Source organism: Leptidea sinapis, chromosome 7 (assembly GCF_905404315.1).
Source record: "Leptidea sinapis chromosome 7, ilLepSina1.1, whole genome shotgun sequence".
Lineage (NCBI taxonomy): Eukaryota > Metazoa > Arthropoda > Insecta > Lepidoptera > Pieridae > Leptidea > Leptidea sinapis.
This window is the reverse complement of record NC_066271.1, coordinates 3,303,396-3,591,753: the sequence shown is the minus strand read 5'-3', so window position 1 is coordinate 3,591,753 and position 288,358 is coordinate 3,303,396. Positions and strand designations below refer to the sequence as shown.

At 35.1% G+C, this 288,358-nt stretch overlaps 5 protein-coding genes across 6 annotated transcripts; 2 read left to right on the top strand and 3 right to left on the bottom strand.

The window, feature by feature from the left end:
- Positions 1 to 4,825: 4,825 nt before the first annotated feature.
- Positions 4,826 to 17,930, bottom strand: LOC126965417 (inactive peptidyl-prolyl cis-trans isomerase shutdown-like). The gene is made up of 6 exons (XM_050809021.1): positions 17,761 to 17,930; positions 14,848 to 14,949; positions 13,975 to 14,123; positions 8,419 to 8,534; positions 6,537 to 6,739; positions 4,826 to 5,770 (listed from the first exon to the last, which is right to left on the bottom strand). The coding sequence occupies exons 1-6, from the start codon at positions 17,811 to 17,813 to the stop codon at positions 5,017 to 5,019; spliced, it is 1,377 nt and encodes a 458-aa protein (XP_050664978.1). The 5' UTR covers positions 17,814 to 17,930; the 3' UTR covers positions 4,826 to 5,016.
- Positions 17,931 to 68,830: 50,900 nt separating this feature from the next.
- Positions 68,831 to 70,964, top strand: LOC126965426 (uncharacterized). Its single transcript, XM_050809035.1, has 2 exons — positions 68,831 to 69,157; positions 70,238 to 70,964. The coding sequence occupies exons 1-2, from the start codon at positions 68,831 to 68,833 to the stop codon at positions 70,844 to 70,846; spliced, it is 936 nt and encodes a 311-aa protein (XP_050664992.1). The 3' UTR covers positions 70,847 to 70,964.
- LOC126965420 (putative nuclease HARBI1) lies at positions 68,950 to 71,604 on the bottom strand. Its single transcript, XM_050809027.1, has 2 exons — positions 70,980 to 71,604; positions 68,950 to 69,989 (listed from the first exon to the last, which is right to left on the bottom strand). Exons 1-2 carry the CDS (start codon positions 71,385 to 71,387, stop codon positions 69,180 to 69,182), a joined length of 1,218 nt encoding a protein of 405 aa, XP_050664984.1. The 5' UTR covers positions 71,388 to 71,604; the 3' UTR covers positions 68,950 to 69,179.
- Positions 71,605 to 72,454: 850 nt separating this feature from the next.
- On the top strand, positions 72,455 to 95,451 carry LOC126965414 (neural cell adhesion molecule 1-like). The gene is made up of 10 exons (XM_050809017.1): positions 72,455 to 72,615; positions 77,059 to 77,195; positions 77,932 to 78,133; positions 82,455 to 82,586; positions 85,103 to 85,291; positions 88,353 to 88,413; positions 90,006 to 90,261; positions 91,377 to 91,455; positions 93,517 to 93,654; positions 95,149 to 95,451. Exons 1-10 carry the CDS (start codon positions 72,564 to 72,566, stop codon positions 95,412 to 95,414), a joined length of 1,512 nt encoding a protein of 503 aa, XP_050664974.1. The 5' UTR covers positions 72,455 to 72,563; the 3' UTR covers positions 95,415 to 95,451.
- A 3,323-nt stretch (positions 95,452 to 98,774) lies between these two features.
- LOC126965416 (neural cell adhesion molecule 2-like) lies at positions 98,775 to 282,128 on the bottom strand. Of its 2 annotated transcripts, XM_050809019.1 has the most exons (11): positions 281,946 to 282,128; positions 121,519 to 121,631; positions 120,654 to 120,858; positions 117,064 to 117,195; positions 116,282 to 116,437; positions 113,561 to 113,645; positions 108,697 to 108,799; positions 106,476 to 106,634; positions 104,323 to 104,440; positions 103,011 to 103,103; positions 98,775 to 102,593 (listed from the first exon to the last, which is right to left on the bottom strand). In XM_050809019.1, exons 1-11 carry the CDS (start codon positions 281,989 to 281,991, stop codon positions 102,400 to 102,402), a joined length of 1,404 nt encoding a protein of 467 aa, XP_050664976.1. In that variant the 5' UTR covers positions 281,992 to 282,128; the 3' UTR covers positions 98,775 to 102,399. The 2 variants fall into 2 exon arrangements, with proteins under 2 accessions (XP_050664976.1, XP_050664977.1); XM_050809020.1 differs by lacking the exons at positions 98,775 to 102,593; positions 103,011 to 103,103; positions 104,323 to 104,440 and adding an exon at positions 105,438 to 105,512 and having other exon boundaries at positions 281,946 to 282,127.
- Between the last annotated feature and the right edge of the window lie 6,230 nt (positions 282,129 to 288,358).

Genomic DNA, 288,358 nt, shown 5'->3' with positions numbered 1-288,358 from the left:
TATTATGTAATACAGAATGTAATCGTTTAGTTTGACCAGGCGAGTATAACTATTACAGATATCAAAAACTGTTAAACTGATATCGAAAGTATCAAAAACCTTTCTACTAATCTCGTACTAGATATATGAGAGTAAAACTAATTTTTGGATACTTCTCGTTTGATTTTTTAAAAGTTATTGATGTCATGTTACTGATTAGGTACCGTATATATCTCATGGGGGTACAACAAGGGTTTTTTCTTGGACCCTTCTTCTTCCTTATCTATATAAATGATCTTCCCAATCTCATAGAGAAAAACCATAAGGTAGTATTGTTTGCGGACGACACTTACTGATTTTCAAAGTGAAAAGAAATCAAGCTATGTATGACGAAGTGAATGATATTCTATCTGACATCGTGTACTGATTTAGCGCTAATAACTCTATTGTTAATTAGCAAGAAAACTAAATATATAAAATTTACCGTACTTAATGTCAAAAATGTAGATGTAAGTGTTTTCTTAAACGGAGAGGTGATAAAACCGGTGGAATCTGCTATATTTCTTGGCATTACTCTGGATTCCAAATTACAATGGGGCCCTCATATTGAAGGATTGGTTAACAGACTTGGTTCTGCAGCATACGCGGTTAAAAAGATTAGACAATTAAGTGACATAGATACGCCGCATTCTATAGTATTATGTCCTATGGTATATTGCTATGGGGCAACATTTCCGATATTAATACAATATTTGTGCTGCAGAAGAGGACTATTCGCGCTATTTATAACATAGGTCCTAAAGAATCATAGAGAGCAAAATTCAAAGAAATTAACATCCTGACTATTGCGTGACAATACATTATTTATAATATTGTAATGTATGTTATGTACCTCTATCGCATTGCAAATTCTGTAATGATAGTGTGTATTTTGATAAAATAAATAAAATGTTCATAGGCACATAAGTGAATTTGCTAGAAACTGATGATTATGAATCATAATGTTAACACCAGGAACAGACATAAAATTATAATGCCTCCTACTCGGCTAAGTCGAGTAAGTAAGTCTTTTGTAGGGCGATGTATAATATGCTTTTACAACAAGATCTCAGAAAATTTTCAAAACAAAAGTATTACGTTATTCAATACAATTGTTAAAAAAACGTTTGTGTTATTGAGTACGGTAGATACATCAATCCACCCATACTGTAAATAAATAAAGGCATTATGCGAGCCCTTTCTTAAATAAAATATGTAATAACTTTAACTTTAATAAATTTAACATAATTAGTTAATAAATTAAATAAAAGAAACAAAAAACATGACGCAGACCTCCCGGTTGACAGGACACCACAAGCCACACCTCCCTCAACCATATTTAAGAGAAGGGAACAACCCGTCCCACGACGCCGTCACAAGCAGTGACGCGTGCTTTATAACCTTATATAACCAAAAAAATTTAAGTTAAAATAAATGGACCATACGTCGTAAAGTTATGGTTCATTTTTTATTGTATATTTTGCACAACACATAAAAAATATTAATTGTATTTAAATCGGAAAATTATGATTACCGATGGTAAAAAATCACTTCGTTGGACATATTTATATTGCGGCTATGATTTCTACAGTCCAAAATGGCACAATAAGGAATATTTGTATAATTTCAAAGATAATTATGCTTCACTTGACATGGAATGACTGGACTCATTTGAGCCTCTAGTTGTACACAATAGTAGCGACAGGGTAACGCCAACATGCCACTTCCACTAGTTTTTTTTTATTCCGTGCAAGAGATGATGATGACGTACGATGAACGTAGAATTTAAATTCTCTTTGGGATGACTGAAAACCATTTTCCCGATAAGTATCAAGCCAACCTGTGAATGAGTATAGGTGTTGTATTTTAAGTGCATGTTTTTGCTTCGCCACATTTTACGTAATTTATTAATTATATCCTTTTCTATAGAATCGTATTCTCTGACCTACTGGAAATCTGTTGTATTTTCTGCTAAATCCTTTAAAGCATAACATATATAGCTTATTTGGTATTTAACGGTCTTCACCGATGCCCTTGACTCCCATCTAGTTTCAGAAAGTGGTTTTAGCGATAACGATTTAAAGTGATATTTTACATAAGCATTTAAAATAGCTCTCCTGTGACTTAAGCCGGCTATCAAAGTGTACAACCTTTGTAGTATACTCGCACAAGGTAAAAAAAGCAAGTGGATTTCTTTCAAGAATACGTTTTTGGACACCACATTTTTCACCACGCATATCGGCACCATTATATAAGGATATGCCTTTATTTTAATTCACCGTTATGTTATAACCTTAATAAGGTATTAAGAATCAAAGTAAAAATCTAAATATTTTAAACTATGCTATATTTATGCTATAAGTCTATGTGCGAGGCCTCCTGTTCGCCACCCCCAAAAGCCGCCACTGGTTCTGCATATAAAATACAGTTATGGAATGATTGATATGTACAAAACAGAAATAGCCTATACTATGGGTGCAAGACATCGATATACTTAATTGTAAAGTAGTCAGGGAGATTAAAAATAGTATTCTATCACAACCCACTATATTACATATTTTACAATAATTACACTACTAATCATTTTTAACCTCTAAGTATATAGGTACTCTCGTTATTATTTAAAAACATTTTCAGGGATTTTAGTGTAAAAGCATATATATCCCACCCATACCCACAAAAGACTAACTCGACTTAGCCGAGTAGTAGGCATTATAAGTTTATGTCTGTTCCTGGTGTTAAAGCAAATTCACTTATATGCATATGAACATACATTACATTATCAAGAATATATTGAGAAGCAACAGTCAAGATGTTAATTTCTTTGAATTTTGCTCTCAACGATTCTTTAGAACCTAGGTTATAAATAGCGCGAAAAAGCCCTCTTCTGCAGCACAAATATTGTATTAATATCGGCAGCGTTGCCCCATAGAAATATACCATAGGACATAATACTATGGAAATAACTAAAGTATACTAGTCGCGCCGTATCTATGTCAGTTAATTGTCTAATCCTTTTAACCGCGTATGCTGCAGAACTAAGTCTGTTCGCTAATCCTTCAATATGGGGGCCCCATTGTAATTTGGAATCCAGCGTAATGCCAAGAAATATAGCAAATTCCAACGGTTTTATCACCACTTCGTTTAACAAGACATTTGCATCTACATTTTTGACATTTGGTACGGTATATTAATATATTTCGTTTTCTTGCTATTAAACAATAGGTTATTAGAGCTAAGCCATTACACGATATCTGATAGAATATCGTTTACTTCGTCTTACATTGCTTGGTTTCTTTTCACTTTGAAAATCAGTGGTGTCGTCCGAAAACAATACTACATTATGTTTTTTCTCTATAAGATTAGGAAGATCGTTTATATAGATAAGGAAGAGGAACGGTCCAAGAATAAACCCTTGTTGTACCCCCATACTGAGAGGAGTCCCAGGAGATCTCCTGCCATTCATGTAGACCTTCTGAATTATATTGTTTAGATATGAAGCCAGAAGATCGAGCGCAGTTCCTTTATGCCATAGTGACATAGCTTCCTGACCAGCGTTGAATGTTGAATTGTGTTCAACACAATCAAAAGCCGTACATAAATCACAGAACATGCCAAATGCATTTTGCGATTCCTCCCAGGCATCAAAAATATTCTTGATAAGCTCAACACCTGCATCCGTTGTTGAACTTCCCCTAGTAAAGCCAAATTATTTAAAATAAAGTAACTTATGAAAGTTAAAGTAAGTAAGCATTTGGCTTAAAATTATTTTTTCAAAAATTTTACTAAGGGTCGGCAAAACTGACACAGGGCGATAGTTATTCAGGTCAGAAGACCATAATTAATAAGAAGAGCGTAATTTTACTATGTTTCAAAAGGACAGGAAACACGCCACGCTTAATACAATTATTAAAGACTAATGCAAGATATGGTGCTATGACATGAATTATTGAACTTATTTGTTTTAACAGAAATGCCCCAGCAGTTTTTTTCATGTTTAGAGAATTAAAAGATTTAATTATTTCTCCAGGGCTAACATAACTAAAATTGAAAATATGTTGACATTCTCTAACATTTTCCAGAAGAAGTGAATCAGCAACACTGGTGGAGGAGACAAGAGTGCTTGTGATAGAAGCTGGAATGCCAGAAAAAAAATCTGAAAAGCAGAAGCAACTTCCTGCTGAGATAGAATTATAGTATTGTTAATTCATAGATTGTATTCAACGTTGCGATCTTTCACTCTTCCAGATTCCCAGTTAATTAAACATATAAATTCCAAGTCATCTTAATTTTATTCGGTGCATTTTTGTCTGATATGCATAGACTTTGCAATAGAACAAACACTTAAATAATTTAGAGTATTTTATAACATACTTGAGAAAAGATACATCAGGATTATATTATAATGATCTCTCACTATTTAGCTCATACTTATAGCCTTTGTCTTCTCCTATGAATGCCAGCTGTTGCCCAATCATTAAATAACAAGAGACCACCTGATTTGAATGTCTTAGAAGTAAATATAGAAGGAAACTCTGTTTTAATTATTTTAAATAACATATACATTTCATTGGGATAAATATTATATTTGAATAAATCCAAATTTGAGAGTTTAACTGACACATTACCTCTATATTTCTCCGTTCGCCTATTATTCACAGGAGCACACGTAACTTTTTAATTTTAGTACATTTATTGATCTCAATATTAAAAAAGGTCCCAAAGACCAAAGTAATCTGAACTCAGTTTGTTTATTATTATTATCATCCCTCGCTCGTCTCTTGATAACTGATATAAAATAAAACAATTTCAACAAAGTATGCTTTATTACATACAAAGTTAAAACTTACAAAAAAAAAGCATGGTTTTCTTACCTAGTTATGTTAATAAAAATGCTTAACTTTGCCCAGGGTTTTCCCTGACATATTTTTATCAAAAACGATTTGAAATTTTAAATAAATACATTCAAATCAGCCTTGGTTAATACTAAACTAAAAACTAGCCAATAACAAGCCCCTGTTTTATAATCGAAAACGTTTTCTTCTTACCTACATTATTCTCCTGGAGTACCAAACCTTCGAATTCATCGCACAAATCCCGAATAAAGCCAATCTCATTAGGCGTAAAGCTCTCTGGCAAATTAAACTTCATATACTCTTCGCTGTCCGCAACATTTTGACACATGTCACGAACTGTCGCCTGAAAGTCAGCGTCGACGTCATAGTTTTTTTTTTTCGTCTGCGGCTCCAACTTGAAGGCTTTCTGCCACAAGTCTTTCTCGGTTGCCGCGGATTTTTTGTTATAACGATCTAAATCGGCGAGCGCCTTGCCAATCTCGTGATTTTTCGGCTCGAGACGTTTCGCCATTTTGTAATATTTAATTGCGTCCTCGGTTTTACCTAACATTTCGTACGCGCGGCCATAATAGAACAACGCCTTGCAGTGTTTATTTATATCCGTTACATAGTCCAGATTCTGACACATGTTAATAACATGCTTTGGTTTATTTATTTTATAATAACACACAGCTAGGTTGACATATGTGTTGATGCGTAACCTTTTAATTTCGTTCTCTTCGTTCTTGTCTTTTGGCAGTGACATATTAAGCACTGTCATAGATTGCTGATAGTTTTTTATACATTTGTTGAATTTCTGTTTGGCGAAATAGTCTTTGGCTTGCGTGTGGAGAGAGTTGACCGTGCGAGTGGTGTTTTCGAATTTACTTTGCTCTGCCACCGGTAGGTCGTTGAACCTGGTAAATAAAAATAATGTATTTTGAGCTATCTTATATATAAAATTATGGTGTCCCGGTGTACCTAGGCTTTACGTGAAACCCACATAACCAACGCAGACTTAGGAAGCGTTGATACCAACGCATACGCATGAGCATTCACCACCCGTCGTTATCCCGGAGGGTAGCCCTTTCCCTTTGATTGGGCGCAAAAAAAAGGATCCCGATATAGAAAGACCTTCACCTAGCTGGTGACTGGATGAGACATATTTTTTACTAGCTGACCCGGCAAACGTTATTTCGCCAAATAAATTATTATTAGAGTTTCTTGGACATTGCAACATTACTTTATATTTCTAAAATAAAAGATAAAATAAGCGCAGCTTAAGTTACTCCTTATTACATCAGCTACCTGCCAATATAATTTCCATCAAAATCAGTCCATCCATTTCAGAAATTAGCCCGAACAAACAGACAGACAAACAAAAATAGTAAAAAATTTTATTTTGGTTAAGTACCGTATATATATTCATACACATGTAGTAAAAAACGGTTATTTCAATATTACAAACAGACACTCCAATTTTATTTAATATGTCAATAAATATATTGCATGGGTTGCCTAGCATATTTCAGTCCAGGATACGACTATTTTTTTTTTAATATTTCACCGGTTTGTTAATTGGAAAATTGTAAGAAATGTTATTCTGGTGTATGTACCATTACAAACAGACACTCCTATTTTATTTATATGCACAGATATAAAAAATATTGGATCACATATTACCTCACTGCGGCCTGGGTATCGTTCACAGAGTACAAAGCAATTACGAACAGGGCCGGCTCGGGTTTGATCCTTGGCAGGACCCCGTACGGGCCCCACGCTAGTGCTGGCTGCACCAACAGTAGGAACCGGGATTTGGGGCCCCGGATAGATGTTAGGCCAATTTCCAGTCCGGGCAGTATTTTTCCTTGGCCGAGTTTTATTTTCTGAAAAAGGAATTGATTAGTTGTGAACACAAGGATAGATCTATCTAACCTTAATCTAAAATTTAAAGTAAATAAATGAAATTTTCAAACAAACAAATTATATATTTAGGCATAGTTACTTGTTCAACAAGTGAGCAAAGTTATTTTTTGCTACGAGTGCTAGTCTAGAATTGAATCACGAGCGTAGCGAGTGATTCTAATATAGACCACTGAGGTAGTGAGTGATGTAAAGGCACGAGCCAAAAAAATTTTCTCTCGTGTGAAACATACAACTTTTCACCTCGACTAGTGAGAAAAGTGTTATAGGTTATACTAAGAGAAACAATTAAGATAATATTAAGTAATTACCGGATATGGTCACGTGGGGTTCGAAGTTTAAATCACTTTGCCTCAAGCTCGCAGCAAAAAGCATAGTTTTCACGTAGCAATATCGCCCTTTTCGTGCTAGAGAGGTGAAAACAACATTTTTATCACCTTACGTGGTACCATACGACGGCACGAAGTAGATGTCAGTACGCTAGCACGCGGCTACTAGATTTCTTACAGGTTGCTCCGAAATGATATTATAGAAAAATCATTTATTTAGGTGAATTATGTATTTCATTTTTGTTTTTTTTTTGTGGTTATGGTTATGTATTTCTACCCGTGTATTTATTTATTGCCGCAATTGTCTCCGCGGGTATATACAGGTGTACCGTAATCGAAACGTTGATTATTTTGTAACTACTACAGAAATCAAAAAACTTTAATAAAATCACACATTGATAAAAACACAAATATTCTAAGTATTGTTCATAATAAACTTAAGATACGAAAATAAAATTGAGAACGATAATGTTCAAATATATTCGAAATATTCGAATATATTTGAATATTATCTGGAATCTCGTTATAGAACAATGTACAACGCCATACAAAAGACTTACAAACTCGCCTTAGCCGAGTAGTAGGCATTATAAGTTTATGTCTGCTCCTGGCGTTAACATTATGGTTATGACAGTTTCTAGCAAATTCACTTATGGGCCTAGGAACAAACATAACATTATTAAAAATATATTGAGAGGCAAGATGGTAATTTCTTTAAATTTTTCTCTCAATAATTATTTAGAACTTAGGGTATAAATAGCGCGAATAGCCCTCTTCTGCAGCACAAAGATGGTATTGATATCGGCTGCCTTGCCCCATAGCAATATACTATATATTACAACAATTAGGTACAAAGCGGTTGCCCTCCCATAAGAAATTAAAACTTCAAAAATGTTTACGGAACCCTCAGTAGGCGAGTTCGACTCGGACTTGGCCGTCTTTTTGTTTCTTTTATTAAAACAACTGACTATACTAGCAGGACGTTCAGCTGATGGTAATTGATACGCCCTGCTCGCACAATGCAGTGCCACTCAAGATTATTGAAAACCCCAAAAATTCTGAGCGGCACTACAACTGCGCTCGTCACCTTGAGATATAAGATGTTAAGTCTCATTTGCCCAGTAATTTTACCAGCTACGGCGCCCTTCAGACCGAAACACAGTAATGCTTACACATTACTACTTCACGACAGAAATAGGCGCCGTTGTGGTACCTATAATCTAGCCGGCATCCGCTGCAAAGGTCACCCACTGGTCACTCATAAAAGTAAAGAAAAGACTTGGCCGTGTTTTTTTTTAACAATTTTAACTTACCATAGGTTGCCCGTTATTCCGCGTGAGAGTAGAATCGAAGGGTATTGTCGCTTGCTCCCAATAAGCTGCATAGTGTATCAATACTTCAGCATCCACTGGAACCAGTGGTCCATCACCTGTCATGGGAATGAAGACTGTATTATAGTTAGAATAAAAAGCCAGTCCTAGTAAACATTACATCATCCAAACGAGTGTTGTAATGTTGTTCTGAATTTCATTACAACACTCGTTTGGATGATGTAATGGTTATTAGAACATTGGGTGTTTTAATGTTGGCAATAAGCTAACTGTTTTACGGCCGTTCCCAATACACTATCTACAGATAGAGATAAATTACTACCTTCTACTGTCAGTAATTAGCTGTCAATAATCTGGAGCTGTCCCAATAAACCCGATAAGGCATTCTTATCGTCTTATATTGGGACGCATGAATTGCAATTTCCATACAAACTTCTATCGCTGGTAAGCTATACGTCGTCCCATTGACAGATAGCGTGTACGGATAAGGTGAGTTACTGATGATAAGTTTATTGGGACAGAAAAGTCAACGATAGCTACGATTTTTATTTGAAGTAAGAGATAGACTGAATATTGGGAACGGCCTTTAGAATATTTAACAGAGGATTTAAGGCTTTCTTGTATTGATAAGATTGTAGAAAAATGTATTAGTGACCAAATACATAGTTTCTATAGAAAACAGAACGTGATTTACCCAAATCAGTTTGGATTTCAGGCTGGTAAAGGCGCATCTGATCTTCTGTCAAAATTTACAAATGAAGTCAACGATCATCTGAATAAGAAAGAACAGGTGCTGGCTTTATTTATTGACTTTTCGCGTGCTTTTGAGATTTTGAAGCATAAACACTTGGTAGAGAAGCTTGCTAGTTGTGGTGTTCGTGGACCTTTATTAAAATGGTGCGAAAATTACCTCCATAATAGAACTGTTACAGTTAAGATCGATACTGCATATATTAGGCATGTATCATCTACAGAAGGTACAGCGCAGGGCTCAGTGTTGGGCCCTCTTCAATTTCTCTCATATGTAAATGATATGCATAAATGCATAAATTACTGCATGTGTTATCAATTTGCAGATGATACATGCCTTCTGATCCCTGATAAAGATCTTAAAAATGCTCGCGACCACCTGCAGGCTGATTTTAATTCATTGAATAAGTGGTGTCACGATGCTGATTTGGTAATTAACCCAGGTAAAACTAAGCTAATGATTATTAGCTTAGTTTTACCTTATGATTATAAGATCACCAAACCTCGCAAAACGTCCAATGGATGACATTCTTGCCCACGACCTACTACGTTGTTTGCACTCAAATAACAGCATTTGTAAATGCCCTGCTATCGAAGTAGTCGACTCTGTTACATATTTAGGCCTACATATAGATAGTAAATTTAATTGGAATAACCACATTGAATACATCTGCAATAACTTAGGCAATTTTTAGCTAATATGACGATTTTAAGAAATCGTATTCCCTTTAATGTAAAATTAATGTTATATAATTCTCTAGCTCAATCTTATATACAATATGGTTTTTAGTAGTTACGAACGTACATATAACTCCTATTTGAATGAAATATTTAAGCTTCAAAAAAGAATATTGAAACTTTTGCCTAACAAAAATTATAGTGACTATTCCGAAACTGAACTTTTTAAACATTGCAAACATTTTACCGGTGCAGGTACTGATGAAATATTTAATGTTAAAAGAAAACTTTTTCAATACTAAATACTGGGATAAAGTACAACATCCTGTATGCACGCGGGGCTGTTTATGCGCTCCGAGCGCGCTCAATAGATATGGCGAACGAACAAAACCTAGTTCCTCGCCTAATTAATGAATTACCCACTGATGTACGGAACTGTATAAATCCTTGTAATATTAAGAAAAAACTGAAGTCGTACTTTTTAAGTCACTTAAAATAAATATATTTACTTACACAATTTATCTAACTGGAACTAATGTTCTGTAGTTAATGTACCTAGATTTAACTCTTTGTTAGCATATATTACAAACCCGTGTGGTTTTCTGGAGCTGGCTTTAAGTATTTTCTTTTGTAAACTTTAATGTAAATAAATAAAAAAAAAAGCTTGGGTGTAGATAAACAAATCAAAAACATGTGCAATTCACACGTGATAGAAGTGAAACCTTCAAGATAATGAGACTAATGTAAAATTCCGGAAAGAGGATAATTGTAGGTATTAGTAATGAACATAGTTATACAACGTTTGATAATTATTTTACATCTTATTCGTACATATTAGATAGATTTAATCAGACTCATATACAAGAGGTTTATGGTAACTAAAGTATGAAATAAATATTTTGGTCTTAATATGGTCCATATATCTTTGGAACTCTGCGTCAATTACTGTTGAGTTTTTGGACGTCAAATTAAATTTGGCGTCTGAAAACACACTCAACGGAATCGCTGTATCCGATGCAAAATTTACATTAAACCTCTAAACTGCATATGAAGTCCTGGTACATGTTGCTAGGATGACACATGATTTCAACCGCTATTAAAGACATTACTATCACCGCTACCATATTTATGTTCTCCTGGTGTCTATGTAGTAATATCGTGCGAATGACGTCAGAATATACTAAGGTATATTCGCGTCATACAGAAGACAATCTCTTCTTCAACTATGATCGCCTGGTACCAAAACACTTAAAAATATCTAATTTTCGATCAGGACACGTGTCCTGACTCGAGATTAACATTTTATACCCATCCCAAGAAAAGTACTCAACACTGTTAAAGAAGTTTTCACTTCAATAAATGGTAATTTTAATAGGTAATGGTAATTTTAAATGAAACGAAGATAAAAGTGTGTGTGTCAGCTCCGACGCACGACCTGAGTTTACTCCTCAAGAACAATTGTCTTTGAACAGGTACTAAACAAAATCAAGTCCAATGGAGTCGGTTACAAACAGACATACAGCAGAAGCTAATAAAAGCGTATTAATTAAAAAAGATCGACATCATATGTAAGGGTAAGTAAACGCATTACTGAAAATTCTTAAAGAATATACAGGTTGTCCCAAAACTCAACGATAACCTGGTACCGGGCGAGAGGCCAAGGTATACCAGTTATGAAAAAAATAAGAAAAAAAATCTATGTCAGTAAGTCAAGCGATGACAGACATTTTTCGAAAATGTTAAAAATTTTACACCCTTTGTCGCATTTTTAGGTACTGTGATCGCAATTTTCACAATTTTACAGTGATTTTTTTAATAATGTTATCTCAAGTAACAGTCCTATTAATGGTAACCACAAATGAAAGTAATAATCATTGTTAACTAAGTAAAATAAATTAAATTTTGACGAGTTATGGTTTATAAAATTTATGTAAGTCAACTTTGACACTCTACGTTGGAAAAAAAATGTACTACACTACCTATGGCAAGTTTTTTTAAAAGATGGCCCATTTAGTCTAGATTTCAAAATAGTACAACACTTGCCACTTTTCTTGCCAATAAAACTGCTATTTCGTATTTTTTGCGAAAGGAACTCACGGAAAATTTAATCAAAATAAAACGGTAAATTATCGTAACACTTTATTATCCTAAAATTAAAGCAGATGCTCAAATTGTTTCTCTGCATCGCCTCAGAAATGACCTGTTCACCAGTCTTGCAAATCTCCTCGCATTGACTGATGCTGCATCAATTTTTGGCGCAATTCTGTTACATTTTGAATTGGTTTTGAGTAGACCTTTTCTTTTATGCATCCCCAACAACCATCCAGCAACCAACAAGCAACCATCTTGTTGATACCACATTTCTCTGTAGATGTTGAGTGGTACATCTTCTAGCAATGTCGGCAAATCATTTTGAAGAAAATGCAAGTAGGTGGCGCCATCTAAATTTTCAGTGAATTCAAATGGTCCAAGTATTTGACCATTTAATATTCCTGTCCACATGTTGACTTTAAATTGGTATTGGGATCGATCCTCACGCATCAAATGCGGGGTTTCCGTATGCCAACTATGAAGGTTATGTAAGTTTAAATAACTATCTCTTTTAAATGTCGATTCGTCAGTCCACAAAACTTTATTTAGAAAATCCGGATCTTCACGAATTTTCGCTAACATGGTTCTGCAGAAATCAACTCTGGGTGCGTGATCACGTGGTAACAAGCTCTGCACACGTTGTACATGGTAAGGATGAAAATCGTATCGTTTTAAAATTCGATGTGCGGTACTCTTCGCCACACCCGTTGCAATTTCAATCGCACGTACTGAGGTACTGGGGTCATTTTCAACTTCAGCGTCGTAGTTTCCTTGAGGTCTCCCACCAGATGTACGAGCAGTGGGTAATCGTCCTTCCGAGTATGATGCGTGCACATTTTGGAAGACACGATAATCTGGGTGCCGCTCCACATTCGGGTACCTCTCCCGATACAGTCGAGCTGCCGCAGAGGCATTACAATGGCACTCACCGTAGATAAGATGCATATTTGCATACTCTTGCGGTGTGTACAAATGCGGCATGTTGTTCACACACAGTTTGCACAGCACAAAGTCCAAAAACAAAGCCAGAGTCGTCAAGTACGGATAGAGTATCAAGTCCAGGGTAACACAAGCCAAAGTCGATAGTACGAAAGTAACACGATTACGAGAGAAGCGCAGTAAACGAAGAAACGATGCGTACTAAATGTTATTGTTTAAATTTTATTATGAACGACTGATGAGTCGTTGTGAGTGAGACGGATAGTGACGTCTCGTTTTGACAAATACCATAACTACTATCCATTTCTTTTTATCATTTTTGTTCATTACAAACAATGGAGACTTCGTACTTTTCAAACAAAAGAATATCAGTTTTTTTTTTTACTGAGGGATCCCTACACATAGCATACAAAATAGCAGCTTTATTGGCAAGAAAAGTGGCAAGTGTTGTACTATTTTGAAATTTAGACTAAATGGGCCATCTTTTAAAAAATCTTGCCATAGGTAGTGTAGTACATTTTTTTGCCAACGTAGAGTGTCAAAGTTGACTGACATAAATTTTATAAACCATAACTCGTCAAAATTTAATTTATTTTACTTAGTTAACAATGATTATTACTTTCATTTGTGGTTACCATTAATAGGACTGTTATTTGAGATAACATTATTAAAAAAATCACTGTAAAATTGTGAAAATTGCGATCACAGTACCTAAAAATGCGACAAAGGGTGTCAAATTTTTAACATTTTCGAAAAATGTCTATCATCGCTTGACTAAGTGACATAGATTTTTTTTCTTATTTTTTTCATAACTGGTATACCTTGGCCTCTCGCCCGGTACCAGGTTATCGTTGAGTTTTGGGACACCCTGTATATATTTTTAATTTATCTACATTTTTTACGACTATTCGGCGAAATATTATATATCAAATATTTTACATTTAAGTAGATGTTACATGATTACATCATTATAACAAATGAATAACTTTAAAAAAATTATAGATATTAAATTGGCCACGAATCGTTCATAAATCTTGGTATGTCTTGCTCAACTCTTAGGTTGTGGCGCCATCTACAAACCTTCTTCGAGTATTAACATTTTGACATCTCCGGAGGACACGCAGTCAATCATTTTGGACTCCAGGCTCCGAAACGTGTGGTATTCGGGACACGACAGCATCATCTTCGACGTTTCCTCCTCGATGTTCTTGAACACATCATCGGAATCACTGTAACATTTATCATAGGTTACTTATGGCCGTTCCCAATATTCAGTCTATCTCCGGTTGTGGCCTACTTGAGATAAAAATCGTTACTATCATTGACTTTTCTGTCCCAATAAACTTATAAACGGTAACTCACCTTATCCGTACACGCTGTCTGTCAATGGGATGATGTATAGCTTACCAGCGATAGAAGTTTTTATGGAATTTTTATGGAAGTTTTCAATTCAGGCGTCCCAATATAAGGCGATAAGAATGACTTATCGGGTATATTGGGACAGCCTCAGATTATTTACAGCTAATTACTGACAGTAGAAGGTAGTAATTTATCTCTATCTGTAGATAGTATATTGGGAACGACTTATGTCTCAAGGTGACGAGTAATTGTAATGCCGCTCCGAATTTTTGGGGTTTTTCAAAAATCCTGAGCGTCATTGCATTTTAATGGGCAGGACGTATCAATTACTATCATCTGAAAGTTCTGCTTGACTCATCCCTTATTTTAATAAAAAAAAAACTTACTACAAAGCTGTGGAATGAGCTTCCTTGCACAGTGTTTCCGCGACTATACGACATGGGTACCTTAAAAAAAAGCGCATACACCTTCCTTAAAGGCCGGCAACGCTCCTGTGATTCTTCTGGTGTTGCAAGAGAATGTGGGCGGCGGTGATCACTTAAGAACAGGTGACCCGTACGCTCATTTGTCCTATTCCATATAAAAATGTTATACCTGTCATCATCATCAATAATGCCATCATCTTCCAAGTCATCACACTGTTGCTTCTTGAAATCCAAATCAATCTGAAATTCGCTGTCGCCTGATAGCAAATCCCTGAAAGCATTAATAGTATTAGTTTACCTAGTTTTAAAGCTAAATTAAAGAAATTTATTTTTGAGCACCAAAAAAAAGAGGAAATGTTAAAGATAGATTACCAGTGCAATCTAGTTTGCTTGTGGAAATTTTTGTATCCTACTAATATTATAAATGTGAAAGTTTGTATGTCTGGATGTATGTTTGAACTTCTTTAACGCAAAATCTACTGAATAGATTTTGATGAAACTTTACAATAATGTAGCTTACACACCAAAATAACAAATAGGCTATAATTTATAAAACTATAGTGTGAATTATACAAAATATAAAAAAAAAACAACCGACTTCAAAAACACTATTCCAAAATATGGTTTATATTTTATACGTATGTATAGCTAATTTTAGACTATGGTTTTCTAATGGATGCCATTGTCAATTCTGGACCAAATTACAATGGGACCACACGGGATGCAACAACTTTCAAATAAAAAAAAGAATTATCAAAATCGGTTAACCCAGTCGAAAGTTTTAAGGTTACAAACATAAAAAAAACATATTGACGAATTGAGAACCTCCTCCTTTTAACTGTAAAATTAGTTTTCTTTGGAAAACTAACATTAAAATCTTGTTTATATTAATTATCCTAATCTGTTCTCTAAAACAAATTTTTTTTTTTCAATATTAGAAATTATTAGATGTTCTACTTACTCGCGGCCACGCGCTAAACCTGCACGATACAACGCTAGTAGGGAAGATGTTCTACTTTATCGCGGCCGCGCGCTAAACCTGCAAGACACAAGGCTAGGAGGGAAGCCCTAGAATAAGAAATACTCTTCATCAATCACTCTCTCCCTTGAATAAAAACCTCCTCCTATCCTTGAACAAAAACGTCCCACATTTTAGTGACACTCTATTGAGTTTCATTCTTAAAAATTTTACCCTCCTGCACCTAAAGAAGTTTTCCTTCAAAAAAAATTACTACACAATAAATACAAGAAACTGACCAATCGGAGACAGGCTCATAAAGTAACGGCCAGTGAAATTGCCAAAATATCATTGGCTTACAATATCACTATAGTGTAGGAATGTTTGCCGATGCTTGTGTTGACTGTTTGTTTCTAGTGTTCATTTGTTTATGGGACCTACTAGCCTATTCTGGTGTACCTCAAGGGTATCATCTAGGGCCTTTGTTGTTTAACATATTCATTAACGACATCAGTAATTGCTACAAATTAGATCGTCATCTAAAGATCTTTAGACTGTCTCTTCAAATTCAGATGCAGACTTTTTACAGGAAGACTTAAACAATATGTTATTGTGGTGTCGTAACAATGGCATGATGTTAAACGCTAACAAGTGTCATGTTATGAAATTTTTTAGAATGAAAACATCTCTTGCAACAACAATATCACATTGATGGTAGTATTTTGTCTGAAGTTCCTCATATACGCGATTCAGGAGTTACGATAGACAAGAAGCTCCTTTATAATATCTACATAGATAATATTGTTTAAGAGTAATTGGGCCGATTCGGTTCTGGCGTTGTGATTAATCAGTGTTAATTTTTATTGGGACCTACTGTGAACAAGGGCAGAATCGTTTCAATATCAATAAGTTGATTACACAAATGCATAACTCGTAAGCTCGTGTTGACTTTTTCTATGCAAAAATGTGAAAGAGAGGTGCGCTGAGACCCAGGGAGCAACAACAGCATACTGGCTGAACTGACGGATTGGCTCGACTGTGTATAAACACAGCTGTTATGAACTGCATGTTGCACACGGGTACTGAGGAATATGGGGCTCTTTTGAAGATAATTTATAAATATCCAGACAACTGAGCTTTTCTCGGATTTTTAGACTTGAACAAAAAAAAACCAAGTTCCATAGTATTTTCATACAATGATTTTTACTCAAATTCAATTGCTATAAGACAATCATAATCTAGTCCGAGGCTGTCCATTCGCTAAGATATTAACTGTCAACCTAAAATCTTGTCACCGTTTTAATGGCTGACACAGTCTATCTAGACATATAAATGATCTAACTGACTGACAACCTGTATAACCAAGTGGTTAGTGATCCTATGTACAAAGCTAGAGGTCCCGGGTTCGAATCCCCGTAAGTACAAGCACTTATATGATGAATATGGAAGTTTGTTTCCTAGTAATTGATGTTTATATGTATGTTTAAGTATTGTATTAAATATATTATTGTCTCCCAACCCATAACACAGGTTATATGCCTAATTTGGGGCAAGATAATTTATGTAAAAAAGTGTGTCAATATTATTATTTTTTTTATTATCTAAGGCATATAACTACAAGATTTTTTTATGTTGTATGATATTGTGGATTTAAATTATTTTCAATGTTGTCTGCTCTGTGTAGTGTGTCATAATAGATTACAATCTATTAAGTGTTAAATACCTTTGATAATTACATTCAAATATAACACAAAAATTACATGAAAAATTTAATGAAAGTTAAAAAGGTTTAGATTGTAATTTGAAATGAAATAATTCTAATAGGTATGTACCTACTAGAAATATTGTTTGGAATACAAAATAATATTATGAAATCCAATACATTGAGTTTAGAGGACGAATAATGTGATATGTATTAATAATTATTTTAAAATATCTAAAGGAAACTTTAAAGATAGCTAGAGTTGCGGTTAAATGGCCAAAAGTAATTGTTTGCGATGTTGTTGATGTAAAAGATATTTTATGGAGAATATCTCCTTCTAAGAGCTATATACCAACCTACAGTTATTTAACCACTACGGATTTCAGATCAATGTGATGCTTAAAACACAATTTAATACTCACTTTAAATTAATTCCTTTTGACAACTGCACCGGTTCATCAAAAGCATCTCCCATTTTTCGATTTTAACTAAGTACTGTGTTGATTATCAGAAATATAATATTATGTACGAACGTTCCAAACGACAAACAACAATTTTGAAATTTGAAAACTATCGATCTGCTTTTTATTTTATTTTTTTGGATTTTATGGCCTGGTAACGAGACCTTTAAGCCTGTCTTTTTTCGGTTATCGATCTGCGATTTGTTAAAAGCACAGTTAAAAGTTTACAACTTTTTTTTATTAGGATTTGGCAACTAAACCACAGTAGACATATTATGTACCTACCTACCAGTATGGAAACTAAGCCTTGTTGACAAAATACTTACCTACACGTGCGAACACTCCATTGAAGCTTTAGAGACTGAGCGTTTGGCGATTAAATAAAACAACTGCTTGACTGTGAGGAATATGTGGAAGATATATGGAAGATAAAGATTTGAGAATAATATTATGTGTTCTATCACGCTCTAAAACTAATGCTATCGCAGTTTGTGTAAACTCGCGTCGAACCTCGATCATACGATGTCAATGAGCATTCCGCACCTACGGCTGTTGCTCATTGATTAAAATTGCATGAATAGCGATCGACCCCCGAGTCCCGACGCTCCATTCGAGGACGCTCGGCTTTGTTGTGCGGTTGTGTAACGCGGAGCATATGACTGATCACGTGAGTATATCTGCGATCGTCGAGAGAAAGTACGATGCTTGAAACTTCACTGAGATGACTAAACTGGTGATCTGTATGATTCTATGAGTTGATGTACAGCATTATGAAATGGTTCTTATCAGAGCTAATATTACGTTATACAAAATAAAATGTTCTTATCAGAGCTAATACTACGTTATATAAAATAAAATGTTCTTGTCAGAACGAATCTTTCGGCATACGCTTATTACAGTTATTATGCACGATTACTATTTCTACGGTCTATAATGCTACGTTACAAGTTAGGTATTAGACATTTGTATTAATTGATATTATTGGTTGTAGGTACAGCTACAGGAAGTCCCCTTCAAGTGAAACGCACCGGCAACTTGGTGAGTCGGCCTGTCCTTGACATTTTGATAGGCTGGGACGTCAAGTTGTTCGTAGGGTCCGTTAACGTGGTATTTTGGGTATTGGTGGTATGTTTGTTAGGTATGGTATCGGTAAGGTTTTGGGTAACTTGTACAGGTAAAGGTAATGAATATAATGTATTGTTTTCTTCAGTTTAATTTAATTAATATGCAGGTTTTAAATGGTCGATCGATATGTTTGTTTGTCGACCTGGTAACTGAATGGTACAAACTTTACCACATAACACGGTACGGTCCTTCATATGGTGTTTGTAATGGTGGTTTTACTGAATCTATTCTAATAAACACATGACTGGATGTATGTAAGTCTTGATGAACAAATATGTGTTTTTTTATTACGATGTGAAGTAGGTGAGTGTGGTTTGTTAGCTGCGATATGGGTACGTAATTTATCAACGTAGGTATGATCCAATGAGGTAGATGATGTATGTGTGTTTATGCCGAAGAAATCACTTGGTAGATGAAGGTTATAGCCGTATGTTAGTTCGGCGGCGCTAACGCCTGTGTCCGATCGTAGAACTGCGCGCAGGCCTAATAATACGGTTGGTAGTTCATTGACCCATGCACAGGTGTTCGTTAACCTTGAACGAAGGGCTGTCTTTAAGCAACGATGAAAGCGTTCTACCTTTCCGTTACTCTTTGGGTTATAGCTAGTACTTCGTATCCGTTTAACTCCCATAGTTTTCATAAGGTTGGTAAACAGAGAGCTTTCGAATTATCGACCTTGATCGCTTAAGCAGTGTCGCTGGGCATCCAAATCTTGAGATCCAGTGATTGTATATGATATCTGCAATTGTCTCGGCTGTAATATTGTCGCAACCAGTATGTCTGTCGATCATTGTTATCAGATAACGATGTCCTTGAGCAGAGGTAGGTAGAGGTCCAACAATATCTATGTGTATATGCTGAAAACGATCGCTTGCGTCAAAACATTGAATTTTGCTGACTGTGTGGCGTTGTATTTTACTTTTCTGACAATTTATACAAGTTTTACTCCACTTCCCGATGTCGATATTCATTGATGGCCAAAATAATTTTTGAGATATTAATTTACGTGATGTTCGTATTCCTGGGTGAGTAATATTATGTACAACTATTAAAAATTTGTTTGCGGAATTCTGTAGGTATGTAAGGACGTATATGACTTGACGTTTCGCAATATAATTCTAGGTTCGTGTTAGGTACATTTATTTTCTTGAAGGTTAAGTTTGGTTGTTGAATGAGTTGTGTTATGCTGCTGTCTCTCTCTTGTGCGATTGATAATTCGCTGTAGTCGATCGTAGGTGACACTGTTATTGTTTCTATTCGACTTAATGCGTCGGCAATAATATTGTTTTTTCCACTGATGTATCGAATATCGGTTGTGAATTCACTGATGAATAATAATTGGCGCGTTCGACGTGGCGTTTCGTTTGCAGTATGTGTTTTATTCATAGCGAATGTGAGGGGTTTGTGGTCTGTGAATATAATTAATTCACGTCCTTCAAACATCTTACGGAAATGTTTCACTGACTTATAGACGGCTGAGAGTTTTCTGTCATACGCTGAGTATTTCTTCTCCGCCTCTAAGAATTTCTTTGAGAAGTAACCGAGTGGTTGCTAATTATTTTCGATGTGTTGTTGTAGGACTGCACCTACTGCATTGTCAGACGCATCGCAGAATATTGCGATAGGGGCATCATGTGATGGGTGAGCGAGTAAGGTAGCTTTGGATATACTATTCTTGCACTCTTCGAATGATTGTGATGCTTCGTCGGTCCATTCAATTATTGTTTTACCACGTTTCTTGACATGGTGTAGGTAAGCGTTTAGCGGAGCTTGTATTGATGCAGCATTCGGTATGTGGTCACGATAGAAATTTAACCTGCCTAGAAATCGTCTTAAACCTTCTATAGTTTTCGGTTTTGAATATTCGGTAATGGCTTTAATCTTCTCTTCTGGTGGCTGTATACCGTTTTTTGATACGATGTATCCAAGAAATTTGACTTCCGTTTTGTCTAAGTTACACTTCGCGGGATTGATAGTAATACCGTTTTCTTCCAATCTTCTAAGAACTGTTCTTAGGTGATCGCGATGCTCAGTCTCGTTTGCTGAGGCTATGAGCAAATCGTCGATAAATGGGAAAACGTAGTCTTATCCACGGAGCACTTCGTGAATTAATCGCTGAAATGTTTGTCCCGCATTCTTCAGACCAGGACACATGCGAGGAAATTCGAATAAACCCATTGGTGTGATGATAGCTGTTTTCTCTATGTCCTGTTCCCTGGTCTTCAATTGTTGGTAAGCGCGGTTGAGGTCGATTGTGGAAAATATTGTTTTTCCAGACAGATGATGGGTGAAGTCCTTGACTCTCGGCACTGGATAACGATCGGATTTGGTTATGCTGTTCAATCGTCTATAATCACCGCATACCCGTATATCGCCATTCTTCTTAGGTACTATATGGAGTGGTGAAGACCATGGACTATTACTCGGTCTGCAGAGTCCTTGTTGCATCATGTTTTCGAATTCTTTCTTCACTATTTCATAGCGATGAGGTGGAATGGGACGAGCACGGCAATGTAATGGAGGTCCTTGTGTTTCAATATAATGTTCCACGTTAATTTTTGGCGATAATTGCATCGATGGTAATCTCGTGGTACCGGGGAATTCGGCGAGTATCGCGTGGTACGGGGCCTGTATATCGATACTTCGTATTGTGGGTGAGGTCGATAACATTATTGGCGCGTTGATTTTTAAATTTGTGACGGCATCAATTAATCTTCGATTTTTTAAGTCTACGATAAGTTGATGGTGGTTGAGAAAATCGGCACCTAATATTGGTTTCGTGACGTCAGCTACAATAAACTTCCACTTGTATGGTCGACGGAGGTTCAGATCGAGTTCTAATGTTTTCTCACCATAAGTTGAAATTGTTGTGTTGTTTGCAGCGTACAATTTAAATGGTAGAGGCGTTGCTTTCAGGCCTTGTTTTCTTGGTAGGACGGATATATTAACACCGGTATCTACTAAGAATGACATCTTTGTTTTCTTGTCTGTGACAAAAAGGCGGTATGAAGTGTGAAGGACGCCGGGTTCCGCCGCAGCTAACGTCCGTTCTTGTTTCCCGATGGCTCTTTCTTGAAGCTGCAGGGCGTAGTACAACGTCGTGCTTCACTACCAAATCGGCGATGGTAATAGCAGTAAAGTGTTGGTGAGCTATTGAGTGTGCGGGAACGGTGTTGTGACGAACTTTTATTGCGAGATGACGAGCGAAATCGGTGGCGATGATAGTGTTGAGATGGACTTGACTTGAGTTGGGCGACTTCTAGTGATAGTTTTCGTATCTCGTTAATAAGGAATTGTGTGTGATCTACCTGATTTGACGTCGATTATTCTGGACCTGATGCTGATGGCTGGCTGGAGACGGCTGGTGGCTGGCTGGAGACGGCTGCTACCTCCTGGATTTGCTCCATCATCGTGTCAGCAAGCAACGCTAGTTCCTCCAGCGTGGACTTCGCGCTGAATGACTCGCTGACGGCGAGCACGGAGCGGACGTGGGCTGGCAGCAGCTTACTCCACATCATGCGGAGGGTGGAGTCGGTAACCTTGTCCCTTGCAAGGTTACGCATGCGTCGCAGTAGCTGTGAAGGCTTCTGGTCTCCAAGCTCCATCTCGGCGAGTAGCTTCTGGAACTTGCGGCTGTCGGATTCTTCATACACCGATATGAGACGTTCCTTGATAGATGAATATTGTTTGTCTCTCGGTATGATAAATAGGATGTCGGAGATTTGTTCGATGTCAGCCTTTTCTAATTTGACGAGCACCATCTGTGTCAGCTGGGCTTGACTCCTCTTGAGATCATCGGTGGCGGCTTCAAAGCTGTGATACCACAATCGCGGATTTTCCCGCCAAAATGGTGGTATGCGCATCGACAGTGAAATGGTGGAGATTTCTGTCGCGGTAGGCGCTGGGAGTGGCTGAGCCTGGTTTGTGTCTTCCATTTCTTCGTCGGGTTGATATTCCTCGAGCAGAGATTCGTCGAACAGGAATTCGTCGTTTCGGCGAGCTGGTGAAGCTGTTCTTCAATGTGTAGCCGGGCAGAGGTTCGGTGTTCTTCTGTTCTGGCTTCCTTCCGTCGGTGTTCTTGTTCGGGTTTCTGGCTCCCTTCCGTCGGCGTTCTTGTTTGGGTTCCTGGCTTCCTTCCGTCGGCGTTCTTGTTCGGGTTCCTTCCGTCGGTGTTCATGTTCGGGGTCACCACTTTAGAGACTGAGCGTTTGGCGATTAAATAAAACAACTGCTTGACTTTGAGGAATATGTGGAAGATATGATTTATTAAAAAAAAAAAAATTAAAATTTCTATACTTGGTATTAAAATATATATACAAAATTACTTAAATCTACTTATTAAAGCAATTTACAATTAAGCCTTATATATGTAGGTATCAGAAAACTTATTTCTACAACCCTATCTACGTATTAAGGGATAAAACTTTATTATGCTTAAAAACTAATACATGAGGTTTGTGGGGGGGAAATCCAGGAAACTGGGAAAACCTGGCTATTTGCTATTGATATAACGTAATATCAATCGTAACCTATCACTTAACCTAACTTAAGACTAATGACTAGAACTTAAAACTAACTTAAAAACTAAGGTAAATAAATACATAGATATGTATACATACATATATAATATATTGTTGCGTAGCAACCCTTCGAAGTATATGACGAGAGTTGTCAAACTTCAAGACATTGTTAATTTCAACAGCTCCGTCAGCAATACTCGTAGCTCAGCGGAAAAGTGTTTACTTTAGACGCTGTAGACCCGTGTTCGATACACCTACCAGTGTATGGATTTTTTTGGGTTTTGTAAAGTTAAAGGAAATTTCTAGTAAGTTCAGGATCAAATCGAACATATGTAATGGAGGGATGGAAAATGTGTAAGCAGGATAAAAATAGTTAAAAGAATTTTCTAGTACAATTTAAATTTAAAAATGGAATGGGAGAATCATTTTGAAAATAGAACGGATCCGGGGGTTATAAGCCGTACTAAGCGTAGCCTACGGCAGTTCTAGTTCTGACTCGAAAGAGTAAAGAAGAAGAAGAAGAAGAAAAGAAGAAGTAGTGAAAAGTGGAAGTGTTCCAAGAAGAAGAAGATAGAAGAGACTTAGACCTTAGTGTTCGGTGCGTTGTGTAGGTAGTGTGTGACGCGTTGAAGGTACCGCCGCCCACAAGAGGAACAGCGTCAGACCGGCGAAGTGCAAGTTCAGAAAAAGTGAACGCAAATAAAGACTCGTTACTATAAGCGGAGTATTATTTCCAATCCCTGACCCACTCCCGTGTCAATATAAATATAAGAAGCTTGTGGGGAGGGGGGGGGGGAATCTTGGGAAAGGGAAGGAGGTAGAGGGAATAGGAGGCCAGTTTTCGCCGTTATTTAATTCTTATAACTAAACCAATTTACAATATATTGGTTTTACATTTATTCAGACCTAGCTAGAACTCTGTGTGCGTTAGTGTGTGTGTGTGTATACGCTAGTGTTCTGTGAGCTCTAACCAGTTGTGATGTGGTAATGCATGTTTATAACGTTTTATGCTGAGGCAGTACTCTGTGAGTGACTTACGACTACAAGTCGACCGGAGGGCGGGGTTTATTCCGTCCTTCAGTCGGCGTAGCCCTCTGTAGAAGCTATGAGATATCTCTTGTATGTGTTGTTCTAGTGTTGGGATGTTTTTCTTTATATGAAGTCGTTTAAGATTTGTACGCGGGTGGGTCCGGTAGATGGTTTTAAGGGATCTATTTTGCACAGTTTGTAGTTTACGATAATTGTTTTGATTTGTGTTAATCCATACCGTATGTCATGACCGGGCGTATGTAGGACTGGTATAGTAGACGCTTGTTACTAGTTGAGAGAGTGGAATTCCTATAGAAAATGGGTCTCAACAGGCTCAAGGCAGTAAGTGCCTTAGAGCGGGCGTAATGAATATGAGGCGTGAAGGAAAGTTTCCGGTCGAGGATAAGTCCTAGGTATTTAGCCTGTGACTGCCATTCGACCGGGTGGTTATTAATATGTGGCTTTAAAGAGATATTGAGTTTACGGGAAGTTTTGTATGAGAAAAGAACCGCCTCGGTCTTTGTGTCATTGATTTTAAGCTTCCACTTAGAGAAGTAGTTGCCCACACAATGTAGGGCTGTATTAAGGTGGGAGACTATAGATTTGATGTTCTTACTGCTGCACAGATAAGCTGTGTCATCAGCGTACAGGGCGAGGACCGTGTTCGGAGGTTTTGGGATGTCTCTCATATGGAGTAAAAATGCCCTCGGTGAGATGATGGAGCCCTGTGGAACACCTGCTACTACTGGATGTGGGGGGGATAAACTATTTTTGACTCTAACTCTAAGAAATCTATTCGTAAGGAATGATTTTATTATTCTACAATATTCAAAGGGGACTTGTGCTTCGAATAATTTGTGAACTAAGGCATCATGCCAGACGGTATCGAAGGCTTTCTCAAGGTCGAGTAGAACCATACCAGTCTGATGTCTCAAGTTAAATTGGTGTGTTATATGTTCGACGCGCGCCAGTTGGTGAGTAGTCGCGTGTGACCTTCGGAAACCGAATTGTTCCTCAGGTAGGTTTGATTCTATAAGTGAATTTATTCTATTATTATTTAAAATTTCTAATATTTTACTTTGTGTGCAAAGTAAACTAATTGGTCTGTAGTTCGCGGGGGAGGTGGGGTCTTTTCCCGGTTTGTGTATCGCGGTGATTACTGCTATTTTCCAGAACGAGGGAAAATAGGTAAGACGGAGGCATGCATTAAATATATTAACTAAGGTGTCTATTGCTTTTTAAGGGAGGTGTTTTAGAAGTATGTTCTGTATGTCGTCGTGCCCGGGGGCTTTTCGCGGTTTACAGGTTTTTAAAATTTATTTGACTTAGCGAGGTACAACTGGCGTAGGTGCGGTCGGTCCGTTTATTTTGTAAAGGTGGTCTAGAGACCGCGACACCTCGCGTTCGGTGTCGGGGTCGCTCAGATCCACGGTGAGTCGTCTGTCGCTCAAAGTGTGTACCTAGGGCCTCAGCCTTTTCAGCGTCCTACCGGGTGGGGCCCGAGGGGGTGCTGAAGCAGGGTAGAGGGGTGTGTACGTTTTTAAGGCGTCTCGCGAACTGCCAGAGGGAATTGTCGCGGGTGTCAAACGATTCGAGCTTTTTGTTCCGTTCGTTGGAAGTGAGAGATTTTATTTTAAAAGATATTTGGTTTTGAAGTGAATTAATAATCGTATTAAACCGACGTGTATGAAGTCTCTGTGCGTGATGTGGGTATTGGTTTTTTAGTTTGATAAGTCTTGTTATGTCGTGTGGAAGTTTGTTTGTTTGTTTCGGTGTGAACGTCGGGATGTTCGCGTTACGGGCTTTGATTATAGCGTCAGTCAGTGTTTGTATGGCGTTGTCCACTAATTCGGGTCGGTGTACTTTTAAGGAGCCGGGGGAGGGGAGGGCTTCGTTAATATGTTTTTTATAAGTGTCCCATTTAGCATTACCGTATTTAAAGATAGGTCGCGAGATGCGCGGGATGAGGCTATTAATTTCGAAAATAATGGGACAATGGTCCGAGATAACGTCATAAGTCAGTGGGTCTGTAACGTTTGTGATATTTTTAGCAAGGGTGAGTTGTAATTTAGCGGCAGGGCAGGGTGCCTAGGGTTGGAGGGGAGGTGGGTCGCTTTGTCCGGAATTAAAATATTATATTCGTGACCTGCAAAGTGATTAAAAAGACGCGATCCATTGGAATTGGCTCGATTGCAATCCCAGTGTCTATGGCGGGCGTTAAAATCTCCGGAACAGATGACGGTGTTGCCGAGAGAGAGAGCTTTTGCGGTGGCTGTCGTGATTCTACTGTCTTGCTTAGGGCAATTAAAGTTAACTATTGTGATGGGTGTCTGTCCGCGGTGAGACTCTAATCTAATTGCAATTATATCGCATATATCATGCTCCACTGGTGGAAGTGAATGATGCGATATATTTGACTTGACAAAAATTGCGACGCCACCTAGGGCGCGGTTGTCTGTCTGTCCGTCACGTCTATAACAGGTGTAACCGGGAATTGAAAAACGTCGTGTGGGAACGAGGTGTGTTTCTTGTATGAGTGTAATGTCGATGTTGTGTGTACCTAGGAAATGTATGAGTTCTCTTTTCCTACTCACAATACCGTTTATGTTAAGCGACGCTACTCGTAGAGGACGAGCAGTGCCAGTCGGGGGAGGGGTCGCCGTCTCTTCATCCATGGATGCTCAGGAACTCAAACACTGTGATGATTTGCTCCTCGTAGCTCATGCTGCGGCGGAGCAGAGGCTTCAGCTGACCTGCGATTTTAATTAGTTTTATAATTTCGTGGGTTGACATTTCCTCAGAGTCTGGCTATTCGGTTGTTTTAAAGGGGGCTGAGTCTGTCTCGACTCTTTTAAAGCCACCTGGCATAGGGCCAGTGGGCCTAAGGCCTGGGAAGATTTGTCTTCCGGACTGGGTGTCCGTGAGGGGCGGCGGTCCGGCAGTGGACCGCGTTGTGGGTGGCTGAAGGCCCTGTGGCTGAAGGATTGACGGTGACGGTCGTTACTGAGTTCCACCCGCGGCCGTTCGCCATGTTCGATTTGAACAGGCGGGGCTGGGGTGGTGCGCTTTGGCGGGTCTGGAAGCGCTCCTGGCGCTCCTTGACGGCCGCAATGTAGATGCGGCGTTGGGGGCACTGGCGATACGAGGCCGCGTGCTCTCCGCCGCAGTTGCAGCACCGGACTGGAGCCTCCTCCTTCCGGTCGCACTCCGCTGTGAGGTGGGCTCCCGTGCACTTGACGCAGCGGGCGGCCCGGTTGCAGTTCCGTTCTGCATGTCCGAAAGTCTGGCACCTGGAACACATGGTGCCGTATTTATTGTTTGCTTTATATTTATAAATTCGCACCGATTGGTGACAGATATATTTGATTTTCCTGAAGGCACCGATATCAGTGCTCTTCGGGAGCGTCACTTCGCGGTACCTTGGTACCAGTGCGTCGCCCTTGAAGGCGACAACTTTGGTGGGTTTGAACCCCACTTCCAGAAGTGCACTACTATTAAAAAAAAAGTGTGTCAATATCAATATTAAAAACTGCAAACGTTCAACACCTTTAAGCGCTGCAAGGGCCGATACTTTATCGGCCTTAGTCTTGCAGGACAGCTGTGCCATATGAGGCTAAATATTAAAATTAAAATTTTTAATGCCTGCGGCGAGAAGCGCCGCTCGGCATCTTTCAAAATCAAAATTCTCCTTGGAGATAATAATTGGAGTCGGCCTCGCCTGTGAGGGCTTGGCCGTTACCTTGGCTCCCGGTGTCTCCTGTACCGGGAGCGGCTTAAACACGTTGGACGTCGCCAACGGCTTGGGGCATCCGTTGTCCGGGCGCCGCTTGGCCGCACGCCGCCGCGTCACGGTGATCCAGTCCGGCAGGCCGCCGTGCAGCCGCTGGCCGGACTCCTCCTCCGGCGGCGAGGCCGGGCTGTTCACATCCATCTCGGCGAGCACCTTCGCCGAGGGTTGCTCAGGGCTAGGGCAGCCCCTCTTCATGTCCTGCGACACAGAAGTACAACACTAATTAACTTTCAACTGCTTCGAGCCGTTAAAAAGCGCGCCAAAGGGGCGCGTGTAATTAATAATACAAGGAATTGCGATAATAAGTTCCACGAAAACCAGCGCGCAAACACGTCTCGTCCGTTCAAGCGCAGGTAGCGGAGTCCCAATATGATTTTTTTTTTTTTTTTGCGCCCAAGCAAGGGAATGGGCTACCCTCCGGGATAACGACGGGAGGGAGGTGGTGAATGCTCATGCATACCAACGCAGCCTAAGTCTGCGTTGGTTATGTGGGACTCACGTGAAACCTAGGTGCCTACCCACTAAACACCACCTGCAGTTGGCTTTGGGCAGGTGCCCTCTAAGCCTTCATCGAAGGCGACCTTCTCATGGGGAGAGAGAGGCGCAAGCGGCACTCCCTATGGAGTTTCCGCTGGGATATTGCACAGAGGGTGCTATCTAATTGGGACTAGTCACATCAGAAGGATGATCACAAAATAGAGGTGAGTGCGTCTGATTGTCCCCGGATGCCAAGAGGCGTTCCAGGTCAGACGATAGTTTGTTAGGGGGATCGGAGAGGGCGTGTCTGGGCCTCCTGACTTGATGACGTGAAGGAGGGGAGGCGGTATAATCCGCTGCCTCCTTAATCAAGGGATTTGGGTGATTGTCTGAGGACTTAAAGAAAGTTTCAGACAAGCACTTAAGGTGTTGTTGGATGGTGGGGAGCTCTAAGTCCCGGTGAAGGTCTGCGTTTCTAACACACCAGTGGGCATTGACAGCCTTACGGCAGAAAATGGATTGAACTGTTTGTAATTTGTCTATAATATTGGGTTTCGCATGAGCGAAAACTGGAGCGGCGTAAGTCAAAACCGGTCGAATGCAAACCTTGAAGAGTGTTCGCTTGTTCCTAAAAGACATTTTACTGTGCCTACCTAACATACTGTTTAGGCGGTACAGATAGAAGCGGGCGGTTCCGGTCACCTTCTTGACGTGAGGCCTGAAGGTGAGTTGGGAGTCGAGGGTCACACCCAAGTACTTGGTTGTGGACCTGAAGGGGATAGGGGAGCCTAATAGATGAATGGGTCGATCCCGGCAGAAGCGTCTGCGCTTAAAATCAAAACGGACTGCGGAGCTTTTATCCGGGTTGACCTCAATACGCCATTTCCTAAACCAGTCACCTAGCTCATTAACTGAGCGTTGGAGCCTGGAGAGGACTGAAGAAATCTGTTGGGACTAAACGTAGAGAGCGGTATCGTCTGCGAAAAGAGAGAGTTGGACTCCATTTCTAGGGATGGGAATATCGTTGGTATACGATATGTATAGAAGTGGTGAGAGCACTGAGCCCTGTGGTACCCCAGCCGTGAGCAGGCGAGGGGAGGAGAGGACACCTTCGTGTCTGAAACGAAAGGTACGTTTGTGAAGATAAGAAGCTACTATGCGGACTAATCGGGATGGGAGGCCTAGAGCGTGGAGTTTATATATTAGGCCTTCGTGCCAGACTTTGTCAAAAGCCTTGGCGACGTCGAAGAAGACAGCGATTGTCTTCTTACGTTTGGGATAGAACCCGCTGTAGATGTACTCTACAATGCGGTGGACTTGCTGAGGACAAGAGTGTTTAGCACGAAAGCCGAATTGTTGGTTTATTATTAAGGGAGGGCCGTCCGTTGGAAAGAGATGCTTTCTCATACGGAACAGAATAACCCGTTCAAAGACTTTCCCCATAGCCTTGAGGAGGCTGATGGGGCGATGGTTGGAGGGGATATTGAGGGGTTTTCCTGGTTTAGGGATCCCTATAACTATGGCCTCTTTCCAAGCGGTTGGAAAGAAGCAGTGGTCGAGGCAGGCGTTGAAGAGAAGGACAAGAAAGAAGATCACCTGGTCGGGGAAGTGTTTGAGCGCCAGGTTGGAAATACCGTCGGCTCCTGGAGCTTTGCGAGGTTTTAATCCACGGATGATGGATTTAACCTCCTCTACAGAAGTTGGAATGGGATCGTCGGTGAGAGGCATTGAGTTCAGACGGCTGACCTCATTCTCCACCGACGCTACGTGGAGGGGTTCGAAAGAAGAAGTGCTGGGTGAGCATTGTGAAGCAATGCTTTCAGCAAAACACTCCGCTTTATCCCTGTCCTCGAAAGCTGTACTGCCGTCGGGGCGTATCAAAGGCGGAGTGTGGAGTATTGCGTCAGTACGAAGGGCTTTCGCCACTTTGTAATACGCCTGGTGTGAAGGGGATATGTTCTCCATGAGTGAATCCCAATTGGAATTCCTCAATTCGGAGAGACGTAACCTAACTTGGCTTTGGAGGAAGTTAGCGCGTGACCTATAGTTGGGCGTTGGGTACTTGGCGGCTCTTCTGAGAGCTGCATTCTTGGCTCTAATGAGGTTCATGACATCAAGCGGGAGCTTATGGCTGTTAACCTTAACCACCCGCTCGTTGTCATGGAGAGCGGACTGCACTGTTTGAGTAAGTGCTTTTACCGTGATGTCAATCTTATCCGTACTATCGAAATAGTTGGACGAGATTGCATACGGTGAATTGTGGGCATCAAAAGTTGATGCAAGAGACTCCCTATAACCCTCCCAGTTGGTGAGGGTTTTAGGGTGTATGGTGGTAGGAGTGGGGGCATGGGGCCCGAGCTTGAGGGAGACTGGACGATGGTCGGAGCCCAGGTCATCGAGTGGTTCAATCGCCCTTAAATTAAGAGCGACACCCTTGACCAAGGCGATGTCTAGAATATCGGGAGAGTGTGCTACGTTATCCGGGTAGTGTGTTGGAGAGATGGGACTTAGGACGTCTAAGTCCATAGACCTAACTAGACGGCGGAGCTTGATGCCATTCCCGTTTGTGGATAGGCACTTCCAGTCAGTGTGTTTGGAGTTGAAGTCCCCAAACAAGATGACTGAGTCACCTAGAGAGAGGAGAGTCTCAAGGTCGCTCTGGAGAGGGATCTTGAGAGTAGGGAGGTAGATTGAGGCTATGATCAGAGACGGATGACCTGACATGCCCAACTGACAGACGGTTGCTTCCATGTTGGTAAGCACTGGAGTAGCGATTTGCGAGCAATGAAGGGATCTCTTATAGTAAATGGCTGTGCCTCCGCCACGACGGTCGTCGGCTCTGCCATTGTGTATAAGAGAATAGGAAGGGATCGATAATCCCTTTGAAGCGTCGGGTTTAAGGAATGTTTCTTGGATAAGCAATAGGTCGATGTCCTTATTGCGAACAAATTCCTTAATCTCTGGGAGGTTGGTGCGCAGGCCGCGCGTATTGAATGAGACAAGTGTTAAGCCCTGAGGCTTCACTCGCCCCATGTTCGGTGTTGAAGCGTTACGCGATTGGGACATTAATACATAGAGTTCACCAGGTCTTGGTGCTCTATCATTGCAATAAGGCGCTCATGTGGAGACCTAGCTGTTTTAAATTTATTGGCGAGAATGTTGAATTCTTTAATATCGAATTCTCCATTCTTCAAGAAACTCAGGGGGTTTTGCACTCCTGAGTCTGGTTGCGTAGGTGTTGCCCATCTGCGGCCACTCGGGGTGACTTGCACAGGGCGGGAATTGACATTTGATGTCTGGGAGACCGGGGCTGCTTGTCTCCAAGAAGTGGAGAGTAAAGGCCCGGTTGTCCTCTTCCTCAGTTGAGGGAAGTTCGTGCCAGTGGCCGGAGGTGGCCCTGGTTTTGAAGGCTGCTTCTTAGCAGGCTTCGATGTTGAGGGACGAGGGGCGCGGGGACATCCGCGGTAGTTCGCGGGATGTCCTTCCTGCCCACAAAGGACGCAAGCTGGAGGAGTCTCCGCATCGCGGGTGCGTTTGCACTCCTTGGTTGTATGATATGATTTATTAAAAAATTACACGATATATATACAAAATCCTTAAAACTAGTTACCCAATTACAATCCTTACTTAAAAAATATTTACAAGTTCAGAAAATACACACCAATACTAGAGCTTACATTTTAACCAATAGTAAAACGTTTCATTCAATAAGATTTGAGAATAATATTATGTGTTCTATCACGCTCTAAAACTAATGCTATCGCAGTTTGTGTAAACTCGCGTCGAACCTCGATCATACGATGTCAATGAGCATTCCGCACCTACGGCTGTTGCTCATTGATTAAAATTGCATGAATAGCGATCGACCCCCGAGTCCCGGGATCGCCTGCAAGCACAAGAAAACCTCGCGTTGCGTGCCATAGTGGGGGCACCGCGGTACGTACGAAACGCAACAATATCCAAAGACCTGAAAGTTGAAAATTTAGACGCCTTCGTAAGAAGAATAACAACAGACATGTTCCGGCGAACAGACGCCTCGTCACACACCCTCATCTGGTGGGAATTGCCCCGCTACATGCAAGACTCCCAGACGAGGAGGGTAGACGAAAAATGAATGCGTATTCAAGGGACTGCGTGAATGAAGAGGAGGATGAAAGCTCCACAAGACCCCGGAAAAGGCGAAAACTGACAGACTGACCGACTAAGCTACGAGCTAAGGCACAACAAAAAAAAAAAAAAAAAAAACAAAAAAAAAAAAAATCGTTGTGCCCCAAGCAAGTAGCGACGACTCCAACTGTAACCAACTGACTCTCTCAACGTCTTGGGAGAAGAAGTGCCAGGGTATAGGGCCCCGCCCTGACACCCTCCTTCCGCCCTCACACAGGGGGTGAGAAGAAAACTCGACGACGGCCCGAGTCCCGACGCTTCATTCGAGGACGCTCGGCTTTGCTGTGCGGTTGTGTAACGCGGAGCATATGACTGATCACGTGAGTATATCTGCTATCGTCGAGAGAAAGTACGATGCTTGAAACTTCACTGAGATGACTAAACTGGTGATCTGTATGATTCTATGAGTTGATGTACAGCATTATGAAATGGTTCTTATCAGAGCTAATATTATGTTATACAAAATAAAATGTTCTTATCAGAGCTAATACTACGTTATATAAAATAAAATGTTCTTGTCAGAACGAATCTTTCGGCATACGCTTATTACAGTTATTATGCACGATTACTATTTCTACGATCTATAATGCTACGTTACAAGTTAGGTATTAGACATTTGTATTAATTGATATTATTGGTTGTAGGTACAGCTACAGGAAGTCCCCTTCAAGTGAAACGCACCGGCAACTTGATGAGTCGGCCTGTCCTTGACATTTTGATAGGCTGGGACGTCAAGTTGTTCGTAGGGTCCGTTAACGTGGTATTTTGGGTATTGGTGGTATGTTTGTTAGGTATGGTATCGGTTAGGTTTTGGGTAACTTGTACAGGTAAAGGTAATGAATATAATGTATTGTTTTCTTCAGTTTCATTTAATAAATATGCAGGTTTTAAACGGTCGACCGATGTGTTTGTTTGTCGACCTGGTAACTGAATGGTATAAACTTTACCACATAACACGGTACGGTCCTTCATATGGTGTTTGTAATGGTGGTTTTACTGAATCTATTCTAATAAACACATGACTGCATGTATGTAAGTCTTGATGAACAAATATGTGTTTGTTATTACGATGTGAAGTAGGTGAGTGTGGTTTGTTAGCTGCGATATGGGTACGTAATTTATCAACGTAGGTATGATCCAATGAGGTAGATGATGTATGTGTGTTTATGTCGAAGAAATCACTTGGTAGACGAAGGTTATAGCCGTATGTTAGTTCGGCGGCGCTAACGCCTGTGTCCGATCGTAGAACTGCGCGTAGGCCTAATAATACGGTTGGTAGTTCATTGACCCATGCACAGGTGTTCGTTAACCTTGAACGAAGGGCTGTCTTTAAGCAACGATGAAAGCGTTCTACCTTTCCGTTACTCTTTGGGTTATAGCTAGTACTTCGTATCCGTTTAACTCCCATAGTTTTCATAAGGTTGGTAAACAGAGAGCTTTCGAATTGTCGACCTTGATCGCTTGTTTGTGTCGCTGGGCATCCAAATCTTGAGATACAGTGATTGTATATGATTTCTGCAATTGTCTCGGCTGTAATATTGTCGCTAGGGATTGCCTCAGGCCAACCAGTATGTCTGTCGATCATTGTTATCAGATAACGATGTCCTTGAGCAGAGGTAGGTAGAGGTCCAACAATATCTATGTGTATATGCTGAAAACGATCGCTTGCGTCAAAACATTGAATTTTGCTGACTGTGTGGCGTTGTATTTTACTTTTCTGACAATTTATACAAGTTTTACTCCACTTCCCGATGTCGATATTCATTAATGGCCAAAAGAATTTTTGAGATATTAATTTACGTGATGTTCGTATTCCTGGGTGAGTAATATTATGTACACTATTAAAAATTTGTTTGCGGAATTCTGTAGGTATGTAAGGACGTATATGACTTGACGTTTCGCAATATAATTCTAGGTTCGTGTTAGGTACATTTATTTTCTTGAAGGTTAGGTTTGGTTGTTGAATGAGTTGTGTTATGCTGCTGTCTCTCTCTTGTGCGATTGATAATTCGCTGTAGTCGATCGTAGGTGACACTGTTATTGTTTCTATTCGACTTAATGCGTCGGCAATAATATCGTTTTTTCCACTGATGTGTCGAATATCGGTTGTGAATTCACTGATGAATAATAATTAGCGCGTTCGGCGTGGCGTTTCGTTTGCAGTATGTGTTTTATTCATAGCGAATGTGAGGGGTTTGTGGTCTGTGAATATAATTAATTCACGTCCTTCAAACATCTTACGGAAATGTTTCACTGACTTATAGACGGCTGAGAGTTTTCTGTCATACGCTGAGTATTTCTTCTCCGCCTCTAAGAATTTCTTTGAGAAGTAACCGAGTGGTTGCCAATTATTTTCGATGTATTGTTGTAGGACTGCACCTACTGCATTTTCAGACGCATCGCAGAATATTGCGATAGGGGCATCATGTGATGGGTGAGCGAGTAAGGTAGCTTTGGATATACTATTCTTGCACTCTTCGAATGATTGTGATGCTTCGTCGGTCCATTCAATTATTGTTTTATCACGTTTCTTGACATGGTGTAGGTAAGCGTTTAGCGGAACTTGTATTGATGCAGCATTCGGTATGTGGTCACGATAGAAATTTAACATGCCTAGAAATCGTCTTAAACCTTCTATAGTTTTCGGTTTTGAATATTCGGTAATGGCTTTAATCTTCTCTTCTGGTGGCTGTATACCGTTTTTTGATACGATGTATCCAAGAAATTTGACTTCCGTTTTGCCTAAGTTACACTTCGCGGGATTGATAGTAATACCGTTTTCTTCCAATCTTCTAAGAACTGTTCTTAGGTGATCGCGATGCTCAGTCTCGTTTGCTGAGGCTATAAGCAAATCGTCGATGAATGGGAAAACGTAGTCTAATCCACGGAGCACTTCGTGAATAAATCGCTGAAATGTTTGTCCCGCTTTCTTCAGACCAGGACACATGCGAGGAAATTCGAATAAACCCATTGGTGTGATGATAGCTGTTTTCTCTATGTCCTGTTCCCTGGTCTTCAATTGTTGGTAAGCGCGGTTGAGGTCGATTGTGGAGAATATTGTTTTTCCAGACAGATGATGGGTGAAGTCCTTGACTCTCGGCACTGGATAACGATCGGGTTTGGTTATGCTGTTCAATCGTCTATAATCACCGCATACCCGTATATCGCCATTCTTCTTAGGTACTATATGGAGTGGTGAAGACCACGGACTTTTACTCGGTCTGCAGAGTCCTTGTTGCATCATGTTTTCGAATTCTTTCTTCACTATTTCATAGCGATGAGGTGGAATGGGACGAGCACGGCAATGTAATGGAGGTCCTTGTGTTTTAATATAATGTTCCACGTTAATTTTTGGCGATAATTGCATCGATGTTAATCTCGTGGTACCGGGGAATTCGGCGAGTATCGCGTGGTACGGGGCCTGTATATCGATACTTCGTATTGTGGGTGAGGTCGTTGACATTATTGGCGCGTTGATTTTTAAATTTGTGACGGCATCAATTAATCTTCGATTTTTTAAGTCTACGATAAGTTGATGGTGGTTGAGAAAATCGGCACCTAATATTGGTTTCGTGACGTCAGCTACAATAAACTTCCACTTGTATGGTCGACGGAGGTTCAGATCGAGTTCTAATGTTTTCTCACCATAAGTTGAAATTGTTGTGTTGTTTGCAGCGTACAATTTAAATGGTAGAGGCGTTGCTTTCAGGCCTTGTTTTCTTGGTAGGACGGATATATTAGCACCGGTATCTACTAAGAATGACATCTTTGTTTTCTTGTCTGTGACAAAAAGGCGGTATGAGGTGTGAAGGACGCCGGGTTCCGCCGCAGCTAACGTCCGTTCTAGTTTCCCGATGGCTCTTTCTTGAAGCTGCAGGGCGTAGTACAACGTCGTACTTCACTACCAAATCGGCGATGGTAATAGCAGTAAAGTGTTGGTGAGCTATTGAGTGTGCGGGAACGGTGTTGTGACGAAGTTCTATTGCGAGATGACGAGCGAAATCGGTGGCGATGATAGTGTTGAGATGGACTTGACTTGAGTTCGGCGACTTCTAGTGATAGTTTTCGTATCTCGTTAATAAGGAATTGTGTGTGATCTACCTGATTTGACGTCGATGATTCTGGACCTGATGCTGATGGCTGGCTGGAGACGGCTGCTACCTCCTGGATTTGCTCCATCATCGTGTCAGCAAGCAACGCTAGTTCCTCCAGCGTGGACTTCGCGCTGAATGACTCGCTGACGGCGAGCACGGAGCGGACGTGGGCTGGCAGCAGCTTACTCCACATCATGCGGAGGGTGGAGTCGGTAACCTTGTCCCTTGCAAGGTTACGCATGCGTCGCAGTAGCTGTGAAGGCTTCTGGTCTCCAAGCTCCATCTCGGCGAGTAGCTTCTGGAACTTGCGGCTGTCGGATTCTTCATACACCGATATGAGACGTTCCTTGATAGCTGAATATTGTTTGTCTCTCGGTATGATAAATAGGATGTCGGAGATTTGTTCGATGTCAGCCTTTTCTAATTTGACGAGCACCATCTGTGTCAGCTGGGCTTGACTCCTCTTGAGATCATCGGTGGCGGCTCCAAAGCTGTGATACCACAATCGCGGATTTTCCCGCCAAAATGGTGGTATGCGCATCGACAGTGAAATGGTGGAGATTTTAGTCGCGGTGGGCGCTGGGAGTGGCTGAGCCTGGTTTGTGTCTTCCATTTCTTCGTCGGGTTGATATTCCTCGAGCAGAGATTCGTCGAACAGGAATTCGTCGTTTCGGCGAGCTGGTGAAGCTGTTCTTCAATGTGTAGCCGGGCAGGGGTTCGGTGTTCTTCTGTTCTGGCTTCCTTCCGTCGGTGTTCTTGTTCGGGTTTCTGGCTTCCTTCCGTCGGCGTTCTTGTTCGGGTTCCTTCCGTCGGTGTTCTTGTTCGGGGTCACCACTTTAGAGACTGAGCTTTTGGCGATTAAATAAAATAACTGCTTGACTGTGAGGAATATGTGGAAGATATGATTTATTAAAAAAAAATCAAAATTTCTATATTTGGTATTAAAAAATATATACAAAATTACTTAAATCTACTTATTAAAGCAATTTACAATTAAGCCTTATATATGTAGGTATCAGAAAACTTATTTCTACAACCCTATCTACGTATTAAGGGATAAAACTTTATTATGCTTAAAAACTAATACATGAGGTTTGTGTGAATCCAGGAAACTGGGAAAACCTGGCTATTTGCTATTGATATAACGTAATATCAATCGTAACCTATCACTTAACCTAACTTAAGACTAATGACTAGAACTTAAAACTAACTTAAAAACTAAGGTAAATAAATACATAGATATGTATACATACATATATAATATATTGTTGCGTAGCAACCCTTCGAAGTATATGACGAGAGTTGTCAAACTTCAAGACATTGTTAATTTCAACAGCTCCGTCAGCAATACTCGTAGCTCAGCGGAAAAGTGTTTACTTTAGACGCTGTAGACCCGTGTTCGATACACCTACCAGTGTATGGATTTTTTTGGGTTTTGTAAAGTTAAAGGAAATTTCTAGTAAGTTCAGGATCAAATCGAACATATGTAATGGAGGGATGGAAAATGTGTAAGCAGGATAAAAATAGTTAAAAGAATTTTCTAGTACAATTTAAATTTAAAAATGGAATGGGAGAATCATTTTGAAAATAGAACGGATCCGGGGGTTATAAGCCGTACTAAGCGTAGCCTACGGCAGTTCTAGTTCTGACTCGAAAGAGTAAAGAAGAAGAAGAAGAAGAAAAGAAGAAGTAGTGAAAAGTGGAAGTGTTCCAAGAAGAAGAAGATAGAAGAGACTTAGACCTTAGTGTTCGGTGCGTTGTGTAGGTAGTGTGTGACGCGTTGAAGGTACCGCCGCCCACAAGAGGAACAGCGGCAGACCGGCGAAGTGCAAGTTCAGAAAAAGTGAACGCAAATAAAGACTCGTTACTATAAGCGGAGTATTATTTCCAATCCCTGACCCACTCCCGTGTCAATATAAATATAAGAAGCTTGTGGGGAGGGGGGGGGGGGGAATCTTGGGAAAGGGAAGGAGGTAGAGGGAATAGGAGGCCAGTTTTCGCCGTTATTTAATTCTTATAACTAAACCAATTTACAATATATTGGTTTTACATTTATTCAGACCTAGCTAGAACTCTGTGTGCGTGAGTGTGTGTGTGTGTATACGCTAGTGTTCTGTGAGCTCTAACCAGTTGTGATGTGGTAATGCATGTTTATAACGTTTTATGCTGAGGCAGTACTCTGTGAGTGACTTACGACTACAAGTCGACCGGAGGGCGGGGTTTATTCCGTCCTTCAGTCGGCGTAGCCCTCTGTAGAAGCTATGAGATATCTCTTGTATGTGTTGTTCTAGTGTTGGGATGTTTTTCTTTATATGAAGTCGTTTAAGATTTGTACGCGGGTGGGTCCGGTAGATGGTTTTAAGGGATCTATTTTGCACAGTTTGTAGTTTACGATAATTGTTTTGATTTGTGTTAATCCATACCGTATGTCATGACCGGGCGTATGTAGGACTGGTATAGTAGACGCTTGTTACTAGTTGAGAGAGTGGAATTCCTATAGAAAATGGGTCTCAACAGGCTCAAGGCAGTAAGTGCCTTAGAGCGGGCGTAATGAATATGAGGCGTGAAGGAAAGTTTCCGGTCGAGGATAAGTCCTAGGTATTTAGCCTGTGACTGCCATTCGACCGGGTGGTTATTAATATGTGGCTTTAAAGAGATATTGAGTTTACGGGAAGTTTTGTATGAGAAAAGAACCGCCTCGGTCTTTGTGTCATTGATTTTAAGCTTCCACTTAGAGAAGTAGTTGCCCACACAATGTAGGGCTGTATTAAGGTGGGAGACTATAGATTTGATGTTCTTACTGCTGCACAGATAAGCTGTGTCATCAGCGTACATGGCGAGGACCGTGTTCGGAGGTTTTGGGATGTCTCTCATATAGAGTAAAAATGCCCTCGGTGAGATGATGGAGCCCTGTGGAACACCTGCTACTACTGGATGTGGGGGGGATAAACTATTTTTGACTCTAACTCTAAGAAATCTATTCGTAAGGAATGATTTTATTATTCTACAATATTCAAAGGGGACTTGTGCTTCGAATAATTTGTGAACTAAGGCATCATGCCAGACGGCATCGAAGGCTTTCTCAAGGTCGAGTAGAACCATACCAGTCTGATGTCTCAAGTTAAATTGGTGTGTTATATGTTCGACGCGCGCCAGTTGGTGAGTAGTCGCGTGTGACCTTCGGAAACCGAATTGTTCCTCAGGTAGGTTTGATTCTATAAGTGAATTTATTCTATTATTATTTAAAATTTCTAATATTTTACTTTGTGTGCAAAGTAAACTAATTGGTCTGTAGTTCGCGGGGGAGGTGGGGTCTTTTCCCGGTTTGTGTATCGCGGTGATTACTGCTATTTTCCAGAACGAGGGAAAATAGGTAAGACGGAGGCATGCATTAAATATATTAACTAAGGTGTCTATTGCTTTTTAAGGGAGGTGTTTTAGAAGTATGTTCTGTATGTCGTCGTGCCCGGGGGCTTTTCGCGGTTTACAGGTTTTTAAAATTAATTTGACTTAGCGAGGTACAACTGGCGTAGGTGCGGTCGGTCCGTTTATTTTGTAAAGGTGGTCTAGAGACCGCGACACCTCGCGTTCGGTGTCGGGGTCGCTCAGATCCACGGTGAGTCGTCTGTCGCTCAAAGTGTGTACCTAGGGCCTCAGCCTTTTCAGCGTCCTACCGGGCGGGGCCCGAGGGGGTGCTGAAGCAGGGTAGAGGGGTGTGTACGTTTTTAAGGCGTCTCGCGAACTGCCAGAGGGAATTGTCGCGGGTGTCAAACGATTCGAGCTTTTTGTTCCGTTCGTTGGAAGTGAGAGATTTTATTTTAAAAGATATTTGGTTTTGAAGTGAATTAATAATCGTATTAAACCGACGTGTATGAAGTCTCTGTGCGTGATGTGGGTATTGGTTTTTTAGTTTGATAAGTCTTGTTATGTCGTGTGGAAGTTTGTTTGTTTGTTTCGGTGTGAACGTCGGGATGTTCGCGTTACGGGCTTTGATTATAGCGTCAGTCAGTGTTTGTATGGCGTTGTCCACTAATTCGGGTAAAATGATTTTTTTTTTTTTTTGCGCCAAGCAAGGGAATGGGCTACCCTCCGGGATAACGACGGGAGGGAGGTGGTGAATGCTCATGCATACCAACGCAGCCTAAGTCTGCGTTGGTTATGTGGGACTCACGTGAAACCTAGGTGCCTACCCACTAAACACCACCTGCAGTTGGCTTTGGGCAGGTGCCCTCTAAGCCTACATCGAAGGCGACCTTCTCATGGGGAGAGAGAGGCGCAAGCGGCACTCCCTATGGAGTTTCCGCTGGGATATTGCACAGAGGGTGCTATCTAATTGGGACTAGTCACATCAGAAGGATGATCACAAAATAGAGGTGAATCTAAATGCATCTGATTGCCCCGGATGCCAAGAGGCGTTCCAGGTCAAACGAGAGTTTGTTAGGGGGATCGGAGAGGGCGTGTCTGGGCCTCCTGACTTGATAACGTGAAGGAGGGGAGGCGGTATAATCCGCTGCCTCCTTAATCAGGGGATTTGGGTGATTGTCTGAGGACTTAAAGAAAGTTTCAGACAAGCACTTAAGGTGTTTTTGGATGGTGGGGAGCTCTAAGTCCCGGTGAAGGTCTGCGTTTCTAACACACCAGTGGGCATTGACAGCCTTACGGCAGAAAATGGATTGAACTGTTTGTAGTTTGTCTATAATATTGAGCTTGAGGGAGACTGGACGATGGTCGGAGCCCAGGTCAGCGAGTGGTTCAATCGCCCTTAAATTAAGAGCGACACCCTTGACCAAGGCGATGTCTAAAATATCAGGAGAGTGTGCTACGTTATCCGGGTAGTGTGTTGGAGAGGTGGGACTTAGGACGTCTAAGTCCATAGACCTAATTAGACGGCGGAGCTTGATGCCATTCCCGTTTGTGGATAGGCACTTCCAGTCAGCGTGTTTGGAGTTGAAATCTCCAAACAAGATGACCGAGTCACCTAGTGAGAGGAGAGTCTCAAGGTCGCTCTGGAGAGGGATCTTGAGAGTAGGGAGGTAGATTGAGGCTATGATCAGAGACGGATGACCTGACATGCCCAACTGACAGACGGTTGCTTCCATGTTGGTAAGCACTGGAGTAGCGATTTGCGAGCAATGAAGGGATTTCTTGTAGTAAATGGCTGTGCCTCCGCCACGACGGTCGTCGGCTCTGCCATTGTGTACAAGAGAGTAGGAAGGGATCGATAATCCCTTTGAAGCGTCGGGTTTAAGGAATGTTTCTTGGATAAGCAATAGGTCGATGTCCTTATTGCGAACAAATTCCTTAATCTCCGGGAGGTTGGTGCGCAGGCCGCGCGTATTGAATGAGACAAGTGATAAGCCCTGAGGCTTCACTCGCCCCATGTTCGGTGATGAAGCGTTACGCGATTGGGACATTAGTACAAAGAATTCACCAGGTCTTGGTGCTCTATCATTGCAATAAGGCGCTCAGCAGGAGACCTAGCTGATTTGAATTTGTTTGCGAGAATGTTGAATTCTTTAATATCGAATTCTCCATTCTTCAAGAAACTCAGGGGGTTTTGCACTCCTGAGTCTGGTTGAGTAGGTGTTGCCCATCTGCGGCCACTCGGGGTGACTTGCACAGGGCGGGAATTGACATTGGATGTCTGGGAGACCGGGGCTGCTTGTCTCCAAGAAGTGGAGAGTAAAGGCCCGGTTGTCCTCTTCCTCAGTTGAGGGAAGTTCGTGCCAGTGGCTGGAGGTGGCCCTGGTTCTGAAGACTGCTTCTTGGCAGACTTCGATGTTGAGGGACGGGGGGCGCGGGGACATCCGCGGTAGTTCGCGGGATGTCCTTCCTGCCCACAAAGGACGCAAGCGGGAGGAGTCTCCGCATCGCGGGTGCGTTTGCACTTCTTGGTTGTATGAGGCTCTAGGCACTTGACGCACCTAGGCGGGACTGAGCAGTTTGCAGCTGCGTGGCCATAAAGCTGGCAGCGATGGCACTGCCCTGGGAAGCCCCGTCTGTGTGGAGCTTCTACACGGATGTTTGAGAGCCCACATACGATGAGCTCTCTCTTGAAGATTTCCCTCGACTCGGGGACATTGGTAAGGATAACCAGAGCCAGTGGGTATTTCCTGCCGGATCGGCTGTACATTTTGTGTACAGCCTCGGCCTTGAACCCTTGCTTGGTCAGGTCCTCTAGGATGACCTCACTGGGGAGCTCATACGGGACGCCACGTAGAATGGCTTTCACTTTGCGCTCTTCCGGGAGCGCATAGGTGTGGTAAGCAACACTCTTATGAGTGAGCAGGCGAGTGAGGACTCGGAAGTCCTCCGTAGTCGGGACGACTACGCGGATGGCTTCACCCGTGTTTGTAGCTCGGGTGTATTGCACCTTTTTGTCGGCGCAGAGCTGTGCAACATAAGTCCACTTTGCCTTGTCTCGTATGAAGATAGGCGGTGGGGGCTCATTTGCAGGGAGGACAGGCGTGCAGCGCGTGGCTGGCTTCATAGATGAGGTGACAGAAACCTCGGGCAAGCTAATTTCGAGAGACATTAGAGGGACAGGGGTTGCCGCGGAGAGTACGTTATCCGACGTGGTGGCTGAGTGCTTGGACTGGCGCTTCTTTCTGGATTGAACCAGTTGGAAAGGTTCACCAGAGGGACATCGGCAGGTGTTGACAACGGAGCCTGTGACAGTTCCGTTGTCAGAGTCCTCAGAGGAGGACTGGACTGGCCGCTTTCGGCCGCAGGAGGCGGAGTCGGAGAACTCCATGTCCTCGGAAGTAGATTTGTGAGCGGAGGGCTCATCGGGGGACGCGGGGGAGTCAGCAAGGGGCTGACTTGGAGTGTTGATCACGGAGGTGACGGTATCGACTAGCGACTGGTCGAATTGGGTATTTGCGGCTTTAACCAAAGCCGCAGTCAGGACTGCGAGGGCGCTGCGATGTTTCATTCAATAAGATTTGAGAATAATATTATGTGTTCTATCACGCTCTAAAACTAATGCTATCGCAGTTTGTGTAAACTCGCGTCGAACCTCGATCATACGATGTCAATGAGCATTCCGCACCTACGGCTGTTGCTCATTGATTAAAATTGCATGAATAGCGATCGACCCCCGAGTCCCGACGCTTCATTCGAGGACGCTCGGCTTTGCTGTGCGGTTGTGTAACGCGGAGCATATGACTGATCACGTGAGTATAACTGCTATCGTCGAGAGAAAGTACGATGCTTGAAACTTCACTGAGATGACTAAACTGGTGATCTGTATGATTCTATGAGTTGATGTACAGCATTATGAAATGGTTCTTATCAGAGCTAATATTACGTTATACAAAATAAAATGTTCTTATCAGAGCTAATACTACGTTATATAAAATAAAATGTTCTTGTCAGAACGAATCTTTCGGCATACGCTTATTACAGTTATTATGCACGATTACTATTTCTACGATCTATAATGCTACGTTACAAGTTAGGTATTAGACATTTGTATTAATTGATATTATTGGTTGTAGGTACAGCTACAAAGCAATAGGGTTGTCACTTGTCAGGTTGTTTTTCTAACCGACTTTAAAAATGGAGGAGGTTCTCAATTCAACTGTATTTTGGAGAGAAGTTCCTAAAGGGTCGTTACGGAGCCTAAAAAATTAAAAAGCATAAGATTTTTTAGGTATGGTGTATGTATGATGGTTATACAGTGTCTAATGCAATATTATAAGTAACATTTTTAAATAGCATTTTATTGAATGTTTTTCTTGGAAATATTTTTTGTATTTAATTTTATTTTAACTTTCGTTGAAATATTTTATGTGATATATTGAAGGGAAACTTTGAAATATGTGTGTTAAACTTTGTCCATTGAAGTTTCACTTCTACCACAGTCTTAAGAAACTCTTCCCTGCAGTCATCCCACGAACATGTCTAGACGGGGCGATTATCGTTTTCGTGAGTGACAATTGAGAACAATTAGCAGATGCTAATAAATAGATATTTCGAGATACAAGATGGTGGATAGACTTTTTTAATAAAATCAATATAGGTATTATTTTCGAGGTTTTTGGGAGTGTCAATAACGAGTATGGCATGTATTTTGAGATCCAAGATGGCGGATGTGACCTTTACAATAATATCAAAATGGGTATCATTTTCGAGATTTTCGGGAGTGTCGGTGAACACATAATTTTATTTTAAAACATCAGCACAATCAGCTTCAACACCCTGGAGAATCATGAAAACAACACCCATGATAAAAACGTTCATAATTTCATGCAGCTCCAACTTGGATTTACATTTTGATAGCACTATCAGTTTCGACATTCTCAAACACTAGGAAAACGACACCCATGACAATAAAATTATCATTTTCTTGCAGCCGCCATTTTGGATTGACATTTTGACAACGCTAACAGTTTAAGCACCCTCAATAGCGATGAAAACGAGACCCATGATGCAAAAATTGTCAATTTCATGCGACCGCAATCTTGAATTTACATTTTGACAACACTATCTATTTCAGAACTATCAGTTTGAGCACCCTCAAAAACCATTAAAACGACATCCATGACGCAAAAATTGTTAATTTCATGCGGCCACCATCTTGGATTTACATTTGACAGCAATATGTATTTCAGTAACCTCAAAAACCATGAAAACGGCACCTGTGACGAAAAAGTTGATAATCTTTTGCAGCCGTCATCTTGAATTTTTATTTTGACAGCAGTAGCTGGTATTGGTTTCAACACCCACGAAAACCATGACAAACACATGGGTAACTATTTCTTGTCCAAAATAAATAAATATAAAAAACCTCGAAAACCAAACGATACTCATAAAAAATATATTAAATATAACAGCCGCCATCTTAGTTTAACATTGTGAAATATGTCCACGAATTTATTATAATCGATCTCGCGGACTTATAATTCCAATACCTACAAATTATAATGATAATAATATATCAATAAATAATTCTTTTATACTATACTACTTCATAGTTTATAAAATGAAAACCGGAGTTTTGATGGAGCCGAGTTCAAATAGCCGTACATGGGGCAACACTAAAAAGTTTTGCACTTCTAGCTAATCGGAACTATTTGAATTTCGAATGTTATATTTTTTGAAACATTCCAACCTTCTTAGTTATATAAAAAAAAATTGGCGGGAAATCATTTGTCAATTGTTTCAAAATGATTTTGGGAGAGAAGTACCTTGCTTGAGCACCGTGTGGTGTGCTGTATTTGACGAATTTTGTGAAGGGCGGACTTCAACTGCCGTCAACGAAAATAATGTGGCTACTGTTAAGCGGATAATTGAAGAAAACCCGCAGATTACCTATGAGACAATTCAAGGACTATTGGGGATTGGTATGAGCCAAATCCAGAAAATTTTACATGAAGAATGTGACAGTGGAGCAGAAGCGGGCTCGCGTGGAATGATGCTCACAGATGCTAATGAAGTACGACCACGGACATTCTAATGCTGCTTATGACATGGTCACAGGAGACGAAACGTGGATTCATTGTTTTGAACCCGTAAAAAAAAAGCAATCTTGTGAATGGGTGTTTTTAAATGAGAACAGGCTAACAAAAGTGGCGTAGACGAGAAACGTGGATAAAAAATGATATTTTTTTTTCCCAGCTACAGGCCCCATCTGCACAATTTCACTTGAAGAACAAAAGAGTGTTAATGCCGAGTGGTATTCTACCATTTCTACCTACCCTGGGTAACCAGGGTTAAAAAAAAATTTCGCGTTTTACGACCAAAAAGCCGCGTTCTCCTACATCATGACAACTCTTCTCACACACGGCCAACAAAACTAAGTAATTTTTAGCTTCCGAAAAAGTACAACTCGCCACTCTTCCTGCACATAGCCCCGACCTAGCACCCTGTGATTTCTGTATTTTCCCCAAAATTAAAGATTTCATGAGAGGTTTCACTTTTACCAATTCAGGAGTGGCAGTGATAGCGTTCAATCAGCAGAAAACATGCCTGCAGATCTCTGCCATCAATAGCATAAACACAGTAAGTCAGGTGTAGGCGGTTTCGAGAAAAACGCGGTTAAAGTTTGGTTGCGAAAATCATCAATAAAATTTTTATTTGTGGTCAGATCATGATGGTTGATACCTTAAATGAAAGATAATCTCAGCGCCAGCGATAATCTTTTTTGTAAATCAAATCTGCAATATATAGACGCGGAATATATAAATAATATTAGTTATGATATGTATCTGCTGTAGATCTGTGGTAGAGATCACTTAGCATAAATACAGTAAGAGTGGATTTTACTGGCTTTATGCTAAGTATCCAAATAAATTTTTAAATTTATATGGGTTATAAGTTTTATTTAATCAAGCTGTAATTGTTACAATAAAACAATAAATTATTTTAAAAATGTATGTATTTTTAAAAACTATCTTTTTTTCAAATTGCATAAATTTGAAATTAGTTATGAAAATCAACATATATTTTTGTTTTTATCACATTTGTTCTTACGATTATTAAGCAGCTCTTATGCTCATTTATCAAATGAAAAATAAAGTTTCACTTTACTTAATTAACTTAGTCTTAAGCGTTACAAATTGTCACAACCATGAATATGAATTAAGTTAACTTAATGTGTATTACTCAGTCTCCTCAATATTAATTAAGTGCTTTAAATCACAGATTTTCTTATCAGGAAAAAATGAGATACATAACGTAGATAATGACTATTATTATTGTAAACTAACTGTAAATTTTTTCTATAATCTATATCAACATTTTTATAAAATCCGCAAATAATAAAAGCTATAACCATTTAGCCTACGACATAATTTTTTTTTCTGTAACAGTGTAAAAGTTAAATAACATTTACGTTTCTACAAGATATCCGCTAATAGATATGAAAAGAAAAATTAATAACTTATATAAGTAATTATTTTGGTATAAAACATAAAACAGATAACATAACAGTAAAACATAAAACGTAAGACAGTTATTGTCTTCTTTAACAACAAATTTTAACATATTATTAATTAAGAATCAACGAAAACAAAACGATGAGAACTAATCTTCAAGTTCTTCGGAAAGGACTAAGGATGCATCGTCAACTGGCAAGTTGAACCAAAATTGCCGTCGGCTGGGTAACATCAAGGGAACGAGATCATTGACTATTTTCTCTGATCGTGAAGAGGCGATACCTTTTGGTGAACTTTTCTGTTCAGCACAAGGAAACTGTTTGCTTTTTTAAATTTTGTGTAGTAAACAGTTTAAACTTCTGAATTCCTCATCAGCGTGAGATTTTTTATTAAACAAGTTATACTCTCCGCGGATAACTTTAACAACAGTGAAATTCTTAATATAAGTACTCCCGGTCTTTCATGGCACCCATTTTTTGCTCTGAATGATAGTCACAAAATTTGTAAAATCACGGAAATCCAGTAACTTTGGTATATTAATTCCCGAGTTAGAGGATCGAACGGCTTCAACATAGTCATTAAAGTCGCAAACATTTTTCATTTTTGTAAGTGATTGCTCAACTTGGTGATGGAAGCTGTCAGCTGAATTAAAAGTATATCCTGGTTCTAGATACTTTAAAGTAATAGAACGTGCTTCAATTAAATTACTGTTGGCAACATTGACAAGAAAAGTAAATAGTGTCCAGTTCTTATTCTGTGACGAACAGTTGTCCGCCCAAATCACAAAATAAGTTTTGTTCCGATTGTGTAGAAAAAAAACTAAATGTTGAAACAATGTCATGGACATTTCGTCCTAAAATGGCTTCGTGCCACAAACAGTGAAAGGAGAATTTTGTTTTGTAAATTTACCTAAAGGAGAAAAAGTCTCATTAAATGAAATAATGCGCGGGCAGAAAATTGCTACTTTGTAACTGTCCATGCGAGGTAGCATTACCACCTTTTGGAGATCTACACATGCGTAAATTATGTCATCTTTATCTTCTTTTACGTTTTTCTTGTCTAATTTGTATGCCTTCCTGTCCTGTCCTTTCTGTATAGCGTTGGCGATGTTGGACATGATTGTTACATGTACTACAAGTTGTATTAGAAGCTTTGTTAAATTCGCAAGAATGTACGTTGTACACAGCACAAAGTTCGCACTCTTCATTGCCCAGCACGGCGAAGGACATGTTAAGGTTCTTTACGACTCTTCGGTAAACTTCGTAAGAGCAAGCAAGGTCTGGATATAATTTGTTAAAATCAGTATGCATCATTGTAATAGTTATATCACTAGGTAAATACAAACGACGTGGGGCATGTTCACGACGGTAGTGAGATATAGCAGGGTTGTACGTCATTATGTGGGAATTGTAATTAAGACGTAGCATTATATTCTCGCAGCAACTAAAATTTGTAATAAGAATGACATATCTACTGTTCTTATAATAAGATTAGAGCTTTTTATGTGTATTTTCTTCCTAAGCATAAGCATAGTATAGCTACTTTACTGCTTTTATGGTAAAGACACTGATCATTTTCGCTATTAACTGTTGTCTTAACATGAATACAGTATAGCTACATGCTTACAGTATAATAAGGAACCTAAAGGAAATGCTTATAACATCTACTAAACAAGATTACAGTATCGCCATATACTGCTTTTAAGACTAATTAATCTATTATATATATAAAATTGGAGGTGTGTGTCCCTATATTTCACCTTGCAGCCAAAACTACGCATCGCAGACCAAAAGTGTTTGTATGTGGCAATAGGTACAAGGTTCCCATTGTGCACTATGGTGGTTGCAAGTCGATAATTATAAGGGTGTAAAAGATACGGGGGTTGAAAGATGTTAACTTTGAAAATGTGACTATTATTGATCTAAAATGGTCTGGATTGTTCAGGAGAATGATCTAGAAAATTCTAGAATGATCTAGAAAATTCTAGAATGATCTAGAAAATTCCAAAATGATCTGGGAAGTTCTAAAATGATATGGGAAGTTCTAAAATCGACGTTTAGATTCTGATCGAATGAGAATGTTCTAGAAAATTCTAGAATGATCCAGAAATTTATCGAATAATCTAGAACATCCAAGAATAATTTGGATATCTTTGGAATGTATTCCAAGGCTCTGATTGATCAAATATATTTGAAATGTTCGAAAAAATTCTAGAATCACCTAGAAATTTCTAGAATGATCTAGAATATTCCAGAATGTTTTAGAAATGATTTATATGCCACGGTTTTGAACGATTAAGAATTTTCTAGATTGTATGCTAATTTTCTGATCAATATAGAATGTTCTGGAAATTCCTCCAATGATCTAGAAAGCTCCAAAATGTATCTCAACTTTTTGATAGATTAGAAATATGCTGGATCGTTCTAGAAACTTTTAAAATTTCTTGAGATACTTAAAAGTCGAAATTATTAGAACAATCCGAAAAATTTGGTCGGTAGTGGGGATAATTTTTGCGACTATATAAGCCGAAATGTCAAACCCGTGCTTCAGTCGATTTTTTATAAGAATTGTATAACGAAAAAATAAATATTAAAAATTAAATAATCATAAATAACAGCGTATAGTGTTTTTTAAAGTGAAGAATCAAAAGTTTTAACGTGCAGTGTAATACACAATATTGTTTCTTTTTTTTTTTAGTTTTTTTATTTTAGTGCAGTGTGAAAAAGGTGAAAAAAAAAATTAAAATATTACTAACGATGCCGAAACGTAAATGCGTATTCTCACGTTCTCGAATTGTATCGAAAAGGCAAAAAATGTCACGGAGAAATGAAACTACAGACGAAAGAGAACAACGTCTCACATTACTTCGAGAAAATTATCATCAAAGTCGAAATAATCAGACTGAAGAGCAGCTTAATGATTCTAAAGAAACGGACCGAATCAGAAAAAGATTGCAAAGAAAAAAATAGGGGTTTAGGCTAAAAAGGGCAAATTACTGATCTCTACTACACAGTAGACATTCATCTATATACCACTCGGCTGGACTGTTGGCTGTCAAAGTGCTTTTGTGCCTGTTTGATTGCCTGTTGGCCATGTAGCGAGACGAGAGTCTGCGGTACTAAAACTAGTGATTACAACCTCAGCAAACATCGATAAATGGTGGGTGGTACGTTACTACGTTGATTCTTGAAGTAAATTAGTATAGTAACACGGAAAATTAATGAAATTAATTCAAAATGCAAAAATACTTCAGAGTATTGTACGTCCCTTCGCAGCCATTTGTATAATACGTCAAAATTAGTTCTCTGGTCGCTTGCGAGTGGCGCTTCAAATAGGCCATATAAATTTGCTGTCAAACATATGGGACAGCCTGTCCAGTCCAGTGGTATTTATACCGGTCAGTGGGGCAAGGGCGTCGGATAAGCTGGCACCAAAGTACTTGGAGCGTGTGGGTCTGAGTAAGTAGAACATCTATATTAAATAGTAATTAGGACTAGCGTTGATTCGTGTAGGAGTGTAGATTGTAGATCTACGACCTACGTATATACGATCAAATCCTAGATCGAAGTTTTTTTTTGAAAAACATACGCGTTAAGATATAGTACAGGATATTTTTACATTCTTTATATGTGGTAAAGGTTATTATAACATCAGCATACATAAATGACTTCCTTAATGATATCACAGACTGGGAATAGAGCGACGAGCCTGAGGGCGAATATTATGTTTTATTGTTTAGAAATTTTATTAAAGAAGTAGCCCGTTGAGTTTCATGCACATGTAAGGTCTGAGACATAAAATATATTAGATAAGTTTGAATGGGCGGTAGTTTTATACTTTCATTAATATTTCAAGCCCCAGTTTTGAACAAAAATAAATATAAAAACAATTGCAAATTCGAAGGGAGTAGGTGGGCCTTCGGCGCCTAAACTATATAACTCTCATGGGGATGGGAGGGGGAAAAGAAATATGGAAGTATTACCTACCCCAGTAATCCTATGTTAAGTCAGAGTTAATAAGATTAATTTCCTTTGTTAATATATTATATAATATCCTTTCCTGAAAACTTGTTTTATTATATCTCTTTATTTATATCATTTTTTTTGTAAATAACCCAACCGTCACGCGTCGTCTACCAAAAAAAAAATCCTTTTTCAAAATCCTTCATTAATTTTGAGTGTCACTGTCATTCATTTAGCAGTTGTCAAATTATATAGAATGTAAGTAGGTAGGTACCTACTAAATACTACGTTCAACCTTCAACTTTCAATTTCAACTATCAAGAATAATATCAATTTTTGTTAACATACAACATAAAACCAGTGATCACAGAACACTTTTACTCTAATAAGCCAGTGATTTTCGAAGTCCCAAATTCTAGTCATGGCGGATCCAAGGCCTAACCAAATGATGACTTGCCCATACAATGCTGCACATCAAGTAGAACATTACAGAATGCATGTACACCTTCAGAAATGTCGGAAGCAGTATCCGAAGAACGATAAAAGTACTTGCCCGTTTGATGCTACCCATATTGTAAGCGATGTGGAGCTAGACGTAAGTATAATACTGAATTATAACAAACATTTTCAATTTATCAACTGACGCGTGGTATGACATCGTGAATTGGTCTTTTCGAGATTGGTACGGGTACCAAGGCTTAACCTGATACCGAATCTGAATTCGTAATTCTTTTAGGATCCAGCAAGTATTTGGTAGTTCTAGGCAATTGTTATGACACGAAGTAATTGCAATTAAATGGAGTATTGCTGTCATCTCTGGTCGGTTTGGCGCACCCCAGTATCAGCTTGATCCATTTGACCACATGCAACACAGGGCAGCTCGAATTGTCGGGGACCCAGTGCTCTGTGAACGACGATCACTTGGCATTGCATAGAGATGTCGCTTAATTGTCTGTCTTCGACCACATTTATCACAGGGAGTGTTCCGGAGAGCTGTTTGACCTGATTCCTGCTGCTGAATTCAACCTTCACACGACATGCAACAAGCTAGGATATCATCCCCACCATCTGGATGTGTGGCAATCCTCCACAGTGCGGAGTGAGACAGATGTGGGGTAATCGGTTTATCTCGCTACAAATCGTAAGTAGCCATGCCTACCTAGCCAACCATACATTGCTAAATATCGTTTAACAGTGACCAACACTTTTCTAAATAAGATCTATGAAATACTCGTTGCGTCATATAGGCATTTTTGGGACTGCCTACCGTACGAATGTAGTATGTATCTAGCGTAACGAAATATTGAATGAGTTGGTGTTCAATAGAAGTTTGGTTATAGAATAACGGAAGCAAATTAAAATTAATCATCTTTATTATTTAATATTTTAGTTTTATAATATATTGAGTATTTATTTATTTTATTTATTACTTTCATAACTGAGTAGGCAATGCCTAAAGGCATATATGGAATGCACACCCCTGCTTCTTGCATTATATGTGTTTGAAGGACACTGAACAATATGCTTATGTTTGTTTTTTATTTTGAAACACTTAAATATCCAAGGATATACTGTGCCCCTTACAAGTGCTCATTTAAGGATCATTTTATTCACACATGGTGGTGTTGAAATTTAGGTAATTATTTTGTGCTTAAACATTTCCTTATGCTGCTTTTACATTACACAGAGCATTGATTTTAAAACACATCCCAAAGACTATTTAACAGGTGCAGACTCCTTAGTGTGGTGTCTCCTTCAGTACTAGGATTCAAATCTAATCAAAAAGTTTATTGAACTCATAACATTGATTTACAATGGCTTAAGTTCAGTCATACACTTAATTTCATAATAATAAATAAATAATATCAAACAGATAAAATTAAAATCAAACAAATCAAATAAGTAATATAAATAACACCAAACATTTAAAATCACATAAAACAAATCACACTTAAGTAGAGCAGTTCAATTCCAGGCTGCTTTATCATTTAAATAATCTTGGATATTGTAATAGCCTTTGCTGCTTAATTTACTTTTTGTGAAGGCTTTGAATTTGTTTATAGACATATTTGCAATATGTTTGGGGAGTTTATTATAGAATTAGATAGAGTCTTGTGGCAGGCATGGCAAGTCTACACTTATTTCTAGTATTAATACTATGTAAGTCACTTAGTTTTGTGAACTTATTTTTATTCTTTTGTACAAACATCAAATTCTCGTAAATGTATTGTGAGGCCACTGTCATTCCTTCGGATGTGTTTAAGGTCTTTAGTGACCTTGAAATGGCTGTGTGTTAAGCAGAAGCTTACAATTTTTTTTCTTTCCTTTAGGGAACATAATAATATAGTTATTATAATGTTGCCTCACTTGCATTACAATACAGCCTTATAATAATGGACTAATAAGTAATTCTACTTTAACTTAAACTGCTAGATAGATTAAACTAAGAATGTGTCCATTAACACATTTCTTAATGTCTCTATTAAGGGGAAGTCACTTTGTTCATGTCTCTCACTATTTTTATATTGTATTTCACTAATTCACTAGCACTACACTAACTCAAAAGGTATTGTTCTTTTTAGTCTTCTTACTATATCAGTTTTGTCAAGGCGCTGGCTGCTTACAATGAAGAAAAACTTGTGCCCAATACCAGTTTAGCTTGCTGACTGATGGCCTGATCTCCACAACAATTGTTACTGTGCTACCCTCATCCAACCTACTCTGGTGATCTTGACCAGATCATTGTACCATCTTTTGGGAACCCCTACCAACACTGCATCTTCTGCTAAACACCATTTAAGGAATTTGCTGCTCTTACAGCCATCTGTCTCATAATCTGAGCTAATAATCTTTTTATTATAAGACATAATTACCTTATGTCTGATCTATACTAATATTATAAAGCTGCAGTGTTTGTTTGTTTGTTTGAACGCGCAAATCTCTGGTACTGCTGGTCCGATTTGAATTATTATTTCAGTGTTGGGTAGTCCATTTATCGAGGAAGGCTATAGGTTTTTTTTATATATATATGTTTTTTTTTTTTTCAAAATTAGGGAGCCGTAATAAAATTGCTATTTCGTAACACAAGGTGTAAAATCGAAAACCTATTTTTTCGTGTGCTGCAAAAACTATTGACAATAGAACAAAATGATGTACAGGCTATAATATAGGCAATATTTTATTACTTATAAAACTATCGCGTGAATTATACTTTATATGGCAAAACAACGTTTGCCGGGTCAGCTAGTAATACAATAAAGCTTTCTATTTCAATTTTTTTTTATTAAAATAAGGGACCAGACAAGCAGGACATTCAGCTGATCGTAACTAATACGCCCTACCCATTACAATGCAGTGCCGCTCAGGATTCTTGAAAAACCCAATAATTCTGAGCGGCACTACAATTGCGCTCGTCACCTTGAGACATAAGATGTTAAGTCTAATCATTTGCCCAGTAATTTCAATAGCTATGGCGCCCTTCGTTGTGGTACCCAAAATCCAGCCGGCATCCTGTGCCAAGAAGATATCCGTCGGTAAAGTTAGAGCATATAGAGATTATCAAACTTATTTCTTTTAGCGCCTCTCTTGAAAATCAATTATTTTTCAGCGCCTCCAATTTTTTATACACTAGTGCTAGTATTCCTAGTTTTATACCATCATACAAGGCAGAAATATTATAAACTAATTAGACATTATTAATAGACGTCTGTGCACTCGGACATTTTATCGTATTTTATTCGCATCCGTGATTCTTCGAAGTGGCCGTCATATAAAAACGAACATTAAATTCGTATGTTTTTCATGGATCCAATTCAAGGTAAAATCACGAATGAGTGCACAAGCACCCTTATTTAAAATTTTAAATATAAAGTATCTAACTGACATTACAAATCAACCATCGCTCCCCTAAACCACGCCAATGCCCCCCATTTTTTCTGGCCCCTTTAACGCCCCCCCTCTTGGTCTCTAAAACACACAAGGAGGCGTTATCGCCCACTTTGAGAAAGTCTGGGTTAGGCCAGAAATGGTGTTAAGTTTGGTTGGTGTAGAATGTAGATGAAAATATATAAAATGGAAAATGGAATGAGATTGGGTGGAAAAATGATGAGAGTGAAATTAAGAGATCGCATCACTGTAACACAAAAGTAACAGGTTGAAGTTGTTATTAAGTAGACCTATATATATATATATACTATAATAATATTATAAAGCTGCAGTGTTTGTTTGTTTGTTTGAACGCGTTAATCTCTGGTACTACTGGTCCGATTTGAATGATTCTTTCAGTGTTGGGTAGTCCATTTATCGAGGAAGGCTATAGGATATGTTTTTTTTTTCAAAATTAGGGATCCGTAATAAAATTGCTATTTTGTAACACAAGGTGTAAAATCGAAAACCTATTTTTGCGTGCGCTGCAAAAACTATTGACAATAGAACAAAATAATGTACAGGCTATAATATAGGCAATATTTTATTACTTATAAAACTATCGCGTGAATTATACTTTATATGGCAAAACAACGTTTGCCGGGTCAGCTAGTATATATATACTATGTCAAGGAAGTGTTTGTGTCAGAGCTGTAATAAATTGAAGTATTTTTTACATATAATTAAAAATTGATATTAATTATAATCGCTAACAACAAAATTCTCGCATACTACCGTTATTATTAACAGTGCGTGTTATTATTAACAGTGCGCGTATTAATGCGTCTACTGTACTCAATAATTCTTGTTATTTAGTAATTGTTTCGGTTTAAAGTGCGCTGTTGTTAGTGAAATTTCTGTACTGATGAGGCATAATATCTTTTATTTCAAAGTGACCTGCGCAATCATTGTGATGCAACTCAGAAATTAGGGTGCTACAAGAATCCTAAGTGATTTAACATTTAAATTGTGTTTTCGATGTTATACTTCTTTAGGCGCGTTATGAAAAAATGATGAGAGTGAAATTTTAAGATGCGCGCGCATCACTGTAAAACAAAAGTAACAGGGTGAAGTTGGTTCCTAAAATTTTCTGACGTTTGCGTCATTCGTTTTTTTTCTTTTGGTTTCTTCGTCCATTATTAGGATAGGCAAAGGGTTCAATCCCGTACAGCCGTATTCGTTGTTTAATAATTAATTGTCAAAGCCATCATTGCAAGATTTTTACAAAATTGTTCTTTCTAAAAACGTAGAATAGCACGAGGAATAAATCATTTTATTGATTTTTGCTTCGTCAGGCCAAAGAAGTATATCTTCTTGCGTGGATACGTACACACACACACACTTTTTTTTGTTTGTTCCAGTACCATGTGTCAGTGTGTCCAAAACGCAGCATGCTGGATAACCAGATTTATGTGATGGACGACGAATTCAGACCGACTGTAGATATCCAGGGCACGGCCGATTGTGTGCCTTGCGAGGAGAACTGGGAGGATGTGAGTTTTAACCGATCAGAATATTTTTTTTTTATGAAAATAAGGGAAGAGGCGAGCAGGATGATACGCCTTCCCCATTACAATGCAGTGCCGATCAGGATTCTTGAAAACCCAAAAATTCTTATCGGAACTACAACTGCGCTCGTCACCTTGAGACATAAGATGTTAAGCCTCATTTGTCCAGTAATTTCACTAGCTACGGCGCCCTTCAGACCAGAATACAGTAATGCTTACACATAACTGCTTCACGGCATAAATAGGCGCCGTTGTGGTACCCATAGCCTCGGCGCATCCTGTGCGAAGGAGCCTCCCACTGGTGAGTGATAATACTTGTACCATACGATGCAGTGTTTCGCAGAAGGTTTAAGTCTTAGATTAAGGATTGGTCTCCGCTGCGCTCCAACTACATATCGCAAATCGCGTCAACTAATACAACGCCCAAGTGGGCATACTCGAGCCAGTCTCGAACAATGTGTGACGGTGACTATTAATACTTTGCTAATAATTGAAACTAAAATGCCGGGCCGCGTATTAAAACTTTGTAAAAGTACAACTACAATAAATAAAAAAGACACTGGGATCACATATCATCAGTAAGTATTTTGTATTTTATTAATTTCAATGTAAAATAACACGAAGCGTATGTTACATAATTTGAAAGATGCCATCGAGTGTCAAGATGCAATGCACACAAGCATCTAATAGTTGCCGTAATAAAAAAGCCATTGTTCTTAGGTAGTGCGCTATCTAGTTGGAGCGCAGCGGAGACCAATCCTTAATCTATGGTAATGTCCTATATGTTCGCAATACAAATAATTCAGTCAATGACATTTCATCACATATGACAGTTCATATAATACAAGTCTAAGGGGTATGTTCCGATATGCACTGAGACCACCGTACAATTTAATAATTTTTGGAGTCGGTGTCATCCGAGATAGCCTTGTAACTACATCCATAGTTGTAGGTAAGATGTGCTTGAGTCTTGAGGAGGTGAGAGGCGAGAGCGGGTCGCGGCGGAAGGACACCGATTCCAAAAATTACAATAATCGTAACTAGAATTATACCGTATAAAAATACGCAATTATTTTTATACTTTTTAGTGCATATTATATCTATTGTTTTGGAAAAGTGTTCTTGAAGTCGGTTCTTCTTTTGTTAAAAATTTTATTAAAAAGAGCGCAAAAAAAAAGAATGCTGCTTACGCCGCTTCTTCTCTCTCGGTGCGCCATTTGTTTCCGAAGCGGTAGTAGTATCTAGTATATTAGAAATGACATCAAAAAGAATTCTAAAGGAATCAATTTTGAGAAAATAAATGCTTATTATGCCTTTTTTTTACCATAGGTGACTTGTAGCACAGATATTCGTTACCTATTTCAAGCACCGGTCTCTCACAAGTAAAACAATGTTTAAATATAGATTTTAATTTACTAGTATGTGATTGTGAGAGATAATAAATGTATTTAGAATTGAATTTGAATTGAGTATTAAAAAGTCGTCAAAAATGTCCGAGTGGCGTTGTATATTATATGTACTAGCTTTTAACATTTAAACATTCATTCAAATTAACACCTTTTTTTCGTGGCAGTAATGTTCAAAGTCTATTGAATACGCTCATTAGAAGCTCTTGTAGTAATTACTTTGAAAATTATTAAAAAACTTCAAGTTAGTTAAACAATTTTCTTAATTTAAAGGGGAACTTACCTGAAATACGACACTCTAACCTTTTTTAGTTTGGATATGCTGTTATTTGGACAGTTTTTCACTGAACACTTTTGTCATTGCGCGGCGTTGTATTCAAAGCGCGGTCGAAACACACGTAGGCAGAGTTTAGCTTCACACAAATTTTTAGCGTGATTGTGAGTCTAGTTGTTTATTGTATGTCAATGACATTTGAAATTAAAATTAATGTGTTTTTTTTTCAGAATTGTGAATCATCCTACAAACCGGATCTGAGTGTGAAAGCGCCGCATATTATCAAGAAGATCAAAGGAGCTACGCCCTCGGAGCGTCGTAAGGCTCGTATGGAAGCCATCAAAACATATAAACCACCGGGAAATTCGCAATAATAACAACCTAAGTAGACTATCACAGAGGCTTAAAAATCGAAAAAACAATCTTACTGGTTAATGTTTAAGTTCCGGAAAATTTATGATTCGATTCCTTTTAGTTCATTATTTTTTTGAGGTATAAACCGGTTGAAAACGGTTTTACATCACCAGTCTTTGTCAGTTAACTTAATAATTGACAGATAAACGTCGTAAATCAACCTCACAATGCTAACACTTCGATCAATGTATTAGAACCCGTGGTAACCGTTAAATTTAAGTCCATTATGAATTTTTGTTGAATTAACCGGTTGAGAACGGTTTTTCTTGCCCCGAACCATTTATCAGTTTACATAATATTTGTTAACGGAGTACTAAATTCCGTACGAAGTAATAGAACCGGTGATAACCGTTAAAAGTATTTTTGATTACCGATTCAATCATGAATAGATTAGATTATTACGTAAGTGCAGCGTCTTTACTCAGAATTTTTGTTTCGTTTTATCAATCTGAGGTTGTCGATTCTCGTTTTTTTCAATTACCTAAAAAAAATCTTAATTTTTATTTTGTTTTTGTAAATCTACTACAATCGTAATGAAAATTCTTCTTAAATTATTTTATTGAAACTACATTAGTATTTAATATCAACAATAATTGTACCTAGCAGATCCAATTGTAAGTCTCAAGTCAAATTAACACTCAAATTTCATCAAAACAGGCTTAGTTCTTAGGTTATTTATACGTCTAGATAGACTGTGACTATGAAAACGTTGAAAAAAACAGCGGTCAACTGTTAACCACTATTTAACGTCTGCTAAACAACACAAAGTGACATACAAAACCGCTAGTGTAAGACGTAGCTTGTTACGCACACTACAGTAATAAACCTGGCCCGTTTTCATGCGTTGCTTAAAGGCAAGAGGCTCTATCTAGTCCGCTGAACCCGTAAGGATTTTTCTCGCATTATCTCTAACAGTTCCTAATGAGCAACAACAAAATAGCTAGCTTAAATTGATGAAGGCAACATATTATGTAATTATTGTATTTACGACAATTTTTTTTGAGCAGTAATTTTCTTTTTATTTGGAAATGTGAAGCCGTTTTTTTTTTATATTAACTGGCTCCATCGACTGAATGTCGACGATTCGGCCAACGTTAGATCACAGTTTATTTGACGTAAAAGTATGACTGCAAAATGTCAATCTTACAACCTAGCTCATTAATTTTTGATTACATGACAACCAAGCACTTGGATCTAAAGCTAGCCTATAAGTACCGATATATGACGATTAGGGAGCACTGGAAATCTCAAGAACTCAATTTTAACAAAAAAGAAAATACTAATTTTGCACTTAGAATATTTATATGGAAAAACTAGTTCCAGTAGTGACCGCAAGGTGCGTTGGTGAGTTTTCATACAAATATTGTTAGAGCAAGTTGTAAACGGGGTTGTTACGTATGAAAATAATCGTAAGTGTTCAATTTTGTTTTAAGATGTTTGTTTAATAAATCTAAGAATATTAGATGGAGTTTTATTTACCGAATTATTCCTGATTTTTGAAGTGGAAAGCATTAGCATCGTTGTGATTTGAAATTCACTGAAACGAAAAAGCGAGACGGTAAAAAGAGTGTCCGTCACATAAATCCACAAGATTTTGTAGGAGAAAATGAGATAGGAAGCATTATACAGTACCAGGCTATCATAGTTAAAGAAGAGATTCTCTTATGTATGACGCGTGTATTCCTTATATTCTGACGTCATGCGCACGAGGTATTACGACATAGATACCAGGAGAGCATAAATATGGTTTTTCTAAAACACATGGGCTTATAATTGTACCGTGGAATCTATTCCGTTTTCTAAAATAAATGGTTCCTATGTTCACAGTCAATAAAAAATCTGATTGTCAATATTAGCAATAAAGATTTTTTTTTTGGTTCTGTTCGTCCATCTGGACAGGCAAAGGGGTCAAAAGCCCATACAGCCATTAGCAATAAAGACATTTAATAAAATTTATTTTTTTTAGCTATTGTAATACAATTACCCGTCAAGAGGGCAATTAAACAAATTTTGATGGAGTAAGGCGTACAGAATTAAATGGTTTATTGTTTCAAGCATGTAATATTAACCTTTCTTATTACTAGAACAAATTACAAAATGGAATATATTAACCACACGTTTTGAACAATATTTAAAATTACAATTTAGTACTCTTAAAAGCACGAATTTCAAGCAAGAGTATAAAAATTTAGATTTAAGTGGGAATTTGAATAATATTATTTAATAATATAATAATAAAAATAAATTTATTACCAGAATTAAGATACATACAAAGTAATTAAAGTTAACACAATACACTTTAACATAATTGTGAATATTTGAGTACCTTGTACGTTATATGTACTGAGAGTTGGCTCTGCACTAAGCAAGGTGCTTTTGACACAGAAGCCGGGAAACACAGTTACTAAAGAAAGTTACTTCTATTTGACTCGCGGAACATAGCAGGGAGATGGTAGAAAAATAATAGTAAATTAGTAAAATGAATGAAAATAAAAATAAAAACTTCTTAACAAACAATCAAGTGTGCGTGTGTCTGTGTGTTTTCAGGTTTAAAATACGGCAAAGTTTATTGTATATATGTGGCAGAAGAAAATACGGTAGTCTTTTGATAAAGGTGCTATTAACCTGGGGGTTAGGGATTTTATTTAACCAACTTATTCTGTTATATACCTGTACTGTCGTAAGTCGAGGCAGAAAAAGCAGGAGATCCAGTCTGGCGATCGGGGAACGTGAATGATGCAGCAGACACGGCGACGGCAGGGCATGGGACGCAGATAACTCCCGCTGGAGACACCCCATGTTGTGTCAACCGACTGCAGGACTCAAATTTCAGCGGCAGCGTGGAACACTGAAACACAAATAATAACAACATTGACAACGGGTCATATTGTACATTCAATTAGTAAATATTCAGTACCATTATAGTTTACTAGCTAGCTGACACAGCAAACGTTGTATTGCCGATATTAAAATCGCGATACAAAAGTAACTGTTGATCGTAGATGGGTGAAAATTTGAAGTTGTATGTATTTTTTAATGCTGACTCATAAATAAACAAAATTAAAAAAAAAAATTCAAAAACTAAACAAATAAATTTCGTGTTATAAGTTATAAACATAAGTTATAAATAAGTTATAAACCACCCTTAACATTTAGGGGAATGAAAAATAGATGTTGTCCGATTCTCAGACCTACCCAATATGCACTCAAAATTTCATGAGAATCGGTCAAGCCGTTTCGGAGGAGTTCAATATTTAACACCATGACACGAGAATTTTATATATATAGAAGATTAAGATCCATTATCTATATCTATACTAATAAATGGAGAACCGTTTCTTTCCTTCGGTTATACTGCGAAAAATATTGAACAGTTATAACTATATACCATAAACTGCAGAGTATTCCGGAGAAGGCTTTAGTAAATGTTAGTCAGTGATTACTTAACCTGAACAAATTTTTTGTCATAGTACCTATATATTAGTAATACAAATAATTCAGTCAGTGACATTTCACTACATATGACAATTCATACAATGAACGGGCGCTGGCAACTTAACTTATATGGCAAAACAACGTTTGCCGGGTCAGCACTTGTATCTAAATAATTGTGGCCTAGTCTCAGTTGTTCAATTATCAGACTTTTCAGTCTCGATAACAATAATCTTACTATTGATCGAAAAATTTGTTGGAATTAGAATATAAAATTAATGCAAATATTAAGGCAAAACGTATGTCTCTCTCTACGTATGGCTATGCAGATAAATTGGTAAACATTTAACAAAATTATCAACATATATAACAAGTTACAACAACAAACTTATTTTCGATTGACATTAAAATATTCTAATAAATAGACCCTCGATATAACATCAAATCCCGGTTCGTACATTATAAACACTGTTATCATCATCATTATCATCAGCCGGAAGACGACCACTGCTGGACAAAGGCCCCCCCCCTAAGATTTCCACGACGCTCGGTCCTGCGCTGCCATCATCCAACGTATTCCGGCGATCTTGACCAGGTCGTCGGTCCATCTTGTGGGGGGCCTACCAACACTAAGTCTTCCGGTACGTGGTCGCCATTCAAGGACTTTACTGCCCCAACGGCCATTTGTCCGTCGAACTATGTGCCTTTCCACTGCCACTTCAGTTTCGCAATCATTTGGACTATGTCGGTAACTTTGGTTCTCCTACGGATCTCCTAATTTTATTAATACTTAATTTAATAATATTTTTTTTAAATGTTATGTTGATTTCTATGTCACACCACCAAAATGTTTTAGTTCCCTGACCCCGTGTTGCTGGTTGTTGTCCGTGGGTTTTTCTATATTGTAGCGCGTGCTATTCCTTACTTTGATTTGCTAAATTATCCCATCTTTTCCATTCCATTTATTTACCATATACATAAATGGAATGGACTTAACTTACAGTAGCGACAGCAAAAAACACGCGGCGATCGAGATTAACATAATTCGCGATTGTGGTCCCGACGCGTCCGATGGCTCGAAGGACCAAAAATTAATACAATAGATGGCACTGTTAATAATCTACAAATACACACAGCAAAATATTAATACCAAATATTATAATCTCAATAATGATACCCAATTTGATTTTATTGTTAATCACATCCGCCATCTTGGATATCAAAATAGATGCCATATTCGTTATTTTATTAATTGTATATAATACAAACAAATTTTACAAAAAATTGGAAAAAATGGTTATAATATAATTTTACATCGGTAGGGTTGAATTCAAACTTAGTTGACTATTTATATTCACAAAATGACATACTAATGTCAGCATAATAATCGAAAGATATAAGTATTATATACATATATATTATGTACCGTGTGGTGTCGTGGGACACCGGATAGAAACGAAGTTCCTTATTATAAAATAAGCAATATCCACTGAATTCCACTGTCTAAGATAAAAAAACGTGTGTGTGCACGCAAGAAGTTATACTTCTTAGGCGTAACAAAACAAATCCTTAAATTATTTAATCGTCGTGCTATTCTACGTTTGTAGAAAGAACAATCTTGTAAAAATCGTGAAATAAATTATTGAATATTAACGAATACGGCTGTATTGGCTTGAACAATTTGCCTGTCCTAATAATAGACGTAGAAACAAAAAAAAATATTAATGTCGCAAACGTCAGAAAATTTCTGAAAACTTTTATTTTCAGATGTCGTTGTGCGCGCGCAACGTTATAGTTTATGTTCATGTATATCTTGAATAACATCAAAAAGGTACTGTATACGTCATTATATTTTGCTTTTATGTCAATGTAATTTTCAGTTATAAACCTATTTAAATATTCGTTTATTGTATTTTTGTTTGATTTGGTCTTGTTGCCAATGCTCTAAATAAATAAAATAAACAATCAATGTAATTTGTCAGAAGTGTGTCAAATGTCAATAATTGTTACTTGTCATTTAAGATATTGTCGCGTAGCAACGCTTCAACGTACATGAAGAGAGTTGTCAAACTTCATGTCTTACGTTCCGGACGTTTTTTCCCGGTTATGGTACCCCTCCGCATCTTCCCATAAGGAACTTCGTTCCAATATAATGTAAAAAAACGAACCACGCTACCTATTGGGCACCAGAGCTTAAATATCCTTTATTAAACCACTCGGCCAATCTGACTTGAAAGCAGTACTTGAAAATAATGATTCAACTCACCCCTACCAGCGCGGCGGCCAGCTGAAATGCGACATGCATTACATACATGAAAAACGAAAAAATTTGAGGCCGCGTAATAACGTAATTCCGACACGTGACGCGTCTACAAATATAATTATTTGTTTGAAAGAGTTTTTATTACAATAAGCGTCAACGTATTTGTTTGGTCGAATGTCATTATTTATTTAAAGGTAAATTCTTAGAAACCGACATGACAAATACTTCAAAAGTATACGTCATTATTTTTCTTCTATACTTATATTTATAAATAGTTTTTTGTATCCGGATTCAAGTATACAATACTTGAATCCGGATGTATCATACGAATGTGAATAATTCCTTCGTGTATTATTTTTAGTTATTACATTTATGTATATTGATATTGATAGCTAGGTTATCAAACTCTCACTTAAATATTTTGATTAAATATAGGATTACAAAATCATTTTTATACGCTTTATATTAGCTTCACCTGTATGTTTGTAACCGACTTCTTTGGGCGCGATTTTGACCCACTTTAGACGGCTAGATTTCGTTCAAACTTTATAGATTAATCGAGGATTGATGACATTACACTAATTTGATAAAATTATTCAATTAGCAAAATATGATTTTTGTTAATTTATATAATTTTCATCTATAGTCGATAAGGCAGGAATTGATGTTAAAGTACTTAATAGTTTTAAAAATACGCTTTTATAGAAAATTTAACTAAAAAATGAAAAATAAATAATAGTTAAAAAAAACTAAAAAGCACGCTTTATATAAAATTCAACTTAAAATAGAAAATAAATTTAAATTGAAAATAGTGTAAAAAAATATATATATTATTGTAAAAAAGGGTGGGTTTTAAGATATTATTAAAATAAAAATTCTTCTACACGCCACGCTTTTTTTTTACAATAAAATATATATTTTTTACAATATAGGCTACCTCTTATCTATGTTGGTAAAGAATGTCGGAAGAAGGCTCTTCTTAATTGCTTTATCTGCATGTGCTGGGGTAGTGAAAATATTGATCTGTAACGCTTTATATCTAAATAAAATTCCACGATACCATTACTTATATCATAAACAAATAAGCTACAATAGATATGTAAGGTTACGTACACACAAAGCACAAAGTAACTAGCGCCATCTAGCGTTAACCAGTAAAAGATCCACTCAAAGATCAAAGACAACATGATACCCCCTACTGAATACTAAATGGCGTTAAAGGAACTACTGTGGAACTATATATAGTATTTTACGACAAAAGTGTGTAGTACCTACTTGTGCGAAAAATGGGCTTAACTAGGAAGATTATATTTCTTATGTTTATGTTGTGATTATGTTTAAACTAATTTCAGTTCAGCTGACAATGAATAATGTCTCTTTTCCTGTTGCGTCAGCTTTGTAGAAATGTATTCTAGATTCAAATGTGAGTGATGTTCAAGAAAATTATTCAATAGAACTGTTCTCCGTGATTTAAGATTAGCTAAGTTTATCAGGGTATAACTCTACACTACCCTCTAATTTATTTAATCATAGTATTTGCCGTTGTTATTTATACATTTCTGTCATCTCAAGGGAAGGTGTTTTACCTTTGCGTTACAACTTTAAGGTTCTGGACTCAACAAACTCTGTAACGGAAATTTGTTTTGAATTTTTGAGAAAAAAGATACGGTACATACACCAAAATAATATTTTTTTTACAATTTTTGTCTCTCTGTTTGTTACGGTTAATCTCTGAAATGGCTGGACCGATTTTGACGGGACTTTTATTAGCAAGGCTACCTGCCTTATACCTGCTTATGTAATAAGGAGTAAGTTAGGGTACGTTTATTTAAGAAAAATAAAGTAATGTTGCAATGTCCAAGGAACGGTCTGACTCTAAAAATAATTTATGTGGCAAAACAACGTTTGCCGGGTCAGCTAGTAGTATATATAATTATTTGGGAATATACCAAGCGCTTACATCATCCGGGATGACCTCTTTTCTGCTGTCATATCCTGTAAATTGTTGGCACAATAATTGGTGTTAATTTATAATGTAATTTTCAGTTATAAACCTATTTAAATATTCGTTTATTGTATTTTTGTTTGATTTGGTCTTGTTGCCAATGCTCTAAATAAATAAAATAAACAATCAATGTAATTTGTCAGAAGTGTGTCAAATGTCAATAATTGTTACTTGTCATTTAAGATATTGTCGCGTAGCAACGCTTCAACGTACATGAAGAGAGTTGTCAAACTTCATGTCTTACGTTCCGGACGTTTTTTCCCGGTTATGGTACCCCTCCGCATCTTCCCATAAGGAACTTCGTTCCAATATAATGTAAAAAAACGAACCACGCTACCTATTGGGCACCAGAGCTTAAATATCCTTTATTAAACCACTCGGCCAATCTGACTTGAAAGCAGTACTTGAAAATAATGATTCAACTCACCCCTACCAGCGCGGCGGCCAGCTGAAATGCGACATGCATTACATACATGCATTACATACATACATTACATACATGAAAAACGAAAAAATTTGAGGCCGCGTAATAACGTATTTCCGACACGTGACGCGTCTACAAATATAATTATTTGTTTGAAAGAGTTTTTATTACAATAAGCGTCAAGGCATTTGTTTGGTCGAATGTCATTATTTATTTAAAGGTAAATTCTTAGAAACCGACATGACAAATACTTCAAAAGTATACGTCATTATTTTTCTTCTATACTAATATTTATAAATAGTTTTTTGTTTGTATACTTGAATCCGGATGTAACATACGAATGTGAATAATTCCTTCGTGTATTATTTTTAGTTATTACATTTATGTATATTGATATTGATAGCTAGGTTATCAAACTCTCACTTAAATATTTTGATTAAATATAGGATTACAAAATCATTTTTATACGCTTTATATTAGCTTAACCTGTATGTTTGTAACCGACTTCTTTGGGCGCGGTTTTGACCCACTTTAGACGTCTAGATTTCGTTCAAACTTTATAGATTAATCGAGGATTACACTAATTTGATAAAATTATTCAATTATTCAATTTGCAAAATATGATTTTTGTTAATTTATATAATTTTCATCTATAGTTGATAAGGCAGGAATTGATGTTAAAGTACTTAATAGTTTTAAAAATACGCTTTTATAGAAAATTTAACTAAAAAATGAAAAATAAATAATACTTAAAAAAAAACTAAAAAGCACGCTTTATATAAAATTCAACTTAAAATAGAAAATAAATTTAAATTGAAAATAGTGTAAAAAAAAATATATATTATTGTAAAAAAGCGTGGGTTTTAAGATATTATTAAAATAATAATTCTTCTACACGCCACGCTTTTTATTTACAAATATATCATAAACAAATAAGCTACAATAGATATGTAAGGTTACGTACACACAAAGCACAAAGTAACTAGCGCCATCTAGCGTTAACCAGTAAAAGATCCACTCAAAGATCAAAGACAACATGATATGGTGCTCCCACATTGCCGTTAGAAAATGTTTAATAACGTTAGTAAACATTTGTTAGCAAACATTTAATCACAAATAAATTTTCATGTTAGAAAATGTTTAGTAATGTTAGTAAAATGTGTTATCTTTTGTTTGTAAACATTTTATAAGGGTGATGGCGGGATAGGCGGTGCGGTGCGGTGGGGGTTAGAGTACGCAGGTCGCTGCGCGTGGTGTCTCGCTTGTCAGTTCCTTTGTGTCAGCGTGCATCGCTGTGCGTGTGTATTAGTGGTTGCGCGTGCGCCAAGCAATAAAATATGTCCGGTAATTGGAATAACGATGATGTTTACAAACTGATTGAAATGTTTCAAGCAAGAGAAGTACTATGGAACACGATGTCAGAGAGCTACAAAGACCGAAATAAAAAACACGATGCTTGGATGGAAATTGCCAGTGAATTTAATATGGATAAAAAAGTAATTGAAAAAAAGATTCGATCACTCGTAGGTCAATTTAACCGAGAATGTAAATCTAATAAATCTGGTGCAGGAGCTAATGAGTCAAGTAAATGGTTTGCATTTAAAAAACTCATGTTCCTTAAAGGCAAAAATATTCCAAGTTTAACTGTCGATGGAGGGTTGCAGGTGAGTTTTATTTTAACGTCTTTTAATAATATTTAGATGCCCAGTCCAAAAACCCTTCATTTGAAAAATATTCTGCGAATTCTTTTCTTATTTCTTTCCCATCATCTGTCAGGGATTCACATGCTTCAAGTGGTGTTAATTGCTGCTGTTCTAATCTCCATTGTCCATCGATACGTGTACCAGTTACTATGTCATCTCCATCATAGTATTGAGATGGAGCGTAAATCATGCTCGATTCAGTTTTTCTTATAAAATTATGCAGTAGCACGCATGTCATAATTAAAGTAGTAGTTTTTTCTGGATCTAATAATATTGTAGTTCGTAAAACTCTAAATCTGGCTGACAAAATCCCAAATGCGTTCTCTACTGTTCTCCTCGCACGACTCAGTCTATAACTGAAGATTCTTTCCTTAGAATTGCTATCCTGTGGTCCTGGAAAAGGTTTTAATAAGTGTTTTTGTAAAGGGAACGCATCATCTGTTACGAACACATAAGGAAGAGGTTTGTTTCTGCCTGGTAGTGAGCTGTCACTGGGTATTTTTAAACTATTGTCGTTAATTTTATTTCGAAATTTTGTGTTTGCGAAAACTCCGCCATCACTTATGCGTCCTTGGCAGCCAATATTCACGTACAGAAAGTTGTATTCTGCGTCCACTATCGCTAAAAGTACAACGCTGTAAAATCCTTTATAGTTGTAATATTCACTGCCGCTATCAATTGGCTTTTGTATGGCTACGTGCTTTCCATCGATACTTCCTAAGCAATTTGGGAAATTCCATTTTTCTTCAAATGAATTTGCCACGTGTAGCCACTCTTGAGGTGTTGTTGGTATCTGGAACAAAAATAGAAGATTAAGAAATAGGCGCGAAAAATAAATTTATAACTCGTTATTCTAACAAATTTTATTGGATATTTTTATTAAGTATGAAATATTAATAGAATACACTATAAAAAAATATGATTTCAGTTAAGGGTTGTTAAGTAATAGAAAAAGAAAATCGCGGTTAAAGATTTTTTTACAATTTTAGCTAATTTGACGCGCCTATAACTTGAAATTATCGTTTAGTTCTATTCTTTCAGGGTAACGAAGAAAACAGAATTGCTTCAGAAAACACTCTCAGTTTGAACGAAACAGGAAATACTGTCACTGATGAAACTACGGGCACGCCTTTCGCCACCCCAAAACCATTTCGGAAAAGAAGACGGCCTGAAGTAGAACAAGATCCAACACAACAAGAAGCTGTAAATATTTTACAAAGAATGTACGAATCTAGAAAAAGCAGGGATGAAAATGACGCATTTGGAGAGTATGTCTCGATGAAACTGAAACAAATAAAAAACAGTCATGCTAAGAATACTGCTCAACATCACATTAACAATATTTTGTACAATGCGACAATGGGACAATATGATTTTCCAACAACCTTTACAGACCCAACCGCTAGTAGTTCCTGGGGATACAACTCTGAACCAAATCTATCCACTTTTTCGGAAAATAATGCTGACTGTAGCTCGAGAGGATACTACACCGCACCGAGTCCCTCGGCTTCATTTGAAACCAGTTCTTCGGATAACTCCAGGACACATACTCGTACCAGCGCAAGAACACAGAGTCCGTCTAATTTATCGGAATCAAGCCAAGATTCGACCCAATCATTAAACGATTTGTTGGAATCAATCAAAAATTAAAAAATACATGTTTGGTTTGTTAAGTATTAAAAAAATTATTAGTAAGGTAAGATAGGTACCTACCTAAAGTATGATTAGATTAGATCATATTAAAAGTAAATAAAAAAATAATTAAAAATGTTGTTTGACTTACCTGTATGTATTCCTTTAAAACCTCATTGAGAGCCTCGCACACTTCTGGTACGATAATAGATATCACTTGGTCTGACAACTTGAACACATTTCCAAGACTTTTATAACTGCTACCAGTTGCCAAAAATCTTAACGTTACCGCAAGTCTTTCCGTCACACTTACAGATTTTCTAAATGTAGTGTCTCGTTTGCCTATTTTTGCCCCAATTAAATTTTGTAGATATTCAAATTCGGAACTGTTCATTCTTATAAAATCTTTTAAGCAACCATCAATACCTAAATCCTTGAGATAGTCTGTGGCACTATATTTTCCTCTAGCTTTTAGCGTTTGGCGCATCCAATAAGAGCGCTTTTTCTTCTTTTTTAAACAAAAAATAAAAGCTATTCCAATGAGCAAATCTTCTTCCATTTTCGTGTAGACGTCCTCAGCCCTCAGAAGGCGAAACCAAACTGCGAGCCAATACTAGATGTTATAAAATGTTTAAACATTTTCCATCAATGTAGGAGCACTTATAACATGTAACAGTTTCTAACAAAGTGCAACAATTGTTAACATTTGTTAGTAAATGTTTTGGTGTTATAAAATGTTTACAAACATTTTATAACGGCAATGTGGGAGCACCAATACCCCCTACTGAATACTAAATGGCGTTAAAGGAACTACTGTGGAACTATATATAGTATTTTACGACAAAAGTGTGTAGTACCTACTTGTGCGAAAAATGGGCTTAACTAGGAAGATTATATTTCTTATGTTTATGTTGTGATTATGTTTAAACTAATTTCAGTTCAGCTGACAATGAATAATGTCTCTTTTCCTGTTGCGTCAGCTTTTACATTTCTAGATTCAAATGTGAGTGATGTTCAAGAAAATTATTCAATAGAACTGTTCTCCGTGATTTAAGATTAGCTAAGTTTATCAGGGTATAACTCTACACTACCCTCTAATTTATTTAATCATAGTATTTGCCGTTGTTATTTATACATTTCTGTCATCTCAAGGGAAGGTGTTTTACCTTTGCGTTACAACTTTAAGGTTCTGGACTCAACAAACTCTGTAACGGAAATTTGTTTTGAATTTTTGAGAAAAAAGATACGGTACATACACCAAAATAATATTTTTTTCTTACAATTTTTGTCTCTCTGTTTGTTACGGTTAATCTCTGAAATGGCTGGACCGATTTTGACGGGACTTTTATTAGCAAGGCTACCTGCCTTATACCTGCTTATGTAATAAGGAGTAAGTTAGGGTACGTTTATTTAAGAAAAATAAAGTAATGTTGCAATGTCCAAGGAACGGTCTGACTCTAAAAATAATTTATGTGGCAAAACAACGTTTGCCGGGTCAGCTAGTAGTATATATAATTATTTGGGAATATACCAAGCGCTTACATCATCCGGGATGACCTCTTTTCTGCTGTCATATCCTGTAAATTGTTGGCACAATAATTGGTGTTAATTATTACAATTATTTCAAATTTTTAACAATTAACTGGATCTATTCTGTATAACAATCATTGTACATTTCGACTTTTTCATGAGCGGTGGTTGGTCAGTGAAAGGTGTAATATAATTTACTTTTAAAATGAAGCGTGGACAACTTTTCATCATCATATATTTCGCTTTTCACAATGAAGGTAAGTTAAAGATTATTATATTTTAGTTTTACATAAATAGGTCGTCATAGCATGGGCACTAAGGGGGTGCACTAATGGGTGCACGACATCGATATATTTAATACAATATACTTACTTAAACATACATAAATTCAAATAAACATCCATGACTCGGAAACAAACAAGATGATTGCACCTACCGGGATTCGAACCCAGGACCTGTAGCTCAATAGGCAGGGTCAGTAACTATTGGCCTATAGGGAAATTAGAATTACACTTATAAAATATTAAGGATGTAAAAAGAGAAATTAAAAATATATTACAAGGAGTCCTTATAGCTTACTATAACTAAACCATATTTAAAGCTTTTGATTGTGTATAAAATGGTCCCGGACATTTAGGTCAATAGCCAGGGTCACTAAACAGTATTGTAGTATTGTGTCTGAAAACTGAGGGCCTACCATCAACTTTTAATAAGCGATGCGAATCCGATGCAGTTCAGTTTAGGTACCCAAACTGAATCACTTAAATTCGTACCATGAAGTGCCTTTCACTGAATGGCGTTTGGATCGCTTATAAAGAATGAACGAAATAAAATTGCGTTTCGAAACCTAAAATGATACGATTTTAGCGGTTTTTTTTTTACGTAGAAAATACTAAAAATACATTTTAAAATTGCGCAATTGCGTCAAGTTATTTATAATTGGTTTACCATTAAGCCCTGTTCTATACTTATTAAATAATAGTAATATAAATAAATATAGTTCTTTGAATTACACATTAAATGTTTGCTTATGTGTTTTCGTAAAAATAACGAGTTATGAACGCACCTCCATTGATGTTTGAATTGACAAGACCACAGAGTACATTTTTTTAATTCGTTCTTGCGAACAGGCTATAGCCCGGGCCCTTACTGCCTCGTCTTTAGTATTTTCATTTTTGGTATTTATTTTCAGTATTTTGTTGTACAAAAAAGTCCAATAAAGCATTCTCATCTCATCTTTCATCAATAAAATTTTTCTTTTCTATCTTTTCACTATTTTTTAAAAGTTATTAACAACTCGATTCACTTTCCTCTAAGGAAGTAGCAACTTTTTTCGAATCGGTCACTTTGACAAATAAGCTATCCAGTTTAGGTTGAAATAACACCTCATGGTACGAATGAATGAACGAACTAAAACAGTTTGCGATTCAGTTGATATCATTTTTGACATTCAATTGACATCATTGCGATTTAATTAGTTGAATTGACGTCAACCTAAATTAGATAGCTCTAATCACGTCGTGGTACGAAATAGCATAGCAGTTCATTTTAGGTTGTCAATTGATATGGCCCGCTGTATATTTTTAAGAATTTCTTTATATAGGATAAAAACATATGTACTTCTAATTGTAAATTTTGCTTAAATTTACATTTTTATTATTATTTATTTAATTTGACGTTTTCTGACTTTCTCGTGGTCACGTTTTAAGGAGGAGAGGGAGATGAAACCTTTTGAAGGGTTCAGGGCCAAATTGAGTGCTTTTAGCACCAATTCTTACAAGTTCGTCGGCGTATTCATTGCCTTCGATCCATGTCCTGGAACCCATCGAAGTGTAACTCTGTTTATTCCTCCCAGAGTATTCAGTATAGTCCGGCAGCTGTCTACAAGCTTTGAGACTGTTCTGTTGGAGTCTACAGCGGACAGAGCCGCCTGACTATCTGTGTGGATATAAATACAGACGTAGCCTTTATTTAGGATAGTTTCCACACATTATATTATGGCGTATACCTCCGACTGGAAAACGGAGGCAAGCTTTCCCAAGTTGACAGATTTGCCAAATTTGGGACACAAGATTCCACAGCCAACGCCAGAACCCGACTTGGATCCATCGGTATACCTTTTAAGTTATTTCTCTAAGTAATTCGATTGTTTAACCAGTCCTCTCTTGTGGGGAATCCAATACTAGAGTTGCTGATTAAGTCAAATTTCGGCAGCATGGCGTCACTCACCATGGAAGGGTGTAGGAAAAGAAATTACTGTGCTGATGAGACTTAGCATCTTGTCATCATCATGTCTCAACATGACGAGTACAATTAGAATGGAGAGCTTTTATGATACATATCGTCATTGAAACACCGCAAAGGAAGCTCATTACACAGCTCGGTCGTACGTGGAAGAAAGTTCCTTGAAAACGCACTGAGGAGGAACGCCACACATTCAGATGGTTGGGATGATATTCTAATTTGTGGCGTGTCCACCTATACTGCGTTCATTGGCATCTTTCAACGAGCTCTTAAACAAGAATGCTCAATGGGATCCATTCAATGATGGGTGGACTTTACCTAGTTTCAGAAATACTAAGTAAGGTACGCGGAGAACATTGAAACTATACTAGTAAGTAGTTGTTTTTAATACGTATAAATGATGAGAGCTCATTTGCACTGTATGATTTTGAGCAAAAAATTTTGCCTTTTCCATTGAAATAATTTAATATCATTTTTCTTTTATAATATGTTACTTGCTGCTACCGAACCCTTCATAGGCAAGTCCGACTCGCACTTAGCCGCTTTTTTAATGAATACCTGATCTACACAAAAAAAAAAACAGATTTTATCTCGAACTAACTGGTAACTGGTAAATGAGTTATGTCATACCCACACTCGCAACACGTGATAAATTACATAATTAACCACCTTGTTTTCAAAAAGGCTTTTTTTTATGGAATAGGAGGACAAACGAGCGTACGGGTCACCTGGTGTTAAGTGATCACCGCTGCCCACAATCTCTTGCAACACCAGAGGAATCACAGGAGCATTGCCGGCCTTTAAGGAAGGTGTATGCGCTTTTTTTGAAGGTTCCCATGTCGTATCGTCCCGGAAACGCCGCACAAGGAAGCTCATTCCACAGCTTTGTAGTACGTGGAAGAAAGCTCATTGAAAACCGCACTGTGGAGGACCGCCACACATCCAGATGGTGGGGATGATATCCTAACTTGTGGCGTGTCGTGCGTAGGCTATTCATTATGTCCCTATTTCTCATTACACAACATGATACGGATAGGCTTGGTTGTTTCAATCGGAGAGCAATATTTGAAGTCATTATAAGAATTATCTATATTGATACTAGCTGATGTCCGCTGTGCTTCGCTACAACTAAAAATCCATAAAATATACAAAATTTCATATTCAAAATGTTCATTACTAAATTTGTGCAGGTTCAGTCATTACAATAATTATTTCGTCACATCGGAACTGTCAAACTCTGTGACAAAACTTTATCTTGTTGAATTATTTGTGCAGAAATAAAATTTAAAATTATATAATAATAAGGGTCACAAATAGAAATATAAACTTATTCTCTTAATCGGATCAAACTATAGGTGCAAAGTGTGGAAAATGTGATTAAAATCGGTTCCGTAGTTTAGGAGTTCATCGCGTACAAACAGCATGACGCGAAATTTTATATATGAAGAGGTAACTAGAGTTTGTGAGTTAGTGATCTTGTAGGGGGTAGTCTCTACAGCTACTGAATCGATTATAAAAATTCTGCTACCAATAGATAGCCACGTTATTTGAGAATTTCATAGATACATTATGTAAGTTTGTAACGCTTTCACGCCTAAACCACTGAACCGATTTTCATGAAATTTAGTATAGAGATAGAGATAGAGCTTGGAAAAGGACATAGGCTACTTTTATTGCGAAAAACAAATGGAGGGGTTGAAATAGGGGGTGGAAGTTTGTATAGAAATTCGTCACTATCGAAGACACCAAATACAAAGTTTTACCCCCTTATTCATAATGGTCCGATAACTTAAAACAGCCGCTAAGGAGTGTTTTTTCTGATTCTGACTTAGGTCAATAGAAGAAGACAGAGTGAGAATTAGCAATGCTTTAAGTGAGCAGACTATTATGAATAAGGGGGTTAGTATTTAGGCATTTGATAAGAAATAATTTATAAGTATTTGTTCGAGCATTTTTGATACTTTGACCTACATGGGGATGAAATAGTAGATTTCTACTGCGTATATCCTTACTACAGATTCTATAAGGCAGAGAAACTCCATGATAGCTCGTTGAGGGATTTCCGGCTTCTGTATTGGTATTATTTTCAACGACCCATATAGCCCAGTGGTGAGAGACTCTGCCCAATGAGCTAGAGCTCCCGGGTTTGAATCCCGGTAGCAGCAAATATTGATATGATGAATATGGACGTTTGTTTTCTCGTCATGGATATATATCTATAAGTGTTAAATATGTACATGTATATTGATTTAAATATATCGTTGTCTTGTGCCCATAGTACAGGCTATGCCTAGCATGTATGGGGCTAGAAAATTTGTGTATATCAATATTTGTATTAGGCTAATAAGATAATATAAACCTGAAAAAATCTGCCGAGGAAACGTGGTGATATTTATTTAAATATTATCCTATATTATCAAAGATTCGTGTATTATGGTTTTTTTTCTTGTTCTCAGTAAGCGGGCTAAAAGCAGCGCACAAAGAAGTACACACAATATCCGTCGAGCCCCTGGACTATGGAGCAGACAAGGGCTACTTGCCTGTCGGTACTCGCAAAACTATCAGTTGCAAAGGTGGTGATAAGAATCAAAAGGTATGAATATTTTCAACAGTTAAGTTTTTAGCAGAAGATGGGCTTCACACATTACCATGAGATAAATCATATCTATCTAAGTACTGGTGCTCTAATCAGTAAAAGTATACACCACGGGGCGTTTTCCCAAACCAATAGGACTAAGGGACCATCAAGATAGGTATACTCCCATCCCAACTTAAAGGCCGGTAACGCATAACTTGACGCCTGGTGTTACGAATGTCCATGGGCGGTTGCCTCGCCACAGCTGAATATCTAAGTGATCCGATAGCCTGGGGCTAGATTATGATTATTTTATACTAATAGCAATGACAGTACAATATTGTATATTTCATTAAAAAGAGCGCAAAAAATGAATCCTGGGAGAGCTTCATGCGCCGCTTCTCTCTCAGAGCGCCATTTGTTTCCGAAGCGGTAATAGTATCTAGCATATTAGAAATGACATCAAAAAGTATTCTAAAGGAATCAATTTAGAGAAAATGAATGTCCTTTTTGCTTTTTAAGACCTTTACAACGATATATTATGGGGTTCTGTACCTATTGTGGTTGCTATACGGTGTAACTAGCAGGGTGGATCAACCGTGTCCCAGGGATCTCGGGATGTTCACACCTCAATACCTACCAAAATAAATGCCTTTTATTCAATAAAAAATTCTTAAGTCTTAGTGCAAGAGTTAGATGGCCAAGTATTTAACCGTACATACTTACAAGACCTCAAATTGGTCTATTGTTTCAGGTAGAATGGATAGATCCCTATGGGAATGTAGTGCAGAGAGTATCAACGAATAGAGTATTTGTACAGGAGCACTTTGTACCGTCGTATAGAGCTCGTATACCAGCTGCTGTTCTTGTACTAACTCGAGCTGCCGTCGAAGACAGCGGTATATGGGAGTGCAGGGCTGGTAACAAGAAGCAAGAGATATCTATCTGCGTTCTTGGTAAATATAATTTTGATAACACTACCTACATTTTTTTTGTGACAATAAGGGACGACACGAGTCGGACCATCAGCCGATGAAAAACAATGCAGTGCCGCTCAGGAATCTTGTTAAACCCAAATCTTCTGAGCGGCACAACAATTGTGCTCGTCACCTTGAGATATAAGATGTTTTAGTCTAATTTGCCCAGAAATTTCACTAACTACAGCGCCCTTCGGACCGAAACACAAATGTTTACACATTACTGCAGAAAACTGTTCCGTTGTGGTTCTCATAATCTAGCCGGCATACTGTGCAAAGAAGCTTCCCTCTGTCCTAAGTTGCCTCTTACGACAACCTTGACCCTGGGACTTCCCTATTCTTTTTATGGTGAAGCACAATTAATCGGTTTGTCTAAACAGCCTCTGGAGTGACTCTCACTCCTCAAATAATCCATCCTCTTTTTTTTTAAAGTTACTTTACCTGACGTTAATTGATCACGCTCGACTTGCAAAATCAGACGAATTACAAGAGCCAGTTTCTTATGAAAGTGGAGAAAAGTTGGAGGTGAATTTGTATCAGTTTCTGTAAATAGCAGTCAGTATAATAAGCCATAAGATACATAATAGCTTTAAGGGTAAATGTATACACTTTTATAATAAAGTCCCAGCTACTGTTCAGGCATTATCTATAAATAAATTTAAATGTTTTATTAATAAATGGCTCTGTCGTAAATCCTTTTACTCCACAGCTGAATATCTAAGTGATTCGACGGCCTGGGATTAGATTATGATTATTTTATAGCAATAGCAATGGCAGTACAATATTGTATAAGTATACGTAAAAATATAATAATGCTGGGTTCTTCGCCGAAGAGAGAGGAAGTCTCTCTCAGAGCGCCATTTGTTTCCGAACCGGTAGTAGTATCTATATATTACAAATGACATCAAAAAGAATTCTTCCGTAATGTGTCTTAAAAGGTCATTGTCAAACTTCAAGCACCTATTCATGAACGACATTTGTATTAATCAATATTATCACAGATAACCTCAACGACAATATATTTGTTTAAAACAATTATATTAAACGAGATTATCCTTAGAGGTCACTAAGTACACTCTTGCTATTCAAATTTAAATATTTTAATTCAAAATAGGGTTTAAAATCACTTATTGAAAGTCAAGACCAGGAAGACCGGGAGCGACCAACTCAGCGAGCTTCTTTTTTTTTGCCTAAAAATATGAGTTATATAGTTCATTCGATTCGGAATGGCATCTAGACAAATGAATTTTTTATAATGAAAATAAGGGCCGAGACTTGCTCGACGTTCAGCTAATGATTATTGATACGCCCTGCCCAATGCAGTGCCGCACAGGATTCTTGAAAATCCCCAAAAATTCTGAGCGGCACTACAACTGCGCTCGTCACCTTGAGACATAAGATGCTAACTTGTTAAGTCTCATTTACCCAGTAATTTCACTAGCTACGGCGCCCTCCAGACCGAAACACTATAATGCTTACACATTACTGCTTCACGGCAGAAATAAGCGCCGTTGTGGTACCCATAACCTAGCTGGCATCCTGTGCAAAGGAGCCTGGTAAAAATGTAACGAAAGTACTCGTATGACGTATTACCACACCAATAATTGCTATTGTTATTAACAAATTAAGATGATGAGATACCATTTTTTTTCGTTAATAATTGAAAATTTCTAAAATATAAGGAATTTGGAAGAAAAAAAATTATCGTTTAATTTAAATTTAAACTTGGAACAACCTGTATAATCAATGACAATGCTAGAATTATGCGAACGGTCCGCTCAGGTCTCTGTAGATAGCTTGTGTTAATTCTAAAAGTTTAACTCACATTTATTCTGTGGATACCTCTTAACATACTACAATGTAACTTACCGGTTAAAAGGCTTTAAATTACTCACTATTACGTTTATAGCGGTGATTTAATGAAATATTTATGTATGCAGAATTTCGATATTTACATATGAGTTGCATTCTCACTGAACTTTGTATGCATAATATACTAATCTGCTATTATATATTATTACAATAATTTACATACGTGACTTAAATAGTATGTGTTTATTAAAATTATGGGTATGTCCCGATATGCACTGCGAGCACTGCACTGTGCTGTCATTGTGGAAAAATTCGTTCCGTTATGGACTGGCAGTATACTGCTGCAGTACCCTAGGGAAAGATATGACGTCATAAATTGTCACCATATTCTACTGTGAGCACTGGCATTTTCGAGGTAAAGTACTCGCAGTACTTTGATCACGTGATCAGTCAAAACCAATCGAGTGCCTAATGTTTTATAAGCAATACCTACAGTTTAATCCTAAATATTTATAATTTGACAGTACTCCAACAACAGTTATTTTTAATGAACAAGAAAACTTTAACACTTTTGACTCATTTGAATGCTGCGTCAAAAAATGTGGCTGACAGTATACGGGATTGCGTTCCGTTTTAAATAGTTACCAATATAACTGGCTATAAAGGACGAAGCTTCACAGTATACTAAATTGACGTCACACTGTACAGTGGTCGCAGTGCATATCGGAACATATTGCATTCCCAATGAACCCTATATGAACACAACAGGCTGCGAAATCTTACTTCATCCAGGTTTACCTGCGAATCTGACCCTTGAATTTCCCAAATTAAAGTAATCTAAGTTACTCCTTGGACATATCAAGCCAAAGTCTTTCCTTGTCTGCTTTCTTTATAATAATATTGTTATCAAGGTCTCATTAAATAATGTATCTATCGAATTTTATAACTTTTTCGAAACCTACAAATCTCAAGGAAATCTCGACTTTCTGTATCACACGCTAAGGTCGAGTATGACATAGCTGGCTGTTACGTAAACAACTAGTTAACTTGTTTATGCTTTCTGTTTTTCGCTATATATATACACTATTCGACATCATTTGAAAACTTTTCTTAGGGTATATATATAGATGTGCACTTGATTTTAATGAAAATTTAATGCGATACAGCTGTGAGTGCGTTGTTTTATTTTGAAATCAGCGTTTATGTTATAATTAGTATTGGTACCTAGAAAGAAGTGTCTTACTGACAACTCGAACGTGTTGGTTATAGTTATAAACCTGAGAGTTGAACAAAGCATACAAGATTATATAACGATAATTCATTCGAACGGTTATCTTAGTTGGCAGAGCACAGCAACGCCAGAGGTCGTGGCTTCGAGCCCCGCATCGTTCATAAAATTTCGTTTTCAAAATTTATTTGTGTATTAGTCCTAGCAGTGGGAATTATCACTTGAAAAACATAACAAATTGTTTAGGTTATTAATTATTTGCGGAAATATGTTCCTGTTTTGAGAACTATAGTATTTGTATAGTGGTGACACGTAACAATATGTTATATTATTTATATTAATAGCTAATGCACTATACGGCCACCTTATCTCTGGACCTCGCTGGAACGTGAAGCCCCCCCCCCCTCCCGTTCCCCTTTCACCCCCTCACGCTCGTCCTGTTGCTTGTCAGTACGGCTTGCAGTTTCATTACCGTTAGGTAAATGTCGTGATATTATGGTGCCATTCACTGCTTTGTCTTTGAAAGTTTTCATTGTTACGTTTTGTATTTTGTTGTAAGTAAATAGTTTTGTTGTTTCTGTTGTTCTGTGTCGCTATAATAGTACTGTCAGAATAATAAATACTGTTTTAACTGAACCCAAATTCTTTCATTGATCTTTCATCACTATAATAATAATAATCCACATTACAACACTGCAATCTATAATCTACGCAGGATGTTCAGCTGATCGTAATTAATACGCCCTGCTCATCACAATGCAGCACCGCTCAAAATTGTTGAAAAACCCAAAAATACTGCGCAACACTACAACTGCGCTTGTTACCTAGAGACATAAGATGTTAAGTCTCATTTGCCAATAATGCTTACACATAACTGCTTCACGGCAGAAATAGGCGCCATAATCTAGCCGGCATCCTGTGCAAAGGAGCCTCCCACTGTTGAAGGGCGGGCATGGAAATCCTATGATATATATATATAACATATTTATACATATTTTCCTACTAAACACATAAAATATGAACTCAACCTAACTAACCATTGGCTAAACGAAAAAGCAGAGATGTGAAATAATAATACGTGCAATGTAATTTCGTGTAGGAATTAATTAACTATTGTATTGAGTAAGATAAAACAATTTTATAAAATTACGATCGAAAACGCATAGACCGATTTTGTATCGGTTACTAAAGTTGACCCAAAAATCAACTAGTGAACGCTAAATGAAAGCGTCAAAAATGTAAGTAAAATTTGCTTAACAGATGCTGCAGAATTCGTGGATACTCCAACTGATGTAACCGTCGATCTTGGAAGGTCCATAACCCTAACATGCCAGTCCCGTGGGGGGCCAGAGCCTCGATTGCAGTGGAGCAGAAATGGAGAAATCATAACTGGTAAGTTACATACGGAATATGTACAATACTAAGTTTACACATGGTTGAAGGTGAAGCAAACCACGGTGAAGTGGTTTCTAATTTATACAGAAAGCCCTACGCATATATTTTTTTTATGGAATAGGAGGACAAACGAGCGTACGGGTCACCTGGTGTTAGTGATCACCGCCGCCCACATTCTCTTGCAACACCAGAGGAATCACAAGAGCGTTGCCGGCCTTTAAGGAAGGTGTACGCGCTTTTTTTGAAGGTACCCATGTCGTATCGTCCCGGAAACACCGCACAAGGAAGCTCATTCCACAGCTTTGTAGTACGTGGAAGAAAGCTCCTTGAAAACCGCACTGTGGAGGACCGCCACACATCCAGATGGTGGGGATGATATCCTAATTTGTGGCGTGTCGTGCGAAGGTGGAATAATAGAATTAAACTTGAGGATTTAAAAAATGCAGTATACAAAAAGTTTAAAAATTACTTATTCCACTTATATATTTAAGTACGAATATTTCATCCATCTTCGAAATATGATTGGACCTTACTATTTCCGCTATAAATCTCCCTATATTCAAATATTTAATATCAATTAACTTATTGAAAAAAAAAAAAAAAAATGTTTTATCTGTTTGCATAAACAAGAGCGACCGTGAATCTTTCATAATAATTTTATTTAAATGTACGTATTAAAATTTGGTCGCGTAATTCAAAGAAAAAAATATTAATAATGAGTTTGAGTACCTTCAACATTAATATAATCAGGCACGGACGAGTAAAAAAATAAGGACTCCGTGTACCTTACATAACAAGCCGGTAAACGTGTAAATACATCGCCCCACGCACACACTTACACTAGTACAAGCCGATCGGCCGCCATTTTGAGATTTGCCATCGTCTGTGAGAGATCAGTTTGCGTCTCAATAAAATATTTTAAAAATGACGTCGTGCGTTGTTTAAAAGCGTACAAACAATACTATTAAAGTATTTGTGGATATTTGATTATTTAGGGGATAAAAAATTGTGTAACTATCCCCAGTAACCGCACACACACTGGCATAACGGTGCTTAACTTGCTAATATCACGGCGCGGAGTTCTTTTTTTACTCGTCCGTGATCAGGCATAATAATTATTTCATATAAACAGACATTGCACGATTTGTTTGAAACTATTTTGAGACATTGCCAATCTTATACTGGTACATAGAAACTTATTATATTATTTTATTTATTTATTTTTATAATATTTATTTTTGTATTGGCTATTTGAAGTTATTATAATATTACAAAGGATTGCGACTACGTTATATTGATTTCTTAAGGTATCCGGCAATTTTGGTTACATTTTCGTTGGTTTCCAATTTTTTGGGTGAAAACTTAATTTATACCATAATATATATGCTTATGGAACGCCTACATTCGTTTTGTATAAGCCCTAACACTTGTAGGTACATACGTATAATAATTGTAATAGATATTTCAAATCAAATCAAAATCAATTTATTAAGGTCACCTACACAAATGTAACTTTTTAATAAAGTCAAAAGTTTTCTGTTCTATTTACATTTACCACCACTTCGGGAAAGGTTGATCTTTAATCAGAAGAAGTGGCAAGAAACTAATTGAACACTCTTAAATCAACATTTACAGCTTAATCGCTTTACAAATCATTTTAATTACAAAATATTGTGTAAAGTGACGCAACAAAACTAAAACAAACGAAAATTCCCAAATGCCTCACACGAGTGAGTCATAAAAGTAAATGTATATTAATATTCAAATTCAAATTCAAAAACACTTTATTCATGTAGGTCACGGAAATGACACTTATGAATGACACAAAAAAAAGAAAAATATTGTTTCTTATGTAATTTATCGCTGCTTCGTAAAGGGTTGAGCTAATGAGAAGAAGTAGCAAGAAACTCATTGCCACTCTTTTAAGTCAAGCTTTACATTTTAATTGTTTTACAAATCATTTCAATTATAATATATGCAATGTGACGCAACAAAAATACGCAGATGTCAAAAACTGAAAGAAAAAGAATAAAATAAAGTAAATTAATACTTATAAACACAAGAGTTATTGAGTATAGTAGGTGCATCAATCCACACATACCGTAAATAAATAGAGGCATTATGTGAGCATTTCATAAAATGAAATATATAATTACTTTAACTTTAAAAGGAAATAATAATAAAAAAAACACATCAAGCAGACCTCCCGATAACAAGACCATCCAGCCACCACAATAAGTAAAAACACAAGACTTATTGAGTACAGTACATGCATTTATACACCCACACCATAGTTAAATAAACGTATATTATGTGAACGTTTTATAAGCGATTATAAAAAATATAATTAATAACTTAAAAGTTAACAAGTAGCGCCCGTTCAGGAGCATGCCGCATGGACCGGAAGGACCGCATGGAAGGGAACGACCCGCCCCATGCCAACGCCACAAGCTTGTTACCATCACTGAATTGTTATGAGTTATTTTTAATTTCTTGCATATTATTCTTTTCAGATGATGTGAATTCTTCGAAGTATGCAATTTCAACTAAATATAACAGCCAAGGGTTCGAAGGACTCTTGACCGTGATGTCCTTGGAGAGAGAGGACGCCGGCGTGTACATCTGTGAGGCGGTACAGGAGAGTCCACATGATAGTGAATGCACTGTCACAAAGAGTATCAATATAACTTTGAATGTCAATTGTTAGTAATGACGTTAAGAACATTTCATGCTCTATATTAACTAAATCTACTTATATCTCCTGCCCGTCTATGCATGCCTGGTTAACATTAACGTACAATAAACACCTAGACTCAATCACGCTCAAAAATTAATTTTGAACATTACTGCAAGGAACTAAGGTGTTAATTTAAATGAATGTTATCTGTATAAGTTAATGTCAACGCCGCTCGCATTTTGACGAACTTTTGCCCATTACAATGTAGTTCCGCTTAGGATTCTTGAAAAACCCGAAAATTCTGAGCGGCACTACAATTGCCCTCGTCACCTTGAGACATGAGATGTTAAGTCTCATTTGCCCAGTAATGTCTCTAGCTACGGCGCTCTTCAGACCGAAACACAGTAATGTTTACACATTACTGCTTCACGGCAGAAATAGGCGCCGTTGTGGTACCCATAATCTAGCCGGCATCCTGTGCAAAGGAGCCTCCCACTGTTGAAGGGCGGGCATGGAAATTCTATGATATATATATATATAACATATTTATACATTTTCTCCTACTAAACAGATAAAATATGAACTCAACCTAACTAACCATTGGCTAAAAAGCAGAGATGTGAAATAATAATATGTGCAATGTAATTGCGTGTAGGATTTAATTAACTATTGTATTGAGTAAGATATACAGTGGTGTCTAGTGAACAAATCTCATTTTCTAATTTTAAGTCTAAAAACCCAAACTCACGATTTTAAGCTTTTCTGATTAAGAAGTACAAGAAGAAGAAAGTTTTTTTGCACTGCTTAATCTCTCTCAGAACGCCATTTGTTTCCCAAGCTGCAGTAGTATCTAGTATATTAGAAATGACATCATGAAAAATTCTAAAGGAATCAAATTTCAGAAAATAATGCCTTTTATGCCATTTAAGATCTTTACAAAGATATTTGATAGGGGTCTATACCTATTGTGGTTGCTATACACACGGTGTAACTAGCGGGGTGGATCGACCGTGTCCCAGAGATCAGGGACGTCAATATCTACCTAACCCCATATATCATATCTTATCTTCATCAATATTTAGTGGTTCTGGAGATAATTGCGTATTTATGTTTTTTTTTTAATCAGATTCTCAGAGAAAATTTGAAAGTACAGCCTAGCTGGTCTACTACGATCGTGATTTTCTGTCTTAACTAGACCAATACGAGGCCTTTTGTATCATCCAACCGCTGTAAATAATCGCTTTTTATAAATGGAAATAGTGTTAAAACAATTCTGTTATTTAAGAAAATCTAATTAGAACGTTAACTTTGGGGAGGTCGTAGAAAAAAAAGACATTCCATTTTTTTCCAAAACATATCTCAAAAACTACTAGTATTAATGTTAAATTATTTCTGAAAATTTCGTTTGGCTAGCAGTACAACAACATAAAAAAAATTTGCTCTCCGAAATCGGCGAGTGCCCCCGCGTAGCAGTATGATCAGCGGCCTGTCAAAGCGTATTATTTTACCTTTATAAATATATATAGCTTAGAGTTATGATGATTTCAGTGAATGTATAAGAAAGCTATTGAAACAAGATATAAGACTTATAAGCCAAATGGGGGTCAGAACTGGATCAGGGCGCGGGCGTTGTGTGCCATACGGCAATTCCGATTTTGGGTGTATCTGAAAAATCTAGTGCATTGCGGCACTTGCCGATTTCGGAGAAGAGTCTTTTGTTCAGTTATTTACCGTTATTTGTTATTATTGTTCGTTAGCAATAGTAAGTTTATGCTGAAAAAGTAAAAAATGTACTGGGTTATGATCTTCTTGAAAACAATATTAAATTGATTACCCTTTTTTTCGGTAGACTGAATATTATACAGTATGTGGACAATGCAGTGTTCGCGAGCTCATATCTTCCAACTTACTTCAAAAAAATTGATATTAAAGGTTAATTGAGAGATGCTTACTACTGGTTACACTAAACTATATAAAAAATAAATATTCTCATAGGATTAATAGATATGGAGATTTGTGCCTTTAAATAAACAAATAATAAATCCTTTACCTTAAACTTAAAATATATAAATAAAACATCATTCAAGGGATGCGCGAACGTGAGCCAAGGCCGGAAATGTCTCTGTAGTTACAAGAGAGCGGTGCGGTGATCACTTGCCAATGGGTGAATAGTTTTGTTCTTCTAATCCATAACAAAATTATGTCACTACAGTTTACTGCAAGTTCCTCTTTATTGTTTTATTTATTTCTTATTATTTTTCCTGGTTAAGACTGGCGTTTTAAAATTTGCATATTAGCGCCATCTGTTTGAAAATTATATGACTAATTGATGCACATTTAGCATACAATAGTGTGTGTTTTAACTTAGTCTGAACAAAAGGCGCTAGATGTCAACATAATTATGTTTGAAACGCGATTCTAAGTAAATTAACTTTATTTTTCTTACAATATTATTTAAATTGGTGTGATTGATTTAAAAAAATAGCATTCGTTCCCATGTGACTACTACGAAGATTGAATTTTATTTGCTTGGTCGCTAAATCACTTGATTCATCTCCCAAAAAAAAAAGGAAAAAAAGCACATCGCATTAGACTAGAAAAAAATCCATTGGTAAACGTTAGATATTCTGAATTGGTCGCATTTCTTAAGTCCCTTAAAATAATAATGTATCTCTCATTCATTTGATAAACTATGAAGTTATTACTCCCAAAGACTTACAACATACTAGGGCATAGACCAACAAAGCGTGCGAGAGACAAGAAAATCTCTAACAAAGAAACAGCATGATAGAAAAGGACAGCGAGCTTATTGTTACTGCCACCGGTTAGCCTCTATTTTCAGCAACACATGCTCACTAAAACAAAGTGACGCAACTCGTGAAAGTTTCATGAAAGTTTGTCCAGTAGAAAAATAGACAGATACACAGATAGATATTTTTTTTTTAATTTGTGTTTTTATGTTCAGTTACGCTCTCTTTATCACCTTTAATTGGTTTTAATAAAAAAATCCAATACATAAACATATGCATACATTGTATGTCCCAAAATTTAACGTCAAGCTCAAACCACAAAAATTTGTATTTCAGATGCCCCTTTCTTCCCGGACGGTAATGAGACCGCCATAGTTTTCGTCAAAGAAAATGAAAGGTACATAATATAATCTAAATTTCTGTTTTACAAAATAACAATACTGCTTCTACAATGTATCAAGGATTATTGCATATTTTTTTCAATATAATAAGGTAAGAAATGTGAAAACTCGTTAATATAATAAGGTAAGAAATGTGAAAAGAATTTGTATAAATAAAAAAGAAAACGAGTTTCGATTTAAGTTTTCCCTGTGTAATTACTTCATATTATCAATGCTATTAGATGGTGTAAGAATATTGGCAGTGTTTGAATGTCTTGCTAAGTAAGGAAAAATAATAAAATCTAATTTTAAAACTTTAGTTTTACCAACGTTCTGGCCGAGACTCATTTGGAAATACTTTTACAATTTTGCCATCATACTTAACAAATTCAGACTATGGAGCCATATATTTGCACGGTATAAAATTATTATTAAGCAAAAAAAAAAATTAAATGTATCTGTAATAAGCCATGTGATTTAATTACCTTAATTATTTATTCCTCTTGTTTATTACTGCAAAAAATTCTATTGAAATAAAATATTTTAGTGAAATATTTTGATTTATCGTGAACAAATGTACACGTATTCTTTCCAGAACGCGTCTAAATACAATAATAATCCATGGTACTTGACCTGGTATGATATGGTATGGTACTTGGATTAGTTTAACTCTTTTAGGACCGATTTTTCAATCCACAGATAAATCACCACATAACTATTTATCTAACGATTAAAAGTTTTGAATTTATCAATCGCTTTTTATCCAAAGAATAGTTGTCTGTGGTATTGTCGAAGCAACTTCACACTTCATACGTGCAAGCGAGATGGACATATATATTATTTAACGCATAAGACAGAGAAAGGATGCTTGTTTGACATTAGACATTTATCACAACAATTAATAACAACAAACCTCTAATTCAGTCGTTTATTTGTTCAGTTTATTTCAATTTAAATTTGGTTTCGTGGTACTTACTTCTATGATATTGAGGTATCATTAAAAAAATACTACAAACCTTTGCGTTTCATATTTAATTTTATCATCAATCAATGAGATTAAGTAGGCAACAGTATCTTTTTTTAGCCGAAATCTCTTTCAGAACTCATTATCATTCCAGATAATGTTGTGATCTGGTCTCTCTCTCACAACACTGGTTTTTCTCCCCGGAGGATTTAGAAAGTTGAGGAAATGGATTTCTTCTTCAATCGCGAAGTCGTCAATCTTCTCAAAAATATCTATTATATTATAATTTCTACTATATTAGATAGTAATAACATAAATTACGTGTGTAGTCGCCAAAAGATGATAGTTATTAGATCATTAGATCTTTTGACATGAGCATAGATAATACACTTATAACTAGGGAATGACTTATCTACACATATAGCCTATAAAACTTAAAATCACATCCTAATTATTCCACAGATAGCTCTTAACCGGCTCCCAAAGGGGCCGATACATATAATCACCCGATATAGTCTTCATTCGTTCGAAACATTACTGCTTCACGACAGTAATAGACGCCGTCGTGTTACCCATAATCTAGCCGGCATCCGGTGCAAAAGAGTCTCCCACTGCTAAATCTTGCTAATAAATCAATGTTTATAGAATGGACCTGTCCTGTTCTGCAGACGGCTTCCCAGCTCCAAATTACAGATGGTTTAAGGAAATTGGGGATGTTTTATCTGAGTTTCCTCAAAGTGACATTAAATCTGAAGAGGATGGAACTAAAGCTATTATAACATTAAAAGGAGGAGAAGCATTATTTGGCCAAAGATTCAGATGCAGAGCCACTAATCAGTATGGTAGTATCGATAAAGTATATGCTCTGCAAAAACTAGAAAGACCGGTGAAACCAAGCGAGGTAAACAATTTGTTATTTTAGTGATGTCACTCACTTCTGGGATTAATTACCCAAATTAAATTTGTAACCAAAATTCGAAACTCTATTTTAGTGATATTTTTTCACTTGGGATTAATTACACCAATTAAATTTGTAACCAAAATTCTAAAGTCCGAGCGCTCTTTCATATATATGTCTTGTTCAACTCTCAGGCAGCGTCTTCATCTTCAGGATCTACATTACAGTTGATAACCTGCTCAACCCCAATAATTGAAAATTAGGAAACTGACATTAGATTTTTTTTATGAAAATTAGGGACGAGACGAGCAGGACGTTCAGCTGATGGTAATTGATACGCTCTGCCCATTACAATATAGTAACGCTCAATATTATTGAAAAACCCAAAAACTCTGAGTGGCACTACAACTGCGCTCGTCACCTTGAGACAAAAGATGACAAGTCTCATTAATTGCTCAGTAATTTCACTAGCTACGGCGCCCTTCAGACCCAAACACAGTAATTCTTACACATTACTGCTTCAAGGCAGAAATAGACGCCGTTGTGGTACCCATAATCTAGCCAGCATCCGGTGCAAAGGAGCCTCCCACTGGTGGTGAGGTATCGCTCTTTCAATTACATAATTAATATGTTATTTTAACGTGACATCCTCACTTCTGGGATTAATTATACAAATTAAGTTTGATACCAAAACTTATGAACGATATGGGACTCGAACCGGTGACATCCTGTAGAAGGAGCCACAACCTGAGAGTTGAACAAGATATCCTAAATTTACGATCCATGTGTACTCGAAGGGTTCGGTTGGAAGAGTTCTCGGACGGAACCCAAGAGGTCGCGGGTTCGAGTTCCGCATCGTCCAAACGAGGTATTTTGTTTGCATGATAGCCATAATGATAAGTTTAATTTTGGCTACACAAAAAATTGGAGGAGAAAAGAAAGAAAATAAATTGGAGGAATAAAAAAATTATCAGATTCAAAGTAACTAAGTGAGTCGTAAGGTTGAATCCCAACTCTGTAATAGTTACACAAATAATAAAATGGTTCTCATTTTGTTTAAAAAGAAAAAACAAAATTAACAAAATAAAAAATCTATTTTTCTACTATTTTTGTTACAGCTAAATATAAATAACTCATCGTTTGATTCACTACAAATCAACGCTATCTGGGAAGATGAAGCTTTTTACCAGGTTGCAGGTAAGAGTTTGAAAAAATACCATAAAACACAATTCATTACTGGGTTTCGTCAAATAGTCACTATTTTTGGATGATTTTAATGCAGTTTTTGTAGTAATTGGTAGATTTCTAATATCGCTAACTAAAGTTCGAGAGGCACCTCTACATAAAGTTTCAGTGTAAATGGCAGTATAAGCCTTGGCTTACATTTCGAACTTATTCTTGTATTAAACTTAAAGTTGTACTTGAGTATTAAATTGACGCTGTCACTGGCTTTAGACGGAAAATTACTATGAAATCATGAGCTGTTTCCCAAAAGAGTTAGCACTGACCTTTTGGTATTTTCAATGACTTTTTATTCCATTATATACCCATAGTTAATTTTTACATTTATATTGAAATAGGAAAGTAAATGGACACTATTAACGAGAATTATTGCCGAAATTGCTCCAAATCTATATAATATGGTATGACTGTCGAACCAACAGAAAACAGAGTGTAAAAATAGGAAATCGCAATAGCTTTTATTTTCCTGTTTCTTAAGGAGCTCCTCAAGGTACTGTCCTCGGCCCTATTCTATTTTTAATTGATGTGAATGATCTATTTCACTGAAAACCAAAGGTTTTAATATAGTTCGTCTAATGTTTTCCACGCCAAATGAGAAAAGGTTAAGATCTTAACCTTTTATTTGTTTAGAAAAATTATACTACATAATACATTTTATAGTATCATGATTTTCACATTGCATTGATACAATTTAGACAGTAATGTGAAAATTAAGTGAAATTTGTTATATACTCAAGTTGATAATAGATTTTGTCGTTGAACAAGCTAATTGTTCAACATATTATCATTTTAGCGGCTATAACAGTAAGTGCTATAACTTAGAAAAAGAAAAGTTGCATTAGGTGTTAAAATTATGATTATTTATTTTACATTTTATCGTAGTTGGAAGAGCACTTTTTGAACATTGGTACGTTTGCAAATGTAGAAAGTTATTTGCAATAGCACAGGCTTGGCCTAGTTCAGCTTATTCATCTTTTTTTCATCATTATTCAGAATTCATTCATTCAGAAAAAAAAGTTAAAAATGTTACTATACAATCAGTGATTACCTAACGGAATTTTTTTAACTATTATAAATATTGTTTGTGACATGTATTTAGTTGTTTGACATTTAGATTTTCGACATACATATAATAATTATATATTTTTTTTTATGGAATAGGAGGACAAACGAGCGTACGGGTCACCTGTTGTTAAGTGATCACCGCCGCCCACAATCTCTTGAAACACCAGAGGAATCACAGGAGCGTTGCCGGCCTTTAAGGAAGGTGTACGCGCTTTTTTTGAAGGTACCCATGTCGTATCGTCCCTGAAACACCGCACAAGGAAGCTCATACCACAGCTTTGTAGTACGTGGAAGAAAGCTCCTTGAAAACCGCACTGTGGAGGACCGCCACACATCCAGATGGTGAGGATGATATCCTAACTTGTGGCGTGTCGTGCGAAGGTGGAATACGGCGGCAGGAATCAGGTTAAACGGCTCTTCGGAACACTCCCCGTGATAAATGCGGTAGAAGACACACAATGAAGCGACGTCTCTACGCAACGCCAAGTGATCCAGCCGTTCACAGAGCACTGGGTCTGGCACAGCGACAATTATTAATGAACATTCAACATTTTAGATGATAATATTAAGAACATTTTGTAATAGTATAGAAATATGTTATTTTTAATTTTAATGTTGCATGCTGTAATGAAGCAGAGTTTGGCTGCTCATATATTTTTGTTCATATTCAACACCTGTTTATCACCCAAATTCGCAAATAAAAAAAAATATTGATTGATCATCATTCGGTTTATTTTAGTGATAATTTAATAATTTTAAGTATAATTTCGTCTAAATATGAACTCAACTATGATAAATAATATTATTTTACAATGAATAACGAATTATAACTTGTGACCGCAAATAAAAACACAATATCAAAACAAGATGCAACATTTGAATAGATTGTTACAAAATCTCTTAAAAACTCCAGTCGTAAGGAATGAGTATAAATGACTACTATTTTTTTAGGTGTCGAAATTCAATATTTAGAATTGCGCAGTCTAGGAAAGAAAAAGATAAGTTCGCCACGTGAAAGTGACTGGCGTAAGGCTGATGAAGTGGAAATAGCGTCAGAAGACTTTGATTCGACAGAAAGCAGTCTTGGTGGTATGTTAAGGGTTTGATTTGCTTATACGTTTATTGGAATGATTTAATGGGAATAAATTATTTTTGAGAACGTGAAATGTTTCACGATTTCAATATTATGATTGTCATTTATTGATTTTAGTTCTAATACGGAAGAAGTATTCATGTTGAAGAAAGTATCAACTTCCTAACAGCCGTTCCCAATATACTATCTACAGATAGTGATATATTACTAACTTCTACTGTCAGTAATTAGCTGTCAATAATCTGAAGCTGTCCCAATATACCCGATAAACTAATTTTTGACTAGACTTTACTTTTAGAATGACTGTTCTTATCGCCTTATATTGGGACGCGTGAATCGCAATTTCCATACAAACTTCTATCGCTGGTAAGTTATACGTCGTCCCATTGGCAGACAGCGTGTACGGATTAGGTGAGTTACCGTCGATAAATTTATTGGGACAGAAAAGTCAACGATAGTTACGATTTTTATCTCAAGTTCTAGATAGACTGAATATTGGGAACGGCCGTAAGTAATGTGCGATACGTGCAAGTATCTCAAAATAACATTATTGTTAAGTGAAGTACCTATGGAACTTTTCTATCGAGAAGCTAGCTTGAATTTATATTATTCAATCTTGCAATTATTATTATGTCAACAAATTTTATGTTAACAAAGTATACTGCCTTTACAAAATCAATAAATAAATAATAATTAAGCGGGGCACACGGACAAGAGACTCACGTTTTCGGAAGTGGTAAGGCAACCGCACATAGACATCTGCAATACCAGAGGCATAGAGATGCGTTGCCGGCCTCTAAGGTCAGAGCGTGCTCTATGCTTGAAGCTTTCTGAGTTGTATCGGTTTGAAAAAACTGCTAATCGATTCCACAAAGTGTCTATGCGAGTCAAGAATTTTCTGTCTAAACGCGTGGTTGTAGAATGCTAGACGTCAACATGATGCGGGTGGAATTTCACAATTTGACGTGATGTCCCGTGGTGGAATTTAGCTGCTGATAGCCCGAACAATTCCTATTAGCAATCCCCGTGTTATATGCGGTAGAAGATACAGAGAGGACCCACAACTCAACGTAATGCCAAAGAATCAATCTAGTACTGAGGAGTGCCTGCCTAGACGTGAGAATAGTACTCCATGTGATGCCGAATTTGCGCCTTATGTAGTTGCTGGGGGTAGCTTGAAGTCAAGTACTGTTTCAGAGACCAAAACCGGGACTTTCTTTAAGTTCAATCTACTGTTAATAATGTTAAATTAACTGACTCTTACTTTTAATACTCACTTTTGTTAAATTTAATATGGATATAGGCTGAGGTCCATTGAATATAGTATACATTTTATCCGAAAAATTTGAAAGAAACCCTAGTGAGCCCGGTATATTTCAAAGGGGCACAAGGTTTTTATCATAAACTAAGTAAGGTCTAAGTTAACTTTAATTTTTATACTTAAGTATCTCGCATGATGAAAACTCTTACCTTTATATTTTCCTCTACAGGAGCATTCATTACATTACCCAATCTAGAAGAAGATACCGAATACTGGATTCGTCTTAGAGCAACAAATGAGGCTGGTAAATCTTCGTGGTCTGAAGCAATACTCGCCTCAACGAACATTAAAATAGATATCGAAGAGGTGTCCCAAGAAAGTCTTAATGAAGATAGAATCAATCATGATTCGGAAGCGCGGGTCTACGGACTCTTGTTTGCAGGAGGAGTTCTTGTTATAGCTTTTGGTTCTATGTTTGTTATTCGAGTTGTATAAAGATTAATCAATTTTGAATAAATATTGAACGGAATAATGCATTTTTGATAAACAAAAACAATAACTGGAGGATAAAAGTTCGGAACCATATCCATAATTAAATTTATAAATTCGGCTCGGTTATTTGGAATCCTCATTACAAAGTCCATATTCAAGAAATAGAGAAAATTCAAACGAAATTCTTAAAGCATTTAAAATTTAGGTGTTCCACTATCGATCAATGTGTTCCTAACTTAATCTCTTTGGAAAATCGTCGTAAGGTAAATGATCAAACATTTCTGCTAAAATTACTTCATAATATTATTGACTCTCCACTTCTTAATTGCCTTAATTTCCGATGTCCAAGATAATCTTCGCGAATTAAATCTTTATTTAACTTACATACTAAACGCACTAACTATGCACAAAATGCCTTCATTCATAGTTCTTGTTTAATATACAACAAATAATACTGTTCAATTGATTACTTTTCAGGGTCGTTACAGAAGTTGATTGAACAAATAAAGAAAATGTCTTAGTTTTAATTTATTCTCATTAGTATTAATATTGCATCTCTTTATTTACTTAAAAATGTATGATATTATTATTATAACTGAAACCATCAATAATTTTCTATAAATATTTTATTATTTTCCATTCAATATATTTATTATTTTCAATACAAATAGGTACTTTTACTACTACTACTATTTAATTGTGGAAACTTTTATTGGTCAGTGATTTATATTTTAAGTTTTATTTTTTAAGTATATTATTAAGTTGTACTGTTTGTATCCCGAATAAAACACGCGTCTCAATATAAGGCGATAAGAATGACTTATCGGGTACAAGATGTAATATTTCTATATTCTTTATTGTAAGGCAATACAAACAGTTCTGAATTATTAAGTTCCCTATCGTTTAATGTACCACAATATAGAACACGTCATACGAAACTCCAGGTTGCACCACGTACCAAAACGAACTATTATAAAAACTCGATTTTTTGCAGGATTCAAAATAATTACAATAATTAATATGATATTCTAGATATCTTCATGTTAGAAAAGGATAAATTGAAGCGTGAAATTATTCAATTACACCAGTCTAAAGCAGTGCCATACTCATTTGTTTAAAATATATACAACAATATGTTATCTACTAACCACACACATACGCTTTCACACCCACACACAAACATACACACAGTAAATAAGAAACACAAGAGGCAGTTGTTCTGTAATATATCTTGTTGTAAAACTATTGTAAAATAATATTGTCAATATGAGTAATGTATAATGGCCTTAAGAATTATGTTATATATTATTGTTTATTAACGTTTACTGTAACGCTATTGATTACCAATAAATAAATAAATATTGGGACAGCTTCAGATTATTGACAGCTAATTACTGACAGTAGAAGGTAGTAATTTATCTCTATCTTTAGATAGTATATTGGGAACGGCCGTAAGTCCATATCTCACTACGGACCTACGAATTAAATTATGTGAATCTTTGATTCTTTCAAAATTAAATTATGTCGATAATGTTTTTGGTTCATGTCTATTAGCTCACTTTAAAAAGTTAATTCAACACATTCAAAACGCCTGCGTCCGATTTTGTTTTCCTATTCCTAAATATGCGCACATTTCACCGTACATAAACAACAACAATATTTTGAATATGTCCTCCCGCAGATATCTTCATTTTGCAATCCTCTTGTTTAGTATAATTAAAAATAAACAGCCATCATATTTGTATGAGCAACTTGAGTTTTCCAATCGTCATATTAGATTTGCTGTACGATTAATCTTTTCAAGGACTGCTTTTCGTGGTAGCCTCAGCTACGCTCGCGCTGCCACGAAATGTTGGAACGATTTGCCTTAGAAATTGTAAAGCTATATATTTATTCAAAAAAATATTAAAACAACAACTTTTAAAAACTCTAAATCCTAAACAGAGTTCGGATCTTAATTTTGATTTTAAGTTATTTTAAAGATATATATATATATATATATATATATGTAGGTACAAGTAATAGATTAGCACAACAAACAAACAAATAACAATATATATATATATATATATGTATAGAATATGTCTGTAATTGTATAGAATCTATAAAGATATGTGTTTTCGGGTTAGTAGCACCACACAATTCTCGGGTACTCTAGAAAACCAGCGCTGTAATATGTGAAAGCATTAAGCTGAGGAGAAACCCTTTTTCAGTTTTTGTTATTTTTATTTTGTAAAACATAATGTTATGTAAAACTGAAAATAAAATTTTATTCTATTCTATTCTTTGTACTTTGGCTGTTAGTGCATTGTTACCACCCGCTATCAACAGTATAGTTTCCAAAATATTACTACAATACCCTATAGAAGGGGGAGACTTACGAGTCACCTGATGTCTTAACATGGCTTACCATCACCGCCGCCCACATTCTCTTGCAACACCATAGGAATTACAAAATTGTTGCCACCGTTAAAGAAAGGTAAACTGGTTTTTTTGAAGGTACCCATGTCATATCGTCCTTGAAAAACCGCACAAGGAAGCTCATTCCACAGCTTGGTTGTATGTGAAAAAAGTTCCTTGAAAATTGCACTGTAGAGGAACACTACACATCTAGATTGTGGGGATGATATCTTACTTTGTGACGTGTCGCACAGGAATCGGGTCATTTAGCTTTTCGTAACACTCCCCGTGATACTTTCGAGGCATTAAGGAGAGTGTTTGCAAAGAGCGGTGATGCGACAAATGGTTTTTTGTGGGCTTAAATTGAGAAAGGACATTCTCAAGAGAGGACTTCTCGACAGCACACACAACTTTCTTCCGGCACTGGTTGACGGTTTCCAGAGAGAGACCTGCATGGCCCGTATATGCGGCATCACCACTACTGTCGTCTGCATATTAATATATGTTGGAGGTGTCCAACTGTGTCTCCATCTGATTTACCAGTGGGAGGCTCCTTTGCACAGGATGCCGGCTAGTTTATGGGTATCACAACGGCGCCTATTTCTACCGTGAAGCAGTAATGTTTAAGCATTACTGTGTTTCGGTCTGAATGGCGCCGTATCTAGTGAAATGACTGGCCAAATGAGACTTAACGACTTGTCTCAATGTGACGAGCGAAGTTGTAGTGCTGCTCAGAATTTTTGGGTTTTTCAAGAATCCCGAGTGGCACTGCAATGTAATGGGCAAGGTGTATCAATTTCCATCCTGAACATCCTGCTAAACGAGCAGGACGTCTCTTATTTTCAAAAAAAATTCTCATTTACGTAAAACTGAGTTTTATTAAACTTGAAGTGAGATTGGTGAATACGGGCCTTTGTCGCTTTTTCACCGACGATAGGACAAGAGCTCAGAATAAAAGCACAATTACCTCGTAAATGAAATTTATTAGAGTCACCAGTACACAATATACAACAATGTCTAAATTATTAACTTGAAGTTATAATTATTTACATCATTTTTCAATTGCTACCAAATAAATATGCTTTGTGAAGAAGCTCGCATATGATTAACAAGTCATGATATTATAATTAACAATCCTATCTAATAAACAGCTAAATCTATTAGGCGACGCTTTTAAAGCGGTATACTTGTGGGCATTGCAAATTAAATAATGCTTAAGGATATAAAAAAATAACCGATTTCAATAATTCATAATTATTATAGTTAATTCAGAATAAGGATAAAAAACAAACTTTATTGAAGTAGGCGTTACGTTGCGGAAATCCATAATTATCCAAATGTTTTGAGTTTTTTTTAGTGTTAATTCCGCCAATATTAGTCTTTAAATAATTCGACACGTGTTTCGCCTCTACACGAGGCATCGTCAGGACATGTTGACTCGCCAAAATCTGGCACGAGACTGATAAGGATCTAACACAAAAGCAAAACTCAAAACATTCGGATAAACATAAACTTATAAAATTTACTCACTGCACATCTCGCAGATACTATTAGGTAGAAAAGGAAAGCGAATCTATTGTTTCTATAACCGATTTTGAATGACAAGTCGCAAACAGTCAGCCACTCAATTAGTTTCTTAGTATTTTAAATATTAAACTAGCTAACGCATACAATGACAAATCAAAATTGTCATTATCGGGCTGTCAGATCGTTTGAAGCTTAAACTCAATAAATCTAAATCTTTAGACTCTAATAGTCTGTATGTAAAAATAATATTGCTCCAACCACAAGATTGGTTAAATTGACATTTACAATTTGACAATTTATAATTAGACATGAGACGAGACATGACTCTCATGAGACGAGAGCTTGATAATTGAGAGTGAGTATTATTTCAAAACCGTAAAACACGAGCGTATCAAAGAAATTAATATAAAACCTTAAGAATAAATGGCTTGAAACCAGATTAGCTCACTATAATTCTTACAATAACACACATCGTCTAAATCCTATACATTAACTTAACGTAATTAAAACAACCAACTAATTGTAAACATAATATCTCCCTTCGCCAATTCCAACGGTTTTAAAAAATCCAATTATATTCTTCTGTAACAGCAGAAAAGTGAAAAGTAGTATTTTTTTTTAATAATTACAGTAACGTCATAGATCTAGAAATATCTAAAGCTTATTGTCTTTTTTATAGTTTTCATCTAAATATAAAATTAATTACAGAAATTATAGAATTACAAATTTATGTACTCATAGACAGATAAGAGAAACATTCAGTCAATTTAATTCTGGACGTAAGTTTTACTTTTAATATAGTAAGTAAGCCATAAGAATAAACTGTATTGAAAACCTCAAATATAGAAAAAAACTTCATCATAAGACTTCAATCTATCTTTCGAAACCTTGTTACTAGTAACTAAAATACCTTTAAATTGATTAATAATTGCATTATAACCTGTAAATTTAAATCTGAATCGACATATCTACGAAAAGATATTCAAAACATATTAATTAACACAGTGGGTATGCTTATAACTTATTAACTATGCTACGACACAACATAATAATTAAAATATTTATGTTTCATAATTCTATCAAAACATATCTTTATACATAATATACATATAACATACACTCACAAACATTTAAAGTAATATATATTATTATATCGAAAGAAATTAAAATAAGTTAGCAGAAGTTAAAATATTAATTTTTTAAATTCACTCAACAAATTAATAACACGATTATAAATCAGCATTATTAATATTATATTTTTTTTATTCCAATGATAACTTTTTTTTAATAAGGATTAACTAATAATACAATACACAGTTATATAATACCATACAATGAAATCATACTGTTATACAAAAAATAATACTAATATGGTCTAATGTAAGCAACAATATGATGTGCAATAAATAAAAGAAAAATTTAAATATACAGAAAGTTTGACTGAATTTAAGGACGCGATTTCTTTATTTGTTTTGCACTGTATATCAGTTTATATGTAGAACTGGTAAGACACTAAAGATAATAAAGTAATATCAGTCCAAGTATGTAGTAAAATTAGATTCTTAATTTATGAACGAATTTACCCTATAAATAAATTAAGTGTGAATACATCAGCGCACTGCGCAACTCGACCGACGGTCAGCGCTGACATCGGTCAAGCGTAGCTATAACAACATAAACATAATAATTATGAACGCATACAGTCTAGCGCTGATGAATCGCTACGCACGTAAAGCTACGGCGCGCTAACGAGAATCGTCGGTCGAACTCATCGGTCCGGCGTACGTTGGTCTGCTGACGCGCTATGGCGATATATAAGTGACAACCAAGCGTACGCCCACGCGTAATATTGTAATTAAAAATCATAAATAAAATTTCGAGTTCTCGCAATTTCCAAAAAGAATTTGGACAAAATTCTCCTTCAATCAGGCGCTCTATAATAATTGTGTAAACATGATATCTTCTCCTTTTTTTACTCCGTAATCGTTCGCGTAAGTAGTATGCACATAATAAATAGGTTAGAAATGGATTCATTTTTCGTTGCGATTGTTCACGTTCATAAAAGTTTCCTGCAGCTGAGCACTAAACACACCATAGTCTGCGCGTACGGGTACGCGCTACGCTCGACCGACGTCAACGCTCATCGTCCGTCGGCGAATCATTAATCCAGCCGTAATAAGTGCGTTCCCGCTGTGACCGATAGGGTTATGTTAACTAAGTAGTCAATTAAAATGACGTCATCGAGTATTGTTAGTGCCTCACCAGACGTACGCTGTATAGTAAATAAATTAAAATGTATTTAATCATTAACATCAATAAACCCATCCTATAAAAGAAAATTATTAATATTTACTTAGTGGGCGAGGACTAGATAATGGACGATCTTATTAATATATCAAGTATCAATAAGTAAGTAGCTTAAAGAATATAATATAATATACTATTAAGAGGACACATTAATTGAGGCCTTTTTCCGAGACAATATTCAGTGCTATAAAGACAACTTCAGATCCGAAAAATCGTTAAACCCAAAATTTATTTCGAGCAACTTTCCTCCTCCAAAATTTTACCTATCCTAGCGAAATTTCTGAAACTGAATGGGAAGAAATCATTGTGTCAGATTGATTATTTCGCTTATTGTTATCGGATTTATATATTACTAAACCGTTGCAGTTTTTGAAATTCTCTTACAAAAACAAAAATACTAGATAAAGCAAAACAGAGAGATCTCCTGAAGATGCCCGTGTCGAATTGGTGAAATACAAAACTTAGCGGAATTAACACCTAAGAAAAACATAACAACATTTGGATAACGTAGATAATGATGATATTGAAAATAATTTTGATATAGGGTTATTTAACAAGTAGAAAAGATTCGACAATCCTTATATTAAAAAATGACAACTAATGTTTCCTCTTATAACTGAATATTTCAAAAATCTCATCCAACGATTGAACATAACTAACTGTTAAAAGCACACACATTAATTTTTCGCATTCCACAGTGAATAATTTTATAGCGAATAATGGAACTATTCACTAAGGTTTGACAATCATAAGTTTATTGATTAATCAAGGGGTATATAAAAGAGAGAATGATTAAAAGGATGAAAGAGCCTGTAAGTTTGCAGGCTAGGTCGGTTGTTGGGTCTGGAGACACCTCGAGCCAGTCGGAGTAGCCAGCTGCATTGCGCGTGCGCACCCTGACATGGTATGTTGTACTGTTCGCCAGAGGACTGATGGTGAATAAGGAGCCTGGAGAAAATATTGAAACTAATAAATCAAGATCAACTGTCAAAGTATATAGAAAATTTTTTTGTATAAACTATTTTATGTCTAGAAGACTTGTATCCACTAGACATAATTTTCATGGATGAAACAAATAAAATATATTAGTATGAATGTTTGCAACCGGTCGTTTTTCTTAGTGGTTAAATTGTTGCGGCTGTCAAAAAGACCCGCTGCAGGACAAAGGCCTCCCCCAAAGATCGCCATGACGATCGGTCCTGCGCTGCCCTCATCCAACCTATTCTGGCGATCTTGACCAGATCGTCGGTCCATCTTGTGGCCGGCCTACCAACACTACGTCTTTACAAATCCTATATCACACATAAATTTTGCGTCACAAATATTAATTGTAAATTGCAATGAAACATAAAAAAATATATTTACTATTGGATTGATTCAAGTTGACAAGAAATTCTGTGGCGGCATCCCAATCAGGCAGAAATCCTTCCTGAACTGGTACCACCTCGAATGAATAACCTGAAAAAAATTCAATTATTTTAAATTTAACTGGTTAAATCTGTGAGATTTCAAAATCATTGTTATCATATAGAAATATATCAATAATATCTTCGGACTTGTACTTGAAAATGTCAGGAATTTTGGAACTTTTACTAAATGGGACAAGAAGAATGAAATTACGGAAAAGTTATTTATTTTTCATTCTTATTACTGTTAGATTAGCTGTAATGCAATATTCAGTCTGTTCATTCAGTTGTTTTAGCTGAAGGTATTTGTCTTTCAACAAAAAATCTGATTTATAAATTGTATATTACAAATACTGACATTTAACATTCCACTTTACCAAGCTGTGTAGTTTGCTATGCTTCCTTATAAATAGTATTTATTACAAAACGTTAGATATACTATTGCCTGTCTTCTTCCATTAGATTAAACTCATTTGGTAATAATGCCTAGTAATCATTATTCTAATGTATCTCCGTCAAGAATATAAACAAACTTTATTTATTTTGAAATATATTTCAGATTTGATTGACGCTGCCACGTTTTGTTTTAGGCCGATGATGATGTTTACGTAGTAAATTACAAAGTGAGCTCTCTAAGTTTGTCTCAATTAACTTATTTTAATTTAATAATATTATGTTTCTATCAAACAATTTAATATGAACCTCACAACTTTTCATTTGAAGCCCAGTGCAGAGTACAATCACCGCAGATTTACTACACAAACAAAGAGATTGAAAAAGCAGCCCTATTGGAAATCATACTCGAGTCTGACTTAATAGGAGAACAACAATTACCATACTCCCCTATTAATTACTTAAGAGGCTCTAAGTGGTAAATTCACCACATTTATATGTTATTCTAGCTGGCCCGGCAAACGTTTATTTGCCATATAAATTATTTTTAGTTTTAGATCGTTTTTTGGATATTTTATTTATATTGCTACATTACTTTATTTTCTAAAATAAACGTAGTCTAAGTTACTCTTTATCACATCAGCTACCTGCCAATGAAAGTCCCGTCAAAATCGGTCCAGCGATTAGAGAGTAATCTCTCAAATGGCTTGACCTAATGCCAAAACAAACAGACAGACAGACATAAAAAAATTTGTAAAAACTGTTATTTTTGTGTATACCGTATATATATTAATAGCGTGTAGTAAAAACGGTTATGTCAATGTTAAAAAAAGACACTCCAATTTTATTAATATGTATAGATTTAAAAAATGCATTACCAAGAACTGTTAGATTTCTGGGGTCTTCAGATATATCTTCTTCAGCAGATGCAGTATTGCAAGTGGAACAAGAGACGTTGAACGTCAATGATGTCGTTGATTTTCCAGTTAGTTCCACCTGAAATGACAAAAGATGAGATAAAATAAAGAATAAAAGCATAACACATACAAATGATGCAAACGTGGCTAAAGGCAAACGAAATCGAGACTTACTTGAAATACTCAATGTTAAGACGAAAACGAAAAATAATCGATCGACTGTGAATACGCTGTGTGTGCACTGGGGAATATAGATTTTTACTAAAAGTTAAATCAATTTATCCAATCTCTATAAGGAAGATTAGATCGTTTGCTTTCTTGCCTCCATCTAGCCTAGCAAGCAGTCGGTCCGAATTTCGAGTTCCTTCGGAGGCGCTACGTTTTTGAGCTACCTACCAGCACCCGATCCCGACATATAGAACCAACTTATGGCATAACGTAAATGTTTTTTCCTCCTCTCGAAAAAAGAATTTGGGAAAATCTTACATTATTGTCGTTAAAGTTACTATTGTCATTGTTCCCATTTTCTCTTTCTGGATGTATCAAATAAAAAAACATACCAATATAGCCCACTTACGCACGAAAACCATTGTTTCGATGTTTCATGCGCAACTAGAATTTCAGTTTTACTTTATATTCCTGAAGCTTTCTTGTAATAAAGATGTGTTTGTACAAATGTACAATATTTTACAGACTGGCTCCTGTATTTAGTTTTGCTGGTGAGCATTGAATACCAAATGTCAGTTTCTGAGATAATAATAATAGAAGATTTTTTTTGCTGTTTGATGTATCGTACTTGTCCAGGGACATAGATTTGATGAAAAGGCTTTTCGTCTTTATACTATAACAGCGTACCACGTGATAGTAGTAGTTGGTAGCAGTCTAAAAATTGGTATTTTGTCCCGTTTTTAATATTGTTAATTAGTCAGTTGTATTGCTCGTCATATATAAACAAAAAATAAGGAAAAAAAAACACAAAATCAGCGCAATATTTTTCACAAATAACAAAAATTTATTGTTATATTTATTAATTATTGATACAATATGATTACAACACAGAAAAGGTTATTTTGATAGTAACTAGTCTTCTGAAGACATCTGCTCTTGCCTAATGTGACAATTTCGATGTAGTTCTTTTAAAGACCTGGAATCTGTGTAATACATAGTCAATATACTTATTATACAGGTCCTTAAAAATATAGATTGTTAAAATTTAACACTTAAGTAACTACTGTATTAGTGTAAGATCTTATTGTGAGAAGAACATACACATTATATCAAAGTATTTTTTATTAGTGCGGGTATTACATATTTAAGTAAAATACTTTTTAATGGGTTATAACGCTAATTTTTATCTAAACCCATGCTAAAGCATTTAAAAATTAAAGATTGTAAAACAGTTAGCTTATTGCCAACATTCAAACACCCAATGTCCTAATAAAAAATACATCATCCAAACGAGTTTCGTAGTGAAATTCAGTACAACATTATATCATCCGTTTTCATAATAACACTCCATCGGATGCTATTATTGTTACTAGGACTTGCTTTTTTAATGTTAGCAGTAAGCTAACAGTTTCAGAATCTTTTTATAGAGGATTCATATTATGGGTGTAGATAAAGTCTTGTATGCAACTGTTGATAATTAGGTATTAAAACACTCATGTGATACTATTATCATACCAAATTTGTATTTTAATACATAACAGTTACATAAATAACTATTACCAAACCATAACTTCATCATCATCAGTTGGAAGACGTCCACTGTTGGACAAAGGCCTCCCCCAAAGATCTCGACGACGACTGGTCCTGCGCTACCCTAATCCATCCTACTGTGACGATCTGGAGCAGATCCTGGTTGCTGGTTCGTCTTGTGGGGGGCCTATTAACACTACACCTACGTGTACGTGGTCACCATTTGAGGGCCTTACTGCCCCAACGGCCATCTGTCCGCCGAGCTATGTGCCCTGCCCACTGCCACTTCAGTTTCGCAATCATTTGGGCTATGACGATGACTTTGATTCTCCTACGGATCTCCTCATTTCTGATTCGATCTCATAACCATAACTTAAATTGAGGATATTCTTAAGTTAACATTATGAACAACTTACGAAATCAGGGGCGTTTGGTTTATTTCCCAGCGAGACATGGTAAATAATGGAAACATGGCCTTTGTTATTGTCCGCAGAACATTTGTACTCTCCGAGAGCACTTTCATCCAACATTCTCAGTACGAATACTGAACTGTTGCCGTTTTCTGAGATCAAAATCTAAAAACATAAAAATATTTTCAGTACTGCGTATATGAGTTAGGGTATGAATACAGATGGTGTCTAACAAGGCTCGTTTGGCTATGCATGAGGCGGTATTGGTTCCAACACTCATGTACGGATGTGAATGTTGGGTATGGCAGAAAAAACATGAAAGCAGAATAAATGCAATTGAGATGAGAGCGTTTAGAAGTATGATAGGAGTTAAACTGACAGACAGGCTAAGAAATAGTGAGGTAAGGAAACGTTGTGGTCTGAAAAAAGATGTTGTGACAAAAATTGAGAGAGGTATGCTGAGATGGTTTGGCCATGTCGTGAGAATGAATGAAGACCGATTGAGGAAAAAAGTGTATAAGGCCAGTGTGAATGAAAGTGTTGGAAAGGGTAGACCTAGGCGGACGTTTCGAGACCAAATCAGGGACGTCTTGAAAAAAGGCAAGCTCAAGAGTACCCTAAGCCGAAGAGCATGTATGAAAGGAATAATGAAAGTGGACGAAGCGAAAAAAGTATGTAAGGATCGTAGCAAGTGGAAAGAAGTGGTCTCTGCCTACCCCTACAGGAAAGAGGCGTTATTATATGTATGAATGTATTAATACAAAGTCATAGCTATAGTTTGTAAAGCGGATTTAGTACAGTTCAGGGTAGTTCTTTTTCACTGCGACCAATGTGAGCTATTGTGATAGCCAGTGTTAACTATAATAGCTCACTGATATGATTTTTTTTTATGGAATAGGAGGACAAACGAGCGTACGGGTCACCTGGTGTTAAGTGATCACCGCCGCCCACAATCTCTTGCAACACCAGAGGAATCACAAGAGCGTTGCCGGCCTTTAAGGAAGATGTACGCGCTTTTTTTGAAGGTACCCATGTCGTATCGTTCCGGAAATATCGCACAAGGAAGCTCATTCCACAGCTTCGTAGTACGAGGACGAAAGCTCCTTGAAAACCGCACTGTGGAGGACCGCCACACATCCAGATGGTGGGGATGATATCCTAACTTATGGCGTGTCGTGCGAAGGTGGAAGATTGATTCTGTTCATGAATATTATTATATCATTTGCAGTGAGTTAACGTATCTCAAGTGGTTTAAGCATTCCCAAAACTTCACAGGACTTCCCAAAGTGGTGCTAAGTTTACGTATTAAGGGTCCACATAAAGAATGTGTAGCGGAGAATAAGCCTGTACTTATAGATGATATAATAAATTTGTGTCTTGAGAGTCATAGTTGACATCCAAATACGGATAAACTTAACAATGTTTTAAAAATAGGAGATATTGCTTCCAATGGTATAATGAAAACGGCTGGTAAACTTATAGCGTATAGTGTGACAGGATATCTGAAAAGTTTAGGGGTAAGCAAACTAGAGGCTCACATGATAGAAATAGATGAGGTCCATGGCAAAACGGAACACTAGAGGTCAAGAGATGCATTTCCGGCCTTTAAGTTGGGAGCGTCTTTGACTTTAAAGGTTGCTAAGTCGTATCGGTTCGGGAAAACTTTAGCCGGTAATTGATTCTATAAAGTGGCTGTATGAGGCAAGAAGTTCCTTGCAAAACGGGTGGGTTATATAATATCAATATGACACCGATGGAATTTTGACGTAGTCTGGTGAAATTCGGCTTCTGGTATCTACTTGGACTCCTTTGAGTACTCTCTGTAATAGAATGCGGTAGAAGAAGCGGAGAGAACCCACATTTCCACGCAAGACCAAAGAAGCTAGCTGGTCGGAGATTACTTAGTCGTCCATCATTCGAGCTGCTTTTAGTATGCAGTCAAATGGAAGAAATTGGTACTGGGGAGGGCCCGGCTAGAGCTGAGAAGAGTATTATAGTTATTTGCTACAAATTGGCGTGTATAGGATGACTTACTTTAAACCCTTGAAAAAAAAAAGTGAACGCGGGCCAAAAATAAAAATAGACAATTAGCCGAAATGTTCTAAATTGACATTTTCAGGATGTTTCATCAGGGCTGATAAGGATGTATTCTTGTACCGTCAAATAGATAGCATTTGTATTACTGTGTATTCTTAATTGTAAAAAAATCAAGTTTTATTTTAATTACCGTGTCAGCATCCGTGAGAAGTTCATCATCAAAGCCATCATGTCGCCGGTACCAACGGAAGGTCGGAGGAGGTGTTGCGAGGACACTGCACGTAATGTTCTTGCTGAAATCGTAAGATTAAGTATAATTGTAATATAGGTAGAAAAGGTATCAACATGCCAAATTTGATTAAATTAAGAGCATAAGTTGTTTACTATTATTCAAAGAAAACAAATCTTATAACTATACTTACAATATTACGTCTAAATAAAATTAAAGGTATTATTACGTGGAAGCGTACCAATAATACTGGCAGCATTTCCGCGCTGGATAGCTAGGCTTATCCGTTGAACGAAATAGCTGCCAGCGCTTGGGTTTCCAGTAGCCTTGTTGAGGCGCGAAGATAGTAGAAAAGTATATCTTATTATTAAATAAACTGACTTATTTTTGATTTATCATCGTGGTACCTAACTGGCGCTATCTATAGCTCATTTATTGTTTCACGGATCCAAAAAGTATCGATATTATATTCTAACATGTGGCGTCCCCGCGGTTAGATCACCGTGACATAGTGCTAAATGGAATTAAAAGCCAGTTAATTTTCGTTTGAGTGCGGTAGCTCTACTGACCTGAGCGTCAATGGAAGCTGTAAGTATCCAAATGATTTGAGTTTTCTTTAGTGTTAATTCCGCCAATTAAACTATTCGACACGTGTTTCGGACAGGACGTGTTGACTCGCCAAAATCTGGCACGAGACTGAATCAAATGAGCCGAAAACCGCTTTTTCATACCCTCGTCCCATGAAATAACGCGTTGTAATTGGTCGGCTGTTGTGACGTATTACCCCCGGAAGAGATACGTAACAATGGTGAAGGGACCAAATTTGTTTCAAGCTGTAAGTATCTAAATTCACCGGTATTATGGACCGCAGGCGCTGCCAGGAATACGGCACGTACTAATATGTTTTCGAAAAGTGAGATGCAGCACATATATAAGAACAAATTATTGTGTATTAAAACCTAATAAGACAGAATTGTACAGCAATATTCTTTGAATATTAACGATCCAAGTATTACAACTTTGAATATTAAAACAGAACGCCATTTAAAGTGCACAAAAATGATTAATAATAAGAACTAAACCAAAAGGGGGAAATTTTATACATAAATCAAATCAAAATCATTTTATTCATGTAGGTGAAGGAAATGATACTGAAAGTCAATCGTTTATTTTGTTTTTACATAAGATTTAATGAAAAGTAGTGGCATATTGGACAGTATTCACACAGGAAATTCAAAGCATGATCATTACAGTAAGAGTAACTTAAAATTACGATGGAAAGTGTCCCAGGAATCCTAAAAATCCTTCAATTTGAGAATTTATTTGAGTTGCGACAAAACTTGACCGTATTTGACCTTCGTTCGAGGGTAAAGTAATTTAGGTAAAAAGGTGTCGTAACTTAAATTACTAAATTCAATAAAAAGCTCGTAGATGAAAGCCGATTTGTCGTAAACTGTGAATGAACGAATGAAGAAAATGGGGTGACACTTATTGAAAAGGAATTAAAATCAAAGTTATTTAATATATTTTTAGTCTTATAATCACTAATAAAATGCTCGCATAACACCATAATTCATTTACGGTGCGTGTTGATTGATGCATCTACTGTACTCAAATATAGCTCTTGTGTTTTTATTATTTAATTTTCTTTTTTTAATTACTCGTGTAAGGTATCGAGTTATTTAGTTGCGTCACTTGACATGCATTGTAATTGAAATGATTTGTAAATCGATGAAGCTCTAAATGTTGATTTAAAAGAGTGGCATTGAGATTCTTGCCACTTCTTCTTGTTAAAGATTAACATTTTTTGAAGTAAGGGTAACTGTTAAAAAAAAATAAAACTATTGACACTCAAAAGTATGATTCTTTGATTTGATTTGGAACGGTGGAAATCTTGTCAAATGGTAGTGTATGGAACTTAGATTAAAGTTTGGTCTCCACTGCGCTCCAACTAGATAAGGTTCAACTCCTCAGGTGTAGTTGCAAGGTGTGGCAACTAATACTACACCCAAGTGGGCGTAATCGAGCCAGCCTCGAACAATTTTTTGACGTTGACGTTTCACATGTACTGTTAAACTTTGCTAATAATTTAAACTAAAATATCCGGTTGCGTAGTACGAGTAATACTTTGTAAAAATATGTTTTTTTATGATCTTCTTGTAGCTTCTATTACGGTGAAGGGCAAAGAGAGAACAGATTCTATAAAGTATGCATTGTCTATACTCTGACAAAGACTAAAGGAATGACGTAGATTAAACAGTATGCGTACAGAGAACAAGTGCTATTTTATAGACATATTTTAACAATTTCAATGTAAAATAACACGAAGCGTATGTTACAAAATTTTAAAGATGCCATTGAATGTCAAGATGCCACGCACACAAGCATCTAATAGTTGCCTATTGTTCTTAAGTAGTGCGGTATCTTGTTGGAACGCAGCGGAGACGTTAACATAAGCCGTATATTGTTCTATCCCATCGAGCATTTACTGATGAAGGGTTAAATCGAGTGTACTACGAATAATAGAGATAAAAATAGAGATAATAGTCGTACAAAAGAAGCTAGGGTAGTGATGAGTGATTCCCACAGCGATTTTATATTGAAACGATATTGTGGTACTAATCATATTTTTTTAAAGATAGTATGAATTATATAGCTTTACTAGCTGACCCAGCAAACTTTGTATTGCCGATAATAAAATCGCGATACAAAAGTAACTGTTGATCGTATATGGGTGAAAATTAGAAATTGTATGTATTTTTGACTCATAATCAAACTAATTTACCATTTAGGGGGATGAAAAATAGATGTTGTCCGATTTTCAGACCTACCACTCACCAATATGCACTCAAAATTTCATGAGAATCGGTCAAGCCGTTAACGTTTAACTACAAACACCGCGACATGAGCATTTTATATATCAGATAATTATATTAAGTCAAAGTCAAAGTAAAAAAATCTTTATTCACTGTAAGACTTTATAAGTTATTTAGTGCAAGTCAGGATGAAGTACAAAAGTTACAATAGCATTCAAATGAGTATAACAATATTCATTAACAAAATTTAGAACATTAATTCCAACTATCTTTATCATTCAAACAATCTTTCACATTATAATAGGCCTTAGATGTTAATTTATTTTTACGACACATTTAAATTTTTTAATAGGTAATATTTTAATATTATTTGGTTTATTATAATATATAACACAATCAACAACAAAAGATTTTGCAATTTAACGGAGCCTAGTAGATGAAATTATTGGTGAATTGTGCTGTGCGAATTACCAATTTCAAAACTGTAGCCACTATTCATACAAATTAATATTTTTCATTTCATTTCATTTCCATACTATTTTTGCGGTAAGGGGATGGAAACGATATTTACATTATTTTGTTTAATTTTATTATAATTGGGTAACTTACAGCTAAATACAATAAAAGTAAGAAAACTATATACAATAAACGCTATTTACAAGTTAATACAGATAGTTTTACCAGTGGGAGGCTCGTTTGCAGCGCCGGCTAGATTATGGGTACCACTACGGCGCCTATTTCTACCGTGAAGCAGTAATGTGTAAGCATTATTGTGTTACAGTCTGAAGGGCGCCGTAGCTAGTGAAATTACTGGGTAAAAAGGACTTGACATCCTATATCTCAAGGTGACGTGCGCAGTTGTAGTGCCACTCAGAATTTTTGGGGTTTTCAATAATCTTGAGTGGCACTGCATTGTAATGGGCAGGGCGTATCAATAACCATCAGCTGCTCGTCTCTTCCGTTATTTTCATGAAAAAAAAAGGATAGTTAAGTAGTAATAAATTAAAAATATTATATCAAAAACACATCAACAGGAGTTCTAATTAATTTGAGAAAAGAATATATTATTGACGACCTGTATAGCCGAGTGGTTAGCGATCCTACCTACTAAGCTAGTGGTCCCGGGTTCGAATCCCGGTAGGTGCAAGCATTTATATGATGAATATAGATGTTTGTTTCCGAGTCATGGATGTTTAAATATATTTATATATGTTTATATGAATTTATGTATGTTTAAGTAAGTATATTGTATTAAATATGTTATTGTCTTGTAACCCATAACACAGGCTATATATGCTTGACTTGGGGCAAGATAATATGTGTGAAAAAAGTGTGTCAATATTATTATTGATAGTAGGTTATAAAATATTAGTATTATTATATTATTATCGTGTGACTAATTATGTCATACATTTGTTCCCGTTTTTTGAAGGAGGGCATGGAAATATAATCGTGGAATTAATTGTTCCAAAACATTTTTCTGCACTATATTCTTACGAAACTCTGACCAGACTTGTCACCAACTGACAAATGAAATGATTTATTTTGTAAGCACGGACGAGTAATAAAAGAAGGACTCCGCGCCATGGTAGTAGCAAGTGAAGCACCGTTAGGCTAGTGTGTGTGCGGTTACGGGGCCTACTAGTTACACAATTTTTTCTCCCTTAAATAATCATATATGGCCACAAATACTTATATAGTATCGTTTTTACACTTTTTCTCAACGCACGACGGCAATTTTAAAATTTTTTATTGAGACGCAAACTGATCTGTCAGAGACGATGACAATTCTCATAATGGCAGCCGATCGGCTTGTAGTAGTGTAAGTGTGTGGGTGGGACTATGTATTTACACGTTAATCGGCTTGTTTTGGTGCTACACTGTTATGTAAGGTGACAAGGAGTCCTTATTTTTTTTACTAGTCCGTGTTTGTAAGATGGCTTTTAACTACTTCTTTGTCTAAGACTACTCAAATCAGATTCTTAAAAATAAAATTAGATTCTACTTACGTTTCATTCATAATAGCGTATACTTCCTCAGTTCTGTACTTTGAGTAATAAACTTCATTGTTCTCATCAATAAGTAATGGTTTATCTGAAATAGATTAATAATTAATATGTTATTATGAACTGTGATAAACATAACTTAATTTTGGACCTAAATTTTATAAATATGTAAATAGCACGAGCATTCTCTTGAGCGGTATCATTGAGAGCACTATGATCTGCGGCGGTTCAGTTAGCTGATCTTGCTGACCAATAAAGTTCTATACATAGAGAAATCACGTAATTTGTTAAATCAATTGAAATTGATTAGGAAATTTTATTGCGAACTTGAATTGTAAGTAGACTTTTTTTTTTATTTTTTTTTTTTTTTGGAATAGGAGGACAAACGAGCGTACGGGTCACCTGGTGTTAAGTGATCACCGCCGCCCACACTCTCCTGCAACACCAGAGGAATCACAAGAGCGTTGCCAGCCTTTAAGGAAGGTGTACGTGCTTTTCTTGAAGGTACCCATGTCGTATCGTCCCGGAAACACCGCACAAGGAAGCTCATTCCACATCTTCGTGGTGCGAGGAAGAAAGCTCCTTGAAAACCTCACTGTGGAGGACCGCCACACATCCAGATGGTGGGGATGATATCGTAACTTGTGGCGTGAGACTATTTTAATAAGGGTCTGGCTAGTAAAGGGCGCGTAGTTGGCGCGTAGTTAAAGTGTTGACGCGCAATAGACGCTCAAGGTCGCTTCGGGAATTACCCTTAGAGCTGATTTCTGAACTATACAAAACAAATTCGTAACAGAAGCAGGACTCGAACTCGCGACCTCTCGGGTTCCGTCCCAGCTTACCAACTGAGCCAACCATTCGAGTGACACATGGTTCGTTAATCTTGTTCAACTGTCAGGTTTATAATTGTTTAGATTTGAAAGACTGACATCTGAAGTGAATTTCCTAATATGCAATGATTGGGGTTGAGCAGGTTATCAACTGTAAAGTAAATCATGTAGACGAAGTCACAACCTGAGAGTTGAACAAGACGTACCAAGATTTGCGAACCATGTGCGACTCAAATGGTTGTCCCAGAAGTGAGGGCTATCACTTTAAAAATAACTAATTGTTTACACTTTGAACTACTTTACGCCCGTAAACGAGTTTATAGACTTATTTCGTATTTCACCAAAACAAACTAAATGCAGTTATATCCTAAGTAGGCTTACATGATGGCCGCCGAAGTTTTAACGCTTGACATATTTGATCGCTGTCAAGAGTCTGCTGGCACTGTCGTTATTGTAACAGAAACATTGTCATAGTAGAAGAATTTTTATTTGTCTCATACCTATCGATGGCAGTATTGACAGCTATTTGATACATTCTATTGTTTATGAAATATAAACTCAGTTTTCGTAACGCGCTTAAAAAGTTTTTTTTTTATAATCAAAATAAGGGACGAGACAAGTAGGACTTTCAGCTGATGGTAATTGATACGCTCTGCCCATTACAATGCAGCGCCGCTCAAGATTGTTGAAATACCCAAAAGTTCCAACGGCACTATAACTGCGCTCGTGACCTTGAGACATAAGATGTTAAGTCTAACTTGCACAGTAATTTCACTTGCAACAGTGCCCTTCAGACCGAAACACAATAATGCTTACACATTACTGCTTCAGGGTAGAAATAGGCGCCGTATTGGTACCCTTAATTTACCATGTATTCGTGAAATCGCTTTGTCTTTTATCGAGTTTAAGACTGCCATATTAATAAGCTTTGGTAAACTGAGTTTTATTAAACTTTGTTTGAAATGTCATTGGTGAAGTCGGTAGTTGTTTGTTTCAGCGGGGATCGACCTTATGACTCATTGCCTGATAAACAGGCGTTCAAACTGGTCGACCAACTAGTTTGATTATTCTATCTAATATTATACAAGATAATGTGATCTTGTTTAATTGTTTTCTTCGCCAATGCCATTGTTTTTATCAATTGTTTTTTTCTTTTGTGTGACATCGTTTGAATATTATGTTTAAGTTTTAAAATCCACAAAAATATTATCATTTTTGGGTGTTACAATAAGATGTATTATGTTGTAGCTGTAACGTAAAGCGTAGGTTCTTTTCTAAACATCGGAAAAGCTTAACCTATATATTCTCATTTATGTTAAGAAAAAAAATATTATTTCTGAACAATTTTCGTATCTCTCAAACTATTATGAGTACATGGTGCTGTAACTACTTGTGAGCACACAATACACTGACTTTCTGAATAATAAAATAATAAAAACCAAATTTAAATTACAAAAATACATTAAACCCTACGATTTGGTCTGTTACGAGTACAAACCTTAGTCTTATTTATTAATTAATTAATTGTTTTTACAGATAAAGTTCCCGATAACAAAGCACAAGACAGCATCACCGGAGATATATCTAGACTTTGGTAGTATATTAAATTACACTATAATAATATAAATACTTCGTATATAATCATTCACAGATACTCGTCACACTTAAATAATCGTAACATTAATTTTACTTCGAGTTTCAATAGTGAGCTTAGCAAAAGACTAATGAGGGTAGGCCGAATTAATATTTCTCTCACAGACAAGTTAATAATCATACGCTTTCGCCAGTCAACCCGCGTACGGCGTACGTGCAACACGTCTATGGTCTAGAGTCAATAATCCTTGATGACGTATCACTTATAAATGTTTCATGCAAGATAAATTATGTAACTTACGATTAACAATAAGCTGCACTCGTTTATTAGCGAAGTGTGACAACGCCTTCTGCGTCACTTTACACACGTACTCATTTGTGTCTTTGTGTGTCAGATTCTTTATCTCCAGTTGGTAGTTGTCACCTTTTACCCGAATCACATATTTTTTATGATCATCTGAAATCAATGTTAACTATTAATAAAATGAAAAACGAATGAAATTTAGGATCAATGACTTTATGGAAGTAAGTATGCACAATACTTAATATTGATTTTTTCATTTATATCTTTATACATAGTTCGCGAATGGTGAATTTCGGGTTTTCGACCCGAATGAGCGTCTCGTCATCTCACAATTCTCATTATCGTGCTGGATTACGGGTGCCGGATTTCATTAACGCTAACGGTTTTTCAACCGTGTCGGAATTTACCATAAAATCAATGGAAATTTATGTATCAAATTCATAAGTACCTGATAAATTCTGTACGCTCAGATATTATATTACAAATTAAACCATACACAATGTTTCAAAGGTGAATTGCAGTGTATTTGAATTTTTGACCCAATTATGTATTTCGTTATCTCACCACTCTCATTGCGAGAAATCATCCTGGAATACGAATGCACGGGATTGCCATAAATTGACGTAATGTCTGATTGGTCCAACGTACGGTTAACTCTCCTAAATGCGCGGTTAACCATTCTCTTTTCTTGGACAACGAAATACTTTATCGACTGGGTTAAAAACGTTCCAATGCATTCGAGAAGAATATAAAATTGTTAAACAAAATGTAAAACTTACGTGCTATCGGATCATTTTCAATATACCACTGCACAACAGGGCTTGGGTGACCTTTCGCTATGCAGTCAAGTTTCACAGATTTTCCTTCCTCACCCTCCAATGTTTCGTCAGGATCTGATATCAATGCCTTTACTGCAAGGAAATAAATGTAATTAAATGTTTATTTATTTAATAAGTACAAGCACATTACAAATATTATCGTGTAACGTAACGTGTCTAATATATGTAACAATTACGATGTACATAACTGGCAAAATACTTAAAGATAAGTAACATAAATAAATAATAATAATAATAATGATATAAACTAATTTTTTAAATGCTCCCATATAGTGAACGGATATCACGCGATGTTAAACTTCATCTACTTTGCTGAAATACTACCGAATTTGTTTATTTTCACGAGATTTATTTGATAAACGAAACATTGCCATCCTACTCACGTTTTTCGGAATCAAGTGACATTGTTCAGTTTCTGTCGGAATCAATTGACTCTCAGAACGCTGCTCTACTTCCGATCAGAGTCCGATCCGTATCCGTGAAAACACTGTCCGAGGTAGTCGTAGAATGGTAATTTACGCACTAGATCAGGCTTGCGTCATCCAATTTCTTTCCGCCAACCGTTACTCTCCAGAGAAAATAATTGACGGACCGAGGTAGCCATAATAGTATTGATTTACCTCCATAAGTACTTATAAGTAAACAATAATAAGTATTGTCTCATCCAGAACTGAATTTTACATAATGTGACTGCAAGCATTTCTGTTGGCGGTATACATTGTCGAAATTTTGCGTCTTGTCGCAATTTATTATCTATTATGTGATGTAAAATAAAATCGAAAGTGGACTCATTCATTCAGTAGTAATTATAAAATTGTTTATCGTATTGACGTAACACTGCGTGATTGTAAAAAGCTCCTGTTAAACGTCGGTCCATCAAAAGAGGGTACACACGGAATTCTTTACTTCTTCTGCGTCTTCGTACGTACAATAGTATTGCTTGGATTTGAAGCTGATTGAAAGGATGCATGATCAACGATATGCTCTTGTGTGACTTCGCGTTAAATGCCGTATGCCAAAAGGTAGCCCCTGTATTGCTTTCAATTGGATCAGAGATCGGACTAGTGCATAAGCAATATCTTATTTCGGTCCAAGATTTCTAGACCTGTAATCAACGGACTCTCATCGGACGTGGTGCGAAAGCTCTCTTACGGTAATCATACCTACCAGATTATATGAGCTGTAGGAATTTTTAACAAAGCTCACGGTTGTTGATCCATGTGGGTATTCATTGTTTATTCTTACAACCATGGTAATTCATGTTTCAAATTTATAAGTATCCAGATAAATTTTATACGCACAGAAATGATATTAGTAGAGATTTATATATTTTAATTGGTTAAATCACCAATTACTACGTCTTTGTTAGAAATTTACTAGCAATTTATAAAAGAAAGTTACAGAACATAATAATTATAATAAATACACAATTCGACTTATAACTTTAGACATCTTATAAGACTTTCAACCATTTGTTATATTTATTTAAAACTTTGCAAGTCTGAACAAACTTTGAGAATATTTAACAAGCATTACAAGGAGTTATTACCGCTGTTTATTTCAGAAACAAAACGCACTTTTTACTTCATGTTTCGTCATTAAAATTGTTTCAATTAGATCTTGATACATTTTTCAATTATATTTGGTTGCTTATTGTTATCTTTCATTTTTATTCGTGTTTTATTTGAGCTGTATCTTCATAAGCACATTGAGGATATTTTCTAGAAATTTCTTGAAAACTTCTGTAACATTCATAATGTTAACACGAGGAACAAACATAAACTTGGTATGCCTACTAATCGGTTGGGTGGAGTTAGTAAGTCTTTTGTTGGGCGATGTATTACGAAATTTAAAAGAATTGTTAAAAACGTTTGTGTGGGAAAGGTTACTATAGCATAAACGATTTTCTTAATGACACCACGGACTAATAAAGCGAACACACTCAGGCTCTTTAATTATAAATGTTTATTGTACGATATCATGTTGTAATCCATATTTTTATATTAAAAAAATGCCCGCTGAGTTTCCATTACCATTCTTCTCAGGTCTGAGGCAGTCTCTTTTAAATGGGTGGTAGTTTTTGACGTTCAATAAGCGATTTTAAATCCTATTTTGAATAAAAATATTTGAATTTAAATTTGAATCAACATGTTCATAAACGTGTTAATTCGGACTAACAATAATATCTCTTATTTCTCTATGTTCATCGTACTATGTTCCATCTTGCAGGTGCCATAAGTAGAAATTATAATACAATAAGTAAAAAATTTAAAGCCGTTTCAAACTACTACCACTGAATCGGTTTTGATTAGTTATTACTCGAGGAAGGACGTATCATCGAACCTTTCTTATTGAATATCGTAATTTATATACAGCTTGGTATCGACATAATCCAAATTTCGTAAAGAATATTTAGGTTTATTTTAGTAATAAATATGTTTAAAGCTGGTTATTTTTATATTTAAAATATTTTGTAACAAATCGAAATATTATTCCCCTTTGTATATAAATTTAATTGAGAAAATAAAACTCTACGACATAACATGAAAAGCAAATGGAAATTCAGGATTTAGTTCACTATTTACAAGCATCAATTATTTATAATATATTCGATGGACCGAGAGCGAAGCCGAGTTAATCGAGGAGCTGCGGTAAAATTGTCTACCTCTTGGTTGCAGTTCTAAAACCTAACTACATTTAAAAGGAAATTTACTGCTTTGTAAATAAAATAACAATATTTTTCTATCAAATATTTATATATATAAAAAAGGTATGATGAATTATTGATATGCCATGTCATGAACACCGCTTACGCTACTCCTTGTAGTTCGTAATATACTCATAAATTCTCTAGGCCCGTGAGGCCTTTAGGCCTGGAGTGTACCCTAGAATGTACTAGTATCTAGTTTACGCGCCTCAAAAATTATATATATTATAAAATATACTTAAACTCCTTAGACTTAAAACTATTTTCAATGCTAACCCCTATATCACTAGCTACATAAATACATTTAAATTAGAAATATTAGAGTAAGATTAAGGACTTCTTCCTCCTCCCTGCGTCGTAATTCTCAGTACTGAGGGTCGTGACCACCCCTCTATATCACTTTCTCACGTATGATAGCTCTCCATCTATTCCTGTCTCTGGCGGTGTGAAAGGCATTGTGAACCGTAGAGTTGAGGGCGGAGCGGATCTGGTCGGACCATCGTGTTGGACTCGAGAGCCACGAGGCCTCTTCCCATCTATTTTGACGTCCGCAATGAGCCTCTCAAGGTTTCCATCGTCCTTCCTTGCGAGGAACTACTTCACAGTGTAGTAAAGTCATCTCGACAAAAAGAACAAATATAACGAACGAAGAAAAGAAGTAGAACTTCAATATTAAAATTTAGACATACGAGTATCATCAAGAGTGAATAATTTAAAAATCTCAAAATCAAGATGACTAGGGCCACAGAAAGAGTTACTTACTCTGTAAGGTATAATAGAAGAATAGAAAGAAAAATTAATAAAATAGTTTTGATGAACTTACCACCAACTGTAATTTCGATAGTTTCGCTCAATGATCCAGCCTTGCACGTCCAGTTACCGCTGTCTTCTATCATCGCCTCCTGAATGATGAGAGCAACGAGGCTATTTGCCAGGGTGTCATTTTTGGACCTCTCAACATAAACCCTCGTGTTTCTTGAAGATCGACCCTCTACTATATCTCCTGATGGAGAGTACCATTGCAGTGTCTGTTAATATTTTTGGGAAAGATTAGTTTCGTTGCAAATTATATTAGTAGATGTATATGCAAAATATTCTTGATTGTCAAAATATAAATAAAACACTGTTATTACAAAAATTTTGAACACTCGATTTAAGAAAGTTCTATTACAAATCTGTGTCTTTCTATTGTTTAGCGAAAAAAATCTTTAAACATTGCTTATATTTAAACACGAGCGGAAGCTTGTCTAAGGTGTATCTAACAGAAAGATATTCTGGAAGAACGATTACTCGTATATTTTATGATGACAGATAGATGTCTGCTGACAAAAATTTCGTTTTATTTATGTAAGTTCAAGGGTATTGTTACGTTTATGCATTTCATCGCTCTTATGACAGAATTTACAAGTTTATCATTTTTGATAACGACCACACTGAAGTGCTTGTTCAGGCAAAAGAGCCCAATCAGTATTTTGATAAGTATTTACTCTTCAGTAATACATATTTTTCTATTCAGGAACAGGCCTTCAATGGAATTCTTGCCGCTGAATGCCTCAATCAGCAAAATAGGTATACACTCTTCCATCGTCAGGGTTATAATACTATAGAGCGTTTACTTTTTTCAACTGTTTAATGAACAAATACGGTGCGCTTACAATTTCATTCTTGTAAAAATATTTATCCCTTACCTCAGGCAAATTTCTCCCCTTACAATAAATAGCTCTCTTCACACCTGCATTGTAGACCGAAGACCGCGCCATTACATGCAGGTACGGCTCGCCATCCTCCGGACTTGATATTACTGCAACAATCAATCATTTCGACTATTAACACGTGAAAATTGCTTGTAAGAACCGTACACTCCTGCTCATAGCAAAGAGTATGTAAATACTACCTAATATTCATAGCTTCATAGCGTTTCTGCGCTTTTGTACGTTTTTCTGTTATGTTTCCTACAATGGTTTCGCAAAATTATTAAACTATTTCTCGTATTGTGAATTATAATAGGCAGACATACACATTTTTAAACTATGCAATTACTGACCGATACACGGGATATCCTAAACACAGGGAAACTTAGTTAGGATTTAAAGCTCAGCCATGTGCATGTAGATTTTTCCAGCAAAGAGCTATTTTGTGGAACGCGGCAACCAGCCTTTATATAAGTTTTACATAAACCTACTGTCAGCATGTGCCTAGTTTATAGAAGTCCTAGCAATAACAACTTCGTACCTATTTGTCTAGATGCATTTTCCAAACTTAAGTATTTTAGTACACTTCTTCTTAATACACAAATAAAATTTGAAAAACAAAATTTTATAAACGATGCGGTACTCGAACCCACGACCTCCGGTGTTCCGTCCCGGTGCTCTAACGAACCGAGCCAACCGCTCGAGTAACGCATCGCTATAAAATCTTGTATGCTTGTTGTTTACGCGCTTTTTTATGGTGACACAATATGTCGAATCGTCCTGGAAACACCGAACAAGGAAGCTCATATCATCGTTTGGTTGTCCGTTGAAGACAGTTCATGGAATTGAACACCGCACTATAGATATAGAGAGAATAAAATTATTATTTGATTACAAAACAGTGGTTAAAAATCAGATTTTTAACTAGGCATAATTAGTACCTCTAAAGACGAAGGTTTTCAACCAGTGTGTGTTGCCAGTGATGACTTACGGTACACAGACGTGGTCGCTAACTATGAGAAAGCTCAAGGTCGCTCAGAGGGCAATGGAGAGGGCTATGCTAGGAGTTTCCCTGCGAGATCGAATTAGAAATGAGGAGATCCGTAGTAGAACCAAAGTAACCGCATAGTCCAAACGATTGCGAAACTGAAGTGGCAGTGGGCAGGGCACATAGTTCGACGGACAGATGGCCGTTGGGGCTATAAAGTCCCCGAATGGCGATCACGTACCGGAAGACGCAGTGTTGGCAGGCCCCCCACAAGATGACCGACGGAATACGTTGGATGAGGGCAGCACAGGACCGATCTTCGTGGAAATTTTTGGGGGAGGCCTTTGTCCAGCAGTGGTCGTTTTCCGGCTGATGATGATGATAATTAGTACATCTATATAATAATACTAAGGCCAGACAGATGAGATAAACAATGCAAACAAACGGACCGTTAAGTTACATTGCGACAGCGAGCGATTATTATCCCTATCCCTATCACTCGTACGCAGTAATGACGTCAGTTGGTAAATGATATTGTGTCGCTGAGTTTTGTATATTCAATGAATTCGTAATAATTGTCATTAATTTTTTATTTTAGCTATCGCAACCCCATTGTAGTATCCTTTGTAGAATAAGTATACGAAAATAAATAATTTGATTTATATAGAAATAAATAAATAATAACTTTCATTTCCGTCTTGTTTCTCATTTATTCTACTAATACGATCTATAATAATACCACATTATACTATTTATTGTATGTATAAATTGACTGCGATTGCCAATAAAGTTTTCACTTTTGGCGTGCAGACTTCAAGCACACTCTATTTTTCAAGAATCCTGAGCGGCACTACATTGTTGTGGGTAGGGCGTATCAATTACTATCAGGCAAACGTCTTACTTGTCTCCTTCTAAATACTATCAACATTCTTAAATAATCATCGAATCTTTATTCAATTCATGAATATTTTATTTTATATTGTCCTCCACAGTGCGGTTTTCAAGGAGCTTTCTTACACGTACTACAAAGCTGTGGAATGAGCTTCCTTGTGAGGTGTTTCCGGGACGATACGACATGGGTACCTTCAAAAAAAGCGCGTACACCTTCCTTACAGGCCGGCTCCTGTGATTCCTCTGGTATTGCGAGAGATTGTAGGCGGCGGTGATCACTTAACAACAGGTGACCCGTATACTCGTTTGTCCTCCTATTCCATAAAAAAAAAACAAGTGTGAATATGGCTACATATCAGAAGTGAAAACTTTATTTATGTATGGCTTGATCTCAAATTCGAATATTTTTATTTAAAATAGGATATGATATCATATTAGGAAGAAGAACGGTCCGAGGATATACCCTTGTGGTACCTCCATACTGAGAGGAGTCCAAGGAGATCTCCTGCTATTCACGTCGACCTTCTGATTTCCACTGTTAGGATATGAGATCAGAAGATCGAGAGCCGACTTTACCCGAACGAGCTTTCGCAGAACAAAAAATCAATCAAGTTAGTTTTCCATAATAAGAAACAACTCAGATTTTATACAAATATTATTACATAATATTTAGTAAACGCAAAAATGTCGTGCCCGCATGCCGATATTTGTCAAGTAATTATTGTTTACTGAAAGTCGGCGGACATGTTTAAACGTACGAGTATTTAAACCTCACGTATGAGGCATGGTTGTTAAATGAAAAATTTCATTTCTGCTACATCGCTGCTGAGTAATTAAATATGGAATGCATGCTGCGAAAAATAAAATTAATTTTTGCTTTGAATGCTGTATTTTGACACAGTACCATTACTGCCGCTGTTACAAAAAACGCTTTTTTTTTTTATTATAATAAGGGACGAGACGAGCAGGACGTTCAGCTGATGGTGTCTGATACGCCATGCCCACTACAATGCAGTGCCGCTCAGGATTATCAAAAAACCCAAAAATTCTGAGCGGCACTACAATTGCTCTCGTCACCTTGAGACATAAGATGTTAAGCCTCATTTGCCCAGTAATTTCTAGCTACGGCGCCCTTCAGACCAAAACAGTAATGCTTACACATTAGTGCTTCACGGCAAAAATAGGCGCCGTTGTGGTACCCATAATCTAGCCGGCCTCCGGCAAAGGAGCCTCCCACTGGCTTAATTTCTTCTTTCTCTCTTTCTTCAGTCTTAGCTTAAGCTAAGATGATTGTGGTAACAATAATTCACCAGCAGTCAGTCAAATTCCGATCTGCAAGGTACTCTTTTTTTTTTTAGGTTAACAAAACGGGACTAATCTTACAAGAAATAATAAAAACTAAGATGTCGAAATGTAGACTATCAAATTTTCATATAATATTATTAAAATACCCTTTGTTTTTTCTTTTAAAAACTAAACTTGCAATACATAAATAAAATTTTAAAACCACTCGAACCCACGACCTTCCGTTCCGTGCGGGCTCTTTCCAACTGTGCCAGGCGGTTCGAGTGACGTATCGTCATAAAATCTTGTATGCTTTGTTCAACTCTCAGGTTGTGGCTTCATCTACAGAATCTACTTTACAGTTATTATTGTGTGTTAATCCCAGAAGTGAGGGTTATCACTTTAAAAACACAAGAAATTGTTTAAAATTGCAATTTTTCGGATATAGCTATGACGGCTTCTCTTATTTCTGTTGAAAAAGTATTATGAAAATACATAGTGTTATATATACGATGGTACGGAACCCTTATAATAATATTATTTCACTCAGCTGTTTTTTATGAACTTCACTAGAAAAATCAGTTTTTATGTTAAAGGGAAGAAACAACCCAAACAAAGGCTTTTGGGGTAAAGTCGGGTACCTGATTAAGTGGCTGTGCGAAGCAACAAATATTGCGAATTAAATTCAATATTAACAAAATTAAATTTCCTAAATCAAAGCATATCTTAACATGAACTTTGTAATTACAAAGTTAAAAGCAATTAATACTCGAAATAATTAAAAAGTTATATTTCGTAAGAATTTCTAATGCTATTCATTCGTTTAAATGAACGCTTTGAAAATTATAATTAGAAAATCTTGTTCTTCAGAAGTATTGTTACTCACAAGAGTGATCCATCGCGATGAACTAATTAATTATATTACCATTCTTTATACATGTATGACAGATCTGTACCTAGTGTCTGTCTGTTTTTTTATGTTTTTGCAAAATTTTTGTTATTCATGTTAGTATCAGACACAGTTTCTGTTATTGTATAAATATTTTGTCGGTCTATATATCTGTAGTATGTATGTCCTTTTAAAACTGAAGAACATAATACCTGCTGATAGTAAATAGTAAGAAGGAATCGAATTGCCGGCATGAAAGAATAAAATTAATATGGTAGATCTCTTGATGTAAATATGATTAGCCAAAGAATAGATGCTTCCAAAAAGGAAGCACCCTTTTTGGAAGCCATGTTTCGTATTTCGAAGCTTCACCAGAGCTCAAGCCGAAACGGTCGTATATGTTAATAAGGGATCAGCATGCAAGCAAAAAAGCAAACACATACCTAAAATCCCTGTTCCAACGCGCGGCAGTAAAGCGTACTGAGTTTCTTTATTTATTATTCCAACAGGATGAATACAAATACAATTTCTTAATAACTTAATACAGATATCTTATTTGATATCAAACCAAATCAAAGTGAAATTTAACGGACATAAAGAGAAGCAGTACATTACATTTATAATTAATTAATTAGAAAAAATATTGAAAGAGACAAGTGATAGTAAGTATACAATAATAAATTGAAACAAGAAGACAATATTTCCTTGTATGGACAAGATCACCGCAAATCTTAGGGAGAATAAATGAAAAATAATAATATACTTATCTATAGATTATTATTAATATGAGTTATTAGTTTTACGTTGTATAACCTCCTTTCTGAGCGATATTACGATAAAAATATAAGTCTCGCAATAACTTATCACTATTTATTTGGTGGCTAGTTTTTGATGGACTTTTGAAAACCCTATATTTCTGTTAGTGTTTTAAATGGCGCAGATTAGCAAAAGATAGCAATAATTACTTTTAAGAAATAGAATATTTCGTTTGCTTTTTTAAGCCTCTTCGTCCCTTTCGTTGTTTATCTCACTGAGATTCTTATTTCTAATTTGTTTTTTTTTTCATGCAATTTTTATTTCAGTTTTTAGCTTTCTTGCGTATTTAAACATTCAATGTCCAAATCTCGTGCGCACAAAGTACTTCAAAAATTTCTATATTCTGTATAGACAAAACAAGAATGTTAAATACATGAAGATCCACGTCATCTAAAGTTCGAAATCAGTCTATTACTTTTGACACATCAGAATTATACATTACAATTTTTACATAGGGGGTAAAAAATTAGAAATCTAATTAAAGAACTTAATTCGAATATAAAATAATTCAAGCAAATAAAAATCCCGATGAAAACACAATAAGGAAAGTTTTAATAATGAACGCTGTTAGATACGAAATTCCATTAAAAATTAATTGTATTTTATTTGTAAACTTTTCTTCGAATAAATTATTTCCATGCCTTTTACTTATAATATGTAAAAGTCAATTTATGGAGTTCACAATTGATAACACGAAGAATGTTATACAGGGCGGTTGTGAGGGCTAAACTTTGTTGAAACTTGTGACGCCGGCCAAAATTAACAAATTATTGTGGGTCGTGTTTGGTAATTAAACTTTTATCAATACTTTCCTTAAAGTACTTAATTTTTGAAAAATTAATTAATGTTATCGAAAAAAGTATGCGTTAGTGTCCTCTCGTGCAAGTTAATACTCGGTTGGAACGATGTTTCTTTCATGCCTTTTCTCAACCCAAGCTTCAAATGATACAGATTCAAAAAAAATTTTTTTCAATTAGGCCATGACAGGCACTTTTGAATGTCACACATTAATATATTATACAATTTTTAGGAATTCATAGAATAAATAATTTGCAGCTAATTCATGTTCTTGTATTGTTCTGTGAAGCATTCTTCCAAGCATTCTTTGCTTCCGTGTATTCGTTTAATTTATAATATTTTTTAAGTTCACACTAAGTTTATTTTTTAACACTACCTTTAGTTTTCAATATTCCATCAGAGATTTTATTATAAAATTTGACACAGTATCCCATAAAGTATGTAGGAACTTTAGACAATCTCAATAAGGGCGCCTTTTCACTAGGTCGCAAGCGGTGCGACTGTAGCAGCGCGACAATCGCGCTGCTCAGGGGCGATTAACTTTCATACTAAAAATAGCAGCGCGACAGTCGCGCGGCTCTTTTTTGTATAGCGAACAGCAGCGCGGCAGTCGCGTGCGATCAGTCTCATTCGAGTTAATGTTGCAAGCGTACACAGGATAATCAACAAAAGCAGGAGCAGCAATGACGTTTCCTTGTTGGAATCCATTTTTGTAATGAAGTATGAAGAAGTGCGCCAACCCAATCTAAACAAGTCGCGCGGCTGCAGTTGTAATGAAAAGGCATCAGCTACTGTCGCGCGGCAGCTGCGCGACTTGCGACTAGTGAAAAGGCGCTCTTAAGGCTGTGATAATTTGTCCTTTTTCCTAGTATTATAATGATGTCTATCACAATTGTTTTCAATAGATGTGGGTTTTTCCTTACATAATGATATTTATCTTTTATACATTTTTCTAAGAATCACGACTACGCAGATTATAAATGGCCCTGATAGCTCGCTTCTGTAAAATGAAAATTGATTCAATATCAGCAGCTCGTACCTGGTATGCCATATAATGCTGAGGAAGTAGGTAAAATAGACAAACGTCGTGGTGTCTACATCTGTTAGCTGTCTGATCTTTCTGACAGCATAAGTAGCTGAGCTGAGCAGACCCACAACGGATGTAATGTTTTTATTTTTTTCCCATTTAATATAACATCACAATGGTTGGTAAAATAAATCGTTTACATTTAGGTTTTATTTTTCGTTACGTTATAAGTTATTAACTGTGAACCAATTATTGACTTAAAGTAAAGTATAAGTATTCACGACGTCCAAGTTGAGTGCTTTTCTGCATATTTTAAAAACGAATGATGTATCATCTGTAAATCGCACCATCTTCGGTTGAGTTTGGAGTTAATGTGTCAAATCATTTTTAATATATACTAGAAAGAGGAAAGGATCCAAATACGCGCCTTGGGGAACGCCCATTGTACACGCAGAGTTACAGAGTTAGAGAACCTAGTGAGTTTACTTTGTATACTTGAACTTTATCCTGTCCAACTTTCAACTTTGATTTCATTAGCTTAAGTGCTATGTTCGTAATACCATCAGTGCATTTAATATTATTACTTAATTAAACCATACATGAGTAGCCGGTGCGAACTTATTATCGGCTTTCCAAATAAGCACGCACACGTGACTGGACACAGCCATACGTGCTGTGGATAACCGTCTATACTATAGAAAGGGTCGCGACGGAAAATTCTTACAGGTGTTTCGCCAAGCCCCATTCGCTATGCCCGTACGGTACGATAAGGACTTGGTTCCAAAAATCTGTAGCAGCTTAACAGAATGTTCTTTGTTCGTAACACGCCTATACATACATACATGTTGTATTAGAATAAGTTTTTGAGATCGTATCGATAATTGAGCGATTCTAGTATCAAACTCAAAAACCGGTAAATAAAAAGATTTCATGTCATTTATAGCGACGGAGAACATCCATCATGAAGTGACATTATGAATATTTTTATATCAAGCGTTTATCCGTTGATAAATGATCAACATTTAAGAGCAGTTTCTTGTTTATTTTGAATAGGTATCGAGTAACTGTCGTAATTAACTGAGGGCGCGAGGTGCGAAGTAATACCTGTCACTATGATTTATTAACATCCTGTTCTTTACGAGATAGGTCCTTAAAATACTCTTAATTTTACCTCCCGAAATTCTTTACTTACAATTTAACTGCTCAATCACCAAGTTCTTATCTAGTTTCCAAAAATCTAATTAATAATTTCATTATTTATAATAGTGACTCATTTAAAATTAATATGAATGAATGTTTCCTGATTCATGGCAAAGGGTTAGTAATTCTTTTATTTATTGAAAACTGCGAATGAAGGTCTGATCCAAAATCCTTCCAAATTGATATATAAATACTTAGAACACATGGGATATTAAACTTGTAAAGCATTGTACGTATAATTTGTAGTAAAAGTAGTTAAACTAAGGCATAAGCTAGGAAGCCTAGAGTGGCCATTGGAGACCCTTAATTTGCTCTCATATTGAAAGTCCATATTATTATGTCGTTTCAATTCAGAAATACTGCAGCCGGTAATTGATTATACAAAGTGGCTGTGTGAGGTGTGTTAATGTGAGTGCTGTTTAAAAGCAATCAATTAAAATGTTCATTATTTCTGTCACTGATTGGATTTTGTCTACCTATTATTGTAGTCTTAATAGAATTTAGAAATAAATATGGTTCAAATTCACTCATTGTACTAGTTTTAAAATAGTTTAATTGTAAATTCAATGGCCCGTGGGGCCCAGAGGTGCGGAGAATGTTCAAAATACTATCTTCGCGCCTCAATAAGGCTACTGGAAACCCAAGCGCTGGCAGCTAATTCAGTCAACGGATCAGCCTTGCTATCCAACGCGGTAATGCTGCCAGTATTCTTGGTACGCTTCCACGTAATGATAGTTTTAATTTTATGTAGTCATAGTATTGTAAATATAGTTATAAGATTTGCTTTGTTTGAATAATAATATTAAAATTCAATAGCAATAATGATGTACATTTGAAATTTAAGACACTTGGCAGATTTAGAAAATATGTGTATTTGTAAACCTTAAGGGGTAACTAAAAAGCCAAAAAGCTAACAATGACTGGGGCGCTGAATCTAGAACAGGTCGACAATTTCACCTATCTGGGGTCTAGTATCAGCAACAACGGGTCATGCGAGCTGGAAATCAGGCGTCGCATTGGAATGGCCAAAACTGCAATGTCGCAAATCCGAAAAATATGTCGTGATCGTAACATCTCACGAAAAACTAAAATGAGGTTAGTCATTGGTAAAAAACAATACCACATGGGTACCTTCAAAAAAAGCGCGTAGACCTTCCTTAAAGACCGGCAACACTCCTGTGATTCCTCTGGTGTTGCAAGAGATTGTGGGCGGCGGTGATTACTTAACAACAGGTGACCCGTACGCTCGTTTGTCTTTCAATTCCATAAAAAAAAGTCAACAGTCAAATTTTTTCCATCTTCAGCTGTGGGGTTGAGATATGTATACTAAAGAAGGCCGACAGAAATCGGATCGGCCTTTGTGATGTGGTGCTGGAGTAAGAAGCTTCAATTCCCTTGGACAGCGTTCCGCACCAACCAATCCATCCTTAACACTCTTTGTGTAAAAACCAAACAAGATGGCCACACCCTCGAATAACTGATGGTTACTGGGAAGGGACGACGCCACAGAGGTCGTAACCCTATAAGATGGTCTGACTACATCCGCATATCTCTGGATACCGGACTTCATCACGCACTCCACATAGCCAAAGACAGACACAGATGGCGATCTATTGTCAAAAAGTTTAAGCCTCAGAGAAATCACGACACTCAGCAATGAGGAATAGGACGCGAGGAGGAGGTAAATCTAAAATAATTAAAACAGACAATTCTGTGTAAGTATCTAATATCGTAAGAATTAAACAACTATAAGTACGCATATTTTAATTATTGAATTTTTAGTTAGTGATAAAACTATTAACACTATCATGGCTTCCAACACTTTTAACATTACGGATGTTGTAGATAAGGGAAAAGTTTCATTGCAAATTATATAAAAACATTTTTTTTTCAAAATTTATTTAACTATAGCATATAATTATATATGTATGCTATTTAGTTCGATGACTTCTTTTGGATAGTCACATGCAGGGTCATGCTGTAGAAATTTAAGGATTTCTAATAATTAAACGTGACAAAAAGTTTTTACAGCCCCCTCTCTCTTGAATTTGACAATAAAGGTCAGGTACGGTCAGGGCTATATGGTGTGGGTGGATGCATTAAGACTTCTCAGCCAACTCTCTTTTGTTTTGTTGAGTGGCTATAGTTATATGTATCTGGCTTTATCGGAATGAAAAACCACACTATTGCTCAATTCATGCTACTTTCTCTCAACGCTTAAATGTAAATCTGAAATACCAAAATATGTACGTATATGCATATTCACTATTGTCTTAGTTTCAAACTCCCTAATAGAATCGATTAAAAAAGAAACTTGATTGCATTAATTTTAAATAAGCATGTTAGATTGTAAATGCATAACTAATAATAACGTAATAGTTATTTATGCAACTGTTGTGTAATAAGGGGTATTAAAACACGAATGTGGGTTTATCATACGAGGCGAAGCCGAGTGTGATAATAGTATCACATGAGTGTTTTAATACCTAATTATCAACAGTTGCATACAAGACTTAATCTACACCCAGAATATGAATCCTCTAAAAGATTCTGAAACAGCTTTCTGCTAACATTAAAACAGCCAGCTCTAGTAGTAACCTAATATCATCCCTTACTGATTATATACAAATAAACTAAGTATTAATGAAATAATTATTAATTTTAGTAGTAATTTACGTTTTTTATAGTGCAATTAATAAAATTCACTTGAATGTTATGTTATTTTGCAGCGTTTAAAATATCCGGCGGTGTGCTGTCAAAACTTGAATCGCTCATTTTTTCAAGAAAAATGGCGGGGTTTCGAATAACCTACTTTTTTTTTACTGCGCACTATGTTCTGGTACTGTGGAACGGGCGTAAACGAAAATGTTCTTTTTTTGAAATTCATACAGATACCACGCATCGAGCAATAATAATGTGGCTGTTCGTTGAAACTCTTTGTGCATGGAGGGATCGAAAAAAAAACCAAGGAGTGTTGTTATGAAATTCAGTACAACATTACAACACTCATTTGGATGATGTAATGGTTATTACGACATTGGGTGTTTTAATGTTGGTAATAAGCTAACTGTTTCAGAATCTTTAATAGAGGATTTAAAGCATGGGTGTAGATAAAGTATATGATATATTTCATAATTTTTGTTATGAAGCAGGAAGACAGACGAGTATACGGGTCACCTGTTGTTAAGTAATCACTGCCGCCTACATTTTCTTGCAATTCCAGAGGGTGTAGATAAATATACTTTCAAACGTAAGCAAACTCGCGGGTAGTACATAAATAGAATTCAATACAGTTACATGTTAAAACTATTCCAAATAAAGCGAGCATAGAATATTCTTTCAAGTATTTTAGTGAACAATTCCCAGCGGATGGTCTGTTTAGTATTCAAAGTACACTCCTAGTTGTGGCTTGTAGGCAACGATGCATTAGCTTCGGTCCCCGCCTAAATTGTTTACTTGCCGTAAAACGCTCGCGTGAGCTGTTGTTTAGACATTTTGTGTAGAAAGAGTACTATTTGTTTAACCTGTTGATCTATTTTTAAACATTTTTGTAGTAATGCTACACAAGAATAGGGGAAATATTTAGTATCAACTTTACTTTGTCAAATGCATAGATGATATTATTATGATGATATGAAGGGGATGACCCGGCACACAACGTCGGCGCAACCAATATGTAATAAAAACCAACCAAACCAAATAGTTTCTTTTAAATTACTGAATTTACCATATGTTCGTAAAAAGTTGAGCTCGTGAGAAGAACATATAAGAAACTCAACGCCCACAATCAGATTATTATATATTACTAGCTGACCCAGCAAATGTTGTATTGCCGATATTAAAATCGCGATAAAAAAGTAACTGTTGATCGTAGATGGGTGAAAATTTGAAGTTGTATGTATTTATTAATGCTGACTCATAATCAAACAAATTTAAAAAAAAAATGTCAAAAAAATTAATGTGGACCACCCTTAACATTTAGGGAGATGAAAAATAGATGTTGTCCGATTCTCAGACCTACCCAATATGCACTCAAAATTTCATGACAATAGGTCAAGCCGTTTCGGAGGAGTTCAAAGTTTAACACCATGACACGAGAATTTTTTATATTAGATAGAGTATTTTACAGTGGCTGTAATATACATAACAAATTAGTTTGTAAGGTGCTGCATCCAATATATAGAAAAATCGTGTTTAAGGCGCGGACTGACTAGGATTGTAAACGCTACAACCAACCCTACAATATTTGTGTTGATCATGTTGCTAAGCTGCAAATGGGCATTTAATTTACTGATTTTCTTGTTATTTCAAAATTTACATATTAAATTGAAAAACATTTCGGTTTAAGTTTTAGAAAAGTACTTATTCTATTAAATTATTTAAAAAAAGAATGTTGTTATCGCTGAAAACTCGGACATTTTTGACTCCAAAGTTTATTTTTGGGAAGCGACTTCCAAATTCTTTAATTGGATATTTCAAATTATATATAAATATTCTATTGGGTTCAAAATTTTCTTTAAGTCATTCTTTGTTCGCTGTATTTTTTGCGTCGGAATATTTTCATTGCGTTATGTTGTAATCGACTCTCTAAGAAACCAATTTTTGTGGATATTGATGTATGTTATTCCGCGCCTTAAATAATATAAATTATTTCATAAAAAGTAAAATAATAATAATTGTATAAATATAAATTATCGTATACTGGAAGATCATTGATTGTGTAAGGATGCTTCGTGAACATGATAATACATTAGTATTATACATTATTATATATTAGTAATTGTATCCAACAAATAAAATGATTTATTAACACTAGCTGACCCGACAGAGGCTGTTCTGTTCAAAATAAAAAAAACTCTTGTTGGTGGAATTTGGTAAAATCCGTACTTAGCTAACTGCTACTCGGCGAAAGGAATATTTCGCATCGAATGGTGGTAGTTTCATGTCGATACGATCAGTGGTTTAGTCGTGATTGAGCCTCAAACAAGTACCATTTTCATTATATATATATATAACTAGCCGTTCCCATCCGCTTTACTGGGCGAGTTTTAAAAGGAAGAAACGTTGAGTTCCTAAAAATAATAGATAAATTTCGCATCGAATGGTGGTAGTTTCATGTCGATGAAATATAAAAATTTGTCAAATGCAAAGGGAGCAATACGTCAGGCAAAATAAGTAATAATAAAAAAGTACTTTTTCTCTATACCTAATAAAAAATACAGTTACAATACCACGAAATTTTAATCCTTTAAAGTTTTAAATAACCAAAAAAAATTTTATTTAAATAAACGAGTAACGCTCGTGTTAATCATAGAAAAAATATATGTAAGTCTGTTACAATATATTACAAGTGCAATATATATCGTTTGATGGTGGCATACCCCTTAGTTGTTTCTACAATATTCTAGGATATTACTAAGCAGTCTGAAATAGACCTCTATAATTTTTGAAGGTTTACTAAAAATTAAGTTGTTGTAGTTTAACCGAAAAAGACATGAGCCAAAGCTAGTTTGCTGAATGGTGATTATCAAAACTTACATAACCAGTCATTCTAAGAAAAGTCTTCAAATCAATGTTTAACTGTAACATCGATACTATGAGCTTCAAAAGTTTTCAGATAAAGCTTTGTAGTGGTTAACCGACATGCGTATTTGAATGGTAGAAAATTGTTTAATTCAGCGTTTGTATATCATTTTATTTTTTATTCATTTTATTTTGACAGCAAACAGTCATGCACAAAAAAAAACTTATTCTAATTATTAATAGATAAGGACCTTGAGTGCCCACAAATTGTAATGAAGTTAATAATAATTAATGTAAATATAAAAAAAGAAAACAACAAAGAGAAATAAAAAAACAAACATTAATTATATGTTTGTACATTTATGTAATGTACATATCATTTTTAACTTCCCGCTTCAAAATCGGGAAGTTGTTGGTTTTACTCCGTTTTTCGAAATTAGAGTTTACATCACATCTCGACGTTTTAAGGTTCTAGGAAGCTTCCCTGACTATTCCCGCGATAGTGTCCGTACGTCTGTATGCATACGTACTCGTAATGTATGCGGGTGTAGGTGGCTCTTATAACTTTTGAACGGTTCGACCGATTTCATCCCGGTTTCGAAAGGGCTTGACCAAACTTAGATTTATAATAGAATTCGCACTGATTCGGACCGGTAGATTTTAATAAATCTCAAAAAACTCTACGAAAGATTTTACTTCACATGTGGTTTTTTTGAAATAACTTTTAAACGATCATTTTCTTACTATTGAAAAACGAATGAGCCCAGAAGAGCTCAAAATTTTCATAAGTACAATTTGAAGCTTAAGGTATGGAATTAGCGGGAAGTTAGGGTCTACCGTTTTCCTATTTTTTTATTTTTAAATTTAACTTATGTTACGAATATTAACTGAAAATGTTAAATGATCAATAAAAGCAATGAAATAAATCGCAATTAATTAACGAAAAATCATTAATGATTGTCAGTTCATCACCTTACAAGGCGAACATTAATTATTGAGGTAGGTAATGGATAGCTTTATAATTAAGGATCTAACCAGATTGGTTTTTGCCCCTAAAAACCCTCTAGCAGTCAATTTGATCCGATTAAAAGTTGTGATATGTAAGATTTATTATATAAGACATTTTTATTTAGACTTAATCGAATTCCAATTCAAATTCAAATATTTTTAGTCAAAATAGGATATGAAATCACTTATAAGTCATAAACTGCCACCCATTCGAAAAAGTATGTCTCAGACCTGAGAAGAACGAGCGCAAGAAACTCAGCGGGCGTTTTTTTTTTAATTTAGTTACAATACACGTGAAATTGATTATTTAATAGCCTTAAGGCGAGCGCTCCATTCTCAATCATTAAGAAAGTAATTTATGTTATAGTAACCTTTGCCACACAAATGTTTTTAACAATTCCTTTGAATTGCGTAATACATTTTGTTTTGAACATTTTCTGGGATATTGTTGTAAAAGCATATTATACATCGCACCACAAATGGCTGACTAAGTAGACTTAGCCGAGTAGTAGGCATAAACATTTCTTAAAAACTTTTTGTATTGTACTAATTTAATAGTTGTCATCGGGTGCAAAGGATCATCCACACAAAGCACGCTAATGAGCCGGTTTGCGCAGTTTTGTTGAACTTGATATCAACAAACTACAATTAAGGAGTATTTATTTATTTTAATCAAGTTGTTTTAACATAAAAGTTGTAAAATTATATTCGTTTTCCTTTGTTTAATATCAATGCGATTCCATAGTCAAAGTAAAATAAACATTATTTTCACGATATTGCATTGTCAGCACCTCCGCTAATGTAAAGTGGCTATAGCATCTCAAGTGGCTGCACCGGGTTTGGCGCCAAAACAGCAGATGGCGACTGCCAGCGCGCGGTTAAAATACTTTAGAACAAGCAGAGACTAAAGTTCCCAAAAAAATTATACAAAAATCCGTATACAACTTTATACATGAATATTATACTCATAACAAATGCTTTTGTGAACTATATAATAATCATTCAATTTTCTGGATCGTTTAAAGCTCACAGGAAACCACGAAATCTTCCATTGATGAATATGTAATACAATATTTGTATTGAGGCCGACGTAGACGCATCAATCATGAAGTAACATTATTGGTATTTTTGTACGAAGCGTTTATCCGTTGATATATGATCAAAATTTAAGAGCGGTTTCTTGTTTATTTTCAATAGGTATCGAGTAACTGTCGTAATTAACTGAGGTCGGAAGGTGCGAAGTAATACCTGTCACTATGATTTATTAATACCGTGTACTTTACCGAGACAAGACCTTCTTAGAAAGCCCATATTACTCATCTAAATTTCCGTTCACTTAAAAATTTATTACGTAATCTCCAAATCTTTGTATGCTAGGTAAAATATAATTTGGAATGTACGTGTAGTATTGGATCGAGATGTTTTTTATTTCTCTTTGAAAGAATTATTTATAGAGTCATTTTATGTTATAAATACCGAATTCAAAATCAAATATTTTTATTCAAAATATGATATTAAATCTTCACTTATTGAAAGTCAAAAACCACCACTCATTCCAAAAGGTATGCCTCAGACATAACAATGTAAAATCGTAAAATAAAATTATTATTTAAGAGCTTTTATAAATTTTATTATTTAATAGTGTAGGCGATCGCTTAATTAATCAGAGGTATCATTAAGAAAGTTATTTATGTTAAAGTAACCTTTACCACACAAACGTTTTTTAACAATTCTGTTGAATACATTTGTTTTAAACATTTTCTAGGATATTTTTGTTAGAGCATATACAACGCCCAACAAACGACTTACTAACCAGCCAAGTAGTAGGCATTAATATAATATTACATAATTACTCACAATTTTCCTAATTCTTCCTTTAATCATCCGACTTCCTAACTTTCTTTGATAAAATTTGAGCAAGTCCCTAAAAGCTAAAAGTTGGGCTATAATTTTGTCATTGAAAATTCTATGTTTTATGTAGGTATGTTTGCTTCAGTATTAGTATTATCATAATTTTTTTTATAAAACTATATTATAGCTGTTTTTGGTATCAAGGCACAACAAAACAGCTCTGTCTAAACTGTCACTCAAGTTTTCTACAGCAAGTAATCAATTTAAATTGCGACTGGCGCTCTTAATGCATCGTTACCTACCAGCCACAACAAGTATCACTATGAATACTAAACAGAACATTCACTGGGGAATCGTCAATGAAATACTTGAGAGAAAATTTTGTTCTCGATTATTGGTAACTTTTTATTTTTAAGAATTTTATTTTATGAGGTTTCGATGTAAGCTTTAATTGCTGTTATGGCCAGTTGACTTTACAGTAATAAATTGATAGTTATTTATGTAACTGTTGTGTAAAAAGGGTTTTAAAACACGAATGTTGGTTTATATGATAATAGTATCACATAAGTGTTTTTATACCTAATTATCAACAGTTACATACAAGACTTTATCTATGAATCTTTATTTATGAAGATCTATCGCCCCATAACGCTCATACCAATTCTTCCCAAAGTGTTGGAAAAAAATCTATCATAAAATATATAGCTTTATATCCTTATTTTATCATTTACTGAAAAATGAACAGTATGGTTTTATAAATAATAGTAGTACTACCTTAGCTTGTTATGCTTTAAATAAAATTATTACGGAAAGTCTAAATGATAAATTAAATGTCATAGGAATCTTTCTTGACATGACTAGAGCATTTGACCTAGTCTGTCATAAATCTCTTTTGGGTAAACTTGAACAATACGGAATTAGAGGAAAATGTCTACAATGGCTAACAAGTTATCTTAATAAAATAATGCAATGTATAGAAATTCTTCAAACAATATAAAGTCCAACATCCGTACCACATGGTCATGGTGTACCACAGGGCAATGTTCTGGGCCCTTTATTATTTCTCCTTTACATAAATGACCTTCCGGACGTAATTAATCAACAATGTATAATGTATGCGGATGACACGACTATCCTAGTTAAAAGTAAAAATAAATTGACTATTGAACTTGAAGCAAATGAAGCATTGTCTAATGTAATAGAATGGTTATAACTAAATAACCTCTCTGTAAATATGCAGAAAACCTAATTTATCCAACTTTTACCCTATAATAATATTTTAACAGACTTAATTATAAGAGCTTTGTGATGGAAGAAGTAGAGTTTACATCCATTCTGGGTTTCACAATTGATCGACATTGCGATTGGAAAACCCATGTTGAAAATCTGTGCAGCAAATTGGATATGTTTGTTTATGTCCTCGGACGGCTCCGTGAAACCTCAGATAAGAGAACTGCATTTACAGCCTACCAAGGGTATGTTTCATCGCTTCTAACGTATGAATCTTTATTTATGAAGATCTATCGCCCCATCACGCTCATACCAATTCTTCCCAAAGTCTTGGAAAAAAATCTATTGTTTCCCTGTGGGGTAACTCGGTATTCGCTAATAAAGTTTTTATAAAAACGAAAGCCTGTCTGAGAGCGTTATGTGGACTGCAACCACTGGATACCTGTAGGCCTTTATTTAAGAAGTATTGTGTTCTTCCCTTACCCTGTCTATATATATAAATGAATTGCTATTACTAGTTAAGAAATATGCAAGCAATTTTAATACTTACAATGAGTTGGATGAGGGAAGATCTCTGAGAGGTCAGAGAAGGAACAAACTAGTTCTGCCTCTTAAAAGGCTACAGATGTTTGGAAAGAGTACACACTACATGGCAATAACTATGCGTAATAAACTTCCTGACGACTATAAAAGCAGTACTTTTAATAAATTTAAAAGAAGAACTCATGAGTTACTCATTAACAAATGCTATTATAATATTTCATAATGATAATCTTAAATTAAGGACTACCTAACGGTTAAGGATATTTTAAATTAGTTATGAAATTCAGTACAACATTACAACAATCGTTTGGATGATGTAATGGTTATTAGGACATTGGGTGTTTTAATCTTGGCAATAAGTTTAATGTTGTTTCAGAATCTTTAAAAGAGGACTTAAAGCATTGGTGTAGATAAAAATACATACGATATTTTAATAAATAAGCGATGGCTTTTTAAGGCTAGAAATTTGAATACATTATTTAACTTTTTTATCAAAACATGACTATATGTATTCTTAGCTGCGAAACACATACAAGTTCAAGAAATGATGATTCAAAAACGCACTGATTAAATAACAATCACGAGGCACGGAAGCCTAAAGGTGGAGAAACGGACCTGTCGGTTTTTGCGCTTAGTAACGCAATAAGAGCTTAAATTAAGTTCAAAATTATGTTCCTAATTTAATAAATAACATGAATAGAACAAGAATCGACTAACGAGTACTTTCTTAACTATCCTTAGTGTCTGAACCTGTAATAATGTACAATCTTTATAGATAGCACATCCAGACATGAATTTAAATTACTAAGTATGTTAAATAGATGTTAAATAGGTTTATTTTCGTAACATTCGCAAGATTTTTCACTTCAGTGCTATAAGCACTGTCAGATAATTTATACGTCAAGATAGATTGTGACAGCTATGAACACGTTGAAAAAAATAGCGATGAATTGTTAGCCTCTATTTTAAGTAAACGCACGCACAGTAAAACAGTAATAAACCTGGCCTGTTTTAAAGAGGCTCTATAGTATATAAATTATTTAAGGCTTATAATATTATATTTAATACAAGCTTACAGGCGTGTCTAGTATTGGATTGATATAAGATTTAAGTTGTTCATATATCTTGCTGCTGTTCCATCGCTATCCAGCCGTCCAAAGTACGACTATAACAATTAGTAACACGCTCGGACGCAGCAATGAATGTCGTACATAAATAAAGTAACATACGCTTAGTTTTAAACTAGTGCCAACATGAAAAACTGGAACTGTAATTTGACTTTAATTAGGGTTCCGTACCTCAAAAGCATAGAACGGAACCTTTAGAGGATCACTTTTTTCTCCGCCCGCCTGTCTGTCTGTCTGTCTATTAAGACTGTTTATCTCGGGAACGCGTGGGAGTATCGTGTTGAAATTAAAATGATATACTCAGGAGTAGAGTATCTTGAAGTTGTGAACTTAAATCAAACCTATAACTTAAAAAAAAGAAAAAATCAACAAAATATAATATTCAGTCATTCCCTTTGATATCTACACTAATTAATTATAATGGGAAGACTAAAGCAACTGCTACTCCAAATGTCACTAGGGGCTGCTGAAAACCAGTATTGTGTTGGTGTCTTCTGCACTGACCAACAATATACTGAGTCAATTCCTTTTAGCAGGGCTTCACGAACCGACAGTTATTTTTTATTAATTTATTTTTATAATTATTAAATTTAGTACTTTAAGATTGTAAATAATATCACAAATTGTTTTGTTTTTGTGTGTATATTTCTATCTTCAAAAAAGGATACGGTCGTGCATCTCGTAAAAATCGTATATTTCAACACTCTCAAGGGAATCCAAATTTATAGGTTATTTTCCGTTGACTATGAAATTTTGTCAGTAATACCGTCTTATACTACAAGTATAAGGAAATTGTCAAACAAACTAAACATTTGTTATTAAATCATAAGAAAGGGTCTTTTTGCAAGGGACGGTAGTTCAAATTTTGAATTGAGTTAACCGTACAATGTGTGGGGTATCGTATGAAAGGGCTTCATTGACACAAAACAGATTTTTAATTATTTTTATGATGTATAGTTTTCGATTTATGACGAAGAATGAAAATAAGCTTTTCCCTACGTTAGGTATCTCTAGGTATAGGTACGTATAAAATAGGGAAAGAGTAGTAACCTAATAATATATACCTACAAATTTGTACTTAACCCTCGGTGGGCGAGTTCCGGCTTGAACTTTTTTTTATGGCAAGTCGTCAAGAGCGTACCCACTTGTCTTTGAATAAAAATTTCCCTCAAGTCCGATTGTATTCACGTATCGAGGTGTAAGAGTTACATAATCTTAAAAGAAGTGTACTTAAATTGTACTTCCATGATACTTATCGATATTTTATCGTATATAGAACGTTACACCTATTGTAACTGTTTTGTTTTTTACTAAACGCTTTTTATAAGCTTCACCTGTATGTATATTTGTTTGTAACCAACTCATTTGGGCGCCATTTTGTCTCACTTTAAACGGCTAGATTTTGTTCTTACTTCGTAGATTTAACGAGGACCGATGACAATACATTAATTTGATAAAATTATTCCATTTTTCATTTTACAAAATAAGATTACGGCTGTTATCGACGATTACGACTTCCTAACAGAATACGTACGCCATATTTTTTTTTATAAGATCCAATCGTTCTGAACCTTAAAGACGTTACTGAGCTGGTGGTAAATACGCCCTGTCTATAACAATACAATGTCACTCGGGATTATTGTCCAAAAATCTGTACGGCACTGCAATTATAAGCGCTCGTCAGATTATCATCATTAGATGTGTTAATAAGCTAGTCACAATCACTTCATATCCACAATTCGAAAGTCAAAGTCAAATTAACTTTATTTAATTAGGCTTAAACTAAGCTCTTTTAAATAATCACTATTAACATTTATTTTAAATTGTTCACTCTACCATATGTTCGGAAAAGGTAGAGTTCGTGAGAAGAATATACAAGAAACTCTACGGCCACTCTTTTCAATCAAATAAAGTATTTTACAATGGCTGTAATATACATAACAAATAAGTTTCTAAGGTGCTGCATCCAATATATGAATGAGTTGACGCATGGACCAGCCATCGATCCCTTGACACATATTTGAGGGAAGGAGATGACCCGGCAGACAACGGCACCGCAAGCAATGTCATTTTACTGAAAAAGCAATATTTAGCTTTATGTAACCACGATGTAAGCGAAACTGTTTTTGACAATTTATAAATATATATATACCAGCGTGATAATCGAAAGAAAAAACTTCACTTTTACATAAAATAAATATATAATGAAATTAAAAACCTCTCTCTGATGTAGTCCGAACGTACACACCCTCTCGTCTTCAATCTTAATTATAAGACCACTGGACCAACCTGACTTTAAAGCAGTATTCCGCGGTCGAATGTAATGCTACATGTGATTGACTTCTTCAAAATGTTTTCACAAGAACTGACTAAATCGTTGCATTTCCCCTGGTCATAGAAAAACTGTTGCAATAATATATTTGCAATTGTATTAACGTAACGCATCTGTAGCTGACATTTACCTATGTGTCAAACCCCACCCCTATGACAGCTATCACTTTTGCATTTACCTGTTACAAATGAACACACCGTCAGTAGCTCTGTATATTTAAAATTAAATAGACGTGAGTTAATAAAGTCAAAAGACATAGATATGTATATAAAAACGAGAAGTTTCAATACCTGCATATTACCTTGCCTAACATATGGCTGCGAAACTTGGACCCTAACCAAAGCATTGAGAGAGAAACTTGACGTTACACAGAGATCAATGCAGAGGAGTATGGCCGGTTATAAACTGCAGGATAAGATAAGAAACACTGACCTAAGGAAAATAACGAAACTTACCGATGTACTCAAACGAATCGACCAACAAAAGTGGAGATGGGCAGGGCACATGATGCGAGACAAAGTGGGGAAATGGAGCAAAAGCCATACCGAATGGTACCCAAGAGATGGCAAAAGAAAACGAGGAAGACATCCCACAAGGTGGGAAGATGAAATAAAATTGACAGCAGGATCTAACTGGAGAAGAGTTGCCCAAAACAGAAAAGATCGTTGGAGGAGGCCTTTGCCGATCGGCACGCCGAACTAAGAGACATTTTATAGTTTATACCTTATAGGTTAAGATTGGTTATTCAAATGTTAAATGTTTTTAGTTCGGACTAAAATGGCTTTATTATTATTAAACGTGAGTTATAGATAAAACCTCAAAATAATAAAATATAATCTTTTATTTATTATAATACAGCAATTGCGTAAGACTTTAACACAGATACTCTGTAGGTCACAGTAAAGGTCATGAATAGTTCATATAAAATATAAGTGATTTTATTTAGTGTTACATATTCTGGCAAGACGGTGCGTCGCCGGTGTGACCTATTGGATATCTTCGTTGGCGCCGTTTGATACAATAAATTACAAACTCGTAACAGCTTGCGATCTGCAGTCAACTAAAACTAGTTCAATGTTAAATTACCAACCAGCTCTCTTTAAGCTCTTCACATATATGAAATACGTTTGAACTGTCGGTAAGGGTAATCATTTTCTAACGGCTGTTCCCAATATTTAGTCCATCTCTTACTTGAGATAAAAATCGTAACTATCGTTGACTTTTCTGTCCCAATAAACTTATCGACGGTAACTCACCTTATCCGTGCACGTTGTCTGTCACGTACATGACGACGTATAGCTTACCAGCGATAGAAGTTTGTATGGAAATTGCAATTCACGCGTCCCAATATAAGGCGATAAGAATGACTTATCGAGTATATTGGGACAGCTTCAGATTATGGACAGCTAATTACTGACAGTAGAAGGTAGTAATTTATCTCTATCTGTAGATAGTATATTGGGAATGGCCGTAAAGCGAAGTATGTGAAGAGAAAACGATATTTGCAAAAATAATGACTATTAATTAATTTTATAATATTACGTTAAGAATTGATTCTGTTATTTAAAAAGGCACACGATTCACTTTAAATTAATTTTATTGTTGGACTCTTTTTTATGAAAATAAGGGACAAGATAAGCAGGACGTTCAGCTGGTGGTAATTGATACGCCCTGCCCATTACAATGCAGTGCCACTCAGGATCATTGAAAAACCCAAAAATTCTGAATGGCACTACAACTGCGCTTATCACCTTGAGACATACGTTGTTAAGTCTCATTTACCCAGTAATTTCACTAGCTACGACGCCCTTCAGACCGAAACACAGTAATACTTACACATTACTACTTCACGGCCGAAGTGGGCGCCGGTGCAAAGGAGCCTCCCACTCTTTGGTAGTTTAATTTTTACGATATGCTACAACCAAGTTTCAAATATAATTCAAATGTTACACTTAGACTTGCCCTCAAGTGTATATTATTATTATTTTCCAGCTGACCCGACAGACGCTGTTCTGTCAATAGAAAAAAAATATATCATGCAAGTAATCGGGAATAATGTAGGCTAAAGTATATTGCAGTCCAATATTTAAAATCCTTAAGAAAAAGACATAATCCTGGACTTTATTGTAGACCTACATAAGATACACAACTCCATCATATATTTTTGTTGTATCTCAAAGGGTTTTCGTTGCAAGTTTTTTTATGATAATACGGGACAAGACGAGAAGGACATTCAGCTGATGGTAATTGACACGACCTGCCCATTACTATGCAGTGCCGCTCAGGATTCTTGAAAAGCCCAAAAATTCTGAGCGGCACTACAATAACGCTCGTCACCTTGAAACGTAAGATGTTAAGTCTCATTTGATGTGATTACTTCATTATATAATGTTCTAGGGTCATGAGTGCCTAATGCATTATACCGGTGAAGAATACAATAGGTTATCAATAAAATTAACATAGGTATCTGAAAAAGACACCCACACCACATTAAAATTAATAGATATTGCAGCTGGTGACGAGAATATATTAAAATATTTAAATCAATAAGTATGGCGTTGAGTTTAAATCTATTCTGTCGAAGATTATTTAAATTAGCTTCATTTGAATGCAGAATCCCGCCCTGCTTAATTAACTTCTGACTGTATATCAATTTTACTTGTGAAATTTATTTGTTATTATGGAACACTATTACCATTTATGAATTTGGTTAAGAATCTAATATTGTCCATTTTTAATTTGTTTGACATAATATATGTCGCAGATTTTTTTGGATTAAGATCGGGCGTCACGCTGTTGGTATCCGCCATCTTGTTTTAAGTCGATCAGTGCGCACGACCGGTTTTCAATAACGTCTCTAGTTACGGATACATAGCTATCACCTTTTGATGACAAGATCTTATCTATCCATAGCTATGTCCAATATAGTAATAGCAATATATATATGTATAAGCAACAGCCATATTTTTTTTACTTTTGAATACAAATTCATATATTCTGGTATTTATTTATTTGGAAACAAATACAGACACATTTAAGCACAAAACGGACATAGTGAGATACAGATAAAAATACAGATGTCTACTTACGGCCGTTCCCAATATACTAACGTCAGATAGAGATAAATTACTACCTTCTACTGTCAGTAATTACCTGTCAATAATCTGAAGCTGTCCCAATATACCCAATAAGTCATTCTTAGCGCCTTAATTGCAATTTCCATACAAACTTCTATCGCTGGTAAGCTCTACGTCGTCCCATTGACAGACAGCGTGTACGGATAAGGTGAGTTACCGTCGATAAGTAATTGGGACAGAAGTCAACAATAGTTACGATTTTTATCTCAAATAAGAGATAGACTGGATATTGGGAACGGTCGTTAAATAATTTCACCGACTTCATTTGATAATGTTTTTGATATTTCACTCATATAAACATAAAATATGGCTTTTGTATACAAGGTACATAATAAAAAAATATTTTGACCAGATGGCTATCGATAAGTCGAAGGGGATTATTATTCCAATAAGTTGGGTGCTCAATGAATCGGAGGCTCTTGTGGACACCGGGCGGTAGTGATTTGTTGACCGCTATCAGCAGTAGACGTTAACGCACCGCGTAAATACAAAACGACTTCATTCGCTTATGAGTTAGGTAATGGTTTAAAATGCTGTAATTTAATAATTAATTATGTGTATGACTGTTGTAAATATGATTTATCAACACCCATGCTTTAAATCCTCTATTAAAGATTCTGAACCAGTTAGCTTATTGCCAACATTAAAACACCCAATGTTCTAATAACCATTACATCATCCAAACGAGTGTTGTAATGTTGTACTGAATTTCATAACAACACTCATATGTTTTTTTTTTATCCCTTCATGCGCAAAGAGTTTCAACATACAGCCACATTCTTATTGCTCGATGCGTGGTATCTGTATGAATTTCAAAAAAAGAACATTTTCGTTTACGCGCGCTCCACACTCCCAGAACGTCGCGCGCCGTAAAAAAAAGTAGGCTATACGAATCCCCGCCATTTTTCTTCGATATTTTTATTGTTTTGTTTACAAAAAATGAGCGATTAATTTTAAACGCTGCAAAAGAACATATTCGAGTGAATTTTAATTATTGCACTATACAAAATGTAAATTACTACTATAATAAATAATTGTTTCATTAATACTTAGTTTATTTGTATATAATCAGTAATTAATGATATTAGGTTACTACTAGGACTGGTGTTTTAATGTTAGCAGTAAGCTAACTGTTCCAGAATCTTTTAGAGGATTCATATTCTGGTTGTAGATAAAGTCTTGTATGCAACTGTTGATAATTAGGTATTAAAACATTTATGTGATACTATTATCACACTCGGCTTCGCCTCGTGAGATAAATCCACATTCTTGTTTTAATACCCCTTATTACACAACAGTTGCATAAATAAGTAATTTGTCACCTGTGACAATTTATTTATATTATACATATATTTGACATAATATATATTTTTTAATATTGTGAGAACTGAAATTAAATTAAACATCATTGAATTCTATTAGACTATATTAATTTTATAATTTTTATTTCTATAATTTAATTATTTTCTTTTTTATCTGTAATTTAATTAAAATCAAAGTATAATGTAATTTAAGTTAAGATTGTTTGTAGATTTATGGGTAAAATGCCTGAAAATAAATTATTTATTATTATTATTATTAATTGTGTACTCGGATTTCGTCCGAGCGCTCTTACCAACTGAGCCAACTATCCGAATGATGCATCAACCAAAATTTTGGCATAGTCTTGTTCAGAACAGTTCAGTTTGAAGATCTACTTTACAGTAATTGTGAACCTGCTCAACCCGAATAATTGAAAATTAGGAAATTGACTTGAGATCTCGCTTCTGCAAATCTAAACAGGTGATATCCCTCTTTTCTGGGATTAAATATACAAAATTAATTTGTACCAAAATTAGTTTGAATCTAAACGTGACTTCTGTGATTAAATTTACAAATTTAAATTGTACTTGTCTCTTATTGTAATTCTTTTCAATCTAAACGTGAATTCTGGGATAAAATATACAAATATAATTTGTGTCAAAATTCGTTTCAATCTAAACGTGAATTCTGGGATCAAAATATGAACCTATATACAAATTTAATTGTACCAAAAATTGTTTCAATTTAAAATTTAATTGTGGTACAAATTAAATTTGTATATTTAATCTCAGAAAAGGGGAAAATCACTTAAAAATAACAAACTGTTATAGTTGGTAAGCCCGAATCACTTAAAAAGGAATGCCTCAAAAAATTTATAAATTAAGTTAGTAACGTATTTAAAATATCGTTATGTTAAAAAATCTCTATTGTAAATTTTAAATAGCATAGCTAAGCGGGGAGGAGTTTCCCACTCGATCATAATCACAAAAAATTGAAATCGTCTTTGGAATTTAATATTTGATTTCAAATTTAAATTCCATTAGCAACCATTCCAAAGCACCCGATGGATCTGAATAGTAAAACCTACCCTTCTAACTGTTGTACGAGTATAATTAGAGCAAGTTTTACCGGATTATATAACTCTACAAACAAACACACATAATTAGCTGTCTTTCTGGTGATGTGGTACTCGGACCAGAACACTCATAGCCCTCGTTTCAACTAATATCTCCTGTCTTCCAACTTCAGTTTAATCTTTATAGAAATACTATCGGATCCAGCAAACGTTGTATTGCAAATTTAAGTAATAAAAAAAAAGAGTGTGTGTACTTATGTACACGCTTTAGAAGCTATATTTCTTTGGCGTATGGAAAAATAAATAAAATTTTAACAAATAGTTAAGATAAAGACAGTATCAACACTCAGCATTTAAGGTTAATATAAACAAGTATAGAAAATTAATTAATTTTATTATTTATGCATAAAAATTTAATAATATAATTAAATAAAACAAAACGACAAAAAAAAATTGTTAGATAATAATTTTTAATTAACGATGTAAATAAATTATACATACCGACAAATAACCTCAAATTTATAAATGCACTCAAAACAGTTTATTCAAATCAGTTTTATCACTTATATTCAATATATATAGATATACATACTTATAAATCATCACCGTCTTATATGAAATTGATTTAATAAAAACACCAAAATAATATTTATTTATTCACACTGTTTAATTGTACTGTTACGAAACACGTGTTCTAAATATAAAAATACTAGATTAAACAACTTCAACATAGTTATCGATTTACATGCCACCTAGGACTAACTTCACGATGTAGAATTCAGGTGTCGGTGTGCGCGCGCATCGTAAAAATTCACTCTCATCATTTTTCTCCATCGCGCCAAAAGAAGTATAACTTCAAAAATTCAATAATTAAAATTTTTGGGGTGTAAAATATAGATCCCGACCGATTCTCTGACCTACCAAATATATCGTACTACAATAATTATTGTATTCGATTGCCAACTTGGGTTGTAAGTATTGCGGATCTATGGATGGAACAGAATAATATAAAAATCGTGATAGTAAAAAAAACAGGGGTTGATATTAGAAGGGTGAAAATTTGAAATTGTATGTATTTTTTAATGCTGAACTAAGATAAAAATAAAAATAAAAATGTCAAAAAAATAAAAACGTATTTTGGGGATTATCCTTTATCCTTAACTTTATCTTTATCAACATATAAAAAATAGATGTTGGCTGATTCACAAACATATCCGATATGCTCACAAAATAACATATAAATCGATTCAGCCGTTACGGAGGCGTTTGGTAACAAATACCGCAACACCAGACTTTATATATTAGATTAATTGCTGAACTGCAATAAATTAGTTTTACTATATTTTGAATAGATTAAATTAATGTATCTGTAATAATAGCTAAAATACTTTTTTAAAGGATTAAAACGCGTGTAATTGTAACTATATTTTTCATAAGGTATTTGCATAAAAGTTACTATTTTATATTTTTTTTATGAAATCCCACGTCTCGTGACCCATGCAGATCTCGGTGGGGGACTGCGGTTAACAGGAGTAGAGATAGTATTTGTCAGAGTATACTGCCATTTATTGCTGCGGAAGTGGTATTTGCTATAGGTTTTTGGCAAAATTTTTGGTCGGCAAAAGAGAATAGATTTCTTTGAAGAATGTTACATGAAACCATTGAAATCTTATAGGGAAGATAGGCTAAAATTATCTAATACCTGGGTTCCAATAATATAACAAAATATTAAAACCCAAAACTACACATACCAAACAAGAAGAGGACACTGTTAGTTAATTTTGCCAAAAACCATTAATATTAGCTGTATTAAAGTAAAAACATAAACAGGGTTAAGTCTTGATTCATATAAATGCATAAACGTTAGAGATAGTTTCCAGTGCGTGTGGTTATCTCGGTCACGGGGCAGCTCTAATAAATCGAACTTTGGAAAACTAAAACGGTCTAACCCGTTCTGAGGTAAACCGGCAACGAGCTCATATCATATAAATGGTAAAGTTTTATTCTAGTTCAATTTGAGAGAATTCACTAAGATTTTATTAAACATACTTAACAGAAAAGTATCTCCCGGATCCCTAGCGCGATCGTCAACCACTTCCAAGCGTCATTATCTTGATATAGTTTACGAATTAAATTTATACCAAAATTCATGAACGATGTGGGACTCGAACCAGCGCCTTTCGGGTCGGTCCGAGCACTCTTACCAACTATCCGAGCGGCAAATTGACCGAAATGTCTTGTTCAATTCTCCGGATGTGGCTCCATCTCCTCTCCCACCTTAAAGGAGGGCAATGCATCTCTTGACACCCTTTGTTGCGGATGTCATTAGACGGTTACCTCACCACTCGCCATGCGGTGAGCTTCTTGCCCGTTTGCCCCCTCTTATATAAAAAAAGTCTCTTTAGATTTGCAAGAGCGACATCTCAAATCAATTTTTTAATATGCATTATTGGGGTTGAGCAGGTTATCAACTGTAAAGTAGATCCTGTAGTTGGAACCCACAACCTGAGAGTTGAATAAGACATAATAAAGTCGGTAGCTGGATGATTGACGACTCGGCCGGTTGGCTCTGTTGGTAAGAGCGCTCCAACGGAACCCGAAAGGTCGCGGGTTCGAGTCCCATATCGTTTATAAATTTTGGTACAAATTAAATTTGTATATTTAATCCCAGAAGTGAGGGATATTACTTAAAAATAACAAACTGTTTTACTAACGTTTACATTTTCTTAGTACTTTCTCAACCTGATCTTCGAATTTATAGTCAGATAGACCTTGAGAAAGGTAGACTTACTAAATCAGTATTTATAGATTGTCAGTTTTTTTATGGAATAGGAGGACAAACCAGCGTACGGGTCACCTGGTATTAAGTGATCACCGCCCCCCACATTCTCTTGAAACATCAGAGGAATCACAAGAGCGTTGCCGGCCCTTAAATAAGGTGTACGCGCTTTTTTTGAAGGCACCCATGTCGTACCATCATCCAGGAGACACCGCACAAGAAAGCTCATTCCACAGCTTTGTAGGACGAGGAAGAAAGCTCCTTGAAAACCGCACTGTGGACGACCGCCACACATCCAGATGGTGGGGATGATATCCTGACTTGTGGCGTGTCAGGAAAAAGGTTAAATAGCTCTTCGGAACACCCCCCGTGATAAATGCGGTAGAAGACACACAGTGAAGCGGCGTCTCTACGGAACGCCAAGTGTTCTAGCCGTTTGTATACATTACTAAGCTAGATATAGTCTCTTGCTGTTAGACAGCCGATAAAAACAGGCCAGGAATATTAGTTTAGTGTACGTGACAAGCTACGTCTTACACTCGCGATTTGTATGAAATTCTGTGTCAGTTTGCGTGCAATGCTCTAAATAGAGGTTAGTTCTAAACTCATTTTTTTCAAGGTTTTTACAGCTGTTATAGTTTATCTATGCGTATTTATGATCTAAGCGTCGCCACTTGGAAGAAAAGAGCAAATTGGGCACTAAGAAATTTGATGTAAGGCGAGACAGTACATAAGAAATAATGAAATGTTATTTATTTACTTGACACTTATGAATATCAATGATTTTACCAGGACTTCAGAAAAGTTGAGATTCAAAGAGAAGTGGCAAGAAACTCATTGCCACTCTTTTTAATCTGTATTTACTGTTCCAGCATTTTACATTATATTTTGTACAATTTATGTAAACCGCACCGAAATTACTCAAACATTATGGCTTACAAAGCTTAAAAAAGAAAGAAGTGATTAATAAAAAAACCTCAAAATAAAAATGAGTGCAGTGCATCATTGCGCATACAGTTTTAATAAATTTAAAGATTTTGTTGAATAAATAATTATGGTAATGCAATTTCATTTAAAAAATATTAGTGACATTTTATTATTATGACATTATTCATCATAATTGAACGGGTGATTGTTTTGAAAATCACATTTTGAATGAAAATTTTTCTATTTGAGTTGAAATCTTTTTCTAATCTTTAAATATGTATTACAATTTTCACCAGGGTTCTTCCTTATGCTACTTTGAGAGGCGCAGGTGAATTATTTCGAAAGAAAACACAAAAAAAACATCAATTTTCGTGATTGAATTGAAATATTCTTATAATATCAATATATTAATTGAAATAGGCTTCATTAAACCACAATTATCTTAAAATGAATAATCATTAACTTGAACACTCATAATAAAATTCTATGAAAAGTAACTCCAAATTCTTTGTTATTCACGAACAAAAAATAATTTAATAATATTTTATAAAAAAATAATGCGAAAGTGGATAACCAACATTTATCATTTGAGCAAATGAATGCGACCTTAAAAACAAATAAATCTTGGAGAGGATTATTATACGTTCTGCAATAGGATTTATTGAAATTGTACACAATGACTGTATTTGATCGAACTTTAGAAACAATTTAAAATCGACAAGGAAAGCTTTCTATGTCACATAAATGTAATATTGCAAAATGAATAAATGATGCTTTGAAAATATAATACAATTCGGAATAATTAAAATAAGAAGGATATTTTTTATTAACAACTAGCTGACCCAGCAAACGTTGTATTGCCATCATAGTTAACATCTATAGTTATTCTACTAACTATTAGTAGCTAAAATTAAGTTCTGGTTCTAATTAGTTATTCATTTTAAGATATTCTTTAAATTTGATATCTGAACGACGGGAGACATTAAAGGAAAAACAAAATTCTTGTTTTTTATTTAATTCCAAACATTTTTATATTAATTCAACTTTTAAACCTTCCCTGGACTAACACAACACAAATAATTCAAGACCAAAATTTGCCAAATAGATCCAGCCGTTCTCTTCAATTTAGGTTCGGTCAGCAATTTATTTTTATATATATACATTTTATTGGTTGTGCCGTTATCAGCTCTAATAGTCATTTGCTATTTTCATTGGATAATGATGAAAACATAATGTACTAGCTGATATCCCGCGACTTCGTCCGCGTACACACAGGACTGAGCATTACCAGTGGGAGGCTCCCTTGCACAGGAGGTCTGAAGGGTGCCGTAGCTAGTGAATTACTGGGCAAATGAGACTTAACATCTTATGTCTCAAGATGACGAGCGCAGCTGTAGTGCTGCTCGGAATTTTTGGGTTTTTCAAGAATCCTGAGCGGCACTGTATTGTAATGGGTACTCCGTATCAATCAACATAAGTGAACGTCCTGCTCATCTCATCCCTTATTTTCATTAAAAAAAATATAGTTATCCGAGGTTGGTTCATTTGTAAAAAAAAATCTAGGTATAATTGACTGTACATCTCAAATCATTGTAGGTTCTATTTTTTAAATGTTGACGCCATATTATTTTTTATTAGTTACATTGTTTGACAGTATACAGTTTTAAAGTTTTTTTTGTCACTGTTGTAATATGAAAAGATCATTGTGCATTTAGTGTTTGTTTTATTCAAAACAAATAGAAAGGTTCCAAGCAAATCAATTTTTATAAATTTATACAAATAAAACTGAAAACAACATTCTCGCATTCTGTGAGAACACTATTTTCCAACTGAGCCAACCGTTCCAGTGACGTATCGTTCATAAAATCTTGTATGCTTTGTTCAACTCTCAGGTTGTGGCTTCATCTATAGGATCTACTTTACAGTTGATAACTTGCTCAACCCCAATATTTGCATATTAGGAAATTGACTTGAGATGTCGCTCTTGCAAATCAAAACAATTTGTCATGTTTTTAAAGTGATAACCCTTACGTCTGACATTAATTACACAAATAAAATTGAAAATATAATTTTATGAATCTACACCATAAAATAAAAAATAACTTGTTAATTTGAAATATAAGAACCGTAGTAAAATTCTATCATTACCGCATAAATGACATTTGCGTAGATATTCACTCTATTTTCTCTTCAGAACAGCGAGAACAATTTTTCCTCTTTGTCCTCGGCGGATAATTGAATTCCATTCGGAATAAGTAAGTTTTGTGGTGAACTGTTACTCTTTATTTCTCTTTGAAATTTCTAGTTCACGTTCCTAACATTTGCATGGAAGTTGAGTAACCTTTTTATGAAGAACATTTTTCAATTCTTTGTTTAAATGTTAAGTACCGACAGAATTAAAATCATTACTTATCGGAAAGTTTTAGTTAATACTTAAGTTGTGTTTCGAAGATTGGCTATTGATTCCTGCTGTACGGACAATTCGTTTTGGTTAGTACTTAAGTTCTGTTTGACCAAGTGGCATATTATCTAGTTACCAAGCCATGGGTTATATTAGTTTGATTTTTGCTGACACTATTAACTAGTTAGACACTACTAATTAGTTTTACTTAATAAAACTGGATTTTTTTTCTGACTATTTGAAAAGCTATTACAATTCCTTTATTATTTTTAATTAAAATATTGTATTATTATTAGTGAAGTCTTGTTAAGGTTTTAAGGCTTTTATTTTGTGAGTATTGAATGATAGTGTGCTGCTCGCCTATGTGACCCTTGTTCAGGTTAAGTCAACTCGGTTTGACTTGAGCGATAAGTCAGAGAAAAAAATTAACGAGTTGCACACCGGGAGTGCCAGCAGAAGTGATAACTTGAACATTAACATTGTGCATTTTTGAATATTTTGGAATGGTTAGGGTTTAGTTATTAGCACGAATTATTATCTGGTCAAATACAATATTCTTTTATTGCGCTATCATACACAATAATGACAATTTCTATTACATTAAGAATTTAAAATTTCAGTACTATCACAATTATTTTACATTAAAAAGTTAATCCCTCAGAAAAATCAACTTTCATCCATAACATCAACGACTGTCTTACGAATTTTCGATCAGGTCACGTGTCCTGACGCGAGTTTAACATTTTACACCCATCCTAAGAAAAGTGCTCAAGCCGCTAAATAAGTTTTCACTTCAAATATCTGTATATTCCCGACGTCTCTTAGCTCATTGAGAAACGTAATTAGGTGTCGATATTTCACCATAATAATCAATGGAGATGGTTCTCCATTGATTAAGTATTTCTCAACATGTTCTAGTGGTCTAGAACATGTTGAGACATACATATACTTGGGAAAATTGCTAAGTTTTGCCAAAAACAGCGAAATACTTGAAATAGAAAGAATGGTTCAATCGACATGGAATAAATATTGGAACCTAAAAGAAATTTTCAAAAGTAATATGCCCACAGATATCAAAACAAAAGTTATGAACTCGAGTCTCTTACCTCTAAATAATGCATTAAAATTAAAATGGAATCGCGACATGTCGCGAGATGCACAGACCAGAGATGGACTTGCGATAGTAATATCTTTGGAGCAGCCCAGCGGGCAAGAGAAGCCGAGGGAGACCACTAACCAGATGGGAAGACGACCTCAGACGGACAGCTGGCCCTAACTGGATAGACGTAGCACAGGATAGAGACGCGTGGGCATCTTTGGAGGAGGCCTTTACCTAATCCGGCATTCTTGCTAACAAATTTAGTAATAATTATTAATTTACTTACAATACTTAAAAAACTTTGTAAAAGCTAGAAATAAAGGGCTTATTTTCTATTTCACCATCATTCCATACAGAGAATCTGCGATCAATAATCGCAGATTCTGAGGTAGATTTATTAACCAGCGAAGCCATAACTCTTATATACATTAGACAATGAGAACAAAGAAATACAAGTATGACTATCGCCTAAGGGAGATTCTTTGCTATTGACAAAGCTTAAAAAACAAACAATTAAACTGTAAAAATATTTCACGGATGAGATTAGATCCCTCGACCTCGCGGTGTTTCGACTTCGATTCAACCACTGGTCCAATGACCGTATACCGTAACTTAATCATCAGTTGAAATAGCCTAACTTTAATTATTTAGAAGTATAAATCTTTCATCCATAATATTAACGACTGTCTTACGAATTTTCAATCAGGCTATGTGTTAACGTTACTTCTTTGTGAATATAGAACAAAAATAGTACTTTCTAGCTTTACTAACCCGCCATCATGAAGATATCATTTCTCTCGTGTAGTCTTTGAGCTCTAGTAGGATGCATTTAATTTGGCTATGGGATACCCCGATATTAAATTTCTGGATTAGTTATCCACAATACAGAGTAATATCGCTCATATCTCAAATCTATTTCACCTCAATATCGATTCAAAATGCTTCACCGCATAAATTCAAATTTCAAATTCAAATTCAAATATTTTTATTCAAAATAGGATTTAAAGTCACTTATTGAACGTCAAAAACCACCACCCATTCAAAAGAGACTGCCTCAGACCTGAGAAGAATGGGCGCAAGAAACTTAGCGGGCTTTTTTTTTTAATATAAAATATGGATTACAATGTAATATAGTACAATAAACATTTATAATTAAAGAGCCTGAGGGTGTTCGCTTTATTCCCAGTCCGTGGTGTCATTAAGAACATCGTTTATGCTATAATAACCTTTCCCACACAAACGTTTTTTAACAATTCTTTTAAATTTCGTAACACATTTTTTTGTACATTTTCTGGGATCATATTGTAGAAGCATATACATCGCCCAATAAAAGACTTACTAACTCGACCCAACCGAGTAGTAGGCATAACAAGTTTATGTTTGTTCCTCGTGTTAACATTATGAATGTCACAGTTTCTAGAAAATTCGTCAATGTGCTTATGAACATACAAAACATTATCAAAAATGTATTGAGAAGCAACAGTCAAAATGTTTATTTCTTTAAATTTTTCTCTTAATGATTCTTTAGGACCTAGGTTATAAATCGCGCGAATAGCCCTCTTCTGCAGCACAAATATAGTATTAATATCGGCCGCACTGCCCCATAACAAAATACCATAGGACATAATACTATGAAAATAGCTAAAGTATACTAATCTCGCCGTATCTATGCCAGTTAACCGTCTAATTTTCTTAACCGCATATGCTGCAGAACTAAGCCTATTCGCCAATCCTTCAATATGGGAGCCCCACTGCAATTTGGAATCAAGAGTATTGCCAAGAAATATAGCAGATTCCACTGGTTTTATCACCTCACTATTTAATAAAATATTCACATCTACATTTTTGACATTTGGCGTGGTGAATTTAATATATTTGGTTTTATGATTATTTAACAATAAGTTATTGGCGCTGAACCAGTACACGATGTCAGATAGAGCATTGTTTACTTCGTCATACAAAACTTGGCTTCGTTTCACTTTGAATATAAGTGAAGTGTCATCCGCAAACAATACCACCTTGTGTTTTTTTTCTACAAGGTTAGGTAGATCATTTATATAAATTACGAAGAGGAAGGGTCCAAGAATAGACCCTTGTGGTACCCCCTTACCGAGAGGAGTCCTAGGAGATCTCCTGCCATTCACCTCGACCCTCTGAATCCTATTATTTAAATATGAGATCAGAAGATCGAGTGCAGATCCTCTTATACCATAGTGCATTCTGTGATTAAGATACCAAGTGCATTCTGTGATTCCTCCCAGGCCTCAAAAATATTCCTGATGAGTTCAACACCTGCATCCGTAGTCGAGCGTCCCCTAGTAAAGCCAAATTGTTTTTTATGAAGTAACTTATAAGTGTTAAAGTGAGTAAGCATTTGGCTTAAAATAATTTTTTCAAAAATTTTACTAAGGGTCGGCAACACCGAAACAGGGCGATAGTTATTCGGGTCAGAAGTGAGTCCCGATTTAAATATTTCTCCACTCGCCTATTGTTTACCGGAACAAACATAACTTTTTAGTTGAAGTACATTTGTTTCCTTCAATATTAAAAAAGGCTAATTGACCAAAGTGGTCTGAGCTCAGTTTACTAATTATTGATTGAGAAATAGGTTTATAATTAGTAAAAATATTATCAATACAGCTTTTAGAGTTGCTGGTTACTCTAGTAGGTTCTAAGAAAATATTTGATAAATTATATGATTCAAACAAAAATTTGAATCTAATACTTGTGGTGGATTTTTCTAATAAGTTAATATTAAAGTCACCATAAATCATAATATGTTTCTTAGATTCTGATAATTTTGATAGAACCTCCTCCAATACACTCTCAAATAACTCATATATTGCATCGGGGGGTCTTTATATGCTTACAACAATGGCACACTCAAGCTCTGCACAGGCTATTTCAATGGTACGTTCAACAGAGAGGCCCACAATATCTTTACGGTCTTTGAATTTAAGTGATTTACTTATAAGTATAAGAGAGCCGCCACGTGTTGCCTTTTCTCTGCTAAACACACGTGCCACCCGATGACCACTGGAGTTAAAAATGAGCTCATATTTTCTAAGCCAGTGTTCAGTAAGACATAAGATATCAATATTTTCATGGTTCATTAGTAACTCCAGTTCCAGTTCTTTACCTAACAATCCTTGCATATTTTGGTGCATCAGGTTTATAACTTTACAATTATTATGTTTACTATTACTTGTACATTGTGTATTTATATTGCTAGAGGAGTCCCCTATTGTCTTATTGACTAATTTAAATAATTTGGAACATATTCCAAACCAGAAACTAAACTATAAAACTGCTCATTAGAAGCATACAAGGAAGAATTCCTCGAATTGTAAAAAAAATCAAAAGGATGGATAAAATAATGCAGCATTATTGCAACATTATAATTTTTTATCCACATAATCTGTTAAATGTAGTAAATCCTCACAGAGTGGATAAAAGATTTCTTATCGGAGAAGGCGACAAACTTTTCCAAAAGTTTCAAAGACTTTAGAAATCTCTGCTGAATCATTATGTCTTACGATATTCAATCGGTTGAGACACTTTACTTTGTAACTTTGTGGTTTAAAAATAAACCATTAGTAAAACCATTAGTTTATTATATATATTACTTCATTCAACTTTCATTCCTGATTATAACTGTACTTTTAAACACTGTAATGAAGTATATTAATTGTTTTGTCTCGTTCTAATGCTAATAAAATGGGTATTTATTCCTTAGATAATTTGTACGTCTTGACAGAGTCTATTGCAAATGTTGTGAGCCTTCTTGAGTATAAATTCAAATGAGTCTCGTGTCAGAATTTGGCGAGTCAACATCTCCTTAGGATGCCTCGTGTCGAATTGTGAATACGAATCTTAGCGAAATTTACACTCAAGATGGCTCACAACATTTGAATAACTATGGATTTTCGCAAAATTACGCCTAATTCAATAAAAAGAGTCCATTGCAGTTAGTTTATTTTTATTCTTTGTGGAAAACACAGCAAGTTTTCTTTAAAAATAAATTATTTTTCATTTTTGACATTATTTTTTTTTTTTTTTATAATAAGGTACCTATTTAAAACAGTTATTGGCTATTTCTAAATTAACTGCCATTCGGAGCTGTGGGAAAACTAATATTTTTTTAAGTGCGATTCTCAATTTAGTCCGTTGAAGAATAATGATTGTATAGCAATTCACTTATTATTAGGAAAAGCACGTAAAATTCTCTAACGCTAACGATGAAACGGTAAATGTTGATTGTAAGAGTTGCAATGAGTTTCTTGCCACTTGTTCTCAATAAAGCTCAACCCTTTTCGAAGTGGTAAAAAATCTAAAACGAAAAGAAACTTTTGACATTCATAAGTGTCACTTCCTTGACTTACGTAAATACAGTAACTTTGATTTGATTTGATTTCTCTCAACATGCAAAAGGGCAGAAAACTTAAATCACCATAAATATGCAACAATCTCATTAAGACTTATTTCTGCTAAAATTGCTGCCTCTTCAATAAAATACAACAGAGAGAAATAAAAAATACAGCCTATTATAACGATGCTTTTAGGATATTAGCATGAATTTGCATTTTATATTCGTGCATAAACGTTTATGAATTACTTGATAACCCTCAACAAAGCATTGATGTAAAGTAGATTAAACTTTTTGTGCAAAACTGTTAGTACTTGGAAAACGGAGGGAATCTGAATTACTAAATCTATTAAGTATTATAGTTATTTATGCGACTGTTGTAATAGGGGTATTAAAACACGAATGTTGGTTTAGGGTGACAATAGTGTTTGAGTGTTTTTAATACTTAATTATCAACAGTTGTATACAAGACTTTATCTACACCTATAATATGAATCCTCTATAAATGATTCTGAAACAGTTAGCTTACTGCTAACATTAAAAAAGCCAGACCTAATAACCATAACATCATCCAAAGGAGTGTTATTATGAAAACGGATGATGTAATGTTGTACTGAATTTAATTACAACACTTGTTTGGATGATGTAATGGTTATTAGGACGTTGGGTGTTTTAATTATTAATTTTTGATGGGTGTAGATAAAAATAGTTTTCGCTTTATTTCTTCTATTTACAGCCAGAATCTATTAATATTTTGCAACTGGTTCGCCGCTTGGCTTGACCGCAAATTGAACTGAAACTTTCTGTAGCAACGTTTATATTGGCAATATGATGCTTTAAGTGAATTTCGATGGTTATTTCTGCTAATCGTCCAATATCTTTTAATTGACTTCATGTAACCTAGTTTCACATTGTCGTCTAAATAAATCACGTTTGGCAATATCTACAATACGTTTAGTAGTAAGTAAAACTTTTTTTTAGTTACTGTTAGTAAAGGTATAATATTAATAACAAGTTTGGGCAGAATTGTCAAATTGTAGGTAAAGGTGTTTGGTGAGTATTGCATGATATTAGGATTATTTTATTGTTGTTTGCTGAGTTCTCGTAACAGGTTTCATCATGCTCGCTTAAATATCACTGCTTGTGGCGGCGACATGGGACGGGTCGTCCCCCCTTCCCTAAAATATGGTTGAGGGAGGCGATGGCTGGCTCATGCGTCTTGCTCGTGAACGGCGCTGCTTGTGATGGCGGGATGATCCTGTTGCAGGAGACTTGGTTTCAGATTCTTAAAAGTTATTGTGTATGTATATATATATATATATATATATATATATATGGATATATACAAGTTTATTTATTTATAATCGCTTATAAAATGCACACAGAATACCTTTATTGATTTATGGTGTATGTGGATGATGAAGCTACTGTACTCAATAACTTTTGTATTAATTTACATTTACTTTTTTGACTTACTCGTGTAAGACATTGACTATTTGACGTTTGAGTGTGTTTGTTGCATCATTTTACATATTGTATTGTAATTGAAATGATCTGTAAATCTTGATATAAAAGAGTGGCAATGAGTTTCTTGCTACTTCTTCTCATTAGCTCAACCCTTTACGAAGTAGCGGTAGATTCAATAAGATAATTTTTTTTTGACATTCATAAGTGTCATTTCCGTGACGTACTTGAATAAACTGATTTTGATTTGATACCTACATATATAAGGCTTAATTGTAAATTGCTTTAGTAAGTGGATTATAAGTAATTTTGTATAAATCTTATTAACAAATATAGAAATTTGATTTTTTCTTTTGAGAGTACAGAATGTTAATTGTAAGGGGTAACGCTGCCCAAATTGTATTGGATAAATATAATAGTCATAAGTGGAAAGTGTAAAATACAGATATTTCAATTTTAAGTGCGTTTAAATTACCGACCCCTTCTAGATATATAATATTATATGAGATTCCCTCTTATAAATTATGGCCATTTTATTATCTCGAGATTGCTCCAGTAAGTGAAGCATTTCAAGCATTCATTTCATAATCTTCTCTAAGTGCTCTTGTTGTGCGAGTTTTAAACGCAATCTTTTGCGAAATATTTCCAATAACGTTAGGTCGTTATTATTTCTAAGAATATCTGAGTATTTTTAACTAGCTGATCCGGCAAGCAATGTTTTTTCATATGAATTAAGAACCCAATGCCCGCTGATCTCGGTTGGTAAGCTGAATTTATTTTTATTGCGAAATGTAAGGTAATGTAATGTAATCATAAAATATAGGTTCCGGATATGTAAATAACCAAAGTATTGTTCCGATCGGTTCAGTAATTTTCGCAGTATAACCGACCAAAAATACATCCATTTGTTAGTATCGAAAAGAAGGGGCAAACGGGCAAGAAGCTTGCGTTTTATTAAGATAATAAGGGACAAGACGAGCAAGACATTCAGCTGATGGTAATTGATACGCCCTGCCTATTAGAATGCAGAGTCACTCAGGATTCTTGAGAAACCCAAAAATTCTGAGCAGCACTACAATTACTCCGTCACCTTGAGACATAAGATGCTAATTCTCATTTGCCCAGTAATTTCACTAGCTACGACGCCCTTCAAACCGAAGCACAGAAATGTTTACACATTACTGCTTCATGGCAGAAATAGGCGCCGATGTGGTACCCATAATCTAGCCGGCTTCCTGAGCAAAGGAGCCTCCCACTGGTACTCGACGCCCTGCCTATTAAAATATAGAGTCACTTCTTCTTCTTGATTCTTGAAAAATCCAAACATCTTGAGCGGAAACACAATTGCGCTCACCACCTTTAGACATAAGATGTTAAGTCTCATTTGTCCAGTTTCACTAGTAGGTACCTTCAGACCGAAACACAGTAATGCTTACACACACTGCTTCACGGCAGAAAAAGGCGATATTTTCGATGAATATAAACCAATATACGAGAAAACTCAACTATTTGTCATTGTCAGCAACGTCCTGCTCGTCTCGTTCCTCAATGTCATAAAAAAGACGCAAAAACAGTGGCAGATATTGGAATACAATTCAATTTCTTTTTCTATGCTGCCGTGATAGCTCGTTAGATGTATGTTATACTCGATAAAATTCTGGGCACGTTTCTTCCACAATCATTCCCAGATTCATTCAGCATTTAGCAGTATTTTTCCGTAGTATAGAAACCTTATAACCTCCTTGCACTAACATTTTATATTGAGTAATTATAGTAATTGGGAATAGATAATTTATGTGATTAGGTTTAAATAACTTTATTCTCATTAAGACCTATTGTCATTTACATGAGAAAAATTAATATTTTAATAATTAAAGTAGGTACTTACAAACAATGATTTTGGTAGGTACATAATGCAATACAATGTTAGGCAAATAGATAAGATATAAAACAACCTACTTATGTTATTGAAACGTTTCATAATTATTGAGTATATGCCTTTGAAGGCTCGCTGTAAAAGAAGTCAATGTTTTGGAATTTATTATTTCTGAGAGCAGGTTGATACTATTATATACCAATCTGAACTTCTGTGATTACTAGTTTACAACGAGTCATTACGGGACCTAGTTTAAATTAAATGTATATATAAATAACCTATATAATAAATATAGCTGAGCCGAGAGATATTTACCGAAAAACCGCTTCCATTTTAACAGATTAGTAATATTTTAAAGATGTACTTCTTATGATAATAATTTTATCTGTCTCAGCATTGACGGAATACAAACAGGCGCCAAGTGAACAGATTAATGTACAATTAGTGTCAAGTGTCAATGTGTCAACAGTTTCTCGCCGCCTCCACAGTTTCGTCGCGACCACGATTCATGCAAATAGATCGAAATATCGCTATCAAATTAACTTAATATATATCGTGAGTACCCGTCATTATAATTACAATGTTATAGTTCCGCGATGATAAAAGTTTAAGAAGTTCGTTAAAAATATTCGACAGACGTTGTTTAAACGTTTAGACGTTGTTTGATTGTAAATATTGCGGTCTGTCTAATAGAGGCGTAGGCAGAGTTTTGCTTCAGACAATTTTTGAGTGTGATTGTAACTCTTGTTGTTTATTGTACGTCACTCTGCGCACGACTCATTGCTCACAAAATCATGAAGTTAAATCGCTCTTTCTTAGCGTCTGTACGAATATCTGTATTCCGTTGATTCTGCGTTCGTATATTAAAGGATATTATTTTAAATTAGTGTGCCTATGTATTAAACTTTTCACAGATCCTGTCTAAACCATGGAACGCGCATGCATTCGCAAGGTTTGTACGTATATATGGGCGCAAATCGCCACCTACCGTCAATTGTTTGCAACTATTGATATTTTTGTTTTAATTTATCGTTAAAATGAATATATTATTATTGATATATCTGAAATATATACGATTTAAATACAAATAGCTATTTGTTAACATAAAACTGTTATTTATTAAGGTCTAACTAATTTAATAGACACTGTTTTGACTCTTTGAATTGTTTGAAGATGTTTCATGTTTTATTTATTGTTAAAATACTTAATTGAATGTGAAAATGTTCAAATTAATTTGTATTAGAATTAATATCGTTATTCTGTATCAAACTTTATTATTTTATGTATAAAGTCTTTCTTAATTGTATTTCGAAACTTGCTTGCAGCGCCATCTTCTTACTTCGTAATGTTTGTTCAAATTAAATGAACAAACTATTATATAAATCATTTGAAGTTGTATAAATTCACTAATACATTTATTGAGCTGTATTTAGGCATTATTTTACAATACCTAATTGTATTTGTGTTTTAAAAGAAGTTGTATCTACTCTGTTTCATCTATTGTACGGAAGCTATAAAAGCGGTTGTTTTATGTAAAGACGGTTCATATCTTTACTAGCAGTTGTGCTTGAATAAACTGAGAAATTATTAGTGTTGTATTTCTTCATGGTGGACCCTGGTCAAGGAAACCCTGGCGTAACGCCGGCATATACATAGTGATTTATGTATAACACTATGAACTACATAACGTCAAACATCATAATAATATAGTTGTTCGCATCTTTTATTATTTAATTTATAATTTTAAAACCATCTTGTGCTATCTTTGTATGTATAAAATTAATGAGAACATCTCGCCGATAAACGTAACGTTTGGCGAGTAAATAAATGTAAGTTAAATGTAAGTAGTAATAGTTAAATATAATATTTATGTAAATAAATATAAAAAAAACTGTGAATTACGAATTTTACTATCACATGATCTATACACAAAAAATTATAAAAATCAGTGAGATTTGTCTCTTAATTGCTTTTATCATTGGATAATTTATTGATGTTGTTTTTTTTCGTATATGTGTTGTCATGGTAAAACTTTATATGTATTATGGTATAAAAATTTGACGTCACTTTGCTTGTTCGTGATTAACTCCTAAGTTACTGAACCGATTTAAATAAAATTTTGTAAATTTTGATGAGACATAGGAAAGTTTATTTCGATTCGTTATTTCGACTCTTAATATTATTTAATTTCAAATTTTATTTTTGTATGAAATATTCTATGAGATAACTTTTTGAGCCGCAGTTTAACAGTTCTCCTGTGATATTATTTCATTACAAGAACAGGAAACAACGAAATAATTATTCTAATGATTGAACTTCTACAAGTTCCAGTGGGAGGCTCCTTTGCACAGGATGCCGGCTAGTTGACGGGTACCACAACGGCTCCTATTTCTGCCGAGAAGCAGTAATGTGAAAATATTACTGTGTTTCGGTCTGAAGGGCCCCGTAGCTAGTGAAATTACTGGGCAAATGAGACTTAACATCTTATGTCTCAAGGTGACGAGCGCAATTGTAGTGTCGCTCAGAATTTTTGGGTTTTTCAAGAATCCTGCGCGGCACTGCATTCTAATGGGCAAGGCGTATCAATAACCTTCAGCTGAACGTCCTGCTCAGGCGTCATAAAAAAAAAGTTTCATAACTAACAAAAAAGCTTATAAATTTGGATATGAAATTTTGTATACATGCATATGTTTTGATCAAGCGATGCGCACGGGTCACCACCTAGTTATTGTATAACAAACATGTTTGAAGTCAGTATATTTATTGTTTTTTTTTCTGGTATCTATTCAGCTTAATGAAAAACTAACATTCCGTAATGATACGACAATAACGACGATAGATAGTCTCAATAAATCGATTGCATTTGTGTCAGAGCTCGGCTGGATGTAATATTGAATACAAAATGCACTAGTGTTCCAATACGTGTCATACATAAATTGTACTAGAGAATGATTTATAAAATAGTTCTATGGTCTTGTATCAAAACTCTATAAGGCTCCCGTCCGTGATATAAGTAGGATTCTAAAGTGGATTATATTACCCACCTTCAAGTCAAATGAGAGGGCAGAAATTATTATGTATGACATGAGAACTGCCTCAGCCCCTCTTCTCTTTCCAAATCAGAGGATACAGGTACTAGGCTTGAATATTTCTGTCCTTTAAAGATTCTCGTTGCAATTTTTAAGGTTCTCGTATCGTTTGGTATTTATCTGGATATTACTTATACTGGACCTATCCTATATTATTATAAACAATATGTTATTTAAGCAAAACAAATCTTACAACTATATTTACAATACTATGACTACATAAAATTAAAACTATCATTACGTGGAAGCGTAGCTAAAATACTGGCAGCATTTCCGCGTTGGATAGCTAGGCTGATCCGTTGACCGAGATAGCTGCCAGCGCTTGGGTTTTCAGTAGCCTTATTGAGGCGCGAAGATAGTATTTTGAACATTCTCCACTCCACAAAGATGTATGGCTCACTGAGACCAACATATTTGCGACGCTTGCCGTCTTCGGCAGTCGAAGCAGCAGCCCCAGCACCAACTGACGTAACTTGGACATGAGAAGGAGCCAGAGTGTCGACGCAAGTCGCGTACCACACCAGCGCCCATCCCCGTGCCCAAGCCACTAGCGTCATTCCATCAGGACGCTTGCCATCGCGGCGGATAATACCATTTGACTCTAATATATTATATCTATTTAGATATTTGTGCATGAAACAGCATTCCTTTACTTACTTATACTTGTTGTTAGTATTATTTATGTCATATTGTTCCAAATATTTTTTATTTAAATTTATTAGACCTTGACTACTGTCATTATTTGATTATTCTAGTACCTGATCAACCCGCGAATATTGTTTAATTTTTTTTTATGGAATAGGAGGACAAACGAGCGTACGGGTCACCTGGTGTTAAGTGATCACCGCCACCCACAATCTCTTGCAACACGAGAGGAATCACAGGAGCGTAGCCGGCCTTTAAGGAAGGAGTATGCGCTTTTGTTTTAAGGTACTCCTGCCGTATCGTCGCGGAAACACCGCATAAGGAAGCTCATTCCACAGCTTTGTAGTATATAGTGTACAGTGGAAGAAAACTCCTGATTGTGACAACGTACATACTTCTTGGGTTTCGGATGAAAATCGGACTACTTAGACTATTTTTACTTATCATCGTAGGTTAACCTTAAAGGTATATATATCCAGTTTATTTTTAAGTGTTCCTAAAAAATTTTTGCCTTAGAGTACATAAATATAATATTTATTGTTAATTTTCAAACTAACTTTGTGTAAAAATAATTTTTACAGTGTAAACTATCCTATTCGTTTTTGGTCCTTCGAGCTTTAGGAAGCGACGGGACTTATGGGGAATTACAAGAATTCCGGCCGCTATGTGTTTTTATTTTGTCGCTTGAGTAACCAGCACCTTTGTTGGAGTAAATTCCATTTATTTAACACAAAAAACATGGACCAATTTAACAAAGTACAGAAATGATGGCACTATAGGAATATAGTATTAACAAGATTCCCGAAAACAGCATAGATTCACAAAATAATCGACCAAATGATTCTAAACTTTATAATAATTTCTTTTATTTGCAACTTTTAAATCAATGATATTTATATAACTATGTTCACCTTGTAAAGTACATAATAAAGTTTTGTAATACACTAACGGTAACACATTCAATTTCAATAAAAATTTAATGTGTATTATTGAAATTTTCACGAATAGGGACTGTTGATTGATTTTTTGTATTTTTCTGTTAACCGGCTGTATCTAAACAATTTGTTATTTTCAAAGTGATATCCCTTACTATAGACACAAAGTTCGACGGACAGATGGCCGTTGGGACAGTAAAGTCCTCGAATGGCGACCACGTAACGGAAGACGCAGTGTTGGTAGGCCCCCCACAAGATGGACCGACGACCTGGTCAAGATCGCCGGAATACGTTGGATGAGGGCAGCGCAGGACCGATCGTCGTGGAAATCTTTGGGGGAGGCCTTTCTTCCAGCAGTGGTCGTCTTCCGGCTGATGATGATAATGATGATGATGATCCCTTACTTCTAGGATTAATTATGCAAATTAAATTTGAAACCAAAATTTATGAACGATTCGGAATCGAACCCACGACCTCTGGGGTTCCGTTCGAGCGCTCTTACCAACTGAGTTAACCGTTCGAGTTACACATGATTCGTAAATCTTGGTTCGAGTCCAGCATAGTTCATAAATTTTAGTTACAAATTTAATTTGTATAACCGGCTTTATATTAAATTTAAATATATATAACCTTAATTTGCGGTAGTTTACTTTAAGTAAGGATGGATACCTATGTTATAAAGCGAAAATGAAAAACTTTAAATGCCATTTAACAACAAAATAATGTAAATTATTTTAAGTATATTCAAATCCCGATTAATATATATGTCTTTTAGCATATTTAAAGATTATTTTAGATGTAGCCATTAAATATTATGTAAAACCCTTTTTCATTAGCATATTTATATTTGAAACTAAACATAATATGTATAAAATTCTCGTGTCATGGTTTTAAACTTTGAACTCCTTCGAAACGGCTTGACCGATTCTCATGAAATTTTGAGTGCATATTGGGTAGGTCTGAGAATCGGACAACATCTATTTTTCATCCCCCTAAATGTTAAGGGTGGTCATAACACACGAATTTTTTTTTTAAATTTTTATGACATTTTTTTAAATTTTTTTTGATTATTAGTCAGCATTAAAAAATATATACAACTTCAAATTTTCACCAATCTACGATCAACAGTTACTTTTGTATCGCGATTTTAATATCGGCAATACAACGTTTGCGTCAGCTAGTATTATATAAAATAAATAAAAGATATTTTCACATAATAGTTATGTAGTTATTGAAATGCAAAAAGTCAAATTAACCCTATGTGCACCTTTAACAGCAATTTTAATCGAGATCTAACGCGAGTATTCACCCATAGCAATTCCATTGAAATTTTAATTAAACCTCTTTTATTACTTTTGTAACTATATGAACCATTTCCTTTTTATTGCCTCTTTCAGAGAAATGGGACTTTACGGTGCACTAAACCGACGCGACATGTTATAGGCCTGTAAATTATTGCTTTTATGCCAACAAATTACATCACCAACTATTATTTATATGTTGGATCTTAAGTTTATGTGTAGCCTCATACAGTTACATTAAGTTTAAAAGCCGTTATCATGTCAGCTTTTATGTTAGTTGTTTGAGATAATTGTTATAGTCGACGTTTTTTGTTTTATTTCAGCATTTTGGGGTTTAAGTGTACTATTAGATATTTTTTTATGACAGTAAGGGATGAGACGCAGGACGTTCAGCTGATGGTGATGATACGCCCTGCCCATTACAATGCAGTGCCTTTCTGAGCGGCTCTTCAACTGCGCGCGTCAACTTGACACATAAGATGTTAAGTCTCATTTGCATAGTGAAATTATTACTAGCTGCGACGCCTGCAGACCGAAACACAGTAATGTTTACACATTACTGATTCACGGCAGGAACAGGCGATAGATGAAACATAACCGAGGCAGATTAATCTGTACGTTTTGGACAAAATTATATTACCTATATAAACGAAGGTTACCTATCTGTTCAAATGGATTATAACAAAAAAAAACGGCCAGGTGCGACGCGGATATGCAAACGAAGTGTTCCGTACCATTATCTATAAAAACATCATCTGTACAAAATTCATTTTTGTTATATGGGACCCCCCTTAAGTATTTATTTTATTCTGTTTTTTGGTATTTATTCAATATAACTATCTGACTATTAAAAGTGTGAGAGTTATCACTTAAAATAATAACAAATTGTTTAGATTTGAAAGAGCTTCATTTCAAGTCAATTTCCTAATATGCAAATACCTCCAGTATTGAGCAGTAGTTAATATGTAATGGGCAGGGCGTATCAATTACCATCGGTTGAACTTCCTGCTGGTCTCGTCCCGTATTTTCATAAAAAAAAACCTACAACCAGGATTTTCTATAGGTTATTTATTACCTACTATTGACCGATTCTTTTTTCTCTCTCTAACTCTTTCCAACTAATAAAATATTCTTTTAACTGCACTACACTAAGGTTTCACGAGACTAACTCAAAAGGCTTAGTTCTTTTGAGGCTTCTCTCTAGGTCTGTGTCGTTTAAGCGCTCGATAGCCTCGGTATTCACCTTTATAACTGAAAATAATAAGTAAAACACAATTTGAATAGGGAAAAACCTTTTTTTTTTTATATTTTTACTAAACAGTTAATAATTATACCAGTTGGAGGCTCCTTTGCACAGGATGCCGGCTAGATTATGGGTACCACAAGGGCGCCTATGTCTGCCGTGAAGCAGTAATGTGTAAACATTACTGTGTTTCGGTCTGAAGGGTGCCGTAGCTAGTGAAATAACTGGGCAAATGAGACTTAATATCTTATGTCTCACGGTGACGAGCGCAATTGTTGTGCCGCTCAGAATTTATGGTTTTTTCAAGAATCCTGAGCTGCACTACATTGTAATGGGCGTATCAATTTCCATCAGCTGAACGTCAAGCTCGTCTCGTCCCTTTTTCCATTAAAAAAAAAATGTGTTTCAATACAAGTGTGTTGCAACGCTGATCTTCTTTGACCCCCGCGTGACACATGAACCTCAAGGGTGACACCTCGCCTGAGTTAAATTATTATTATACTTATTAAACTTACAACAATTAAACTAAACCTTAAAAAAAGATTAAAACATTAAAAAAGTATTTATAATTAATAATACCTAATAATGACAAATAATAAAATAAAACAAAAGAATAAGTATAATAATCTCTTTGAAAGCAAATACAATTTTACAGAAATAATAACACATTTAAAAAAATATATCTTGCTTTATAAATTTATCTTCCAAATCTGTTGATGTAAGTATAATTATAGAGTTTATTGATGTTTTCTTAAATCAAGCATTTTATTTTTGAAAACTGTATTCGCACTTCACATTATTTATATTTTGAAAACTAGATATATAACAATATGTATATCTGTGAGCCACAACAGCATAAAATCAGATGATTGTGTTAGTTTTAAGTATTGATATAATATAATAAGATATATATAATACGAGGTATTTGGAGAGATTTAACATAGGACATAGTTTCTCGACTAAACATTCACAATATAGTGATAAAACAGAGCCCTTATACATTCGTCTGTCTGTCTGTCCGTCCTTATGTCACAGCCACTTTTTTCTGAAACTATAAGAACTATATATACTGTTGAACCTGGTAAATAGATGTATTCTGTGAACCGCATTAAGATTTTCACACAATAATAGAAAATAAAAACAATAAATTTTGGGGGTCCCCATACTAAGAACAAACTCATAATTTTTTTTTCATCAAACCCATACTTGCTGCTACGGAAGCCTTCATGGGCGTGTCCGACTCGCACTTGGCCAATACCAAACACAAACACAATATGGCTACAAATATTATTTGTATAGTTCGCACACGAGCTGTAATCACAAATAGAAATTGGTAGGAGGACAATTACACAATTATGGTCTTATTCATAATAACTTATCGGAGGTTAAAGACATCGCTAATAAACGCTTGTTAAAAATTGTATTCAGTATCGGATATTAGAGCTAAAACGCTCATTATCACTTCGATAAAGCTGACGTGACTTATAATAGCTAGGACTCTTCTAGAAATCATTTTAAACCCTGTATTGCAAAAAACATGGCCGACATCGATCAGCTGTCTCGTATTTGACATTTGTTTTTTGATTTTACTCAGTTCATAGCTGTTTTTTTTTATTTATTCAGTGACACGGGTTCATAGCTGTTATTAGTTATCATTACCAACCTATTACCAACCTACTCAGCTTCTCAAAACTTTGATTTTTGAAGATTGAAAAGCTGCCTGTTTCTATAATTCCTGTTCCTCGTTAAATCAGTTAAAATCATGTTTTTTGTACGAAATGGTAACATTGTGTTACTATAAAGACGTATTAGTTATCGGAGGTTTACCAAACGATTATGAATATGGAATTTCATCGTTCGTTCGATAGGCTTAAAATATGTTTTAAGTAATTTAGGCTTATACATACGATTAACGTTTTATTATGAATAAGACGGTTACAAATTGCGTGAAAGTATACGATATTACGATACTTGAATGACATAGTGTGTTGATCCAATAATGAAATGACAAGGATCGACTACGAGCCAATGAGCGCTTTGTCGGCTCTACAAGCGCTTCATTTCGACCAATGGAAAGCCTGCTCACGACTCGTGCTGGTATTTGTATATTAATACGTCACTCTTTTTAAACAGATGGAATAATTCCCGTAACGTATTGTGTGATAATGGAAACCATGAACAGAATCAGGTCAAATATTTCTCGGAACAGATTTCATAGAAGACTCACAAAGGTGAGTCGTGATTTGAAACGTCAAGGGATCAAGCTATTCCAGCTGGCTTACTGACTATTCAATCGAGTCTGTATTGAATACTCGTTAGATATAATATGGTATGTGTTGAGAATAAACTTTAATCGTAAATAGGATGTGAAATCACTTATTGAAAGTCAAAAAAACTACCACCCATTCCAAAGTGAATGCCTCAGGCCTGAGAAGAATGGGCGCAACAAACTCAGCGGCCTTTTTTTTCATCAAAAATATGTTTTACAATTAAAGTAACATTTACAAAGTAACATTGTACAATTAAACTTATTATTTAATAGCCTCAGGACTGTCGATCCATTTCCAATCTGTGGTAACATTAAAAAGGTCATTTATGTTATAGTAAACTTTACCACACAAACGTTTTTTAACAATTATTTTGAATATCGTAATAATTTTGTTTTGAACATTTTCTGGGATCTTGTTTTAAAAGCATATACATCGCCCCACAAAAGACTTACTAACTCGACCAGAGTAGTAGGCATTATAAGCTTATGTCTGTTCCTGGTGTTTACATTATGGTTATCACAGTTTATAGCAAATTCACTTGTGTGCCTATGTACATACATAACATTATCAAGACTATATTGAGAATCAAAAGTGAAGATGTTAATCGCTTTAAATTTTGCTCTCAATGATTCTTGTTTTTGCAATGCTTGAAATACGCCAACTTCCATATATTTGCATTAATACCCTTAGTTTTTACTAACATCTCTCTTGTTTTTGCAATTCTGTAGTATTATAAATTTATATACCATGTAAGTAAAATACATTTAAAATTCGAGCGATATTTTTATTATAAACTCTTATTTATAGTAAAAATATTCGCGGGTGTGCCAATATTGACATCGCACCTGTCTCAGTGAATTTAATAACAGAATGTTCGATTTTTCTGACATTTTGCATCGCTACAGATCTTTATGACGTATTTTTATGGGCCAGGAGATTTAATATCACCTTCAAAGTATACACGATTTTTTATGGTACTCATGTTAAATGATATAAAAACAATATGTAGAAAATAGATCTTTATTAGTTTTAGATGGGGTGTAATTCCAAATTATATTCTAGATAGAATTTATCTCTCAGCTCTTTTTTATTTTATTTATTGTTCCAACAATGTGATCAATACAATTCCTTAATCACTAACACAGATATATATTTTATATATATATATTCTTTTGCAGCGTTTAAAATATATGGTGGTGTGCTGTCAAAACTTGAATCGCTCATTTTTGTAAACAAAACAATAAAAATATCGAAGAAAAATGGCGGGGATTCGAATAGACTACTATTTTTTTTACGGCGCGTCACGTTCTGGTAGTGTATAACGCGCGTAAACGTAAATGTTTTTCTGAAATTCATTCAGATACCACTCTGTTGAAATTCTTAGCGCATGAAGGGATCGAAAAAACAAACAAAGGAGTGTTGTTATGAAATTCAGTACAACATTTGGATGATGTAATGGTTATTAGGACATTGGGGTTTTAATGTTGGCAATAAGCTAACTGTTTCAGAATCTTTAATAGAGGATTTAAAGCATGGGTGTACATAAAATAACTTACTGAGCCAGGTTGCATGCGCTAACTCATACCCTTCAAAACAGTATAAAGTGCACGGCAAAAACAGGCTTGGTGGATAAATATTGATATACTTGATATAATAAAAATACATAGTATATGTTTCCAAAAGTGGACTCAAGAGAAATTTTAATATGATAAAGTTTTTAAAAATCGTTTAGATTGAAAAAGAGCACATTATGCACCGGCGGCTATGAACGCCATCTGCTGAAGTCGTAACGAGGGTTATTACTTCTTACCAAGTGATAACCGAGCGGAACCTTCGCGTTTTATTATTAAAATGAGATGTTACGTTCATTTTCGTATGATATTTGATGTGAAATATGAAAAGGGAACTCATCTCGAGGAAAGAAATAACATAACTCTAATGAAACATCTAATTTTTAATAATAATAAATGTGCGAAAAGAGTTATGCTTCGAATTCTCGTTTTAATATTTAGCAATTCATTCTATATGTTTTAGTAAATAAGTGTTACCTACCTCTCCATGGGTACAGACTAATATATCAACCATCTGTTATTATTATAAGTTTTATTAATCTGCAATGTTAAAACATAATTATTGACCGCATCGTTTCTATAAGGCAATGTAGCCATTGAAATGTTTTAAATTTAAGATTGTTATTTCTTTGACTGTGTCAAGTAATGTACTTTTTATTACTCATACTCGGAAAGTAATGTTGTTTTGATCTGATTATTGGGCGGAAAATGCTGCTTCCCTCCACAGAGAGGGAAAAACTCATACAAATTACTTCCCACCTAAGGGCCGGAATGAACTTTAAAAATAGAACTGTTCATAGCAGTTTTGCATGCATGCAGCATGTAAAAAGAACTAATTAAAAAAATGCTGCGGCCATGTGACTTTCTAAACAGCCAGTGTGCACTTAGCGCAAACTTTTTTGAGCGGAATGAACATATTTGAAATTTAAAAAGTCGATATAAATTGGCGGGATACTAATCTATGCTTAGATAAACAACTAGTTTTATTTTACTCGTATTCGAAATGAAAAGTAGAGTGTTTAACTCGGGTAAAAGTATCAATTCCTACTCGGACTATAGCCGACCTCGCTGCGCTCGGGCGTATAAATACCTCGGGAATTGATTCTTTTGACCCTCGGTTAACAATCTACTATTCTATATATTTTTTTACTTTTAAAATAGTGAAGTGTGAGGCGGAATCGCCTATGAAGCGTTCCACACCATGGATCATGTTATTGCACATATACAGTAAGACACACTTAAAATATAACAAAGAGGATCTGAGGGTAGTTTTGCCATATAAATAAGTAACACACGCCCGCTCATTGTATCAATGGTCATATGTAATGAAATTTCAGTGACTCAAATCTTTGTATTGCGAATATGCAGTAAAGCGGTATCTATATGTGAGTGAGAAATCATCAATATATTATTTACTGAAACCTTCTCAAATTCAAATTCAAATTAAAATTCAAAAATACTTTATTCATGTAGGTCACGGAAATGACACTTATGAATGTCAAAAAAAAAATTGTTTCTTATTGAATTTACCGCTACTTCGTAAGGGGTTGAGCTAATGAGAAGAAGTAGCGAGAAACTCATTGCCACTCTTTTAAGTCAAGATTTACATTTTAATTGTTTTACAAATCATTTCAATTACAATATATGCAAAGTGACGCAACAAAATACTCAAATATCAAAAACGAGTAAGTCAAAAAAAGAAAAAGAAGTAAATTAGTACTTATAAACACAAGAGTTATTGAGTATAATAGATGCATCAATCCACATATACCGTAAATAAATAGAGGCATTATGTGAGCATTTCATAAAATAAAATGTATAATAACTTTAACTTTAAAGGAAATAATAATAATAAAAAACACATCAAGCAGACCTCCCGGTAACAAGATCATCCAGCCACCACATCTCTGAAACACACTGCTTGTATCATATGCACAATTCTGATTTTTTTCGTAGCTTTTAGCAGTATAACCGAACAAGATAACGGCTCTACATTTTTTAGTAAACTACTCCTATACTAGCTGTCCGGACAGGTTTCGTTCTGTCAAAAGTTTATAGTAAAAATTTAATAAATATAATTTAGGTAATACCGAGTGATCCGGCTATAATTAATTCTAAATATTTATTTAAATTACATTCTGTAAAGGGCCATATTGATCTATATTAAATGCACAATGTATTTTAAGTAATAATTGAAAACGGATTAATGATCAATTGTTTAAAATCGCTTCGTAAATAACCCATTATTTCATGTATAGAGTAAAGGATAAAAAATTTTTAACAAAAAAACAACCGAATTCAAAATTTTATTCCAAAACAATAGATATAATGTGCACTAAAAAGTATAAAAATAATTTCGTATTTTTATACAATCTACGTTTATTGTTATTTTTGGAATCGGTTTCCTTCCGCCGCGACCCGCTCTCGCCTCCTCACGACTCAAGCACATCTCACCTATAACTATGTATGTAGTAACATCTTATCTTGGATGACACCGACTCTAGTAATTGATACGCCATGCCTTTTACCATGCAGTGCCGCTCAGGATTCTTGCCAAAACCAAAAATTCTGAGCGGCACTACAACTGTGCTCGTTACCTTGAAACATAAGATGTTACAGTCTCATTTGCCCAGTAATTTCACCAGCTACGGCGCCCTTCGGACCGAAACACAATAATGCTTACACATTACTGCTTCACTGTAGAAAAAGACGCCGTTGTGGCACCCATAATCTAGCCGGCATCTAGTCCAAAGGAGCCTCCGAATTGTAAACTAAACTAAATCTTTAATGAAACTTGTGGTAGATCAGAAAAGAGATGAAAGTACCCCATAAATAAATAAGGTCTTTAAGTAAATAAGTGTATGTATGTATATAAATGACAGTTATTATATTGAAAAGCATATTTCTATTAGATTTCTATTGCCAGAATTTGAAAGCATGACAATAACCCTTGAATAATTTTATAACACTAGAAATAAGGGATTTTTGTAACTAATTCTAGTAGGCTTCGTAAGATAAATAATAGCTTTAAGGGTAAATGTATACACTTCTATAATAAAGTCCCAGCCACTGTTCAGGCATTATCTATAAATAAATTTAAATGTTGTATAAAAAAATGGCTCTGTCGTAAATCCTATTACTCCACTGCTGAATATCTAAATGATCGGACAGCCTGGGACTAGATTGTGATTATTTTATAGCGATAGAAATAACTGTACAATATTGTATTTGATATTGTATTTATGTAATATTGTTATTGAAAAGAGCGCAAAAAAAGAATGCTGGGAGAGCTTCTTGCGCCGCTTCTTCTCTCTCAGAGCGCTATTTGTTTCCGAAGCGGTAGTAGTATCTAGTAGTATAAGAAATGACATCAAAAAGAATTCTAAAGGAATCAATTGTGAGAAAATAAATGCCTTTATGCCTTTAATAATATAATTAATACTTATTATCTTATAAAATGGCTTGTACAATGTAAAAGGTTTAACGCAACCTTGATACGCCCGTGCAGTAAAACGCAAAATTGTTTACATAAACGCCTCATTAAGATCTCCCATGTCGATAATCGGATGAAGCACTTGCAATGTTAAATCCATTAACCCTCACGTTTCTACTGTAGTAAATCGATCCTTATTACAAAACATATGCACAGCATCAAATGACGCTTATATAGCTACACTATTTCTTACAACGAGTGGCTTACTGAAAATGTATAATATAACTACATATGTATTTTACACAAATTAAAATTGTAAACAAAATTTATGAAGGATGCGGGACTCGAGTGACGTATCCTTCATAAATCTTGGTATGTCTTTGTTCAAATCTCAAGTTGTGGCTTCAGGTGACGGGTTGGTGTTCAGCATCGTTCATATATTTTTTAACCAACTTCAAAAAAGGGGGAGGTTCTCAATTCGTCGGTATTTTTTTTTTATCTTTTTTACCTCAAATCTTTCGACTGGGTGAACCGATTTTGATAATTCTTTTTTTATTTGAAAGCTGGTGCTTCCCAAGTGGTCCCATTGTAATTTGGTCCAGATGTGACAATGGAATCCATGAGATAACCATAATAGTCTTAAATTTTGCTATTCATACGTATAGAAAAAGTGGATGATAAATTTACAAATAACTCAATATCGCGCCAACCGATTTCGATGATTCTTTTTTTATTGGAAATAATATACTTCAAAAGTAGTTTGGTGAGAGTTTGGTTAGGTTCTGATACCGGAATCCATGACAAAGTAACGGAACACTGTCTGTAATCAAATTGCAAAGGACTTACGTTCATTGCTGCATTGAAAAATTTTGTATATTTACACATATTTAGACAAATTGTTAGTATACTCCAAATTCACTAAAAATTATAAAATAAAATAAAAAATTAAAAAAAGAACAACCGCCTTCAAAAACACTTTTCCAAAACAATAGATATAATGTGCACTTAAAAGTATAAAAATAATTTCGTATTTTATACAATCTAATTAATTAATCTTATTCTAGTTACGATTATTGAAATTTTTGGAGTCGGTGTCATCCAAGATAGGTTTGTTACTACATATATAGTTATTTTTAATTAATTTGTTTATTACAAGTATTTTATAAAAATAATATTTTTGTAGTTGTTAAACCCTTTTTTTTTCCTTTTTTTGGCTATATCTAAGAGTATAAGTGTATGATGTGTATATATTATATCCTATTTAAATTAACGTCAATAAACAACTAGACTCACAAATTGTCTGACGCAAAACTCTGTCGACGCGTCTATTATGCAGAGTTTTCGTTTCGTTGTGTTTAGACCGCGCTTTGAACACCACGCCACGCAATTACAAAGTGTTCAGTGAAAACTGTCCAAATAACAACATATCAAACTAAGAAAGGATGAAGTGTCGTATTTCAGGTTTAAATTAACAAAATTGTGGACCTATCTTGATGATTTTGATAATTTTGCTAAATAATTGCTAAAACTAAATTACTTCTAATGAGATTAAACAATAGACTTTGAACATTATTACCACAAAATAACGTTTTAATGTATCTGTATAAGTATTAATATCTATGTAACGTTAATTAAGTCAAAACCTATGTAGTGTTAATTTATTGGCTTTTGTGAAGTTCTAATAAAATCTACTACACGAAAAGACTTATTATATATAAGAAATTGTCGTTACTAAGGCTTGTTTGAAAAAACTCAGTGAATATCTGTCGAAGTTAATGTTCTTGTACAAATATAACGAAAAAGAATTTACATCACTACATATTATAAAACAAAGTCCTCCGCCGCGTCTGTCTGTTCGCGATAAATTCAAAAACCACCGCGCGGATTATTTGATGTTTATTTATTTATTTATTAACGATAAATATTACACTAGCCAAAATAGTTCCTAACGATGCCTATTACATATTGAAGTTTTAAGACCAATTAAAAATAAATACAAAAGTTTAAAGGGCCAATTAATTCACTGATACAAATATAACCTTTAGTTACCAATTTTTTTAACAAAAGATTCAAAATCATACATATTACATCGAAATATGTCTATGTGGTTATAACAGTCATTGTGTGTTCTGTAAGCTCTGATCAGAAATCTATTCTTATAATAATGAGTCCTAAAGAATGGCACTAAAGATATTTGATTGGTGGAGCGATGGCCTATTGTTCGATATTTGACGCTCATACGACTAAGTAGGAATATAGAGTCAACAAATTGTTAATTATTTTGTACAAGAACGTCTGTGTTAACGCCTTAATTCTAGAGTATGTAACTGCGGCACGGACTCACCAAATTTGTACCTTAGTCTCCTTAAAAAAAAATATGTTGGATTTTCATGCTGTTTTCACCAATGGATAGCGTGGTTCCCGAGGTTCAATTCCAATTCAAACATTGGAAACATAATTGAAAACTCTTAAATAAATTAATAAAAAAATCTATCAATCTTAAATACACTTTTCTTCGTTTTATTTGCTTACTATTATGTAATACTCCTCTCATACTCTCCTACTGGAACTAGTAAAGTGCCCAGTTTAATAATAGACAACAAAGGAGATATTTTTCGTTTCCTGAATAACAATGCGGTGTGTGAGGTAATCCCGCCAACTTGGCTTTACGGTGGCTTAAATATTTTTGCTTACGAACAAACGAGCTTCCTAAAACATTCAAACGTTAGCCATCGTAAACCTTATTTCCATTGCTTGTGTTTACACAAATAGTCTTGTTTCAACAATATTCGAGGCGATTACATTTGATATTTAAGTACCTATTTACAACTACCAACAGAATTACGTGTGATACATTAACATTAAACAAGTCTTAGGTGCTAGGGATACACATAATTCTATTTATAGGCAGTTACAGCATGTACACAAAGGCCGTACAAAAAGTTAAAATTTATGTAATAAGTAAAGGCTAAATAATGTTATGTAAAAGTTAAATTTATATAATGAGAGGTGTATAAAAAATAAAAATACAAGAATAATAATAAAGAAAAAAGTATTCACAATTTTAATATCTATGTGATAGCTACCGCTGCAGAATCGAGTGTGTAATTTATCTTTAAATTTTGTTATATTGTCGCTGAACAGATCAATTGACTTATCTTTACTAATAAATTCATTATATAGTCTACTTAATCGGGGTATTAGGGAATAATGACCGAGATTGGTCCTGTGGAAAGTGAAATACCAACCAAAAAATACCAATAGAAACCTTGATGCATATTTGATTTAATTTAATTTATACACAAATAAAATTTATCATAAAATCTTGTATGATTCTTCAACTCTATTCAAGCCACAACCTGAGAGTTGAACGAAGCATACAAGATTTTATGACGATAAGTCACTCGAACGGTCAGCTCAGTTGGCAGAGCACTCGCACGGAACGTGAGAGGTTGTGGGTTCGAGTCCCGCATCGTTCATAAAATTTAGTTTTCAAATTTTATTTCTTTACTATAAGTGAGGGTTATCACATTAAAAACATTTCACAACAAAACAAAATTGTTTAAATTTAAATTATACAATTAATCACTAACTCATCTATCGTTATCGGGTCGTGTCTGTTCATTAAGCCATAATAGCCTATTTACTGTACAGTTACAAAAAAATAACTTGTGATGTTAGGTATCATATGCCTTATAAAGATATTTTAGCGAAACGGCTCTTAAGCTACCAAAAATCACACTAACAAAAAACATATAGTGCGTGCGACAAACACAACATTGGCGGATAGAAGGAATTGGTTACATGTGAACAGATTCTCCGTAATAGTTAAATATAAACACCGTCTTAATATAATGCTCACTGCTACAATATCTAATGCACTATATTTGCTAGCATTCAAAAGCCGTCATTTCATAGATATAATCAATGGCTGTGCAATCCTGTTAACGAAGCTAACACGGCCTGACATCACAACACTACATAACGGAATTTCCAGTAACGTGTGCAGCGATGAGCGAAAATGCATCTCATAACCAGAGATGTGCACTAGAAAAGCAAATTAGGAGCTGGAAATTCAAATTTTCATGACTAACAATGTGATAGAGCAGATTATTGGCCGCTTCGGTATCCATTCAATTCTCGCATGACTCTGTTTTGTGTGAAACTATGAGAAGTTTAGGTCACTGTTCATGAATTTTATCTAATAAATTTCTTCAAGAATTAAATCAAATTAAAATCAATTTATTAATCTAAGTCAATGAAATGATAATTATGAATGTCAAAAGTTTTTCTATTTTTACCAGTTACTAACACTTCGTAAAATGTTGAAGTTTAATGAAAAATACTGGCAAGAAACTTATTGGCTTATTCATCGTCTTAAAAATAATTACAATATAATATGTAAAGTAATGCGAAATAGCAGGCGTATCGAACTTGGGTTGCGGCGTTTGGCCCAAAGGATCTCAACTACAAAGTTCGAAAGAGGAAATATAACCGTGCCTCCAGATTTTGTAAGCGGCAAATCGCCCGTGTGAAATCATACCACGTCGTCAAAATCGGAGATCAGCTTTCAGTTAACCGACTGGAACACCCAAGTTCTGGTCGTTATCGAAAGCTACTCTTGGTAACTTCAACCAGTCGTCCCTGCCGCCAATACACATGAGGAATGACACCCTGGCCCATGCGGCGAAAGAGAAAGCCTATCTTCTGTGCGCTCTTTTTGCCTCTAACTCAACTCTTGACGGCAACGGAAAATCACCGCCGACCATCCCGCGGTTTCAGAGCTCTATGTCTGAAGTACAGTTAAGACAAAGAACTGTTAGACGAGCTCCGTTTTCGTTGGACGTCAGGAAGTCGAGTGGGCTGGCTTTTCTCCAATCGTGCTTAGAACGTGTGTCCCAAGTTAAGGCCGGTGCCTACGCGTTTAATCTGGCACTCATAGTCAAAAGGCGTAGTCCCTGACTCAAGGAAGTCAGCCCTTGTTCATTCCTTTTTTCGAGAAAAGGTAAGTTTACATTTACGTATTTAGACACCGAAACGGGGCCTAGTTGTCGGGCTTACGCGCCCCCTACCGACTAAAAACCTCAACTCCTGCAACTCTGATGAAAACTTTGCCAGCGAAACAGGGCAGGGCCCTTGTTGAGCACCATTTTACAAGCATGACGCATGGACCATACATCACCTCCCTCAATATCACTATGATCAATATGACAATCAATACAGAAAAATACAATAAAAGCCCCTCAAGTATCAAGTATTAGATATATTGTTTATTTAGCCCTTCAATCTTCTGTTTGTCTATTGACATATCTCTCATATAGGAGTATTACCTTTATCTATTGATGAAACAGCCTCCGGTAAGTATCTATCGAGATAAATTATCTGTTTTTGATAATGATATTTGTTTCGTAAAGTAAAACTTCTGTCTTTTCGAGGCTGTTTTACAATGTACAAGTAAACTAACAAATTAATGTATCAAAATAATTTAATGGCCACATAAAAGTTCCGAGTAACACAGATTGCGTTTCACAATCACTTCACCGCTATATTTATTGACTTACAGATAGAACATTGAGAATAAACCAAGAAAATGCAAAATGTTGACTATCGGCCGCGCTCAATATTCAGTCTATCTCTTACTTGAGATAACAATCGTAACTATCGTTGGCTTTTCTGTCCCAAGAAACTTATCGACGGTGACTCACCTTATCCGTACACGCTGTCTGTCAGTGGGACGACGTATAGCTTACCAGCGATAGAAGTTTGTACGAAAATTGCAATTCACGCGTCCTAATATAAGGCGATGAGAATGATTTATCGGGTATGTTGGGACAGCTTCAGATTATTGACAGCTAATTACTGACAGTAGAAGGTAGTAATTTATCTCTATTCGTAGATAATATATTGGGGACGGCTGTTAATCGCTATTAACTCTAATAACACTGTCAATGTAATGATAATCATTCTAAAGTTTTCCGAATGCCTTGCAAATAATCGCGGGAAACGTTATACGTCCGAATAAACCAATCGTATAAGCAAAATATCTGTTTATAAACCTTTTACGTATTCTTGGTTTATACTCAGGTATAACTTTATACTAAGTTTTTTGTAATGCCGTTTTTATTCTACAGCTATAGATTATTTTCATATTAGTTTTTAGTATTTCCATGAAATAAACATTACTTGTATATTCTTTTACGTGAAAGTTAATTGTATTAGTAATTATGTTATATCTCTAACATAAAATTTTTATCACTATTATTCATTTATAAAAGTTTTATTTTTCTACAGCTTTAAGCTAATGAAAAAAAAACAATATACAATGTTGAAAATAGTACATATTCGTTTTTAGTATTTCCTTGAATTAAACAGTATTTGTACATTCATCAACCTCAAAAACAAAATTTTATGAACGATGAGGGATTCGAACCCACGACCTCCGGCGTTCCGTGCCGGTGCTCTAACCAACTGAGCTAACCGTTCGAGTACCGCCTCGTTATAAAACTCTGTTTGCTTTGTTCAACTCTCAGGTTGTGGCTTCATCTACAGGATCTACTTTACAGTTGATAACCTGCAACCCCAATATTTGAATATTAGGAAATTGACTTGAGATGTCGCTCTTGTAAATCTAAAAAATATGTTATGTTTTTAAAGTGATAACCCTCACTTCTAGGATTAATACACAAATAAAACCTAAACAACAAAATTTTATGATCGATGCGGGATTCGAACCCACGACCTCCGGCGTTCCGTGCTCTAATAGGTGCTCTAACCAACTGAGCTAACCGTTCGAGTACCGCCTCGTTATAAAACTCTGTTTGCTTTATTCAACTCTCATGAAGCCACAAACTGAGTGGGTTCGAATCCCGCATCGTTCATAAAATTTTGTTTTTCAGGTTTTATTTGTGTATTATTCCTAGAAGTGAGGGTTACGAGTATCACTTTAAAAACATAACATATTGTTTAACTATAATTAATATAAAAGTTTTATTATTTTACAGCTTTAAGTTATTTACAATGAAAGAAAAAATAGACAATTTTCAATAACACACATTCGTTTTTAGTATTTCCATGGAACAGTATTTGTACATTCTTCTTCGTGAGAATATATTGTATGCATGCTGTATGTTAAAGTTTCGGACGCCGACAAATTCTAAGCTTTTATTACTAGCAAACATTTAGACAGTTTGTTTCCCGACCAGTTAAAATGGAATCCTCGGCCGAGCGCCTCGAGGAAATTAAACTCTCTATATTCTAAAATATGAGTTGGTAAGAATACTTATCGTCTAACTTATGATGAAGTTGCAATTGTAGAAGTTAGTTTTATTGAATAAAAATAAATATTATAGACGACCCCTATAGCCCTGTGGTTAGTGACCCTGCCTACTGAGCTAGGTCCCGAGTTCGAATTCCGGTAGGTGCAAACATTATATGGATATGAATGTTTGTTTCTGAGTCATGGATATTTATAAGTATTTATGTATGCTAAGTAAGTATATTGTATTAAATATATCGTTGTCTTGTACCCATAGTACAGGCTATGCCTAGTTTGGGGCAAGACAATTTGTGTAAAAATGTTTCAATATTATTTTATTATTTATAGAGTTATAGTGTACAACGTATTACAAAATATCCCGTAAAAATATAATTAACTAGCTGACCTGGCAAACGTTGTTTTGCGATATAAATTATGTATGTAAACCTTCCTTAACTAAAATTAAGTTTATTTTTACTTCCTGAGAAAGTAAGAAAGATATAAAGATTCTAATTAGTTATTAATTTTAAGCTATTTTTTCAATTGGTTTCTGAACGACAGGTACACATGAAAGGAAAAACAAATTTTTTGTTTTTATTTATTTTTGTTCCGAGAATATTCATATCTATTTACCTTTTAAACCTTCTCTGGACTTCCATAAATAATTCAAGACCAATATTAGGAAAATCAGTCCAGCCGTTCTCGAGTTTTAGCGAGACTAACGAACAGCATTTCATTTTTATATAAATAGATTATCAAAGCCAAAAATTTTGTCAACCCTAGTAAGCTGTCTTCTCTGTCTGTCTCTGTTAGCTCTTTAATAGTCTGAATAAACGGCTTATTTATTTATTTAATTATATTATTTCTGATGTTTCTATCCAAGTCATGAATTTTCATATATATGCTTAAGTAATTAATTTATTATAATTATTTAATTAATTTTCATATATATGCTTAAGTAATTAATTTATTATATTTATAATTAATAAGATTGTGTTAAATATATTGTTGCTTTGCACTCATAGTACAGGTTATGCCTAATTTTAAGTGATAATAATTTGTGCAATATTATAAAAAAACCGGCCAAGTACGAGTCGCACTCTCACATGAAGGATTCCGTAGCAGCAAGTAACAAGAATATAAAAGTTGTTGTAGATCGTTGTATCTTTGGTCGATGTTTTAATAATAGGTTTTTTTTTTTCCAATTAAGTGATTGATAGTAAGATTTATGACGTAATAAAAAAAATTAATTACTAGATCTCGTTCAAACCAATTTTCGGTGGAATTTTGCATGGTAATGTAAATCATATATTTTTTTTTGTTTTATCATTCTGTTATTTTAGAAGTTACAGGGGACACATATTTTACCACTTTGGAAGTGTCTCTCGCGCAAACTATTCAGCTTAGAAAAAAATTATATTACAAACCTCAATATCATTTTTGAAGACCTCGACAAGAAGAAGACATAGACTCCACACGTATGGGTTTGATGGAAAAAAAATTTCGTTTCAGTTCTAAGTATGGGGAACCCCCAAAATTTTAAGATTTTTTTTGTGTAAACATCGTAATGCGGTTCACGGAATACATCTACTTACCAAGTTTCAACAGTATAGTTCTGATAGTTTCGGAAAAAAATGGCTGTGACATAGGGACGGACAGACAGACAGACAGACAGACAGACATGACGAATCTATAAGGGTTCCGTTTTTTTCCCATTTGGCTACGGAATCCCAAAAATTTTAAAGTCTGTTTCGTTGTCTTGTGAGGATTTAATAATGAAACATTCCAAAGACCAGGAATATACTCCAATAACACCAAATACATTTTTACATGGAATATGTTCCCAGCAGGTATTGTACTTACAACCCGTAACTTAATACAAACACCTCCTTCCAAACACAGTTTTCGTTATTCAACACATCTAAATACTTTTTAATTTGGTTATATTACTCACTGTATTTGTATTTAACGAAGTGACTATTTGTACGGGCACTGGACGAATAAATTATATTTATTCGCACATTTATTATTATTTTTTTAAATTAAAACGTAAATCTTTTTCAACATTTCTGTGAATTTTTATTTACTTATTTCATGACATGAAAGTGGTTTTTTTAATTTTATGATTCCTTTGTTATGTATTAAAATACTTATCATAACACATTTGTCTGATTTTTTAATTACCTATTCAAATGTATGATCTGTGTTTTATTTACGTGTTTACCCGTTCAGAGGTTGTAATATTTTTTCGTTATTTTCTTGAAAATTTTGTATTGTTATAAGATTAGTAGCACTATAAACATGGACCGAATCTCTATCACTATGATTTATAAAAATTGGTTAGGTTAGGTTATGTTAGAACAGTTAAAACAACGCACGAGCCGAGCGTAGCGTGCCGCGGCAGCGGCCGGCGAGTGCCAGAACTAAATTGTAGGCCCATTAACAAATTAGGGAGGGGGAGGGTAGACTTAGATTTTGTTTTTTCTTGAAAACTGTGTATTACGTTGTAATAAGAGTGGTAGCACTATAATCGTGGACCAAAGCTCTATCGACTACAATTCATTAAAATTAGTTAGGTTAAGTTATGTTAGAACAGTTAAATTTCATTCAATGATGTCTTTTTTCTCTATAATCCGATAATCGGACGACTAATTAAATTCATTCGTCCAGTTGCTGGACGAATAGCAACAGCCTAAAATAAAATTATTCGTCCGACTTCTGTACGAATAATAATAAATTATTTGTCCAGTACCCGTATCAATAGACTCAGCCTAAATTTAAATTTAAACAAAAGTAGATCTCAAAAGTAGCAGGTACATTTTGAAAAATAGAAGGGATGTAAACGTAAATTTGAACAAATTTCCTATTATTAATGTGAACATATTATGATGTGGAAATACTAGGATTTCCAGTTGTGATTTTTTTTCCTTTATTTTTGTCTTATAATATTTAAGTTTTTTTTATATTTACGTGTAATGTACGTTTTTTTTTGTATGAGGTATCAACAACAGGTGTGTCAAGAAATGCGTTGCCGGCCTTTAAGGTTACTTTAAAGCGTATGTAGAGTTAAAATCTACAGCCTGATATTAATATGTAAACATAATTAATGTCAGACTGCCTTCCACTTCACGCCTAATGGGCACTCTCTTTGTTAGTACGTTAAGGCTGTTCTCAGATGATATTTACAATGTAAGGAATATAACGAATTAAATCAAATTAGGTAATCTCCTTTTTTCTTATCAAAAGTACTATTAAATTACATTTCAGCAAATTTGTACTGTATTAGGTATGAGCTAAGTTCAAATTTTTTTCATTTACAACTGTAGGTGGCGCTCCTCCCACGTGCAGTTTTCAAGGAAATTTCTTCCACGTACAAGCAAGCTATGGTATGAGCTTCCTTGTGCGGTGTTTCCGGGACGATATGGCATGGATACATTAGATGAACCGTACGCTCGTTTGTGATTTTTAATGGATGACCAGAAACAAATGCGTGATAAAAACTATAACAGCAGATAGTACTTAGCTGTATACAATATAGTCATCGGCAAGAAACCTGAGTACGTTGCTTCGAGCCTGAAAGGTGAAAAAATCTAAAGGGTGGAATGGGTTATTTCTGAACAATTTCCTGGCTTTATTTTACATAAGAGGGCAAACAGGCAAGAGAATTACGTCATAGGAAATGGTGAAGCAAACGCCCATGGATATCAAAGTGGTATTTTAAAAATCCACAATATTTTTTAGAAATTATACCTACCAGTTATAATTCCTTATCAACATACTAGACTTCAAAAAATTTTAAGGAAGAAAATAAGTAAAACTTAACATAATATACAGCAAACCTCTTATAAATAATAAAAATAAAAATAAACTGAATTAATTAATTATGAATGAAGTTCTTTTGCTATTTGACAAATATTTTAGTTACAAATCTTAGTCAAGACATCTTGTTATAATGTTCTTGTGATGAGTTTGTTATGATTCCTTGTTTTAAATAAATAAATATGCAGCAGTAGACCTATAGCCAGTAGACCAGTAGACATTCTTACTCTCTCTTTCTTTTGCTGAGGGAGATATATTTTATTTATTTATTCATGTATAGGAAACAAACAGAAATAAGATAAATATTAACAAATCTTAAAACTCACACTTTCACCAGTGAAGTTGCCAACAATTTATACGACACTTTTAGTTAAAAGGTAATCAACGGTAAGATAAAAACCACAAAACAAAAGTAATACAAATTAACAACTAATTACAAGCTATATAAGTTACACAATACTATACACGCCTATTATACAATACTATAATGAATTAGTTACAAATGAGTTAAGGATTCAGAAAAAAAATATAAGAATGGGGTAAAAAAATCATATTTTTTTACAATAGGCACGAAATTTAATGGTGAAATCCCTTCGCCACAACGTGCCAAATGTAACAGCGTTTCAAAAGATGAAGTTATAGAATTAGGTTAGGTTAGGTTAGATTAGGTTCCCCCCCGATCGTGCTGCCACCTTGTCGTGGTGGGGGGGCTTGCGTGTCCCAATGATCTCCAAGGCTATGCCGTACAGGCTACACATAACCCAGGCTTGGAGAGAGGGACCAGACTAAGAGCGGCACAGGGGTGGTGTCTCTCTGCGTATCCCTCTGATTTATCAGAGGGCACTGTGGATGGGACTAGGGTGGGATACCTATAAAAAGTTATTTAGGATGGGGGCGACGGGCTGTCGGTCGCGAGACTGGCAGCATGGCTTAGGCCACCGTCGGCCGACTCGCTCCCTGACCGTCAGGGGTGAGGGCCGCTACTCCAGTGGGGGCCACGAGGAAGAAAACCTCTCTAAAAAATTACCATGGACGGAGATGGCGGAGCGGGTGAGGGAAGGTTATCCCCCGTCGAACCCAATCCGCCGCAAGAGAGTGGGACGGAGGCGCTTGGCACATGAGCGCCGCCTTCCCCCTTAATGTGGGTCTCCGGGCGGTGGAAGCGGGGGATAACATCGCCCAGTTGGAGGAGACCCCCGAGACGGCTGGCGTGTCCCGTGTTCCAGCACGCCAGGTTGAATCGTGAGTGGCGCCACGGGTGGGCGCCCCACAAGATGGGTCCGAATACGGACAACCGTCGGCGGAGCAGCGGAAGTGTACGAAAGCGTTCCCGCTGGCGGAGGCCAGAAGACGGTGAGGAGGAACACCGCTGGTTTTTAGCCGGTAAGAGTCCGGCATAACCCGACAGTGCCCCCCGTGCCTGTCGGGTATCCATGAGGATTTTCCAGCGACAAAAAAAAAGGTTAGATTAGGTTAGGTTAGGTTAGGTCATCCACCCGCCTTAGTGGTCGGCCGTGAAGGGGCGACGTCCGCGTGTACCTGGACGCCGCCTAATTGAGAGTTATATAGAAGATGGTGCCCGCACCCATGCGGGCACGCGCCAGGAGGAGTGCCGGATGTGTTAATAACGCCGTTCCTGGACTCCTCCTACCAAGGCGTGGTATGGTACACCGTGTGGTTTTAGTCGGTTCGATTCCGACACACCACCCTACTGAAAACACCGGTGGGGTGATGGCCCGTGGGGGTTTCCACACGTATAAAAAAAAAGGTTAGGTTAGGTTTCTTCCTTCTGCGAGCACGTAATGCTACAGAAGGAGGAAGCCGAAAGAAACAGAGAGAGGGCGTCAGTTACCCTTCAGAGGGCAGCAGGGCGGGGCAGGAGGGGGAAAGGGGTCCAACAAGACCTCTCAACCCCAGCCCCTAGCAGCCAGTAGAGGGCCACTGATGGCCTCTTCCCCGAGGTTCTCCGGTGAAATGCCCTGCAAAGATCCCGGAAAACCTCTCAAAAAGGGGAACTCTCTGATTTCGAGGAGGTTTTAGTGGGTATTACCAAACTTGGCCAACTTCTAGCTACGTAGAAGATGGTCTAAGTGGTTGAGTCCCACACTCCCTGTGCCATAGTGCACAGGGGTAGTACGGAAATGTATTTCCTCCTCGTTAAAAAAAAAAAAAGGTTAGGTTAGGTTAGGTTAGAGTGGTTAGCGATCCTACCTACTATGCTAGAGGTCCCGGGTTCGATTCCCGGTAGGTGCAAGCATTCATAATATGATGAATATGGAAAAAGTGTGTCAATATTATTATCAAACTATATAATTTAATCTTTATATAAAGTTCTATTCAAACTACAGGTTTTTCTTCCTTATATGATTGAGACGCAGCGAAGTGTGATAGAGTTTTAGTTAGTAAAGGACATAACTAAATGCATTTGACACACAAACTATACACTATTTTTAAAATCCTCGTATTGTTCTCCACATAAAATGTATCTACGTTAAGTCTCAAAATAATCCGTCCGCGTTGTAGCGATGCTTATTTATAAGTAAACGGCATTGAATGGTCATAATCCATTTCGTATTACATCTCGTTTCATTCAGTAAGGTTTGTCTGATAAAGCCTCAAAGAAATGTCATTTTCAGTTTATATTTACAGATAGATTTGCTAGAGTATGGGTACCACAACGGCGCCTATTTTTGCCGTGAAGCAGTAACGTATAAGCATCACTGTGTTTCGGTCTAAAGGGCGCCGTAGCTAGTGAAATTACTGGACAATGAGACTTACAATCTTATGTCTCAACATGACGAGCGCAGTTGTAGTGCCGTTCAAAATTTTTGTCTTTTTCAATCATCCTGAGAGGCACTAAATTGTAATGAGCTGGTTGTATTAATTACCATAAGCTGAACGTCCTGCTCGTCTCGTCCCTTATTTTCATTAAAAAAAGTTTACTTTTACAGAGTTTGGAAAAAGAATTGGATACATTTTTATTATTCTCAATTTTTTTTTTAGGTTTAGAACTGGCGCATTTATTTAATTATCAGCTGTAGTCTAGCAGAAAGAGGCTCTATATGGACGTATAAGTTATATAAGTTACAATATTTATATATCTGCAATACCTTCGCCATTATTTTGGAGCTTACATGTGAGTTACTCGATAGATATACTGGGGTTTATATACGACTCGAAGCAAAGAAAATTATATTATAGTATTATTATGTCGACCGTCTTATATTGCCCTAAGGTATCGCACACAGGTAAGGTATATACACAGGGCAAGATTTCATAAAACACACGTCATATCCACGTGTTTCCAGTGAATAAATAAGGGATAATTTTGTTCCTTCACCTTGTTCGTCAATGTCTTTAGCAGAATGAACCTGAATATTTGTAATAACACAAGTAAACATTGAAGAAATGCGATCTTTTTCAATATATTATATCACTTGATGACTTACCATTTTAATATTCAATATTAGATATTATGTCAAAATATTGATTATGCCTTTTTCTACTACTCTTCTTTTCCAGTGGTTAGTTACCCTGCCTACTGAGCTATAGTTTCCGGTTTCGAATTCCGGTAGATGCAAACATTTATATTGTGAATGGATGTTTGTGTATATTTATGAATGTTTAAGTATGTTTTTTTTATGAAAATAAGGGACGAGACGAGCAGCACGTTCAGCTGATGGTAATTGATACGCCCTGCCTGTTACAATGCAGTGCTGCTCAGGATTCTTGAAAAACCCAATAATCCTGAGCGGCGCTATAATTGCGCTCGTCACCTTGAAACGTAAGATGTTAAGTCTCATTTGCCCAGTAATTTCACTAGCTACGGTGCCCTTCAGACCGAAACAAAATAAAGTGTTTACACTTTACTGCTTCACGGCAGAAATAGTTGTGGGACCCATAATCTAGCCGGCATCCTGTGCAAAGGGGCCTCCCACTGGTAATGTATAATAATCATATTAAATATATCGTTGTATAAACCCATAATTGTCATGCACCCAAAGTACAGGGCATGCCTTGTTTGGGGCAAAATAATTTGTGTAAAAGTATGTCAATATTATTATTAATCTGCAAGTACCAAGGTTTGTATTCTGGTGGCACTTTTCAATCCTGTTAATATGGCACACTTACTGTCTAACAGCCTGCATATATGATATGTTAAAAAATACAATATTAATATTGCAATTATCTTGTGAGAAGTGAGAGTGGAGAAAATGTTTGATGTCAAAACGTAATGTTTTTTATAATTTTACCTGTTTACATACACTAAGCATGAGAGAGAGAATAAAAGAAGAAAATGAATAGAAAACCAGGATACTAAGTGACGTTAGGATAATTCAACTAAAGCAGATGCAGAGTTAATTAGTTAAAAGTAATGCTTTGCATCTCTCGTACAGACAGATTGTTCTTATTGGCGCGATACCGCGCTGCATTTCTTGGCAAGACCTCATTTGCTTGCACAAATATTCGTTTTCCTAATTAAAATCTCAAACTGTCATTCCTTAGAGCTCGTTTAAAACAGCTGTGTTTAAATCATTTTAATTTTATTATAAACCAGCTGACCCGACAGACGCTGTTCTGTCGATAGAAAAAAAATTAGGTAAGTATTCGGGAATAATGTAGTCTAAAGTTAATGAGTTAAAAATAATCAGGATTGATATCGTATTTGTGTAATAGTTATTTATGCAACTGTTGTGTAATAAGGGGTATTAAAACACGAATGTGATAATAGTATCACATGAGTGTTTTAATACCTAATTATCAACAGTTGCATACAAGACTTTATCTACACCCAGAATATGAATCCTCTAAAAGATTCTAAAACAGTTAGCTTACTGCTAACACTAAAACACCAGTCCTAGTAGTAACCTAATATGATTCATTACTGATTATATACATATAAACTAAGTATTGAAACAATTATTTATTTTAGTAGTAATTTACATTTTGTATAGTGCAATAATTAAAATTCACTCGAATATAATGTCCTTTTGCAGCGTTTAAAATGAATCGCTCATTTTTTGTAAACAAAACAATAAACTATCGAAGCAAAATGGCGGGGATTCGAATAACCTACTTTTTTTTTACGGCGCGCAACGTTCTGGTAGTGTGGAACGCGCGTAAACGAAAATGTTCTTTTTTGAAATTCATACAGATACCACGCATCGAGCAATAAGAATGTGGCTGTCTGTTCAAACTCTTTGCGCAAGAAGGGATCGAAAAAAAAATATAGCAGTGTTGTTATGAAATTCAGTACAACATTACAACACTCGTTTGGATGATGTAATGGTTATTAGAACATTGGGTGTTTTAATGTTGTCAATAAGCTAACTGTTTCAGACTCTTTAATAGAGGACTTAAAGCATGGGTAGATAAAGAGATTTTACATTATCTCTTTATAATTGCCAATTTTTTAAAGAATTAAAATGGATATAGAAAGTAATCCTTAAGAGATAAATATATGCCATCGCGGACTTTTCTGTAGACCTATATTATAAGATACACAATTCCACGAAATATTATTTTGTTGTATCTCCAAGGGCTTAAACAGCGTTTTCGTTGAATGCTCCCAAACGACCTAATTTTATTCCGCACCGCGCTTGTAGATTCGTCAAATATTGGACGAGCGCAGTGTCCTAACCGATGGGTGTTTTTGCTCATTTAAAAATTCTGCCAACGCTTTAATAAGCGTTTATCATTCTAATACAATGTACTAGAAGCTACAGTGAACTTTGCGCAATATTTTGTTGGTTTTAGAGTCCTTAAAGGCCAGCAACGCTCCTGTGTTGGTTCCTTCTCTGGTGTTGCAAAAGAATGTTGGCGGTGGCGATCACTTAACACCAGGTGACCCTTACGCGCGTTTGTCCTGTTTTTCCATAAAAAAAAATAATAACACCAATGTATAAAAGGGACAATGAGACAGTTTTCCAAAATTATCGCCCTATTACCACACTCACTACCATTTCGAAGATATAATAAAGAGTCCTCAATAATCACATTTTCCTTAATAATCAATTCAATAAATCTAGAATTAAGAAGTAGGAATTTGGACGCAGGACAAAAATGTCATACAATTTTCTAAGATATCGCATATGCATTCGATACGGTGTCTACTGAGTCTTGCTCGGTTACATTGGTGTAAGTAGTCAAAAGTTAGATCTATTTGAGAATAATTTAAAGGGGAGAACACAGTTCATGCGGATTGATGATATCTGTAGCATTGCAGTAGCCCTCGCCGTCTTTTCTATGGCGTTCCTCAGGGCAGTATATTGGGCCCAAATGTCTTCTTAGCTTACCACTTATCTAATATGTCTATTAACAACTGTCCTATTATTGTTGCGTCCGTCTGCTGGAGAGAGAGTGGTGACGAAGCCTTTATAAATGCTTAAATTCGTTTTAGTTTCAAACTTGAACTTATTTATTTGTTTAGTTTAGTTAAGTATATTTCTACTCTATTCAATCTACTTGAAGTTTATTTCAATGACAAAGTTGAAAATGTTTGCGGAGCACGATTCGTTGAAGTTTATCAACTTAAGGAAGACCAGCAAATATCTATAATTAATTCAATACGTTATATTTATAAACTGTGAAGGAACTTACATTATTAAATCGCTTCGTTTATTTTAGAAAATTTATTGAAGTAGGCGTTACTTTGCGGAAATCCATAGTTATCCAAATGTTTTGAGGTTTCTTTAGTGTTGATTCCGCCAATATTTGTCTTTAAACAATTCGACACGTGTTTCGCCTCTACACAAGGCATCCTCAGGACGTGTTGACTCACCAAAATCTGGCACGATTTTTGGTTTATGTATAAAAAATCAAATCATAGTTAATTGCTTATGAAAAATTGTTTCACTGTAAGACGCATTTGACTGGTATCTGTAATTGAGCAACATTCTCTGGTATCTGATATCCGAAGTCAATTAGCGCCAAACAAGAGAAACTCGTAACATATAATTAATCACAGCCGTAGGAGTGTATCGGACAGATAGACAAATTGCAATAACATTATTGTGATTTATGTAATCTACTTGCACATATATAAGCGTATTAGAAGAATTAGTATCGACTGAATATGGTGTAAGTGGATTATTTTATGACAATAAGGGTCGAGACGAGCAGGACGTTCAGCTGATGGTTATTGATTCTCCCTGCCCTTCTTGAAAGACCCAGACATTCTGAGGGGCACTACAATTGCACTCGTCACCTTGAGACATAAGATGTTAAGTCTCATTTGCTCAGTAATTTCAATAGCTACGACGCCCTTCATACCGAAACTCAGTAATGCTTACATTACTGCTTCACGGCAGGTAAAGGCGCCGTTATGGTGTCCATAACCTAACGGGCATTCTGTGAAAATAAGCCTCCCACTTGTAAATGCCCTAATTCACCTCTTACGACAATATTTGGCCTGGGACTTCCCTATTCTTCTTATGCCCAGCGGAAGCACAGGGCAAATACTGCTTGTGATAAAAATTAAATTTTCTTTCTTTTGCCGCATATCACTATCATCCGAATTTCACTCTCTGACTTCATATCAAAATAATTCGAAAATATAACAATGCGATATCTTGCTACAAACACCTTGCTTAGATCAGACACTTTGTAGAATTTGCCGGATCCAATAATTCAAATCCGATGCGACTGGAGGAACTTTAAGCGAAGAGTATAATCTCAGCTCAAAGGCTGTATATTACCTCTGGTACTTAAAACAAATAAGTATTAATTACACTAAAATAAATGATAACGTTATACAAGGGATATTTACAATGATTCAAAGAGATTATGTGATTCTTGATATTTCAATTTTGTTTCAAACGTTTTGCTCACGGATGACTGGAGTTATTCGCGAGTGAATTGGTGGTAATTAGCAGATATATTAATCTACCTTCTTTTTCCTGTTTTAATGTTTTGAATAAATAAAGTACTCCTGGTTCGCACTCTTGTCTGCCCATCGTTCTAAACGGCGCAGAGACATGTACTTTTGACCTTGAAATGCGGTGTTCGCGTCGTATACTCCGAATACCATGAACAACCCTTCACGCAAACTTCAACATTTTTAAGTACCTAAAGTTAGAGGATGTCCAGCGTCTGTACAGGGTCTACTTGCAGCGCATAGTGCGATATTTTGGCTATGTTGGGCCATAACTGGCCAATGGAGGGTAAAGGACCTAGAGACCGTTCCTAAAAGGTGGTTGGATCAAATCTCCGTAAATCTGAAGTAAAATTATGTCCCTATAAGCGCCGCACTCCACCAGGCGACGAAGTAAAACCGATGGAGGCAGCTCGTTGACCAATTGAATGTGAGTCACGATCCTCAGCAGTGAGAGAACGACGAAGAAGGAAGGAAGACTGTTTTGAATCTGTTGTCACTACTAGTAATGCCATTTTCGAATGCAACTCGATCAGGGCCCATTACACTTATGGTATTAGACAGCAGTTGACTATCGGTGAAAATTTCCGTGGTTGGTAATCTGGTATTGTACGAATCTTGGATGTAGTGAGAAAACTTGTGGGTTGTGTATCTTGCTCTATTGATACCCGACAAGATATTCGGCTATTTCATTTCCAAGGAAAATTTTAATCTTCTCTTATATACTGTAACTAATGTTCAAAATCATCATAATAATGCAAAAGAAGATTTACAACAAATCAATGATCTAGGAATATGTAAGAAGGTAAATGTGGTTTGCATTAAAAGATTTTGGCCACCGGTGATATACGTGAAATGAACAGTATCACAGAATATTCCGCATCGTTTGAGTTCCTATAGCTTTCACAAGGCGGCTTTCATTTCAGGTTGAGTTACCACACTGCTTTGAAATGAACCACAAACATACATGATGTTTGATATTGCGAAGGCCGAATCATACTTGGAATTAATATTCTGATTTCATGTTTGCAATGCTTTGATACAAGAATCCTTATTGGCCTATTTGTGCAATTAATACAGAGTTTATTTGCATTAGGAACTATTTGGATAAGAAGTAGTATCCCAAAAAAGATTACTTGTATCTCGATTTTTTCTTTACAGGCGTGAATAGGGAAAAAATTTAAAATTAAGGGTATTGTTCGGTCTAGCTTGGTTTCAATTTAATATGAAAAAAATTTAGTTTTATCCATGTTTTAATGAGAAACAGCTACAATAAAATTAAAATACAAAGGTAAATTTCGCCACTAGGTATATACATGACTCTAATAGCTCACATAGACATTGGGTGATCCGGAAAGCAGTAGACACGGTTCGAATCCAGATGTTGTATTAGTCTCATGTGACTATTTCTAATATATATATATATATATACTTATTATATATATATATATATATATATATATAATAAGAATAGGATTAGTAATTAATTATTTAAAAATAAATTTATAACACAGCGGGCTTTTCTGTAGATCAATAAAAAAAACAATGAAAAATATTGTTTTGTTATATTTCTCCGCCAGCTTGATTTTTTCCGACATTAATCCTCATAACAACAATCCTATACAGTACTCCATATCTTACCTTCTTCACTTATAACACAATCTTTTCGTGAAAATTGAATTTCAAACAGTTCACTAGTTTTTGAGTTAATCTCGAAAAGACAGATGTGGTGGGGACTTTTTGGGACTGAATGCATGAATGAATGAAACCCTTTATTTGCAAACAAAACAGTACATTAACATGACAATTGCTTTTACTCTCTATTTCCTTAATTATCCGCTTGTCTTCTGACATAGGCCTCCACCAGATCATTCCATGTCTGTCTATCCATAGCAGTTCTAATCCAGATGGTTCCTGCCACCTTTTTAAATCATCTTCCAATATGATTATGAGTTTTCCACTATTTATTTTCTGTCATGTCTAGGATACCATTAAATAAAATCTTTTGTCCATTTTCCTTTACTGTCCCTGAGTGTATGATCTGCCCAGTGCCATTTTAGTTTCACTAATCTCAATACTTTCTAGTTCAATTTTCTTCCTTATTTTAGATAGCTTTATCTTATCTCGTTATTTAATTCCAAGCATACTACGTTCTATACCTTGTTGGTAAACTTTTAATTTATGTAGATTATTCTTAGATAATCTCCATGTTTGGCAGCCATATGTCATACAAGGTTGAATACAGATGTTGAAGAGTTTTCTTTCGAGGGATTGGTTAATCTTTTTGTTTTTCATAATTTGTTTAGTGAATAATACTATCTTTTCCAAGTCTTGGCTATTCTCTTATCTATTTCTTTGTTCATTAATTTTTTTGGGGATATTATTTGGCCAAGATATGTATATTCTTCCATATAATCAATTAAGTAGAAGATAATTAATATACAATATTTTATAACAATGAAGCTGTAAATTTGTATCTTATTTATAAAATTCTCGTGTCCCGGTGTTTGTTACTAAACTCCTCCGAAACGGCTGAGTCAATTTGTTTGAAAATTTGTTTGTATTGATGCTAGGTTTGAGAATCGGCCAACATCTATTTTTCATCCTCTAAATGATTGATGAAGGGTCAAAAGTAAATTTATTAGGTACGCAATAGAATTGCAAGATGACAACCGATTATAATAAAAATTGTAGTGCGATAAATATTATTTACGATATATTTGGTAGGACTGAGAATCGGTCGTCATCTATTTTTTAAACTCCAAAAGTTTTAAATTATTAATTTTTTTACTACTTTATATATGGCAATACAACGTTTGCTGGGTCAGCTAGTAATTCTCTTATATTAATATTTACTATAACGTAACGCATACTATAATAACAAATTTTGTTTTCCTACAACTGATGTTTTCCTACAATATTTATTGCAAGACTAACTTCAGTGACTTAAATAAGTTTGTATCTTTCCACGACACTTCTAACTACGTAGCAGTTTCTTCACTGTCTGAGGAAGTATACAATGACAAACTAGGAACACCTGGATCAGAATTATTAAGAACCTACTTTAAGATGCTCCGAGTTGTTTTGCTGGAAATGTGAAGAGAAATATTTGCTAGTATATTATTGACTTCAGTTGGAAAAGCTTCGTAAATACTATTTAGCTCTTAAAGTATATTTCAACTTTTATAAAAGAATATGGATTTATTTTGTTTATATAAATAGCAGTGATTTAGTTTATACTATGTCAAGGTGCTTCAAAACATATAATATATTCCTCTAGTAATGATAATAAGTAAATTCCCTCGATACAACGCTGCAAATTCAAATGTGCATTGGATGTATGAGATTTAGTTTGTGATTGCTTGAAGTAGATACGAGATGATAATATATTCTGTTTCAAAGTAATATTTATATTTTTATGAACATTATTATGAAAATTTGTAAATTTTAAGTTCCTTTATCTCAGTGGATACTCCATAGGGAGTGCCGCTTGCGCCTCTCTCTCCCCAAGAGAAGGTCGCCTTCGATCAAGGCTTAGAGGGCACCTGCCCAAAGCCAACTGCAGTTGGTGTTTAGTGGATAGGCACCTAGGTTTTACGTGAGACCCACATAACCAACGCAGACTTAGGCTACGTTGGTATGCATGAGCATTCACCACCTCCCTCCCGTCGTTATCCCGGAGGGTAGCCCTTTCCCTTTGCTTGGGCGTAAAAAAAACAAATTAAGTTCCTCCAAAACCTAACCATTGGTAATTTGTAATCTTTTGTAATCGTAGTAGATGGTGGAGAAGGCAAATGATTCACTTGGTGTAAAGTGGCTATGTGCCCTATAACAATGATAATATAACACTGCTGTAAGAAGGCCTCTCCCAAAGATTTCAACTACGATCGGTCCTGCGCTGCCCTCATCCAACGTATTTCGGCGATCTTGACCAGATCACCGGTCCATCTTATGGGGGGGCTACCAACACTGCGTCTTCCGGTACGTGGTCACCATTCGAGGACTTTACTGCCCCAACTGACTTTTTACCCGTCATCTTTTATGTCTTTAATAGTCTGAATAGTTGAATTGAGGATGAAACTTACTAAACGCTTTTCGCAGCAGCAAACAATCAATCAATAACAATAGTTATTATTAACTGAATAAAAAATAATTTTAATGACTTTTTTGTTTGAGGGTAATGAAAGTAAAATAAATTTTATTTCATTAGGTTTAAACTAAGCGCTTTTGAAACTTCACTTCAAGTATTTCTTTTAAATTACTGAATTTACCATATTATTTTGTTTGTATACAGTTGAGCATACAAGAAACTCAACGGCCACTCTTTTTAATCAGATAGAGTATTTTACAGTGGCTGTAATATACATAACAAATTAGTTTGTAATATCAATTAATATTTCACAAAGATTAATTAAGAATAAACTGTATAAATATAAATTATCGTATATTGGATGCATCAACCTTTAGAGCTTGAATTCATTGCTTGTGTAAGGATACTTCGTGAACATGATGGTCGTGATTACTGATACGCTAGTCATATCTATATATATAAAAATGAATTTCTGTTCGTAAGTCTTGCTAAGACTCGAGAACGGCTGGACGGATTTGGCAAATTTAGGTCTTGAAGTATTTGTGGAAGTCCAGAGAAGGTTTAAAATGTGAATAAATATGAAAATCCTCGGAATAAAATAAAAACAACTATTTTGTTTTTCCTTTGATGTGTCCCCCGCCGTTCAGAAATCAAATTGAAAGAATAGTTTAAAATGAATAACTAATTAGAATTTATATCTGTCTAACTTTGTCAGGAGGTGAAAAATAAACTTAATTTTATATACAGAACAACGTCTGTCGGGTCAGTTCGTATACATATATATTTTAGTGAAAATACGGGACGAGAAGAGCAGAACGTTCAGCTGATGGTAATTAATACGCCCTGCCATGCAGTACCGCTCAGGATTCTTGAAAAGCGCAAAAATTCTCAGCGGCACTACAATTGCGCTCGTCACCTTAAGACATAGATGCTTAGTCTCATTTGACTAGCTACGGCGCCCTTCAGATCGAAACACAATAATGCTTACACATTACTGCTTCACGGCAGAAATAGGCGCCGTTGTGGTACCCATAATCTAGCCGGCATCCTGTGCAAAGGAGCCTCCCAATTGTTAGTATAAGGTTAATGCCGTTAATTTTAATCGCTGTGCAGAGTTGACCCTCACTAATCTGGATTCACTATCATGAATCACAATAACAGTGCGATTTATCGAAGTGACTGATACAATCCCTACTGATTACTTACATGACAGATCATCTAGAAATTTCTAATAATTTATTTATCTTACTAATGACATTACATAATTCGTAGTCTATTTCTGTTACTAGTTTGGGAATAATATTTATAATAAACGAAAAAATATGACTTTTACATAAATTTTGGATACAAATTAAATTTGTATCCAAAACTTATGAATAAAGGGAACCCGCGCCTCTGGGGTTCTGTCCGAGTGCTCTTACCCACAGCGCTAAGACCCATCCCGTCGCAATCCCGCATCGTTCATAAATTTTGGTTACAAATTTAATTTGTATAATTAATCCTATAAGTGTGTGATATCACTTTAAAATCTCTTAATATGAAAAATACTTCGTACTTTTTTTTAAAAGAATTAATAGTTTTTTTTACTATAACATAATTTATATTTTGTTTTTGTGTATAAAACAACATCATATTATGTACTTATGATTTTAAGGCTTATTCTGGTAATCTTAAAAAATTTATACGTCTAGATAGAGCCTCTAGCTGCTAGGAAAGGCACGACAACAGGCCAGGTTTATCACCTGAGGACATGATAGCTTACACTCGCGATTTGTTCGTCACTTTACTTTTACTGTGCGTGCGTTCTTGAAAATAGAGGTTAAACAGTTTCCTCCTATTTTGTTTGTGTTCACGGCTGTCACAGTTTAATTAGACGTTTAAATTATATATAAGCAGGTAATCTTAGTAAGGGTATAGTTTAAAAGAAAAAAAACGAGATATCTTAAAAAAATAACTCTGATTCATAGACCCACAAAATCCGTATCTCATCATCATCATCATCAGCCGGAAGACGTCGACTGCTGGACAAAGTCCTCCCCAAAGAATTCCACGAAAATAAAAAAATAGAACAAATAAAACCGTACTTATAATGACAATGGTTAGATTTTGTCAAGAAGCATTTTAGATGTATATAAGGTAATTATGTAATTTTGATATTTAAATAACTTCGGTATCGAGGAAAAACATTTTTCACTTTATTGTAATCCTTCAATTTTCGCTACATCAGATGTAGACATAGTTTTGAGGCTCGTTATATCCCTGGAATAGGTGATAACTGCGCAGGTGTACAAGTTAAACTTACTAACAAGCTACATACAAGCTGCCGTTGAAAGTACGTTTTATCTCGTTGGAGTTTTGGTTGAACTTTTCGGGTAATTATAAATTTTTTCGGCTTTAAAATTTTCGCTGATTGAGTGTGAATGTTAGCTGAATTTGTAATTAATACGTGCGACTTGCAGCTTTAACGATATTTAATATTAGATAGATTTAGACAATAAGCAACTAAAAGAGGTAGATACACAAAAAGACCTAGGAGCGATCATAAGCAATGATCTCAAATGCAACGCACACATTGTGGCTACTGTGAACAAAGCCAACTCAATCCTGTACCTAATCAGAAAAGCATTCTTCAACATCATTAAGAAAACATTTTTAAAAATCTATAAAACTTATATCAGACTATTACTGGAGTATTTATTTCAGGTCTGGAATCCATATTTTATAAAGGATATAGAATTGTTGGAAAGGGTACAGAGCCACTAAGTTGCCTAGGGAACTGAAAAATCTTACATATGAACAAAGACTTACAAAGCTTGGACTCTCAAAAGCAGGCGAGAAAGAGGCGATCTAATTGAAACATACAAAATACTAAATAAATAATCATTATAATGTCCCAAATTTTGAGAGCATGTTTCCAATGAAGAGCAATCCTAGACTAAGGGGACATGATATGAAGCTAGAATATCAATTAGCATCATCAAATCCATTAAAACACTTCCTGACCAACAGAGTTGTTCATATATAGAATAGATTACCCAAGGATGTGGTTAAATCAAAATCTGTCAATCAGTTTAAGAATACACTGGACAAACATTTGAATAGATATGGCAAATGATATAGACGCAACAGCGAAAGCTGCTTAGTCTATTATAAATAATAATAATAATAAGATAAAGATCATTATAATTATATTAGCAAAGAAAAATTTAAAGAAATAAATATTATGAATGTTCATTGTCAGTACATTTATGAAAATATAATATACGTTCACAAAAATTGTCACAGTTTCGCTCTTAATGGGGATTTTCATTATTATAACACTAGATAGGGAATTGCTTGTAACTAATTCTAGTAGGCTTCATTAGATACTTAATAGATTTAAGGATAAATGTATACACTTTAAAAGCTACAAGTCCCAGCCACTGTTCAGGCATTTTCTATAAATAAATTTAAATGTTTTATTAAAAAATGGCTCTGTCGTAAATCCTACTACTCCACAGCTGAATATCTAAATGATCAGATTGCCTGGGACTAGATTATGATTATTTTATAGCAATAGCCATGACAGTATAATATTGTTTATTTTATTAAAATGAGCGAAAAAAAAGAATGCTGGGATTCTTTTTTACTTTAAATTCTTGCGCCCCTTTTTCTCTCTCAGAGCGCCATTTGTTTCCGAACCGGTGGTAGTATCTAGTATATTAGAAATGACATCAATTTTGAGAAAATTTTGCATTTTATGCCTTTAGGGCTAACAAAATTTATAATTCATTAGCAAAGAGGTTGACATATTTTACAATACATTACCCACATTTAAAAAACACGCATTAAGATTGTTAAGTTATAAATTGTAAATTGTAACAACTCTGCACTAAAAATACCGATATATATTATTTTTATACCTAAATTCATAGTTAGTACTGTAAATTATTTACTACTTTTTTATTGGAAAATGATGTGACATCTATAATAAGTTGTACATCTAATAATGTGTATTTGTATATATAGTCCGATCAATTTAGACCAAAAAATGAGTATGAATAACTTTTTGAATCGTTATATCTCAGAAACGGTGGCTCGTAAGAAAAAAAGAATTGATACATTTTTTATAGATAATTTTATGATCTACAATTTTTGTCTGAAGTACTTTTATGATAAAACTTAGCGTTTTGCTGAAAATCGCAAAAAACTCATTTTCTTGACCTTTGACCTTGAATAAAAAAATTCCCATACACAGGAATGATGGGGAACTTTTAAACATTGTTTATAATTATGTTTTGAACAATTTCACTGATTTTCAGCATGTTGTGACTTTATGTAACTTCGAATGTCTAAATTGACCGGACTAATAATTAAGTATTTTTTTATTTGATGTAACCTTTTTTCGTAGTCCTAATTAAATATAAATCAATAAATAAATATACTGACCCCTACTAGACTCTGTAAAATAAACAATTATTTTGGATGCATTTCAGGCATTAAATTTTACAATTAATTACCAAAAAGTGTATCTGAATTATCTGAATATTTATGAAATGAGTCTCATGACGAAGGCTTATTACAGTATTGATGATTTTTTTTTATGGAATAGGAGGACAAACGAGCGTACGGATCACCGTCGCCCACAATCTCTTGCAACACCAGAGGAATCACAGGAGCGTTGCCGGCCTTTAAGGAAGGTGTACGCGCTTTTTTTGAAGGTACCCATGTCGTATCGTCCCGGAAACACCGCATAAGGAAGTTCATGCCACAGTTTTGTAGTACGTGGAAGAAAGCTCCTTGAAAACCGCACTGTGGAGGACCGCCACTCATCCAGATGGTGAGGATGATATCCTAACTTGTGGCGTGTCGTGCGAAGGTGGAATTCGGCGGCAGGAATCAGGTTAAACAGATTTTAATGGATTTTATGGTTCAGCCTTGTATTGTTTTACAGGAATGTATTTTTTTTTAAATATATATGTTTAAGCTTTGTGAGATTAGCATGTATTTGAATTGTATTATTGGTGATTGACGTTGACGTAGCAATCTGTTTATTTTATGTCAATAAAGTATTTTTGACTTTGATTATTTCTACCGTGAACCAGTATTGTGTAAGCATTACTGGTTCGGTCTGAAGGGCGCCGTCGCCAGTGAAATTACTGGGTACCTACACTCGCCACGCGTGACTTTGAGAGGGATAGCTTCGTCTAGATCAAAACAACCCAAGCGGACAGACACGCGTGGCCAGACAACCTAAATAAATACAATGAGTAAGCTGTTTATAATATTAAGTTTTATTTTGTTTAGCTTTGTCGTAAATCCTACTACTCCACAGCTATCACAGCTCCACAGAATATCTAAGTGATTGGACAGCCTTAGACTAGATTATGATTATTTTATAGCAATGCTGTCATTGCTATTGCTATAAAATAATTGTACTGTTACAATAATGTATGTAAGAATGCTGGGAGAGTTTCTTGCGCCGCATCTTCTCTCTCAGAGAATTCTCGCCATTTGTTTCCGAAGCGGTAGTATTGTCTAGTATATTAGAAATGACATCAAAAAGACATGACATAAATTTTGAGAAAATAAATGCCTTTTATGTCTTAACGGCTAAATAAAATTTATAACTCTATTAGAAATAGGTTGGCATATTTCACGAAACATTACACAAATTTACAAAAACACGCATTAAGATTGTTAAGGCTTTATATTATAAATTGTAATAACTCTGCACTAATAATAATGATGTATATTATAATTTTTATACCTATATTCATAGTTAGTACTGTAAATTATTTACTACTTTTTTATAGGAAAATGATGTGACATCTATAATAAGTTGTACATACATCTAGTAATGTGTATTTGTATATATAGTCCGGTCAATTTAGAACAAAAAATGAGTATGAATAACTTTTTGAATCGTTATATCTCAGAAACGGTGGCTCGTACATTTTTATAGATAATTTTATGATCTACAATTTTTGTCTGAGGTACTTTTATGATAAAACTTACCGTTTTGCTGAAAATCTCGAAAAACTCATTTTGTTGACCTTTGACCTTGAATAAAAAAAAATTCCATACATGGGAATGATGGGGAACTTTTAAACATTGTTTATAATTATGTTTTGAACAATTTCACTGATTTTCAGCATGTTTGGACTTTATGTAACTTCGAATGTCTAAATTGACCGGACTAATAATTAAGTATTTTTTTATTTGATGTAACAATTTTTCGTAGTCCTAATTAGATATAAATCCATAAATAAAAACAGTGCCCCCTACTAGACTCCGTAAAATAAACAATTCTTTTGCATGCATTTCAGCCATTAAATTTTACAATTAATTACCAAAAAGTGTATCTGAATTATCTGAATATTTATGAAATGAGTCTCATGACGAAGGCTTATTACAGTATTGATGATTTTTTTTTATGGAATAAGAGGACAAACGAGTTTACGGGTCACCGGTGGTTAAGTGATCACCGTCGCCCACAATCTCTTGCAACACCAGAGGAATCACAGGAGCGTTGCCGGCCTTTAAGGAAGGTGTACGCGCTTTTTTTGAAGGTACCCATGTCGTATCGTCCCGGAAACACCGCAAAAGGAAGTTCATTCCACAGTTTTGTAGTACGTGGAAGAAAGCTCCTTGAAAACCGCACTGTGGAGGACCGCCACTCATCCAGATGGTGAGGATGATATCCTAACTTGTGGCGTGTCGTGCGAAGGTGGAATTCGGCGGCAGGAATCAGGTTAAACAGATTTTAATGGATTTTATGGTTCAGCCTTGTATTGTTTTACAGGAATGTATTTTTTTTTAAATATATATGTTTAAGCTTTGTGAGATTAGCATGTATTTGAATTGTATTATTGGTGATTGACGTTGACGTAGCAATCTGTTTATTTTATGTCAATAAAGTATTTTTGACTTTGATTATTTCTACCGTGAACCAGTATTGTGTAAGCATTACTGGTTCGGTCTGAAGGGCGCCGTCGCCAGTGAAATTACTGGGTAAATGAGACTTAACATCTTATGTCTCAAGGTGACGAGCGCTATCATTGTAGTGCCGCTCAGAATTTTTGGGGCTTTTAAATAATCCTGAGCGGCACTGAACCATCATCTGAACGTCCTGCTCATCTAGTCCCTTATTTTCTTGAATAAAGCAACACTTAGCAGAATTCATAGTAATAAATATTATTTATTAGAGCTTCATATTAACGTCAGAACTGCATTAAAAGCTCCCTCGGCGTGTACGTGCTCACAGAACTTGACTTAATTGCGTTTTGTAGGAACCAGGGTCACTCACGTAACTATGGTATCACAACATGAAGACACTAAAGTATTATATGACATGGAGTAATTAATTAGTTCGACGTGTTTTAGTTTTGCGGCTTTCTAATTTATGTATAATAAAAATTGTGTTTGTACTTATGTACGTACGCAACAAGTGATTCTTCTTTGGCGTAGCAAAACAAAAATCCATATTCAAATTCATTCAGAACGGTTGCGATATCTTAAGATGCACACATTTTTATATAAAATTGTTAACAGTGGAATTGACTGCTCCGAAATGCTCTCGTTAATTAATGTATCCGCTCGCATGAGACCCGATAATCAGCAAACACGACACACTTTTAACAAATACTGCAAATTTTAACCTACGTCACTTTCGTACTGTTAATAGAATTGTTCGCACTTATAATAGTGTTCCGAAAGTTGATCGAAGTATAGACAATTTTAATGATAAGCTCTTGCTTTTCGGTATAAACTTCGGCAATTGATATGTTGCTAGACAGGAATATAATATGCTACACACTAATTCATTTAATGTACTACAAAACTAATTCATTTAATGTAACATTCTAGTTCTGCCGTATTTAAGTAAAATAAGTTTTAGTCATTTTAATTAATTTTCACTTTATAGAAACTAATTTATTAGTTTTTTGTATCTTATTATATAATTGTATTATATTGTATCTTAGTATTAGTTCTAATGTTGTTAAAATTCAAAAATAGTGTTATAATTGCATGTGGTCGTTGCCTGTAAGTGCAATATCACTTAGACTTAAACTTATTTAGAATAATATTTAATGTAATTAGTTAGTGATTACTAGTGTTGGCGATGCTAATAAATAAATAAATTATTCAAGTTTCAAATTTTTTTTATTGGTACCAAAAGTAAAACATGATATAATTGGTGGGGTCCTTCTGTTAGGTCACAAAACCTGTGTCAGAAGATCGCTCTTTCATATCTATAATCACTAAGTAGGTACCTACTTAACACTAATAAGGTGTGCGTGTGTGTGGGTGACGGTTTGTGTGAGTAAGTGTGTATGTGAATGGGTATTGTGTTGGCTAATATATTGTATAATAAGCTTTATAAATACATAAGGAATAATGTTCTTAAGAATTAAATATGTCTGTTTTTTTTTGTAGGCAGATATAAACTGTTTTTTTTTGTTTACTTTAAAATACATAAAAGGTCTCCGTCTCCTCATAGTTTTTGACCTGTTTTGGATAATTGTTTAGGTATTTATTCACAATGTTGTAAAGTCGTGTAGATTTATTTAATAATTGATTTTGTGCAAAATCAGATTTAGTTAATGGACTCTTAAATATCCTTTGTAGAAAGATAAATAACGTTCATTGAAATATAATCAATAACTTTTATCCAATAAGAAAGATTTTCTATGTAACAACTTCGTCCATTGGTTGTGGTTCAGCACACATAAGAGTTAAAAGTGGCTTACGGCCGTTCCCAATATACCATCTACAGATAGAGATAAATTACTACCATTTACTGTCAGTAATTAGCTGTCAATAATCTGTAGCTGTCTCAATATACCCGATTAGTTATTCTCATCGCCTTATATTGGGACGCGTGAATTGCAATTTTCATACAAACTTCTATCGCTGGTAAGCTGTACGTCGTCCCATTGACAGACAGCGTGTACGGATAAGGTGAGTTACAGTCGATAAGTTAATTGGGACAGAAAGTCAAAGATAGTTACGATTTTTATCTCAAGTAAGAGATAGACTGAATATTGGGACCGGCCGTTAGTAGCTGAAGTATGATACAATTGGTTTAGTTGACCAGCTAAACGTCAGGGTGTCGCGCGCATCGTAAAAATCACTCTGAATATTCAAGGACCAATTTTAAGGAAGTGTTAATACAATACTATTTATTATAATCTCTGAGCAGGAAAACTGTGAAAATGATAGAAAAAGTGTAGACCTCTTAACTTCGTATTCTCATTACATTAACGTGAAACAACAGGTGATCCGGTTATTCAATCATTTTAATCGCAAGTGAACTTTAAGGGTGATGAATAAAATAGAATTGAATATCCTTAGATAAAGGATTGGTCTCCTCTGCGCTCCAACTAGATTCCGCAATGTGTGAAGTTGTCGTGCCACATGTTCTGTTAAACTTTGCTAATAATTGAAACTAAAATGGTGGGTTGCGTAGTAAAACTTTGTAAAAATAATACTACAAGATATAAGAAAGACAATGGGATCATTAGCAAGTATTTTGTATTTTAATTTCAATGTAAAATAACACGAATCGTTTGTTGCGAAATTTGAAAGATGCCGTTGAGTGTCAAGATGACGACCTGTATAGCCGAGTGGTTAGCGATCCTACCTGCTAAGCTATAGGTCCGGTAGGTGCAAGCATTTATATGATGAATATGGATGTTTGTTTCCGAGTCATGGATGTGTAAATGTATTTACGTATATTTATAAGAATTTATGTATGTTTAAGTAAGTATATTGTATTAAATATATCATTGTCTTGTAACCCATAACACAGGCTATAAATGCTTAACTTGGGGCAAGATAATTTGTGTAAAAAGTGTGTCAATATAAAAAAAAAAGATGCCACGCACACAAGGATTTAATAGTTGCAGTAATAAAAAAGCTATTGTTCTTAGGTAGTGCTGTATCTAGTTTGAGCGCAGCGGAGATCAATACCTTATATAAGTGAATATGGTTATTTACTATAGGGAGTGACAATAACATGAAGTTACATCAGTTCGTAAAGATTCTTTGACATGGAGAGAAACTGACAGCCCATCTTTTAAATAATTTAACAATTTAGCCTATTTAATATCTAATATATAAAATTCTCGTGTCATGGTGTTAAACTTTGAACTCCTCCGAAACGGCTTGACCGATTCTCATGAAGTTTTGAGTGCATATTGGGTAGTTCTGAGAATCGGACAACATCTATTTTTCATCCCCCTAAATGTTAAGGGTGGTCCACACGATTTTTTTTTTTTTTTTTTAATTTGTTTGATTATGAGTCAGCATTAATAAATACATACAACTTCAAATTTTCACCCATCTACGATCAACAGTTACTTTTGTATCGCGATTTCAATATCGGCCTTAATATGATAAAAAGGCATAAAGGCATAAAAGGCATTTATTTTCACAAAATTGATTCCTTTAGAAATCTTTTTAATGTCATTTCTAATAACTACTAGATAATACTACCGCTTCGGAAACAAATGGCGCTCTGAGAGAGAAGAAGCGGCGCAACAAAACTCTCCCAGCATTCTTTTTTTGCGCTCTTTTCAATAAAAATAAACAATATTGTACAGTCATTTCTATCGCTATAAAATAATCACAATCTAGTCCCAGGCTGTGCGATCATTTAGATATTCAGCAGTAGAGTAATAGGATTTACGACAGAGCCATTTTTTCATGAAAAATTTAATTTTTTTTATAGATAATGCCTGAACAGTGGCTGGTACTTTATTATAGAAGTGTATACATTTACCCTTAAAGCTATTATGTATCTTATGAAGCGTATAAAATAAGTTTGTCACTTTGTTTGATTTTTTATGTGCAACGCCTTTCAACAGACACAATTAATATAACAAAATTGAAAGCAATTTAACGATAATCTATATATATAAACGTAAAAGTCCTGACTGACGCACTCATTTAAATCAACGCCCAGCCCAAACCGTTGAACCTAGAAAGCTCATTTTTTCACAAAAGGTAGTTTACATAACGTAAGTATCCACTAAGAAAGGATTTTTGAAAATTCCACCCTTAAGGGGGTAAAAAGGGGGTTGAAAGTTTGTATGGGGGTGGAGTAAAATTTTGAGTAGGAGACTAGAAACTTTGCGTATGGACTCCTTATTACAATACAAGAAAACAACTTTCAGCGTTTTGAAAAACTTCATCCCTAAAGGAGTTAAAAAGGGGTGCAAAGTTTGTATGAACTGATTTAGATGAAATTTGGTATAGATATAGTTTGAGACCCGGGGAAAGATAAAGGAGTTTTCATCCCGGAAATCATCCCCTAAGGGGATGAAATGGGGGGGTGGAGGAATGTATGACGCTTCGATATTTAAACGAGTTCCGCGCGGACGAAGTTGCGGGCAGTAGCTAGTTATTTGATATTAATATTCACTGAAAACGGATAATGTTGTAAATTTTCACCAAACATTATAAAAGCTTGTCCTCGGTGTCACGTTTCATATTAAAGTGGATTATGGTGATACTTACATCATTAATGCGTTCTCATGTCTCCTTCACACCTGATCGACCCTCAGTAGCAAAGCGTTAAATTTAATGAAGGTTATGTTGAGATATACATATATTATAGACAATAAGGACTGCCGATGGGAATGAAAACTCTGGAATTAAAATTTTAAACAAAAAAAAGCGGCCAGGTGCGAGTAGGACTCTCACATGAAGGGTTTTCAAATTTCAAAAAAATAACTTTTTCGTTTACCTGCCCTCCACACTCCCATAACGTCGCGCGCCGTAAAAAAAAGTAGGTTATTCGAATCCCCGCCATTTTTCTTCGATATTTTTATTGTTTTGTTTACAAAAAATGAGCGATTAATTTTAAACGCTGCAAAAGAACATATTCGAGTGAATTTTAATTATTGCACTATACAAAATGTAAATTACTACTATAATAAATAATTGTTTCATTAATACTTATTTTATTTGTATATAATCAGTAATTAATGATATTAGGTTACTACTAGGACTGGTGTTTTAATGTTAGCAGTAAGCTAACTGTTCCAGAATCTTTTAGAGGATTCTGGGTGTAGATAAAGTCTTGTATGCAACTGTTGATAATTAGGTATTAAAACACTCATGTGATACTTGTGAATTAGATGTATAATGTTGAAACGGATGATATAATGTTGTACTGAATTTCATTACAACACTCGTTTGGATGATGTAATGGTTACTAGGACATTGGGTGTTTCAATATTGGCAAAAAGCTAACTGTTTTATGTATGATAAAAAAATTAAAATGTTGCAAAATTATGTTGTAGCAGGGGCGTGCATTATTTTTCTAGCAAGGTAGGCACTGTGGATATAACTAGCCGTAGTTGAGCTTTGGAATATGAAAGATTGCTTACCGTAGGTATTTACCCCCTTATTTATAATAGTCTGCTAACTTAAAGCATTGCTAATTCTCACTCTGTCTTCTTCTATTGACCTAAGTCAGAATGAGAAAAAACACTCCTAAGCGGCTGTTTAAAGTTAGCGGACCATTATGAATAAGGGGGTTAGTATCTAGCTTAAGGAAAAATTTTATGAGTGGGTGTTAAATAGAAGTTTAGTTATAAAATAACGGAACTAAATTTAACTAAATTAACTTTAACACTAGTGCTATATTTATTTAGGTTCACGACGAGGTAAGAAAAAATGCAAGAAATAAAGAAAAAAAGTTTATATATGACAATATAGTACAATAAAACAAAATTGAGAAATATTATTTTCTATACGTCACAAAGTGGTCCTAACTCAGCATATTTGCTGGTTTTGAAAACCAGCGCTGGTCTTCCGTTGGGCCATTTGGTGACGTCGCCTTAAAGATAATTATATAGTAACTAATGCGTAGACAGAGTTAACAAGATAATGTATTAGCTTGTCAATTTCTGAAGTTTCTAAAGTTCTGACTGACAAGTTGACAACTCTGTCAAATGTCAATCTGAGTACGAAACATTAAAGTGATAATATGTGAATGTATGTAAAGTAATATTATATGCACGCTCGTGTGTCGTAGTATGAAATAACTAAGACCGTCCAATTGATTATTCTACGTCAAGGCACATGTCTGAATACGAGTACCAAGAATCAAGACGCAACACAGCGAGTCGGTTCGACCGATGACGTCACGGGTGAGAGGAGTGGTGGGGAGGAGCGCTCTCCTTCATAGCATCGTTACTCGGAATTGACACACAGTATCAAATGTAATTTACATAGACTATGACAGCTTTGAACACGTCAAAAAAGAGTTGCGGCGATCTGTTAATTTCATTTTTCAGCAACGCACCTACACTGAAACAAAGTGACTGACGTATCGCGAGTGTATGACGTTGCTGTCATGAACACTAAAGTAATAAACCTGGCCTGTTGTCATGCTTTGCCCAACAGCAACAAGCTCTATCTAGACGCAAAAATTGTCTAAGGTGATCATACATTGAAATGCAGTTATCATAAAGCAGTGTACATAAATAGAAGTTAACCAGATAGAAAAACAGACAGTAATTAGACTTAACACGTTAATTTCACATTTGTCCTTAAAGGCAGGATCTTCTTCTTCTTTGTCACACTCTTGGCAAAGCTGTCGTGGTCATCATGAAGTGACATCTTTTGGGGCAGGTGTGATTTATGGCAGGATTAAAGGCAGGTTGTCAACTGTAAAGTAGATCCTGTAGATGAAGCCACAACCTGACAGTTGACGAAGACTTATCAAGATTTATGAATGTCACGTCACTCGAACGGCTGGCTCAGTGGAAGAGCGCTTTCACGGTACGCGATAGGTCGCGGGTTCGATTCCCGCATCGTTCATAAAGAGTGAGGTGAAGTGAAGATTATTACTTTAAAAAATAACAAATTAATCATTAATAATCGCGTTCTAAAAGAGAATTAAGTAAGACATTTTGAATAATTGTACATTAAGACGAAAGCATGATATCAACATGAGTGGGTATTAAGTTCAAGTTACATTTGAAGAGGAGGTTTGTAGCTGCAAGTTCATATTATTATGAAACGTTTTAAACTTAATAGCTCTTGTTTGCGTTCTGGGAGCAATTACCCTCTCTTGGTAGTTAAGTTTACGACAAACAAGCACTTACTTAATCCACAAGAGTTCATAACGTAACTTATTCATTAATTCATATGCATTTACATAGTTCTGTATACGAATAGCTAAAACAAGTTATTACTCAGCCTTAAACTTTTTAACAAGCTTATTGCCTTTATAAGGCCTTTTCTATCCATTTATATTGAAACGAGCGAATCATTGTTCAAAAATAATAATTGTAAAATTGTATAAAATATAAAAAATAAGTATAAAATCAGAAATGAGGAGATCCGTGGGAGAACCAATGTCACCGACATAGTCCAGTTGCGAAACTGAAGTGGCAGTGGGCACGGCACATAGCTCGACGAACAAATGGCTTCGAATAGCGACCACCTGATGACGCAGTGTTGGTAAGCCCTTCACAAGATGGACCGATGATCTGGTCAAGATCGTTTGAAGAGGTTGGATGAAGGCAGCGCAGGACCGATCATCATAGTGATCTTTGAGGGAAGCCTTTGTCCAGCAGTGGACGGGTTCCGGCTGACACGATGATAATAAAAAAGAAACTAGGCATTCCCCTCGACTTCATCGAGCTTAAAACATTACTTAAGTAAAAAATTAAATGCCTTGCTATTTTAAAAACAGTATTGTAAGCCAATAATGCTAAACATGTTACATTTATTTAATTAAAATAAGTGACGAGACGAGCAGACGTTTAGCTCTAGCTAGATGGTAATTTTATACGCCCTAACCATGACATTGCAGTGCCGCTCAGGATTCTTGAAATACCCAACAATTCTGAGCGGCACTAAATCTGCGCTTGTCACCTTGAGACATACGATGCCTTATTTGCCCAGTAATTTCACAAGGTACGGCGCCCTTCGGACCGAAACACAGTGATGCTTGCACATTACTGCTTCACGGCATATATATGCGCCGTTGTGGTATTCATAATCTAGCCAGCACCCTGTGCAAAGGAGCCTCCCACTGGTCTCCAGTTTATCTAGACATATAAACTATCTAAGGTATTTTCAAATCTTCATAAAAACAATACGAGTGTTGCACCTGTTACGTGTATGTAGATTTAAAACGCCATTCATGTTCAATATTCCCATGACATCGTAAATCTAAAATATTTATGAGGCAAACCCTTATTTATATACAATACAGGAAGGATAAATTATTCTTTATTAAATTACAAAACAAAATAGTAAAAGCAATCGTTAATTTAACACACCAATAATTTATGTAAATGTTTATAATTGCACATTTTAATACGATAATTATTCTATTTTTTTATTTATTAAGTTATGAACTACCAACAGATATACATGTGATACATTAACATTAAACAAGTCTTAGTTGCTAGGGATACACATAATTATATTTATAGGCAGTTACAGCATGTACACAAATACAAGTCGTACAAAAAGTTACAATTTATATAATAAGTAACGGCTATATAACGTTATGTAAATGTTAAATTTATACAATGAAAAATAAAAATACAAAATTAATAATAAAGAAAAAAATATTCACAATTTTAATATCTATGTGAAATCTACCGCTGCAGAATCGAGTGTCCTTAGTAAATTTATCTTTAAATTTTGTTATATTATCGCTGAACAGATCAATATAGGTTATACAAACTTCTAACGTTCCCTCGGACACTTAAAAGTTTCGGGATAAAATGTAATATAAGTAAAGTAAAAAAAAAGTCTTTACATGATCGCTTTAGTATGATAAGGCCCTAAAATGTCCTAAAAAAATAAGCTAACTCACATTAGAATTATTAGTAAGGACATATCCCTACTAATATTATAAATGTGAATGTGAATTTGATTGCTACGCTTTCACGCCTGAACCACTGAACCGATTTTCATTCATTTCATGAAATTCAGTACATAGATAGATTAGGGCTTGGGAAAGGACCTAGGCTACCTTTTATTACGAAAAAAGAAGGGTTGGCTACTTTTAAGGGCTGATATAGGAAGGATAGAAGTTTGTGAGGAAGTTCGTCACTATCGAAGATTACACGATGAAATTATGTATTTGGGCTTTGATAAGAAATAAATATTTTTCCTAGCGTTTGAAATTTTGACGAGTGTGGAGATGTAATAGGGGATGAAAGTGTGTATGGGAGACTAAACAAAGTCAGGCTTTCACGCCTAGCTAGAAATTCGATTTTGGTTATATTATTTGGTACAAAAATAAAACGCTTAAAAGTTACGGAAATACTTAAAAAAATAATGTTTTTCCCATAAGAAACTATTATGTGACGTGCTCTCGAATAAAAAACCCACAAAATATTTGTTTATTATTATTATTTATTTTATTTATGAAAATAAGAGACGAGACGAGCCGGACGGTCAGCTGATGGTAATTGATACGCTCTGCCCATTACAATGAAGTGCTGCTCAGGATTCTTGAAAGACCCAAAAATTCTGAGTGTCACTACAATTGAGCTCGTCAATTTGAGACATAAGATGTTAAGTTTCATTTGCCCCGACGCTCTTCAGACCGAAACACAATACTGCTTGCACATCACTGCTTTACGGCAGAAATAGGCGTCGTTGTGGTACCCATAATCTAGCCGACATCCCGTGCAAAGGAGTCTCCCACTTTAAAAAACTTTGGAAAAATAAAATAAATTAGTTTATAAAAAATGAATTAAAATAAGTGTTTTATAGTAATAATTTAATAATAATTTTATAGTTATCAGCAGTAGTTTGTATGTGTATTATTTGTAAAATATTCTAAATAAAACACTTTTAAAGGATTAAAACGCGTGTAATTGTAACTGTTTGTTGTTTGTCCAGAGATCTGGAAAGGTCTTGAAACGTCGGTCTTGAAATGTAACTTTTACGCCTAAATCAAATGTAAAAACAGTTACAGTTACACGCGTTTTAATCCTTTAAAAGTGTTTTATTTAAATGTGTTACACTTGCGTTAATCAAAGATAATAATATAAATTCTAAAAAGATGTGTGGCACTCGGGGACTGTCGCGGTGAAGCTATTGCATATCATTTTTTATCAACTTATGCAATTATAATTATTTATTTATTTTTTTTATGCAGTATTTTACCTAAATATTATATAGTCTGAGAATCGGTCGTCATCTATTTTTTATACCCCAAAAATTATTAATTTTCTTATTACTTTATATGGCAATACAACGTTTGCTTGGTCAACTAGTTAATTATATTCAAATTCAAATATAAAAGCATCAAGTCGTCATCTTCACTAGACATAAACGGTTTTATTAAAAAAAAAGTTGTATTACAAATCCGTGTCTCTCTGTTGTTTAGCGTCATGGCTTGCGACGTGGCTTAAATAGTTAGACACTGTTTAACAAAACCCATGTTTAATCTATTTTTTATAATAACACCGTAAATATTTAATTGCATTAAAAGGAATACCAAACACGCTATATTTTCTCGCGACTATTTATTTACTTTTCATAAATTTTTGTGCATCGAAGTTCTGGTGTAACTAATAATATGTAAACTAGATCCTGAGGATAAAGCCAAAGGAGCCTCCCATCTTAACAAAGGGTGGAAAAATTAAATAAATTAGTTTATAAAAATGAATTAAAATAAGTGTTTTATAATTAACCGCAGCAGTTTGTATGTGTATTATTTGTAAAATATTCTAAATAAAACACTTTTAAAGGATTAAAACGCGTCTGTTGTTTGTTCAGAGATCTGGAAATGTCTTTAAACGTCGGATTAACTAAAATAAAAATGTCACTTTTACGCCTAAATCAAATGTAAAAAGAGTTACAGTTACACGCGTTTAAATCCTTTAAAAGTGTTTTATTTAAATGTGTTACACTTGCGTTAATCAAAGATAATAATATAAATTCTAAAAAGATGTGTGGCACTCGGGGACTGTCGCGGTAAAGCTATTGCATATCATTCTTTATCAACTTATGCAATTATAATTATTTGTTTATTTTATTTATGCAGTATTTTTTTAATAGGATTAATTGAAGTGAGTAAAATTTAACTTGCAAGATTTTATTACAGATAGACAACGGGACAGGTGAAACTATATAACAATGCTTGTCATAATAATAAAAAATAAAAAAACGTGATAAAAAAAAATAAAGAAATTAAATAAAAATCAAGACGTACCCCAGGCTCGAACTCGGGACCTTCTGCACAAAAAGCATACGTGATAACCGCTGTTCCACGGCAACTGAAATGACCGTGGCGAAATATCTACATCTAGTAAGTAAGTGTTAGGTTGTTTTCGTTACGGAATTTCTGGATTCGGACTCCACGCTCAAGGCCCGCGATAGAAGCTATGCAATAGCTTAAAAATAAAAAACAGTACCCAAAGTGACTATTACACACGGACGCGGGTAGAAGCTATTTATATATATATAAAGTCCTCTTATACATTACTTTAGACATTATAATATGTAAGTATGTAAGTATAAGATGAAATAAATCCTTAAAAAACTTTCAAAATAAAATATTAACTTATACCTGTGTACCATATTTTTATCAGCTTTTACCTCAAAGGAAATCGGTTTCTTTGCTATCCGTTTTGCCGTCGGAAGCAGAGTTATTCTTAGTGAAGAGAACTTTTACAATAAAATAACGACTACAGAATTTCATTTACAATATTACATTTTTTATTTATTTCATACTTATCTATCTATCTATATATATAAAAATGAAATGCTGTTCGTTAGTCTCGCTAAAACTCGAGAACAGCTGGACCAGTATGGCTTATTTTGGTGTTGAATTATTTGTGGAAGTCCAGTGAAGGTCTAAAAGGTGAATAAATATGAAAATTCTCGGAAATAAAATTAATATAAAAGAAAATTGTTTTTCCTTTGATGTGTCCTCCGTCGTTCAGAAATCAAATTGAAAGAATAATTTAAGATATGTATATAACTTATTAGATTTTATATATCTTTCTTTCTAAATGATACTAACCTTTTCTTGGCCAACATTCAGAAATATAACAGCTGTTTCACGATGACATCTATTTGCACAACCGTAAATGATTAGCCTAGATAATTATAAAGTAACTATATAACCTAAATATTATATAGTCTGAGAATCGGTCGTCATCTATTTTTTATACCCCAAAAATTTTAATTATTACTTTTCTTATTACTTTATATGGCAATAAAACGTTTGCTAGATCAACTAGTTAATTATAAAAGCATCAAGTCGTCATCGTCACTAGACATAAACTGTTTTATTACAAAAAAAGTTCTATTACAAATCCGTGTCTTGCTGTTGTGAAACGTCATATTTAAACGTCGCTTTAATAGTTAGACACTGTTTAACAAAACTCGTGTCTAAGCCGTGTTTAATCTATTTTTTATAATAACACCGTAAATATTTAATTGCATTAAAAGGAATACCAAACACGCTTTATTTTCTCGCGACTATTTATTTACTTTTCATAAATTTCTGTGCATCGAAGTTCTAGTGTAACTAATAATGTGTAAACTAGATCCTGAGGATAAAGCCACAAACTGAGAGTTGAACAAAGCATACAAGATTTTATCAACGATACGACACTTGAACGGTAGGCTCAGTTGGAAAGAGCGGTCGCACGGTACGCGGGAGGTCGCGGGTTCCAGTCCCGCATCGTTCATAAAATTTTGTTTTCAGTTTTATTTGTGTAATATGTTTGGTATTTACTTTTCATTATTATATACATGTATATACTGTACTTCCCAATTTTTTAACTAAATCTAGTCAGTCTTGTTTAAATATATTTGTTGCAGATTGTGATTTAAATAATTTGTATGTGATGATGATGCTGTAAATATGTTTCATTCCAAGCTCAATTCAAATTTCTAAGGTGGTATAACTTTTTATCGAAGTGAATAACCCGCTCAACCCCAATATTTGCATTGTCGTTCTAGCAAATCTAAACAATTTTTTAAAGTGATAACTCTCACTTCTGTGATTATATTTTTTAGAATTGAAAGAGCGACATCTCAAGTCTATTTCCTAATATGCAAATATTGGGGTTGAGCAGGTTATCAACTGTAAAGTAGATCCTGTAGATGAAGCCACAACCTGAGAGTTGAACAACATTTATGACTGTGACGTCACTCAAACGTTTGAATCAGTGGAAGAGCGCTCGAACGGAACGTGAGAGGTCGCGGGATTGAATCCCGAAACGTTCATAAATTTAATTTGTGTAAATGAATAAAGCAATTGTGACTTCGATTTTTAGCCAAATGTAATATCAATCCCGTCCATCACAACACCTCTTATCCTCGCTAAAGTTCCATAGAATGAAAACAAAGCGGTAACTATAAAAGGTTTCGTATCGTCTCTGAAAAGCCAGCTTAATCGATTTTAGTTCAGACAGAAGCCTTTCAATCACACAGATAACGATTTGGGCAATAAAAAAGAATGCGTTCTTTAGCCAATACATTCACAGTTTCGTTCCGAAAAACTCTGTTTGCATCGATGCACTTATTTTAAAACGCTGTTCAAAGCTCGTAAGTGTTTTTGAGTGGAACTAACTCTATCGGAACAGCGTGAAACACCTAGCTTCACTATATTTCCACCGAGGGAATATATTTTACATAGTGTTTTATGTCAGAATTCAGTAGCTGCTTTGTCTATGTGAGCTTTTGTGTGTTTCAAATGAATAGATTTTAATTCAATTGTTTTTGCGACTGATAAATGTTTTTAGAAAACTGTGTATGTTAACGAAGTAACAATATTAATTATGGGAGAGCTTATATATAAAAAAGAAATGTTATTTTATGAAAGTTTACGGAATATTTTTATAGAGGCGAGACTAGGAATGTGGTCAAATGACCGTAATTTTTTGATGACATTTAAGAATGTCATAAGTTTTGTTGTAGATAATAATCATGACCCGGCAGACTTTGTACTGCCTCAATGGATTAATAAAAGACTTAAACTCGTGTATAAAATAAACTTAAAACATACAAAAGAAATCTTTTTTTTATTAAAACAAATAAAATAATGCTCGGTATCAATGAAATTTTTATTATTATTTTTGATTTATTACACATGATGTTGGTTACTTACAAAACAGAGTTTTCCTAAAATACTGGTTATTTATAAGGTTTCAATTTGATTTTGACATTCACACACAGTTTCGATACAGCATGTTTATCAATTTAAATCTTTCTGATAAACTATATTTTTTGTTGTGTTTTGTGGTGCGGTTAGGTTCAGAAATTTTATTTTTTGACAAAACTTAAGATTCATCAATCTACTTTAAGTTTGTTGTCAAATAAAATTGTTTGCGTTTAGAAGTTTAGTTTGATTTATATTTTACCTCCTGTGAAAGTTAGAAAGATATAAAAATTGTAATTAGTTATTCATTTTAAACTATTATTTAATATGATTCCTGAACGACGAGGGACTCATCAAAGGAAAATCAAAATCGTTGTTTTTATTTAATTCCAAGCATTTTCATATTTATTCAACTTTTAAACCTTCCCTGGACGGCCACAATTAATTTAAGACCAAAATTAGCCAAATCAATCCAGCCGTTCTAGAGTTTTAGCGAGACATGAAATACAAGGGAATTAAAAACAAACACAAAATTTTGTGACGTTTTAAATTATAAACCTAATATTACCAGACCATTTTTGCTACAACAGTGTTAATTTTTCTTATAATGTCGAAAGAGTACCTAAGTAATATTTGTAAATTTTTTGTTATAAATGGATTGATGCAATACGAGTAGGTAAACAAAATATATTGTTAGTGAACATTATAATGTACACATTTCTGTGAACATCATAAGATAAAATTTCACGCTCTTAATAGTGATTGTCATTATTATAACACCAGAAATAAGGGATTGCTTGATTGGGAGAGGACTAATTCTAGTAGGCTTCATAAGATACATAATAGCTTTAAGGGTAAATGTATACACTTCTATAAAAAGTCCCAGCCACTGTTCAGGCATTATCTATAAATAAATTTAAATGTTTTATAAAAAAATGGCTCTGTCGTAAATCCTATTACTCCACTGCTGAATATCTAAATGATCGGACAGCCTGGGACTACATTGTGAAATTTTTATAGCGATAGAATTGACTGTACAATATTGTATATTTTTATTCAAAAGAGCGCAAAAAAAGAATGCTGGGAGAGTTTCTTGCGCCGCTTCTTATCTCTCAGAGCGCCATTTGTTTCCGAAGCGGTAGTAGTATCTAGTATATTAGAAATGACATCAAAAAGAATTCTTAAGGAATCAATTTTGAGAAAATAAATGCCTTTATTATGCTACGTTAATTGATAGTCTCAATATATTATATAATATAGATATAGAGCTGCTCGAACTGATCACGTCATGGCTTTGCGTAGAGACGTCGCTACATTGTGTGTCTTCTACCGCATTTATCACGTGAAGTGTTCCGAAGAGCTGTTTAACCTGATTCCTGCCGCTGAATTCCACCTTAGCACGACACGCCACAAATTAGGATATCATCCCCACTATATTACATGTGGCGTTCCTCCACAGTGCGGTTTTCATGGAACTTTCTTCCACGTACAAACAAGCTGTGGAATAAGCTTCCTTGAGCGGTCTTTCCAAGGTGATACGACATGGGTACCTTCAAAAAGAGTGCGTAGGCGTATGGTTTAAAAGACCAGAAACGCACCTGTGATTCCTCTGGTGTTGAGAATGTGGGCGGTGGTAATCACTTAACATCAGGTGGTCTTTTCCCTAAAAAAAGATGTCTTCCAAAAGTTTTTGTCTTTTATTCATAAATGTATTTAGATATAATAGGTACTAGATGTAGTTTTTGTCTTAGAGGCTGTGGAGGACCACAGAAGAATCGCCCCCGCTGAACGCCAGACCTATAACCAGGATAGTCATCATCATTTCAGCTGGAAGCCATGCACTGCTGGACAAAGGCCTCCCCCAAAGATCGCCATGACGGTCCTGCGTTGCCCTCATCCAACCTACTCCGGCGATCTTGACCAAATCGTCGGTCCATCTTGTGAGGGGCCTACCAACACTACGTTTTCCGGTACGTGGTCGCCATTAGAGGACCTTACTGCCCCAACGGCCAATAAGTCCGTCGAAAAATGTGCCAAGGACAGACGGTAACGTAAAATTGTTTCACCCTATACGACACGTGTTTCACCTTTACACGAGGCATCCTCAGGAGCTGTTGACTTGCCGAACTCTGGAACGAGGGTCACCCTGGACGTGCGGTCGGGCGGGAAGTGCATTTTGAATGTAAACTAATAAAGATCACTAAAGTTTACATTTAAATGAATGGTGGTAGCATATCGATCAGATCAAACAAATAAACTACGGAACCCTAAAAATAATCTCAATTAGGTGAATAATTCCAAACTCTATGCAAAGGAAATTGAGGAAAAAGCTCGCGTCCAATAAATAAAGGATAAATTATGGACGATATTTTCCGAAACTATAAAATGTTGTACAGAATTTTCATTATTATATTTTTAGTTACCTTGTTTTAATATTTATAGGTTATTCGAGTCTTCATAATTTATTTCCGTCATTATTTGAAACCTATTTTCTAGTAGAAGCGTTGAAATAGTCTGAGAAAACTATGTGAGTTACATTAATAGTAGAAATAAGGGTAGACTTGTCATGCCTGTCACAAGACTCCATAAAGTCAGTAATTCTTTTAGGTGTCAGTGTGTTCGCTTCTATAATAAACTCCTCGAACAAATAGTAAATTTGTATATTAACAAATTCAAAGCCTTCACAAAAAGTAAATTAAGCAGAAGGCTATTACAGTATCGTAGATTATTTAAATGATAAAGCAGTCTGGAATTGAACTGCTCTACTTAAGTGTGATTTGTTTTATGTGATTTTAATTGTTTGATATTATTTATTTACTGTAAAGAAATTAAGTGTATGACTGAACATAAGCGATTGTTAATCAATGTTATTAGTTCAATAAACGTTTTGATTTTGTTTTTGAGTCTTTTAAATGTACACTGTGTATGCATATTGAATACCTTCAAGCTCACTTGTATCGGCAGTCCCGAAAGACTGAATGAAACGCAAACGTCACGAAAATTTGAGACTTTTGGGCCGCCGCGCAAAATTATGATTTCAACATTATGGATATCGTATCTGAGGTTCTCGAGGGTGCAGAAAACGAATTTTGGATATTTTTTGAAATGCAAGAGGGCCACCGCGCAAATTTATGATTTCAACAATATGGATATCGAATCCAAGCTTTTCGAGGGTGCAGAGAACGAATTTGGGATCATTTTTGAAATCCAAGATGGCCGCCGCGCAAATTTATGATTTCAACAATATGGATATTGAATCCGAGCTTCTCGAGGGTGCAGAGATCGAATTTGGGATCATTTTTGAAATCCAAGATGGCTGCCGTGCAAAATTATGATTTCCCGCAATATGGTTATCGTATCCAAGGCTCTCGAGGGTGCAGAGGACGAATAAGGGATCACTTTTGAAATCAGTTGACATGATCCTTAAAGTTTTATGCAAGATGACTATATAGATAAGAAATAATTCTTAATTGCTTTTGTAAAATTAGAAAGGTTTGATATACTGAAAGCCTTAGAAGAACCTTTGAACAATATGTCGGAATGCTTTACAAGAGGGGATATTATTTATCAAATTATCAATTGAAAGTGGAAAAGGTAAAAGAGAGTTCATTACTTTCCCAAAGATTTTACAAGTTGATTTATTTATTTATTCAGAAACAGACATTCTTACATATGAATTTCTAAATTAAATAACAGATACTAGACCTAGAGTTTCCTTAATTAACAAGTTTAATAGCGAACAGTCTATTATAATTATACAAACATATAAAAAAACTTTAAAAGATCATACAAATCCTATGAGAATTTAAATAAAATTATTTTAATTTGTTTTTTAAATTTTGAAAAATTGGAACAGGAATATATATCTACTCGTACATTATAATCGTAATGAAAATTATTAGTGTAAAATTTTACTCGCACGACGAACAAAACTATTTTCTACATAACAACTAGAACAAGAATTTACATGAAATAATTCGTTTGAATGACATATGCGTTTTTGAGGGTGAGGTACTTTTATGTTTATACATTGCAACAACGAGAGACAATCCATAATATTTAGTAGATTATACAAAATAACAGTATTACCACCAGCTTTGAGCAAAAAATATGTTGAAAATTATAAACACCTAAGGAGCCATCATTAAGGCCATCCATAAAATGGGAAAAGAGCAAACCTCAGAAACAATGCCCTGTTTTATTCCTGACTTACATTGAGGATGGTTTGGAAACTACTTTAAGTAAATATTCAAGGTTATGTAGGCAATTGGGTTGATTCACCTCAAGTAGAAGTGCTAACTCTTCATGGAAAGAGGGAAGAAGTAGTTCAAAATCCAGTAAAATTTATTAGAGAAAATTTTGAAATGGTAATAATTAAAATGTATTTCAAATCTTACCTAATTGTGACTTAGTAGTTTATATGCCATTATATTATTATTACTTAAAAAAATCAGCAACATTATAAACTTACATGTTCTCATAATTAAATTCAAATGTATTGCTTTTAGGTGATTGAAGTTAGTAGTTGTTAGCTAGATATATTGATCAACCCTCTTTTTTTTAATTTACACCTTTAATTGTCATCAAATAACTATGTTGAATACTCTCCGTATCTTCTTTATCTGCACGCTTTTCAGTACATATATAAATAGATATATTATGTCGTGCGATATGTATATTCTCAAATTCACATGTTCAAAGATTTTGTGGTGGAGGAGAATGCTAGGAGTTTCATGGACCGAGTTCCGCACCAACGTCTCCATTCTCCAAGAACTTGGAATAAAACAACGGCTTTCGGTGTTAATACAGAGTCGCATTCTTAAGTTCTTCGGACACGTCTCCCGGCGCAAGAGTGAATGCATTGAGCGCCTTGTCGTTCAGGGCAAAGTGGAGGGTACCAGAGGGCGGGGACGGTCACCCATGCGTTGGACCGACCAAATTAAGTCCGCTGTGGGCGGTCCATTGAATGAGTGCACAAGACTGTCGGCCAGCAGGGAAAAGTGGCGAAGTCTCGTGGGGCGCATCACATCTGCCGCAAAAGATTCCACTTCGTGATGATCACGACCGCTCTGTCAAGAGTGTAACGAAGAAGAGGAAGAAGAATTTTTTGAATACAGTAGAATCTTGATTATCCGGACTCATTCGTCTCGGCTCTAATTATCAATTTAAAAATGTTTTGACGACGGAGCGAAACATCTTACGTAAAGTTTATTCCTAGTAAAGAAAAAACAGAAGCAATGAAAATTCATAGCATTGGTGAAGGGTGCGCTGAAGATAATGTTAAGGAGTGGCTGAACTGCGATAGTGAAGATCCTGGATTCCAAATATTTGATTTTATAAGTATACAATGTCTGAATCAAATTACTTATATCTTGATGTAGTTAGAACACCGAAGCGGAAACTGTACATTATGTAGCACAACTGCATATAAAAGTGTACTAAGAAAGTAACTGTGAACATTGCCCAGCCAAAATTCATACAACCTAGAATTCAGTTGATCTGACAATTTTATCATTATATACATCAAAATTATTAGCATAATACCAAGGAAAATGTATATGAATCATAGACAAATAGGACTTCAGCTACATTATCATTGAATAACAATCTGGCAAACTCAGAAGGTTTAATTAAATCTGTCACAGTGTCATATGTGCTTGTGACAGGTGCGAAAACAATAATAGCTAGGAATAATTCATAGCATATTACCTAGTTCTGCAAATGTTTGATTCGTAGTTTCGAGATTGGTCCATTGTTTTGTTTCAGATAGTTACATTTTAAGTTTGTAACATTTTAAAACAAACAACTGGTTGTGTTCTTTTTCATATAAAATGTGACTGTCTACTTTTAATAGAAGCAAATAAACATTTTTATTCTAGCCATAAACAAGACATTGTACCTGTGAGCGTGAGCGCAAAAAAGCAACAAACATCAAAATTTACGTGTTTTTTCTTATGACAGAGAATGCAACCGTTCACAAATGTAAGAGCCGTTAAGTGTGGATACGAAACCGTTTGTTTGAAGGTTTCTTATTTATTATATTCAAGAGGACAAACAGCCTACGGGTCACCTGATGTTAAGTAATCACCGGTGCCTACATTTGCAATACTAGAATAGGAGCTTTAACGGCTTTTTAAAGAGATGTACGCTGTGATAGAGAATCGAACCTCCGTCCACATTAGCTATATAGTATGCACAGACCGTAATTTAGATAACAAAGTGATTGGTTGGTTGCAGTATCCTGAATGCTCATTGGTCAGGTAACGATCACAATTTGTTGGTTGGTCAAGTACATACATACATAAACTCACGCCTTGTTCCCGTTGGGGTAGGCAGACACAATAGAATGCCATTTGCTTCTATCCTTACAAACCACACGCGCTTCCTCTACATTCATTACTCTTTTCATACATGCTCGCCGGTTCTGGGTGCTTCGAACCTCTCCTTTTCTCAAAACGTCCCCAATTTGGTCGACGAATGTTCTACGAGGTCTCCCGCGACCGACTTGCCCACACACACTTGCCTTATATATTTGATGCGTCATTCTTTCTTCACTCATTCGCTCCACGTGTCCAAACCATTTCAGAATTCCTTTTTCAGTCCTTGTCACAACATGTAAATGCCGTTTAGTGTTAATGCGAACCCGTTTATAAATGAAAGGCCTGTTAAGACAGGATAGGACACCATTCAAAATTGTTAGGTTCTTTAAGATTGGATACGAAAGTGTTCAGAATTGTGAGGATCGTGAGGTATATAATAAACGCAACCGTTCACAAGTGTGTGAGATCCGGTAATTGTGGAGGCAAAATCATTCACAAAAAAAAAGCAAGGACCATTGAGAATGGATTAATTATTATTATTATTATTATTTAACCATCCATTATTGTAAAGATTGTTAAATAGACTCTACGATAATACTAACCACTGTTACAATTAACATTAAGCTCGGAAATGTATGCTGCCTAACAAATTCCTTATTACAAACTTCAAATGCAGATTGTTGAAGGAAGTTTACTCAAAAATTGAATCTATTAAAATTAAGTTCAGCAACAAAAGATACAACTCAAGAGAAAGATAGAATTCTAACTTTATGTATGAAAAGAGTAATTAATGTAGAGGAAGCGCGTGAGGTTTGTAAGGATAGCAGCAAGTGGCATTCTGTTGTCTCTGCCTATCGCGACAAGAACAAGGCGTGATGTGTGTATGTGTCTGTGTGTGTGTGTGTCTGTTTGTGTGTGTGTCGGTGTGTGTGTGTAAGAATACCCCTGGGTGGTTATCAATCATTGCATGGCATTACATTGGGTCTAGGTATAGATCCCTTCAAAAGACCCCTTAAATAGCAGCAAACAGAAACATAATATTTATTGAGCATCATTAAAGTGTCGGATTACACTTAAATAAGAATAAAATTTATTCAGATATTCAAATGAAATTATAAATTACATTCCGATTATTCTGGGTGCGTTTCTTGAAGTCAAAGTCAAATTAATTTTATTGAATTAAGCTTAAATTAGGTGCTTTTGAATCGTCACTATAAAATTTCTCTTAAATCTACCATATTATTTTCGGAAAATGTAGAGATCGTGAGAAGAACATACAAGAAACTCAACGGGCACTCTATTCAATCAATAGAGTATTTTACAATGGCTGTAATATATAAAAGCCGCATTCATATGAATCGTGTTCAAAGCTAAAAGCGTTTTAATATCAAATATTTCATAAAAAGTAATAAAGAACAAATATAAAATTATCATAAAATATTGGAAGCATCAACATTTAAAGCTTGAATTCATTCTTTGTGTAACCATGCTTCGTGAACATGATGGGCGTTATTACTGTGATAATTAGTAATGGAATCCAAAAAATACAATGATTTATAACTACCAGTGGGCCTCCCACTCCTTTGCACAGGATGCCAGATAGATTATGGGTACCACAACGGCGCCTATTTCTGCCGTGAAGCAGTAATGTGTAAGCATTACTGTGCTTCGGTCTGAAGGGCACCGTAGCTAGTGAAATTACTGGGCAAATGAGACTCAACATCTTGTCTCAAGGTGACGAGCGCAGTTGTAGTGCCGCTCAGAATTTTTGGGGATTTCAAGAATCCTGTGCGGCACTGCATTGTAATGGGCAGGGCGTATCAATTACCATCAGCTGAACGTCCTGCTCGTCTTGTCCCTTATTGTCATAAAAAAAAAAATATAACAGGTCGACCTGGCACCACTTGCAAAACCCTTCGCACATATATGAGGGAAAGAGACGACCCGGCACACTATGCTGCCGCAAGCATTATATATACAATATAATGATGAAAGATCTGGTAATCATTTGTAATTCTAACAACTCACTGGTAAACTATATTTTTGCATTCTACTAACAAAATAAAACAATAAAAAACTGGCGAGAAATCCAATCACCTAGCTCAAAGAATCAATGATGCATTACTCAAAAGATAAATTTCAATATCAAGGCTATGGAAGGTCCATAAACTGCAGGATCAACATTTTATGTAATTACAGCGAGAGAAAACAAAAGAAATGAACAAGGGCTAGATTTATTTTTGATCTTTTAATATATAAGTGAAAAAAGGGAGGGTTTTTTTTATTTATTCAGTAAATATCAACGGGTATACGAAACACCGTTCATAAATTATAAAGCCGCGTGCGTGCGGATTGAACGTTTCTGTTTTGAGATTTTGAATCGCTCGAGGCAGGCCTGTCTCACCGTGTAGGTATCGAAATTGTAAGTACGTGCGGCGGCCTCTACAGAGTAGGCCAGCCTGTAGGGACTCACGAGCGAGCGCGAGGTTTGTTGTCACCTACTGCAAAGATCCGACCGACATTTTAAAAATGGAGAAACAGAAATAAAGCATAGAATATTGAAGGTAATGATGGAAATCCAAATTTAAAATTTTTAAACTTCCTAAAGACACTGAAAAAATCAAATTTATAGCTACTTATTTATTTCCTATAATAGTTTGACTATGTCTCCTTGTGATAGTGATTACTATCTGCCACTAATGCAGGTTTGACAAATTCAAATTCAAATTTTTTTATTGAAAATAGGATTTAAAATCACTTATTGAACGTCAAAAACTACCACCCATTCAAAAGAGACTGCCTCAGACCTGAGAAGAATGGGTGCAAGAAACTCAGCGGGCTTTTTTTTTAAATATAAAATATGGATTACAATGTGATATCGTACAATAAACATTTATTATTAATGCTTTATTCCCAGTCCGTGGTGTCATTAAGAAAATTGTTATGCTATAATAACCTTTTCCACACAAACGTTTTTTAACAATTCTTTTAAATTTCGTAAAATTTTTAATTTTGTAATTTTTCGTAACATTTGATTTGTACATTTTCTGGGATCATATTGTAGAAGCATATACATCGCCCAACAAAAGACTTACTAACTCGACTCAACCGAGTAGTAGGCATAACGAAAGAAAGACAACGAAATAATATTGATTTCAAATAACAATTACATACCTATTTATATTAAAAAAAAAGCTATTTTTTAATATGACCTTATACTAGGTAGGTACAGTTTTAGATAAAGAAGTTAACCCTAATGTCGTTAGAAGAGGTGAGAGTCACGCGATAGAAAGAGAGGCAACTTCTAGGTGAATAAAAATGTAGGTTAGTAGCGCTGTGCGATCTGAATTACACCATAATGTAAGACCGCAAGAGTCCCTATTTCTTTGATTGATTTTGCGGAGCGTGTCATCGGTGCTTGTGCTATTATATTCTTTGATCGAGGTTAAAATTAAACCCAATAGGCAGAGATTACGAAACCTTACATACTTTGCTATTGTACTTTCATAAATTCTATTGAATAATTATCTATAGGGCAAATGATGTTACGCTTTTACGCTTATAAAAAAAAAATTAACCAGTTAAGTTTTCATTTAACAAATTTTAAACTTAGATCAAAAAAAAATTAATAAAGCTTGCTTTAAAGTATAGCTATATTTAGAACACCATACAGCATGGTTATGGATTTGCTATGTATTATGTAAAATAACACAAAAAAATTATTACAAAATCGAATTGTACATATTAAATTTGTAACCAATGAGCGATGCGGGACTCGTGAGGTCGCGGGTTCGAGTCCCGCGTCGTTCATAAATTTTGATTACAAATTTAATTAGTATAATTAATCCCAGAAGTGAGGGATCTCACTTTTACATATCAAATTGTTTAAAATCTAATTGAATAAATGAACAATTTGTTATTTTTTTAAAAACCCACGTGGGTTCGAGTCCCGCATCGTTCATAAAATTTAGTTTTCAAATTTTATTTGTGTATTAATCCTAGAAGTGAGGGTTATCGCTTTAAAAACATAACAAATTGTTTCGATTTGCAAGAGCCACATCTCAAGTCAATTTCCTAATATGCAAATACTAGGGTTGAGCAGGTTATCAACTGTAAAGTAGATCCTGTAGATGAAGCCACAACCTGAGAGTTGAACAAAGCATACAAGATTTTATGAAGATACGTCACTCGTACAGTTAGCTCAGTTGGAAGAGCACTGGCACGGAAAGCGAGAGGTCGTGGGTCCGAGTCCTGCATCGTTCATAAAATTTTGCATTCAAAGTTTATTTGTAAACAAATGAATATTAAATGTTAAACTAAATTAGTCATTTGCAAACTTATTATGGTTAAATACTGTCAGTTGTCATAATGTATATTATAATATTATATTATATCTAGTCAGTAATGTATTCTACATAATTATGGTAAGGTATAATACCTGCTGACTGATAGCATTAATTTAATTAGGCTCACTTAATGTATTATTCAATTCCATTACGGAGCTTATCAATGAAAATATAACAGGAAATTTGATGATATTATTATGCGAAGTTTGGTTAACTCACGACCGATATTCTATACATTTTCAATTCGAAATCTATTCTAAAAAGCATTCATTGATGAATGCTAAATTTTATGGGATCAACGTTTTGTTGAATCTGGTTGTTTAATAGTTTTTTTTCCCCTCAACTTTTATCTATCATTTATAGAGCCACGATCATTAGTAAAAGTACATTATTTATTGAGTCTTTAAAAAGACTATACTCCATGGCCGTAAAAAACATAGTTTACCGTACTATAATGTCACCCAAAAAGCACACATTTTTTGGTGCCATAGACAACTAAATCTAGGTTAGGTATGGTAAGTTCATGGAAATATGAGGTAACACGTAGTACATACTATATAATATATTATATACATAGTATTTCCATGTATAAATCATTTGACTAAACATTTACGGGGTTATTACAAAAAAATAATTTAAAGATGGCTTCGATACGAGTTTTGGTAGAAATTGACCTAACTATAACAACGACAGTGAGCTAACATAAAGACGACTAAAAAGGAGTTTATCTTTTTCTATTACAAAACAGTGTTTAGCTTGTGTTTAACGAAAATATTGTTAAGCACAACATAAACTGAAGTATACAGGAACAATTAAAGGAACGGAACGCAATTTTTGTCAGCTGTCATTAATCTTTCATCATAATAATCTACATCTTCCATATGAATATAATCTATCTATTACACACACCTTAAACAAACTTCAACTCGTGTTTAAATATAAGCATTGTCGAAAGATTGTTGAACACACAGAGATTTGTATTAGGAGTTATTTAAATCAAGTGTTCAACACATGTTTAATTCATTAATGTCAACTTTCGAAATAAAATTTATGGACGATGCTGTCGAATCTGCACTTCCATAGTAGGTAATCGCATCATGCACTCTTCACGGGCGTATCACTAACGGCCCATTTATAGTTTAATTCCATTCCGTTAATGGCGATTTTTTATTGGCACCTGATGTTACGTAATTACCGCCACTCACATTCTCTTGCAACAACAAGGGTAGCAGATTGTTACAAATTTTAATCCATTTGCGGCTTTTTGCATATAAAAATCATCAATGGAATGACAAATCGGTATTTAAGCTTGGTGGTTGATGATAAGAGAGATCAAAATTTTTTTTATATAAGAGGGGGCAAACCGGCAAGAGGTACATATCCTGGGAAGTGGTGAGTGAACCGCCCATAGACATCCGTAGCACCAGGAGTCAAGAGATGCGTCGACGGCCTTTAAGGTGGAAATAAGCTCTAATCACGAATGCCCATAAGTATCGTTTCGGGAAAAGAGCAGCCGGTTATTGAACCCACAAATTAGCTGTGCGAGGCAAGAAATTTCTCGCAAAACGCTCAATTGTATAAGGCCAGACATGAACATGATGCGGACTGACCTTAAAATTTTCACGTTATGTTCGGTGGTGGAATTCGGTTGCTGGTATCATCCCGAACAACTCGTCTGAGCATTTTCCGTGACAAATGCCGTATGCAGAGAGAACCTTCATCTCTCTCGACGCAAAGCCAAAAATCAAACCGATCGGAGTTGACTTGATAGTCGAGCATGCAAGCCTGAACTTAAAATCAGCATTCCAAATAATCTTAAATTTGAGATCGTATGTTAAAGTCGGTTGTAAGCTCACCGTCTTCTGCTGGCGTTGGTATCACTGATATCAACTCTTCAGTGGAAGCTTCGCCTACAGTATCTTCAATATGATGCTACAGGGATACGCAACAAAAATGACGAAACAAAATTGGATCAGCGAGAAATTCAATTTAGCTGCGTGGCCATCATTTAAATATGAATTTCTAGCACGTAAATACAAAAATTCCTATCAAAAGTATCGTCCGAAACAAATCTTCCATATTTACAATATTATGATTGCGCTAAATTAAAACTCGTTACGTGGAAGTGTACCAAGGATACTGGAAGCATTTCGACGTTGGATAGCTAGGCTGATCCGTTGACCAAAATATCTGCCAGTGCTTGGGTTTCCAGGAGTATTTAGGCGTGTAGATAGTACTTTGTACATTAAACGTGCCTCACAGCTCAAGTGTCACGATACCAAACGGCACAAAGATGTATGACTCACTTAGTCCAATATATTTGCGACGTATGCTGCCTTCGGCAGTCGAAACAGCAGCCCCAACATCAAACCTTGGACATGAGAAGTCTAGAGCTTCTTGCTCGTTTTTCTCTAAAGAAATCTGCCTACCAAATGAGCTGTATGAAAAAATTCAAGCGTAATATAATTTACCTATATTTTTTTTTGATTTGATTCAAAGGAGCCAAAGTGTCGATGCAAGTCGCGTCACATACCATCGCCCTTCCCCGTGCCCAAGCCACCAGGGTCATTCCATCAGGAGTCTTGCCATCGCGGCGGGTAATACCATTTGGCTCCAAAATTTATTTATTCTCTATTGATTATTCTCTCCGATTCATTATCCTCCAAATTTCAAAAGAAACGTTCAAACGTTATTATTTTTTCACACAATACTGCACAGCTACAATCAACTTCATGGAGAAAAGTCGAGGAAATTCATAAAATAAGTGTTTGGAGCATAAATCGTAACGTGTGCTGAAAGATTTCCTTTTTGAACGCTGCTGCCTCGTTTGTTGTTCAAATATTGAGTATGAAAATCCTACCGCATTTTGTACATGTATAACTTAAATACCTTTTTTTTGTGTTTACTATTCATATATTACGTTATTTTTTTATTTTTACAACCCAACATTAAGCTTTACAATTATATGAGTGCTCGCATATAAAGATTATGACCTACTTATTTAAACAATAAAAATAAACTTAATTGAATTTCTGTCTGGTAAGCTAAGATTCCACTGAGTTTCTTGCTGCTTCTTCTCATTAGCTCAACCCTTTACGAAGTAGCCGTAGATTCAATAAGAAAAATATTTTTTTGACATTCATAAGTGTCATTTCCGTGACCTACATGAATAAAGTGATTTTGATTTGATTTGATTTATTCGTTCAATGAATTCTAAAAGTTCTAACATTTCAGTTTGAAGCTTGAACAATTCTAACGATATTTCAGCAACAATGAATTAATTTGCTTTGAATTAAGGATGTCTATTATTCTTCTTCTTTATTGTGCTATAATTAAAATAGGCTAAGATCCCACTGCTCGATTCTGCAGGTATCTGTCTTTTAGATAAAACAAATTTTCAACGAACTTATTTAATTGAATGAACTTATGTTATGAATTAAAAAAATGGTTGCCATCACTCATTCAGCCGCAACGTTAGGGTTGCCAAGTGTAGACAGGTATATTATTGTAAAATTGTTACCTGTTTTTTTTTTATTTGAATATAAAATTGTAGGTTATACTTACTATTTCCTAAAATCCATCATTGCCAGTTAAAAAATAGCCGCAAGCTTAAGAGAAAACATTCAATTATGGATTATATATGCAAATAGTAAATAACAATAATTTTGTATTAAAATTAAAAAAAAAAACAGTGACTGTAAATAATTAACAATAATATACCTGATTACACCTGGCAATCCTAACATTGCGGCTGGCTGAGAGCAGGCGACAATTTTTAACACAATTAAAATTAAAAAGACTTGATATTGATTAAAAAACATACAGCTGCAATTTATATCAGCAAATTAAATAAAAAATAATAATTTCATATTGCAGCCAATTTTTATAGGATTCCATACTCCCTCAACATTTAAAATTAGTTTTATCATAAAATCTGATACCTGTCGAATTGAACAGTTGGGTCTTATACTATAGGCGTGTCACAAAATTTTAAAATTTAAACTGCTTTATTGAACTGAAAATTTTAGTAAAATTGCGTTAATAATATTCCAAACATTCTATTCTATCACGCTATTTCAAATCGCCTATCTTCTTTTTAAATTAGTAAATTAACAACTTCCATTTTATTTTAAAATAAAAAAAATATGTGTCTGTAAATAATTAACAATAATATACCTGATTACACCTGGCAATCCTAACATTGCGGCTGGCTGAGAGCAGGTGACAATTTTTAACACAATTAAAATTAAAAAGACTTGATATTGATTAAAAAACATATAGCTGCAATTTATATCAGCAAATTAAATAAAAAATAATAATTTCATATTGCAGCCAATTTATATAGGATTCCATACTCCCTCAACATTTAAAATTAGTTTTATCATAAAATCTGATACCTGCCGAATTGAAGAGTGAGATCTTGTACTATAAGCGTGTCACAAAATTTGAAAATTGAAACTGCTTCATTGAACTGAAAATTTGAGTTAAACTGCGTTAATAATATTCCAAACATTCAATTCTATCACGCCATTTCAAATCGCCTATCGTCTTTTTAAACTTATTTATCATTCTTTTTTTTATAGATATTCATAAACATGACTATTATTTAGAGAGTACTTGGGAAAGATTGACCTCTAATGTGTCTGATTAGAAAATAGATTGATTATTTTAAAGATTTTATATATATTTGACCTTGGTCGGTCTCAGAAGGGTTTTTCAACTGAGGTTCTAAGTTAAAAGATTGTTTTGTGTTTTGCTGCCACTAAGGTTTTGTAACATTACTTCATTCTGTTATATTATCTAAAATGTTTGCACCTACCGGGATTTGAACCCGGGGCACTAGCTCACTAGCTAGGGTCACTAACCATTGGGCTATATAGTCATAACTAAAATAAAATAAAAATAAATATTTTAAGTCCATGATATACATAATAATATCCACAGGACAACACGGCACTGGTTACGTCATAGCCGGTCAGTAGAACGAGCGACAAATTTGGTTTCAAGGCTGTAAGCATTTTCAAGGTGAGGCGTGACTCTAAGTGATTCATAACACGAAACATTCCAGGAAAATGAATCTGAATTTGTGAAAAATTGGGCTATTTTATTGAATGTTATTTTGATAAACTCATTAATTATCTCTCATGCGTTTTAATGAATGAATGAATGAAAATTTTTTATTGCTCTCATAATACAAAAACTTAGAATTTGTATATAGCAGTTATGGTAGCAAAAATATACTTATCACTTTATATTATTCAATGATCTCTTCCATGTAACCTTAAGCTGTAGGAGATTTTATTTATATCATTTAGCTTAAGGCAATAAATTAACATTATAATGGATATAATACATACACGTACATATCTTAATATATATAAATTACGTGACACGTTGTTTGTCCGCGATGGACTTCTAAACTAATAAACGGATTTTAATGGGGATTACTTCATGGAGTGCAGTTTGGTCCAACTTGAGAGATAGGATAGTTTTTATTTCAATTTGGGACCCATAATTATTTTTATTACTAATATTTGTTTTGTATGGACATAATATTTTCCATGCGAGAATTTTTTGACGCACGGGTTGACAGTTCCGCTGTGAAACAATTTCATTATAACAACAGGGAGCATATTTTACGAAATAATTCTTGATATTTTGAAATATTATTGGCAAATTCCTATAAAAGAGTATTTTTATTATTATCTACAGAACAACGTCTGTCGGGGCAGCTAGTATTTATATAAATTTAACTAACATATTTTATACTGCTAGATATACGCTCAAAAGAGGTGGTAAAAACAGAATATAATAACTACAAAAATAATAAGATAAAGTGTATATATACTTTTATTATAATATTATACTTATACATACCCATACGACTTGTTCTAAAAAATAGTTTTTTATCAAGTCTTTAAATGCATTGAGCATCTGAGCTTTTTTTATATAAATAGGGTAGAGTATTTCACAGTCTGATACACATACCAGTGGGAGGCTCCTTTGCACAGGACGCCGGCTAGATTATGGGTACAACAATGGCGCCTATTTCTGCCGTGAAGCAGTAATGTGTAAAAAATATTGTGTTTCGGTCTGAAGGGCGCCGTAGCTAGTGAAATTACTGGGCAAACGAGACTTAACATCTTATGTCTCAAGGTGACGAGCGCAATTGTAGTGCCGCTCAGATTTTTTAGGTTTTTCAAGAATCCTGAGCGGCACTGCATTGTAATGGGTAGGGCGTATCAATTACCATCAGCTGAACGACCTGCTTGTCTCGTCCCTTATTTTCATAAAATAAAAAAAAATACAGCTTTACTGATCTGAGATAGATGTAATCAAAAGTTTTAAATACTCTGGGACTTGTAATTAATTGATAAGTATATAAATTAACGGATTTAATAAGTTAAGTCAAACCCAATTAAAAAAAGTAAATTTTAGTAAAGTATAAATTTCTCGCGTTGATAGGTAGCACTGCATTGTTATGGGCAGGGCGTATCAATTCCCATCATCTGAACGTCATGATCGCCACGTCCCTTATTTTCATAAAAGAAAAAAAAACATAAGATGTTAAGTCTCATTTGCCCAGTAATTGAACTAGCTACGGCGCCCTCCAGACCGAAACTCAGTACCCAATGCTTACACATTACTGCATCACGACAGAAATAGGCGCCGTTGTGGTACCCATAATCTAGCCGGCATCTGATGCAAAGGAGCCTCCCACTGGTATTAATAAGCTATTTAATTAATAAGTTATTCCGATTCGTGAAGCTTAAAATTTTTAATTTCAAATTTGTTTTCTATATGCATTATATGAGACAAATTTTTGACGCACGGTTTGACAATTCTACTATGACATTACTTCATTACAAGAACAGTATGAAATGAAATAATAATTATTATTAATGAACTTCTTCTAGCGTGGGTAGTTAACAAAAAGTTAGTAAATTGTAAGGTACCCATGCAATTGCTCAAGTGGAGCGAAGTGTATAGGTCACCAGCTAGTTATAACATCAATATAACTTCAATACATTATTATATTTATATTTTGTTATTCGAGTATTTTTATTTGTCATTTGTAACATAGTATTTTCTTTGAATAACGCGAGTGTTACACATTTAAATAAAACACTTTTTAAAACTTTCTTCCACGTACTACAAAGCTGTGGAATGAACTTCCTTGTGCGGTGTTTCTGGGACGATACATGGGTACCTTCAAAAAAAGCGCGTACACCTTCCTTAAAGGCCGGCTGCGCTCCTGTGATTCCTCTGGTGTTGCAAGAGATTGTGGGCGGCGGTGATCACTTAACAACAGGTGACCCGTACGCTCGTTTGTCCTCCTATTCCATAAAAAAAGGATTAATACGTATGTTGTGTGTATCTGTTGTTTTACATTAGTTTTCGTGTAAAAATGACATTTTTATTATTATTTTAGCTAACCCGCCGTTTCGTGGCCTTTTCAGAGTCCAGTTTCCCCCTAAAAACGTGTTCTGAAAGGGTTACTAAGCGAAGGTTTAGTTAGCTAAACCTAATATTAATAACCTCCGTAAAAAATATATATTTTTTACGGAGTCTCCCTGAAAAAGCGCTCTGAAAAGGTTACGAAACGAATGATTAGCAAATATAGTAATAAAAATGAACTCTTTCGGAGTTCTCTTGAAAACGTGCTGTGAAAAGGTCATACAACGATACGTCGGGTTAGCTAAAAGAATAATAAGAATGTAACTTTAACGTAAAAACTAATGTTAAAACACAGTTACAATCACACGCGTTTTAATCCTTAATAAAGTGTCTTATTAAAATGCGTAACATTACTTTTCACTTGTAATATGAGTGAAGTGTCATTCACAAATAATATTGTACTATCCCTATATGTTCTATATTTTGTATAGTTATGTGACCTTAGTATAACAATTTGAATAAATGAAAATAAATTGTTAAACATTGTAAGTAAAACATATACAAGGTTAACAGAAGATTCTCATGAATTTTCAAATTCAGGTCAGACGCTTCATCCCCGAGGAATGAGGGTGTACTGGCGACAACCAGTCGCGACTACGAGTCGCCCCGTGACGTCACCACACACGAGATCGATGCCAACAGATGATCGTAAATACGGACAACCTTTTGAATTCATGCATATTTAACTGCTGTGAAATTGAGCAATTTCAGCGGAAAGTATAATGGCTGATCATAATAAATTATTTATTATGTATGTATTGATGATCTTATTTCAGCTCAATTTATCCTCAATATCCGGACAACCGAGCCTTGCTCGGATTTTTAAGAATGTACAAACTTGAATTTAAAAAAAAAACTAATAGGACATCTGTATTCGAACCGGGTCTTCTGCTTTCCGGATCACCCAATGTCCCATCTGAGCTACTATAGTCTTGTATATAGTGTCGAAATTTACCTTTGTATTCGAAAGTTATTGTAGCTGTTTCTCATTAAAACGTATAAAACTACATTTTTTTAAATTGAAACCCCCGAAAGCCCCTATATACTAAATTTTATGAAAATCCTTGGAGCCGATTCCGAGATTCCAATTATATATATACAAGAATTGCTCATTTAAAGATATAACATTATACAAGGAAGCCCAGAAAGTTTGATTCATTATAATTTAAAATAGGAACGTTCGAATTACAAAATATTTTCAAGCTAATTTAAAGTATCGGGTGTCATTGAAATAAAAATATAAAAAAAAACATGCTATGGTTGAAAAGATAATGGTTGAAATTTAAAATGAAAATCAACTCCTGCTTTATTGACGATAAATGAACAAAATATATAAATTAACAAAAATCTTATTAAGCGTATTGAAAAATGGAATAATTTTATCAATTTAATGTTTTGTCACCAGTTCCCGATAAATCTACGAAGTTTGAACGAAATCTGTAAATCGCGCCCAAATGAGTTGGTTACAAGCAAACATACATACAGGTGAAGTTAATAAAAAGCGGATAAAAATGAGCACAGTGCAACAGACCAAAGTAGGTGTATTTCACTGAAATTTCGGGCTACTAATATTCAATCCCAAACTGATCTTTATAGTGCCCGAAGTACAAGGTCATACAGGTCTATAGTATTCTGGCACACCTTGAATCTGACATGTCTCGGCATGTTTATGACATCGTCACAGGTGAAGAATCTTGGATTTATCAATACGAATCCGAAACGAAGCGATTCGACAGCTTCGGTGTTCAAAAACGAACTAAAGCCTATCAAAGTGAAGCGTCCACGAAGCGCGGGTAAGATTTTAAGATCGCTATTTTTTAGTTTGAGTTGGTAATTGGTTAAAACCTTTACGTAATGAACGTTTAAAAAGATTCCTTCGCTTTTTTATGAAAATAAGGGACAACATGAGCAGGATGTTGAGCTGATGGTGATTGATACGCCCTATCCATAACAAGGCAGTGCCGCTCAGGATTTTTGAAAAACCCAAAAATTCTGAGTGGCTCTACAATTGAGCTCGTCACCTTGAGACATAAGATGTTAAGTCTCATTTGACCAGTAAATGAACTAGCTACGGCGCCCTTCAGACCGAAACACAGTAATGTTTACACATTACTGCTTCTCGGCAGAAATAGACGTCGTTGTGGTACCGATATTCTAGCCGGCTTCCTGTGCAAAGGAGCCACCCACTAGTAAAATGACAACGATTCGATTGTAACTACATTACAAAAAAAAATTCTTGTGTTGCCAGAAACAATACCGTTTTAACTTATATTTGACTCGTGTCCTACCAGTCTACTTTCAAAAAGCCGCTGTCAAATTTCGTATTTTCAAAAAGCTTTTCTCTGCTAATATTTTTAAATATGAATAAAGCGGAAAAATAAAAACAAAAAACGTTCGCATCATTATTTAGAACAATGTGAGTTAGCCAAAAAATGTGCCAATCCTGTGTTCCCGTAAGCCGGAGCCGGTTATATAATTCTATGCAGTTCTTTTGTGCTTCTCGTTTCAGTGGATCATTATATCTACTCTACTAATACAAACATGAGTACATTCACATCAGCCAAGCGAAACTCTCTAAGAAAAAAGCGACGAAACGTGCAGTCATTGACAGGTTGACAGATGACGGCAATAATCTTGTAAAAAACAGAGATAGCCGAAATCCACTACGTTTTAAGCAACTGTTCGCTATCAAACTTAGCCGGATTATACTTGTGGCCAATCGCCATACTGTAATTACTGCTATATCAAACTTATGTCAAATGACAGCACGTTTCATACTAATCTAAATTTAAATTTTCACTTAGGCAGCCTTTTATTACGTAGTATTAACATACTCTTTGCCTTCACTTATACGCGTAAATTTTATCATCTTAATATACTGGTCTCAAGAATCTGTAGAAGTATTTTTTTTAATGAAAATATGGGACGAGACGAGCAGGACGTTAAGCTAATGGGAATTGATACGCCCTGCCCATTACAATGCAGTGATTTAGGATTCTTAAAAACCTCGAAAATTCTGAGCGCCACGTCACCTTGAGACATATTATGTTAAGTCTCATTTACCCAGTAATTTCACTTTTATTATTATTACTCACTGCTATAATTACCTAGTCAAATCAAATTCTTGAAATGAAACAAAATAAAAATACTGTCAAAAAATAAAAGTGAAATTTAAATAAAATTAAAATTTCTAAGAATGAGTGTGTGGGTGTAAAATATTATATGGTATAAACTCTTGGTCTTCAACTGAATCAGTTTAGGGCAGAAAAAGTGGATTAGTTTTAATATTTATCAAGGTTCTGTGGCATTACACGTTTTCCTTCACAACCTTTCATCCTTATGTATGCAGTATAAGTCTCGTTATTTGGGTGGAAATTTTAATATTCGTATCTCGTACTTTACCAGCTTTTAGCTTCAGTTTACTTATGCATGAGGAAAATATTACCCATGTTGTAATTTATACACTACATTTTCACACATTTGCTCACCGCATGCTAAATGTAAACTAGCAGCTATATTTAGACTTACAATTAAGATGTTAATTATAACCTTAAACTGTTATTAATATTATGTTACGTACATATACAGTTCAATATCAAAATAAAAATATTAGTCATGCGTTATTTAAATTTACTTCATTTTCACTACATTTTTACACATTTCCACACCGAATGCTGAATTGTAGAATAACAACTATATTTAAACTAACTTAGTGGAATTAACACTTTAAATGTTAATTAAACGTTAAAATATTATTAATATTATGCTTGGAAAATATAGTTCAATATTAAATTATAAATATTAGTCATGTGTAATTTATACACTACATTTTTACACATTTGCCCACCACATGCAAAATAACAGCTATATGTAGACTAAGTTAGTGGATAGTATTCACTTTGATTAACGCGAGTGTTACACACTTAAATAAAACACTTTTAAAGGATTAAAACGCGTGTTATTGTAACTGTTTTTACATTAGATTTAAAAATGTAAAACTTACATTTTTATTTTAGTTAACCCAAGTCGGGTTAACTTAATTTTTATGCAAAAATCTAATGTAAAAACAGTTACAATAACTCGCGTTTTAATCCTTTAAAAGTGTTTTATTTAAAATAGTGGAATTAATACTTAAGATGTTAATCATCATATCAAATATTATTAATATTATGTTTGGTAAGTAAAGTTCAATATCAAAATAAAAATATTAGTCATGTGTTATTTATACACTACATTTTTACAATTTACACACAAAGTGCTAAATGTAGACTAACAACTATATTAAAACTTAGTGGAATTAACACTTAAGATGTTATTTATAACGTTTAAATGTTATTAATATTATATTAGGTAGGTAAAGTTCTATAAATTGTGAATAAATCCTCAAGATACAGCATGGAATTAAATTCAAACTTATTTAATTCCAGCATTATCTGAAAAGAGACTTGCAACTGTTGAGTAATTGATAGATTATTGATTTGTGTACCGGAGATAGATATACACTGAAGCATTTACTGTACCAATAACGCATTTATTTCCTTTAGATAATTTATACGTCTAGATAGACTGTGACAGCTTTGAACCCGTCAAAAAATAGTGGCTAACTGTTAGCCTCTATTTTCAGCGACGCATGTTGCTGTGATGCACACTTAAAGAAGAAGCCTGGCCTGTTATCATGCGTTGCCTAACAGCAAGAGACTCTATGTAGACGTACAATATATTATCGTATAGTCAATGAATCGTGGAAGAGAGAAAATCATCTCTAACGGTGGTAAAGCAAGACAGAAAAGGAAAGCAAGATAGAAAGCGAATGTATTGTAACTTTAACCGATATTGATTGACAAATAAAAAAAAACAAAAAAAAGCCACGCTTGCCTCTTCACTCCCACTCGCCGCACGCATTGACAAATCGAAATTCAAATTCAAAATCAAATATTTTTATTCAAAATTGGATGTGATATCACTTATTGAAAGTCAAAAACTACCTCCCATTCCAAAACGAATGCCTCAGAGCTGAGAAGAATGGGCGCAACAAACTCAGCGGGCTTTTATATTTTCATCAAAAAAATATGTTAACAAAGTAATATTTATTAATTTATTTTATCAAAATACACACTATCATAACAGAATATTCCAATGCGATAGAGGTACATACAATATTATATTTTACGTTGTAACATCCTTAAATTTTTATAACACTAGCTGACCCAGCAAACGTTGTATTGTCGATATTAAAATCACGATACAAAAGTAACTGTTGATCGTAGATGGGTGAAAATTTGAAGTTGTATGCAATTTTTTAATGCTGACTCATAATAAAACAAATTTAGTGGACCACCCTTAACATTTAGGGGGATTAAAAGTAGATGTTTTCCGATTCTCAGATCTACCCAATATGCACTCAAAATTTCATGAGATTTCGGTCAAGCCGTTTAAAACTATACAAATATTGCACAAATTTGTGCAGTCATTTTTTGTTCTTGTCCATGTGAACAGAGCCAGCGCTTAAACACTGGATTCCTGATGTCGTCAGAGACAGCCACGAGTATTTTGTTGTCGGAACGTTGCAGTCTTCGCCAGAAAGAGGCAACGCGAGACCGAATTATGGCGAAAAAGTCGGGGACCCCAGCGTCTGCGAACATGCCCGACGCGCTGCAGCACCGCGGGAGCCGCATAAGAGCCCGGAACGCATCATTGTACTGGACTCTTATTCTGCTCATAGCTTTCTGAGAAAACGTTACCCACAGCTGGCAGGTGTACATGCCTAAACAGTATGCCTTGAATAATGTGGTTTTTACATCCTTGCTGCATTTTGCAAATCGTCGAGCGAGCATGTTGCCTCTGACTGCAAGGGCCCTCCGCTCGCGCTCAATGTCATCATCGTCATACAACCGTTCCGTCCATCATTTGATCACCATCATATACATCGCCCCACATAAGACTTACTAACTCGACTTAGCCGAGTAGTAGGCATTATATTTTTTGTACGAAAATAAGTGACGAGATGAGCAGAACGTTCAGCTGATGGTAATTGATACGCCTTGCCCATTTCAATGCAGGATTCAGGATTAAGATTCAGGACTAAGCGGCACTACAATTGCGCTCGTCACCTTGAGACATAATATGTTAAGTCTCATTTGCCCAGTAATTTCACTAGCTACGGCGCCCTAAAGACCAAAACTCAGTATTGCTTACATATAACTGCTTCACGGTAGAAATAGGCGCCGTTATTGTACCCATAATCTAGCCGGCATTCTGTGCAAAAGAGCCTCCCACTGGTGGTCTGTTCCTGGTGTAACGTCAGCGCATCAGGTCGTCTGTACGCTAGTGTATTCAAAGTCTATAGTATTTCCAAAGACGCTTAGTATAGCGAGATATGAAGCTAGATATATATGTACGATGGTAGAGTATTCGCCGAACAATTTGAGCCGATCCTGCAAATGAATGTTATGCGATTAGACGAGACGTACGAGCAGGCAAATGCAGATTACGTCTACATCTCACTGCGTCTACACAAATACTTTAATTGTCTAGATTCAACATAAGATGCTTACGAACGCTCGCCGAGAATCATATTTGGCTCCAAAATTGAAACACAAAATCTTAATAAGACTTACATCTTCAATTATAACTGTAAATTTGCCGGGGGTTACGACTTTGTAACAATGCATAACAGGATCCCAATTTCGTTCGCATAATAATATGAAAACCTCAAATACATTGGCTTATTATAATTAATTTATCTAATAAATTAATATGATGAAGCTGGTTTCTGTTTTCAGACTAATTTTTCCAGTGGTTTGGGTATTGTGTGAAGGACAGGTGCGGTTGGAAAATTTCCTGAATTTATACTCACAAGTTTTAATTTATGACGCCATTTATCGTTGATATAAGCTGGGTTTTATTTAAAATTCGAATGTACAATCCTAATCCAGAATAAATTTAACTCTGAGACTCCTGCACAGAATTTAATGAAATTTTTTAAAGTCGCAGTAGATAAGGTGTCATTTGGACATTAGTATAGAAACAAGAATATGTATGTATTTATTTTATTGTTTGTGCAGTTATTTTTGATGTATACATAATAGTAAATAATATACATAGCTATAAACGATATTTGAAATACACATTTTTTTAAATGTTTTGCAAAGAACTTTGAGTGCTCCAGTATAACTATAGATGAAAATATAAATATTTTCTACAAATGAATAAATAGAAGCAATTATCATCATTATGTTTGTTACCTAAAACTTTCGACTGGGTGAACTGATTTTGATCATTCTTTTTTTATTTGAAAGCTGGTGCATCCCGTCCATTGTAATTTGGCCCAGATCTGACAATGGCATCCATGAGAAAACCGTAAAACCGTATAGCAAATACGTATGTGGATGATAAATTTACGAATAACTCAATATCGCGCTAACATAACAAATTATTGTTAGGAAGTGTACCTCAAATTCACTTAAAATCAAAAAAAAATATTACAAAATACAACCGACCTTAAAAACACTATTCCAGAACAAAAGATATAATATGCACTAAAAAGTATAAAAATAATTGCGTATTTTTATGCAATATAATTAATTAATATAATTCTACTTACAATTATTGTAATTTTTAGAGTCAATCTATTCAATCTATCTAATCAAAAATACAGAAAAAATCAATCATTGTTTATTTTTATTAATAATATCCTTGAGATGCTAGTTTTTCACACCGTAACAAAGCGACAATGTGACGCGGGAGTGGGAGGCTCCTTTGCACAAAATACCGGCTAGATTATGGCTACCATAATGGCGCCTATTTCTGCCGTGAAGCAGTAATGTGTAAGCATTATTGTGTTTCGGTCTGAAGGGCGCCGTAGCTAGTGACATTACTGGGCAAATGAGACTTAACATCCTATGTCTTAAGGTGATGAAAGCAATTGTAGTGCCGGCCAGAATTTTTGGCTTTTTCAAGAATCCTGAGCGGCACTGCGTCGAAATGGGCAGGGCGTTTCAATTACCATCAGCTGAACGTCCTGCTCGTCTCGTCCCTTATTTTCATAAAAAAAACGGGTCGTACATATTATTATAATATAAACTATTGCGGACAATTTAAATCGAATCTTTTCAATGGAATTGTATATCAGGTTGATAAACAGGATACTGACTAATGCAGAATTCTACCCATTTCATAAAAAAAAAACAATTTCAACCTGATTTTAAATCAACGAACTATCTATCTATGTAGATCAAGTAATTATATATAACATAACGTTCTTCATTCCGTACTGGAAACTTCAGCGAACTCTTAATCATTGGGGAGCAATTATTTTTATAATGGCTGAACTTCCATGCTTGAATAAATATCCCCATTTAGAGTACGAATCTAGTTCCGTATTACAGTTATACTGATGCTAAAATGTAGGTTAATGAGAACTTTCATACAAAAAATAATTTATACTTTGACTTCTGCTCAAGGTATAAAAATAACATAAGCTATATTTGTAGTAATCTGTTGATTAATGGGTACATCATCGTTATCTTTTCAGCCGAGAGTGAGTCGTGTTGTTTTTTTGGGGAGTTAACTATTATTGCCAACCCTTGGCAGGTTAAAATCAATCGCTGTTGACGATGTGATTGTATGGTGGTTATTTTGGAAAGATGCTGCTATTCTTTTGGTATCCCTAAGTCGCCTCTTACGACACCCACGGGAAAAATCGGATGGTGCTGTTCTGGTGCCCTGCACACGCACCATATTTACATAAATACATTTATGTTAGTAATGTAATGATAAGTATCTTATCAAAGTTAGGACCTATGTTTTGGCAACGAAGATAATAATTAAGACTGCATGAGTAGAATGATGATTGTGATTGCACAAGCCGTTGTTCCCATTTTCTCTCAGGTTCGAGCATCAATCGGTTCGCGTGTGCTCACAACCATTTACTATTTTTACCACTTTAGACTTGGTTAAATAAACCAATTGTTCTTAAGTCTCTTTTAACACGTGGAACGCTGAATGAAAAATCGAGTATTTCCATACCGGCTACCGGACTCACCGGTGAGCCTTCTGTTACAGTCTTGTTAGAAGTCTAATTATCGCAATTTAACTATAGTAAATACATAAAGTATCACTTTTATTAATCTATACATATAAATAAAATTGGAGTGTCTGTTTGTAATATTCAAATAACCATTTTTTTGTACATGTACATGTATATATACACCAAAATAACATTTTTTACAATTTTATCTGTCTGGCTGTTTACTCCGGCTAATCTCTGAAATGGCTAGACCTATTTTGTCGAGACTTTTATTGGCAGGTAGCTGATGTAATAAGGAGTAACTTAAGCTTCGTTTATTTTAGAAAAATAAAATTATGTTGCATGTCCCAGAAACGGTCTAACTCTAAAAATAATTTATATGGCAAAACAACGTTTTCCGGGTCAGCTAAAGCTTCCGGTCAGTAAAATAAGTAAAAGAAACTTATTAATAAAAAAAAGATGACAGATGAATCGTATTAAAACAAAGTGAGCCGTAGCGTGACCCCGGGGTCCTCGCCAACGGAAATTCACTATTTCTCTATAGAAGGCCACGCGACCCACCCGTGAGTCTTTTTGTATAGCGCTAAAACTAAACGTTTGCAGTCGATAATTTTTGTTTTCTGTACGAATAAACGCATTTTATACACTTTGGAATGAAAATAATAATGACTGATTTCGTGATTTTAGCTTGGCTCGAATGGAATAGTACGCTAGGCCCAACGGTGGGTCGTAAAGCGTACAACGTGTTTATTTATGAACCATACAACGTGGTCCTTCGAGCCGGAACTGAACCAGCGACCTATGGACCCACCCAATTGATGCAAATATTAAATTAATATAATATGGTGTCTGTTTAGTATAAAAACTTTTTTTTAGTGTAGAGGATACAGGTTACCTGATGTTCAGTTGTAACTGTCCTTCCATCTTCTAGCCCAACTGTCGCGGCCTTGAAATGACCTTTCCGACCAAAGAATGAAGCAATCATCTTTTTTCCTTGACTTCTTCCTTTCTTTACCTTAGTTGGTCAATCCTCGAAAGGAGACCCACAAAGCTAATTGTGTTTTGGTTTCGGGTTCGTAGCAATATATCCAGCTTTCATCACCTGTGACGATGTCAAATACAGCATTTGAGTCTCCGCCGTTGAACTTACCTAACATTTGGCGACACCAGTCCATGCGAAGGTGTTTCTGGTCGTCGGTTAAAGTATGGGGAATCCATCTGGTACAAAGCTTCCTGACGCCTAAATGTTCGTGTAATATTTTTTGAACTTGACTCCTACCAATGCCTAGGCTTGCCCCTATTTGGGTACGTAGTCACCCTCTTATCTTCCTCTATCATGCGTCGCACAGCACTGATGTTATCTTTGGTAGTCGCTGTTAAAGGACGTCCGTCACGCGGATGATCATTGAGATTGCTACGTCCATGCTTAAACTCGTTAAATCAATTGTAAATAGTGGCACGAGATGGGGCTTCATTAAGAAACGCTAATCGCAGCCTATCATAGCTTTGTTGTAATGCAATATACTACATTAGGTTACCAAAGAGTTTTTAAATTGAAAAAAAGTTTTCATTAGCAATGATTCTAACTGGTCAGTTCTAAACATTTTCAGGGTTACCCACGTATAGGACAACATATAACACATACAACCTCCAAATCAATGACGGAGGTTTTTAATAAAAAAAAATTCTACACATTTTTTTTTCATTCATTCGACTAGTGTAAATAATGTTATTTTAATAAATTACATAAATTATTTTTTTAATAATGTGTTCGTATAATGTTAACAATATGTAAATTTAAAAAAAGTGTGTTCGTACGTACGCGAGAAGTTATTCATCTTTGGCGTAATTAAACAAACCAATTGCTTACAAAAAATATTCCTTGTGCTATTTTACGTTTGTAGAAATAACAATATTGTGATAAATGAAGATATTGAATACAGCCAATGAAAATATTATTATACCGCATAATTTAGTGAAGTAACGCGTACTTAAATATCCTTATATTTTATTTTAAAACTAAAATATAAATAAAAATTATAATTTTAAGTTCATCACACATATGAGTTACAAGAGGCTTGGTAGCTGAAGTATGATACAAATGGTCTAGTTGACCAGCTAACGTCAGGGTGTCGATTTTTGCGTGACGGTGTTCGCGCACGGGACATCATTTGAAAGAAAGAAAGAAATATATTTATTTGTAACAAACAGAATATTTACATAATATTATAATAGAAAAAAGATTTATAAAAAACAAATTACAATTTGGAGTGTTTGTCACAAATTGGTCACACTTCAGCATAATGCTGATTACTGTCGCAACCAGCGCTGATCTTCCAGTGGGACCATTTAGTGGTCGCACTGGAAGACTCCACACATGAATGCTATAAGTAGCGCACGCCTTTCTAATAACACTTTTTATCTTAGGTAGCAGGTTCTTCGTAAACCTTAACTTGTGTAACTATAGTTCAAGATAATATTATACTCGTACATACAAAAATTTTAACAAGCAAACTAGATTGCACTGGTGTCTATAATTAACAGTTCCTCTTTTTTTGGTGCTCATTCATTAGGTATACAAGTTGCATATAGTTCCTGACAAAAAATACAGTAGGAAGCAATATATATAAGTTATGAGATATATTGATACATTTTTCACATGCTCTTGTATTTGATGTGCCTCGAGCGAAGATCGTGGTAAATGTATTTTAAAATTGTCTATATTTTCAATATTCAAAGCTGTAATGAAATAGTGGATGTAGCTTAGTTTTGTTACGATTTACAATAAAGTCTTCTAAGAAAATTGAACAATATTAGATATACAAGTCCTTTTAGCTTTATTAAACAACTAGCTGACCCGGCAAACGTTGTTTTGCCATATAAAGTATAATTCACGCGATAGTTTTATAAGTAATAAAATATTGCCTGTATATTATTTTGTTCTACTGTCAATAGTTTTTGCAGCGCACGCAAAAATAAGTTTTCGATTTTACACCTTGTGTTACAAAATAGCAATTTTATTACGGATCCCTAATTTTGAAAAAAAAAAACATAGCCTATAGCCTTCCTCGATAAATGGACTACCCAACACTGAAAGAATCATTCAAATCGGACCAGTAGTACCAGAGATTAGCGCGTTCAAACAAACAAACAAACAAACACTGCAGCTTTATAATATTAGTATAGATTCGGAAAATTATTCATTTGTATTTTCATGATCTGCCAATAATCTCATATTACACTGTCGTGCCCATAATACTTCATTTTTTGTCTTCCAAGTCCTTTGCTGTAACTGCAGTAAAATTATGGTACCTACAGCTTAACACTGTTATTAAGCTTGCTCAAAACTTAAATTGTTTCAATTACAAAAATATAAAAGATATTAATTATGTCACTGTCAGTGCTTATAATATTAGAAATAATGGTATTTAGATAGTAAATTATTATGGAATTATTGATGTATTTGTAATTGTTAATATGTGTAAAAAATATTTTTTATTTCTTAGATTCAACATAAGTATACAGTATTATGATTATTATAATAACATTGATTCTCATAATTATAACACTAGAAATAAGGGATTGATTGTAAATATATCTAGTAGGCTTCATAAGATACATAATAGCTTTAAGGGTAAATGTATACACTTCTATAATAAAGTCCCAGCCACTGTTCAGGCATTATCTATAAATAAATTTAAATGTTTTATAAAAAAAATGGCTCTGTCGTAAATCCTATTACTGCACTGCTGAATATCTAAATGGTCGTACAGACTGGGACTAGTCCCACAATCTAGATTGTGATTATTTTATAGCGATAGAAATGACTGTACAGTATTGTATATTTTTATTGGAAAGAGCGCAAAAAAAGAATGCTGGTAGAGTTTCTTGCGCCGCTTCTTCTCTCTCAGGGCGCCTTTTGTTTCCGAAGCGGTAGTATTATCTAGTATATCAGAAATGACATCAAAAAGAATTCTAAAGGAATCAATTTTGAGAAAATAAATGCCTAAAATGCCTAAAAACACATAAACTAAAATAATATTTTATTTGCAGACGTTAATTTTAGACGTTTACGCTTTTAATAACTTTTTGTATCCATTATCTTTTCGGGTTGTCTGGAAGAGATCGCTTCAAGCAATAAGACCGCCCATTAGTTTACTCTAACTGTAATAGCATAAGATTTTCTTTTGGAAGATATGCAATAACATGTATATATGTATCTATATATTATTATGTCATTTATTTAGTCGGTATTCGTATGAATTCAGAGATGTATAAAACTTTTTTACTCGAAAAATTCCACCTTCGCACGACACGCCACAAACTAGGACATCATCCCCACCATCTGGATGTGGGGCGGTCGTCCACAGTGCGGTTTTCAAGGAGCTTTCTTCCACGTACTACAAAGCTGTGGAATGACCTTCCTTGTGCGGTGTTTCTGGGACGATACGACATGGGTACCTTCAAAAAAAGCGCGTACACCTTCCTTAAAGGCCGACAACGCTCTTGTGATTCCTCTGGTGTTGCATGAGAATGTGGGCGGCGGTGATCATTTAACACCCGTACGCTCCTTTGTACTCTTATTCCATAAAAAAAAACAAAAACAAAAAAAAAAACTTAAAAAAAAAATTAAAACTCTTAAAAGTTTTTTAGCTTCTCGTACAGGAAGCTTGTTAATAATAGTATCGACAAGTAAAGATTGGGATCGAAACTCCAACTTAGCTTGGGTTTTCTTAAAATACTTTCACTAAATTTCAAATGCAAGACTTCTATTTCCAACCTGTCTGTTGTACGAGATGAAATTTAAAGTCCTAACTTTACTCGCACTGAAAATGCCAACTCACTTCACTCTAGGTTTTGCATATCACGCTACGGAGCATGAGACGTTTAAGTTTGTCTTTAAAACTTCATTATATATCTTGAGACTGCTAAACAAAGGGTTTTTATTTATACAAAATGGATTTTACTTCGCTAAATAACATTCCTGTACATTATATCACAGACTTACAATAAACTAGACAGGCCATAAATACTGTTACAATTAAAAATAAACAAAACATTACATTTGAATTTGGAATCTGTCATTTTTGTATGATTGTTCATTGAGTTTTTTCATTTTGGCGCCAATACATTGTACTATATTTTGCGATATTAAGATGGAGTGGGGTGATAAAGAGAAACGAATCGGAGGTATGGAGCCAATTGCAATTTTTAAAATACGCTTGGTATTAGTAAAATGTTTGTGTACCGGGCTATTAATAGGTACAATGAGACCTCCTCTGTCTGTGACAGAAAAAGATCTGGCTGTTCGCGTAGTGCTCGAACGAAAAAGGTGGTCAAGGCGGTAAGGGAAATAATACCAGGAAATACTGTCCGAAAGCAAAAGATTTTATCTCGGGAGATGAAGATAGCACCCAGAACCATGTCGCGTATTTTAAAATTAGACTTAGGATTTGCAGCCTATAAGAGACGTAATGGTCATTTTTTAAATGATAATTAATTGAATGAAAATGAAATTAAAAAGACTAAGGTGGTAAAATCGAAGCACTGAATTGGCACGCAAAGAAAAATTTTGCTTACGGATGAGATTTTTTTAACAATCGAGTATAATTTAACAAACAAAATGATCGTATGTATGCTCAAAGCCTTAAGGAATCTTCGACCGAGTGCAACGTTGCCCAAGTTTTCCCCTTTTCTACTTCAGTGATTGTTTGGTGGGTTATATATTATATATATATAGTGACTGAGCCATACTTTTGTGAAAAAGGTATCATAACATCGGTACAAGTGTATCAAGATACCATTCTTGAGAAGGTATGAAGCCCCTTAACAACACCATGTTCAATTACTAAGAATGGTCCACGCAGTCTTGGTTGGAAACGAACGTTTCGGACTTCTCGATCCACTGGATTATGATTTATGGTCAGTTTTAGAGTATGATAATAAAGCCATGATAATTTGGAGTCCCTAAAACAATTCGTTCCATTGTCAGTTAAGAATTTTCCCATGAAAGAGTGCGTGCTTCTATTGATAACTGGCCTTAACATTTAGAGGACTGTATTGCAGCCAATGGAGACGAAGCTTTTATATATTTTAAATTGTTTTACAACTTTTTTTTGTTTTAAAGTTATACACTGTAGAAGTAATAAATGTTATTTGCAATATAATTTTTTTTCTTCTTTGTTTCACTATTTAAGACTAGGTTTATATAGTTTTTAACCAATAAAACAATACTATGGAATGAGTTTTCATACACGGTGCTTACAGGACGATACGCGATAGTTACCCTCCGTTATTCCATCGGTGTTTCAAGAGAATTTGGACAGCGGTGATCAAATACCTTTAGGTATTACTCAGGTTGCTTTTAAAAAGGTCTCATACAATTAAGCTTTAAAAAATCGTTGGGGTGAGATTCAGAGGTGATTTTCAAATAAAGAATCCATTAAGGGTTTGCAAAAACAGGCCTTTAAATCTAGCAGTAAAACAACAAAACTTAAACTGAACAAAATAAGCTAGGGCATATTCAAAATTTGTACGTGCATAGAATGGGTAGCAGTTATATTAATGCTAAGACCGTAATCCCAAGGGGTTCTAGAAGTAATCTAAAGCGTAGAGCTCTCTGACATTGGCTATTACAAGTGGAGAAATATGTTTAAAGTTTCATTTTGTGTGTTGAAATTTAGTAAAATTCCTTATAAAAGAACGTGATTAAGAATGCAATGACTTTTTATTATTTTTCTATTACCTACTCTTAAAAGCAAAAAGAGAAATCGTAGAACAATTTTCCTGTCAGTATGTATTGTTTAAATTAATATTGAGTCATAATACGATCGGCCTCTCATGGAGTACTGTTTTCACCGTTGGGTAGGTGCTGCCCAGTACCAGCTTCTTCCATTTGACCGCATACAACGGAGAGAGGCTCGAATCATCGACGATCAAGTCATCTCCGATTGGCTTGATTCTTTGGTGTTGCGTAGAGATGTGGGTTCTCTCTGTATCTTCTTCCGCATCTATCACGGGGAGTGCTCAGAAGAGTTGTTCGGGTTACCAGTTCTTGTATCACATCTCCACTTTATTGGAATCAATTTCCGGCTTGATTTTTCCCGAACAGATATGACTTACGGACTTTCAAGATTAGAACTTAATGGCCCCAACTTAACCTCAACTAGCCTCACCATGTTCCACCACAGATTTTGCTTTTGCCCTCTCTTATATAAAAAAGTCGCTCTTTTTGTAAAGACCCTTTTCACAAACGTATAGTGATATCAAGCTAAGATTAATATTGTATAGTACAAAAATATTTCAGTTATTAATAATTGTTATGATGTAACCTTTGAAGTACACTTAAATAATTATTACAATTCTGTGTTTAAAATTAACTACGGTGTCGCTTTACCTTGTCTTAATAGCTTTGGTTGTCTCGGCCGGATCGCAATGATTTGGCTAATCATTATAATACTATATACATCCTTTGTCTATCTGGAGAAGGGCGTTGTAATCTTCACTACAGTCTATCTATCTTGCAGTTATCATTTTTACTTGTTGTTCGTCTCACTCTTTTGTTATTGTTTCAAATAAACAATATAATATTATGAGTATTAATTCATCTTTGTCTGATAAACTGTGGCAGACATTTTACGAACATTTCGCGAATAGTACTCGCGCGACATTGAAATGTGTGATCAAAATGAATGCAAGTATCTATAAAGTTTACTGTTTTGATGTATAATGTGAAACAAGCTAAGATAAAGATTGAATATGTTAAGTTTTACCGTTATTATATAAGGGATAATGAAGCATGGTTCTTGTCTGGTTCTGTGCAGGCCAACTAACATTGTATAAAATTATATTAGATAGTATAAGCTGTTATATGATTTAAAAGATTGGCTGCGAGTTTCTTACAGTTATTTTCTTCGTGTCATAGTCCCTTTACTTAACTTGAACTGATGTAGCTTCAAGACGTTATCCAAGTGCTGTTGCAAATATGTTATGTTATTATCACTTTCTATTTTTTGCACACTACTTTGCTTGAAGGCAAGACTGCTGTGGTAGTTACCGCCTAGCTGGCACACTGTGAAAAGGAGCCTCCCACTGCTTAACTACTATTAATAATATAAATATGTATATGTATATGAAATGTAGCGAATTATAAGTCAGCTTGATTCGATGTTAGTTTTTTTCAGGATACGTGACTTAAGGTAGCAACCAGAAGTTTGGTAATAAATAATGTGTGTAAGCGATGTAATGGTAATCTGGTTCGTGGAAGTGAATATTTAAAAGCTGCTTTAACATATTTACGACACATAATATGGCCTTTATGGCTATTATAGGCTAAAACAAGATTGCAAAGGATGCTAAAGTTATATATATATATATATATATATATATATATATATTATACTTAGTTATAAATATTATATATAGATTCTCTGATAGAGTTTATGAATGAGAACATGTTTTTGTAATACAAATTTGAACTTTGTAATTTGTAGACTTACAATTTACTAGTATATAGTGTACACTATTTGTTATGTTTTTAAAGTGATAACCCTCTAGGATTATCACTTTAAAAACATAACCTTCTAGGAATAATACACAAATAAAATTTGAAAACTGAGCTTGTATGCTTTGTATTCAACTCTCAGCCACAACCTGAGAGTTGAACAAAGCATACAAGATTTTATGACGATACGTCACTCGAACGGTTAGCACAGTTGGCAGAGCACTGGCACGGAACGCCAGAGGTCGTGGGTTCAAGTCCCGCATCGTTCATAACATGTTGTTTTCAAATTTTATTTATGTAGTATATAGTTTCATGGTTATTTGACAATCCAATTAGTACCAACATTCAGTTATGATAATATTAATAGAATAATTAATTGTAACCTGTTAATATTATATTGTTTTAGTTATTATATTAAGTATATTTTCAGTAATTGTAATATTATATAATCACATGCAAAATCTTAGTGATGTCACTTTATTATGAAGTTGGTAGTGTCGTATTATGAAGTTGGTAGTATTGTAACTTAACGTAACGTAAAGTCACTAACCACCTCGATACAGAACAGACATGCCGCATGGAGAGCAGGTATCGGAAACAATGACTCTAACTACTTGTGGATCTCGGCAAAAACATATATTGTGGAGGCGATTGCTGAGTCACAACCGAAAACAGTCTTACCAAAACGACAACATTGGATGACGGAAGAAACCTGGCATTTAGTTGAAGAGCGCCGAAAACTTAAAGCTAGTGGTGCTAGCATTACGAAGCTAAATGCCAAGTCAGCTATCATACAAGCTGCTTGCCGACGTGACCGCAATAACCATCTGAGTAAGATATGTCATGAACTGGAACAGCACTCCGACAAATATCAAACCAAAGATCTGCATGATAAGGTGCGATACATAACACGCCAATTTAAACCTAAGACGTGGGCTGTTGAGGACTCCGCTGGGAATACGATTACGGAGATAAAGGATATCGTGAATGTGTGGAAGGAATATTGTCAATCATTATTTTCCAATAATTTGGTACTAAGCTTCACATGTTCTCCCCACAACATACTTGACCGTGAACCCGACATCATGCGGGATGAAGTACGAGCAGCAATTACAGACCTCAAATGCAATAAAGCCATAGGTTGTGATGAGATCCCAATAGAAGTCCTCAAAGCGATGGGAGAACCTGGAGTTGATATTTTATATACCATCCGCTGTAAAATATGGGAGACTGGAATATGGCCTGACGATTGGTCAAAATCCATTTTCATTCCACTGCACAAAAAAGGGTCCACCAAGAAATGCATCAACTACCGACTCATATCCTTGATATCTCATGCAAGTAAGGTGATGCTCCACATAATTAATACAAGGCTGTTGGCCTACCTCTCAAGGCAGATTGCACCCGAGCAAGCCGGATTTGTTAAGGGAAGAGGCACTCGGGAACAAATTCTTATACTGCGTCAGATTATTGAGAAGGCCAGAGAATTCAATACAACCCTTTACATCTGCTTTGTGGACTTTCGCAAAGCATTTGACACGGTCATATGGACACACCTTTGGAAGATACTTGCGGAAATGGGTGTACCATCCCATTTAATAGTTCTATTGAGGAGGTTGTATGAGCACGGTACTGCAGCGGTACGAGTGGATGATACCCTTTCAAGCGAATTCAAGACTGAGGCCGGTGTACGACAAGGATGCATCTTATCGCCATTACTCTTAACATCTACACAGAGTATATTATGCGCATTGTCTTGGAAGATTGGAACAAAGGAATATCTGTTGGGGGACGCGTGATAAATAACCTCAGATACGCTGATGATACTACCCTTCTCGCACAGACTAGAGAAGATATGGAAAATTTTCTAAACCGTCTAGAAAGTACCAGTATCCAATTCGGACTTATTATTAATCGAGACAAGACGAAGGTGATGATAGTAGACCGGGCCGAACAAATTGGAACCAACGTACCCTATGTAGCCAACTGTGAAGTGGTTCAGACCTATATTTATCTTGGTTCTACTATATCAAGTACTGGAGGATGTGGCGACGAGATCAGACGACGGTGCGCCATCACCAGGTCTGCAGTGGAACAACTGGGAAAGATTTGGAGGGACAGGAGGATTACCAAGAAGACTAAAGTCAGATTGATGAAATGCCTTGTGTTTCCAATCTTTCTCTATGGAGCCGAAACTTGGTCTCTGAGACTGCAGGACCGCTGTAAAATCGATGCATTAGAGATGTGGTGCTGGAGACGCCTCCTAAAGATCCCGTGGACGGCATTTCGCACCAATGTATCCATCCTCAAAGAGCTTCGTATTAAAGACAGACTATCGTCAATTGTGCAACTAAGAATACTGAAGTTCTTTGGTCACGTCTCTAGAAATGAGAACTCGATGGAGAGACTGGTAGTTCAGGGCCAGGTGGAAGGCAAGAGAGCACGCGGTCGATCGCCAACCCGCTGGATAGACGCCATCACAAAGGCTACTGAGTCCACCATAGTCCAGTGTACTCGCAACGCCTCTAACCGTCAGAAATGGAAGCACATCGCCAGGAGATCTACCCTCAGAAAGGATGTTGACCCACCGAACACTCCACCATGTACCTCGTCAGCGCAACCACGACCACTCTGACAAGAGTGTCCGACTAAGAAGAAGTATTGTAACTATTAGGAATTGTTCTCAGCTATTGGGCACTTCTTGTTGGAACAGTCGAAAGTATCGGACGTGCTGGCTGCTGGTCACCCGACTACCCTATTGTTAATAAATCATTTAGTATTACATTGTATATAGTTGAATATAGTGAAATAATTGAATAAATATTTAATCCAAGTGATTTGTAAAAGTGTTTTTATTATAGTCGGGACCAGTTACCTTGTTAAAGTTGAGATTCTCCAACAAATATAAAAATACTAAATAGGTTAAACAAAGTATTAATTTCTGTTACATTAATAAAAATTCAGAAATCGTAAAATGTATTTATCTCTTTGTGTATCATTAAGTACATAACACAAACAGGTTCCTGTCAGAGTGTAAGGAAAGTTAGTTGCCCCAGTACAGACGTTACAGGAACAAGTTTATATTACAATTTGAATTTAACACACCGAACATGCACAAAGGATCCCAACTTATCCAATAATATTAGAACGTAGTTGTAAACGCTGCGTTCTTTGCATGAAAATTGAATTCACACAAAACTGCTGGTGCAAAAATTTAAAAATCTAGAAACAGAAACCTTTGAGTCTTATATTACAATCTTGTTTTTTAATAAAATTTGATTCAAAGACACTTATCTAAAACCCCTTTGAATCCTTTAATACAGTTTTTATCTTTACCCTCGATTTGGAAACTAAATACTAAAGATGATATAGCCAGAGAGATAACAATAATTGCTCTAATGCATATATGACTGTGCTATGATATAAGTATCATTAATCATATTTTATTAATGAAATTGTCAAAATAATGTAACAACCAACTTAATATTATATGTATTTATAAAGATAGATCACAGAAAGCATATGGGATATGATATGTTAAAGTTTAGTTGTTTAGTACCTGCACTACTACTAAACTAAAAAAAAATTTATGAATGATGCGCGACTCGAACTTGCGACCTCTCGCGTTTTTTACGAAATCTCAGGTTATGGCGTTGAACAAAGCATACAAGATTTTATAAACAATAAGTCGCTCGAATGGTTGGCTCAGTTGGAAAGAGCGCTCGCACGGAACGCGAGAGGTCGCGGGTTCAAGTCCCGCATCGTTAATAAAATTTTGTTTTCAGTTTAATTTATGTAATTAATCCCAATCCTTATCTAAATCCAAATCCTAATCCTAAGTGAGGGTTATCACTTTAAACAAACATCAAATTGTTTAGTCTAGTACCTAAACATAATTTTTAGTATGAAATTCAAAGAAAAAAAATCATACATAATAATGCAATGTTTCAATTACTGGATAACTTTACATTTTACTAATTGAGAAAAACTTTTTTTTAACAAGAGTTATATTTTATAATTATAGAGTTTATCTTTATAGATATCTATCTCTAGTGTGTGATAATATTTAATTTAAAATTGTGTACTTTGTAAGATGTTGGTCAGTGATTAAATTAATTGTCACAACAGTTTCAAAGTGAATCCACTTTGTATTATTAATTCGCAGTCAGTTTCAACCGGAATACAGAATAACGGAAGACGCAGTGTTGTTAGGCCCCCCACAAGGGGGGTCTATCAAGTCATCTGGTCAAGATCGCTGGAATGCGTTGGATGAGGGCAGCGCAGGACCGATCATCATAGAGATCTTTGGGGGAGGCTTTTGTCCAGCAGTGGATGTCTTCCAATCATCAGATTCAATTTGCTATGTTTTACAGATCATTTTGTCAATTTATATATTTTCAGAGTAATACCACAGTAGACATAATACGAAGATTTGATGGAGCTATGTGCAAAGAAGAAAAAGTCTATACATACACACACTCACGCCTTGTTCCCGTCAGGGTAGGCAGAGACAATAGAATGCCATTTGCTTCTATCCTTACAAACCTCACGCGCTTACTGTACATTCATTACTCTTTTCATACATGCTCGGTTGCGGGTGCTTCGGACCTCTCCTTTTCTCAAAACGTCCCCAATTTGGTCGACGAATGTTCTACGAGGTCTCCCGCAGCCGACTTGCCCACACACACTTGCCTTATATATTTGATGCATCATTCTTTCGTCACTCATTCGCTCCACGTGTCCAAATAATTTCAGCAAAAAGTTATAGACTTTTTGCGTCGTTGAAAATAAATATATTTAATATAAGACAGCACATGTCGCAAATATATCGGTCTCAGTGAGTCTCCATCTTGGTGCTGATTGGTGTCGAGACACATTTTTTTCTTTTTTATTTATATCTTCGCGCCTCAGTAAGGCTACTGGACATCCAAGCGCCGGCAGATATTTCGGTCAACGGATCAGCCTAGCTATCCAACGTGGAAATGCTGCCAGTATTCTTGGTACGCTTCCACGTAATGATAGTTTTAATTTAATGAAGTATTATAAAAATTATTATAAGATTTGTTTTCTTTGAATATACAATAATATGTCATATGCTGTACAACTAAAGAGTGAAAAAAAACTGACATAATAATTCACTGTTTCTATTTCTACACTAATGACCGCTTGCCTAAACTTAATAACTTATGATCACAACTTGAAATAAATTCCCATTCGAAAAAAAGTGTGTGTACTTATGCACACAAGAAGTTATACTTATGACTCAGCCTAACGAAGGAAAAATCATTAAAATGGTTTATTCCTCGTGCTATTCTACGTTTTAAGAAAGAATAATTTTGTAAGAGTCTTGATTCTTGATATTATTAAATAATGAATACGGCTGTATGGGCTTGAACCCTTTGCCTGTGTTAATAATGGTCGAAGAAAAAAAAATAACTAATGTCGCAAACGTCAGAAAATTTTAGGAACCAACTTCAACCGTGTTACTTTTGTAATACAGTGATGCGCGCGCATCTTAAAATTTTACACTCGTCATTTTTTCATAACGTGCCTAAAGAAGTATAACTTCAGAAAATACATTTTGATTAATAAAAGCGATTTTCTTAAGTTCATATTCATATTTCTTAAGATTCATATTTCTTTTCTCTATAAATTATACTTAAGCGGCACTCATTTGTGATGATTTCACAATAACTTGTAGATGTATTTTGTAAGTGCGTCCTAAATGTTGCAACGTGCAAACCATATTTTATTATATCAGATAAAAATAGTTTCTGATTGTGAATCTTATCAATTTAATTTAACTGATATTAACAGTTATAATAAATATTTTGATCGTTTCCGAATATGATAGGACCGGGGAAGGCCCCGGGCAAATAACACAACAACAATATTTTTTTATAGAAATGCCCTTAATTAATTGTTAAAATCAAATTGTTTGATAATACCGGATACCAAAAACTAATATATGTAGTATTAAATAAAGACAGTAGAATTACATCAACTGTCTTTGAAAAATGAAAAATCTCAGATTAAGGATTGGTCTCCGCTGCGCTCCAACTACATGCCGCAGGCGCAGTCGCAAAGTGCGGAAGCTAAGACTACGCCCAAGTGGGTGTACTCGAGCCAGTCTCTAACAATGTGTGACGGTGACATGCCACATATTCTGTTAAACTTTGCTAATAATTGAAACTAAAATGCCGGATTGCGTTGTAAAACTTTGTAAAAATTATACTACAAGAAATAAGAAAGACACTGGGATCATCAGTAAGTATTTTGTATTTTAATAATTTCAATGTAAAATAACACCAAGCGTATAATATAACTTAATTTTTTTTAAAGATGCCACGCACTCGAAAGGTGCTTAATTTTACAGATAGCCAATACACACTATAATATAAAGTTGCCGTAAGAAAAAACCTATTGTTCTTAGGTAGTACGGAATCTAGTTGGAGCGCAGCGGATACCAATCCTTAATCTAAGGTTAAATTATATATTTTTGAGAATTCTGTTAATATAGAGGTTGTCCCAAAGTTATGAGACGTGAAGGAAAGTACTTTAAATATCGAAGATAGGCTATTTTACTGAAAGAAGACTTTATGTTATTTTTAAAAGTTAGTAATTCTGCATTCAAAGATTTTCTAAAAATTACTTGCCTCGTCTGGGAATCGAACCGACTTAAATGTAAAAAAAAAACACCCCTACTCTTATGATGCTAATCGAAAGAATGGCCAAAAACTAATAACTCTTCTCTTCTCAAATGAACAATTATTCCTATTAACTATTATTAATTTAAATAAGTGTTCATTTATATTTATTCATACATTAATCCTAGTGGCAATACTATAATGTGATAGTCTACTTAGCGGAATATGAGGACCAAAAACAGGAAATAATATGAGAAAACTAATATCCAAGTAAACAGATGTTACTAAATTACTCGCATGAAACCAGATCTTATGAGACGGCGAAATCAAAGCCGCTCCCTAAATTTATTACATTAATTTCATAACGCTGTATCAAATCAATACCTACTGCTACTTTTATGTGGCAAATATTACTCAGTTTAGAGTTAGTCTGGGTAAGTTAACAGTATTTGAAGAGATTGGCTATTTGGTTCGAATCCCGGTAGGTGCAAGCATTTATGTGTTGAATATGGATGTTTGTTTCAAGTCATGGAAATTTATATGTATTTATGTATGTTTAAGTAAGTATATTGTATTAAACACTAGCTGACCCGACAGACGTTGTTCTGTATATAATAAATAAATTAATGTTTTTATATGAATTTGTCAATAATATATCATAACATCAAAAATTACTTCGTAAAATATTCACCCTGCTGTCGTAATGAAATTGTTTCACAGCAGAACTGTCAAACCGTGCGTCAATAAATTCTCTCATAGAAATTATGTATGGACACATCAAAGGAAAAACAAATTTGTTGTTTTTATTTAATTCAGCAGCATTTTCCTATTTATTCACCTTTTAAACCTTCTCTGGACTTCCACAAATAATTCAAGACCTAAATTTGCCAAATCCGTCCAGCCGTTCTCGAGTTTTAGCGAGACTAACGAACAGCAATTCATTTTTATATATATAGATAGATAGATATCGTTGTCTGGCAACCCATTAAGGCTATGCCTTATTTGGGGCAATATAATTTGTGTATTTGGCTAGTCCTAATGAGTCCTAGTAACACCGCGTTCAAAGTTGAAATCCCCTGCTGCCATCACAAACAGTATCTGGGAGCAGGGTGTAGTCACCAAGGACGTTGTTACTCTTATGTATTAGTGGGCCGCAATCGCAGAGTAGATGAAGAGACGTTTCATTAGCCCTCAAGGCAAAATCTGCAATTTTTACCGTTTTTGATTCCGACCACATTGAGGTGCTTGTTTAGACAGACATCTTGGTAAGTATGCATAGATTTTTCTTGTTCAATGATAGGGTTAAAAGTAGCAGAAGATATAGAAATGAAAAAAAAAATTGGAGGAGTCTTTCTTGACCTATAAAAGCCAATAACTAAAAACAAATTATTAAATAAAAATACGAACAAATCATAGTTAAATTCATTGTCATTATGAAGACAAAACCGTCATTTAGTACAATTGGTCACGTGTCCTCTTTGTCCTGTGCTTCCCCGGGGTATTAAAAGAATAGGAAAGTTTCAGGCCCAAGGGTGTCGTAAGAGGCGACTTAGAACATTTACCAGTGAGAGTATTTTTTGTACAGGATGCCGGCTAGATTATAAGTACCAGAACGACGCATTTTTCTGCCGTGAGGTAGTAATGTGTAGGCATTATTGTGCTTCAGTCTGAAGGGTGCCATAGCTAGTGAAATTACTGGGCAAATGAGATGTATCACCTTATGTCTCAAGGTGACGAGAAGCTAGAATTTTTGGGTTTTTCAAGAATGACACGTCAAATGAGAAGTCACGAGAGAAAGGAATACGATAGGTAAGGAAATCTTGACTGCTTCACACACTACTAGTCGACTATGATATTGGATAAGCTTGCTTGTAACATAAGCAACGTGTATAAAAATGTATTCTATTCGACATCATTCGAGAAAAATCCTTATAGGTACATAGAGGCGCTCTTGATTCATTGATTCATTACTAACTTAACGATCAAAGAAAACATTCAGTGCGATATAGCAAGCGATACAACTGCTTGTATGATATTGGAAGTAATGTTAGTGTATAACGAATGTTTGGTCTCTAGTTAGAAGCAAGTATTTTCCTGACGACTGGAACGTTTAATAATTTATTTGCGAAACTCTTATGGTGTTTTCCAAACTTTACAGTCCTGACACCAATTCCAATATTAATGGAGTGCGTGATTTCGAATAAACAACAGAACAATACTTATTTAATTTTTTGAGTTTTCTTTAGTCTCTATTCCACCAATATTTGTATTTACACAAATCGACATGTGTTTCGCCTCTACACGAGGCATCCTCAGAAGATGTTGACTCGCCAAACTCTGGCACGAGTCTCGTGCTAGTGTTGTTTAGTAGTAGAGAGCCGAATTGTTTAAAGACAAATATTGGCGGAATTAACACTAAAGAAAACTCAACACATTTGGATAATTATGGATTTCCGCAAAAATACGCCTACTTCAATAAATAAAATACTTATCTTGTAAAAAGAAAAAAAGCAGAGCTGAATTGACAATAATAGAGTGAGGAAATAGTCTGCACGAGGGATAATAAATATTCTTTGCGGAAGCTGAGTCCAGTACCACTTCATAAAACAAAAAATAGCGTGTGCGTTTCGGGACGCCTGATAGAAGTAATAACTTAAACTTATCTAAGTTGAACTATTTAATATTGAAATTGTTAAGCTTAAGGAGAGCTGAGGTTATTACTTATATTTTATGTAAATGATAATGTAAAGAAAGCTTATTTTTTAATGAAATACTTTATTGAATCAATATATTTTTTATTTATTACAATTTTATATTATATATGTAATAACTTTTAAGAATCTGAAGTTGAGCCGCCGGCAACAGGATCATCTTGCCACCTGTCTCATGCTGATGCTGTGCATTCTACAGTCAAATTAGTTTATAAAGTAATTGAGTTACATTTAAATTAATTCGTTAAATTTGTAGATCTTATACTTATTTTTCCTTTTAATTAATTTAAAGTAAGGCTTATCTCAATTTTGTTACAATATTAATGCGAAAAGTCAATTAACATATGCTTGTTTTCACAATTGATAATTAGTGAGTGAGGTCATTGAAACGATATAGATTACGTATATTAATATAATATCTACCGCCCTGTTTCATATACTACAAAGGATAATCCACTACAGCCTTAAGAGGCTTGTGCATCGATCAAGTGCTTGGTGGAAATTATTAAATTAATAGTTTGACCACTCATCGACCCTTAGCATTTGTGTCAATATGTACATCTTAATATATATAAATTACGTGACACGTTGTTTGTCCGCGATGGACTCCTAAACTAATTAACGGATTCAAACGGGGATTACTTCATGGAGTGCAGTTTAGTCCAACTTGAGAGATAGGATAGTTGTTATTTCGATTTGGGACCCATAATTATTTTTATTTTCAATATTTATTTTGTATGGATATATTTTCTGTGAAAGAATTTATTGACGCACGGTTTGACAGTTCTGCTGTGAAACAATTTCATTATAGTTAACAACAGGGAGCAATGACATTCTGTACATAATATAGAACGTCATTGACAGGGAGCATATTTTACAAAATAATTCTTGGTGTTCTGAAATATTTTATTGACAAAATCATAAAAAAAAACAGTATTTTATTTATCATGCACAGAACAACGTCTGTCGTGTCAGCTAGTAACTACTATATATTATATACAAAAATATCTTATGTTATGGTATGAAATATATTGAACAAATTCGAAGATTGTTATTTCTATATTCACCATTGGGCGTTCTTTGATAATCTTTATTAATTTTCTCTGTAGTCGTTCCCTCATGACTGAGGATCGTTGTCATCCACAAGTGGTTCACACTTGGAGTGAACTATTTGTTTCCATCGGCTCCTGTCCATCGCGGCCCTGACGACGGAGCGAAACCTCGGGGACCTGGAGTCTTTGTAATTATGGAATAACTCTGGTGGCTTGGGCACAGAGAAGGGCGCTGGTGTGTGACGCGACTTGCGTCGACATTCTGGCTCCTTCTCATGTCCAAGTTACGCCAGTTGGTACTGGGGCTGCTGCTACGACTACCGAAAACTGCAAGGGTCGCAATTATGTCGGTGTTAGTGAGTCTTAGATCTTTGTACCGTTTAGTACCTCTGGGCCCCAGAGGCGCGGAGAATGTACTATGTATATTTACAATACTATGATTACACTAAATTTAAACTATCACTACGGGGAAATCTAGCAAGAATACTGGCAGCATTTCCTCGTTGGTAACTGATGGTAGGCTGATCCGTCGACCGAAATAGCTGCTAGCGCTTAGGTTTCCAGTAGCCCTATTGAGGCGCGTAGACTTACCTAAATTAGGTTTCGATCTATTTTGAGGAAGTTTAAAGATCTTTCTCTAACTTGAAAACCAGATTCCAAAAGGAACTAGCATTAGCTATTATTATTACTATGACCTACTGCAACCACAAAATAGGGATGGATACTACCGTATTTACTGCTTCTATATATATAGTTCAAATCACTATACGCCTTATTTTTAATTTCTAAGCTTAGATACAGTGTGGCAACTAATACTACGCCCAAATGGGCGTTTTCGAGCCAGTCTCGAACAATGTGTGACGTTGAAGTGCCACATGTTCTGTTAAACTTAACTAATAATTGAAACTATAATGCCGAGTTGCGTAGTAAAACTTTAAAAAACTTTTGTAAAAAGAATACTACAAGAAATAAGAAAGACACTAGGACCACATATCATCAGTAAGTATTTGTATTTTATTAATTTCAATCTAAAATAACACGAAGCGTATGTAACTATAATTGAGTGTCAAAATGCCACTCAAACAAGCATTTACTAGTTGCCGTAGTAAAAAAGCTATTTATTATTCTTAGGTAGTGCGGTATCTAGTTGGAGCGCATCGGAGACCAATCCTCTACGTTTCTAAGTTCCTACTTACCTATTGACTGTGAAAATATGAATCAAGTAGCTTTCACGCACAACTTTGCCGACTGTTGTTTTAAAATGACTTATGGCCTTCCGTGCCAGTGCTCTAACCAACTGAGCTAACCTTTCGAGTGACTTATCGTCATAAAATCTTGTATGCTTTGTTCAATCAGGTTGTGGCTTCATCTACAGGATCTACTTTACAGTTGATAACCTGCTCAACCCCAATATTTGCATATTAGGAAATTAACTTGAGATTTCACTCTTGTAAATCTAAACAATTTGATATTCATCCATAAAATTTTGTTTATATTTGCGTATTAATTCTAGTAGTGAGGGTTATCACTTTAAAAGCATACCAAATTATTTGTTTTTGTTAATTCTTCTAATGATATGATTAAAATTACTGTTTTTATTCATATCTCATTTTCGTGATACTTTCAAGGTTTATTAATAACGCGAAAACTCAATTAACAGCACTGTTTCCATTAATTGATAATTAGGTAATGAGGTCATTGGAACAACGTAGATTACGTCTATGAATATAATATTATATATCTTCCAGATTCATAGACTACAGAGGATAATGACCACTACAGACTCAAGAGGCTCATTAGCACACATCAAGTAGTTGATCGAAGACAATAGTTTGATTATACATCGGTGTTCAGGAATTATGTCAATACCATGATTCAAACCAATGGCAAATATTATTCGATTCGGGTTTGAATCCCGGTAGGTGCAATCATTTATACGATGAAAATGGATGTTTGTTTCCGAGTCATGGATGTTTATATAATAATAATAATAATAATATTGACACACTTTTTACACAAATTATGTTGCCCCAAGTTAAGCATATATAGCCTGTGTTATGGTTTACAAGACAATGATATATTTAATACAATATACTAACTTAAACATACATATATTCATATAAACATACATAAATACATTTAAACATCCATGACTCGGAAACAAACATCTATATTCATCATATAAATGCTTGCACCTACCGGTTTAATTGTTTTACATTTGTAAAACAATTAAAATTTCAATTACAATATATGCAAAGTGACGCAACAAAAGTACTCAAATATCAAAAACTGAAAGGCTTACACGAGTAAGTCAAAAAATTAAAAAAAGTTAATTAATACTTATAAACACAAGAGTTATTGAGTATAGTAGATCCACACATACCGTAAATAAATAGAGGCATTATGTGAGTATTTCATAAAATAAAATATATAATAACTTTAACCTTAAAGGAAATAATAATAATAAAAAACATATCAGGCAGACCTCCCGGTAACAAGATCATCCAGCCACCACGAGTAGCACCTGTTCACGAGCATGACGCATGGACCAGCCATCGCATCCCTCGACCATATTTTAGGGAAGGGAACGCCCCACGTCACCGCCACAAGCAGAGGCATTTAAGCGAGCATGACGATGCCTGTCACGAGAAATCTACCGAATAACAAAACAATGTTCATCTACATATTATGCAGTTTGTTAACTGACACTGTCCGAATGAAATCTGAAGTGAAAAATGTTTTTCATTGCTGCATATTCACTAAGAATATTTTATACAACTTAAGTAAATATTTTACAAACTAGCTGATCGGACAGACATTATTCTGTTCAAAACTAGCTGACCTGGCAAACGTTGTTTTGCCATATAAATTATATACGAATCTATTACAAAAGATTTTATTGAGATCGGTCGAATAGTTTAGGAGTTATTAGGGAACATACAAACATACATTCTCTTTTATGTGTATAGATATGGTGGTGCGCGATCTGTCTCTTACTGCCAAACAACTGACACTTATTTCAAATAACGCAGGGTCTACGGTTACCAGTGGGAGGCTCCTTTACGCAGGATACCGGCTAGATTATGTGTACCACAACTGCGCCTGCAGTAGCAATGTTGCAAACATTGCTGTGTATCGTTCTGAAGGGCGTCGTAACTAATAAAATTACTGGGCAAATCAGACTTAACATGTTACGTTACAAGATGACGAGCGCAATTGTTGTGCCACTATGAATTTTTGGGTTTTTCAAGAATACAGAGCGGCACTGGATTGTAATGGGCATGGCGTATCAATTACCATCAGCTGAACGTCCTGCTCGTCTCGTCCCTTATTGTCATAAAAAAGGGCCTCGTGAAGAAATGGCATACTTTCCGCACTTAATATCAAAATCTTCTATTATTTTCGCATATCGCCTTCCAAATAAATATTGTATAAACTTATACCTGAGAAGAAACAATCGTTGACAACACTGTCAATACAATGATAATTCAGAAGTTTGCCGAATGACAAGCTGCCTTGCAAATAAACGCGGGAAACGTTATAAGTCCGAATAAACCAATCGTAAGCAAAATTTCAATTTGTAAACATTTTGTTTATTTAAATTCAAATATTTTTATTCAAAATAGGATGTGACATCATTTATTGAAAGTCAAAAACTACCACCCAAAAATAATGTCTCAGGCCTGAGAAGAATGGGCGCAACATACTCAGCCGTTTTTTTTTATAAAATAAATATGTTTACAAAGTAATATCGTACAATTAAACTTATTATTTAATAGTCTGAGTCACTCCATTCGTGGTTTCATTTAGATTTTACATGATAATTCTTGGTTTTATCACAGGTATAACTTTATACCAAGTTTATTTGTAAGGCCGATTATGTTTATTAAAAAAAAACACCAGTACTATACCAATTAAGATTTCAACAATTTAACGAAGCTACAAACGCAAACTATATTCGGATATTATGTTTTTATTGTCTCATCGGGTCAGTGTCCTTCGTGGAAAGGTACGGCTGCCGCACCCACTTACCTCTGATGAAAAACTATTACGGTTTTACTATGTGGCAACATTATAGCGAAATTCACATTAACACCGCGAATTCATAGCTGGGCTTGGTAGCACAACTTTTTATAGCATTACTAGCTAACCCAGCAAACGCTGTATTGCCATATAAAGTAATTAAATAAAATTTTTGGGGAGTAAAAATAGATGCAACCGATTCTCAGACCTACCGAATATATCGTGCTACTATTATTGTATTCGATTGCCATCTTGCAACCCTATAGCGGATTTGTGAATGGAACAAAATGATATAAAAATCGCGATACAACAATAGGGGTAGAAGGGCGAAAGTTTGAAATTGTATACATTTTTCAATGCTGAATCACAATAAAATAAAAATAAAGAAATTGTCAAAAAAATAAAAAATATATGGGTGGTGGGTCATAAGATTATTATATACAAATATTCAATAATATATATTAGGGTCACCCTTATCATTTAGGAGATTAGATACTAGCCTATATACCTACAGAATTCAAATGAACGAATATCATTTTTTTTCTTAATCTACTGTATATTAGACATCATGGCCGCATAACTCCCTCAATACCTGGAGCATTGCAAGCTTACACAGCAATGTGATTAATGTGCAAGTAGCAGTCGTGCCGAAAGGAATTAGCACTTTTATATTTCCTACTTACTTAGAGTCATAAGCTGTTAAGCTTCTAACAACATCCCAGATCCGAGAGTGAATTACAAAACTAAAATTTAATCATGTCGGTGACGAGACTGACTATCTTCTACCGTAAGTGCTCAATGCATCTAAGTACCTATTCAGTTCAGAGATTAATTTTGATATTGACAAATAATAATAACATTGACACACTCATAAACAAATTATCTTGCCCTAAACTAGGCATAGCCTGTACTATAGGCATAAGACAACGATATATTTAATACAATATACTTACTTAAACATACATAAATACATATAAACATCCATGACTCGGAAACAGACATTCATATTCATCATATAGGTGTCTGCACCTACCGGGATTCGAACCTGGGACCTCTAGCTCAAATGTATATTTTATATTATGCTGTACATATTATGCCACAATGATGGCAAACATTCCCAGAAGTCATGGTTTTCCAACTATTTTTTATGATTTATCCATCTATGACGTATTAACGGTGTGCCTAATCTTTGCATTTTAAACTTCCCATGTTAGTCCTTCGCCGCGTGTCTGTTCGTGATAAACTCAAAAACTACTCCACCGATTTTCATGTTGTCGCCCAAAATTAGGCATATAGGCCTGTGTTAAGTGTTGGCAGACAACGATATATTTAATACAATATACTTACTTAATCATACATAAATACATATAAACATCCATGACTCGGAAACAAACATCCATATTCATCATATAAATGATTGCATCTACCAAAATTCGAATCAGATATGTATCTGAATTATCTTACTATACTTATGTCGAACGGTTATTACAGTATTGAAAATTACGTATACGATATTACAATATGGAATTGAATAGTATATAGTTGTTATATTTTATTGTCCAGCCTTGTTTTGTTTTACTGGATTCAATTTTATATCATTTACTATTTAATTACGTTCTTTTTTGGTTTGTTTTGTAATTTTATCTTTTTATATTAAGTGTAACCTGTGTTTGTTTTGTGAAATAAATGTTTTTTTTTCTTTCTTCTTTTCTTTCTTTCATTATTTTAAAAATAGGTTATATATAATATGTTTAAACTTTTGTGTAATTAAGATGTATCTGAATTGTATTTTTATACGCTTTATATTAGCTTCACCTGTATGTTTGTATGTTTGTAACCGACTTCTTTGGGCGCGATTTTGACCCACTTTAAACGGCTAAAGTTCGTTCAAACTTTGTAGATTTATCGAGGACCGATTACATTACACTAATTTGACTAAAAAATGAAAAATAAATAATAGTTAAAAAAAACTAAAAAGCACGCTTTCTTTATATAAAATTTCACTAAAAAATAGAAAATAAATTTATATAGTGAAAAAAATTTTTTTACTGTAAATAAAAGCGTGGGGTGTAGAAGAATTATTATTTTAATAATATCTTACAATAAAATATATATTTTTTTACACTATTTTCAATTTAAATTTATTTTCTATTTTTTAGTTGAATTTTATATAAAGCGTGCTTTTTAGTTTTTTTTAACTATTATTTTTAGTGATTGACGTTGACGACCGATCTTCTGATTTTATGTCAATAAAATATTTTTGAGTTTGACTTTGACTCTAGGCAGGGTTACTAACCACTGGCCTATAGGGGTCGTCATCGTTTGCATTTTGCGTTCATTGGAATGAACATAGAATACAGAAAGATATGAATATCGAAATGTTTATAGCTGCCCGCAGTGCACTAGTTGCAAACTAATGTTTGCATGAACTGCGCATACATTGTACATTATGCTGTATACTTTGCATTAAGGAAGGAAGCACTCACGACAATGAACGTCAAACACGTCAAGATACCCTCCCCTCACCTACTTACTGACTATTGGATTATCTATGCATGTTTGAAAAGTATTAAAGAAAATGTTAAGTACTAAGTTTTATAAAATGTATTCTTGTGTACGTAGGTCACACTAAAGGTGACATGTTATAACCAAAATATTATGTATAATGCTTTTCAAAATACTCTCCTTTGCATTTTAGACATTTTTTCATGCAATCGAACCATTTTTTAAAACAGGAGGACCACAGATCTGAAGGCATGTTTTCTACGTGCTGATTGAATGCTATCACTACCTCTTCGGGCTGGTAAAAGTGAAAACTCTCATCAATTCTTTTATCTTGGGGAAAACCATTGCCTCACGGTGCTCAAGCAAGGTGCTTCTCTCCCAAAAGCATTTTAAAGACGAGCGACACAGTCTTGCGGAGATAGAAAGAACTTTAAAAATCATAAAAAATCATCGCTCTAAAATCTTTTCGACTTAATTCCATTTTCGTTGCGTACGTAGAACTTTGATGTGTGATAAAAAACAATTGACAAATGATTTCCCGCCAATTGGTTTTTTTATTGCTTAGAAGGTTGCAACGTTTCAAAAAATATAACATTCGAAATTCAAATAGTTTTGATTAGCTAGAAATGCAAAACTTTTAGAGTGTGCCCCCCCATGTACAATTCATTCACATATATATGTATATACGTGTATGGTACTGAATTATTTGGCTCTTCATCTATGAAATACCTTTTTGTTGTAATTACCTGGGTTTTCATTGTGTATCACTTTTAAAGGTACTGTTACCAAAAAGGTCAAACGGACCCTTTTATTATTAAAATATCTTTAGGCTTACGATATCTATTTGTTTGTTAGAGAAAGGTTAAAGTAATTGTGATTCGTACAGAGCTGAAATATTTACAAATTATTTGTCATTTGATATTTATTTAATTAGTTGTTATCGCGTTTTCATCTCAAAAGACAGTAAGTTCACATATTTGTCGTGTTATATTTAAATTCCCATTACATGTTAAATATTTTAATCTCCTACAAGATACATAAGATAGTTTTTGCATTATATTATATTAAAGTATATTATATAAAAATATGATTTTCTAATTATCGTCAGGATGTAGTTTTACATTAACTTATTAAATAAAAAAAACTATGGGTCCTATGGGCCTAATAAGAAAGCTCATGGTCGCTCAGAGAGCAAAAGAGAGGGCTATGTACGGAGTTTCCATGCGACATCGAATCAGAGAACCAGTCAGTGACATAGCTCGCAGCGATGTTCGCAGATAGGTCTGTAACGGCAGCTGTGCCTAATTAACCTGCATATTGCCTGATGAAATAATATGTATTTTTATGTTTTAACCTTTAAGTGAATGTAAAATTTATTATTTACTATAATTTCAATTTCAATCTGACATTACAGCGTTAATGCGTGAAAGCGTAACCTAATAGCATAGCGTTAGTGTAGTTGTCTATAAATGTAATTACAATATTATATCAAATTAAATAAAAAAAATATTTTAATTACTTTTATTAAAGTGAAACCTTTATTAGATCGTCTCAAACTTTTTCGTCTGTGTGTTGCATGTCACGTGACGGTCGGGCGGCGCCTATTACTCATTTGTGCCAGTGCTCCACGCTATTTTGTTTGTTTTTGGTCAGTGTTTAATGTTAATGTTGTTTGTCAGTGTTTAATGTAATACTTTAAAAAAAAATTCCAAGTATAAAATTAAGATTGATAAAGCGATTTTTATAAACTTAATGGAATATTATTCCAAAAATATTTAGTTAAATGTCTATAATGTGAAAAACAGTTTAACTTTTACCGTGGTTTCATAAATCCACACAATCCTTTTTTTATCAATATAAAAAAAAACCACACAATTGTGGATTTACTATTTACATAGTTTTTTAAGATAATTATTAATGTACTAACCACCTGAATTAAAATTTTAATAAATAAAATTATGAAATTTTAACGAACGAACGACAGGTCTTCACGTACGTTTTAGTTCATGTTAACGGTGGTAAATAAGACAAACTTGCATTTATATTTACTGCAGAATCAAAAGATCAATATATAAAAGAGTTGTAAACGGTTTTTTTGCGAATAGCAGCACTTCTAATGAAGAGAGATGAATTAGCATAGCTCCCCATTGAAATTCGTAAGATCGAAACGGTTTATTGGGCGTTCATGAATTCAGAACTCCGAATATACAAACTAGAATCCTTTGAACGTTGAATTTCTAAAAACGTTGAAAGCATCTGACGGTGGAGTTTTTTCATAGGATTAGGAGATTCAAAGGATAAAGGCAAGGGTAATAAAAATTAGACAATTAACTGACATAGACGGCGCGACTAGTATACTTTAGAATAGAATAGAAATAACAGAATAATAATAATTTTATCAATAGAAGAAAAACATCTTCATATACAAAATTTAAATAGAAAAAGAAATATTTATAAAAAATATCAATATATTATTTAGAAATAAGTAAAAACATGGTGTGTTGCGTGACTTTAGTGTTAATTCCGGCAATATTTGTTTTTAAAACAATTCGACACGTGTTTTGCCTCTACACGAGGAATCCTCAGGACGTGTTGTCTCGCCAAAATCTGGCACTCGTGCCAGAGTGGAGAGTCTCGTGCCAGATATTAGCGGAATTAACACTAAAGAAAACTTAAATCATTTGTATAATTATGGATTTCCGAAAAGTAATGCCTAATTCAATTTTTTTTTGCGTGATTTATTGCTTAAAGGAGCTGGTTCTGTAATTAGTTCTGTCAGTGCTTGAGCAAGCAACACAGCACCTAGTTTTCAGCAGCCCCTCGGGAAATTTGTAGTAGACAGTTGCTTCCCATGGTATGAAAAAGATATATTGATGTAATATATATATATTCAATCATATTATGAATTTATACATTATATATTATGACATATATATATATTACTAGCTGACCCAGCAAACGTTGTTTGCCATCATAGTATAATATATTGACACACTTTTTACACAAATTATCTTGCCCCAAGTTAAGCATATATAGCCTGTGTTATGGGTTACAAGACAATGATATATTTAATACAATAATACTTACTTAAACATACATAAATACATTTTAAACATCCATGACTCGGAAACAAACATCCCATATTCATCAGATAAATGCTTGCAACTACCGGGTTTCGAACCCGGGACCTCTAGCTTAGTAGGTAGGATCGCTAACCACTCGGCTATACAGGTCGTCCTCCAGTATCATTATCAACTATAGTTATTATATAAACTATAGCCATCCAAAAATAAGTTAGTTTTTTTAACCCTGAGAAAGTTAGACAGATTCAATGATTCCAATTAGTTATTCATTAAACTGCTAACCTGAATCTGTAACGAACCTGTACCATACATACTCAGATATAATGCTTTGACAAATGTTTGCGTGTTTTAATATTACAGTATATATGGACAACGCCATCTATTGGATGTTAAGCGAAAGAACGTAAAATGATTCTAACAATATGTATCAGTGTTATAGCATGGCTATGGAATGGCTATGGTTACGATGGTTTCATCATTGATGTAATACTTTATTGGTGAGTAACCTCATTAGTTGAACGAACTGCAATTGACATGGGCTGACCTGCCAATTAAATAACACTCGCTGGAAGTGGCAATTATTTTACTCGTTGATAATATTCATGAACGAATTTCAATAATAAATGTAACGGTCATATAAAAATTTACGTTGTTATTAAAACCAATTTTTATATTTTTGAAATAACTTCTTTAGCCACGTTGGGCACTTTTTGGTAGAGAAAAATCTTATGGGTTCGCGTCACCGACATGCTCATGACTGGCGCACGCGATATATAAATAATTAAAGAAATAAATATATGTAGCTAGACACTTTTTGTATGGGTGATATGGCGTGAGTTCGCGTCCCCGAAATGCTTTAAGCAGTATATTTGAAGCTATACAGCTGACGTATTGTGCAACATAAGTGCTGTGTATATCTTACTAGCCGACCCGACAGTTGTTGCTCTGTTCATAATAAAAAAACCCTTGCAAGTAAAATTTGAAAATTACTTAGCTAACCTCTACTCGGCGAAAGGAATATTCCTACCAATTTTCAAGTCTCTAGGCCTTATGGTACCAGAGATATCGCAATGAGTGACTATATACGTGGAAATCTCTTATATATACCTAGTCTTGCCATAAATATAGAAACAAAGACAAAAAAGACCAAAATATTTTAGAATGATGTATACACAATAATAATTACATATGTAGTATAATATAATAGTTATAACTTAATGAGAAAAGAGCAAAAAATTGCATTTCGTATCAATAACTTCGAGTTGATAAAGTTGTCACTTATGTCACTTTTATAGAAGGTATTTTGAAGTATAGAAAATAAATTAAGGTTGATCAAGTCACCTCAATCATATTGGAACCATTTTTTTATTTAGACCACAAAACTCACTAAAATTGCATAGATTGTAAGGTAGTAAAAATACAAAAATACACATGCACGAATATGTGGTAGGTGCAATAAGTGGACTACCAGTGGGAGGCTCCTTTGCACGGATGCCGGCTAGATTATCGGTACCAGAACGGCGCCTATTTTTGCCGTGAAGCAGTAATGTGTAAGCATTATTGTGATTCGGCTTAAAGTACGTCGTAGCGAGACTTAACATCGTATGTCTCAAGGTGACGAGCGCAATTGTAGTGCTGCTCAGAATTTTTCGGATTCACAAGAATCCTTAGCGGTCTTAGCCTGCTCGTCTCGTCCCTTACTGTCATAAAAAAATACTACAGCGCAAAAACTATGCTTAAAAAACAAGCTTGATAAAAACATTACTTATGCAAAAAGCCACTAACAAGAATTTAATAAAAAGGTTAACCGATTACTTACTTATTAAACTTATCTGCGTGCTTACAAAATACTTACAAAATATAAAACAAATACGAGGAAGATAAGAAAATGTTTGCAGCATCAGATCCGTTGAATTATTAGTATGCTTATAAGTCGACTGCCATTTTATACCGCAACATGTATTCACTTTACAAATGGGTATAATCCCTCTAACGCTTCCAAACATAAAATTTTATTATTTCATTGTTAACACAGCAACGAACTCAAAAGCCGTAGTTTCTTATTTTTTTTAATTCACAGACCAACTTTAGCGCCGAAATTTTAATAAAAGCCATTCAAACGAAAATTAAAATTTACAAGCTATATTAGTTGAGTTTTAGATAGAGGTTATTCATATAAATACTTATTAATTTACATTTTTTTGACTTACTCGTGTAAGGCATTTAGTAATTACCGTTTGTGTATTTTGTTGCATCACTTTGCATGTATTGTAAATGAAATGATTTGTAAAATTAAATTGAAAATAAGAATCTGTAATACCATTCTGTTTTGAAAAGAGCAACCTTAGAGTTTCTTGCTCGTTCTTTTCTAAGGAAAACTGCCTTCCGAACGCGCTGTAAGAAAGAATTACATATTTCAAGTGTAATGCAATTTACCTACGAAATAAAAATGTTTTTGTTTGTTTGAAATAAACTGTGCGGAAAATTGTTCCGAATAGTCTCCAAAACTAAATTGAAAGGATACAAGTTGGGATGTCTCGGTCGTAAGAATTTGTACCAACTTAAAATCACGTAACAAAGTTATGCCATGTAATAAAACGTCTCCAGAATAAACAGACCTGAGTTAGTAACTTTGTGGACTTACCCACATCAAATAGATATTGCGTTTTAGATTGCCCTACTACCAGGAACTGTCTATCTCTCCCTGTCCTTGAAGATATGTGCCTATGATTTTTATTGCTTAAGTATTACTTTTTTGTCAATCTACATAACTTTATTTCTTTTATGAAAATAGTGGACGAGACGAGAAGGACGTTCAGCTGATGGTGATTGATACGCCCTGCCCTAAAACTGCGCTCGTCAACTTGAGACAAAAGATGTTAAGTTTCATTTGCCCAGTAATTTCACAAGCTACGGGTCCCTTCTGACCGAAACACAATAATGATTACACATTACTGCTTCACGGCAGAAATAGGCTCCGTTTTGGTACCCATCATCTAGCTGGCATGCGGTGCAAAGGAGCCTACCATTGTAAATATTTCTTGATCGATTCATTTTCTTCCATATTTCCCACTCATACGATGCCATGAAAGTAGTTCCAGAATTTTCATTAAATTTTGTTACAAACATGAAACCCATGCCATGCTAAAATAAAACATAGGAGCATATTTTACAAAAGAAAGTACGTAATAGTTCCGTGCATAGACATTATTAAATTTTGCTTTAAAATAGTTCCGGTATATATACTGAAAATAAATTGAATTGAAGAACTGTACTTCATTTCTCTGGTTTTACTCACATTGAGTAGATATTGCGTTTGATATTATCAGCCCGAACCCTAGAAGCTGTCTTCAAAGGGACGTGACTAGGAAACTAAATGAAGTACTTTTCCACTAATATTAAATCTTTCCACTAAGTTATAAAACAGTAATGCAGATAACAGGAGCTGAATACATTTTAATACCTACATACAATGTAGAATGCTGATTATTTTAACAATTTTTTTTCGGCCTCTGTAGTGTAGCCGTAACCATAATTAGTATACTGTCTTATAATTATGGGTTTTATTTAAATTTTGCAGAATTGTAAATGTCTACGATAAGATAAAAATCTCTGTTATAATGGAAGAAATCTCAAACATTAAGGCTTTAATAAAACGGTCACGGCAGCCACACCTCCGTAGTCTGTTCTACCTAAGCACATACATATTACCTTAATGTAACTAGCATATGGTAGGCGGAAATGGGAGTATTTATTGCCAGACACACTAAATGGTTTGCCAGCAAACGTTTTAGAAAGAATTGCGAAAAAACCGGAAAAGGCAAAGTATTTATTAAACAAACAATTTTTAATGTATTTATGTATATTATAAGGGGTGCTAATATAATTGGTATAAGAATTTAATATAATAATGTTTGTAATTAAGAGCGATCTCGTCCCCACGGATAAACCTTACATGGTTTCTTGTGGGTGACTTTCTATGTATTTTCTCTGTAATACTTTTAATTGTGAACAATAAATGAAAAAAAATTACACATTATGGCGAATCTAACGATAACCGAACAGATCGCTTAATACTTATTTAGATAACATAATGAAGATAACATAAATACGATTAAGTTATTTTAGTTTTAAAGCAGTTATTTACTAAGCTTGCTTTGAATTTAAGTTAATTTAAACTACAATGTTTATCTAAAAACTTACCCGAATAAAATAAGTTGAGAAAAAAAACTGCTGCCACCCACTTCATTATCACTAACTCACTTTAAATACACTGACTTAAAGTTATGAGGATCGCAAAGAGTATGCGAAAGTTTTGCTTGAAAGAGCTTCTGTACTGAATGCGACTCCTGTCTTCAAATACGATCACAAAACTACCGTCGTCATTGGCCGCGAATGCTCGACCTATGACACGCATGCGCCCAACTGACCCTTTATAAGATTAGATTGAACTTGAGATTCTTTTTATAAATAATTTCATAGAGGACATTCAAGTTCAAAAGATTCTTTCAATACTTTCAGACGTGTACGCGAACTTTGATGTTAAGAAGCTTTATAATTATTGTAAGTAAACGTAATGGTAATTAACGTAAGTTTAAACAGTAACCGTCTTTTTTATGAAAATAAGGGACGAGACGAGCAGGACTTTCAGCTGATGGGAATTGATACACCCTGTCCATTATAATGCAGGGCCGCTCAAGATTATAGAAAAACCCAAAAATTCTGAGCGGCACTACAACTGCGCTCGGCACCTTGAGACATAAGATGTCAAGTCCCATTCGCCCAGTAATTTCACTAGCTACTGCGCCCTTCAGACCGAAACACAATAATGCTTACACATTTTTGATTCATGATAAAAAATAGGCGCCGTTGTGGTACCCATAATCTAGCCGGCATCCAGTGCAAAGGAGCCTCCCACTAGATTGCAATTATGACAATCACTTTAAACTCTATAATGCAGCGAAGTTATATTTTGATAAAAAAAATAACATTTATGTATTAAAATATTTTAATCCTGTCGTCTCGGATCTGGCAGTGAAAGGCCAAAGCGGCACGAGTCATAAACGATCAATAATTCATGTGGAATATACTTGATTCTTGGGCATCGTGTTCGTGAGATTTTGATCTTCTACCATATTATCAAGTGGTCCAATTTGACTCGTTTGGATTATCTAGAAGTATCCGTATTTCCCCATCGAACATCACGTTAGAATGTCTAATCACATGCCCATCTGTGGCTAGATTATGATCATTTTATAGCGATACAAATGACTGTACAATATTGTATATTTTTATTTAAAAGAGCGCAAAAAAGAATGCTGGGAGAGTTTCTTGCGCCGCTTCTTCTCTCTCAGAGCGCCATTTGTTTCCGAAGCGGTAGTAGTATCTAGTATATTAGAAATGACATCAAAAAAGGGATCAATTTTGAGAAAATAAATGCCTTTAAATGCCTTTTGCCATTAAGCTATTCTTTGGCAGTTGTCGACTGCGAGTTTCAAACTTTTTGCATTCCACAGTCACTTGGAGGAGTCGTAGGATAGGATATCACTACCACATACGCACCTTCAAGTTTATAGAATACTCCTACGACAAAGATCGGCACCGCATCTCAAAGCCATTACTATTGTGTATACCTTTTGTCTTCATATTCCATCAAGGAATGCTGCCCCTCTGATAAAAAATATTGATATATATTGTATATTACTTTCAAACTTTCTTACAAAGAATGCTTATTATAGTGTAGCAAATTATATATTAGAAAATGATGCATGGTTCTTTTCTGGTTCTGCGCAGGCCACCTAAAATTTTATAGTATTACCAGTGGACCCGACAGACGTTGTCCTGTACACACGTCTTAAATTTGAAAAATCGGTCCAGCCGTTAGGAGGAGTTCACTAACATACACATGAGCAGGAGAATTATGTAATATGGACGGAATTGAGAATCTAAACCAATCTCAAATTCATTGAAACAAACAAAAAAATCATCAAAATCGTTCCAGTCGTTTGGAGGTAGTTTAATTGTGAATCTAAACCATTCTCGAATCCACGTGAACACACACAACAGTCTCAAATTCACTGGAACACACAAAAATATCATCAAAATCGGTCCAGCCGTCTAGGAGGAGTTCAGTGACATACACACGCACACAAGAAATATATATATATTAAGATGTAGGCTTAGTTGTTATATGATATAAAATATGGTCTGGGAGTTTCTTATCAGTTCTTTTCCCTAAGTTAAAGCCTCTTTACAAACTGATGTATCTTCATGACGTTAACCAAGTTGTTGCAATATGTTATGTTATTTTCACTCCCTGTGGTAAATAAATACATTTATATTCTATTATGTATTATCATTTTCATCTTTATCGTCATTTTGATAAACGTTATGCTTCTTATGGCTCGTTAAAGAAAAAATATAAGGTTGAATTTTTTTTATAGTTTGTGCACGTAGCCTGGTGGTGCAGGAACAGGTAACCTGGTGTTAAGTGATCACCGCCGCGCACATTCTCTTACAACACCAGATGAATCACGTGTACGCGCTTTGTATGGCCTCTGATAAAAATGGGCTGAGTATCAATGCAATTGTTAAGAAGCAAACTCATTCATCTATATTTCTATATGACAGTAAGGGAAGAGACAAGCAGGACGTTCAGCTGATGGTAATTGATACGCCCTGTCCATAACAATGCAATGCCATTCAGGATTCTCGAAAAATCCAAAAATTCTGAGCGGCACTCCAATTGCGCTAGTCACCTTGAGACATAAGATATAACGTCTCATTTGTAATGAAACACAGTAATGCTTAAACATTACTGCTTCACGGCAGAAATAGGCGCCGTTGTGGTACCCATAATCTAGCCCGCACCCACTGCAAAGGAGCCTCCCATTGGTAAAATATAATATTCATAATAATATACATACAATATAAATATATAAACATACTAGCTGCCCCGACAGACTATAGGAATTTGCCAATAATATTTCAAAATATCAAGATTTATTTCGTAAAAAATGCTCCTGTTATAATGAAATTGTTTCACAGCGGAACTGTCAAACCGTGCGCCACTAAATTCTCTCATAGAAAATATGTCCATACAAAACAAATATTGAAAATAAAAATAATTTAGGGTCCCAAATCGAAATAAAAACTATCCTACCTCTCTAGTTGGACCAAACTGCACTCCATGAAGTAATCCCCATTAAAATCCGTTCATTAGTTTAGGAGTCCATTGAGGACAAACATTGTGACACGAGATTTATATATATTAAGATAAATACATACGAAGCATTTTTTCAAACCCTCTCAGTGGAAGTTTTTCAAAAGACGTAGGCTTCTTTAAACATGTTCTCCATATATCGATTATCTACTTACACAAGATATAATTTTCTTTAAAAATGGTACTTAGCAAAGCCATCAAGATACCCCAGACTCACGCCGAACGTCCTATGATCGACGATATAAGAAGAAGATAGACGCGTCCGTGCTAACGTCATAGAGACGTACAAGGTCTTTAACAATCACTTCAATCTGCATCATAGCCGCGTACTACTCGGTTACGTATCTCGGGACCTGACGTCGATGACGTCACATCGTCGCTTTGTTACGGTGTGCAAAACAAGCATCTATTGGATATTATTATTATTAATAAAATAAATAAACAATGATTTATTTTTTCTGTGTTATTCGTTGATGTTAGGGTGTTGTGATGCTGATTATTATTATCATGATTAAAATGAAAAGAATCTGGGTTAAGTACAAAAAGTATTTATTTTTCTGACAGAATTATTATAGCGATATAGAACAAAAGAAAATGCAAAAGTATTAACAACAAAAGTCAAAACAATAAAGCAATTATAGCACGAAAATATCACGACATGTTTCTAACGGTAATGAAACGACCGCGAGGGGGGGAAGGGAAGTGGGAGGGAGCATAACGTTCAGCGTTCAGCGAGGTCCAAAGATAATGTGGCCATGTAGTGTAGACGATCTTGACAGGCCGATAATTCATGACCATTTTTAATTTTTAAATGCTTGAGCTAATTTCAAGAGTGGCTGACTGCTTACTTACTTGGCAATCATAATCGGTTACAGTAACAAAAGATTCGCTTACCTTTTTAATATTTCTGTATTTCCGTTAGAGATTTCCTTCCCTTTTGCATGTATGTTAGTTTATACGGCTCAAACGTGAACAATTAATGTAAGTTAATTATATTTTGTCCTAGTCTCCCATTAACGTAAATATCTATCCCATAAATCGATTAGCAGACATCTTATACATCCTCTGCCAAGTAATTTTGGGTCAGTAAGTGACTGGCTCACATAAGTTACACAACTTGGATCAGTAATAGCTTGCTTATGCCAAGTAAAACTATGTACGTCATATTGGCCTATATAGTTTTGGTTGTTTAAGGAAAATCTTTTTGATTGAGATTTTTCACTCTAGAAATAAAATTTACATGGAAGTACCGGCCACGGTGGTCACATATATATGTATGTAGCACGAATATAGTAAGAAGACTAAATCGTAAGAAGGGGCGTATCAATTACCATCACCTGAACGTCCTGCTCGTATCGTCCCTTATTTTCATAAAAACAAATAGTTTTAGAGCGTCAACTCACCAACAAACTGTTGCAATAGTATGGCGAGATGTAAAAATTAAGTACTAACTGTGCATACTTTTATTATTAAATAATTTGAAAAAAAAAATGAGTTAGTGTAGTGCTAGTGAATTAGTGTAAAACATTATAAAAATAGTGATATTATAAAAGACACATGAACAAAGTGACTTCCCCTTAATAGATACATTACGAAAAGTATACAAATTTTTGTCAACAAAATTCATGGACGATGTAGGACTCGCACCTCTAGTTTTCCGTCCGAGGTCTCTTACCAACTGAGACAACCGTCCAATTCTTGGTTTATTGTAAAGTACCACTTTATACCAAGTTTATTTGTAAGGGCGATAAAGCTTATATGTCACATTCATACAAACATCAAGTTAAAAAAATACGTTATCCCATATACAAAGTCGTATCGTCCCGGAAACACCGCACAAGGAAGCTCATTCCACAGCTTAGTAGTACGTGGAAGAAAGCTCCTTGAAAACCGCACTGTGGAGGACCGCCACACATCCAGATGGTGGGGATGATATCCTAACTTGTGGCGTGTCGTGCGAAGGTGGAATTCGGCGGGAGGAATCAGGTGAAACAGCTCTTCGGAACACTCTCCGTGAGCTTTTTTAGTGCGTTAGAATGTGGGCCGGCTTGAAATATTGCCGTGCTATATTAATGACGCCCAGCTTCTTCGAGGCCAATTTGGCTTTGCCTCCTAGATGGTCACGGAATTGGCAATCGCTCGAGATTTCGAGACCCAGTATTCCGATACTAGGCGAGAAGGGAAGTGTTGTCGAAGAGTGGTGATACGACAAATGGAGTTGTGTGTGTGTCTGAGATGAGATGAGTATCTCTATCCTTCGAATAGAAATACAGTACACCGCTAGTTTATGAGAAATAGCGATGGCGGCAGTACCTACCTACAGCGCCGGTCGAAGCAGGGTTCGACCGATAATAACAGTTCTTATAATTATGTTGTTTTGATATTTTAGATTTCACGGAACTTCGATAACTATTATAAGTAGTTCTTTTTGCTGACATAGGTATAATAATTAACGACAGCTAAATATAACATTCACGGCATAGAAACACAGTACACCGCTAGTTTATGAGAAATAGAGATGGTGGCAGTACCTACCTACAGCGCCGGTCGAAGCAGGGTTCGACTGATAATAACAGTTCTTATAATTATGTTGTTTTGATATTTTAGATTTCACGGAACTTCGATAACTATTATAAGTAGTTCTTTTTGCTGACATAGGTATTATAATTAACGACAGCTAAATATAACATTCACGGCATAGAAACACAGTACACCGCTAGTTTATGAGAAATAGAGATGGCGGCAGTACCTACCTACAGCGCCGGTCGAAGCAGGGTTCGACTGATAATAACAGTTCTTATAATTATGTTGTTTTGATATTTTAGATTTCACGGAACTTCGATAACTATTATAAGTAGTTCTTTTTGCTGACATAGGTATTATAATTAACGACAGCTAAATATGACATTCACGTTTCTGTATTAGAAAGTAAGAATCATTATTAAATATTATTTTGCAACCTTGGGATTCGGTTGATAATTAGCAAACCACGGCTGTGACTGTAAAGGTTCATTAAAAAGCTATTCTCACGCTTTTTCGCTGAGATATTTATTTCAGTCTTAATTAATATAAGGTAGGTATTAAATGTAGCATCGTAGGCAAAAAGAAAGATGAATAAAATCTCTTTGGCTTTACAATTTGTATCTGCTTTTGATAACATTATTAAGGTAAGATTTAAAGAAGAAACAAATAAGTAATTGTTGTTTCCGGCTATTTCTCATTGGTTTTACTTTTTGTCAAAATAGAAGAGAAAAAAAGAAAGAAGGAAAAAAATATTTCACAAAAAACCCACAGAATACACTTGATTAAATAAAATAAAATAAAAGAACAAAACAAAACAAAACGGAAAGTAATTAAATAATGATTGATTTAATATTGGAGAAATCCTGTGCAG

Coding starts and splice junctions, on each gene's coding strand:
- LOC126965417 (XM_050809021.1), bottom strand. CDS start 17,813: ATGGGAGATGCTTTTGATGAACCGGTGCAGTTGTCAAAAGGAATTAAT. Junction 8,535..13,974: donor AATGTTAATACTCGAAGAAG/GTTTGTAGATGG, acceptor TTCCCATGACAG/GTGATGGACCACTGGTTCCA. Junction 6,740..8,418: donor GGAATAACGGGCAACCTATG/GTAAGTTAAAAT, acceptor TTCCTTTTTCAG/AAAATAAAACTCGGCCAAGG.
- LOC126965426 (XM_050809035.1), top strand. CDS start 68,831: ATGTCCGGTAATTGGAATAACGATGATGTTTACAAACTGATTGAAATG. Junction 69,158..70,237: donor CTGTCGATGGAGGGTTGCAG/GTGAGTTTTATT, acceptor CTATTCTTTCAG/GGTAACGAAGAAAACAGAAT.
- LOC126965420 (XM_050809027.1), bottom strand. CDS start 71,387: ATGGAAGAAGATTTGCTCATTGGAATAGCTTTTATTTTTTGTTTAAAA. Junction 69,990..70,979: donor TTTTAAAGGAATACATACAG/GTAAGTCAAACA, acceptor TTTTTGTTCCAG/ATACCAACAACACCTCAAGA.
- LOC126965414 (XM_050809017.1), top strand. CDS start 72,564: ATGAAGCGTGGACAACTTTTCATCATCATATATTTCGCTTTTCACAAT. Junction 88,414..90,005: donor TTCGTCAAAGAAAATGAAAG/GTACATAATATA, acceptor CAATGTTTATAG/AATGGACCTGTCCTGTTCTG. Junction 90,262..91,376: donor GACCGGTGAAACCAAGCGAG/GTAAACAATTTG, acceptor TTTTTGTTACAG/CTAAATATAAATAACTCATC.
- LOC126965416 (XM_050809019.1), bottom strand. CDS start 281,991: ATGAAGTGGGTGGCAGCAGTTTTTTTTCTCAACTTATTTTATTCGG. Junction 120,859..121,518: donor AGGGGAGAAATTTGCCTGAG/GTAAGGGATAAA, acceptor AAATATTAACAG/ACACTGCAATGGTACTCTCC. Junction 108,800..113,560: donor TACGCTATTATGAATGAAAC/GTAAGTAGAATC, acceptor TTACGATTTCAG/CAAGAACATTACGTGCAGTG.